Source organism: Epinephelus lanceolatus, chromosome 21 (assembly GCF_041903045.1).
Source record: "Epinephelus lanceolatus isolate andai-2023 chromosome 21, ASM4190304v1, whole genome shotgun sequence".
In the NCBI taxonomy this organism is placed as follows: domain Eukaryota; kingdom Metazoa; phylum Chordata; class Actinopteri; order Perciformes; family Serranidae; genus Epinephelus; species Epinephelus lanceolatus.
In genome coordinates, this window is record NC_135754.1 from 14,406,338 (window position 1) to 14,677,703 (window position 271,366).

Genomic DNA, 271,366 nt, shown 5'->3' on the forward strand with positions numbered 1-271,366 from the left:
ACTGCAAATGAAGTATATGAGTTGAGAATAAATCAGTGTGTTTGCATATACAGGTACAGTCACTTGAGGGCTGACAATCAGACCAGCTGATTTAGAAGCTTGAGGCTTTCTGTAGTTACAGGATACTAAAAAACGTTGTTGGTGTTGGCAGTTGTCGAAGGACATGTGAGGTGAAGATAATAAAATGTTGCCTTGGAGTCATGTTGGCAGATGACCAAGCAGGCGAGCTGGTCTGGATGAAAGGAATGCCACATGAGGAGGATGGATGTTCAGGTTACAATCCTCCTGTAGGTGTAATTCCTCATGTGTCCAGCAGAAGGCGATCTCGTCACAGCCACGCTATGCAAAGATTTCAGTCCCATAAACTCCCACCTGTGTCTGCTGCTCGTCCCTCAGCCCTGAAAGAACAAAAAGGAGGCCTTATTGACACCCTGTAACATAACACACATACACACATGAGGACTCTGCTGGTCATGGATATTGTGGCGATGCAGGTGTGTATAAAGGTGGGCGGTCATCATTTCTTATTGGCTATCCTCCGCTTCCTGATGGCCAGCATGTCGTAGAAAGGATCCCTGCTGATGCTTGCTCTGTGGAAAGAGTCCTGTCCACTGTCAGCATTGTGAACAAGATGTATTTCTTATCACCGGTAAAATCTGTTGCTATATAGAGAAGCAAAACACTGTCACCCATGGTCAATTTGTGATGTTTAGAACACCCCAGGACTATTTTGGGACGAGGTCCACTAATTTCTCTGTGTACTAAAACTCAAAACACATCACATCTTTTGTCTGCACTGCATTTGTTCCTCAATCAAACCTCACTTTCTGTGCTATAAATTTCTCAACATCTCACCATTGATGCTATCCACAGAAAACACACGAACAACAAAATACACCCAGTAATGCAACAAAATGTCAGCTAGTCAATTTAAAGGTGCTGTATACAACATTCAGAGCATTAATAGAGCAGCAAACAACTCTTGCTATGTAAAGATATAGTGGAGTAACATTGGCATTGGAGTGGCATTGTTGCAGAAGCCTAATGACCATCCTCCGGTTCCCCACCAGGTAAACACTGTTAGCTCTGTCAGCACTGTTGCCGTTGTTGTTAGCTGCTAGCCACCTCCATGTTGAGAGACGTGCAGACTCTGAAACACAAATATGCTCTGAATGTGACATACAGCTCCTTTAAAGTGGTCTTGTAGGAGAAAGACATCAATCAAAATGTACACAGGAAAGTGTGACAGTATTTTTTAACCCCCCTCATGCTTGAAGAGATAAGAATAAAGACCAGTCACTGTTTTAAGTTAGGCCACATATCTTTTCTCCCCACCCCTCAGCTTCAATAAACTTTTCCCATCTATCTAAGTAACCTTGGTTATATGTAAAATATCCTTCCAAAATGAAGTGGTGTTTAAGAAAGCCTTTAAATCTGTAGATCTATATTCTACTCCAGTTTCCTAATAAATGAACCTTTCCCCTAATAATATAATCAAATTAACAGTATAGGTCTTTATTTCTGTAACATCCCCCAATGTCACGGAGAAGAGATCCAACTCCAGGTGCAGATACAATATGACAATACCAAAACAGATGGACTGTTGACTCAGATTCTGAACCACAAAACCAGCATTCATCTGATTCTCTAATACCTTATATATTTAGCATTTTTATAGTAGCCAGAAAGTTAATGTTTCTTATTGAAAATACCTTGTGAATGAGTCAAAAGTTGTTTTATATATCAAACTAAAAACCAGTTTGCATGGTATATCGCATATAAGTATCCTCCCATTTTTGATAAGTACTCTATGGGATATTTCCCAAGGACCGGTATGTTAAATAAAGATATAAAAATCTTCAAGTGCCAAGCAGAAATGAAAAATCCTGTTCAAAAAATTGCCTTCCCTTCGATCACAATATTGGAATTAAACCATATAACCTGCTGCATAATTTCATCTCTGCCTCTGGAGGATTAAACTGAAAGCATAACCAACTCCGTATGACCCCCACCTTCAAAAACACAGATGAATTTCCAAGTATCTTTTCAACCAAGCCCTTATGACAAGGCTGAATTTGCAAAAAAGGGTAAAACCTTAATTGAAACAGTGGGTGAGCACCTTCCAATAACTCCAGTCCTTATGCAAGTACATTTTTTGAACAAAGGCAGTCTTTAAAGTAAGGCATGATACTTCAAGATTTAATAGTTTTAACCCAGCTATTTCCAACACTTCTTTTAATTCTTTCCAGATTATGACTCCAGAGGAAGTGCAACAGTACTTTATATGTGTGATAGGTTACTGTCATTACAAACATGTCAGCAAACAGCTGCCTATTTACACACCCAGCAGACATGAAGCAACAGTCATGTTTCTGACCATTTTATAATTCTAAGTTCAATATTCACTCTCTTTTATCTCTGTTTTGGTCTCTGCTGACTCCTGAGGGGAATATCTGTCGTGCGTGTGTAAGCACTTGAGTGTGCCTCGTTCATGTAAGAGTGTAAGAGTGCATCATTTATCCTCATTTAGCTGTTCAATAAAACATCTTTCTCCAACATTTCCAAGAAGCAATATATGATTACTAATCATTTGAATTGTTTCTTTTTGCAAATTGAAAATGTGACCTATAAGCAGAGTTTGATTTTATGATCTATGGATACATTGCTACTTGTTTTGTTTTTTACTGTGTAAGGTGTCCTTGAGTGTCCTGAAAGGCGTCTATAAATGAAATGCATTATTATTATTACTATTATTATAAAAAGTTGAGCAGGTGTACCTAATAAAGTGGCTGGTGAGTGTCAACTATTAAAACTTGTAAAATTAAAATAATTGCTTAATTTCTTATTTTCTTTGGTATTTTCTGTTTTATACACATAGGCAATGATGATTGCTGGTCAGTGTTATCCAATGTCAAGTCTCTGATCATGTGACGAGACGATAGCGTGCACTGCCGCCCATCATAGCTACCTCATGCCACCACTGTCCAGCCAAGTCTCAGTGATCGATTTAAGACACAAGCAGATAGCAGGTGTTGGCTTATAGCTCATCTGTTTTTTGCTCTCAGGCAGGCCCCCCATCAGGGGGGGTTAAGGAGTAAACATGACCCCGGCCTAAGGTCAAGGGGGGCTCCATGAAAAGGTCTATGGTTGACACTTAAATGAAATCAAATACAATGATTTACTGAGTTAAATCCCTGACAATACAAGTAATATGTATTAACATGGTAAATAAATGTAATTTCATTATTAAAAACATTCCAATGTGCCATCTGAAGAGGCAGCAGGTATGACAGGCAGAGCTGAAGGTGAGAAGTTAGGGTCATGTTAGCGGGCTCAAATTTAAAGCTACAGTGAAGACACTGGTATCACATTAAACTTTAGGACCTAAGGCATCCATCAGTACCAACCATGATATGCTATCTTGTTGGAGAGGAGGGCAAATAACGCTTCAAAGTTATGCCAAATTTTGACAAGGGAAAAAGGTACATTGCCTTTTTTCAAAAAGGTAGCCGATAGTTAAATATTTCTGCACACTGTGGTCCCTAAACAGTCGGTTATATTTGCTAAAAATGACTCTGCCTCACTTCTGACTTTCAGCTCTGCCTGTCATACCTGCTGCTTCTCAGTCTTTATTTATTTATTTATTAATTTTTGTCCATTGTCTCTCTGCTCTATTTGTGCTCTTGCTCTCTCTGTACTCTGCCTTTTATTGTAGGAGCCCCTGATTTTTTGGTGAGGCACTTTGGTGGGTGGGAGTATCAGATGGCACAAAAAAATAACATTTATTTATCATGTAAATACATATAACTTGTGTTGTCAGTGATTTAAGTCAGTAAATTGTTGTACTTGATCTCACGCAAGGATCAACCATAGACCCTTATCGTGGGCCCCACCCTTGGCCTTAGGCTGGGGTCATGTGCACTCTTTGGCCCTGACCTGATGGCGGGCCTGAGCGTGTCTCACAGGCATGCCACCAGCAGCACAGCTGTGATTACCCCTGGGGTGAAATAAGTGTTATTATGTTGTGTTTATTATAATAATCTGAAATGCTGTTAATTTCCTTACAACTAACATCACAGGGGTGTTTGTAGGTGTCCAAACTGTGAATATCATGAACTGATGTTTAAAAAGAGGTTGTTACATTTTCATTATGACATACACTTGATCGTCTTATTAAGGGCAGCTATCTGTGTTTTATCTCATATACTGTATCATAAAGTAAACCGCTGAAACCCTTTAGCTGGATAATGGCCTCTGCTGTGTGGTGATCAGCAGGAACTGTGAAAGTAATACATTTCCATCAGCAAGCTGTTTTTAAAATGACAATTATTAAAGTTTAACACAGTTTCTGAAAACGAATGACGTGACAGAATTCCAGCCTAGTGCCTCTGGGCTGAAATTAAGTCACGTCATTTGTGTCCTCATGTGGCTTTTGAGGCACATGTGGTGGGGGTCTGTTGTCTTATCTGCTTTGTATTGCAGTCTGAGATAGTGCCAAAGTGCGTGATGAGTTTCAGTGTCTCAGAAAAACAGCACCTCAAGACTGAAATCCACTTTGTCATCACATGACACTGAAAAAAAACTTAACAACAATCAAGTGGATTCCTTTAGTCTTTAATCCTCATGTAAAATTTAATTACATGAGGTGGAGCACCAGGTGTATAGTTGCCCTTAAAAGGCAACAAAAAACAAACATTTTACTTTTTTTTTCCACTTCTCTTATCCATATATGTTGGTGTGCAGTCTGACTTCCACATAAGCAGAATAAGTTTCCTTGCCACGACCATACCAAATGAGTCGGCCTGAGTTTCATACTTGTCTGCCAAAGGTAACACATTCGTGGTACCTAAGACAGCAAGTGGTGGGTTAGGTCCTCAGTTCTTCCCAAAGGCATTAGAGTACATTCAAACACACTCTTCCAATAACTCAACAATATCCGACATGTCCAAAGAGGATGTGTTAATGTCCCGTCAACCTCTTTACACTCACTACAGAGGAGGGAAACATCTTATGCAATCTGTCTTTGGAGCAGTATAGCCGATACACTGTTTTAAAATGTATCAGGTTGTGTCTAGAGTTGATTGAACATTTATGCACACTTTCAAGGCTCTCCTCCCAAATCTCAAATCGCTCTCCGAATTCTGCTGAAGTGCATTTGTTCTGACATCAGCATGCCTTCATATAATGTGGTAAAAGTAGGAAACTGCTCCCTTACTATGAGGATTAAAGTTGTAATACTCTCAAAAGAGTCATGGGAACATATTTGCTCACAATTAGACACATTTTTCTCTGGGATATTATATGCTTTCTGCAACTGCTCAAATGACATTTCTCTGAGAGCAGGTAATGTTTTGCTTTCAGAGCAGCTGAGCAAATGCATGGAAGTGACTGTACTTATTTGATGATCTACAGACCCTTTTACCGTTAGTAAAGTATGATGTTTTTTGGTAGGCAGGGCTTAGCTGGAGGCAAAACAATACTGCAGACATTAGTTAGCGCTGGCTAGAAAGTTCTGTTACGTGTGGTGTGTTCAGAAATACTCAACGAGTGCAGGAGCACACTCTGGCACAAACTGGACCGTTTGTAAAGAGAGCTGTCAGAATGTATTGTTCGGTTATCCACAGCACCGCACTCAGAGTGGCAGAGTGCACTCTGGACACTGGCTACGGTTACATGATGGCTTCTCATTCGGAATGAAATAAATCTGAATGAAATCATTCGGACTTAAAGTTTTTCCAGGTAGTTTACATGGGAAATATTCATTCCGAATGAGGGTTTACACGGGAGATCAGTTCAATTGCCTTTATTCAGGTCTGTGCAAGGTTTGGGCCAGGGAAGGTTTCTGATTGGATAGGGGGCGGGGCGGATGTTACATGTTTACGTTTAACGGAAGAAAACACTGTAGTCCTCGCTCCGGATAACAAGATGCTTGACGACACCGTTCTTAGTGCCTTTTTCAGGCGTGTTTTGCTTATATTCTTGAAGCAGCAGTACGACAACAACCTTGTTCTGCTAATGCTTCATCTGTTGAGGAGGAGGAGAAGGGAGGTAGAAGGTCGAAGAAGGGAGATAGAAGACCGTGCTGTGGCGAATGGAAACCGGTGAGTGCAACAAGTCCGACTGCTCTATCTCAGCCCGTTGCTATGCAGCCCGTTGCTATGCGCGCTATGTACGTCATCGCGCCAGAAGGGCAAGGAAACGAGCATGCGCAGAAAGACCGGAATGAACTTAAAGAGGAATGAGTGTATACATGCACACAAAATTCTTTCATTCAGAATGACAAATGGAATAAACCACCCCCTTTAATCGGATTTAATTTTCAATCGGAATGACCGTTTACATGACCACTTTTAATCGGAATGGCCTTTCATTCCGATTAAAAGTGGAATTAAACTGTGCATGTAAACGTACTGAGTGTCTGGGGAAACACAGCAGCAGAGCGCAGAGCAGAGTGAATGTGCGATTAACTTAACTATTCGTTAATTCATATAGAAATTTATTACACAGCTCTATTAAATGCTGTATTCTGATTGGTCAGTAGCGGCATTCTGCGGTCTGATATTACTGTGTAATGACTGCTACTAGTAGCAATGGTCATTACACACAGTTGCTATGTAGCCCAGCGTTGCTAGGGATGCTGCCCTGCAACACTGCAGCTGTCAAACAACTTCCGAGGGAAAAAACAAACAGAAGTGGCTGATTTTAACGGATGCCGCTGAAGAAAAAGAATACCTACGGACTTTCTCTGCCAAAAACAAAAGAAGACGGATTTGAATACACACTCGGCAGTCATGCTTAATGACATTTTATGCGAGTTTTATGCCTCGGTTCAGTCCACTAAGCCTGGGTGAGTACAAAACTTTCACCAAAAGTTGTCGAATCTGGTCGGTTTTAATGCACTTCGCAGAGGCAGACAACATTATTTATTTAACTGATAATTAGCCGTGTAATAAGCGGGATAATGAAAATAACTCCCTTCAGGGGAATGTTCTATTCCCGTCGGGAGTTATTTTCCCAGTATTCACCGGCTCATTATACATTATCCCTTACATAACACTCCATTTCTTCCACCAACAGGGCCAACACATTCTCACTGACCTCATCACAAATCAACGTTTGATCATGGACCTTTCACATCCAGATACGACGTGCAAAGTACCCTGGGTGCATTGGCTGTTGACGTTCTGGGAGGCTGTGTCAAGTTCTGCCTTTTACATGCACTGTCTTCTTTCAAAATACACTGATATTTTCACAGGAAATTCACTGTTCAGTACAACATGAAGCAACAAAAGCACATGGTTAGGTTTAGAAAAAGTGAACAGGCTTTGGCTTTATAATCTTATAGGACAGGAACTCCACTCTCCCAGGTGAAAGTCTGTGTTTGTTGGACCCATCCACCACCACTCCCACCCACCCTCTTCAGACATTCCCTGCCCTAACTTTCACTTGTCCCACTGCGTTTCCCCTTGACGCCGTTGAGCGCCATTAAACTTTAACGGGTATGTGTTGGACCCAGATGCAGCACACAGGCCCAGAGCATTTGGTGATGACCTTTATTTATACACAGAGTAAACAACTTTAGCTGACGAAGATATTCAGGTAACAGTTTGCTCTTTGGACTCAGAGCCCACACACAGTCTCTGGGTTCAGGGGCCAGGGTACGGACCAGGCCGAACCGAGTGTGAGGAAGTAAGTCCTCAGACTGAAACAGTTCAGTCCGCTGGCAGGCAGAGGTAACAAAGAGGGGGTTACTGATGGCGTGGTCAAGAAGGCGAGGGGGCTGGAACCACAAGAGCAGTCCAGCGTAGCAGCAGAGCTGATGAGGGATGAGCAGCAGGGAAGTAGAGGCCAGGGGTCCGTTTCACAACTGTTAACCCTGAAATGAGGGAAACTCTGGGTTTTCATTTTTCAAAATGTCAAAGACTGCATCACGCTGCAAAAACCTCAAACTCGTACCAAGAACATTTATCTTTTTTCTAGTCATAATGCCTCATTTCTAGTCAAAACAAATCTCATTACTATACACTTAAAATAAGACACATCCCCTAAAAAGTAACTTGTTCTTAGACAATTTTCACTTGAAATAAGTAGAAAAATCTGTCAGTGGAGCAAGTGTTATTTCTACTTATTGCAATTGAAAAGGTGCTTGAAACAAGTGAAAATTGTCTAAGAACAAGTTACTTTTTAGGGGATGTGTATTATTTTAAGTGTAAAGAGATTTGTTTTGACTAGAAGTTAGACATTTTGACTGACATGTCATTCTCTGCACTGTCAAGATCATATGTGATGCAGCCCACATCATAACCAATGTGGAGGCCAAGTGGCCTGGGTCTGTGCATGACTCACGGATATATCGTGAGTCTAATCTGAGCAACATAATGGAACATGGTAAGCAGCCTAAAGTCTTGCACAATTAATTCACTTGTCTCCCTCCTTTAATGCACTCAAATGTATCCACTATACATTACAGGAGAGTTTGATAGCTTTCTGCTGGGTGACAGGGGTTACCCATGCTAGCCTACATTACTGACCCCTTACCCTGACCCTGAACCAGGCCCCCAACAGAACTTCAACCTGGCCCATTGCATGACGAGAGCCAGGGTGGAGATGACCATAGCCCTGCTGAAAGCCCGTTTCCAGTGCCTACGTCACCTCAGGGTAACCCCTGAAAGGGCCTGTGACATTATTGTGGCATGTGCTCTCCATAATATTGCCACAATTAGAGAGCAACACCCTGCCCTACAAATGGAAGACACTGATGACAACCCCATCCACCCTGCAGACATCCAGGATGAAGAGCAGTCAGACATATGCCAGAATCACTTCACTGTTTAATATCACAATCACCACCACCCAGAGCAGTCAAATAAAGACAATTCATTTTATTTGGTCTTCTTTATTTCCTACAAAAGCAACAGTTAGTTTTTGTTTTACATTGCTCCAATCATTAACACAATTCACGCACCTCTAACTTGTGTTTCAATATCTCAATTTCAAGATCCATTTTTGTGATCTGCCGGTCCAGGAGCACCATTTCCTTTTCAGTTTTCTGCACTGTTTTAATTAGATGCACTCTATAGATCTCCTTCAGTGGTAACTGGGAATACATAAGGATGACATTAAATCATACAGTTGCACATGAATTCCACAGAATTAACCTTTGGCATTTACTGAACATCTTACTGTGTTAATCTGTGCTATGGAGGTTAATGGCCCCTCCTCCTGCTGCCCAGCCACGCTCAATTAAAAAGGATAAGAATCTGTTAATACTTAAGTGTAAGCTAAATGTCACTCTATAATCCACACAAGAATGTTAAGAAATGTGAATGGGGAGGAAACTCAGTAAAAACATCAAGATGTTACCTCTGTAGGCCCCTCAGGCTCCCACTCTGTGGCAGCAGACAATGTGACTTCATCATCCTGTGAAGATGAGTGTTGTGTTTCAGTATACTTTAAACTACTATATGGCATAATCTATGGAGTATTGGCTACTTACAGTTGCAGTGGCATAACGATCCATAAGAGAACACCATCAGAATCTGTTGGGACAAAAAGAAAAACCCATTAAAGGGAAATTAATATTTCCATGAACTATATGGACCCAAAAGATGATATAGGCCTATTACATCTTATGAAGGCATGTGGCTCCTGGGGGGTGACTGGCTCAGAAGATGAGTTCCCTCCAGGAATTCCCTCTGCCACTGGCCTCCCAGTGTTTTGGCTCAGGGCCAGTGGTCCTCCACCCGTTTTATGGGCCTCAGCCTTCTTTCTGTTGGCTGAGTAGAAGTCAGATGTTACTTTAAATAGGCCTAACTTAACAGGATACAGGTGAGAGGACATTTGTGTGTGAAAACAGCATTATGTTGGGCATAATGCACACTGAAACAGCCACTGAATGATATTTACTGGTAAACATGATTCAAATCAGGTAACCCCATGAGACCACTATGCTGAAGTCTCACCTGTTTGAACGATGTTTTTATATTTCATTTTGAGCTGCCATGGTGAATCGTAGTATCAGGGCTCCATTGATGATGGCTTTTTAAAGTCGTGGTGCACACACTTAACTCAAAGTGAACATACTGTGTTGATTGAACTGATTGAAATCAGCCGTTCTGAAACCGGTGACCCAGAGTTTCCCATCTCAGAGTAACTCAACTCAGTTCAGGTTTAGGCTCAGAATTTGTTGAACCTCCTTTCTGAAATGGACCCCAGGTGATGGATCGAGGAGCCGACATGTAGTTGAAAGGATAATACACACACACAAGGCAGCATGTGGCATCTAACAGATCTGAGTCTGAGTCTCTGAGCTGCAGGGGGCAACTGGCAAGCAGGTGGGAACACTCACGCTGAAATGTCGTCGCAGGAAAACACCACACAGACACAGGCAGACTGGAACCAGAGACGCTGAGGCAGAACTCGTGGTCAGGGACAGAAGGCTGGTGAGTTTGGTAATGGGAGATCAGGCAGGTAAGGAGTGTCGGAAAGTCTTGCATGTGGGCGAAGAACAATTTGGCAAAGAATGTGTGTGTGTGCTGGAGAGCCTTAAATACCAGGCTGACTGGCTGATGAGCTGCAGCTGTGGAGGCAGGTGAGTGGAATGGGGCGATCAGGTGGGAGTGGCTGGCAGGTAGAGTGGAAAAACACTAGGGGAGCAGAATGCAAAAATAACAGTGACTGTCAGGATTGCGGAAGGTGGGATGGCCGGCTTTGTGGTTGATTACTATGCCAATCTTACAAAGGAGGATGACACTTAAACAGTTTCCTCCGTTTTTTTTTTTTTTTTGTTAACACAGCTAACATTGCTAAAATGTTAGCGTTAAGAAGAAATCCAATATTCCTTTTTATACCTCCCCATTTTCTGATTAGGTGGACTTGATAACCCTTGATATACATAATGTTATTCATCCCTACAACAGTAGATACTTTCCCCCTAACCTGATATGAAGTAATTTTGTTGTCACCTGTAAATATTTGATAAAATGTCAAAGTATGTCTTAATATTTACTAAAAAACAACAGAGGACCTGTAGCCTATGTGAATTGGTGTTTGAACAATACACACTCACTGGTCATGTTATTAGTTCCACCGTGCTAGTACCCCTTTGGATCACCTTTCGCCCTACGGATTCAACAAGGCACTAGAAACATTCCTCAGAGATTTTGGTCCATAACATTTCTGCAGATTTGTCAGATGCACATCTATAATGCAATTCTCTCATTCCACCACATTCCAGAGGTGCTCTATTGAGATCTGGCGACTGCTCGGGTCATTTGAGGACAGTAAACTCATCGTCATGTTCAAGAAACCAGTCTGAGATGAATTAAGCTTTGTGACATAGCGAATTAACATGCTGGCAGCAGCCATAAGAAGTTGGGTACTCAATCGGTAGGGTGCAAAGTGCGCCAAGACAATACCTCCCACACCATTAAACTACCAGCAGCAGCAGCCTGAACAAGGCAGGATGCATCCAAGCTTTCAAAGTCTGACCCTAGCCTCTACATCTGAATGTTACAGCAGAGATGAGACTCATCAGACCAGGCAACGTTTCTACAAATTTCTTTTGTTCAATTTTGGTGAGCCTGTGCCCACTGAAGCCACAGTTTCCTGTTGTTATCTGACAGGAGTGGCACCCAGTGTGGTCATCTGATCTGCTTCAAAGTTCCATGTGTGGTGCGTTCAGTGACAGCTCGGTGCACTGGCACCAGGGTCAGGGCTGTGGCAGGTGGCGGGACAGTGGCAGCTAAGCGGCAACTCATTCAGCACCGTGTGTGAATCTGCAGAGCTGAGCAACACCACAGTGCCAGCCTGTTAAGAGACGCCTCAAACGATTTACAGTCAGTTAGGGCGGGGCCAAATTTTTGCTCCGTCAGGATAGAAGTGAGTCACCATAGCTCAGCAGCCCTAAGTCTTTTTTAGATTTTTGCTGAGCCACTTCTTCCAAGGGTATTTTCTTTTTTTTTTTTTTTTTCATTTTTAAAAATGTATTTAATGACTTCCGTCAAGGAGGTCATGATTTTGTCCGTTTTGAAATAGAGAGGGACAAAATTTCACTATTACAATAACTTTTATAGTAATTTATTACAGCTACAAAAAAACAAAACAAAATAAAAAACTACATAAATTACACGTAGGCTACCTTTAAAAAAGCATAGTGACACTGACGGTTAAGTGGTGGAAATATTAAAATGTTAAATAAATAATAATTTTTAAAAAATCTGAAAATATTATGCAAAAAAAAGAAGTTGTAATAAATGATTTTTAAAAAATGACCATTTGTGTTTATTGGACTTCATGTGGCTGAATTTACAGAGCACTCAGACGGTGTTTCATGACAGTATGTTATCTATAAAGGCACGCTGCTGTTATCTCCAGCAGTGCCCCCTCCACCCTTGGCACCCATGTCCAGCTTCACATATGTTTTGATCAAAATTAAAGACTACGTGAGGGAGAGACAGACCCTCTCCTTGATATGAAATACATTTATGGCCAGACCCAAAAATGCTGAATTTAAAAAATGAATAAAAAAATGGAGAAAAAAATAATCTGTTAGGGCTACACTACACACTATACTGCTAAGGGAATTATTAATAGAGTGCACGTGGCATTATTATTATTATTATTATTATTATTATTATTATTATTATTATTATTATCATATTTTCAATTTCTGTTTTTACTTATTTATTTAGGCCTATTATTACAAATGCAGAATGTGCACGCATGCATTCATTTGATTCCTTGTAAGGATTATTCTTAAACGACCCCTAATTTTTCTTGCGTGTTAAACTGTGTGAGTTAAATGAAATGGACAAAATCAACATCAATTGTATTAAATATTTTGGAATAAATTAACCGTCACTTTCCAAATGAATTCAGTTTTCATTTTTTGCCCTAATTTTTCTCCTAATTATATCTGACCTTACTATTTATTCATTTTTAAAACTTATTTATAAATAAACACAACATTATGAATAATGTGATGATAATTTAACTCTTTATCATTAATTGTGTTGACTTTAATCTAAAACCACTCCTGCTGTGTTGTTCAGGCCTACGATTAAATAGCTAATATTTTGTTTTTATTTCACCTTTATTTATCCAGGAAGTCCCACTGAAATTGAAAATCTCTTGTAGAAGAGAGACCTGGCTGAGGTAGTAGCCAATCAGAACACATTTAAAATGCAACAAATATAACCTGTAACACAAAAATCCACAATGAAACAACAACTATTCAAACACAGTGGCCTCTTAAGGACACAAGCACATGTCTCTGTCACCACATTCTTTATGATGCCCTAATTTTAGATCTTTTTGGAGATTGTTCCATGTCCAAGGTGCACAGTAGGAAAATGCAGTTTTCCCCAGATCTGTTCAGTGGGTACATTAAAAAGCAACCACTTAAAGGAGTTGGTAACTACCAGAGCTGACACACAGCAGGCTGCAGAGGTAGGCCGGAAATTTGCCCAATATTGCTTTGTAGATGAAAATATACCAGTGCTGTTGTCTGTCAGTGACGTCCAAATCACCAAATCATAAAGAATTCAGTGATGAGTAAGGGACTTTGTATTTAAGAATGTATGGTACACTTAATGAAGGCTAGTGAAAGTGAAAATGGAGGAGGTTGCATGCATATATAAGATGTCACTGTAATCAACCACAGACAGAAAAGTGGCCTCAACAAGTTTTTCTCAGCACTGAAAGTTAAACTTGTTTCTAAAATAAAAGCCAATCTTCACTTTAAGCTTCCTAACTCGAGCAGCAATATGTACATTAAATGGAAGCTTGCCATCTTCCCACATCCCCAAGTACTTGTGTGAGGACAAGTACTTCATACATCAATTAAAATATTCACAAAAGTCTGTTCTGAATTAGTTTTTTCTCTGAAATATTCCACAGCCTCCAATGGCTGAAATGGTTCAGTGATGGGAAATGAAGTCTTTATAAAAGTGTGAGCAGTTCATTTCATGTATTTTACAGATGAGGTTGATGATTCTTCACTTCTGCGGACTCTTGTGACCTGACATGCCCTCTTTGAGTCAAGGAGGGGAACCTGAAGGGACTTAGGCACGTCATAGGCAAAATGAACATATTCTGGCAGCTGACGCCCACGATGCGACCAGCTGATACCACCTCTCGGGCTGGCACCGGGCCACCGGAGGCACTATCAGGCTTGAAGGAAGGGTCTGATAGGCGGCTTGGCATCAGCCCCCGTGGGTGTGCCCCCCGGGCCAACTGTATTTAAATAGCGGTCCAAAGAGAGAGGGTTAGCGAAACAAGCCACCATGAGTTTGAACGATAAGGACAAGGCTGCCGTCAAGGCCCTCTGGGCAAAAATTTCCAAGTCAGCTGACGTTATCGGCGCTAATGCCTTGGCCAGGTAAGTGTCTGTTTACCTTGTTACTATTGGAGATACTTTGATGACGAGCTTTTATTTCATTGGCGAAATACTGGAAGGACAAAATTTCACGCCTTGTGCAACCAAATCAGGAACGCAGCCTGTGATATTGGCTCACCTAGGCGCACTAGCATGGGGATATTGTCCGTTTTTAGTCATTTATTTAATTTTAGAACTGTAAGGTGTTACAGAGTCACTCACCAGTGACACTGAACTGAAACAGCATGCGCCAGGTTTGTTTTACGCGCAGCTCTCCGACATACCCGCCTCTAACCGCCCTCTCCACCTCCACAGGATGCTCTTGGTCTACCCGCAAACCAAGACCTACTTCACTCACTGGACAGACCATGCTCCCGGCTCTGTCCCAGTGAAGGCCCACGGAAAGAAGGTGATGAATGGCATTGGTTTGGCTGTGGCCAAAATCGACGACCTGGTTGGTGGCCTGCTGGAACTCAGCGAGCAGCACGCCTTCCAGCTGAGAGTGGATCCCTCCAACTTCAAGGTGAGACAGGGTTCATTACATCATGCATTATGAGATTACGTTCTAGTAGTTCCTTTCACGTTATACCGAAGTTAGGATGACTTGTGCGTACTTTTACGCACGATTAGAGCTTTGTTTGCGCATAAATTACGCATTCGTGCTGTGCATAAAACATCTAAATCTGATAAAAGAACGAGAATAAACATCATATGAGATGATATATGTGCTGAGGTTATGTTCTAGTAGTTCGTTTACCATTATACCGAGGTTAGGATGCCTACTTTTACGCACGGATAGAGCTTTATTTAGGTATCATTTACGCATTTATGTTGTACATATATTTACCTTACAACTGTTTTTTGTCTGACCCGCAGATCCTGTCTCACTGCATTCTCGTGGAGCTGGCCACCACCTTCCCCGGTGAATTCACCCCGGAGGCCCACGTCTCTTATGACAAATTCCTGAGCAACGTGGCCCTGGCTCTCTCTGAGAGATACCGCTAAACTGTCCGCAGTGTGGGATGCGATCTGCCACAGGAAACCATGTAACTCATGGTGCAGAATTATGAAATAAATTGCATACTTCCCAAACGTGATCTTGTGTCTTTCATGTCTCCAGGAATGTGTTTTCACTTCATACGCGCACCAGCAACAATAAAACATCTACAGGCGTTTATGTTTTATGGGCAGGGGCACGAATAAAGAAATCATATGCGTGTTTTGTTCTTTATTTCATAGTGAAAAATCCACACAGTCACACAGTTTGAAATGGAAGGAAAAAAAGTACGGCATCAAAGTCATTATGACATGAGACAGGAGTACCTACTGATATGGTGAGACAGAACAATGCTTACAGGTTTATTGTCGTGGTCATAAACACACAATAGAGGCTGTTATCATTTCATAACGACTCGTAACTTTTCGTCACCCAGAACGAGCCTGAAAAAGAAGACAGACATTGTAAACCTTACCAGCCGTGACATTTTATTTATTAATTTAATTCTTTCAATCATATTTGACTTCTCTCACCTGAGCAAAGCAGCGGCCACCAGGCCACCCCCGATGGGTCCCACCCAGTAAACCCAGTGGTAGATCCAGTAGTTGGTCATCACAGCTGGACCGAAAGCTCTGGCAGGGTTCAGACACGTTCCTGATATGTCACCCCTGCACCAAGGCAAAAAAAGTTAAATTATTACTGCAATTTTTTCCCCCAATTTATTATTTATTTTTAAAATCTACAAAATATCTGAGGTGATACAACTGTAGGAGCAAACATGATAAAGAGTTCATCATATAATTCATAATTTTGTTGGTTTGTTATACATTTTTTTTCCAAAGTGAATAAATGGTAAGGTCGGATATATTTATAAAAAAAATAAGGGCAAAAAATAATAATAACAGTAAAAACTGAATTTATTTTGTTATATGGACTTGCAAGCTATTTATTCCATAAATTAAAGTGCTGGTTAATTCATTCTGAAATAATTATTTAGATAATGAGTTTCAATTAATAATTTTAAAACAGCTTTGTTTTGAAATATTTTTTTTTTAGTTTAGGAAATTTGCATAAATTAATGCTGAATGAAGGTTATTATTTATTTGGTTTTTGGACAGTTTTAATGTCTTTTATGTTTTTGGTTGTAGTCCCCATAGGTGTAGATTTCACAAGAGGATGTGCATTTTTGGAAATGGAAATAAAAAACATTTAAATAGCAGAGGATTTCTATTCTGAAATAAAATGATGCAGAAAATGGTGCAGAAAACTTCACTACGAATGCAGGAAAATAATGTTTTTCACACTTAAAATTTCCCAGCAAAGGACCCCCAAACTCCCACCTTCATACATGTCCCCCCAAATGTTGAAACAAAACCTACACCCTTGGCTGTCCCACCAAAAACATGCAAAAAATCTCCAAATTCAGTGTTAAAGAAACTTCAAATGTTTGTCTTAGTAAATAAAAAATGGTGGTGTTTGTCATTTTTTTGTAAAAAAAACAAACAAACAAAAAAAAAACAACAAAAACAGTTCTCACTATTTAATTTTGGTAAACTTAATTTTTAAAAATTGTCACACTGTAAAGCTGGATCATTCAAGTGAAAGCAGCAACTGACAGAAGAGTGGGTGACTTTTAGACCTTATTCTGTGTAAATGTTCAACACGGTGCAGACACCATAAACTGTTAACACACATTACGGTATCAACCTTTTATCTCACCCTGCCAGGACATTGATGATGACGGTGCAGCCCACCAGGAACGGAGCCAGTGGAGTTTTCGTCTTGCCGTTGACTGCCACCAGCAGCACCACCATGGTGATCAAGCAAGTCATAGCCACCTCCCCAAAGACAGCTCCAGTCAGCTGGCTCTCTGACTTGAGTATATCAAAGGCTGCCCCTGTGGCGTTGTAGTATCGGTCTGCAGGGGTCATAATCTATAAAATGTGTTAGTAAAGATTTAATTTATTAGATTACATGTTTAAGAGGTACAGAAAGAGCTGGAACATGCATCCTTTTATAATATTGTACTCTTTCAACTGACCTTGGCCATCCCAGCTCCCAGCACTCCTCCAATCAGCTGGCTGACCAGGTAGGGACCCACCATCATCAGCTCCATGCCTCCACACAGGTAGATGGCAATAGTGAATGGAGGGTTGAAATGGGAGCCACTAAAAGAAGAGAAGCAGCAGAGAAAAGCTGAGCTCAGATGGCAAATTGTTTCTGTCTTTTTAGCCATTCCAGTTCTTTAAACCTTTACCTGATATTATCCATGACGGCCACCAGAATCGCCACAGCCAGTCCGTGCACCAGGGCCGGCTGCAGACGTCCAGCTGCAGACACGTTCTCGATGACGGACACGCAGCCGATGAAAACAAAGAACATGGTCCCCACTATCTCGGCAAGGCAGGGCTGAAACAGAGTCTCATATTTGTTTGGAGGTCTGGGCGCTGGTGGCTTCTTGGTCCCCTTCTCCATCAGAGTAGAGTCTGTGTCTTCCATGTCCATGTTCTCAACTCCCATCTCTGCTTGTTTTTATTACTGCCTGGAAGAGACTGCTGTTTCGGGACGGTTCTCACAGATACTCTGCACCTCCAGCACCTATGTGCGACCCAGCGTCCGGAGCACTGCAAGGTGCTGTGGTTATTTATAAACATCTCCAGCAGCTGGCACACTGAACTGGAGTTGTGTCACAGGTCATAAAACATCAAAGGTGAAGGATATTCATCAGTACAATGCCCGCCCTAACACCTCCTCTCATGGACTCAGGTGGGGTGAGTCCAGTCTTTGAAGGAGTCCTCAGAGTGACCTTTTATAAGAGAGGTGATAACGCTCAAAACAAAACATAAGCTGTTTGAGGTTGACCTCGGTCAGTGGGATCAGATGAGTGCAAGTTATTCATCATCATCATCATCATCATTATCATTAGATGCAGGGATACACAGAATAACAGTATCAGATAATGGCTTAGTCTCTTCATGCACTCTACACTCTGTACACCTATAGAGATGAACATTAGATAATATGAGACTGAGTTACACTGGATAAGGTAGGTACATTTCAAAGCACTGTACATAAGTATCATTTTGAGATAACTGCATGTTTCCATGTGATGCTACTTACTGTACTACCATAAAGCAGAAGTGGGATTAAATCATTGTTCTGCAAGTCATAAGTAAATCAAAAGTCTTTGCACTTAAGTCCAAAGTCAATTCTCAAGGCAGGACCGACAAGTTCACGTCCTTAACTTTGAGGTCCGAGTCCTAAACAAGTCATAATGAGAGTGCATTATGACTCAAATGTAATATCAGTATCAATTGGCATTTATTTGTCAAAACAAGTTTGTTAAATGGTGCTTTCACACCTGCCCTGTTTGGTTTGATTCAATCCAAGTCAATTTTCTATTATTCCCTAAGTGTGGTTGGTTAGGGCAGGTGTGAACACGGCAATTGCACTCGGGTGCGCACCAAAAGAACCAGACCGAGACCTTCTTGAAGAGGTGATCTCGGTCCGGTTACAAATGAACTCTGTTGTGGTTTGTTTGTGGTGAGAACGTGTTCTGACCTTGATCTGAACCAACTGCAGTCACATGACACATTGTTTGGGTTAAACATGAGCATGTTACAGTCCTGGAGGATTATTAATGTGCACCTCCTCCTGTACTGCCTTAATATGCACATTCAGCACATCCAGTGCATCAAAACATTGTTTTCTAGTTGGAGCCATGCCTCGTTTTCAAACTGTATGGTTTGACTAAAATGAACAAGTAGGCCCTTCAATGGACCCGCTGCAGTTTGCCTACCAGCCTGGCATTGGGGTGGACGCCGCCGCCATCTTCCTCCTGCATAGAGCTCTTTCCCACCTGGAGAAGCCCTGAAGCTCTGTGAGAATCATGTTCTTTGACTTTTTATTTACACATACAATTTTCACTTTGCACTAAATATGTTGAAATCTTTAATCTGACTCTTTCCCCTTGACTGCTGTAACACTGGAATTTCTCAATTGTGGGATCAATAAAGGTGTATCATATCTTATCTTATCTTATCTTATCTCCAACGTTTTGTTTACTTACTGGATTTTTCTCACATGGAAATTCTGACCAATCAAGAGCAGCTTTCTCATGCAAGTCATTTTATCTGGTCCGCTTGTAAATGCTGCCGTGAGAACATGAACCAACTCGAGGCAATTATATAACTTTGAAACAAAAGTAGTCCCCGATTTAGACCAAAGCAAGCAAACTCTGGGTCTGAAAGCACCCAGAAAGTTACTTAGCTGTTAAACTAAGGTTAGCTAAGCATTAGCTCGCTAACTGTGGTAATATTAGTGTTGACTTGCTGTTCTTTGTGCAACTTCAAACGAACGAACTACATAGTTTTTGTACATGGACGTAGTTATCTTTGGTATCATTTGTAACAACTGGCACTCAGTAACATAACTTTAGCTCTTCATGATTCTCTCGTGCAACTTGACTGGATGCTGTTGGATTGGTTTGAACAAAGTGGGTCTGGAGAAATGAATGTTGACTTGCTGTGAATGAGTTATGTTAACGGTAGTTGTTTTAGGAAATTAGGGGAAATGAATTGATTCATGGCACACTTTTTTAAATAACATACATTTTATACATATTTTATTCTTTGGGTTTTGGGGGAAGATATCAAGTATTTTCAAGTAAAAGGCTCAAGCTTAAGTGAAGTGACGAGTCATTGGTGTTCAAGTCCAAGTCGAGTTGCAAGTCTTTTTTGATTTTGTCAAGTCAAGTCTAAAGTCATCAAAGTTGTGACTTGAGTCCACATCTCTGCTATTCAAAAGGTAAACTATTTACTCCACTACAACTACAAATTAAGAGTCACTTTACAGATAAAGATTGTATATTATTGTCAAAGATTAAAACAAAAGTGCAGTGCCCAGGTTGGGCTCTGTGAAATTTTTTTGTCTGCCACTGGGTGTAATCTCCTGGTAAAATGAGGGCTTGATTAAGGGCAGAAAGGAAGTGCGTCAACCGTTGCGCAACCAAAAAATGAAGAGGATAGCGCTGTTGTTTGTCCTGGCTGCGACTGGTTGCCATCTCCAGTTATCGACTGTGAAATCTGTGGTAGCTGCCAGACTCTGAGGAAAGCGGAAAGCAATTTGGCTGTCCTTGTGACAGCAGTGCCAATAATAATACCACTTGGCACACTGTTAGCGCTTCTAAAAAAGAGACACTTTCTTCTCAACTTCTGACATGGTTTTGTTTGAAGAACAGTTTAAGGCCCAAAGAGGTCATCCAAAAAAAGTCCAAAAATATACAGATTTGTGTAGCAGAACTTTGTTTTTTTTTTGTTTTTTTTATTTACTCCCATAGACCATTTATCATCTCATGACCCCACAGATTTATTACCGCAGCACTAAACCGTTTAAGTCCTGGGTCTTCGACCTCTGTATTGTCCGGGGCTGTCAGTGAGTCATCAGCTGTTCTACAATTGATTTACAATCAACCAATAGCACAGTGACACACCTCCTCCGTTAGCCTATCATCTTACTGCTTCTTGTTCCAAATATGGTTCTTTTTCTGCCTGTAGTTTTTTCATGCTGTGCGCACCCTCCACCTCCCCATCACTGCCTAGTCTTCTTGGATTCATCAGCCTCATCCGCCTTATCAGCCTTTAGCCAAAGAGTCATCAGCCGCCACCACCTCTACCAGCGTCTGGACGTAATGTGGGGATTTATCACACCGCCTCTGATGTCCCTCGGTCACAAAAAGTTTCCGTTTAGTGTCTAAGTGCCAAAGACCTCTGCTAAATCTTAATTAGCACAAATAATCTGTCAACCTGAACACCAATATTCTCTATTAAACGTCATCTTTACTTCATTCATCCATCTCTCCTGATTGGAATAATGTTACAATAAAACACTCACTGGGAGCATTTATCCTCAGAGTTAGTAATTTTACCTTTGATTAAGTACCTTTCCATTATAATACTACATTTTAAATCTAGTATTTTTACATAGCTACACACAGGCGATTACTCACATAAAGTACTTAAGTGCTCAGTAAAGCACTGAGTATTTAGTGACTGGTGACAAATGCAGATGTTTTCGTACAGGGCACGAGTCTCTACCGAATAGCTTGATGTGTATTAAAATGACGTGATCATCATCAGAGGTAGAGCGGGTCGTCCACTAATTGGAAGATCGGCAGTTCGAACCCTGGCTCCTCCAGTCCGCATATCAAAGTATCCTTGGGCAAGATACTGAACCCGAAATCACTCCTGATGGCTGTTCCATCAGTGTGAATGGTTAGTAAGGAGAAGATGGCATTGTGTATGGTAGCTTCGGCCACCAGTGTGTGACTGTGTGTGAATGGGTGAATGTGACGTGTATGACGTGTAGTGTTACAGTGCTTTGAGTGGTTGGAAGACCAGAAAAGCGCTGTACAAGTGCAGTCTATTTACCGTATGCTATGGCCTTGACAGTCACCAGATATCAGCCTAATTGTACACATATAGGACATTTGGACCAAACTGTCGCTGCCTTCATCAACACACCAAGCGGTGATGGAATTTGAAATTGGAATTACAATTCATAGGTATTTTCGACCTACTTTACTCCTTCTTATCAGGATTTTTTTGTCTTTACTTGAGTCTGTGTAGTCCTAAAAAGAAAAGAGCGAAAAAATCTGCCTGTGCAGCAAAAATATTTGTCATATTATTCACATATCTTAAGTGCTAATACCCCGAAAGAAATGCCATTATGAAATTGAAAGGTTATTAAACTGCCCAACCTATAGTCAAAATCAGCTTCACCTCAAGCAACTATTAAAGTAAAAGGCAATTTACACATAAATGCATCATTAAAAATAACCTTATACAGAGTCATATTTCTGCATGGGTACTTTTACTTCTGATCCCTGAGTACATTTTCACTGGTAACACTTAACTGAACTTTAAAAGCAGGACTAGTATTTTTTTTAATTTTTTTAGTATTTTTACATTCAGGTCAGCTTTCACTTAAATAAAGTATCTTCTTCCACCAGTGACACCACAGAGATAAGAGATTATCTTCTTCAAGACGGGTGTTCATCGCTCTGGAGGCTTGTAGTGGCCCAACACCTTATTTTATGTGGTTCTTTAATGTGTCACCCATCTGTATTTAACTGTGTGCCTTTATATTCAAATCCATGAATATCTATGTATTGCAGACCTTTGATGAGCTGAAGGTATATTGTTTGATTGCTGTTTCATCACTGTATGCATTTCATCATACCTCTTTAATAAAACAATAAAGGTTGTATGCAGTTTCCATGTGTGACTGCAAAGGATTGACAGGTTTGCAGGTTTCAGAAAGCTTTTCATTCTAATTTACTTTGTTTCAGTTGATCTAAGGTCATCTAAGGATGATTCAATCTAGCCTTATTGTAAAGTGCAGTGCCCTGTCCTTGTACCATCTTCTAAGTAATAAAGCTATCAAAGCATGGTTTCCCATTGAGGACTCTGACCCCAAACAATGAGCACAAAAAAACTGTTAATGGATAACAGAAAGTGTGATCATTCGTATGAAATCGTAGGTATGGAATTTATTATGAAATGTCTCTCAACTTTTTTCCAGCAGTAATCGAGCATGTAAGGTACAATTAAGGAGTAGCTATCAGATCCCTATCACATCATCAGACACTTTATTGAATCTTGAAATACAAACATGTCACTGAGTTGGTGCCGGGTCAATAACAGCCAGGTCAAGGACAAATACCTTTGCACACATTTTGCTGACAAATTTAAATATTACAGTCTGATTCTTGAGTAATGCATGAACAAACAAATGGAAACGCTGTCCTCGAGTCAGTCTTGAAGTCCTCTCTGTCTTCCTCTTTAATAAATTACACTTTCACTTCAACACAACACGGGTCTTCTGGTCACCGAACAGCAACCTGCAAAAGAATGATACTTCAATTATGGTCATTCACAACAGCAGGGAGTGTGACATAATATGTTAAAAATGTGGATGATTAATGGACAGGTCTATCAGGCACAGGCCCAGGGACCCAAGTGATCGGTCCTGCCCCTTGTACCCCTCCAAAAATTGTAAAATTTCACTGGAAAAAGACACTAAACAACTGCAAGATGCAAAATAACTATAAAAAGATGCAAAAAAACTATAAAGAGACACAAAATGCCACAAAACAATAACAAAAAAAGATGCAAAATGACTCAAAAGAAACTCAAAATGCCCACATACAGATGTAAGATACCTACAAACAGATGCACAAAATCTCCACAAAAAGAAGAAAAACACTTCCATATAGACACAAAACAACCGTATAGGCACACAGTGTTACAAAAAAACTACAAAAAGATGCAAAACAACTAGAAAGAGACTCAAAATGTCCACAACTGTTTAAGTCACTTTAAGTCTGGGGGTCTTTTGCATGTCAATACTCGACAGTCTCATATTCCCATTAGTGTTTAAGAAGCATATTCAATAGCTAGTAACTGCTTGACCAAACTTAAACCAAGAAGTAAGGTGGAGGTCAGACTGTAATACAGCTCATTGGGTAGAGCTACAGGAGCACACTTTCTTGGCTCTGTGTAAAGTCCGGGGGAAAAAGGAGGTGGAAGGTCACGACTGTGATAAACTTCTTACGAAGAATTATCTATTCAGCAACAGAACTGTCCAGTTTAATCCAGACTTTACTTATCATCTTTACGTCACCTACATAAGATACACTGCTGACCTTTGAGCATCATGTGTGGCGTATCATCCAATCAGCTAACTAACTTCGCCACAGTCTCTTTCAGCCACGCATGTTGCTCCTGCCAAACATTAAGTCTGTTCTCCTCTCTGCTGCTGTCAGCTGTCATTTAAAGTGGAATCGTCGCACCCTCCTCCACCCCTTTACCTCCAGTCACCTTATCCAGAGCCCAGGACAAGCTCAGCAAAAACCCACTCCTTTTCACATCCAGATCCTCAGCGCCCTCTTCATCTCATCTCATTACCATCTAAACTCCATAGCAGGGCTGCCCTAATCTGCTACATCTTTACCTTCCTCCTTAAAAATACGACGTCACAATGGGCTCTAATCGCCAAAGACTTTTCACATTTCTCATACTCGTGTGCACATGTAAATAAATGTTCTCTTCTCCCAAAACGAGCCGCCTGATTGAAATGAGGTCTGTGGTTTAACTCAACCAATTCGGTTATTTCTGCTTCTGCTGAATATATCATTTACCTTAGCTGCAATCTGACACCACCAGGTTGGGAAAGTACCACAAATTACAAAAAGTACACTGGAAATATGGTTTCATTTCAACACCATGAAGGTGCCTTGTGGAATTTTCTTCTCAGCAAAAGTGACCATGTAATATTTTTGACTACTCACTGAGGTCTAACAAACAAATTGAATGCATTTCCCTCCTCATAAAACAGTTTGCAAGACTTCTTAACTACTTGACAGCAGTCTTCATCTTCACTGCCTTTTTGGCACATTGATACATTTGCTGTAAATTACTGCCACCAACTGTCGATCAGTAGAATGGCATGAAACCACTGGAAGGATGTGAATCAAGCCATCCACAAAACAGGGACCAACTTGTGGAAAACATTGCTCCACAGTGCCTCTAGTGGTCAAACACTTAACAGGATACCTTAACGTTTCAGCAACAGTTCCCTCTATAACCAACTTGAGGTTTTATTACATAAAGAAATGAACAAACCTGTTAAATATCGACAGTGGGAAATTACCACTGTGTACTCAGCTATACATACCTGGTGAAGCTGACAGTAAGCAGCGCACCACAAATGGGTCCAACCCAGTAGATCCAGTGATGGTTCCAGTGGTTGGCGACCGCTGCAGGGCCGAAGGCTCGGGCAGGGTTCATACAGGCCCCAGACACCATCCCTCTGAAACAACAACCAGCACAAACCCACACTGTAAAACAGCAGTATGCTTTTCATTTTGGAAGCAGCTGATACCTTTTCAGCGACAGAGACACTCAAAATCCAAGTCATGCAGTAGAGATTTTTTAATGTGGTTTTAATGCACCATAAAATTTCAAATTCTGCCCACGATTTTTTTTTTCAAATGAGGAATATCAAAATCATCCCTGGACAGTAAATATATATAGATTAAACATTAAACTGAGAGTCAATCACCCCGACAAAGTTAATAACTCAAAACAATAATGAACCTTGACCTCCATATGATAACTGACAACAAACAATAATAATAATAAAAGTGTGGCGTAGGCTTGTGGCCAGGGTTGTCGCTATCACTGAGGACATTGTGCTCATGTCATCTGTATCTTGATTTCTATCTAGATAATTTTCACGCTGAGTCTGGTATATTTCAATTTGCCGACTTTTGGGCTAAGTAGAAGACATGAATGAGGTAATGGTGATGCTGTGGATGACTTATCTTCTGAGACTCTTACCCAGCTAATATGTTGGCTGTGACGGTGAGGCCGATGCAGAAACCAGCCCACGGCGAGCGGGTTTGGCTGTTGACGGCCCCCATGCACACCACCGTGGTGAGGAACAGGGTCATCGTCATCTCTGCCAGAGTGGTTTTAGCCAGATCGTTGTTGGCGAGTTCAAAGGCTCCTCCGAGGGAAGCAGCATACACAGCAGAGGGGTAGATTGCCTGAATGTAGCACAAATTGAATATATATCATCCAGTGCATGATACATTTGACTGGAGTGAATAGATATTATGTATTTTCACCCTTTATTTTTTGCCACACAAAGCATGCTAAGAAATCAAGAATAGGTGTTACTTGGATTAAAAGTTAGTGAAGATTCCAGTCATTTGTTTTTTTAGTCACAATTTCAATAAAGGTTCATAATAATGATACAAATCTAAAAATTGCTGAGTCAAAATTGTGAGAGAAGTAGTCAAAAACTGGACTGAAAAGTGAAATTTATCAACGCTCTCTTCAAAGCCAGACTCCATTGAAAAAACAGTCATTTTACCTGGCTGAAGATGGGAGCTGCTGATCAGCAACTGCCTCGATCTGTAGCTGGCTTGTGTCACTAAGCGTTTAAAACATCAAAGTCATAGACAAACTAATAAATCGAGGTAGCAATAGATTAGCAGCTCCTGTGTTCAATGAGGTAAAATGACTGTTTTTGTCAGTGGAGTCTGGCCTTGAAGAGAGCAGGGATAAATTTCACTTTTACTTCCGTTCCCCGTCAGAGAGGGCCGTCTGGAAAGAACAGAGCATACGGCTGGATAGGAGGAGGATGGAGTTGTGTGAGAATTTGTAAACGAATATTTTGAAATAATTTTGCTGTTGTAAAAATCGGCCCCTTTTACTCCAATTCATCAAAAAAAATTCTGTTTTTCAAATTTTAAGTCACAGTCACAGTAGGTGAGTAATTGATATATAAAGGATTATTTTGTCGGTGAAATGTTTCAAGTCAAAATCTTGAAATACTAAGGCAAGATTTTAAGATGTTATTATGAATTTTTCACTTAATATGCCAACATTAAGAGATAATAAGTCAACACTGCAACTCACTATTTAAAAAATATGGAATAGTAAGTCAAAATAATATGTTAACTTAGTATCTCATGATTTTTGCTTTAAAAGTCAAATAATCTTGACTGTGAACGTTAACTTTTCTACATTGTATTATTATATTTTTTCTTATCTTTTTTTAATGGGAAAGATGGATAACAACAAGTGTCATTCCCTTTTTTTTGTAAACAGAACAGGAACAATAAAAATTGTCTCTGCACTGAAAAGGAAAAAATAGCCATAAATTATGGAAGTATTATTCCAGACAAAACAGTACAATGAAGTGTGTACATAATCCGGTTGTAAGTAACCCCAAAGTAAGCTTGGTTAAAGAGAAAGCAGGAAAGGTAGATCGATAAAATAATCTTAAAAAAAAAAAGTAACTAATAAATTCAAAACAAATTAATCATTGAAATATATTTATACAAATAAATCACATTAAAAAACATTAAAATTAATAAAAAATAAAATAAGGGACAAGGACAGGATTATTGAGGGATTAAAGGAGTTTATAAAAGAATTCCATTTCTGAGGAGTTAACTAATCAGAAAAGCCTTTCACTGTTAAACGTATTTTTTCAAATTTAAGAAAGGACATAACATCCTTAAGCCACAGTGATATAGATGGTGATTTGGGAGATTGCCACAGGACTAAAATGCCACATCTCGCCAAAAGAGAAGTAAGGGCTAATACTTCTGACTGTGAGGAGTTAATTTGGAGTTGTTCAGATGATACACTAAATATAGTAATAAAAGAATCCATTGCTATCTGGACTCCTAAAACCTTTCTTAAAACCATAAAAAAAAGTCAGTCCAGAATTTATGTAGTCTGGGCAGGAAAAGAATATACGACTCTAATTACATGATGAGCCGTGGCATCTGTCACATTGGTCCACAATATTAGGATATATTTCAGATAGTCGAGATCTGCTGAAATGGACTCTGTGTAAAACCTTGAATTGTACAAGCTGCAGCCTGGCACAAGGAGTAGTTGAGCGTACATTATGGACAAGTTTGGCCCACCATAGTTTTTCTCACCTTGGTCAAACCAGCACCGACCATCCCTCCTAACATCTGAGCCATGACATAAGGCACCAGCAGGGGAAGCTCCATCCCTCCGCACAGGTAGACGCTCAGAGACACTGCAGGGTTAAAGTGCCCCCCACTGCAATAAACATAATGAACTTTAGTCCCACATGGTGTTATAAACAGATAATAATGACACCTATCCATTAGATATGAGATAAACACAACTTGCAGGTGATTCTTTGTATGTCTACTTATTTTGTTAGACTAAAAATCATAAGAAACTATTTGAAGAGTAGTATTGTCTACTTCTGTCTAAATCACAGTAAACACATTCACATTAAATTAGTCAATTTATGTTTATTCTACACATGCTGTTTGGAGGAAATGAAGACCTTCCTAATATTATAAAAACAAAAAAATATTAGCCTGCTCCAAAAACACACTATCAAGAATTCAACAGTCTTTACCTAATTTGCCCCAACACCATGATCAGCACTCCCAGAGCCAGTCCATGTGCCACAGCAGGCTGGATGACACCACTTGCATCCACATTCCCAATAACAGACGCACAGCCCACGAACACAAACAGACTCGTCCCAAACAGCTCAGCCAGGCAGGGCTGCGCATACTTCTCAAAGAAGCACCTCTTCTTGTTTGTGTCGCCTCTGACAGCTGCCAGCTCTCCCGTCTCAGTTATGGTGAACACCTCTGTCTTGGTTTCTGTCCCTGACATATTGACTTGGGAAAAATATAAACAACCTGTCTACCCTGTGCCACTTGTTCCACTGGTGGACCACAGCCCGCACTGGGTGGTCTGGTGAATGTACACTTATGTATAAGAGACCGTCTTAGGATGATCCATAAAGGACATACGCACATCCTTTTTTTCCACTCTAATGCTCCACCTTCCTGTGATTGTCTATACTCCCAAGACTGTTGGCAATCAGAAGATGCTCATAAAATTATAAACACTGTGTTGTTGAGAGATAAGGATGAGGGGTGTCAGCACAACACGTGCTTTGTTTAGTGATACCACATCTTTTAGTTCTCTATCAGGTGCATCATTTTAAACAACTGATGAAGGTGTAAACTTTAGTTTTTTGTGTTAAATCTTCAATAACTGATTTTTTGGCCACTTTGGGAGCAGCACAAACAAACAATGAACATAACACTTACATTTACTTTTAAGTTGATATGACAAACACATTAGCAGCAGAAGAAGAAGCAATCAGAGATTTTACTTAAAGGGATACTTAGATCATTTTCAACCAGCTTTGTATCATAACAATGTGGGTAGTATGTGTAAATTAATGAACTGTGGTAAACGTCCCTCTATCTAACTACTGCCTAGATCTCCCTGCTCCCCTCCAGTGTTGCCAACTCTTTTCCCATGAAAGTAGCTAGCAATAGCTTGAAAACTTACTAAAAAGTCACCAGATGGCGTCATGTGCTCATCTGCATATTAGCAATGTCATCGCACATTAGTAAAGGCATCAAAACCTCACTTAATTAGATACAATAGAAAATTCTTCAACAAAACATTTGAATGGCACGAGAGCTATGGTGGTTATGCTGTAGTACACTTTCTCAAGCTTTTAAGTCCAGAGAGCGAGAGCGCCAATGTAACCATAGAAACTCATTACAACGGCAAGCACCGCCTCCTCATCTGTTCCGTGGATGTTTTAAGAGAATTGGATGTGGCATTGAACGCGGGGCCCTGTTCATTCCTATGAAAGTTGCGCAGTGTCACATGAAGCCAAAATGGATCAACTGCAGCGTATAAAAATTACCTGGATGATACAGGGATTATTAGCATTACTTCCACTCTGCGCAGCCCATAGAGCGGGTGCACTGGAGACTTACAGTAGCCAAGTGTAGCCGAGCATCTAACGTCCGACAGTCAAACCACTAACTTGTGGTTTAGTGCTCTACTTACGTTTAAAGGGATGAAATAATTTAATCTTTGCAGGTTTTTGTGACGCTCCATAAAAGTTTATTATTTTTGTTTTGTGTTGTTTTATTTTTATTTATTTATTTTTGTGGGTAAACACTAGGGGCACCAGACAGTAGGGGATATAGGTAGCCAGGTGTTAGAGGCAGGTGATGCACCGGGAAGGGGAAATGGTTTTTTACCAGCAGGACAAAGCAGAGAGGCAGCATGGTTTTTGAACATGTTTGTTTGCTGTTGAAAGCTGAAAATAAACCTTCTGAACGGAGCTACTGGGGGGGACAAGGCACCTTGTGACAGTGTAATCATAGCATAAATTTTAATAATAATTAGAAACGAGACCCCAAGATGGCGCCTATTCATTCCAATGGAGCTGCTCGTCTGGCGCATACTCCAAAAAAGTTTTCTAGCCTCCAGGTTTACTTTTGCAGTATGTGGATCACTGAATATGCACACAGGTATTTCTTCCACTGGCTTCGCCCGCAACTTCCTGCTTTGCTCATAGACTTTACATTGGGATGACGTCACAGAGTTTAAATCGCTTTTCTCAGCTTGAGGATTTTTTACAAATATAAAACCACTATAGCTAATAGTCACAATTGACCTTGTTTGCAGTTCGAGGTGTCCTGTCAACAGTTTTACAGCTATCTTTTTTTATAATAGTGGTCTATGGAGAAAAGCTTTATGGGCTGCAGGTTTTTTTTTTTAAATTTCTGCAATACCGCGAGTGGCCACTGGGAAAAAATGGCTCCAAGGCTGAGCTGCTTTCCTGGGGGCCTGATTTACAGTGTTTGGCCACTACGAATATTAAGGCCCATTTCCACCGCAGGAACTTCGGGGTAATTTTATGGGGCTGGGGCCGTTGGTGCGTGTCTCCACCGCAGGAACCACCCCCGAAGGACAGAGTTCTGGAACTTTTACAAGGGCTAAACAAGTCCCTGCCTCGGTGTAGGTATTCAGAACGGCCCTGAGAAACTCCTGGCTGGGGCTTGGGGATTACTTGGTGCTGATTGGATATACTCAAGGCGGGATGTGATGTTTTGTAATTAATAACATGGTTATCGTAGATTAGCTGGGCTAACCGTTAGCTGTTAGCGGTGTCTGTAATAACTCAATAAACGGTCCGTGAAAAAAATATTTTTTCTAGTGGATATCTTAGTTACAACATGATTGAGCTAGCAAAGCAGATTTGTGTTGCTATGTGTGGTATTTATTCAGGTTTGGGAAATCACGATGTCTAGAAAGCATCAGCTGACAGGGACAGCTAACAGCAGCAGCAAAGCTAACATCAGGATGTCATCTGTTAAAAGCCTCCTGTTGTCGGATATGACATGAAACTACTCCAGTTAGCTCAATCATGTTGTAACTAAGACATCCGCTGGAAAAAATATTTTTTTCATGGACCGTGACCGGAGTTATTACAGACACTGCTAACGGCTAACAGCGCCCCTACGCCCCTACGTCACCCCGGTCAAAATGGTCGCGCAACGATTACGTAACATACAGAGCACGGTAACTTTACAGGAGCCTTCCTCCTACTCCGCTCTCTCAGTGGAGACACGGCGGTTGAGAGGGCCGAGCGAGAGGACGTTCCTGTAGTAGTTCCTGCCCCCCAAATAGTACCAGGAACTTCTTCAGTGGAAACGGGCCTTTAGCTTCAAAAGCCACCTCACGGGGGCCTGGTCTGCCTCACACCTACTACATGGTGCATGAGAAGAGAGGGGGAGAGACCCTGTACTGATGGCGGAAAAGCAGTTGACTGCAATCACTCTAAACAGCATGCATGAGAATAAATTACAGTATAATTCTTAATTCTCGGTGATAGCTTTGTCGCTAGTTGCCTTTTAAAAAACAATTGCTAAGAGGGCCTGAAAAGTTGCTAAATTTATCCACTTTTTTTGAAACCGCAATTTTTTAAGTCACTCAAATGCTTCAAAATTCATGTGTTGGGTATTTATTTATTGACGTATTTTATGTTGTCGAATAAAACTCTCTTAAGCTTGTGTAAACCACAGACCTTATTTCAGGACTCTAACCAAAAACCCATTCAAAAGGACTGTCACAATCTTAACAGACACATTACGTTGTGGTCACATCTAAAGTTAGCTTATAGTAGCAAAACGCTAGCTAGCTAGGTTAGCTAACATATAGCTATATAAATAGGTGTTAGCCACATCTCAGATCATCATTATCAAATATATTTCTATAAATATGAGGCCAAGGTAGCAGGAATCCACTTTCACTATAAATACAATTTCAGTATACATGAAGACATGATTAACCTTATAAATAACAAGATGTAACCCTTACCATTACCCTTTCTCTAACCGTAACCGCCTCTCTTTTAGCCTAACACTTCAGAGCTAGCTAAATGCTAACTGTATGGAGGGCGAGGCACATAACTAGTGGGCGCCCGGTTGGCTCGAGCCATGACCACAGGCACAAAGAGTGAAAGTGAATCAAGAGACAGACCCGCCCCCCTTTCTCTGTCAAACTCACACCAAACAGTTAAACTGGGCAGTGCTGATCGAATATAAACCAAGATTATGATACTGTGTTGTCTATTTCCGGCCTAAAATGTATTCAGAAACTTTTTTTAGTGCCCTTTTAGCTGTAATAGCACAATTTTGTGAACAGGAAGTGGGCGCCATACTGTTTCCTGTATGGTGAAATGGAGGCTGAAAAAACTGAGATTAAAGATAAAATTAGTTGTTGTGTTTTCAGAAACATGTTTTAGCTTACCCTTTAAGTGTAATACGAGATTGTCTGTTGCCAGCCGGCCGCCATTGTGTCAACTGGCAAGTTCGCATTTTGTCACATACCAGCTAGAGCGTTTATTGGTCCGGCCTTGTTGTGCATTCTGGTAGTTGTAGTAGTTTTTCGACCTTTTGAGCAAACCCAAACGGTACAACCATTTTCCTCTGTTTTCTGCTGTAAAGTAGCAAAAGCATTTGCATCTTTCCACTGCATAGACAACCTAGTTTATGAAAACACAATTTTTCTAGTGGGAAAATACTTCTTCAAGTAAAAGTAGTAATACTGCAGTGTAGCAATAATCTCTTACAATTAAAAGTCATGCATTTGAAGTAATTATTATGCGGGATGTCCCATTTCAGAATCATATATATTACTAAATTATAATTAGTGGTGCATTAATGTTTAAATCATTTTCAGCTGGTAAAGGTGGAGTTAATTTTAATTACTTTTTATAGCTTAACCTTTTATAATATATCAGAATTTATTGATTGATTTATATTTTGTATTAATTATCTAAATCTACAAAGTAACCAGGAACTAAAGCTGTCAAAGTACAGAAATACAGCAATGACTCGTTCAAACAGACCCAGTTTTGTTGTTTGTTAGTTTTGAACAGTAGTTTGCAGCTTGGCAGCCATCTCACCTGGTTAACACACCATCCACCATCCCCTCCACCTTCTGAATACAAATTCAGCTCATACATTACATCACTGGAATTACTTGTTCAGTGGCCTCCTTGCAAATGTTGAGTCCAACATTCACTCTGCTTTCAGGTCAGTTCGGTCTCCTCTTCTTCTGGACGGAAACATCTAACTCTTCTGCTAAATGCTCCATTATTCACCAGCTAGTCACTAACTTTTCCAGTGAGCCAGTTATTTGCGATATTAACACAAAGAAAAGCTGCTGCTGCTGCAGCTGGAACAACGCTGATGAGAGCAGTGAGAGTCAATCAAAACAATACCACCTCACGGTTTTATGCCTCCGTGAACCAGTCAAGTTGCAGTTTACATCCATGTCTGTCCAAACTAATATGTCACCATGAGAGCTGGCAGTGCTTCAAATATGGATGTTGCTGCGAAGAAGCTACATATTCTAAAACGTGGATACTAAAGACACATATCCTGAGTTGGGCAGCACAAAAGATCTACAATTACAGTTTCAAAATGGGCTCCCAAGATTAGTGTCACAAATTCAGTATGTGATCAAGTGTCACCCCTTCTGATTCTGAGTTATGATGGTGAATAATGGCCAGATGTGATTTTGCAGAACATTATGATGTCACAGAGAAGTTGACCTTTTGGATATAAAATGTCATCACTTCATCATATTGTCCTATTAGACATTTGTGTGAAATGTTGTTGTAATTAGTGTATGAATTCTTGAGGTATGGCCAAAAACATGTTTTGTAAGGTCACAGTGATCTTGACCTTCAACCCTTAACGTGTTCTTGAAATATTGCAGGCGTGGAGGCATTATAAAACTGCAGTCAGATAATTCACTGTGGGAACCCTTTCACATACAAGTAGTAATGTGATCTGTTTAGTAAGTATAAAAATATTGATTCAAGCCATTTTTAATCCTGACAGTAGCTGAATATAAATATTTCTCTGTGAATGAATGTCCCTAAAAACACAACCCAGTTTATACTGTACACACAGTCTACATAAACACACAAACATTCATGCAGTTTATATTAGTGATATCAGCTTGTCCCTCCCACTGCAGATAGCTGATAATGTGATATGAACTCCATGACAAAGTCCATAAATGAAGCGTTCACAGTCTTACACAAAGAGACTTTTTTTATTTAACAGCACTTTCACATTCTTCATCAAATATAATCTGTCACAAACTAATCTGTGTGTCCTCTTTGCTGTTTCAAACTAGACTCAAGAATAGAAAATGTTTTACAGACAAATATAAATGAATCGATGATTGTGATGTAATGCATTTCTTGCAGTTTGACACTAGTTATATCGCATGCGTTGGTGTGTGTTTTGTAAGAAAATGGGTGTGAAAGTACAACTGATTAATAAATAAAATCAAAGTGGCACATAAAAAGCAGAAAAGAACAAACATTAAAATCCAACACAGGTGAGCAGATTTTGAAATCATATTTGTGTTTAAGTGACTGTGAAGTCACAGACAAAATTTGTCTGAAAGCATCTTGATCTTTTTTTACAGTCTGTAACTCTGTGCCAGTGTAGAGACAAACCTCGTCACAATTCTCAGCCTCGCATCTTGGAGACCTGCGGGGTCACAAAGGATGCTCGTCAAATCACATTCTGCTGATGCCAGGAGTTTTTGCCCCGGAACAGCTCCCAGACGAGAGCTTGACGGAGAATACGGGGTTTCCTCTTTCCCAACTTCTCCTTTTCCCGCTCCTTCTCCTGCTGTTGATTTTGGCGTACACACATATTAAATCATGTCCAACGGCTGAGCGGTTTCACACTCAAAATGCCAACTGCGACAGACCTGAGGAAACAGAACATGACCTGTTCTTGTAAATTATTACACCAGAGGTTGAAACTGGGAGGATGGCTGGAAATATGAGCAATTTAGAACATATTAGTAACACAAAGTAAATAAACTAAAGGACAGCATGGCGCCAAAGTGGTCACAGATGACCCTGGAACTGAGTAGTCATAGTTTCATATTTCCTACTACATCTTACAAAACTGTGTGTTACCCAGGTTGAGCTTGTCCTTGGTGGCCCAGCAGATGCTGTAGTGTTGAAGAAGTTGTTGCAGCAGCTCCCTCTCATCCAGAAACTCCAGACGCTCGATTCTGCAAGACATAAAAGAAATATTTGATCATCTGTTCGGGAATGTGATCTTTCAAATAAGACTATGCACACACAGAGGGTAAATGGCTTCAAAAGCAACAAGCCCGCACACACACTTGTTTGTTGATGCACATATAACTCCATTATTCAAACATTCCGAAATCAGAGTTAAGGGGTATTTGAGCAACAACTCCCAGGAATTTTGGGGGACTAGCAAGAGACAGACTGAAACAGAATAGTCAAACTTGATGCTACAGAGGCTGAGATATTCTGACTTTTAGTTCCTATAGGTCAAGCTCTGGATACTACACTTCCCATAATGCAACTCAGCAACATCTTTGGTTGGACCCTCCGCCTGGTAGCGACTGAATAACGTCAGTATTACAGAGAACCAATTTCCGTTAAATAAATTGGTGCCAAATTTCAATATCTGAGAGCGCATTTGGGTGAAAACGCTGGGTTCAGACAGGAGGCGGGAGCGCCACAGAACGCCGCAATGTGTCAACTGTCACCTGAGCAGCAGCCTGGCTGGATCGCATTACTCTGTGATTCTGCCCCTTTGCTCTTTTCTTATCACAAGTAGAGATAATCTTTATCATGTCTGACTGTCTGTCTGCTTGTCTCTCTTGCTCTGTTTAGATACATCTTAAAAATATGTTGAGCAAGTTCGTAATAAAAAAGAACACAGTCACAAACAGAGACACTTGGCTGTTTCTAAGACATATAGTGAGGGGGTGGATTTTGAAATTTTATCATATAATTAATATCTTATAGAATATATCTTGTACATAAGTGAACGTTAACTGGCGATCTGTGGGTCACATACAGCCTAACTAATTTTGTAAATCTATCTGACATCTTGTCTGTGAAGATTCTCAGTCATCCAGGTCATGGTAATCATAGAAGTGCTATATCGTAGGCAACTGGACTTGCTTGCGTTTCTTGAAGACGTTTCACCTCTCATCCAATAAGCTTCTTCAGTTCTAACGGACTGGTGTGAGGTCACAGGCTTTAAACCCCTGTGTGGGTGTGAACCCTTACAGAGTCGTTTAGGTCACAAGTGAGTCATTGACCCACCTGGCCATCTTGTGCGTTGTTAGGGTTAGATGGATCCAGGTGAGATTGGGTGTTAAGTTGTCTGGGGAGGGATCCCAAGACTGCAATGTATGTGAGTGGTAAGTGGTGTCATAGGCCACCTCCTCTGTTTAATGATTCCAGTTTGACGTAGGTGGCCGTGGACATTGCTGTCTTTGAAAGAGAGTCCCTTCTGCTTTAGATGTAAGCGGACAGCTGAGTCTTGACCTGAGGGGCTGGCTCTCCTGTGCTGTGCCATGCACTTGTGGAGCGGTTGTTTAGTTTCACCAATGTACAAATCTGTACATTCCTGGCTGCACTGAACTGCATACACTACATTACTCTGCTTATGTCTGGGTGTTTTGTCCTTAGGGTGGACAAGTTTCTGCCTCAGTGTGTTACTGGGTTTAAAGTGCACAGGGATGTGCTGTTTGTTGAAGATCCTCCTGAGTTTCTCAGATATATCTAACACCACATCCCTCAGATGACTCACATGTGACCTCAATGACTTTGTTGGGTCCACACCCACACAGGGTTTAAAGACTGTGACTCTGCACCAGTCAGTTAGAACTGAAGAAGCCTCTTGGATGAGAGGCGAAACGTCTTCAAGAAACTCCATCAAGTCCAGTTGCCTACAACATAGCACTCATGATTATCTGTCAGCTCATTGTCAGCTTACTATCAATACACAGCTGGCGTGGAAGGTTCAGGTAAGGTTACTAGAAAATATCATGCGTTAATTATTAATAACTTACAGAAACATTACGTGCAATCGCACACGTTCTCTCCTCCTCTCTTTGTCACTCTCTCCCTCTCACTCATAACAAACACACATGCACAGCAGCAGTCAGTCCCTGTCTCTGTCCCTGAATCTTCATGCAAGAATGGGGACAAACGCCTATCTCTCTTTTACATTTTGTTCGTTCTTTAAACATGCTTCTGCCTAACACAGTGGTTCTCAAACTTGTTGTGCCCAAAATCTCAAGGCACACCTGTATTTATATCTGTGCACAACAGCTCCAACACTTGTTATCATTCTTATCGTGATAAAAGACAATAAAATTAAGAAAAACAAGACAGGTAGCTTTAGTGATACTGTCTACTGACTTTTTCTCTCTCTCTTCTTTCCATGGTAGGTCCTCTTCGCTAGTGCTTTGTTGTAATTTGCTCCGTACAATAAAGCGATCTATTGTCCCATTCACAGCTTTCTCTTTTTAACTGTTACCATCCCTCACACTGGCTGCCAATCAGGGGTTTTGGTGTGTCACTCACTGATGACTGAAGTTAAATTAAATGACATTACATTTTTTTAAGCTAGAGTTTACCTCTTTATTGGGAAATGGCTGTGCACAATATACTGATACAGTCAGTTAAAAATTCATTCATAACTTTTTGTACAGGCCCAGTTGAATATTGCAACAATAATATGTGGTTATCACAAAATCCCACAGCACCTCTGGGCTAGCATCTGACCTAACACTTTATTTTATACACTTTTAATTTATCAATAAAATGATGCTATTATATATTAAAAAAATATTAATAAACTTACTAAACAATGGTAGGCTTATAACTCCCTTATGACCCCTGCTGTATATTGTTTCTAAGAGATTATGAGTGTGTTTTCTTGCCAGTTTCACTCACAGCCGCAGAGCAAATAGACCAGATGCCAAATATAGCACTGCAGACCCAATTGATTAATATGTGGGCCACACTTCTGCCTCCTGTGTGAACCCAGTGTGACGAGAGAGAAAGTGATAGAGCGAGACTATGTCACCCTGTAGCTTGTTCAAAAACTACATTTTTGTTATAACAGAGGGAGTAAAGTACCAAAAAAAAAAGGTACGGTTTGGTACCAGAACCAAATTCCAGGCACTGGTGCTGGTATTGTTCTGAATGTGAAAGGTACCCAACCCTAAACCCTGGTTACCCTATTATCCAGATCACTGCACTCCGAGAATGCAGGGTTACTTGTGGTTCCAAAAGTAGAATAGGCACCAGAGCCTTCAGCTATCAGGCTCCTCTTCCAGTTTCTGTCTGTCCCCACATTTAAAAGTAGACTTGAAACTTTCCTCTTTAATAAAGCTCATAGTCAGGGCTGGCTCAGGCTTGTTTTGGACCAGCCCCTAGTCAGGCTGATATAGGCTTAGTTTGCTAGGGGACTCCCTATGATACACTGCATTCATTCTCTCCTCCTCCATCCTAGAAGAGGGATCCCTCCTCTGTTGCTCGTCCTGAGGTTTCTACCATTTTGGGCTTAATAAATAAAACTGAACTGAATTAAATGCTCACTTCTGTAATAATGTAAAAAAGGATTAGTAACAATGCATAAGATGAAAATGTGTGATCTGTTTATCTGACAAATACTGCAGTTTTTGTGCAACCACGTTTAATGGAGCAGTGCTAAGTTGTACTTTAGCAGATGCTGGGTGATGTTGAACCTGCATTACCTTCCCACATCCTCCTGGGGCAGCATACTGTAAACCGTCATCATGTCCAGAGCGTCAGCATGCTCCCAGCCTGTCTTAAGAAACCGTTCCTTCTGCGTACAGCACACATTAAAACACTTCACTCATCTCTGGAATAGGAGACCGTAAATCGTTCTTACATTTTGGCCACTCAACTCATAATAATCCTCTTAAAGGCTACATTGATTTTGTCTTGGTTGTGAAATGATGAGTTTGAGGAGGTTACCTGAGAGTCCAGTGACTGGCAGGCCTCCACTCCTGCCAGGGTGCACTGGCGACGCTGCAGGTTCTCGATCATCACCTGGCCAAATCGATCACTCATGTTCACCTGGACACACAGGTCATGTTGAGTGGATGAGGCCTTTACGTTTATTACATCCATTACAACTTCTGTCTCTTCAAATATCTTAACATAAACTAAAAATCTACATACTTGGCGTCACTTGGATAACAGACGCCAACAGCTGTGTTCTTCTGCTGTGCCTGAATGGAGTTATTTGCCTTATTTACCTGTTCGTAGTTGATGAACATGGCGGTGTGGAAGGTCTCTGCAGCCCAGTGAACTACATTGGAGGACTGGGAGGGCGTCATGTAGACCAGAACACACTCTGACAGGAGCAGTGTAGGTAATCTGGGAGTGAGAGCAGTAATCACAACAACATAACCACAAAGCACTCATAAAGCATGTACTTTTGCCAAGGCCAAACAAGCCTCTATATCTGTCATTTTCACTATTTTCAGCTAAGCCCAGTGGGAAATAATGAAACTGTTTATAAATCTTTTAATAAGTGGATCAGGAGAAACATCAAAGCCGCTCACTTTGCACCAAATTTCACTGAAATTTGTAACGTTTTTGAAATCTTGCCATTTAAACAAACACAACCTCCTCTTATCCTTTGTCCTATATAATGTTGAAACTGCTCACTATATAAGATCCAACATATTCATGGAGGAATTTCACTTTCTCACTCTAACCTTTGGTGTGGTTAGGCAGAACACAGACAGGTAATGACCTTCACCCTTTAAGACTTGAATTCACACATTCACACCCGGCAGCTTCCTGACAAAGGGAGCCTCACTCTTAGTCAAACTTCCCTGAATAAATAAAGGTAACAGAGTGTGAGTAACGAGCTGGGGCCATAGAAAACATCCTATCATACAAGAGAGGATGTCTGTGCCACAAAGCTACCATAAAATTGCCATGTGGCATGGTCCGCTGCTACTGATAAAATGATACTCAGCCCCACCTCCACCCAGCTCCTGAAGATCAAAGGGAGGGTTGGAAATGTTTGTAGATTTGCTCATTCACAAAGAATTCAATTTATGTCAGTTACAGTAGATTGCAATGGTGACAAGTTTCGCAATGGAACACACATCCTGTGTAAGAGGGCACACAGGTATATGTTCTTCATTTTGTATGCCAGTCTTACAGCAACACACACGTTGTACTGGTGGTGTACGGCTTCACCTTCCCATTTCCACTCAAAAATTGATGAGAGGACAACTGGAACTATGTAAAAGTTATCCTCAGATGGTCTTAAATGTATGGTGTATTGCTGGTATAAAGTGGATGAACAGATATATCCAGAATGATGGCTTCGTATCTTTTTCCTCCTTTAGATGTTAATTTTTCGATCATCTCTCTGCGGTCATTTGAATATGATCTTGTATCTCCATTTTCTCAGACAAGTATGAGGTCATGACTTGATTCTCTTTTCTGGTCATTTCTAGAACAAACCACAAGTGGTTATCTAGTGTGCCCTGACGCTGCTTTATCTTGGTCAAAAACCTGGCTTGCTGTTCTCTCACTAAAGCTTGCACTGGAGGGAGTCCTGCCTCCAACAGGCAGGTTAGGTTAGGTGAAGCAGACCTCACCCCAAGTAGGGATTTTAAGGGCACTTTTAATCAAGCCTAACACCCATAAAAAATAGCTGAAGAGAAAGCAGCCTCGAAAATTTCAAGTCCATCGAGGGTTGAGTGTTTGACACTCCAAATATACATTCTGCGTAGGGTATCCTTTCAAATCAGGCTCTAGATAGACATTACATCTGCATTACAGCCATAAAGACACACACTAGAGTGACTGCTACCTAGCGATACTTGCCACGAAAAAAAAACACAGAGATAAGCTTCAATTTTTGATTTTCTAAAGACATGCTGGGAAAATTAATGACAACTGACAGAGAGCAGTGTGATGAACATATTCCACCAAATTCAAATATCGACCTCAGGTTAGTATAAGCTTTCTTCCATATCTATGTCGCTTGCTGAGCATGACTAGTCATGAGAGTCAGTCAAGATATGGAAAACATATCTTTACATACTCTGGATTCAGCTGGAACTTCTTCAGTTTTTCATCCAAGCTAGAGATGTCTCTGAGGTCCGCTCCAATAATACAGTAACGGTCTGAGTCAAGGCTGTGGGCATCTGAGAGAACAGGACACAAACACACACTGTGAGGAAGATGGAAAACACACTAAATAAATGCACAGAGAGATTTTCTGACAAGAGTAGTATTCATATCTAAACCACGTAGATATGTCATGTAATTTTTTTTTTGTTATTACCTAGTAGTAAGGAGTCTGTTGAGTGGGTTTCGATGAGGGGTTTGGACAGAGGCGGTTTTGTCCTAGTCAAAGAAAAACACAACACACAAAAATACAAGTCATGACAAAACTGCTTGTCAACAATAAACCTAAAGCTACACAACAATCAGGCATTTTACATGCTGCACTAGCTGTTTATAGTCCTCTGCTACAAAAACTTCCACTTCGTGGAGTTTTTGTGGAGTGCGCTGATGGGCGATAAAGGCTTGGCCTAAAGACGGCCAGATGCCAAGGCACACAGCTTTTAACGACTGGTCTTTGTTGCTGCTCCATTCTGTTTTGATTTCATGCTCATACGACCTTTTTATTTTAAGATCCTGGAATCTGGAATAAATCCATTTTGAGTTCAACTTTAATCACAGTTTTGGGGATTCCACATTTCCTCTTTTTTTTGCTGCTCAAAGCCAGACAGTATTAATCTACAAAAGTACTCTCCATCAGCCTCCACAAGAATGGACATGTATGTATGCACCGCAACTGATCCTTGAATTCGTTTGTACAACAGCTGTAAATGCAGCTCTGTCTCCCTCTACAGGTCTGGACTCCACATTGCAATACCAAAGCCAGACAAGGCAAACACTTATACTGCAATTATATGTCCAACCTAAAGCTGAAATTCAAATTAGATTTTCCTCGTTAATATGCATGTTTATGCAGTAACATATTGCATAACATATAACCATCATAAACACATCCTTTGATCTGTAAGGGAAGCTTGTGGCTGATATGTTTCATGTATGAATGTTATGATAAACATAATGATAGAATGGTTGTCTTACTTGATATTGTGTATTTTCCTGGCCACAACTGTTGGAAAGTCAACTTCAAAGAACTTCCGTGGCATGAGGTTTTCATCCTATAACACACACACACACACACACACACACACACACACACACACTAAAGATCTGTGCATTGAATAATACTTTGAAGATAGTTATATGTGTTTGATGCAGTTTAGTCAAATCTGACAGGCTCAAGAGTCCTGGCAGTGAGCTACAAACCTTAAGTCTCCAAAACGTAGTGTCCAGTCCAGCGCCCAGGTTGATTACTTGACAGTCGCACTCTGTTTTTCTTATAAATGCGTCAAGGAGATGGTTAACCCCTTGAACGCGGGCATAGTAACCTGTCAAATGAGATAAGGGGACAGTAAAATAAGCTAATAAACTACACACACTTGGGCTAAAACTATCACTATCACACATGAGATCATAAATATGCAGCCTTATCTTTGTAAACATTACAACTGGGTAAGTGGGAGAATTTACTGTTAACAACTCCTCACTAACCGTAAAGTTATGTGTTAATAGCTGTTTTTATAGACAGTCATCATCACTCTATACACTGCACACATTCTTTCAGCTATACAGTACGGCATTTATGAGGCGCTTACTGCAAACTATGTTAATTTTATGTATTGTGGATCCTGTGACTTGTTGCGCTTTCAATATTATAAGTTGTACCACATGACTCCCTTTTATCAAGCTTAAGAGTTACTTTTACATACAGAAAAATGTATGTAAAAGAAGATTGTGTATCACTTACCTCTATTGATTTCAGGTGCCTTCCGCTCCCCTACAGATCTTGCGAAATACTGGATATAGGGGTCCTTCCAGTAACCTTTACTGGTAGCAAACCTAGTTCAACAATTATAAATATGATGAGGAGGTGACATATCCCAATGAGCCACAACATTAAAATCACTGACGGGTGAGGTGAGCTTGTTACAATGTAACCTTGAGTCCTGCCTTTCATGTAGATGCCAATTGACGAAGACCAAGTACGCCCCTTCATGGCAATGACACTCCCCGATGGCAGTGGCCACCCCCTGCAGTACAATGCACCATGCCACACAGCAAAAACCACTTAGTAATGGCCTAAGGATTATAACAAAGACCTCAAGGCATCAACCTGGCCTCCAAATTCCCCAGATCCCAGTCTAACCAAGCATCCATGAGACGTGCCAGCACCCCACCTCCCAACCCAAAGGACTCAAAGGATCTGTTGCCAACGTCCTGGTGCCAGAAACAACAGGACACTCCAAGAGGTCCTGTGTTCATGCCTTGACAGGTCAGAGCCAAGTCCGATTCGATCTTGCTTCACTCTGATGTACCTGGACGTTCCATGGATGCTCAATCGGATTGCAATCTGGGGAATTTGGAGGCCACATCGATGCCTTGAGTTCTTTGTCACATTCCTTTGGCCATTTCTGAGCAGTTTTTGCTGTGCGACAGGGAGCGCTGTTGCCACAGGGGGGTGCACTTGTTCTGCAACAGTGTTTGGGTGGATGGTGCATATCAAGCTGCATCCACATGAATGCCATAACCTGAGGTTTGCCAGCAGAATTTTGCATTGTAACAAGATGATCAATGTTATTCACTTCACCTGTCAGTGGTGCACAAAGAATCAAGGCTCAGCTCTACAGATCTGTGCAGTTTTCTGCTCTAGTTTTGGTTTTGCTGGTCCATACTGTATAGTCTGATCCATACATGTAAAACAAACTGCCCCATAATAAACCATGGGCAGCTGCGTGTACACTATCTGCCCACTGTTAAAATGTAGACCTCCAAGGAGAACATGTAGCTACTGACTAGAGAGGACAACTAACAAACTAGGACAATATTTTTAGGACTACATTTACAGGGATACCCATGTTGCTCTGTGTAAGATTAGTTAAGACAGACTTTATTGTCTCAAAGGAAATTTGTCTTGGATACATGCGGTACCTGCTGTTAATTAGAGCTGTCACTATCCATAATCCCTTACACTCAGCACCTGCAGTACATGTACAGACTGCCATCAGCCAACAAACTGCACGCTGCCCATTGCACAACACAACTGTTTTACTTTGTCACCATAAAACATACTTACATGCACATACATAACTACACATACACACTGTATGGGTAAGCTACAGTTAGCTTCCTATTTAAGGCTTTAATTGACAAGGGGACAAGAGAGTTGTTAAAGCTGTTAAGCTTTCACTGGGGGACTCTAAAGTGTCTGCTCGAGGGGATAATCTTCTGGGCCTGTCTGATAATGGTTTCCTTAAAGATAGACTGGAGTGTGGCATGCTGCCTGACTCCCATGATTCTCATGGTTCTCTGCATAAGCCTGGTAATCTGGGCCTTCAGTTGTACAGAGGTTACCACACCAGGCTGAGATGCCTTACTGCAGGATGCTCTCAACTATGACATGGTGGAAAAGGAGCAACACCCTCTGGATGACTCCAAAGACCCTCTGCTTGCGAAGGAAGTGTCGGACCCTAGTGAACACCTTATCTACCTGAACACTTCATGTGAGTTTATGGTCAGTGTGTATGCCCAGGTATTTATATGATTCAACCTGGGCTATGTTTGGGTCATGGATAACCACTGGTGAATGGTCTCCAATAAGTATGATAGTATACTGATGTGTTAAAGTGACTTCTAATGATCCCAAAGTGCGACACTTTTGATGGTGTTTTCAATTTCAATAGTTTATAGCTAAATATCAAAACATCAGCAATTAGATTGGAGGAAATCTGGGGATTTGATTTATTAGGCATTACACCTGAGCTGTAAAGTCAAAGTGGAAGGTTATTTGTTTAATGCAGCATGACCTTTGATATGTAAATACTCCTTCACCTACATCTCTGACTGAAGCCACATTAACATGATGTAATTAAAGCCACTGTAATGTTTAATAATTAACTTTGCTGCTGTATACCATACTGTTACCTTTTGCATGTGGTTGCATCGTCACAGGTCGCCCTCACTGCTTCATCTGCAGTATCCGAGTCTGTGAAGGGTTGCCGAGCTGCCATTAACGATCCTTTTCTTTATGTTGCCACCATTAAAGCTGTAAGCGTCGCATAACCTCGTCCACCTGCTGTACAGTGGCTAGTTACTACAAGCTAACGGACTAGCTTGACTTTGACAGGTGGGGTTATTTAACGGAACGAGGAAAATTAAGAATAATACTGAGAGCGTAGTCGGGTTGCTCGGGTACTCGTATATGTTAAACAAAATACAAGTTGTATGAAAACGTGCAGCATTTAAGCAAGAAGCATTGTTTTGCTGGCTAATAACAAGTCGCAGATATAAATATATGAACACTTCCGGTCAGAGCGGAAACACTTCCGGTTAGTATTCTTCAGATTAAAAGCATCGCTGAAAAAGTTCTCATTTTGCATACGAAAAAAACACAAACATTAGACAGTTTCAGCAAATTATAATTTATAAACCTAATTCCAGTTATGTCTGCACTACGCATCGTCTTTTGGTAGATAGAAATAGGCTATTTTAGCCTTACACTGTTTGACTGTTTACCGGAAACTGTCAAATATTGTTGTCAAACCTGCCAAAGCACAGACAGATGGTTTGTTGAGTCTGTCACTTACAAATATGTTTAAGATAATTTGGGTTCCTGCATGGATTTTACACTTAGACCATTATTTTTAAGCAATTATTTACCCCCCTGGTTGTCCCTGGTAGTCTGTAATTAAATTCAGAATTGGGAAAATGGATGTAGAGTGAGTCTGCTGAATAGTGAGAAATCAGCTAAACCACTAAAAGATGCATCTGGATAGGAAACATTAAAAAGGTGCAGAATAGTGACAGGACATCCATCAAGTCCCATGTGAACTACGGAATTCAAAGCAACCCTGCCACATTTCCTCGCAAATTGTGTGGGGAAATCCTGCCATTACAAAGCCAACCTCACTGAGGTCGCCTTGTGCCACTCAGATAATCGAGAATTCCTTTGTGGCGTCTGTGGAGTGTGTCTGAATTCCTCAGAGAACCTGATGCAGCATGTAGAGGAAAGTCACATGAAAGAGACAGACACTTGTCCTACTTGTAGAGGAAACTTCATTTAAAATCCATTTGAGGATCCACACGGGGGAGAAACTGTACAGCTGCAAGCAAAAAACCATATAAATGTTACAAAGGGCTTCAGACATCAGACACACTATGGCTGTTCACAAAATGTTTGCCTCCAAAAATATCCACATTGCAATATTTAGATTCAGGTAATTGAGAAGCTGACAACCATCTGATATACAAAAGGATCTATAGCTTCGATTTTACTGAAGCATAATGCGTTTGGCTTCTGACAGAAGTCTTTTTAATGCTGTCAGTTACTTGAGTTGCATGCCATTAAGAGAGAGTATAGCCTTATTGACTCACAGTAAAAGGGATGTGGGCTCAGACTAATACTTGTTTCTCTTAAGATGTATGTTTTCCCATTACATTGTCTTTGAAATCATCTGATTTAAAGGAAGAAACTATTAACATCATTTCCAGTATTTTGTATTGCTATATCAAGAAAGGATATCATGATTTTTGGTCTCACTGAAAACATCGCTTTTGCAAGTTTCCAAAGTGTTAAACTATTATGTAATCTACACAATATAAACACACTGGAGATGGCAAAATATCTGTTTATCTTTAGCCTGGCATACCTTATGAATGTATGTAGAAGGATTAACAAATCAAAACAGCTAAATTCTTGGAGATGATCATTGTATAGTTTGTAGCTTGCACTGGGGCCTGTTAAATATATTGTAATATTAAATATGACTTTCCTGTCTTGTGGCCCATTATTACTGTATGCATTCTTTGAATAGGCCTACATAATAGGCCTACTGCTTTTTAAAATATGAATGCATGACATATTTTTAAGCATATTCAATTTTTTTTGTAGCAATAACCGAGTGTCTACAATCACTTAATGTTATGAGCTCATATTATTTTCAATTGACTTTATTTTTGCATGTGGATCTGTGACAGCTTTTCTATATAATGCTGACTGTGACACTGCTGCATCAATCATTACAAATGTGTGAAGAAATCTAACAGAAAGATATCATTATTCATTCAAAGTTGAGGGGCTATTTTCATATTTTAAAAAAAACAAAAGGATGTTCTGATTAGAATATATAGACATACACCTGAAGCTCATAGTACTGTACAGGTTGTATTCATAGCGTGCAAGCAATCATTGCCATGATATTAAGCAGTCGTTGCCCGATATCAACAGACCGGCAGATAATTTGCGGACCTCTATACTAGATATAATTTAACGTATGCTTGCACTTTAATTTAACATTTCAGTGTAAATGTAAAATATGTGCTACTCTGCTTATTATCTGACGATGGTAGGCACAGTGGCACCCAAATGAATCTTTCATAAGTGTGGCCAGATGAGGTCACTAAAAATCTTGTCGTGGCAAACTGAAAACAAAATCTAGAGCTGATTTCCAGGAATTTGATTATGCTGAGGTACATCAGCTAGTTGAAAATTATGTAAAGGAATTGCATCAAGTTTGGGGAGACTTGTGGGTGCCCGAAGAGCCCAATTTCATTCAGATATCTTGAGGTGAGAATTCAAGGGACTTCTGTGAAAATGGCCATGCCAGCTGTTTCCTAATCAGAAGAGTTATTTAGCCACCTTCCTATATACAAGCTATACCAATATGGTTGGTACCAATGGATGACTTAGGTTGTTGGGTTCACAAGATACCACTACCTGTGCTACCCTAACCTAGCTTAACAATACACCAAACGAAATTGCTTGCAATAGTAACTTCTGGGTAGAAACCCCACTATGTAACATACAAAAAAATGAAATGGCAGTGAGCACTATACACCACTATACCTTGCTTTCAGACAGCAGTTAATAGTAGTAATGGCTTCAGTTCCCAGTCAAAGCGCTTTCTGACGTTAAGGTAAAGCAGTGCAAATATTTGAATATAGCATAAACTCAAACTGATTTTGATATTTTTAAGTGGCCAGAATACGTTTCGCTTTGGCCCCCATCCACAGCAATACATTGCTTAGCCTCCATGCCAGTAGATTTGATTTATCAAAGAAGCTATAGCAAAGCAAAACAGTGCATTAAATAAGCGTGGCAGAAATGTCTGTTAGGTTGGACCTCTGTGTTTAATTTTATGCCTTTAAACATTAACAATTATGGCTGAAAATGACAACAGAAATAAACAAGTTTGACAATTTCATCTGTCTCTGCAGTTCAAATCAAATGCCAGTTGTCTACCTAGAAGTTGTTGTAAGCACGACGTCACAATGATTCAGTCCATTGAGCACATCAAAGCCTCTTAAAGATAGTGCTCCAGGGATGATGTTTTTCTGTAGGCTGATGTGTAAGTCAGCATCACACCAGTTCCCTCGTCAAAAAGCCAATGGGACTTTTACATTGGATTTTGAATGATTGCAGAAATGCGCTCTGTGGCAAACAAACATTTATGATACTTACACATTTTGTTCAGAATGATAATCTTCACATATGAACACCACTGTCATGATTAGTGAAGCTTACAAACTACACTATGGTCACATGACCTAATGTCGCTGCCATAACAAGACTGTAAAGCCATATTTGGAGCGGCTTAGCATGATGATGTTCAGTAGTCTCATTTGGCCACTTGGTAGCAACCACCTTTTTTAAGACACATAGCAACTTCAGAGTTCACGAGTGGGATATTTACGTATGACGTATTTTATGTTGGAGAAGAAAACATGAAAGTCTCTAAAGCTTGTGTTAACTACAGACCTTATTCAGTCATCTAACTGTAAGTCACACTCATTAATAGCCACTAACTCATCACTGTATCCCGTATGCTCAGGTTGGCTGACTCTCCTTACAATTTTGTAGACGTTTTCAAGCTAAAGCTATTCTTGGCCTACTTCCAGCATACTCACATGTGTACATGAAGCAAAAAATTGAAAATGGCTATGCTCTCGGTTCACAAAACATGTTTTTATTGTCTGCACTGAGGGTATGTACAGAGTTTGGCAAGTGAGCATTTATATATGCAGCTCCTTATATGTGGAATCTTAAGCAGACGGACTTACAGTTGCACTCACTGGTTCCTCTCGGCTGTTTCAAAGCACTGTTGCAGGATTTCTGTACACAATCTTCTATATGCCAATGTTTTGATGTGTCTTAGCTGGTTTTTGTAATCATGTGTAGTTGCTGTCTTTGCATTTTTAAGGTTAATTTCTAGTATATATTAATGTACGTTTTGGCTTTTCTTTGTTGTAATCTTATTTTGTGTTTTCTATTGCTTGTTTTTGAGCTTTTCATTCTGTATTTTTGTTTTGCGTTGTCTGTCTGGAGCTTATGTTGCTGCCTGTCTTGGCCAGGACACTGTTGAAAAAGAGATTTTTAAATTTAACAGTTTTTATGGTTAAATAAAGAAATAAAATAACCATAAAACTATTAAAAAACCCACTGAATTTAAGATGAAGGAACCAGGACTGGCAAAATGCTAACTCATTTCCAGGTTGTAGAACTCTTTCTGGGTGGACTCTATTATTTTTCGCCAGAGAGCCAGGGGCCCCCATATGTATTGGGGCACCATGCCCCCCCCCCCTTGGGAGCGCCACTGGGTGGGCACTTTAAAAGTCACTCTCTAGGCATTGTGTCCTGTAAGAGTACTGCAGAAACCAAGCAAAATTATGAATGCAGGATTCCCTATTTGAATTCAGTATATTTCATTTTATTTTATTTTTTTATAATGGCGCAGGATAGTTTCCATGAGTGCAGTGCTCCATATGTTGCTCCTGTCAGTGTCCAGGGGGAGGTGGTGCTGTGTGGCAGATGCACTAACGCTACTTCCTGCTGCTCTCCCTCTCCCTCTGTGTGCTGGCAGAGGCAGAGGTGAGCCGCCACCGCCGCCGCTGCTGCTCCTCACTCGGCTCCCTGCTCCGCTCTGCTCTGCCCCGCTCTGGGAGAAAGCGGCCGACGGATTATCCAGCTCGGTAACGTTAGCTCGCCAGCTAACGGGTCAACACAGCAGCCGAGAAGAGCCATGAAAAGCCGCTGGAGCCAGTGAAAGTTAGTCACGGCTTACTTTGGGGACTTTAATGTACGGGAACATACCAAAAAGGAGGTTCGCGGATCATGCCGTCGCCCCCAACGGGAACTTTCCTCTAGAATCTCCACTTGGGGAAGGCTAGCTTAGTGGCTAGCGAGGCTACAAACTATTTTTAATTGGCTTTGGGCTCAATGGCTCCTGCTTGTTTTGCACCGTCATAGCGACAGCTTGGAAAATTAAATCGGGGAGAGGCCCTGTGAACTTCATGACAAACCAAAGCCCGGCTTTGAAGCGTAACTTCGGAAGACGAGACTGGCAAGGGACCGAAAATGAAGAAACAGTTCAATCGGATGAAACAGCTCGCCAATCAAACTGTTGGCAGGCAAGTATGGAAGTCAGCGTTGTTTACTGGCGCACACACATTTATGTTGGTCTGTTTTCACCTTAACTCCAAAGCTTGTCGATTTAATTTAACTTTTAACCCTTCCCCATGCTTCTCTTTTAACTTGCTCTTTATCAGTTATGGCACAGGAATGCTGCAAAGAGAGAAAATCACATTAACTAACACACAGATCGAATCAGCTGGCTGTGCAGACAGACAATGAGGACAGTCTTTTATGAATGAATCAGACAACCAGGCTTAAGGACATAACACTGTTAATAAAAGCTGGATGTGGGACTGCTTCCCTTGATGTGTGCAAGCGTCCACACTGCTGTCTGAACCCAACCAGATGTCCTCCCCAGAAGACTGAATCAGCCATCTACGCAGTGTGTTAGCACTGTCTGCATGGGAAATAAACACCAGGAAGGAGACCAGTGATGGTGCATTTTGCCTTAGGTCATTCACTCTCCTTAGGATGACTCACTTTCTTACATCATGAGATTTAATTCTGCTGTCAAAAGCTGTGTGAAATAGCAGAAGTGTCTGTTTTGGAAACATACTGTAAGGCGTGAGGCCAAGAATAGGCATGCACCAATATATCAACAGATAACTGTACTAGGGTTGCACAATATATGTATAGTGGAAATATATATTTTGACAGATACTGTAATATGAGTAGAAATTTTAGTGTGAGTGATAGTTTTTGCATCACATTTTTTGCGAGGGTATGTACTAAACAATGAAGTTCCCTTATATCTGGAATATGATTTGTAGGCCAGGGCTTCTCTGTAGCACCACAATGCTTTATTTATAACGGTATGTTGTGACAAACTTTGCCTTTATCAAATTACTGCAGCTCCTGCGATTTGGATATTGCCCTTTTTCCAGTTTAAATAATATTTAAATTAATTTGCGCAAGAGCCTGCAGAGGAGGGTAAGGATTTCAGACTTTTCTGTTGTATAGAGATTGAGTTTGCCATGTTAAAAATGTGCAAACATGACAGTGACACAAGCTACATTTAGGAATAAAATGCTCGCAAAAATGCTACTTTCCTAACATGTCAAATATGTTATTGGCCTTACACTGATGACGTTTTCAAAGCAGATATCAGTTGATAACAGACACCGAATTCTAATAATATATTGATGCGTCCTTAGCCAGGGGCCTGATGTTTGCTGCTCAGTCCGTCTGGTCTTACTTGCCCCCTGTCCAGCTGAATTCAGACGTCAACTCAGGGTAAAGAGATCTAGCAGAGTCAGGGCTAATACGCTAAAGCAGGGGATGAGCTGTTATATACTCTGCACTATACGGCAAGGTTCACTTTCACTCTGTACTGTTAAAGTGTCAGTAAGAGCCTCTCCATTTGTGAAACACTAGACGCTCAACTCCAATCAGACATCAAACTTAAAGCATAAAATAGATTAATGTTTGTAAGTGATGGATAAGTGTCTGTGCGTCTCCACTCCAAGCAGTCTCTTGCTCTGAACTGTGAAAGGATCAGCACTCTGAAAAAGAGTTCAAATCCGAACAGTGATAAAGCCTTCTGTAGTGTTTATGCATGTTACCTATGGAGGTGCCACTATGCTGTTGTGTTATGACCCACAATGTCCCTCTGTAACTGGATATCTAAAGTAGCGATGGCTCCAGCCCAGCCTTGTGCGAACAGGAGGGTTAGACACACCACAGGATGTTTTCATCATGAGAGGTCGGCTCTCATGATGTGTGGCATTCTGTGTGCACGTGTACTTTGTGGTTGTCAGTGTTTGTGTACGGGAGCGAACAGTGTTTGGCACCTCAGGCGTACGGTGGGTGCACCCAATACTGGATTGTACCAGATGAAGCCACTGACAGGCTGAATAAATAATGTGTCATCACATAATAGGCAGAGGCAGTGTTGCCACATAGATTATGGCTTCCACATTTCAAATAGCGTGAAATATTTCCATATTAATATAGAATTTCAGTAGTCTTTTTAGGTAAAAAGAAAGTTTTAGCTTTCTTACATTTCATATTATCCTAAAGGGAATACATGATAGGAAACAAGGTGCTGCTAGAAAAACCTTCAGGGGAAAAAAGAGGCACAATATTTGCTTTGTAGAAAAATATAGCTCTATTTATTTATTCAAACAGGATGTTTTGGCTACTCCTATCAGAGGAACGAACATTTTGAAGAACTTACATAGGGCTCTGCTGCTTTGGGGCGCAGCTGGAATACTCATAATTTCCTCGCCACAGTGTACCAGCAGTAAATTAGAACTGGAGAGCGTGTAATGCAGAAAACAGACATTTGTATGTGTGTGCATGCAGAAGTGGCTCGCTCTTTTGCATGCATATGTCGGGGTAATTTGTCCTGCACTTGTATGTATGCCCTTCTGAATGAGTGAGCATACTCTGCTTTGTCCATTAAGTTTGCGCCTGCTTGTGTATCTGCAAAAGTTTGGAGTGCAAAGGCTCCTCTCCGCTGCCCCCTGGGTTCCTGTGATTGTGCAAAGTCAGAACAGTGTGTCCAGCGAGCAGCCGCTCTGAGGAAGTCTCTCCTTCTTCTTCTACAAACAGGAAACTGCCTCCCAGAGACGTACTAGGGCTTTCTAGAGAAGAGGGAGATTGATGTGAGTCAGAGAGTGAAACTGAGGTGCAGAGGAAAACAGCTTGTGATTCATGCCAGGGAACATGGCGAGGCTTTTTTAGTCCTTTGGAAGCTTTTTCAGTTTGCTATCTTTGAACTCTCTAGTTCTATACAGTTAGTATAGGAGATAACATATGAGTGGGGTATCATGGGCTATAACTACTATCTGCATTAAGATAAACAGTCGTGCTCCACAGACCCAGAATGAGCTCAGTATTCTGCACTGTACATGTGATGTTTGAGAGTTTGCATTTTCTGTTTTGCTTGTGATAATGACACCCTTGATTGTGAGGAAAACAGACCCAGATAAGTTTTTCAGTGGCTGAGGAAGAAGTTGGATAAGCAATCATTGATGATTGGACCACATGATATGGTCCGATCAAGGAGTGTGTACAGAGGCTGCTTATAAGGGGTGGTTCAAAGGTAACGGGTACAGTTTAATAAGGAGGCCTTAAAGCTGTCATACCCAAGACATACTGTGCAAAGGTCAACCAGCAAAACACGTCTCAGATTCTTTTGGGGGGCCTGAGCTGTTTGTTGTCCATCAAGTATATTGATTATCTCAGTCTACTCAAGTGATTTTAGATAATGGCAGTTAGTACAACTCACTCTGCTGGTTGGTTGAAAACAGGGATGGGAATTATTGTCCGATCCGTTGGACTCGCCTCCAAGCCTATTGATTCCTTCCATCGATCCTGGCATGTTTTTCTGACAGTTGTGCATCTCAAAACAATGAGCTCAAGCATCACACAGCAACACTGCTGGAAACTTAAAATAGGAAGGAGTCAAGGCAGAGAGGAAGAAACTCTTCATGGCTTCATTTTACAAAGAAAGTCAGTCATTTCAAGTACGTGGAAACACCAGCAATATGCTGAAACATCTCTCTAGGCTCAACATAGGCTCAAATTCCAGGAATGCCCTGTATTTGACACTCTACACCGGAGTGCCACTGCTTCTCAACAGAGCAGCACATCCGTTACAGGAGGTAAATATCCTGTTGTAGGCGTAGTGTCCACCGAGGTGGACAAATATTCTCTCTTTTCATCTATTTTTGATGATGACAGACAGACTGTTGCTACAGCTAGTTGACCTTTTACACTATGTTCAGACTTAGAGATAATAAAACAACTTAACTGATGCCGAGAACTGGTGTAGGCCTACTTATTTCCCCACCTTGCCCTAAGTAAGGAGTTCTTGCTGACACCAGTAGAAATAATAGCATTTTTATTAAAAAAGTATTAAGGCCAAAACACACCAGCGGCGTACGACGCGCGTCAAAACAGCCGCCCCCATTATTTTCTATTTACAAACCCACACCGGCAGCGGCTTGACACGCGTCGACGTGCCGCGCCACGGCACTTTACGCTATTGTCCTATTTTTCCAGCGTCACCGCCCTTGAAAAAATGCTATTTTGGACTTCCCAGCCTAGCGGACTGGAGTGTGCAATAGAAATCCGGTGGACGCCCCGCAGCGCGATGCTTTTTGTGTGTGTTGGGGGTGGCACTTGACTCGCGTCAATGACGCTGCCGTCATATGATGCCGTCGGTGTGTTTTGGCCTTTAGGCTTATTAAAGCAATAGTTTGATATTTAACAAATATGCTGATTCAATTTTTGGTGGAGAGTTGGATAAGCAGATTGATACCACTTTCATATCAGTCAGTCAGCTATGAAGCTATACCCTACAGCTGGTTAGCGTAGCTGGTGCGTTCCATTCCACTGGGAAGTCAGATTTTCCAAGTTCCTGGTCTAATTTCAACTGAAGCAACCCCTGAAGTTGGATTTCTGTCTCTGAAAGTCGTAGGAAGCTCACCAACCCTGACCTCAAAATCCAATATGGCCGCTCTGTGTATCAAAAGTAGCGAAAGCTGTACTAATACACTTTGTATTAACACATCTGTCTCATTTGTGTCTCAATAAATCAGTGGTACACACAGTGCTGTCCAACATCTGTGTGTGGCCATGTTGCTGTGGTGTTTGTATGCCACAAAGTATAGCATAATGCGTTGTTATCAACTGGTATTGCCAACAAAATCTTAGTTTTTCCAAGTGTGATGTCATTCCCATCTCCAACCTCAGATTTCAAACGCAAACAGAATGTAGTATCAAGACTAGAAATGGGGAAAACAGCTAGCCTGGCTCTGAACAAAAGTAGCAAAAACCACCTACCACCAACCCTAAGGCGGGGTGCAGACCGACAGTAGCCGTGTGTGCAAAATATGCAGTCTGATCAGTCTTTAAGTGCCAAAAATCTGTTACTCAAACTGGACTTCCTGGATTGTTGTTCATTGTCTAACTGGTACAGCAGGCCCCCAACACTGTTATAACACAGGGCTGTTTTCAATCTGGGAAAGCTTCCTAACTAACATGCTACATTATATTTGTTTAATCTTGAATCAACCCCACAGATGACAATGATTGATTGATTATATTATGCATCACTTTGAAGTAATTAATCAGAGCAGCATGTCACAATGAGACAAACAGCTCAGAGCTTACCACCTCAGCTGACCTGATGTGTCACACACCACATTAGTGTAATTACTGCATTACTTTGGGTTTATTTGGGCTGGTAGCTTGTTTGCCACAACAGAGTAACATCAATCAATTCATCAATACAGACATGAGCTTACAACAACTTACTGAAATGAATCCCCTTTAATTACGGGTGCCCTGTTCTGTAGCTCGGTGGTAGCCGAAGTGGGGTCAAGTAACTTTTCAACTTTTACTCTTACAACAACAGTCCTCTTACTATCACAGCTTTGTGCAATCTAATGTTAACGGCATTGTAATTGGAAGTCCTTGATTCACTCGACAGGGAGGCGTGTTGAATAGAGGCTTTTCCCTCACTGTTGAATTAGCGAGGATAGGTGACTCTGGGCGTTCCCCTGCTGTTGCACAACCAGGCCATTGCCTCGAGGACAAAGAGGTGTGTCAGCTGGGATCCCTTTGTGGTACTGCTAGTGATACACAAGACCTGCAGTATGAAGCTAGACTGCTGTTTGTTAGCTGTCAGAGTCATTTTTGCTTTCATCCAAATTATAAATTGGTAAGACAGAAAATAGGGATGGTAGTCAGTTTAAAGGAAGGCTTCAACACCCAAATGACTAAGAAGAATAAGAAGATACACAAAGGCCCGAAATACACACACATGCACAAACAGGAACTATACATGCATAAATGGAGAGATGTTAGAGTGAGGGTGCTGCCCATGGACAGGTGCCTGAGCAGTTTGGGGTTCAGTGCCTTATTCAGGGATATCTCGGCAGTGCCCAGGAGGTGAACTGGTACCTCTTCGGCTACCAGTCCACGCTCCATACTTGGTCCGTACGGAGACTTGAGCCGGCGACCATCCAGTTTCCAACCCAAGTCCCCATGCACTGAGCTACAGCTGCCCCAAAGCTACTGCCATGAGGACAGTGTTGTTTTCTTGCATGCTTCCAGTGAACGAAGAATCCAAAAACACAGAAAAGTCATGGTGAATTGAAGTCATAGGGGTCCACGTTTAGCAGAAACAGAAAACTATATAATAACATCTGTTTAAAAACTCTCACACAACTTGTGCAGTTTAATCCAAGTCTCATTTATCCAACCATTTGCTCTGTGCTTGCCTTTTTTGATGGGGAACTGAACAGGAAGTAAAATTTATCGATGTCTCTGTAATTTTGCCTCACTGAAAACAGGAGCTGCTGATCTACCACTGCCTTTATCGGTAGTCAGTGTGTGTTACTGTGTAACTTTGGTGAATAAGAACTAACTCCTTAAAACACCGAAGTCAATAACACAAACTAACTAACTGAGAGAGGCAGTGGTAGAGCAGCAGCTCCCATGTTCAGCGAGATAAAATTACAGTTTTTGTCAATGGAGAATGACTCAAAGAGAGCATAGATAAAGTTTCAGCTTCCATTCACTCACCCATCAAAGTTTTTCACAACGTAAACAGAACTGGGGTGAGTAATAGATATACAAATGGTCATTTTGTGAGATGAAGAATTCCTTTAATCACGATGATAACAATAATTTCCCACAGGAAACAAATGTGTTATTGAGTAGTCTTGATTATATGAAACCAAAGAATCCTCAAGAGACAAACAGTGACAGTGTTTAGGAAACTTAACACTGGTCAAACTTTAAGGGTTTCTTTTGAATAATGTTTGAGAAATTGTCACAATACTAGAGTGAAAACATTTTGATGTAAGTTCATGGGCAACAACTTTGATTATTAATTGATCATTTGAGTCACATATTGAGCATTAATGCAAATTATTTGAGGATTCAGGCTTTTCAGATGTTTAGATATGCTGCTATTCTTAGTCTTACATGATTGTACACTAAATATCTTAAAGTTCCAGACAAAACAAGCAGTTTTATGACATCAACATTGTCCCAGGAAGAAAGTGTGTTTTCATGATACACAGGTTTAGCTTAGCCTTGATTTATCTTAACATCACAACAATACACATTGAATAAAAGTCCCATAGTTTATACTCCATGTTTTGCTCATTGTTGCCCAGGTCTAATGTTGTCGTACCAGCTCACATAATCAGCCACATTACGGAGGCTGTATGGGCTGAGTCACTCAATTATTCTCCCAGCTCCTTTCATCCAGGTCCAGTATCCATTACCTTATGCCTTAAGCTGCCAACTGTTACAGCCGTAAGAGGCAGACCCTCCCTACGCCTTAGCCCGCTGATTGTGTTGAGTGGCTGCTAACAGCCGCTCTATTGTGCTTACGGCTGCAGTATTCACTTACCCCCCTTCCACTTTAATAGTAGATCGCCATGGTTACCATTCTGATGTAGTGGCCACGGCTGTGCAGCGAGGATCTCATGTTGTTAAGAAGTCACATGCGGCGCGCAGCAACAGACTTTCTCTAAAGGCTGCTGCGTCGGTGAGGCACGATGGGGTCAGCTCTTTTTGCTCCAGGTCAGCTGATGCCGGCAAAACAATTGTTGTTTTGTTTGTTGTTGCCTGCCTATTTTTTGCCTCTGTGACACAGGGCTATCTGGGGTTGGTTCACACAAGTGTTTGCAGATGTCATGGAAACATCCTCACCAGGTTTTCTCACATTAACGTCAGTAAACAGAGCTCATTTATTTAGTCAGTATGTTTTTATATTAGTAATTTCTCAATTTCTCCAGCTCCATGTCTCTGGTGTAGTGATATTTGCTTTTATCTTGTAGTTTGTCACAATCCTCCTGGACATAAGATCTACTGTAGAAAGATTTAGGGTCTGGCTATGAGTAATGAAAATGGCCCAACTCGAGGGGCAGCACCAAGCATGCATTTGAAAATATCACTGCACTCAATTGGATAACACTATGACCAATCAGAACAATACATGGGGTGACGTATCCAGAGCTTAGCTACCAGCGGAGCTAACTGGTAGATTAGACTCTTGCCGTATCTGGTCGGCAAAACGGCAAAAACGTCCTTCTTGCAAAGGAAAGATTCGAGCACCGTCTTCTGTTCCTCGTTTAGAGAAAAAGCCAAGTCTAACTCGTTCATTGTAGCGGCCAAAGCCATTTCAAACAACTGGTGTTCATCTGTAGCCATCTTGCAGTGTTTACTGACTGATTCCGGACTTTGTCGTTGCAGCGCTGTCGTCATCTGTTTAGCTCGCCTCTGGCCTGCCTATATCAGATACACCGATGTGATTGGTGCAGCTTGGCTCCAACGGCATGGGTAATGAGCATCATTACTGATTGCCAGAGTGACTCGCTGAGCAAATTCAAATTGAGCTCTCGCGAGAACTCTGGATTCCCAGGGTAGATGATGGGTGCAACTTCTGCTAAGATAGTGGAAGTAGCTGTAGGCTAGTCAGTCCCATAGACGGTCTATGGTTAGATTTTATCAGTGACAATTCTATCAATGACAAAAGCCACTAAGAGGCTGAGTAGGCTCCCACTCCTATATCTGTCAGTTATATATGAAGCTACAGCCTGTAGCCGGTTAGCCTAGCTTAGCATAAAGACTGAAAACAGCTAGCCTGGCTCTGTACAACAATGACAAAACCCTTCTAAGGCCATGTTCAGACCCACAGTAGCCCTGTGTGGAAAAATGCAGTCTAATCAGCCTTTAAATGCAGTAAATCTGTTACTCAAACTGGACTTCCTGGATTGTTTTTTTATTGTCTAACTGGTACAGCAGGCCCCCACTAACACTGTTATAACACAAGGCTGTTTTTGGTCTGAATCCCAGCTAAAGCTCAATAATTAACATGCTTCATCTTGTTTGTTTAACTCTGATTCAGCTCAGCAGATGACAATGATTGATTGATCATATTATGCGTTCACTTTGAAGTAAGTAATCAGAGCGGCACGTCACAATGAGACAAACAGCCCAGAGCTGACCACCTGAGCTGACCAGATTGCTGAGGGAAAATCTAATATGCCACACATCACTTTAAGTTTATCTGGTTTGGTAAGGTAGTTTATTTGCCACAACATAGCAATGTCAGCTACAGGCACACTGTTCTGTGGCTTAGTGGTAGCCAAAGTGGGGTCAACAAACCGCAAATATTTGAGCAGTCACCTCCTGCACTTCAGTTGAGAGAGGTGACGGAATGTATAGAGTTGCAATATATATTTTATTTTGATGCCATATCTAACAACAGCAATCTTCTTACTAGTAGAGTGTTGTGCAGTCTAATTTAGACCTATTGTATTTGGAAGTCCTAGATTCACTCTAGTCAATAGCAACCACATAATACCAACCAAAACAAAGAGTTTTGGGAGCGGGGAGGTATTCAATCAGAATTTGCAGAAGAGAATGACAGGCCTGCCACTCAATGTCAGTGTATGATATTCCGGTCTTTCCCTGTCTGACTGCATTCTCAACCTATTTTAGATTTTGCCTGTTACACCGGCAACATACCTTGAATTATGTGACAAACCTACGTGTTTAGTCATCTGGTCTGAGAATGTGTTACTGATTTTCTGTATTTCTTTCATATCATATAAAATGAATGCATAAAGATATTTATTTTTCAGCTATTGCTGAAGTCTGCTACTAAATTTGGCATTTATTCCATTAAAAAAAATCTGATTTAATAAAACTGCAGTTATAAACTGCGTCCTTAAAGGCAGATGAGTGGAGCATTTTCTGGAAACCCCACATTTACTCACTCAACATGGAGCTAAAAATAGGACCTAATTATGTTAAATGTTTGCCAAATGTGTCAGTGTCTGTTTATGAGTCATGAGAAATCATAAATCATCTTTGAGAAGGAGCAGATGCTTACCGTTTGCTCGCTCGGGCCATGTTAAGTGGAGCAATGTACAGTCAGGTCCATAATTATTTGGACAATGATACAGTTGTCGTCATTTTGGCTCTGTACACCACCACAATGGGTTTTAAATGAAACAATGAATACCTGCTTAAAGTGCAGACTCTCAGCTTTCATTTAAGGCTTTTTTCAAAAATGTAGTATGAACCGTGTAGGAATTACAACCATTTCTTCACACAGTCCCCCAACTTTAAGGGCTCATAAGTATTTGGACAAACTAACATAATCATCAATTAAACAGTCAGTTTTAATACTTGGTTGCAAATCCTTTACAGTCAATGACTGCCTGAAGTGTTGGACCCATAGACATCATCAGATGCTGGGTTTCTTCCCTGGTGATGCTCTGCCAGTCCTTTACTGCAGCCGTCTGCACTTCCTGCTTGTGTTTTGGGTGTTTTGCCCTCAGTTTTGGCTTCAGCAAGAGAAACGCATGCTCAGTTGGATTCAGGTCAAATGATATGACTTGGCCGTTGCAGAACATTCCACTTCTTTGCCTTAAAAATGTCTTTGGTTGCTTTTGCAATATGCTTCAGGTCAATGTCCATCTGCACTGTGAAGCATCATCCAATGAGTTTTGAAGCATTTAATTGAATCTGAGCAGATAATGGTGCCCCAAACACTTCAGCTTTCATCCTGCTGCTCTTGTAAGCATGACAAGACTTCACTAGAATAAATACAGAGGGTTTATCACAAGATGCAAACCATTGGTTAGCCTTAAAAATGGAAGGCCAGATTAGAGTTTGTCAAAAACCATCTAAAAAGCCTGTACAGTTGTGGAACAGCATACTATGGACAGATAAAACAAAGATCAACTAACAGAATGATGGGAAGACAAGAGAAGGAAGAAGGGAAGGAACTGCTCATGATCCAACGCACACCACCTCATCAGTGAAGCATGGTGGAGGTACTGTTATGTCATGGCCATGTATGGCTGCCAGTGGAACTGGTTCTCTTGTATTTATTGATGATGTGACTGCTGAGAAGCGGGATGAAAGCTAAAGTGTTTGGGGCACCATTATCTGCTCAGATTCAACCAAATGCTTCAAAACTCATTGGACAATGCTCTCTAGTGCAGATGGACATTGACCTGAAGCATACTGCAAAAGCAACCAAAGACATTTTTAAGGCAAAGAAGTGGAATGTTCTGCAACGGCCAAGTCATATCATCTGACCTGAATCCAACTGAGCATGCGTTTCTCTTGCTGAAGCCAAAACTGAGGGCAAAACACCCAAAACACAAGCAGGAAGTGCAGACGGCTGCAGTAAAGGGCTGGCAGAGCATCACCAGGGAAGAAACCCAGCATCTGATGATGCCTATGTGTCCAACACTTCAGGCAGTCATTGACTGTAAAGGATTTGCAACCAAGTATTAAAACTGACTGTTTAATTGATGATTATGTTAGTTTGTCCAAATACTTATGAGCCCTTAAAGTCGGGGGACTGTGTGAAGAAATGGTTGTAATTCCTACACGGTTCATACTACATTTTTGAAAAAAGCCTTAAATGAAAGCTGAGAGTCTGCACTTTAAGCAGGTATTCATTGTTTCATTTAAAACCCATTGTGGTGGTGTACAGAGCCAAAATGATGACAACTGTATCATTGTCCAAATAATTATGGACCTGACTGTATGTTAATGTAGCAAGGCAAGGTAATAGCTAACATGCTTGGTTCAAAAGGAAACAACTAATGAGGTGAGCAGAGGTGATGAAATGATGATATCTGAGGTGTAATAGTTCCACATGTTTTATTTCCCAATCGTTCTATGACAGAGGATTAGCTAACCATTACCACTGGAAAACGCCGACTCGGGTTCAGCACCAGAAGTCATGCCCATTAAACACACAAGGTATCATGGGGGATAGGAGTAAGGTGGATAAACATACCGAATGATTAATATACACTGGCAATGTATGATCCGTAGGCATTTATTCATGACAGGATAAGTCTGCTTGACGAACACACTGGTTTTTAAGATTACACTCAATGACAGGACCACATGAAGAGCTCTGCAGTGTGTAGACAACACCAGAACATGGATTCCATATTGTGGCTTTATCATTACGCTCTGTATGTGTGTGTGTGCATTGTAATGTGTGTGTGGCTCCCATTTTTTCCCCCCTAGCTGGAAGTCTTGTCTGTAGGTTTCTGTGTGTTAAAGGTCCTCACTCACTCACTCACTCACTCACTCACCAGCTCAGCTATGGCTCTCCTCCAGAGAAAATCTTTCCGTTTATCCCCAGCCTCTAGATTATTCTGGTTTGGCACTTTATCTTTAACTCCCCCCCCCCCCATATTTGTATTTCTTTCCTTCAAACCCCCAAACTCTCATCCCCTCTCTGTTAGTCTCTCTCTGTTTCTCCCTGCTCCCTTCCTCCGTGTTGTAATTGAAGGCAGCTGTGACGAGGTTACTATAGTTCATAGAGAGCAGTTTTTGGAGGAGGGCCCAGGCTTCGTTTAGAGCTCCAGTTACCCAAAAGGCAGGCGAGCCACTGTCTACACGTCACTTCAGTTTAAAGGCTCAACTCGTACTTGGAAAAAGTTTGCACATTAGTTAGACACAACAATACCTGCACAGTCTTCATCTGCGTAACAGTTTTATAGTATTACACTAGGTGTTGTTGGCTTTTATATGCCTTTTATTTCTTTAATCATGCACTGAGTCAGATTCTAATCCATCTGCGTCGACTGGAAGGCACTTTTGGTCATCTTCTGGTGTTTTTAAATATGATACATAAGTAAACTCATTAGGGGTGCACCCATTCTTTGACTGAACATCGGTATCAGCCGGTATTTGCCTTGTTGACTGTTGTCGACCGATGTCTTTCTGTTGTTTCACATCAGTTTTGCGCAGGCTTAAAAGCAGGGTTCAATGTGTAACGCCATCCTGTCATCTTGGGGACAGTAGAATACATGTTTGGGATGGACAGAGATCTGTTGACTCAGCTTTTAGAGCCACAACAATCCATGACCTAATTGGTACAGAATCGGTATAATTAGAGTGACAGTTGGATTGGTGCGTTAACTCTCTGATGAACAGGTCGATAGAACACATTTTTGCCCTCTTACCCAGATGCATGATTGATGCAGTTGGATGTCTTTGCTTTGTACCTGCAGAAAAATAACAACACAACAGGTGTTTAAATATCTGTCTGCAGTCTAGACATTTTTTTCCCACATTACTGTCTTAAAAGTGTAAGTAAATATACCATTCAGCTTATGTCAAGTCAGTGACCCTCTTGACTGCAGTGTTGCCCCCACCTCCTTCAGTAGCCACAGTCTGTGCGAAGGTGTTGATAAGCAGTATGAGCTGAGCCCGTATTTCCCAGCCTTCTCCCTTTAAGTGAATCTAATCTGTCTGACCTCTTCAAGTCCAACTATTAGTTTACTATTAATAGGCTCAGGCAGCGGAGGGCCGTGCGGCTGCCCTGTGCACGACACCGTGAGCCTTGCTAGCTGTGGCTTAAGGAGTGTTGTTGTTGAGCAGCAGAACATGCCTTCAGTGCACTTCACAGAGCATTTGAGATGTTTATTATTGGATAAAATTAAAATCTGTCATACTTCATGACACATGTTGAGGCATTTATGCAGCTGGAGTCTGAGGAGAGACATGTTTTGCTTCCTGCCTGTTACTATAGTAACAAACTAAAGAGACCCACCCGCTTCTGAAACATTCCCACGGATGCCCGGGTCGATACCTGTCACTATTTTGGTGTTCAAGCTGAGCGTGGAAACCAGTCTTTCAGGAGCAGTGTCATGTAATATCTTCACAGTGACTGCACGGTGTGTTTAAGTACAGCTCCTTATCTACTGTGGTTGTGTGTCAGTGCTAATCTGTGCGCCCTCTGTTGTCTTTTCTCACCCACAGAGCGGAGAAAACAGAAGTCCTCAGCGATGACCTCCTACAGGTAAATCATTAATCTGACTGTGGAGCTCTGATCAGCTCGACACTGGAATGACTTCATCTGCTAGGCAGCGGCTGCAGCTTACGTGAACCAGTATTTGTCTCTCCTGAATCACATCACAAAACCTCCCATAGTATTTGCATGTCAAATCAAATAAGTGTTATTTTGCATGCCTGGGAAACAGTTTATCTCCCTTTGCCTGTCTTTATTCCAAAGAAACTGCTACACCTCTGTATTGATTTATCCTAGTATTACAATGTGACTACTGGCTGCAGAGCAAACACCAAAGCAGTGAGAACTTGCAAAAAAGATTTCTTAAACAGGGAAGAGTCTGGACCATGTGCTGACCAAGCCCCAAAGTATGCAAGCTTTCATGCCAATTAAACAGCAGCTGATACCACTTATTAGATCCTCTCTCCAGTTGAAGATTGCTAATCAGCGCTTGTGTCGCTTGGTTGAAATTGAGACCTGCGAACTCATGGGACTGCTGCAGACACATGGTTGAGAAAACATCTGTAGTAACAAGCTGCACAGAGGTCAGTGTAGCTGTGGATGTATCTATGTAGGTTACATTTGTGCAGTTCTGTGTGTGTGCGTGAAAGCCACTAGTGCAGGGATTTCCCCGGGGATAACTATCTCCAGCCGTCTGAGGCAGACAGCAGGTGGGGTCGGGACAAAATATTGGCCGCTCAGCAAAGACATTCCAGCGATGAGGATTGTCTTTGTGTTTGAATGGGAGGTGTCGTGAAAACAAACTCAGCTGGCTGCGCATTATTCCATGACAGCAGCCAAGGCCGCAATGTCTGACATGCTTTATTCTTCTCCCCGCTCTCTTTTGTAGCCGGTGCATAAACAGACAGCCAGAATGAAAGTTTAATACCTTTGTCTCTCTCAGGTGTTTTGAATATTGGCCTTATGTGGGCACAGATGTATTTAAGGGGCAGCTAGTTGGTTTCCATGTGTCTATACATTTTGTCTCATGCATCAAACTCAATGTGAAATCATTCTGTGCATAAAATTTTTTATCAGATGACAGATTAAAAAAAAAAAAAAATGCATGAAAAATAAGAACTCTGTGTGCAAAGGCCTTTCGACTCAGATCCAGTGTGAGTGGCTGTAATGCAAGAGGACAAGCGAACAGCGGTGACTAACCGCTCAGGGTGCTTTTTGCCAAAGAGAGGAAGTTCTGTTATGACTGACAGTCGACTTTCGCTGTTCCTCAAAGACACAATGGTCCTGCCTGTGTGTCTGGAAATCAGCTGCCGAGACTCTGTGTGCTCTGTTAGTCACTTCAGAGGAACACTGCTGTCTGATAAAGGAAAAGGGCGTGAGGGATGGAGAGATAGAAATCACTCGGCTGCGTAATTCCTGAGATGGCTGTGTCACTCCGCACCCTTAAAACAAAACAACCTCAGTTTATCCTCAGCAGTATATATATGTGAGAGGTTTTTTTTGACAGTACTTATTTTTTGCTCAGCCTCTCCCTTCTTCTCCCATTTCTTCTTCTACTATAATCCACAACAAAATATACCGGGTCTTACCAGGATTCTCTGCACGGGGTCCGCATGTTCTCCCCGGGTCAGCGTGGGTTTTCCCTGGGTACTCCAGCTTCCTCCCACAGTCCAAAGACATGCAGGTTAACTGGTGACTCTAAATTGGCCAGAGGCATGAATGTTAGTGTGAATGGTTGTCTGTCTCTGTGTGTTAGCTCTGCGATAGTATGGCGACCTGTCCAGGGTGTACCCCGCCTCTTGCACAACGTCAGCTAGGATAGACTCAAGCCCCCCCTGCGACCGCCAACAGGATAAGCGGTCATGGAAAATGAATGGTTGTAATAACACATATTGCGCTACTGAGACATCCTCTATCACTATAGGGTAAATTCTGTCACAGTGACAGTGCTAGTGAGCGTAAAAAAGTGACCATTGGAAGATCTGAGATTCACTTTGCCCCTTATTCGATCCCATTTACATCCCAGGTCTGTATCTGGCTTATTCTTAGCCCCTGCATCCCAAGACCTTTTTTGAATGTGGTCCTACAGGGTGCCAAAGAGCCACCCGGCATTCTCGTTCCAGCTGTCTTTTCCTCTGCATAGCGGCTCATCCATGGGGGGGTACCACAGAAATGCTCCAGAAATACCAGAGTGCATGCTTGCACACACCCTTGAAGTTGGGTGTAGCATTTTAAAAGATAGCAACCGGCTGCTATTAACACATGAATCCTAAATGTAAACAAAGATGATTTTGCCTTTTGGCAACACGTAATTCCGTCCTTAATGCGTCATGTTATGTTATTTTTGTTCATTGTAGACTTGTCAAGACATGTTAACATCCTCTCTTAGGAACCAATAACCAAACACAGGCAGTCAGACAGACACCCTCTCTGTCTGTCCTCTCCCCGTCTATCCTTCATGGGATTCCCTGCTCTATGACGCATCATGGGATTGACCAAGTGTTGACCTCATCACTTAGCAGGAGGAAAAACACACCCTGCTGCCTGCTGCGCAGACTTCTTGGCCTACGTTCTCCCACTCCTCTGCTTATTTTATTTTTTGACTTTATAGTGATGTGTGTTTCGTTACAATGAGAGGAAGAATACTCCCAGCGCCATGCAACCCAAACATTTCCAATACACCCACACAGGAACTCGGTCCCTGTTAGAGCACAGGGAGGGGAATCCCGTGTTTGTTATGCGCCAGGTACTAACTGGGCCGAGTCTAAGAAGTGTTCCCAAGCCTATAGCTTATTGTGTGTGTTTGGCAAGTTTGTATTTGACCCAGCTGTTTTGGGAATGCCGGAGGCCACCACGGGTCGGGACTGACGTAAGAGCTCGAGAACAGAGGGAGGCAGAGCAGAGAAGGGGCGGTGTACGGAGGTCGGTATCTGCTGTGGAATTCCTGAGTTCCCACTCCGTTCTGTTTTTGGAACACAATTGTCTGGTATTTGGTTGATCCTCCCTGCGCGTTTGTCTCCCTCCATTTCTGCTTATTTCGCCCTCTAGATCTCAGTGTTCCCATTTATATTTGGAACATTGTTTGTCCCAAGTCTTGAGTACATGTTTGTCCCTTCCAGGCACTTTTAGCCTCTTGCTTTCTCTCATCAGTTGTGCTTTTTATTTTCAAAAAAAAAAAAAGGACACACCTGTCCTGTTCGGAACCGATGCATGCAACCTGCTTCACTTTCTCACAAGCAGTGCCAACTTAAACCAGTTCTTTGCATCATCAGACTTTCAAGCGGACTCCCAACAGTAACTTGCAATCATCAGTTCTATTCATGGGGTGGTGACAGCCAGCCTAACGTTTACACTGACTGTCCCAGTCAGGCACCTGGCATGACAAGGACAGTGAATAGTCATCCTGCAGAGTTTCAGTTGGCCTCTGTCCTGAAGCCAAAATAGCTGCGACTCCCATCAATGACCGTATTATATCTTGTCAGGCTAAAAGCACAGAGTGGATCTGTGTCGTTAGGCTAGCAGACAGGAGAAAGCCTGTGTAATCAAAAAGGCCTTTTTAAAGCCAAAGAGCCCCCTCGCTCTCAGTCACAACCCAGTGGCTGTTGCTATAGAGACACTTCCGATGAGTCATGTGTTTCAAAGATAACATTCCAGCGTTGTTCTGCAGGGACAAGCCTTATCAATCATGCGTGAACTTTGACCCCTGACTCCTACAAGGCAGCTACTAATCAAATCTGTGCATGGAGATGGAGCTCATCAGCCATCAACACTGCAGACACACTGTTTTGATGGTTTATAGGGACACTGTGGTTGTGGTCATAAAGTCTGCTCGCCATGTGTGTGTTTTCATGTACTTACTGGAACAAACACGGCAGGATGTAGTCCAGTCCAAGTACTTAGGCTTATCAAAGTTAAGTTTGTGTACATGCAAGGGTTTACATATTGTGTTGTTGGTGTTTTCATCTTGAAAATTCCACTAATAAATAATAATAATCTGATGTCAGATGTTCATATTAAACTTGAGCAAAAACCTCAGGCTTCAGACTATTATGAATGCTCTGTTTCCAACATTGTATTCAACTTTTACAACAAGCTGACGTCAGCTTGTGATGGATTTCCTTATATGGTCAACTGGTTACATTACACTGCTACATGTAGCGACATGCTATTGCCAGGGACGTATGTAATCTTGGTTGGCGATGTTGTTAATATATCTCTGATTTCGGATCATATTTCTGCTTCACAACATGTCCAGTTGTGAAGATTTTGGTTTCAGAGCGGATTGGGCTTTTTCGGGAGGGGGCCTTAAAGGTAAATTTTGCAGGGTTTTTAGATGCTGTTTGCAAAATTGAAAGAAAACCCAACCCCAGATTCACTCTGGTTTGGTATTTTGCCTTGCTATATTCATTTTTTTGTGGTGCTGTGTCTCTTGGATGCCTGCTGCTTACGGTCTGGCCCCTGGTCGCTACCTTTTTAAAAAGTCCCGACCTCTTCTGAGTGTTCTGGGGATACACGCTTATAAACATCCCAAACACAGAAAACAAGAAGACAGTATTAAAATACAGGCAAAGGGCAGAAAAATACACCACCACATACTTGTAGTGGGTCATAATTGAGATGGATTACTTGTGTGTGAGTGTATACATTGTTTAAGGAAAATCCTGCATTGGATATCTTTAAAGAGACAGGCACTAAAATGGTGTGTCTCAGACATAGGGTGGATACAGGTGTTCCAGCACAGACAGTATGAAGAAAATAAAGTGTTTTTGTGCATTAAAGCATGTAAACATGCTCTATTAGAAACCCTAAATACAAGTATGCAGCCAAACATTAGCATAATATGTCCCCTTTATCTTATGTGAACGATTCCTGCAGTTTATACATTGTGCTGCCTCGCTCTGTGATGACATATGACATGTGTATAAAAGATATTTGCTTAAGATCTGTTGTTGTTTTGTCTCACGCACAGATTGAACGGCGCATGGAGTTGGTGCGTGTGGTGTCCCACAACACACACAAGAGGATGGTGTCATGTCTACAAGGACACATCGGTGCAGACGCAGAGAAGAGACATGTAAGACCTCTAGTTTGTTATATTAAAACATTTATCAAAGCTTAAATTTGCCTTTAAAAACAAAATAACCAGATGTATCAAGTGTTCCAGGATGAGGGAAACTTAAAACCACCTCCCACGCAATTTTGAGATGTCTTCATTCAAAGTGTCCATATTAGGCCTACAGTTTATGATTTCTCTTTTGTTTTCTCTACTCCACACCACCCAAAAAACGCACCACAGTCTGTACCACGCCTCTATACAGGAAATGGTCAGGTAAAAAACACCGATTACTTACTGTACTCCACTTCTCTGGTCCTCAGAACCACTCGCTCCATTTCCCGTTCAGACATCTGTCATCTTTACTCTCTATGCATGACACCTTTGCCTTTGGGGTTCTCTGGTTAGAAAACAGGATGTTGCACACTCATAAATGTTTGTACAGATATAAACTGTGTTACTGTAAAAACAAGCTCCGGTGCTGTCATTTGATAGATGTCTCACTTCCCTAGTTTGCATCTTAAATCCCATTTTAACGTCTGTATTTTCCTCCTTTGCTCCGAAAGCTCTCTTCCTCTTCCTGACTGTGAATTTACCGCTCAATGGAAAGTCCCTGATGAATTTTCCATTGCCTTCAACATCAAAAACTGAAGCTGCTGTATAGAATTTGGGTACTTTTTGTGCACCTGCATAGATTGAAGTCGTTTATGTCTCAGTATAAGTCTAATAATTGTCTGCATCTGTCCCTCTTCCACTCATGCACCACAGAAAAAGCTTCCTCTGACTGCACTATCCCAGGCAATGGTGGAAGGCGGAAGCCAACTGGGAGAAGAGTCCTTGATAGGGTGAGTTTGTGATTGATTGACAGGTCAGAAAACCAATTGCTCCTCCTTGGCAACTGTTGCTAATGGAGCAGTTGCACCCCCAGAGAGCGTGAAATATGAGGCCATGCATTCAGGGCAAGCAATCTGCCCTGTTTTCTGTCGACGGGACTTTCAGCAGTTCCCTTACTGGAGGTTCACATCATTTATCGTGACCGAGGGAAAGGCACAAAACAGTAGCAGACAGTTTGTAGTTGAGGATCTAGAAAGTGAATGTCTCCAAATGTGCACAGCAGCCGTGTGTCTGCCTGGAAGTTATGAGGAAGGGAAAGTCCATCAGATGGTCTGCTAGTAAATGTGATGCATTCATGTGGACATCAGCTCAGACTGTTGTTCTTTTTGTATTTCAAAGCAAAGGGGTTTAATTGCTGGAAATAGCGCGGCCCAAAACCCTGATTCATGATCGCAGATGAACTGTCACTGGGCCACTGTGCTCCAGGCGCTGAGCAGCTGGAAATGATGCCGTCACAATAACTTGGTTTTGCTTTCAGTTATTGGCTGGGAACAGAGGAAGAGCTGGAACAGACTGTCATTCTTTTGTATTGTTATATTTTGTCAGGAAGATGTAACAGCGATAGTGCTGATGTGTTAATGACAGTGGTGGAATGCAAGTACATTAAGTCAAGTACTGTACTTAAAAGAATACTAACCTCCCTAGATTACAATTTGTATGTCATTCACTCACCCCATGTTACATTGAACTCATAAAGAAAAATTTGTTTAGGCGTGTGCCTCAACAGTGAACGAAGAATCCAAAAACTGATAAAGTTCTTGGTGAATTGAAGTCATAGGGGTCCATGTTTAACAACAGTAAAACTGTATCAAAACCTCCATTTACAAACTCTCACACAACTCATGCAGTATAGTCCAAGTTTGATTTGTCCAGTCGTATGCTCAGTGCTTCCCAAACTGACAGCTTTTTCCAACAGGGAATTGAACAAAACATTAAGCTCATGTATGCTCTCTTCAGAGCCAGACTATAATGACATAACAGTAATTTTACCTTGCTGAACATGGGAACTGATGGTCTACCGCTGCCTTGATTAGTTAGTTTGTGTTATTGTGAAACTTTGGTGTTTTAAAGGGTTCGTTCAGAATCACCAATGAAGTATTCCCTTAAGTAAAATCTGAGGCACTTGTACTTTATTTTGGTATTTTCATTTTATTAACATTATATTTCTACTCCACTAGGAAATATCATACTTTTTATTCCACTTCAATCATCTGACAGCTTTAGTTACAAGTTACTTAAAGGAGCTATATGTAAGAAATCTAAAGTAAATAGTCATAAAATCCTCCTAATATGTCACAGAGACTAAGGAATAATGTTCATATAACATACTGATCTCACTGACAACAATAGTACGGCCAGAATATTCGCATTTAAAAAAAAAATTTACGGTCCGCAAATCATGTTTATGTTTTGAATTTGTGTTTTGGCCTGTTGCGCCACCCACCGCCGTCTATCAGTCACGCAGTCAGTAGAGTCTCAGCATCAGTTAGAGTTACGACTGAGCTACAGCAGCACGGCAAGCAGCATTAGCAGTGTCCCGGTACATAGCATTAGCAGCCGGCTCCTCCTCAGCTGTATCCCGGCAGCAGCATTAGCAGTGTCCCGGTACATAGCATTAGCAGCCGGCTCCTCATGAGCTGTATCCCGGCAGCAGCATTAGCAGTGTCCCGGTACATAGCATTAGCAGCCGGCTCCTCCTCAGCTGTATCCCGGCAGCAGCATTAGCAGTGTCCCGGTACATAGCATTAGCAGCCGGCTCCTCCTCAGCTGTATCCCGGCAGCAGCATTAGCAGTGTCCCGGTACATAGCATTAGCAGCCGGCTCCTCCTCAGTTGTATCCCGGCAGCAGCATTAGCAGTGTCCCGGTACGTAGCATTAGCAGCCGGCTCCTCATGAGCTGTATCCCGGCAGCAGCATTAGCAGTGTCCCGGTACATAGCATTAGCAGTCTCCTCAGCTGTATCCCGGCAGCAGCGTTAGCAGCAGAGAAGCCGGACTTGCTCGAACGGTCCTCTGGAAAACCGAAGATCAAGGACACGGCGACACAGCCCTGCCACGGCAGCCACCCGTGGGCAAACAAATCAATCTCCAGCGTGCCGCTGTCAAGCAACCTCAAATCTGTAGGGGAGGGGGGGCAGACACGATTCACGGCAGTATTTTGAATTTGAGTGCAGTAACCGTTTTGGCCACATTCTTACATACAGCACCTTTAACAAATTAAGATTTTTTGCATAAAAACATATGAAGAGCTTATAAGTTTTGTTTTGTTTTTTTATAAATGAAACCACCTAAAAGAATATATGAATACAGATGAAACAATAACTGATTAACTGATGAGTTGACAGAAAATGAATTAGCAGCTTTTGATATTTGTCACCTTTCATGTAACATTTCATGATTCCAGCTTCATAAAAGTAAGGATTTTCTGCTTTTTTCGTGTAATTTTTTAATTTATTTTTCATTTGTTTTTTATAATGTTGAAGTATTATTGGTGGGACAAAATGAGCATTCCGCTTGTGTCACTTGGGGTAATGTGACTGCCTTTCTCTGTGTTTTCAGGATTTTTTGCCAACCAAACAATCAGTTGATTGATCGAGAAAATAATTAGCAGATGAATCCATAATGAAAATAATTATTAGTTGCAGTCCTATACAAAAAAGTAATAAATGAGTTCCACCTCTATCGACTACAACAGTAAAATCCTGCTTTTACATTGAAGCCTGGGTCTTCAAAAGGGGGTCCGCGACCCCTGAGATTCCTCAGACTAACTGCGGGGGGGTGTCAAATTATTGTTTGGTAATATAATTCAAGTATTAATTTCAGGCTTTGTTTTATTTTTGTTTTAATAATTAAAATGTCTTAAAACCCCCTTTAAATTTATAGTACACACTGATGATAGGCTGTTACCCATGAATCACCATGCAATAATATGAGCTAGCTTTTTTTACTATATCACTGTGGAGCACTTATCCATAACGCTGAAGTAAACTAGTTAGCTAACATTAACTTACAATTGAAATTATTATTATTCCAAGTGTACGGACATCCTTGTAAGTGCAAACGAGACAAGACCCAGAAATGTTCAGAGAATCATGTCAAGTGCAACATAGAATGCAATATGTGATATATACAGTATATGCAGTTGGAAGTCCCTGCTCTATCTGTCTTTGACCCAAGGGTCCTTCACCTGTAATGTAATGTATGAGTAATAATCTGATTATATAATATGTGATAGTAAAACAGTCACAGGGGGCATTTTTCTGCATTTGATGCCTTTACTTTAAATACTTTAAGTACATTTTCTTGATTATAATTACGCAATTTCACTTAAGTAACGATTCTAGTTTTATTGTATGGTATTAGTACTTTTACTTAAGGATCTGAATACTTGCCCCTCACTGGTTAATGAGGCATAAATATGACTGTGTTTGATTTTAATTTTAACACTTTTAACACCCCGCTCTCTCTCTCTTTGTAATGATATGTGTGTACACAGGAAGATGATGGAAACATGCGGTGATGCAGAGAATCGTCTGGCATCGGAGTTGATGCTACATGAGCTGCAGATAGAGAAGGACGTCCTGGATCCCCTCAGTCAGCTAGCAGAGGTAAGAAACCTCACACCCTCTGGACCTCTGATCTAATCATAGTGGAATAGATTATTTATAGCATTCTTTGTATTTCTGTCATTTGGGTTTGCACTGCTCAGTCACGTGGACTCACATTGGTCTGTTGTGGTAATGTGATCTTATGAGATTGGAGAAGGAGAAGTCAAAACAGAACTGATTCCAATCCTGGCGAGATGAGCTAAACATGAGGACTTTGCACTTTGTCATTGCAGGCTTTGGTTTGCCATCTGTTTTACCACGTTTTCCAAACATGAGTAACTGTTGGCTATCAGACGTGTGTATCTCTGCATCCATTAACCCCTCATTTGGAATGGTTTCCTGTACAAAAGCACTTGCTGCAGTTGTCAGTGCTAACAAGCTGCACTGCTCTTTTGTAGGTGTCATGCTGTGATAATTTTGTGCCATTTAAATGTAAATGTCATTGTTGTCACCCACGCGACAAACTGAAATAAGAGTAAATGCCCCAAAGCTTGAATAGACCTTTAAAAACCTGCAAATAAAAAATGCTAATCAGGGGAAACATCTTAGGACAGACATCCAGGAAGAACAATCCCAACAACTGTTAGATCTTTGTCAGTCTAACTTCTCTGGCTCTTTCAACCTAATGTGTTTTGGATATAACTTTTGTAGGTGGACATTCCCAACATCCTGAAGCAGAGGAAACAGCTGGCCAAACTGGTGCTGGACTATGATTCTGCCAGAGCAAGGTTCGTCCGTCTATAACTCACTCTCTTTTATCATGTCAGATATGTTGAATTTGAGGCGATGCAGGCCATACTTCAATAAAAATGGTGCATCCCTTTGTCTTTCCAAACTCAGATGGTTGCAGGCAACCAAGTCAATAATCTCAGGAACAAACACTCAAGCACTGACGGCCAAGGCTGACCTACTAAAGGAGGAAATGGATGAGGCCATGAACAAAATGGAGCTTTGCAAGGTAACCAGCATATTTATTAATGAGTCCTGCTTCTGTTGGTTCATCACGATCACAGCAGGCCATACTGGAGGTCATTTATCGAGGTAAAGAAACTTGGATCAGGTCTTATCAGAAGTTGAATCTGGGAAAAGAATAACCATAACAACTGGACTTTCCAAGACCCTTGGGCCCTCTGACCCAGTTAACTGACGCACACAAATGACTGAAAATGCCCTGTCAGCTCAGCCTGTGTGTGTGTGTGTGTGTGTGTCTGTGTGTGTGTCTGTGTGTCTGTGTGCTTGCATCTATTGAACTGAATCACTGGTGAGTTTGAGTGTGTTGTGGCTGCGTGATGTGTCAGGTTTTCTATCCAGGAAGCGTCAAGCCTCGTGTTTCCCCTTCAAAAGTTCTCCCTCCCAGTCTCACCAGACTCCTGCCAGCAGCAGGAGGATTTATGACTCATGCAGTGCAAAGACCAACGGCTTAGCTGACCGCTGACCACTGACGTCTGTCCTTGTGCCACCTGAAATACACATTCATTTGATGGATGACACTGTGTAGTGGAGATGGAATATCTTTAAAGCAGCTACAAGGAACTTTGATTTTTGTGTTGATTTTGGCGACCCCAATGGACAAAAGCAGTATTGTTTCTATGAGCACCATGCCTTCTTGTTGAAAAGATCCTGAGTGTGCATTTTGTTTTGGAAGCGAGATAAAGAAAGATGAAGATGAAGGATTAAAATAGTCATATTAGATACCTGTCTAGGAGAAAGAGGGCTAATTCAGGAATAATTTTGAATCCTTACAAATCCTGCACTTCTGCAGATGGAGTCCTGCATGGACTCTCCATCTGCTGAATAAGTGACTGAGGTTGACTTCTGTTTTCCCCTGTGCTAGATCACTGTCCCTTTTAGCTTTTTTTCTGTTCTTCGGTCAAGTCTTTGCTCTTTCTGATTTGCTGATCTGCTGATCCTGCCCGTGTATCAGCCATAAACACAAAATACAATTAAAACATAAAATTCTGTAAAGGAAAAACTCCTCCTGCTTCATTTTAACTTGCTAATGTACTCCTTACTTTGCTTGGGAAATTCTAAGCATAGGCTCTACTGGTCTGTGTGCCGTAAATGATCTTGCGGGAAATCTGACGTGGGCACAGGCGTTAAAGTCCAGATGTAGAATATCTAGCTTCGGTACATTGACGCATTTTGTCAGGCAGGATGTAAAGTCAGGAGGAATTTGGTTTGATTGTTGAAAAATAGGTGTATCATAACAGTGAGGCCCTGTTGGGGTAACGCCAGTGGGACAATCCCTATTGCATACTTCATGTAATGCAATTGCTGAAGCAGTCCACTGTAAAATGCCTTGCGCAAAATCCCACTTTCCTTAAAGTGAATAAATTCTAGCCAGATGGCTGTAACCATGGTATTTTGGGAAAACTACACACCAACGTACCATGCTGTTGCTAGCTAGCTAACTTAATGTTAGCTCTATGCAGCTAAAGGGGTCATACACATGCCGTGTTTAACCACCTGGAAAACGTGAGGTCTGGCGCTGGGCGCTACTTCAGTGGCTTTTTTGATCAATTTTTCAAAACAACAAGTTGCGTCTTAGGTTGCTAAGCAACCTTAACAAGCAATGTATCATAGCCTTTTTTACCTGAAATCCTGAGTGCAGAGCTGATCTTTTAGGTGCTGTTTATAAGTGTGTAGGCCTATTGTCCGTGGGACAGATGTAAAGCTCTGACAGCCCTGCACTAAAATGATCTACTTTTCCATATTTACCATAGACTGATATTTACGGAAGAAGGGAAAGATATGTCGGCAGTGATTGGTTGGTCCTCGTCACTTGACATGCTGCTGCAAAGTTGCACATTGATTGATGGGTGGATGTCGTGATATTATTGGTTGAAATTGGTCGGTACTAGGTTATGTAAGCATACGTCATATTTTGTTTTACAGAAAGAAAACACAATAGGATTTTTACATAACAATATGTAGATTTTTTTTCAGCATATATTGTTAAATAGGTGCACAGTATGGCCGGGAATGTGATCTTAACGTGTTAAAATGCATGTTTAATTTCATCTAATCTTTAAGAATATTATATAGAAATAGCTAATCATCTCGCTGATTGTTTCATTTGCTTATGTCGGTCATACAGAGGCATCAATATTAAACTGAGACTGTCTCATAACCAGTTAAAAGTCCTCATGCTTTTTTAGAGTTTACATCAGCAAAGCTTCCCTCAGTCTCACAGACTATTGTTCTACTTGTAAAGCACATTGTGGAGAAAGTACAAAGATTTTGGCTTTCATCTCTCAGTGCTCCAACAGTTTGCATTCCTGTTTTTATCACCCAGGATCAACTCGCTGCAGACATGTACAGTTTCTTCTCAAAAGAAGGGGACTATGCTCGCTACTTCGTAACAGTGAGTATAGCGTTTCATCAGCAAGCCAAAAATGTGTGTTTGCATGAGTTGTTGTGGGAATGTTCACAGCTGCAGAGTAACTGGGGAACACAGACTTGGCCAGCTAGTTTATTTACTTTGCTGTCATGTCTTTTACTGCTCGTCTCATTCGACTCACCCTCATCTCTCTCTCGGTCTGTCTCTCCCTGTGTGGTTTTTTGTTCCCGTAGCTCTTAGAAGCTCAAGCTGATTACCACAGAAAGTCTCTCACTGTTCTGGAGAACGTCTTGCCAACCATCCAGGCTCAGCAAGGTATAAAACATGCAAACACGGCTTTCTGCAAATGCAGCCATTTAACACAGCGCTGTTGAAAAAATTACATACATGGAGGCTCTGTGTGCCACATAATATGAGACTGTGCGTATTTCCTGAAGAATGCACCTTTTTCCGAGGGCCTACTCCTGTTTTTCTTTGGTTCCTGTTTTGTTTGGTCCCTTTAAACAAACCTTTTCCTGTTAGGCACTGGAGGATTTTATGAAGCTTGCCCCAAAGGTGTGCTGACAAGTCGTTGCTAGGAGGAGAAACAGTTTCTTGTTCACTCTTCCAACTGGTTCGACAAATGAAACCAGCTCCTGTACCTTTCAATTACATCACTCCAGTCTGTTTTCCTACCAGAAGTTACCTCAGTTGCGTAATTATTAAAGGCTGCAACTGAGGCCCAGATATTAAAGAATAGCCCTTTGTTTTAACCTCTCAGCTCTCCAAAAATAAACTAATTTTCCATTTTACAAACATACGTCTCCTCTCAGAGCTCCTTCCTAGTTTTTTTGTCCTTTTCGCAGTCCGTGTCTTATTCAGGGAGCTTGTTTTTTTTCTGTATTAAACACATGTGGTCTCAACCAGACAAGCCTGGTCTCCCAGCATGTGGTGATGACTCACGAAATCCACACACACCCCCACCCTCTTCTCACATCACACCCACCTGGTTTTTGCAAGTTCTCCCCCCCTTTTCTCGCTCCTCTGCCTCCCCGTTCAGGAGATTATTAGCTCACACACACGTGCGCAGAAAGAGGCTTGAACAGTCACTCCCGCTGCAGAGGAGCATGTGGTTATTATTTGACGGCACCCTGTAGGGGGAGTGAGGACTGGTTAGGCCCGAGGGAGAGTTGTTGACCCAGAAATCTGCTGTCCAGACCAGCAACAGGCCTGTTCACTGAGTCCTGGGCCAGCACTGATTGTTTTTTATCACATATCAGGTTATACAATCTGCAAAGACTCCATTAAAACACTTCATTTTTGTCTCTCAGATTTGAAACAGTGTGAATTAAATTCCAGTCTTCCATTCTTCACCATTAATTACTCTCTTTGTGTTTAGACTCGTGGACGGAGAAGCCTGCGTTTGGCACAGGGCTGGATGAACACCTGAAAAGGAGCGGAAGGGAGATCGCCCTGCCATTAGAGGCCTGCGTCATGATGCTCCTAGAGACTGGCATGAAGGAAGAGGTAAGGAAGTTAACATGTGGAGAGATTAAACAGGAACAGGACAAGGAAACCTCTGGTGTTCAGGACCAGACATACCAAACTGACCTTAAAGAATTTGTGGTGACGAAGGCCGACTGTTGGATCCCCTCATGTCGCCTTTGCCTCAGCCAAAAAGTTGCACTTGAACACACCACTAACACTACAGCCACCAGTCAGTGACCGTGTACGTTCTGCACTTGTGTGAGAGGAAATAACTCCCCACACCAGCAGGCAGCGGTAGTTTGTATTTGTCATTCCAAAAGGGAAACCAGAAGAACAGGACAGGATGGATTCAAGACGCTAGTTAGCCAGTTAGCACATTAACAACGCAACCTGATGTTGAAAGAATATTACATATTTACTGTGCGTGCGTGAACAGTAACAAAAAATTATAAACCATCTCTGCTATAGAGCTCAGCGGCTAAGAGAATAATCTTACCTATTATAAGAGGTTTGTTTTGATCTCACACCCTCTTGACCATAGCTCTTTGTTTACTTTCCTCATTTCATCTCTCTTCTTGTGTGCTGAACTGAACTGCCAATCAGAGGGATTTCTTTAACTGATGGCTTCCACCGCTGATTCAACATGCTGAATTGGCTGGAAAAAGGAGAGGAAGGTCTGACTAGTGCCAATTTGGCGGGACGCACTGCAAAAACTAGTGCGACAGACGCTTGCCAACAGCCCGATGGCCGACTGTTGGCCTGGTGGGTCAGGGCCCATAGGAGTAACTCAGCTGATTTAGTGTGAATTACTCTGCATGGTCACTTGTCTTGTGGCCGTATGCAAACCTTCAATACTACTGATACCATAGTTAGTAATTGTCAGTACTTTTAAGTGCAGTATACTTAAGATTAATGTTGATTCAGATGTGAAAGGGGTTGCTCACTGTGTCAAATAGAGAAAAGAATTAGCACCCAGCTCTGCAGCACTGTGAAGCCTTTGATTCTGATTAGAGCTGAAATCATTCAGTGCCAACCATTTTCACAATTGACCAGTCATTTAAAATATTTTTTTTTTCTGGTTTTATTAGCTGGTTTTCTTATTTTTCTATGATAGTAACTTGAATATCTTTGTGTTTTGAACTATTGGTCTGACAAAACAAGACATTTAAAGACGTTAGTTTGAGCTCTGGGAATATGCCATGCCCACTTTTTACTATTTTCTGACATTTCATACACCAGAATTATCAAGGACGATAATCCTAGCTGCAGCCCAGATTTTCATGAGGCTCATTGTTTTGGTTTTAATTTTTTAACTTGAGTGCTGTCACTCTTATCAAGCCTGTTTACAGGAGCAGCAGTTGAACGCTATCAGCAAGCAAGCTCTGATAAAGCTGCTGTATATTACCAGCACCAAAATGTGATGAACAAAAGCCAAGGTTTTAGCAAACCTAAGGACATGATGTTTCTCTTTGACATTGGAGGAAACCCTGTCAACACAACAACACTTTATTAGCTGGCCACACAACAGCTGTTCGCTAACATGTTATATAGCATGACAAGCTGCGTGTCCTCATCCTCCCAGTAGCCAAAAATGAATGAATTCAGCTTTAAATATAAATGTACATGGTCAGATGTTTTGGAACTGAGGTTTAACTTCAAATGACAACCAGCGGAAATTCATGCTTTAGAGTTAAGTCTTATTTAACGCCAGGGTAATTCCCTGTAAGTACATTTTGATGACACAGATTGAGATTTTTTTTTTTTTTAACTGACTCGACTGCTTTGTTTCCCGTGTCTTAACTTGCAAGAAAAAGAAGTGCTGCTGTAGCTCATTAAAAGTCACATGGAGCTGTGGCTGCGATTAGTGGCTCTGCTGGTCATCAACATAATTGAAACCAAGCTTTGAACTGTTTGTTCACATGAACATCTCAAGACTCCAGGAGATGGGCGGATAGACAAACTGTAAACAGGGGAAACTCCTGCATATCTGCAGTGACTTCCAGAGAAAGTGTCACCTGTTCTGCAACACTGAAGATTTATGAAATGTTTGCGATGTCCCTCCGCGATACAAATTTAGAATACAATGGAATCTACTTGTCTCCTGATCATAAATCAGATTCCTTCTTGTGTGTGTGTGTGAGTGTGTGTGTGTGTGTACACGTCTGAGCAAAAACAAGCTAGAGAGAGTGCAAGTGTTAACTGTAAAGCACGTTATTTGTCGACCTATTCATTCCCTGGTGAGTCCAGTCTGTGTCATTATGGCGTGAAGACGGCCTTTGTTTATGTGTCAAAGTAAAGAGCTCGCTGTGCTGTGAGTGGTGGGTGTGTTTGTTTGCCTGCTTTAAGGTTTCATTATGTGCAGCTGGCAGGGCAAGTTTATGTAGTGGATTTATACAGAGTCGATCTGTAATTGAGTGTTAGGAGTGTGTGTGTGCCGGTTTCAGTGAAAGCATGGGGTCTTATGTGCACATTGAATGTCTGCTTGTGACTTTGTTGTTTGCTCGCGATGTGTCTGTGGTTTATTTGTTTTTATGTGTGTGTTTTTGTGTCAGGGTCTATTCAGGATCGCAGCAGGGGCGTCCAAGCTAAAGAAGTTAAAAGCAGCGCTGGACTGTTCCACTTCTCAACTGGAGGAGTTCTACTCCGACCCCCACGCTGTCGCTGGTATGTCCCAAACCAGAGTTAAAGTTCATTGTAGAATATATATTTAAATATTGAGACTTTCTGTGCACATGTGGTTTCAGGAGCACTGAAGTCCTACCTGAGGGAACTCCCTGAACCTCTAATGTCTTACCAGCTTTACGATGAATGGATCCAGGCTTCCAGGCAAGGCTCCTAACATTATCACTGGTGATACAATCTACCAGTATTGAGTGGATCTATCACTGTGCGGCTATGAGACATGTTCAGATGATTAATCTGGGACATTTATCCATCTGGAGACTGAACTAACAATGTGCTCTGTTTTCATTTTCTGTCTCTCCAGTGTGTCAGACCCAGACAAGAGGCTGCAGGCCCTCTGGGTTGTTTGTGATAAGCTACCAAAGAACAACAAAACCAACCTGAGGTTAGTTGTTTGATCCTACGCTACAAAGATTGTGACAGCAATGCTTTAAAGAGAACTTATTATGCTCATTTTAGGTTCATAATTGTATTTTGGGTTTCTACTAGAACATGTTTACATATTTTAGTGGTCAAAAAAAACACTGAATTTTCCTCATACTGTCCGTGCTGGTACACCTGCATTCCCCCTCTGAGACCCTCCATTCTAGTGCTAATCTCTTTAAACCTCCCTCCTGAAAAAGCCCAGTCTGCTCTAATTGATCAGCGTTTCCGGGTCTTCCATATCTCTGCATCTCTGCACTGTCATTACAGCCGGGAAATGACTCCAGTGGAGAATTGTGTCACTTTGTATTGTGAAAGATCACCAGTAAAAGCTTCTAAACACAGCCAGACATGTTCCAGCAGGAATATGATCCAAAATGAGGGAAGAATAAACAACATCAGTGGCCAAGCCTAACATATTTCCCTGACATTAGCATGTAGCTACATGTAGCAGTGTACTTGCAGCTGTTTAATGACTGTAATGGAGTACAGTGGCACTTTCTACCATTAAAAATCACAGCTAAGGCTTCTAAACACAACTAGACATGTTCCAGCAGGAATATGATCCAAAATGAGGGAGAAATAAACATCTGTGGCCAAGACCAACATGTTTCTCTGACATTAACATGAAGCTACATGTAGCAGGGTACTTGCAGCTGGTTAATGACTGTTACTGACAGCAGCACTTTCTACCATTACAAATGACAGCTAAAGCTTCTAAACACAACTAGACATGTTCCAGCAGGAATATGATCCAAAATCAGGGAGAAATAAACAATATCAGTGACCAAGACCAACATATATCTCTGACATTAGCATGTAGCTACATGTAGCAGTGTACTTGCAGCTGGCTAAAGACTGTAACAGACAGCAGCAGCACTTTTTTACCTTTAAAAATCACCAATAAAGCTTCTAAACCAAAAACTACACAACCAGACATGCTCCAGCAGGAATATGACCTGAATTCAGGGAGAAATTAACAACATCGCTAACCAAGATAACATGTTTCCTTGACGTTAGCATGTAGCTACATGTAGCAGTATGTAAACACTTGCAGTAGTGTGCCAGGATTTGACCACACAAAGAAGTCTGTCACGAGCTGACTTCAGCTTGTCTCATAAGTAGAAAAAACCTGTGTTACCTGTGTAACATTATATATATATGGCTAATAATAAGGGAAAGTATAATAGGGCCCCTGTAGTGTCTTCCATTGTACGTGATAATTTTTACACCTATGCTCATTAACTTGCATGTTTTCCTGCAGGTATCTGGTGAAGTTTTTAGCCAAACTGGCTCAGGACAGCGAGGTGAACAAAATGACTCCTAGCAACATCGCCATCGTCCTGGGACCCAACCTGCTGTGGGCCAAGACTGAGGGGTGAGAGGGGATTTATAATATTACTGTGTGAAACAAGGGGAGTAATCTCAGAGAGGCATGATCCTAGTCTACTGTGGTTAGAGAATAGTCTGTTATTTCAGCTCATTTAAGTGTCGCCCTCATTATGTTGGAAAGCATCTCATTTGTGCTCAACTGTACGTGTCCACCCAGGACTCTGGCTGAGATGGCTGCAGCTACCTCTGTGCACGTGGTGGCCATCGTGGAGCCCATCATCCAGCATGCTGACTGGTTCTTTCCTGAGGGTAGGTTCTGTGTTTCCTCTGCAGCAGTCATTTCAGACTTTCCTCTTTTTTTCTTTTTTGCCAATTAGGGTCTATTTTACACCAGGGATGCACACTGAGTACGATTGATATTAACTGCCTGGTGAGAAGGAAAGAGTCAGCAGTAATCAATCTCCCAAGGACCAAGATTAAAATCACTGCTGTCTGTCCTGGCTCCGACTGTGGTTTGTGCTTTGAGGTCAGCTGAAAGGCTACAATGAAAACTTAGAAAACAGATGTCATATATTCCCCTTAATTCAGCTTGAAGAAGTCGGTCAAGTATCACTGTGGAAAGCTGCCTTTCTCAAGGTATTTTCCATAAATTCAATTTGTTTGTAACCACCGTTATTGGATAAAGACTGTTACAATTATTATACTAAAGTCTGTTTGCTCTCCTGCACATTTATCTTGAGTTGAGTTGTTTTGGTCCAGATATTTTACATTGTGTTGTCATGTTAAAACAATAAAGACCTCAGTTAATTACTGGCTGTTTCTGTGGGAGTTTCTCACACAGTCTGTAGCCAATTTCAGGATGTGAGACTTGTAATTGCCCATCGGTATGAACCTAAGCATGAATGTGTCTCTTCTGTGATATATTCTTGACCTATGAAGGAGTGAATAGTGCCAGTTAAGAACAAAGCCGATTATTAGCATCTGTTAGGACTGTGACTTGACTTCCTGCCCAGTTTTCACTTTATTTTTAACTGTAACTGTCTGTCTTGTCTTCTCTGTTTCCGGCAGATGTGGAGTTCAATGTGTCGGGCATGTTTGCGATGCCTACACCTGCATCCAACCACAACAATCACCTTGATTATGACTGTAGCACCATTGAGAGGAAGAGGCCTGGCAGTATGGTGGGACCCGAGAACGACACAGCACGCAAAGACAAGTAATCAGCCTGGAGTTGATCAGTACAGTTACTTCCTGTTTCCAAGGCTCCTCTCGCCTACATTAATTACTTACTCCAAATAATTGCTTAAGAAATAATTTTGCCTTTAATCCAGTTGCTTTTTCTGATCCCTCTCTTTTGCTCCTTGTACATTTTGGGGTACATTTTATTAAAATCATTTTAATATGATGCTTAACACACTGTTGGTGATTCTGTCTGCGGGTCTAATCTGTGACTTTCTGATCAAAGCTTTGGTGTTTTTGTTTTTCCCCTTCACTGTCTCCCCGCTCTCCCTGTGTAGCACCTCTAACAAGCACTCGGACCACACCCTTCGTAGAGGCAGTAACACCTTAGGTAGAAAGCAGCACACTTCACCTGCCTTCCAGCCTCCTTTACCCCCTGTGGAGGTGCAGGCGCAAGGGCACGGGGCCGCGCAGGTCCCCCAGCCCTCAGCTGAGCCCCAGCCACAAGCTCCATCAGGGGTTTCAGGGTTTGACGCTTCCCAGCAAAGCTTGGCGCAGAGTCTGGCTGCTCTCGCAGCCGCTCAGCAGCTTCTAGCCCAGCACACAGAGGAGCTCAGGTAAGAGCTGACTCTCTGCATCTCTGCTGCTGGTGGAGAATGACACAGCATGCCAAACAGATTTGCCTTTAGACATGCAAGGTTGATGTTATGGGAATACATTAGTGCCTGCACTGTGAGGTCAGGCTGGTTGAATTATGCATGCTTCACTGGTATCTTGCAGACAGTTCTTCCACTCTTGGTCACTACGGTTCAGCTTGTTGTTTCTCTCGCAAAAACCACAAGTTTTTCTTACACCACCACCAGTTCCAGCTATGCAGACTCGTCTGAGCTGAACCCACAGGCACTGCACAACAATGGCTGCTGTCATTCTGCTCACAGTCACTCCCAGGGCCTCTCGACTTCCCATCCCTCTGCCTTCCTCCCCAAATCACTGGAATCAGCAGGAACCTCACGCTAACTGGCCCAAACTGCTTTGAAAAGCCTGGACATTGGTGCCTGTTATGCAACGACTGAAGGGTGTCTTTGATTTAGCTGGTGAAAGGACAACCTTCATATGCAGACAGATAGCACTATTCAGTTCAGCATTCTTCTGGTCCTACAGACTTGATCGTAAAGTTAGATGAGACGACCAGATTAGATTTGTGAAGTTTGTCGTTGCAGCACGTCAGTGCAGTTTATTTTAATAACACCAACCTTCAATAAAAAAAACATTTAGCGGTGATTCTGCTGTTTAAACAATACTCAGAATTTCAGAGCTTTTAAGATTTTCTTTTTTCTTTCTTCTCTAAAGCAACCCAAAGCTACGTGACTCCACACCTGCTCCGACTCCTCTGTTCCAGAGGAATGGCTCTGGAGGAGGGGGCCACACCACAGGGCAGCTGGGCACTGGGACCCCCGGGGCTGGATCCATGGGGCCCAGTCCGCATATGATGCGCAGAGGTAAGAGTCTGTATGATAAACTGGTTCAAACAGGCATATGTCTATAAAGCTACTCAGGTATCCAGGTCATAGGAAGTTAGAAGGAGCTCTATACGTCACTCAGGAGAATAACGTAGCAGCAAACTATTATTTGCTATGTAATGATATAGTGGAGTCATGGTGTCCTGAGCTGAGGATGAGGTCACGCTGCCTTTGTGTGTTGAAATCTGAGCTTCTCTGTTCTTTGTTGGGGTAGACGATCAAGTTGCACGTTCATGTTAGTACATGTGAGTCCCTGTTGGTGTATCCAACTGGCTAGCTAGTTGCCGCCGCTATGCACTATGCTCATACAGCAGATACTTCTGATAACTGCATCCCTCCCCACAGTGGCAGGACGGCATTGTCGTGGAAGCATTCAACCCACCCTTCAGTCCTCCCACTCATGTTAACACCATTCACTTCAGTCAGCACTGTTACATTGTTAGCACTGTTTGCGCTGTTAGCACCATCAGCTGCTGGATCAGCCACCTCCATGTTGAGAGCCATGCGAGGACAATCCCAGCCCAGACTCTGAATCATAGATATGCTCTGAATGGACAGTCGTGTAGACAGTCTGTTCAGGATTTCTAGGCTTTGTATGAGATTGTTGTGGCCTGTAATGCTTTTGATGCATGTTGCAATGATTTTACAAATGTTTTTGCAGCAAAAATGGCTCTGATACTGTCTTGGATTTGGAGCAGATTATTATGAGCATTTAATGTTTCCCACAGACCTAAAATCTGTTTGTTATAGTATGTGATTTGAGGAAATACTTACGATTGCAACATCTCAGAGGGGCTGTATAGGGCTCCTTTAAGGCACCTGGATATGAAGACACTTAAAACATGTTTTTCCATTTTGGGAGATCTCTCCAAATTGTTATCATTTTTATTAGAACCTAAGAATGCTAATCCATCTTTTGAGTTAATCTCGGACATTCTGCTGTAACTCAACATACACGCTGCTCTCACTCCTCAAACCTCCCCACACTCACAGCTGGTCCAGCTGCCAGACCGAGCTGCTCTGATTTTCACTTCACCATCACATACACTTGTTCCCTGTAAAACAGAATTGATTCTAAAGTGGTGTTGATCACTCACAATGCTTGGCTGTTGTAAAGCCCCAGCCTACATTTATGACCTTATGTGCTCAACAGTTTGTCCTTGTGTTGAGAATGAGATGTGATTCTTAAGTTCCTAAGTTTATTTTACAATGTATTGATTCACATTTTTGTCTTTTTAAGCTTCTAAAGAAATAGCCATTTTGGGAAATAGTCCACTATGTTGGTGAATTGTTGTTTTTATGCTCCAGTTTTTGTAGGGTATTAACAAACAAGATATAAAATGTTACTTAGTGAGCATCAGAGGTGTTGTCAGGGAGCTTGACAGGCCTTGTTTTTGGTCTTTGTGCTAAGCTAAGCTAACATACTGCTAGCTCCAGAGCATATTTACCACTCAGACTCAAGTGGGGTATAGATCTTCTTATCTAACTCTGAACAAGACATTTCCCAAAATGTTATTCTTTTCCACCTGTAATTACAAGATTCACCATTGAATTTCAGGTACCAAGAAGCAGGCTCCTGCCCCTCCCAAACCGACGAACCCTCCACCCAGCCAGCCCTGTAATTCAATGAACCATGCCTCCTCCTCAGGCTCATCCCAGTCCCTCAGCCCCACTCCCAGACCCCTGTCCAGCCACTCGCCCACCTCGCCCACCTCTCCCGTCTCCCAGCCATGTGCCACACCCCGACGCCACTCCAGCAACCAGCCCCCAATCCAAGCGCCCAGCCATCCGCCTCCGGAGCCTCCGTCACAGGCCAGCCCTCCAACGCAGCCCGCGTCACTCGGCCAGCACAGTGGGGAACAGCAGAGCATGGACGGTTCACCTCCAGGCACCCCGACCCCTCCAGACACCCCCCCACCTTCCAATACCACCCAGGATGTAGCTCCTCCGTCCCCGTCTCCCTACCAGTCGGGCTCCCTTCCCCGGCCGCGACCCGTCCCCAAACCCCGGAACAGACCCAGCGTCCCACCACCGCCCCAGCCCACCACACTGGCCAGTGACACCAACGGGATCTGTGCCGCTGCGTACAAGATGATGGGTGAGTGCTGCCTCTCATGTAGTTACTACATCTAAACTTAACCATTTATTCCCTACTGAATACTAATGTGCTCCCTGTCTAATAGCACTGTGATACCTCCACAGGTTAAAGAGGCACTTGTGAGAGGTTTGTTGTTAATTGACCTTTTCACCGGCAGCACCTGCACTTTTTGTTTGCCTCTAGACATCATATCCACCACCACAGTCATTTTGCTCTGCCTGCTGCCTCTGTTAGATATCATGTACTTAGCCCTGATGCACGACTGTCACACTGTGTACCTCATTGCTGGATGGCTGTTTAGTGAGGGACCCATTTTTTATGTATAATGCTACTTAAGATCTACATATTGGACAAAGGGTGAGGGTACAAACCCACAGGAGGGGTTTGTTCTTGTTTAAAGTCGGCCCGACACTATACTAAGACATTCGACTCAAGTTTCCATTCACTCTTTTTAAACATATATCTCCATATGAATACAGAATCCGTAGGCAACAGAAAGGATTTTGGGATCAGAAGTGTTTTGGTTTCAGGTTGTAGTCCAAGTGGTATTGACCAATCATGTTTGAGCAGGCTTTGGTTGCATACAGGTTGACAGTTTGGAGAGCAAAAGAGGCCAAACACATTGGTCGAAATGTAATCTCGGAACCTTTTTTAGAAAGTTATTGGCATTTATATTACTCTAAACAATGATTGGCGCATGTAGGAGGAAGTCTTGGCTCTGATATCCTTCATCCGTTTGGGTGTAGCCAGGAGATATCCAGATGAAGGATATCTGGAGACACCCTGAAATATTGGCCGTTGCCTCCAGAGGCTAGAATGTCATCAGATAGATAGCTGATGGGTTTCAAGATTGAGTTTCCATCGAAATGTAATGCACATTTGCCAAATTTCCAGAAAACCATTACCGTTATGTAGATATTCAGAGTTGGCTGCATCAAGATAAACAGTTGGTGGCGCTAATTCTCCAGACTCATCCCTTTAAACCACTGTAGAAGAAGAGGGCACAATGAGACGATGTAAATGTCTTTGACATTCAAGCCACATCCTTTGCTTACGTCATCATTTATTTGCTGCTTTCATTGCCCTTTGTCACATTTGGATTTATTGATAAACCAACTTCTCCACCTCAGCCAAGACAAAACTGTTCTTGCGACGTTTCCACTTTTCAAATTTTTGGTATTTTAAGTGTAACTTGAATTTGGGCATAAAATAAGCCAAATCCTGATACTGGTGAGTTCTTACTGCCTCCACTGAGTTTATACTTTCAACAGTCTTCTTACACAGAACCAATAAACACTGAGACATCGATTAACGTTTGAATGTCCAATGAAGACGTCCCATTATTGTTAAAAAATAGTTCCAAAATGGGGATCACTGATGTCTGATCTGGGATGTTACCTTGACGACTTACTGAGCATCCCTAGCAACGTCGAAGGATGATGCTAACATGAATGAGCCTCTTTGGCTATTCTTCCAAAGTTTATCAACACAGTGTGAATTCAGCAACTTAATACATAATAAAACTGAAAATGATGAGTCTAGAAATAGAGGACATAAGTCACAAACCCCGCTTTTTTGGGTGTAAGTCCTGTGCTTGACCAAGTCATCCAATACGACTTCCTCCCCATGTGAACTTGGTGCTCTTTATGCTATGTCACCTGACTTTCTGGCACGAATCCCTGAAGGCTACATCTTCCATGTGCAATCAAAGACAGTTTAGATAAAGACTTTCCTCTTATGTACACCATAGCCAGGAATACAATGTAGATACCTAGATGGCATAAACACGTTCTTATATTTAAAAACTGGGTGTCGAGTTTGTAAGAGAGGGTCAGACGGGGCCATAACTTGACGTGGAATCAACGTCACCATCTGGCTGTCTGTCTCATAACCACATTGCAAGTTTTGGCATCCAACTGGAACCATTTTTGACTAGGGACACAACGTCACAGTCAGATCACACCTTGCTGGGACAGCTTTGTAAAAATGCCAGAGATTAGCATCTCGATTGAACTATAATAAAATGCAGCCATATGCAATGTGACACGTCCTCCATCAGGGCTGTTATTTATCATGAGTCACCCATCTTCATTCACAGTCACTGAAGTGTGATATCAGTGACGCTGTAGGGGTTTGAAACTGAGGCCACGTACAGGTTTTATATGCAGAACTGAGTTTACAAAGTGTGGTCACTTTCAAACCTTGAGCTTTTTTTGTAAATGTGAAGTTTTAATTGTCATTGTAAATATTGTGACGAGTCTGAGTTTGAAATCCAGTGTTCATGTTTGAAGCATGTGTAACTCTGACATGCATGTTCTCCTGTTGACTTGCTGAAGACGATGTCTGTATGAAGAAAGTACACTCAGCTTGTGTCTAACATTTAAAGTTTTAGCTCTTTTGTCAGACAGTGTGTTGACATATAAACTGGGGGGTTTCCAGCACCATCTTCTCCACAGCTGATGAATTCAAAACCAGTTACTTCCAATTACACCACTCTTCCACATTTTCCATCCACTCCTCACTGCCTGTTGCACGGCTGCTCACAGTCTCCATCCAAACACCGCCACCTGCTGTTCAAACACTGACCCTGCTGTTTTCACTGCTGAGCCCCTGCTGCCATTTAAGCTATGGAAAATATTACACAGCTGCACTGGATGGCATAATTGCGACAGCTTTAAATGTTTTCATACTCCAGGATGGAGCTGCACATGTTTGTGATTATGTGTTGGTATAATGTCAGCTTAAACAGGGTATTTATCTTGCTTATGTTTGTGTAGTATTCTGTGTGAACGGCATGACAAACACGTTAACCGTTACTTACCAACACTAATGGTATCTTAAATTATATTTTCTAGTTGATCTTATCATATATTTTTTAGTCTTGAATACACACTTATAATAGTTGTTGTTTGTTTTTTCCTCATCTTCTGTGTTGCTGTTTAGACCCGGCGATGTCTTTCAAAGGGCTGAGTCGAGCGTTCGTCCCTGAGCTCGCTGTAGACCAGCAGCCAGCGGCAGCCTCCTCCTCTTCCTCCTGCCTGCCTCTCAAAGACTGTGACCTGGACACTGAGAGCACTGTCCTATAAGGAGGAGACGATGACATGCTCTGGGTCCAGTAACCCCCAAACGCACCTCCTCCTCATCATACACACACCTCATGTAGTCTGCTCGTGTTTCGTCACCAGCCCATAACTGCTGCCCTTCTCTGCCGCCATGTTTCCTCACCCCAGTCTGTATGAAGGACTTTAATGTGATAGAATGCACATTCTGGCAGCCATGATAGAGGTCCACAGCTCTGGGTGAACAATGGTAGTTGATTGTGTTGACGCTTTGACCACAAAATGATTGTATATAAATTACTTGTCCCGTGTTACATTGAATACATGAAGAAAACTCTTTTTCTTGCATGCCTCCATGGTGAATGAAGAATCAAAAAACAGGGAAGATTCTTCATGAGTCTGTATTTAAACAGCAAAACTATATCAAAACATCCGTTTCCAAACTCTCACACAACTCCTGCAGTCTCATTTATCCAGTCGTATGCTCAGTACTTCCTAAACATGTGCATTTTCCCTAATCATTACTATTTAAAACACTGATGCATAATGCATGCACAGGTAGTGCACCCTGCCAAGTGTGTGTTTGAACCCTGCTCAATGCAATGTATGAGCAGAGTTCAAACAAACATCTTGTTGAGGCGTTCTACTCATATGCATAAGTGTAGTGAAGAAAGATACAGCGAAAATGCTTATGTTTAAGTACTGAGCATACAACTGAACACGAGATGTGAATTATACTGCACGAGTTGTGCGAGTTCGCGAATAGATGTACCTACTCCCTTTTATTTCAATTCATCAAGAATTTTTTTTCTGCGTTTGGATTCTTCATTTACCGGAGGCATGCAAAAAAAAGTACAAATTTCTTGTGTGTATTTGAACACAATAAATGCTCACTTTGTGGGTAAAGCAGTCCTTTAACTAGTATTTGTAGCATATTAATATCACTTACTCAACTTAGTTGGATTCCAAAAGTCAAAAATCCAGACTTATTTCAGGTTATCTACATATTACATATGTTGTTTAAATTGTAATATGTCACAGGTAGAGCTGAAAGTCAATTCATAGATACAGCTTTGATAACCAACTTTGTTTTTCTCAAATGCCTTTATGGTGAACGAAGAATCCAAAAAAAGTGAAAACTCTTGCTGAATTAAAGTCATAGGGGTCCATGTTTAATAACAGCAAAATTATATTTAAACTGGCAACCCTTCTCTTGGGGAACTGAAACGTATCCATGCTCTCTTCAAAGCCAGACTCTATTTACAAAAACAGTCATTTTACCTTGCTGAACACTGGAGCTACTGATCTACCACTGCCTTGATCGATAGTTTGTTATTGTGTGACTTTGGTGAGTTTGAATTAACACTTTAAAACATCAAAGTCACACAATAACACAAACAAACTACCAGAGGGTTAAACGTGGACCCCTAGAATTCAGTTCTTCAAGGATTTTTTCACTTTTTGGATTCTTCGTTCACCGGACGCATACAAGTAAAACAAGTTTTCATCATAGATTCAGCATAACATGGGATGAGTAATTATATAGAAATGATCATTTGAGGGTGAAGTTTAAGCTTAAATAAAAAAAACCCATGCTTGAATATGTAAACTTGGGGTTTTGGAAATAGTTTTTTACTATTTCTGTATATTTTATAGACCAAAATTGAGAAAATAACTACTAGATTAACCGTTCTTTGCAGCCCTAGTCAAAGGCCAAATCACCTCATTTGACCACCTTGTCCTTCGCTTACACCACCACAGTCGTCTTCAGGTATCTCTCAGCTGTCAAAGCTGTTTCCAGCTATTGTTTACTCAGAGCATCCTCGCCGTCGACCTCGATGATGGTGTCAGATGTGGCCATGAGGACACTTGTGACAAAAGCCGCTACACTGCAAAACACCCACACCACCGCTTCCTTTACACTGTGCTCCCTACAGATGAAGCTCCAGACAATCAAACAGCAGAGGACCGCTGATTCACCAGTAACGCCGTCAGACCACTGTGTCATCGATGAGCAATATAAAGCATGGGTACTGACCGGGGGGAATGCCAAAATATGAACTGACGTGACTTGTTTGGAATTTGGTGTGGGGTTCTGTTTTTTTTTTTTTTTGTTTGTTTTTTTTTAAGTAGGAAAATGGCCTTAGAACAAGAAATTAAAAAAGAGGTATTTCTACAGCCCAGGGAGAGGGGGAAGGTCAGCAGGTGAAGTAGAAACCAAAACTGTTGAAGTGTAGCTGGTGACTGCAGGTTTCCAGTCGTCTCAAACACTTGATTTTTGTATGGAAACCCCATCCCTTGTTTTTTTCTCCCTCTTCCTCACTCCTGTATTTATTTACCAATTTAAAAACACACATTCCCTGTGGCTTGACGTAATTAATGCAGTCTTTAAATGTAAATCATGCCTTATGGGTTCCTCCCAGAACCACCGTGTTAATAGCATTATATATTTACTGTATGGAGGATATACTCGGCTCCTAGTACTACAGTATTTTCCAAGAAGCTGTCTTGGCAACAAGTTTGTTTCAGGGACGTAAGGAAGGTGATTCTAAACCCTCTGCAATAGAAGTCTTGTATGGTTCTGTATTGTTCCACAAAAAAGTTGTGTATTTAAATGGTTGATGTCTTTGGGTTTTATGAGCAGAAGTAGCAGGGCTAACCGCCCGCCCAGCCTGGACACAGTCAGTATTTTTTGCCTTTCTGTTGTTTTTTTTCTCATCGATCTTCTCCGGTGTTTTCCGGGGGGGCATTAAACGCAACAGGCTGTGAGTGAATGTAGTGAAAGGACAGTTTTTTGCCAGCCTGAACAGAAAGATGCATAAACAGCTGATGTTGCACTTGAGCGCAGGCCAATGAGTGGTTTCCTAGTGGACTGGTTTAGAGGATTTTTTTTTCCAGTCTTTCCCACTGAGCTGAGAGCACGCAGCGCTGTGAAACCTCAGTAGTGATGTGGTGTTAGATTTTGCCAGGTCAAAAGATTAAAAAAATGCTTTGTTGTATTTTTCTTGTAGCTTGTTTTTGGCCTCAGACGTAAAGCAGAGTGGTTCCCAGAGAACTGACCCAATATGGTACCAATGGAGAAAGTCTCGGATGCTACAGTTGCCCTGAGAACCAGTTTTCAGAGACAATTGCGCATTATAATCCCCTCCTTTCTCTTTCTCTGCTCCTGTGCCTCGCTGCCTTACCCCTGTGCATCAAGAGAGCTCGCTGTCGAGGCTCTGCAAGACGAACAAACGCCATTAAACTAGAGATGATAATGCTGCATTTTTAAGCTCCATAGTTTTGTATGTATGCCGTCTGGTGAGCTTAAATATGGACATGTAATATGAATGCTTGGTTATACCCCCCTTTCCAAAGAAAATAAAGTATATGAAGAAACTATTTAAATCATGGTTTATATTTTTTGTGTACAAACAACTTTCAAGCATGATGTTTTCACAGATCGAAAAACAATCTGAAACAATCTGAAAACATATAAAACGATTGGAGGCAACCAATACATAAATAAATAAACCTAACTAGACCGACAGAGCTGTATTTATTTCAAACCTAAATATCCAGGGAGGGGAAATGCTACCAGCTGCACATCTTAATACATTAACTGCACCAACATGCAATTGATTTGGACAAGAAACACTGTCACCACACCAGTAGCAGCTAGGGTTGCATTTTTACGAGATCACAGTCACCTCGTAAGCCTGACTAAAGCTGCGCATAAAGAATAAATAATTCTGACGACACTGTGTAATACGAAAATAAACCAGGACTGGGAGGAGACACGAGCACACGATACAAAATGAAACTGATGAGCAGTGCATAGCAAAAAACTGTAAAATTTACAATCTCAACAATAGTTCATCGACATAAATACAACACAGCTACAGATACACTGTACTGTAAATGAGTCATGAGATCACCATGACAACCAGAAAAGCAGGAAATGACCATTTACAGTTGGATCTTTTTTTTTTTCCCCCCACGTGCGTTTGACGTTCATTCATTCATACAGCAGCCACCCACGTGTTTGAGCCGGGCTGTGTTCACAACACTCGAGAGATGCTTGACAAAGTGCAGAACTATTAAGCAGTCCTCTCTGCCAGGAGCACATGGCTCAGCCTTTTCACATTAAAGCTGCCTTTCATCTTTCTGTACCGACAGAAACAAGACAGTCCGCCCACACGTTGTAGGAAACAGATGATTGTTTTTTGAGCCAGATTTCAGCATGTGCTGATGTAGTCAGTGTTGCCTCGCTGCGAAAGGTGTTCTGAGTGATGTTTTGCAAATAGATCTGTCTTAGTGAATGAATTTGGAGACCTCACAGGCAGCTTGCTTATGCAACCTGTTGCTCAGACTGATTGGACAGATTTCAGTGGCTGTTAAAGATCAGGGCTGAGTCCAGTTGGGATGTGAAGACTGGATAGTCGATGACCTCATGTCTTAGCCACTCAAGCGATGATGTAATGTCGTCATCCTTGATTACATGTGTAGAGGGAGCTGAAGCTTAAATTAACCACAAACACCCACTGGTTTACTAACAGGAAGGTGGCTAATGGGATTTTTTTGCGGACGTGCCTAAAAGCAACAGATTATGCTGAAATTATGGAAGCCTAGTAAGGTCATGATGATTTCAATTTCCTGAGCAGGTTTATAGAGAAATTGTGAAATTAAACCACTACTGAATACATAATGTTGAATTTAAATACCATAGAATTTTAAATTATTGAAACATTGCCATTTATTTGAATTTATCCATTTTTCAATTTCCAAAAAGTTGCGGGGGCTTGAAGCTGCTTATTTATCTTTTATTTCTTGGATAAAATGACAGGTGTGCTTGATTCTATTAAGGATTGTTTGCTTATGTTTTTTTTTTTTGTTTTTTTTTTAATCTTGAATTTTGGTATCAGAATTTAAGTTTCACTCTAATACAGGTGACTTTTTTTAATTTGCTTTAATCTTGAGATCTGAAAATAACTAGCTTAAATTCAAATACAGTTTTGAACAATGAAACCATTTAAAGGAGCTATATGTAAGAAATCTAATCAAATAGTCATAAAATCCTCCTAATATGTCACAGAGACTAAGGAATAATGTTCATATAACATACTGATCTCACCGACAACAATAGTACAACCAGAATATTCGCATTTAAATTTTTTTTTTTTGCAGTCTGCAAATCATGTTTATGTTTTGAATTTGTGTTTTGGCCTGTTGCGCCACCCACTGCCGTCTACCAGTCACACAGTCAGTAGAGTCTCAGCATCAGTTACAGTTACGACTGAGCTACAATGGCTGACAGTGCGACTAAACCCAAACGACCTCGTTATGATTCCCAAAAACGCCAAGACAAAACTCAAGGCAAAGCGAGGGTCTGTACAGGAGATGCTTTTGAATGCTGGAGACGATTAAAAGCGGAGAAGAATTTGAAATCGGATGTCGAAGTGGCTACTCTTCTCCTCGACAAGTAAGCTTTAGCCAAAGTTGGCTAACTAGCATCATAGCTAGACGGGGATGGACATTTCAAATACTTTCAACTGTTATTCATTTGTTCATCTTGCAACTGCAAATTTTGTAAACGGGAATTCACAAATCATTTAAATTCTGACAGCAAAATTTCAATGCTATAACTTTAATTTTGATTTGAATATTAAGAATTCAGTAGTGGATAAAATTCACAAAAAGTATTCCAATGATTCAAAAAATTATAATCTTCATGGCATTGCTTTGCTTCCATTCTGTTGAACTTCCTGTTTTATCTATAAAAATGTTGGCCATATCCAGTCAGTCACAACAGTGAATGACTTTAGCTCCCTGTGGCCTTAAGGAGAGTAAGACTATCTTTAAATTTGATCATAATTCCCATAATCCATGCCCTTTTAATTCACAGTAGGTGAGATGACATCTGTACGTGTAGACCAGCAGTGTGGACACATGATGTTGAAAAGAAACTCTTACATTTACTAGTTGTAAATCAAATCCTGCTGTATGGGAGGCAGTGAACACACCGCTGTATGAACTATCTGATCTGATCCTGGCTCTGTACACGCTAACTAAACTACACTTGATTCTAGTTAACTGTTGTCAGTCTACATCTGTGCTTAATCTTTACAAGTTTCAAATATGATCTGATAGAAAATATAAACTTTATATAGTCATGTATTAAACATAGCAAGTAATCTGTAAATCTCCAGACCGGTGATTTCCATTAGTTACATCTCATTTTAATGCAGCATCAAGATGCACTGGAGCAATGGGACAGTTTCTCTGATGTATCTTTCACTGTGTCTACTGTGTGACGCGTGTTAAAAAGAGATGTAACTAATGTAAAGACTGGTTTGAGTCGTCAGTGTGCGGCGAGTTCCTGTTGACCTGTGGACACCTGAATGATCCTGCTCTACCCAGCACCTGGAGTAACAGTAACGTAGCACACGGGGCACTCATTAGCTGTTGTCCTTATTGACACATAGATAGTGTGTTTCCATTCTGCTTGCTATAGATGACGTGGTCTCTGTTCCCGTTGGTTTGAGTGTCTCTGTGTGTGATCTTGGCACTTTGGTTGTGGAGAGCAGAGTGAAAACGGAGCCGGCCGGCCTGTCGGTTTGGCCCGACATCCGCCCGCATTTCTTGCTCCTACCAGGCCAGAGGGGAAGACAGTCTGGGGCTTCTGGGGTTTTCTGGAGACTGAGTCTCGCTGAGAGCTCTCTGCAAGACAAAACCCATAATCTCATGTGATTTATACTTATTTTACCATATTATTTCCAGATTTGGAGCACATTTGCTTATTCCACAGACAGCAGCACTTTGCAGCTTTATCACTCCATAGCTGCAGGCTGCTGTCAGTCTGTGTGCCAGCGCCAGCTGAATACCTAATTGTTCAGGAGGTTTAAATCTGTCAAACACCTGCTGCTTATAACAAAAGTCACAAGTCAAATATATCTTAGCTGCATGTATAGACACAGCTGAAGACAACTGTGCAATATTAGCTCACCTCAAACTTGCACATGAACTCTGCAAAGATGCCGAAGAAGGACTCCGTGCTGGTGGACTTGCTGTCCTCTCCGAAGAAGGAGGCCACCTTGGCGAACTCCTCCATTGCTCGCGTCTGCAGGGACTCCAGAGACTGGATCGCAGGATGGCTGTTCTCCAAAAAGCTCTGTGGGTGCAAAAGGTGACACGTTAATAAGGCACACTGCCAACTTTTACTTATCAAAGTCAGTTTACTTGTCATGAGGAGTTTTATACAGCTTTATCAAGTCTGAGAAAAGAGGGGCAAGGAAACGAGCATGCGCAGACAGACCAGAATGAACTTAAAAAGGAATGAGCATTTACATGCGCACAAAATTCTTTCATTCGGAATGACAAACGGAATAAACCACCCCCTTTAATCAGATTTAACTTTCAATCGGAATGACTGTTTTTCAAACGGAATAACTGTTTACATGACCACTTTTAATCAGAATGGCCTTTCATTCCGAATTAAAGTGGAATTAAATTAAATTAATTAATTAATTTTTTCCATTTACAATTTAGCCAATAAATATAACGGTATCAACAAATATCTTCAAAATTTTCACTGACAAAATTAACACTGGATATAACATGTTAATTAGTGAGCTTTAACTCTTTGAAATCTGAAATGTCCCAAAAAAATCAGTAAAAATAAAAAAACAAAAACAAGAAAATTAGCAAAAAAAAAAAATAGAAAAAGATAAAACAAGAAAATAAATCTAAGAACAAACAAACAAACAAACAACAAACAATGCCCTGGAAATGAAGCTTAGAAATTACAATAACTATGTAAAATAATTTTAAATATATAATAATCATGATTATAAATATAGTTTTCCCCTAGCTTTTTTAAAATAATTTTCTAAGTCTATTAATTTATTGCAATGTGTGTAACATTTTTACTAAGTTGCTCATTGCCCATTTTCCCCATGACTTTAAAAGAAACTGCACCAATCTGCTCAGGGTTCAAAGGTTTTAATACTTGTGAAAGGCGTCTGAAGGCAGCACAAGAAAAGTGATGTTGCTCCAGATTTCAAAGGGTCAGAGGTGCTGCTAGGCAGATTTTCTACAGTGCCAACAGAACCAGACTGTTTCTCCTGTTTTTCCCCGTATTTATGCTAAGCTAAGCTAACTGGCTGTTGGCTCCAATTTCGTATTTACATTACAGACACGACAGTGGTATCGTTCCTCTCATCGAACTCTATGCCAAAAAGTAAATAACTGTATTTCCCAAAATGGAAAATATTCCGTTAGTGAGACAAAATGCAGGCAGTCTGCAGCTTCCATAAAAAGTGTTTGTGGTGTTTGATGTGTGATGCGTATATATATTTAAAGCTGTTAGCGTACGCTCATGACGGAGGCAAAGTGGTCCTCAGAGGTGGGCGGGATCTTCAGACAGGCCTTCCTGATGTCCAGAATGGTGTTATGAAGGTCAGTCAGCTCAGCTGTGATGGCCCTCTGGTTCACTGAACAAGTCACATGGAAATATATTGTGATGAGTCACTTAAACAGAAGCAATGAGATCTAATGATTGTAAAACAGCAGCAAGGAAATGTGCAAATCAGACATTTAACTAACAGGTTATTAAACATTTACAGTCACTGGAACAAACAGCATAAATCAACATTCAATTAGATGCTTTGAGTAAAGTCTGCGTGCCCTGCAGGGACGCCCAGCGCACTGAGTGCTTATAGAAATTAGCACTTCACAGGATGGAACGACTACACTCTGCTGCTAAATGATTCTCAGGAAGGAAAAGTAGAATTACAGAGCCGCGCTGCTGTAACATCATCGTACCCTTGGCTGCCAGAGGCACTGTTGTAAGGTCTCTGGAAAAGTTGAGCAGCTCGGGGAAGTGTTGGCACAGAGACTTGGCCAGAATGTGGAGGAAGGTGGATTTCCCGTCCACTGTTTTGGTTGTGCTTAGCTGTGAAACAGAAAGGAAAATATGAATGAATGAAAACCAAAGTCAAGATGAATATAACCTGGTTGAAGAGCAGGTGTTATTGGCGTACCTCAGTTAGGAAGTTGATCTTAAAACTGGTTGTCCTGCGGCTCTTGGGCTGGCCGTTGTTCAGGTAATTCCCCATTGCGAGTACAAACTGTGGCCAAAAAGCAATAATTAACCACTGTTGATATAAAAATTGATTGCTTCATGTTTTGTTTACCCACAGAGGATGTTTACCTCCAGGATCTTGGCCAGCTTCTTGCTGCTCTTCAGCTCCACCGAAGCCTTGTAGATGTAATCGTAAGCAACCTTCATTTCCTCCGTCCTCTCCTGCAGGGTCGTCTTGAAGTGGAGGCTCCTCAGACGGGTCTTATACTCAGGCACCATCAGCATCTGAGACACACAAAACACTCATTCATTCAGGTTGTTCCATTTTGCTTTTAAACACTTTGGTTACAGTGGAGTTTTTCGTTTGAGTACCTGGAAAATGAACTGGTCGGGCTCGCTCAGTTTGGCCGGGTCCTGCTCGAACTGCTCGTACTGTTTGACCTCCTCGTCGTCCGGCGCGTAGAGCAGCAGCTGCTTGATGTGAGCCGGCTCCAGCCTGTCGGTGGTCATGTTCATCAGGACCTGGCGCAGCTCGGTGGTGGAGAGCTTCAGATGGGCGATGAGGATGGCTGCAGAGAGGAGGAGGTGGAGGAGGAGGAAGAGTAGCGGGGGAAGATGTGGAGGATTTACGTGTTGTTTTTTCACATTACAAAGACAATCGCTGTGTCCCTGTGACAATGTGTAATTTTCCACTGTGTATTATTCATATTTTATACTGTGTTTATCTGCTGACAGGCTGATTATGAAATAAAATCCCAGGATAAACCCTGTAATTAACAACAGTAAATACAAAAATATATACTGTGATATGGGCGCTATGATAGCTGAACAAATCCTTCTTATACAGGAAAACAAACCCATCATCCACAGTGTAATTTAATATAGGCTGCATCATATAGCAGGGTCACATCTCATATTCTTGAATAGACTTTGCAAACAATGTTTTTTTTTGGCAAAATAATAATTTTCACATTTTATTTCACTTTCTATGAAGCTTTTTTGTGATATACAGTTTATTTAGGTGTCTACAGGCATCAGACAGTTACATTTAATGCTTTTTAAGACCCTTTCAAAACACCTTTTAACCTAATTCAGGACAGATTTTTACACAAATTATGTGTTACTTATTTAAGCATTGCAGCATTGCAGGTAAGTAGTTTATATGTGGTGTTGTGTTATGTAGGAATATGGTTATTGAGTGAGTTAAGTTGATCTACATTTTGCCAGCAGGTAAGTGCAAGTATGATACAATGATAATTTTGTTAATAATAACATTTGTAACATCAGAAATGTGGACTTTTAAATAAAAAAGCTTCACTCATTTTCATAACATAATTAAAAGATGTATAAATCAAATTAGATAAAATGCTTGTAGCAGTAAAGACTTCACAAATTCAAATTTAACACTATTTAAGGCCTTATTGTTGTTACATTGAATTGAAGACATTGTAAGGCTATTTAAGGACCTGCAGACACCCTGTTATTACACACAATCAAGATACTTACACAAATAAATAAATCTTAAAATTATGATATACCACTTTTGAACAACTCACACTGTGAACATCAGAAACCTAAATAAATAATAGAAAATTAGTGAGAAGAATTAGTGCTGCAGTATTCTACTTATGCTTTGGCTTCGAACTGTAAACTTCTTTACACAAAATGTTTCTTAGTCAGAGCATTCTGTACATTTACCACAATTTTGTTTTTAATTTTTCAACATTTCTACATTATAAGGACAGTAAGCAAATACAAATTTGCCTAATTTAAAATATTGTGCACGGTACATAAAATAATTTTGAAAGATGTGTGTCATTGGCTAAATAAGCATTTAGCAATTTTAATTGCAGCAGTTTATAATAGAATGGGCTCTCATATAATGCTATAAATTAGTTTTCATGGAAACAAAGTCTGCAGTTTTACTTCCTCAAATATTATACAAGCAATGTAGCAGAGATGATGGTTTCACTTCCCATTACTGTTGATGTATTACTCACTTTCATATTTTAACATTATGTTCCTATTTTATTTCTGTTAATTCTATGTATAAGGCATTTATATTAGCCTCCCTCCCGGGCCCTGTTCTTATCTGCTGCGAGGGTCCTAAGGACAGAGGGATGTCGTATGCTGTTAAGCCCTGTGAGGCAAATTGTGATTTGTGATATTGGGCTTCATAAATAAAATTGATTGACTGATTGATTGATGTGTCTTAACTAATTCAGGCTAACGTGTTGTAATCAGGCTAAAAATAATCCTGTTAATTCTCATCCAGCTAATTTGGTCCCTAGTGGATTCATTTGTTAATCCTGGATGAACTTATCTTAAAAAAACAGTGCCTTTACTTTGAAATAAAGACAAAATAAGTAGAGTTGAAATCATGATTAGTATTTATGAATGGTTAAGTGCTTTTCATGTGATTCAGTTACATGGGGCAAGTGTTTTAGGAACCCTCCCAGCATGCACTGGGGCAATAGATTCGGCATAACAACCTGTGTCATTTTCTGTGTTCCTGCCTTGTTACCGGTGTGACTTTGTTCTACACTGTGCTCCACAATGTTTCCACACTTTCCTAACTGGTAAACAGTTAGATATCACCAGTGAATGTGGTCAGACTATGAGTGATGTGATCAGTTCCATGCATGTAGCATGAAGCCTGGTAGAACTTTTTAATGAGACATGAAGCAAATGATGAAGAATACAGTAATTCTTAACTATAAAGTGGAACCTGTCATTTCTCTTGCTTTTGGATCACCAAGTAAAGACACAGTTTCATGACAACATGAGTGTTTATTCTCTTATACAGAAGAAGAAGGTGAGGATGACAGCAGTCAACAGGGGCAACAGGGAATCACTGTTCTCCATTTGGACTTGAAGGCAGCACAAGAGACATTTTACAGTAGAACAAGAAACTGATACAGCAGGTCAACCAGTATCACAAAAAGCACAGGATTACTGACAGTTAGCTGGACCACAATCCTGAACTCCACTTAAGGAGTGTTGATATAATTATGATTTTAGATATGAACATGCAGGTTATTGAGAGATAACCATTATGATCTGTTTTTGAAATAATCACAATTATGTTTTATAATAAAGAGTTACACTCAGACATGGTCAGATGAAATATGCAGCAATATAATAAACAATATATAACAAAATACAGTTTGAGATACTGTGAGCAAAATGACATGAACGCATCCACTGGAAAGATTCAGATTGTTAAAAGACCAATAAAAACAGAGAGCACGGCATTTAAAATGGGAATTTATGTACTAAAAGTTATAAAATAATTCACTGCAGAACTATAAATAGTTTGTGCAATTACAGCTGACTTTTATAAGGTTTTCGGTTTATTAGTTTAGTATTTACTATGAGTTTTATTACAGTTTTACTTTCATCGCAGACCTCTGACTAGCCTCTTGCACCTCCACCAATCACACACCAACATCCCTCCTCGTCTGACCACATTCATATTGAACCAGTAATGAAAGTGTGGAAACATTGTGCAGCACAGTGTAGAACAAATCAACACCAGGAACAATGAAGGAACATAAAATTACACTTATGAATTTATTGCCCCAGTGCATGCTGGGAGGGTTCTCAACACCTACCTCATGCAACTGCAATCACATGATCATCATATTAACACTCATCACAGTTTCAATGCTCTACTTGTTTCACATTTATTTCAAAATAAGAGCCTTTATTTAAGATAACTTCATCCAGGGTTAAAAACGAATCCTCAAACTGAGCTCAAAGGACCAAGTTCGCTGAACAAGATTATTTGAGCCTGATAACAGCATGTTAGCCTGAATTAGTTAAGACACATTCGAAGAACAGGGCGTCTGGTGTCTGAAAATACTGCATTAAAAAAAAGTCAAGATAGCAAAATAACAACATCACAGAGCATCAAATCATAAGTTCAAACCTGCAGTCAAAGATAATATAATTAGCAAAAACATTTGTTTGTTTAAGTACGGAAGCCCTGAGAGGCAAGTGAGTAAGTTTCTCACTTGCCTCTCAGGGCTTCCGTACATGCGTCATTTACATCACATCCTCCATATTCATCCACATCACACCTACTGCAATATGTTTCCTGTACAGACACCTCGAACGCAAACGCTCTGTGTGACAAATCCACCGTCATGACTGCAACGTGACGTCATCACACAACATGAATTGGAAATTGCATAGTGTTTGTAAATTTCTCAAACTGACAAAACACTTTCACTGAGTAAGACGGGCTAGAGTTGTTGTTGGACGGGCTTCAGTCTCTCCTGACATGCTGCACTACACTCTGCTGTCCTTTTTTATTGAGACTGAGAGAACTGCGAGCAGACCTGACACTGAGTTCAGGGATCTGTGTAATGAGACCCTCCTCAAGCACAGCAAGTGAATGCTTTTGAACTCGTGATCACTGGTTTTAAAAGATATTTGGCAGAAGTGCATCAAGTCAATGGAGGAAAAACTGTATTAGTGTTTCTTATTGGAAGGTAACATTTTAGTGTGAGTCAGTTTGGCTGTTCAAAGCAATGATAGAACTGTAATATGTGTTACTTTGTCTCACAGACTCGAGCCTCGACCTTTTGGGTGTTACTGTGGTACTCACAGGCGTTGTAGGCTTTCTTATGAGACAGAATCTCCACCACGTCTTTCTTTTTAAAGTTCTCTGGCATGAAGGCCGGCTCTGGAGGAGAGACTGGTAATATTAACAACAGTGTAAGGATGTGTTCTCCAGGCACCGGGGAGTAAACACACGCACACACACACACACACACACACACACACACACAAAGAGACACACACACAAAGAGACACACACACACACACACACACAGCGGCTACATGTGGCAGGTTGATGGGTTAATAGCACAGCTCTGCCATTTGAGTCACCAGAGGCCAAAACGTCTGGGAGATGCACAATAAAGAAAAGCAAGGTGTGTTTCTTCGGGCAGAGCTGTGTTATTACAGAGCTCAGCTGAGACAGGAGAGGAGTGGGGGAGGTTATGGTGCCTTATGGAGAATGGATATGATGCACACACAAATGGAGCAGCTCCAAAACAGGTTATGGAGAACATCACGACTGTGAAGGTACAAAAAACAGGAGATGTCAACAGATAAACAAACCACTTTAAGCATGATGTAAATGAAGATATGACGATGCAGTGTGATGAAGGCTCATCACATGCACGCAGCTACTCACTGGATCTGCGCTGAGTCCCGAAGTGCAGATCAAGGTCCAAGTACTTCACCATGTCAGTGAGCTTGTCATACTCCGAGTCCTCTCCGAGCTAAACATAGACAAGGACACACTCTGAAGTCTCTGAAGACACAGTCGAGGCTTTGTAAGCGACAAGAGGCTGATGAATAATTCTTTTTATATACACAGATTTTTATAAATGTCTGATAGAGTCGTACAGTGAAACCAAGACATTTTGGTAGATAGAAGCAGATATGGTCATTTTTTCTAACCATTAAAATCAATACTTTAAGCTGAAGTGATTTTTTTATACAATTTTTACTTTGTTAAATTATTTTTAAACTATACTGATACAGCTGGAAACTGACACAAAACTGTAAAATTGTGAAAATGATTATATAGGTTACTGACACTAAAAAAACAAACGGGTTTGGCTTCAGTGCTGCCATGAGTCATCAGAGACCCAACAGACTAGATGAGTAGGTCTTTCCAAATATGGGAGAAAATGGTGGAGGAGTGAGAAAATTCACAGCCAAGGTGGGAAGTTTCACAAGTGATGTTATTGTTTACTGTATTTACTGCATGTAAGATACTTTTCAGACATTTAAGAAAAAAAACTCCTGTGTGCGGAGTTTGCATGTTCTCCCCGTGTCAGCATGGGTACTCCAGCTTCCTCCCACAGTCCAGAGACATGCAGGTTAATTGGTAACTCTAAATTGTCCGTAGGTGTGAATGTGAGTGTGAATGGTTGTCTGTCTCTATGTGTCAGCCCTGTGATAGTCTGGCAACCTGTCCAGGGTGTACCCCACCTCTCGCCCAATGTCAGCTGGGATAGGCTCCACGGCCCCCAACAGGGAAAGTGGTTGTGGAAAATGATTGAACTTCATATCAGACTGATGGGATGGACTTACCTGACCCCATATGGTTCCCTCAGAGTTCTCCACCTGCTCCCAGCGCAGCCTCTTCACACTCATGTGGTTGGTGTCCGAGGCGTGTTGGCCCGACTTGGGCAGTGGAGGCGGTTCGCAGGGTGGGGGCAGGGGTGGAGGCGGGGGCGGCGGCGCCTTCGAGATCAAAAACATTTTTTTTTTTAAATTTAATTTCCAGCTTATTGGCAGAAATGGTGCATAATATTCATAACTATGTTTTCTTTAGTTTACAATCGCCTACTGAAATTAAGAATTGTTTTTTTGTTACCTTAGAACTCTTCCACAGAGTCCACCATGTTGTTTCTACAGTAGCTCTGAACGGACAAACTAAACACTGGTTCTAGATAGGGCCATTCATTTTTTCGAGTCGGCCACTGTAGTTCTCTTGGACGCTGAGCACACAGGAGAAGATGGAGTTCTGCAACCTCACCACTAGATGCCACTAAATCCTACACACTAAACTTTCAAGCTTGCATCAGCGCCCCTTTCTCATTGGACAAAAAAAACCCCACGACCAATCTGGCTTTTGTATCTAATGGTGAAAGGTTACAATCGGCATTCACTCCCTAGTCAAATGACTCTGCTGATCGGCTTCAGCTTCGATTGGCAGTGATGAAAATACGACACCAGGTAGATGGGTTAATTTAGGCCCCTTTTGCGGCGTGATGCAATGACAGGTCGCCATAAAATACCATCCGTCTCCATCATAGCAGCACTCAAACGTTCTTAAAGATTAGTTGAAGAGACTGAAAAAGTAACAGATAAACAAAAGAAGTAACCACTGTCACATTTTCACCGAGCTCCATGCTACTTTCTACTCTTTACTAACCTGTTTTCTGGCACATCTGTGATGCCCAGTGTGACACACCAGAAAAAAAAGAAAGAAAGAAAGGCATACTTGGTTCTGGTTTACTGGCAGTAGGAAAGAAGTCTATCACCTATTTCTAGTAGTTTTCATTTTAAAAAAACTGCATTACCATGCTAATCTTGGTGGAACAGGGGTACAAGAGAGTTTGGAGCATTTTGTTTCAGCGGTTTTGAATCAACTCCCCACTATGCACCAAACACAGCTGGGGGTGCAGTGTTTCATTAATGGTTTATACACTCTTCATTAGCTGCAGTAACAAAATGTATGTTCTGCTACTGGTGTTTAAACAGATGCTGAAGTTTGCCTGACATTTGTCTTCTTTCTCTCTCTCGAAAAAAAAATTATTATGTTCTCCTGAGACGTGTGACAGAAGCAGAGAGCGCGTGAACTGTCAGAAGATGCAGTTTGGTTTTTGTTCTGTCAGTCTCAAGGTTTTTCCATTTGCATGCACATATTGTGAAATGCCAAATATAGCACAGAAAGTAATGCTTGATTTTTTTCTGCGACATTTCTGTTGCTTGGTGCTCACTGCTTGAATCTGTGATTTCTCTGTTCTGGTTGAAAACAAGGTTCGGAGCATGCATCATGTTTAAAGACGACTGAACGAGCAGATGTTACCTGTTGTTGTGACTGTTGCTCCTGCTGTGGGGTTTCGTAGGTTTTGGTGTGACTGGGGAGGGTGGAGTGAGAAGCTGGAGGTTTTGCGATCATTGAGGAGCCCGCGGGGCCTTGGTTCTGACCCTGGGACGGGCTGTGATCCTGGAGGGATGGCGGCAGCGGGCCCTGGTAGCTGTGCTGATGGTGGAGCTGGTGGTGCCGCTGGAGGACGAGCTGGCTAGGTCTCAGCGGTTGAGGAGAGGGCTGAGGGGACGGCTGGATCATGGGCTGGAGGATAGGCTGGGGCTGGCTGAGCTGCCGGGGGAGGTAGCAGGGGCGGGACGGCTGGGAGGAGCGAAGGGTGCTGGAACCCAGGGTGGTGTGGCCGTGCGAGAGGCGGCCGGTGGTGGTGGTGGACTGGAAGCGCTGGTGAGTTTTCTCTGCTTCCTCCCTGGTGGGGAGCACTTTGTGTAGAGGGGAGCGGCTGGACAGGAGGGTCCTCGGAGGGGGCGGAGGTGGAGGGATGATGGGGTGGTGCGGCTGGAAGGGCATCCGGCTGCGGGGGATGTGCTCGGGGGAGAAGCGGACTGGCGGCAGGGGGTCAGTGAATTGAACGGGGGGCGGTATCAGAGACTGGAAAGGTGGGGGAGGCGGAGGGCTCTGGGTTGGAGGTGGCGGGATGGGATCAGATCCTGAGGAGTAGGTGGGAGTGGAGGCCTCGTCGCTGCTACTGTGGTCCTCGCTGCTGCCGCTGCTGAGCTGTCGAGGCATGAATCCCACGTCCTGGTCCTCCTGGAAACTCATCTGGAGGGAGGAGAGGTGTGCCATCAGACCTGATAATCAAAACTTTCACCTCCACGTACTCTAACGCAGATATAAATCTAAAATAAACGCACTGTGGCTCTTTTTATTTTACATTATTGTTTATAAATCTGTATCTGCAATCTTTCATTTTTACTCATGGGACAGAAAAGCTAAAAAATAAGAAAATAACCTAATTAAAAAAAACACATGCACTTACATATTATCAATACTCTAACCCATCTACACTGAAGAAAATTAAAATGCAACACTTTGGTTTTTGCTCCCATTTTCACAGATACAAGTTAAAGCGTTAAGACTTAATGCACACATTTATTAGACATTTATTAGGATTTCACATGACTCAGTATCTGGTGTGACACAGTTTGGCTCATGCAGTGTGACACATCTCCTTCACACAGAGCTGATCAGGTTGTTAATTGTTGGCGCACTCCTCTTTAATAACTGTGTGAAGTTGCTGGATATTGGCAGGAGCTGGAACACGCTGTCGTACACGCCAATCAAGAGCATCCCAAACATGTGATGTCTCAGGATCTTGTCGTCTTGACGAGACGACCTTGATCTTCTCAGGACCTTGATCGTATCTCTGTGCATTCAAACTGGCTTCAATAAATCACCTGCGTTCATTGTCTGTAGCTTACACCAGCCCGTGCCATAACCCCACTGCCACCATGGGCCACTCTATTCACAATATTGGCATTAGCAAATGGATCGCCCACACGACGCCATACACGCTGTCTGCCATCTGCCTCGTACAGCATCAAATGGGATTCATGTGAAAAGAACAGTTCTCCGAAGTGCCACACGCCATCGAAGGTGAGCCCACTCAAGTCTGGTACAACTGCTGTCAGGTTAAGACCCTGGTGAGGATGATGAGCATGCAGATAAGTTCCTTGAGATGGTTTCTGATGGGTGGTGCAGAAATTCTTTGGTCATGCAAACCATTTGTTGCATCAGCTGTCCGGGTGGCTGGTGTCAGACGATCTTGCACGAGAATTGGCCCGAGAATGCGGCTATGTGCGGTCTGCTGTTGTTAGGAAGGTTGGATGTACTGCCAAATTTACAGAGACGTCATTAGAGACAGCTTATGGTCGTGAAATGAACATTCAGTTCACTGGCAACAGCTCTGGTGGACATTCCTGCAGTCAACATGCGAATGGTACGCTCCCTCATGTGACATCTCTGGCATCGTGTTGTGTCATAAAACTGCACATTTTAGAGTGACCTTTTACTGCAACCAGCCCGAGGCACACCTGTGTACTAACCAGGCTGCTTAATCAGCATCTCGATAGGTCACACCTGTCAGGTGGATGGATTATCTTTGAAGCAAATCTGCACCAAAATTTGAGGGAAAAGTCTTAAATCTTTAACTTAAACCTGTGAAAAATGGGAGCAAAAACAAAGGTGTTGTGTATTTATGGAGCACAATAATTATAATAATTTGAATTTATCATAAAAAATACTTCAAACAACAATAAAAAACAGTTTTAAAATATGTACAACCCAGATAATTATGCAGATTATGCCACTCTCCCCATTTCTGACAGCAAACACAAAACCACCCTGACAAAGATGCAACACGGCTGTAATTAAAAATTTGTGTGACGATTTAACGTCAGCCAGCACCATATTATTTTAACCTTAGATTTCCCGTCAGAAATAGGCAGATAAAATTAGACTCTACAGTATAACTGAGTATCATGTTTACTTACAGGCACCCCTCTTCTTCTGAAACCATGACAACCACCTTGATATATCTGTTCATGTGACACAAGTGTTCATTGTAGCGTACATTAGAGCTGCTCTAATGTAAACATGCAACACTACAACGCTATCACATCAGGCAAATGTGAATTTGCTTATTGTGTGATAATAAGCAAAATGCACAACAGTGAGATTGTCTGTAAATGATGCTATGTGTCATATTCTAACATGAGACATAAATAGAGTTACCATGAACAAACAAGATCATTACAGTATCTGCTTGTTTCTACAGATGTAAGAGCTGCGTAACGTCAACAGCTGCATAAAATAAATTCACTGTTATGTTACATTATGTGGAAGGTTATCCATAGAGGATTAATGTAACAACTAATTTCATGATACACAATAAAAGTACACGACTTTTCCAAAATTTTCAAGGATTTTATCAATTCCACGACATTTCCAGGCCTGGAAAATGACACTGTGCAATTGCATTACTTTTCCTGTTTACTATGACCATGGGAACCCTGTATTACTGGTCTGAGATGGAGCCTGTTGATAATTTTTTTAGCCTAATAATACCATAGAGTGTATAAAACAATTGGTTTGTGGAGAACTGTCTTGAGGCTGTCAACTTGTGTTTTTTTTTGGAGCCAGAAGTGACAATATTTGGACGAGAGGGTGGATCTGATGGGTACATATTGTCAATATGCTTTGCTCTGCCTCTATAATGATTGACAGATCGCCTTGGTAGCGACTTGTCAATCACAAGGTTGCCACGCTCTTGAGCATACCCTCTTTTATCGTCTATTTCACTTCAAATGGGACCATAATTTACGAAATGAACATCATGCTGTATTAATAAAGACTTGAAACTAGAGAGTGACAACATAAACTCATTAGGAAAATGTTTGCTAAGATAATAAATCAAGTGAGAAGTTGGGCCAATTTCTCATAGACTTATAAACAATTGGACTTTTGTTTGCAACCAGTGGAGTCGCCCCCTAGTGACCATTATGCAGGTTTCCTGAGGCTACGTCCACTTCTTTTATACAGTCTATGGATTATACTAAGGCAGCAAAACTAATTTAAATGGACTTATTTGTATTAAAAATGGCAGATGTAGCAACTTGGTGTCTAAAATAGGAATAATAATTAGTGTCCACATTATTTGCAAGGCATAATAAAAATGCCTACATTAAAAAGAAAACTTGCTTAAAAGCAACTTGAAAAGATGAAGAGTGATCTATATGTGTGCATTATTACAGCTGACAGGTCGTCCTCACCTCCTCATAGTCGTTCTCCCCAGGTACAAAGTCATCCACCAGAGTCACTCGGTGGCCCAGCTGTTCGCTCAGAGCGTCCAGGAACTTGTCCGTGTCCCGGCTGCGAGGCGGGCGGGAGAATGTGAACAGCTTCTTGCGGCGGGTCAGCGTGGTGGGGCCGCCATCCGAGTGCTGTGGGGAGGCTGGGGGGCTTTCCAGGCTGACGTAGGGGTTGGAGTCCACGCTGCTCTGGTGGTGGATCTCGTACACGGGAGTGGGGAGAGGCTCCTTCCAGGACAGGGACAGGCCAGATTTACGGTTACCTGTGACGTGGGAAAGCAAATGTTTGCCATCAGTGCTGTTGTGGGACATTTAATGCTCACACTGCAGATGTTTCCACCAGGGAAATCTTAATATTATTTGCTACTTATCCCTCAAGAAATTAAGTGTGACATTCTTGCCCATGTTGTCGCCTTGGGGATCCTTCTTTCTGAGAGGTTACCATGGCAACAAAACGATAAACTGCAGCCTCATATGCACATGTAGAATGTATAATTATAATGAGTTCTAACTTAAACACATTCAGTGGTTCTCGTGCCATGTTCACATCAGAGTGGTAAAAAAAACAACTCATTTAAATGATTGTATTAATGTTAAATTCACCATAACTACAGAGCTGCATGAGAGGATACTCCTTTAAATAGCGTGGATGTGATATAAGTGAAATTTTCAGGAGCAGCAGCTTGTATTTACTGCAAATCTAACGTGACTTGAACATGGCAACAGTCATGTGCCACTGAGGCTCAAAGTTATACAGTTTTATTACCTGCCAAACTCTGCATCTGAATTCAATAACTCATTCTGCAAATACGTCAAACCTCAGTGGCACATGGTTGCAAACCATTGATGAAAGCATGTATCTGAAAGCATGAGCGCATTGTGTATGTGTGTGTGCATGTAATTGAGTGTTTGGGGCGTGTGTGTCAGCCCCAGAGTACCTGTGAGAGGGGGGAGTGTGAGGGGGGAGAGAGAGCGCCCGTAGGCCTCAGTCTGTCCCGTCCCCTCTGGCTCGGCTGAGGAGCCGCCCTGCAGCGGCGACACACTCTTCCCTGGGTACACACTCTCCAGCTCCGTGTACACCCCTGTCATCTACGGGTGGAGGCATGATCAGCTGGTTAGCACACAATCGCTGCGACACATTCGCTTTGAAGGTCTGCTGTTTTTAAAGTGTTTAAGAGGACAATTTGCACCGCGCAGGTTTACTCACGAATCTAATATCACTTGTTCCATTGAGGTAATTACAGGCAGACCTTCAAATGATGTGAGGCCACAGAGCACAGTAACATAACTAGCATCCATTATGCCAGGTGCTGAGCAGCTAGGCGCTGAAAAGCTGCGGTTATACCTACATGATTGAGGTCAGGGGACTCGGGGAAGGAAGTTCCATCTCCTGACTGCCTCTCCTCTGGGCTCCCAGATTCATCCACATGAATTCCTAAAGCACAATAAGGCATGAACAGTGACACATGGACCTGAGCCTCCTCCTTCCATCCACCCCCCAGCCAAGAGGGAGAGAGGATGAAGCAGAGAGGAACAGCGCGGAGGAGACAAAAGACAGAAAGCTTGGCTTGTTAGCGATAGCGATGGGAAACCATGAATGAAATCTGCTGGAAATAAACACTGTGTGTGCTTCCAACCTGACAGCTTGGGGACACTTTCAAAAGCACAGCTGAGATATGGAGGTAATGTATGAATGTGTGATGGCCATTTTTGTCTTACGTAACCTTCAAGTATCTGCAGCAACAGTCTGACAATTATACACATTTCCACCTGGGAGCTGACCAGTGCAAACACAGCGTTATTACAGAGCTCTGAGCACTTCACGTGCAGCGAGTGGGGGGTAGATGCTTTGCCAGAGGGAATATTTATGGTACAGTAACTGCGGAAGGAAACTCATTTAGCGTCTTTACTCACATTTTCCTTGTATGTCCAGGGATTCACCCCAGAAAGATGCATCAATACTGAATACTGAATTAATAATGACGAGATTTCATAACAAGCAAAATAACACACTCACTTTACAGTCGTTACTGAACCTGTATAACTGATTTTTTTGGCTGCTTGGGGGCAGTGTAAACAAGTTGTGAACACAACACAGACATCATCACTTTTTAAGTTGCTATGTTGAATCTTTGAAGCTCAACAGCTTATCAGTGAAGAGAAACAGGTAGGTAAAATGTCTCTGTTCAGCTGAGTGTCTAAAATTCCCATCTGGGTTAAAAGTTTTTGGTTCAGAATGAGGCTGGAAAGCTTCTGAAAACTTGGTATAAGCCCAGCCAACCCTGTGGAGATTACACTGATTTTTTGTGACAAGTTGGCAAATCCTTTTTCTTTTTGTTGTCATGTGCAGCGTACCCATTCCCAGGTGAGTCCCGATGATGCAGTCGTCAGAGCTCCTCTCTCGGAGGCTGCTGCGATACGACGTCCCTGTCACACGCATCGAGCTGCTCCGCCGGTGGTGCTCCGCGCCGACGTCAGGCTCCAACACCGCTGCAGAATGCACACATACACACATATTCAGCATCGTGTTTTTGTTATTTACAAGCTAATTATAAACAGCTGCTCCTTTGTATGGAAACCCATGTCTGCCACTATAAAAAAAAAAAAAAAAAAAAAAAAGATCCTGTAGGTCGTTATAATGAGAAACTTTCTCAAAGTAATGACTAATTATCTCAAATAATGATTTATTATCTCAAAATAATGACTTAGTATCTCAAAATATCAACTAACTATCTCAAAATAATGCTTCAGTATCTTAAAATAACAACTTCCTATCTCAAAATAGTTGCTTAATATCTCAAGATAATGACTTATCTCAAAATAATGACTTAGTACGTCAAATAATAACTTACTATCTCAAAATAGTCCCTTAATATCTCAAGATAATGACTTAGTATCTCAAAATAATGACTTACTATGTCAAATAACAACTTACTATCTCAAAATAACAACTTACTATTTCAAAACAGTCACTTAATATCTCAAGATAATGACTTAGTATCTCTAAATAATGACTTAGTATCTCAAATAACAACTTACAATAATGACTTAGTATCTCAAATAACAACTTCCTATCTCAAAATAGTCGCTTAATATGTCAAGATAATATCTTAATATTTCAAAATAATGACATAGTATCTTAAATAACTTACTATTTCATAATAACTACTATCTCAAAATGACTTTGTATGTCAAAACAACGTACTATCTCAAAAATAATGACTTAGTATCTCAAATAACTTACTATTTCAAAATAACTACTAACTATCTCAAAATAATGACTTAGTATGTCAAAACAACGTACTATCTCAAAATAATGACTTAGTATCTCAAAATAACAATGCACTATCTCAAAATAATGACTTAGTATGTCAAAACAACATACTATCTCAAAAATAATGACTTAGTATCTCAAATAACTTACTATTTCAAAATAACTACTATCTCAAAATAATGACTTAGTATCTCAAAATAACAATGCACTATCTCAAAATAATGACTTAGTATCTCAAAACAACAACTTATTATCACAGAATAATGACGTAGTATCTGAAAATAATGACTCATTTTGAGATACTACGTCATTATTTCGAGGAAGTTTCTCATTGAAATGATTTACAGACACGTTTTTGTTTTTCATCACATTGGTGTAAATGGGCTTTCATACTTTTGTGTCTGTGTTAATTACAAAGAAACAACCTCACAGTACATCTAGCACCAGGTGGTTAATTATAAAAGCTTGATTTTTAATTTCATCAGCCATGTCTTTTTCCTTTTTTATTGATTGTCTGCTGTTACTGTACATGTCTAATTTCCACGTTGTGATTCTGACTCACCGCTGCTCTTGAAACCCAGGAAGCGAGACAGCTTGCCCTGGCAGCGCTCCTGCTCGTCGTACGTCAGTAGCTGGTAGATGAATTGCCAGATCAGCTGTTTGGCCGGAGTGTCCAACACCGGAAACACGTCCACTATCAGAGTGTCCACATTCCTGCAAACACACACACACACTCCATCCTTACACATCTTTACATAATCAGCCCCCTGTTTCCTGCTGTGTAATTGATTGCCATATGAAGTGAGGATTTCGCTTAGATTTATATTCTTTGCATCTGTAATGACACGTATAGCTGAGACTGAGATGCAGGATTAAAACACATTTTTATGAAGTGGTGGGAGGATAACAGGGATGTCAGTTATAATAGGAGTTACGCCTTCGGGTGTTTATGCTGTATGCACATACTGTGGAATTCAATTGTTTGTTTTTTTTGCTTTTAATCCTGCAGCATCACATGTTTGCATCATCTGCTCCATCCATCTCCTCCTGCTTAGCTATGTGCATTTGTGTCTTAGCTGCTTTTCTTTCCACTGTCCTATCACCATCGTTTTCTCTATCTCTCTCTTTCGCATGCATTAACAGCATCCTCAGCAGCCTGATATATTGAGTGCGGTAAAAAAACACAGTTTCCCCGGCAACGGGTACATTTCTGTCAATGTAAACTAGCCTGTTAACAAAGTCTAGCCACCAAGGTAGTTTGACAAATGCTGAACTTTTAGGTACATTATTTTCTGCTGTCTCTTGCTGCCATCCTAATATACTGATTCCCTAGTGAAGCTGTGGGTATTTTAAAGAATTATTATACTTTGGGCTGCTCCATTAGAATGTCTAACTTTCCAAAAGTCTCTGTAAAAACTCCACCAGCTGCTTCTCTCTTCACTTCATCCCTCAGCTCTCTTCCATCTGTTTAATATTGCGTTATTGCAGACTGCAGACCTACGTGTTCCTCACCGCTCATACATCCCCCCATTTGTTCTGTGCTAATGTTTATACACCCTTTCTCTTCCTCCGTCCCACTGACCTGTGCTGGAAGAAGGTCTCCAGGGCCTTGCAGACTGTGTACCTCTCCTGGATGGTCAGCAGGTGCTCCAGCTGCTGGCTGAAGGTCCGCCCGTGGACTTTGATGCTGGGTGGAAGAATCTCTGCCACCCACTGCAGAGAGCTGAGGGCTGGAGACCTGTGAGAGATTATCATTATTTTACATTCGTATATTCAAACACACAATCAGTATTCTTTCTCCTTTGTTCTGTATTTTAATTGGGGAAAAAAACGACTTGACGGAGGGGTTTGATGTTTGTTTGTTTGTTTGTCCCAACAGACCGTGAGCTGCTGGAAATGTCAAATCACAATGTCGGTATTGTTGGTATTGCATATTGACCTGGAGCGCGGTAACGTGGTGGTGGCCATGCTTGGAGATTCTTCTGGGTCGGTATGGTCTGAGGAGTACTCAGAAGGACCCTCCTCCACCACCAGAGTGGGCATCGCCCCACTGCCCTGCAGCATGGACACCACCTTCTCATGGGAACAGTTTCTACAAAGAGAACAACAGAGCGAATGTGAGCGGGAAAAGTGTAAATGATGAAAAGTTCTAACAAACCAAAATCACGCAACGTTGATGTCAGACAGTGGTTCTTATCATTTTTTGCCCTGTGAAAACAAAGATGTATCTCTAATCTCAAAGTTCTACCAGTTGTAACCAGTAAATCCAGAGTGTTTTCTTTCCGTTAACAATATCAGAATACTAGCCAGTTAGGTTTGACGGAAGTAAAATTATTCAGTCACTTCAAAAAAATGCAAATATTAAAGTAAACCTTTAAACTTTGTGTAGCAGAAATAGGGTTCTCCTGCTTGCTGTCCTATCTTCCTATCTTTCTACCTCTTGAGCAAAAGCAAATGTCACTGCCTATTTCCTCTGTTTTCTTTGACATGTGGCACCAATTTTAAAGTATTCTTATCTTTCTATTAGGAGTTTAACAAAACATGTATTTGTTTTGATTCATTCGGTACAAGGGTTTTGATTCAATATGCATTACAAACGGAATGATTCAACTATCTTATGGCATTCCGAAAATAAAATGTTGAGCTTAAATTGTGTTAAACCTACTGTTCTCAGTGCCACTGTGCTCGACAAGGCAGCCCAAACCAAAGCATTCTGCCCCAGTGAGACACACTGGGAGGCATGCTATGCTAAGCTAGCTCGTTGCAACAGAAATAAAAGGTCCTCCTGCTTTGAATTGTGAGGGTGATGGCGAGAAAGTGGTGGATTAAAAAAACAGTAGGATACAAGAGTGGGATTTCTTCAAACATGTCAACTCATTTATGCCGTCATCGCCCCAGCGTCTCAATCAGTAAAACTAGCCGGAAACAAGGAGCAATGCAAACGCTACAAGCTAATGTTATCCCTACATCATTTAGGCTGCCGTTCTTGACTGATTGAGACAGGGAAATGGAAATCACACCACCACTTGTTACATTTATAGCCGCAGATATGAGACCCAACTCTGTGGTGGAAAACACAGGCTTTATGAACATGCTTTATGTATTCAACCCCCTTCATGAGCCCATTTCAGCCAGACTGTAATTCCTACTTTGTACAAGTTTTATGTAAAGACCATCTCTCTAGCAGTGAAATACTTTTAAAAGATACATAATTCCTTGTCATCACCAATCCCTAAGAGACTAAATTAACATCTAAATTTTCCAAAGAAATTCATATCAAGCCACTAACAAAAAAAACTTAATATATAGATACACTGTGAAATGCATTGTTCATTGCGTTCTTGGCACTAAATCTACCCACCAACACTGTGACTCCTCTACGACTCCTCTCACACTTACTGTTTAACACAGTCTGGCACAAAAAGTGAGAACATCCTGTTTGTTACATGAGATACTGTACTGACAAGGTGTTCATAATTCACCTCAGTTGTAACGTAAAGATAAAATGATGGAGCTGAGATAGAGAATAAACCTGAGATGCACTAATCCAGGCACTAAAATATCTAATTTTCCGTGTTTTCATAGATACACCTTATGCTCACTTTGTAAACACGACACTGAACGCTCCAACATATCTTGTACTTTATTTTCTTTCTCTCTCTGGAGAACAACTCCCACTGTTTTGCTGATCACCTCCTACTGCAGCAGCAGCAGCAGTGTGTTATCAGGCAGAGCAGCAAAATTATACAGCGCCAATCAAATCAGTACATCAGGCAGCCATGGGAACGGCTCCGCAATTCTCCTCTCACATGGCTATCAGGGTGGCAGAATGAGTAATAACTGTTTCTTCACGCAGCGCCGGGTACATTGGCTTATACTGTATCACCTGATATACTTTATTTACTGAGCTCGTATAGCTGCGGTTCAATTTTCATCCACGCTGGATTTTTTACTGTATCTGCACTCCCACACTCACTCTCTGAAAATCAAGAGGCAGAAGGTCAAGAAGTTGTAAAGTCCACACAAGAACGACGACTACTCCCACTGAGTAAGTTTACATAAAGGCTGCGTTCACGTGCAGCGGCGCCATACATGCATACTGTACCTCCACAGGCACACATGCCAAGGTTAAAGGAGAATATTCATTCAGGGTTAAAAGCATAGTCTGACATTTTGGAGAAATACATTTATTCATTTTCTTGCCAAGACTTAGATGAGAAGATCAATACCATGCTCATATCTATATTTCATAGACAGTATTAAAGAAGTGGATCTAGCCACCTGGACATCACCCAGTGGTTTGTGGACTTCATTCTGAAGCCTCACGTTTGGCATTTTGGCCATCGCTGTCTTAGCTTTTTGGAGCCAGAAGTGACCATATGTGGATAAGAGGATGGAGCTTTGGAGGGGTGAGGGGTGAATCTGGCCAAAAACCAGAGGACAATGCCGTGGTAGTGACTTGTCAATCACAAGGTAGCTACGCCCTAGAACTTTATCGTCCACATAGTTTAACATTTCGCGTCTTACTTGCATTTGACCATCTCGTCAAGCTAGTTTGCTGTCTGTGTCAAGTAGCTGTCCATTAGTCACTCACTCTACATCAGGAAGCAGAACTTCAAAATAAAAGTTCTGTGCTGAAAATTTATTGTACGTCAAAATGAAGTGTTTTTTTTCAAACTTGAACTTGTTTGCAAGTCAGGTGAGGTCCATTCAGAGTGGACCTGTGACCCATTTTTGGACCACAACCCACCAGTTGGGAACCACTGATGTAGAATATATACTGTATGTAATGCTCTACCTCTGTTATATCCAAGCAGCAGCCTCCAGAGCTGAAAACTGAAGCCAGCTCTAAAGTCCCAAAAATTGCAGTTCCTCGAATGGCCACTAGAGGCTGGCTCCAGAAGTGAGCCAATCCCCATGGACCCCCAAGTTAAAATGCCCGACTTTACAGCAGTAATAAACATGTTTACAGCCTGGTATAAAAAAGGTTTTGGTCTCTCACGCTAATTTCAACATTAATGACAACTGTAAAGGTTGTACATTTTTATATAACTCACACATTTACATATTGTTAAAGATTAAATTTAACGTAAAACTTAGATTAAATGCCCAGTCCCTTTTACTAGACCGGTGTGGCTACACATTTTGACAAATAAAGGCCTGTCTCAAATAGAGGCCTGGTCTGGTTGCCAAGCAGTTAATTTCTTTAATAGAAGTTCTTTGGATGTACAAAACCGAGTTGTTAGCTACCTCAAATTATGTGTCCATTCTTCAATTACCCGACAAGTTATTCATATTCCTTTAGTCCATAAGGGTCCTCAGATCAAAAGAAAGAATCAAAAGGGTTTTTCATAAAAATTATATATATCAGTATTGTTTTAACAGGATAAAGTGGTGTTGTGTCGGTATGCTGGGTGCTGTAATCCTTGAGTGCTGTAATTCACTCTCTCTGATGCACTGTCTGTCGGAGCTAGATCAAATGAATGATTCATAATTGATATATTATCTGAAGCCTTATTTTTAATCAAGTAATATTCATACTGGTTTAAATAAACAATTTGATTGTATTACCCAATCTTTGCTGAGCAACAGTTTTGTGTGAAAGGAATTAAAGGCCTGTCCCATGTAGAAGCCCGTCCCAAATATAGGCCCGTTGATATCAGTGATTTAAGCAAATAATAGCCCAGGCTATTAATTGAAATTTTAGGGTATACATAACTAGGGGGGTGGCCACTTTGAGTGACAGGTTGTCAGTCAGATCCACCCTCTTGTCCAAAACTGGTCACTTGTGGCTTAAAAAAAACAACATGATTACAGCTGAAATGCCAAACTTGACAATTCAAAACGGAAGTCCACAAACCACTAAGTGACATCACGGTTGCTACATTCATCATTTTATACAGCCTATGGTTATTTGTCCTTGTTTGGTGTGTGATGCATTTTACAGGGAATGTTTGCATGTATGTTTTTCCTTTGGAAAACTAATGAAAAAAAGGGGGTTTGGGGGTGAAGGGAAAAAATCTGGCTCTTTCCTCTGGATCACAAATACTTCCAGCATCAGAGGAGTTTGATACATTTAGTAAAGCTGCACAGTTTTGAGGGTTTATTTCATAGCTGAGACTTTCATTTTCTCCTGAGGATGACTGACAGGAGGCGGACGCAACAAACTTCAGCTCCAAAAACAGTGAAATGATTGAAGGGAGACTATAACCGAACCCAAATAAAAGTACTCATGTGCTCTGTGATGGACTGTCTGGCACAGTGAAAGATGGTTTTCACATGAGCAGCAGATGGTTTCTCCTGGAGAAAAACAAGCCATCTCTAAATATACCGCCTTAGTTCAAGAACTTGGAGAGAAGGCAAAGACAAAATACTACTACTACAACTACTGCTGCTGCTGCTACAAATAATTATAATAATTTTAAATCCATCAAAGACAAACCTCATGTCCAGTCCATTGAGGAAGAGGATACGATCACCTGTTTTCAGTCCACACTCCTCAGCAGGACTATCTGAGAGGGAGACAAAGATGGCAGATAATCAGAGACTAAAAAAGGGATCCTGGCACAACCTCACCAGCTAACAAGGTGCACTGAACAGACGGGCAGAGCCGGGGAAGATGGTGACTAATGTGAAGCTGTCAATCTGACGTCCAACAAAGCCCATCAACAAACTGATGATCTCCATGCTAAATTGTTATTACGTAAGGAAACAGTGCTGTCAAAACAATCCCCGGTGGAGTCTGTCCCGACTGCACTGTACCCATCCACCATCGCCTCCTCATCTGTCAAATCACAGCTGAATTCTCCTTTCATCGAATGTCATGCTATTGTTCTTTCTTAACCCAGAGTTTGGATGTGACAAACTCCTCATGTGAGAAAGTAGCGTGCGCACATTCACGGGCCACGAGACAGACTCGAAATCAAAGTTGTCCTGGTTCATCGGTGAAGGATCTGCGTGCAGATCACGACGAGAGACATGCTACCACCCCCACTATCTTCATATCAACCTCCATAAGGCCCACTGAGTCAGTCCGCGCTGGCCCGCTACAGCACATGATGGTGGGAGATGATGGTGGGCGGGAACAGTGCAGTCATCATCATCACACACACACACACACACACACACACCTCCCTCATCACCGTGGAACCTGGCAAATTCCCTCAACAGTATCTTCGCAGCCTCTCTTGTCTCCTGCTTTTATTTGGTGGAGCAGTAACAGTTAATTAAACAACATTTTACTGCTGGAAAACATGGAAGTAATTAACATGCTTTTACCAAAAGCTCTTAGCAGCAATTAACCCCACAAATATTTAACAGTGAGTTTCATTTTTGAGCCAATATCCTTGCTGGTAAAAAGCAGACATTGTTTTATCCAAACACTTATTCAGCAGTGGAGAGTGCTGGTGCAGCGACACTATTGATTAAAAATAGACAATAAAAAAATCTGCATAGGAAACCAATACATAGGGCTTTGTAGTTATTTTTATGTTATGTTGTAAATCGACACCAGATGCTAGAAACATTCTGTAGTAAGACTGGACGATACAAACAATTCAATAACTTTAAGGGTATAGTTTGACAGTTTGGGACATACACGCATTTGCTTTCGTGATTAAAGTTAGATTAAAAAAAAAAACTGATAACACTCTCTCAAATCTATGTGGGAAATAGCTCACTTGGCTTTGTCCAAAGGTAACAAAATAAAACCACAAATGGTCGTTCTTACACTTAAAAATGTAAAAATATGGCTTACAGAGATATAACATGATAGTTTCTGAGTTTTGGGGGTGTTTTGGTGGAGGTGGCTTTGGATTTATATTCACCGCACAGCTACCAGTGTAGTGTCATTCTTCTCATCTAACTCTCCTCAACAAAGCAAATAAGTGGGATCCCAAAATGTCTATTTTTTTTAAAAGGTATACTTTGCAGGACTTTCCTAAAAAAACAAACAAAAAAAAAACAAGTAATCCCTCTCAATCATCACTTATGACCTTAAGTGCTATATCGTAGGCAAATGGACTTGCTTGAGTCTCTTGAAGACGTTTCACCGCTCATCCAAGAGGCTTCTTAACCAAAGAAGATATAGCACTTATGATTACCATGACCTGGATGACTGAGAATCTTCACTAAAACCATCATTTAAGACCCACTAGAAGTGTGCAGTGGTGTATTTTTTCTGCAGTGACTCTGCCCTCTGTCTGTATATTCTTCTTTTCTTCTTCTTTTCTGTGTTCAGGTCGTTTATGGGTGTGTACCCACACAGCGGTTAGGTGAAGTCTGGGCTTTATCAAAAGACAGCAACCGGGTGCCAAACTGTGAGCAGCAGATCCAAGAGATACAGCGCCAAAAGCCAATCTGGGGTTCGCTTTTACTTTCACCTACACTGGCAAGCTTTTGCAAACAGTAACCGACAATCCTGCAGAGTATACCTTTAAGGAAATGATTTTGATGTCACTATATAATGGTATACATACATACAATGGTAAACAAAGGCACTATCCTCTTTCTGTTTTGGTTGCGCGGTGGCTGATGCACTTCCTTTGTGCCTCAAACTGAACCGTCATTTTCCCAGGAGATCGTACCCAGTGGCAGACAGAATAAAGCCTTCGCACAGTACACAATCTGACATGTAAGAGCACGAAAACACAGGTCTATTTATTTACATTAATGATAGCTGCATTCCACTAATAGGAGGCCTTGATACTGTGCATGCTGGCTCACTGACATAGCTTACTGGCACACTAATTGGAAGTAAGCCAGTCTTAATGTTTGTGACAAATCAGAATGTCTGCTGTGAAAAAGGTCTATTGCATAGTGACAACGAAGCTCATAGGGAGCCAATTTAAACCCTGATGGTGTCATTATTCTATTGCCATTACATTATGTAATCAATATTCATTTTATAATGATAAGTTAAAGCAAAAAAGGTGCCTATTTCCACTTTAGGGTTGTAAAATTAATCCATTAGATAGTCTAATGTCTTAATTAGATAAGCTCAAGACATAAAAGGTAGTCAGTCTGAAAACAAGGGAGCTTTTATCAGAATTTAAATCTGAGTTTGAATTTGTACTTGCCTTTCTTCATCTTTTTTACGAAGCCATAATGCATCCTGACAGTTTGTGTGATTTGTACTGATTATAAGAATGAACATGAATGTAACAGCGCAGCATTGACTGACTGCTTTAAGTGTCTGTTACTGCACAGAACAGCCTGTTCTAAGTGTTTTCCTCTTAACATTTCATTGGGTGACTCATACTAATCCACTTCCTGGTACACTCATAGTCACACACCTCCTGATCACCTTCAACCCCCCAGCGGCTGGCACCACAACAGACTCACCCACATAAAACGCATCCGCCCCCCCCACCCCCCCTCGCCAGCCAACACAGAACAACGTTTGGGTCAAACCACCACACACACACACAGCGAGTAGGCATCTATCAGGACTGTACTGTACGGGTTTTTATATAGAAGCAGTACCTGGGATAACGGAGTCGATGCAGACGGGGGCGTGACCTCGCAGCGTGAAGCCGAAGTTCTTCTTCCCCCGGTATACACGAACGATCCTGACGAAAGGCAGGAAGTGAGATGAGCAAATACATAACGGGTTTACAGACAGCAGCGTCATGAAAATACGTATTGAGTGATTACATCATGACATAGTACATTTGAGATCAAAAGTTCATATGAAAAACTGTTTTCATACAACTTTAGCTAAGACGCAATATCATAAATAGAGCTGAAACTTACACATATTTTCATTGTTTCCTTGGTTAATCGATTAGTTGTTTGGTCTATAAAATGTCAGAAAATGGTAAAAAAGCCCAAGATGAAGTCCTTGAATGTCTTGTTTTGTTCACAGCCCATTAATATTCAGTTTACAGTCATAGAGGAGTCAAGAGACCAGAAAATATTCACATTTAAAAGGTGGAATCAGAGAACTTTGAACTTTTTTTGTCTTAAAAGATCATGCAAATTCGATTTATTGATCATCAGATTAGTTGGCAATTAATGTAATAGTTGACAACCAATTGATGAATCGATTAATCATTGCAGTTTTAATCATAAAGTTAGTTTTTTGCGTCATTAATGTCAAACGCTTTGCAGATTTCTTTTGTTTTTGTATGTTACAATCATATTACCTTATTGCAGGGGAACTGTTTTGGTCATTTGGTCGATAAAATGTCAACAAATGGTGAAAAAATCTCCAAAAAACTTCTCCAAATCGCTTTCTTTGTCCAACCAACAGACCGCAACTGAAAGATATTCAGTTTACAGTCATAGAGGAGTAAAAAAAAAAAAAAAAAAGAAAAAAAAGAAAAGAAATAAATTCACATTTATGAGGTGGAATTTTTTTTACTTAAAAAAATCTTCAAACCAATTAATCAATTATCATATTAGTTGTTGATTAACGTAACAGTTGACAAATAACTGATTAATTGATTAACCACTGCAGCTCTAATCATAAATTTTGTTTTTTTCGTCATTAATGCCAAAAGCTTTGCAGACTTCTTTTGTTTTCGTATGTTAAAATCATAGTACTTTTTTGCGGGGCAACCATTTTAATCATTAAGTTTATTAAATGCCAACAAATAGCAATTAAAATCTCCCAGAAACATGTCCAAATTCCTTAATTTGTCAAAACAATAGTCCTAAACCCAATGATGTTCAGTTTACAGTCTTAGAGGAGTAAAAAAACAACAAAAAAAAAAACCAGAAAATATTCACATTTATAAGATGGAATCAGAGAATTTGGACTTTTTTCCTTAAAAAATTTCTCAAATTGATTCATCGATTATCAAATTAGCTGACGATTAATGTAAAGCAGCTGACAACTAATTGGTTAATCATTGCAGCTCTAATCATAAAGTTTGTTTTTCATCATTAATGCCAAAAGCTTTGCAGATTTCTTTTGTTTTTTGTGTTAATATCTTATTAATATTTAATGGGTGAATCTGTTTGAATCATTTGGTTGATAAAATGTCAACAAATAACGATCACAATGTCCTAGAGACATCTCCAAATTGCTTTATTTGTCCAAAACCCTAGTCCTGAACCCAAAGATATAGAATTACAGAAGACAAAGAAAGGCGTCACATTTGAAAAGCGGGATTCAGAGACTATTCAGCATTTGACTGATTAAATGATTATTCATTAATTACAATGGCTTTCAGCATCGATTCTGACATCATTCGACAATGCTGATGCTAAACAGTCTTTCTGTGAATGGACGAGGAGCCCAGCTGTCTCTAGATGATGGAGCCTTCACTCACTGCTGTCAACAAGGCTGTTTGTACATCGCCTTTGTTTTGATTTGTCACTTCCTGCAGGTGGGAGTCAGAACAAGTGTGGCCATGACGCTCGACTTTACTGCGATCCAACACTGTGACTTACGCTGATAAAATGGCTTTTTTTTTTTTTTTTTTACATAACAATCCCAACTAGAGCAGCTTCAACTCCAAATCACTCCACATGTCTCTCTGTGTGTTTTATTCTCCAGCTTCCGGCCCAAACAAAAATAATTCAGGTCAAACTCAACATAGGAAAAAAGCTTTGACATTTTGCTGATGGTGGTGTTTTTCTCTGATTCACCCCAGTGGAGGAGTGCACAGTGGAACCTCACGTTAAATCAAAGATGAGACACTTCTGGTGTCTATCCACCAGTGCGTTGCCATAGAAACGACTGAAGGCAACACTGCTTCGATATGTAAACAGGGAAAGACAAAAAAAAAGAAAAAAAAAAGAAAAGAAGGACGAGGAGGGGGGGAGAGAGAGAAAACATAAAGATCTGGTGTTTGATCGCTGTGGTTACTGGCTGTTATGTAAGCCGAGCTAAATGCAGATGGGCACATTGGGTGCCGAGTGTGTCCATGTGTGTGCGCTGGGGGTGTTGGGCTGTGCAGCCACAATAAGAGGCGCAGCATCAGCCTTGAGCACACTTGGCAAACTGAGAGGCTATCAGGCCGCTAAAGGCCTCGACTCCTGATTCCCATCAGTCGGCACTACTTTACACTTTTACATGGTTTTACATGAAGTGATCTAGCCCAAAAAATATTACATAACAACCCAAATGAGTCAGTCTGTCACTACTTAATGGAACCACCGAATCATCAACCACTGGCTCATTGTGTAGCAGCTCCAATATTGGCCTAAAATGACTAAATTGCCAATCTACAGTGATTGATTTTGAGTATCTGAACCAATGAGCCCTCCTGTAGTCACACCATCACCAACTAAAACACCACTTTAAACACATCTGGGGGCGGATGCATTAAAAAAAATCTCACTGTTTTTGAAAATGAGTTGTGAAGCATGTTTCACCCATCCATCCGTCTATCTAGTTTGTTAGTGTGGAAAGACAATAGTGTTACACAACACTCTCGAGAGGTATTATTCAGTTCAGTTCGGGGAAGGCACAAGCACGCAGCACAACTACTTATTGTGACTGTGCCACTTACACCACATGACGTAATCTCTCCCATTATAACACTCACAGCTTGCCTCCTATTGTCGCGTGACCTGCCAATATGATTACACTTAGACATATTCGGCCGTGTTTTTTCGCTCCCATGTGGCTGGAGACAGATCTTGGGGGATTGGTCAGTTAGTTTGTGTGGGAGTGTGGGAGCGCACTGCCTGCCACCCCTATAATCCTGCACTAAAGTCCACTGTGGCGTTATTAATTGGACAGTGGTGTAATCAGCGTGTTAGTGGGTGGAGGAAGAGCGGTACAGGTTGAATGGTCAGGGGCTCTACAATGGTGCGGTGGCATTGTCGAAAACATTGATTTATCAGTGCAGACTCTGAATATTTTGAATGCTTTCAGTGCTAATTTTTCACAGTATAACTACACCTTGTTCTCTGCTACTAACCAAGGAAAGGAAAGTCATTGTCATGATATAACCTTGTTAAATTTAACTTTCAATAAAGATTTTGAATTGATTGAAATATTGATATTTTTCAAGGCATTGTATCAAAGTTAAAAAATCGAGTATTGTGACACCTCTACAGTGCAGAATTAACTTGTCCAACAGATGAGGAAAAACAAACAAGCAGATGGTAGTTTCAGGTTCAAGGAGCTGGAGACGAAGTGAAAACTGTGCCTGAGCACTTTCTAACTCATACTGTAGGGTGTGAAAACATGTTATTGACACGATTTGAGGTTTTTTAAGTTCAGCTTTGTGACAAGACTCAGAGGAAAAGTGAGCTTGAGAACGGAAGAAAACAGAAAGGATGGAAAAAGAGACACATTTTCCTCTGTTTCGTAAACATTTTCAAAACATTGTGCTTGTTAAATGTCTGAAAAGCAAAGTAAATTGTTTGCTGCTGTATTATGTGTTGAGATGAATGTGTCAGTGGCCAGGTTTCCAACAGCAAACAACTCTTAAGAGCCACTCAGTTATCATCATATTACATGTGTACTCACCTCTGATTGGGTCCAATCGGGGGATGTGCAGGCATCCCAGAGACGGACTTCCTCAAGCCCCTGTCTCTTTCCCCCTCACCCCTCCCTCCGGGTTCTCCATCTCTGGGCACTGAGCTGGCCCGTTTGGACCCATGGTGGCGGTCTGAATGATCCTCGCTCCGACTGCGCCGGATCCTGCCCTGCGGCTCGCTGATGCTCTTGCTGCGGCAGAGCCGGTTGATCACGTTCTGGTTCACGGACTCGTCGAAGCGCTGTCGGTGCTTCTTGGGAATGAAGATTCTGGCAAACATGGTGGCATGTGAAGGGAGGAAATAAAAAGGGGGTGATGTTAGTTTGTTGTCCGCAAGAGTTGCCTCAGAAAATAAAGGAGTAGGAAAGAGGAAGGATCTATATCACAGATCCACCTCGATCCATTGTGAGTCCAGAACCGATAATCTTTGATTTCCAGTGAAACAAGGACAGCAAGTCAAACATCCAGCATGAGCAGAGATTAAAAAGTGATGATCAGCTCGATCGTTGCTGAAAAAATCTTCAGAATCCCAAGTCCACACTAAATCAAATCAACAGGCTTCCTCCTTCAAGACTCAAAGAAAAAGCCTTCTGACAGACAGGTAAGAGGTTGTTTCCCTCAGGACGTGACTGCTGTCCCCAAACACAAGACGAGATAAGTTGAAAAGGACGCCAGAGAGAAAAGATCTTTCTCTGAGGAGAGAGACAGTGAGGAAATCTTAGCGTCACTCGCTGCTTGCTGGAGTCTCACTGCAGCAGCGTGAGGTACCAGAGCCAGAATACAGCAAGAGAAAAAAGGTGTGGGAGTGAGTGAGCATGGGATTTCTCCTCTGCTATCTCTCTCTCTCTCTCTCCATCTACAGCATCGCACTCTCTCGCTCTCCTACACTTCCGTCCATGCTTCACCTCTGTGTCACTCTGTCATAATGAGCACACAGCAGGAAGCTGTCATCATCTGACTGACCTCAGACCTTACCACTCTGATAGATACTTGTTTTTTTTAGCTATGTGAGGTAAGAGACAGGCATAATTAACCTAATCAAAGGCAGCACCCAGAAGGAGGAAAAGGTTTTTACTAAATTAATCATTCTCGTTTAAATTTGGAGTCCACTAATTTTCCAACAGCTTCATCTCATTATAAAAAGGTTAGATGAGGACATTCTCACTTTCAACTACTGTACAAGGGGAACAAAGGCCACACTAGAAGCTCCATTGTCTGTTATGTTCTTAAAGGGGTAGTCCAGAGATTAACTACTGCCCTTTAAACTAGTGTTACCACCTCGTGGTTGTATGCCTCCACAAACAATCACAGCTACGTACCCAAAAACAAGGATTCTTCTCACACATCCTCAACCAGGCAGCACAGAAGATCTATACAATCAACACAGTTTCAACATCAGTGTCACCAATTCAGTATCCGACCAAATGTCTTCCCTTCTGTTCCTGAGATATGACTAGGGATGCACTGATCCAAAATCTGGAACGAATATCGGCCCCGATATCATCAAAATAGATGGATCGGGTATCGGAAAATGCAACCGATACCTGAGGCAATCCTTTCCCTTTAAATCTATTGCGACGCGAGCTACGTCATTATTTTTGTTAGAGTTTATTTTTGTTAAAAATAAATAGTTCATCACAAATTTGTAATGTGAGGTCACAACCTTTGACCACTAAATTCTAATCACTTCATCATTGAATCCAAGTGGACATTTGTGCCAAAAAATAATGAAATTCCATTAAGGCAGTCCTGAGATATCGTGCTCATGAGAATGGGACAGACATCACGAAAACATAATGCCTCCGACCATGGCTTTGCTGTCAAGAAGACATAAAAATGAAGGGTCCAAATTGGTACAGCAGGAACTGAGACATGCTTACTTTTAGTCCATGGTATGTGTCAAGCTCTAACGATGCTGGATCCTGCAATTCCCATGATGCAACTTAATCAAAATTTTCATGGCACGCTCCTTGCCTTTCTCTTCAAGACTTAGATAAGAAGATTGACACCACCTCCATGTCTAGACGGTAAAAATGGAGCTACAGTAAGAAGACAGTTAGCTTAGCTTAGCATAAAGACTGGAAACACAGGGAAGCAGCTAGCCTGGCTCTGTCTAATTGTAACAATTCAAGCTAGCAACACCTCTAAAGCTCACTGATTATCATGTTATATCTTGTTTTAAAACACTTTTAATCTTTTATGTTATCAGATTACTTTCTAATATCCATCAACATTTTACACTTAACACTGGTACTGGCATTTTCTGAAATTTTTAAATACCCATGCAGATGACGTTTTGGTACCAAGACCAGAATCACCTTACTTTGTGGGAAGGCAAACTTTTAAACTGTTGTGTTGAAACACAAGCAAACTTATAGGGATTTAATTCAAATTAAATTGTCAAAAATCATCAAAATTGTAATTTTTTAAACAGTTAACATCTGAATACATATTAAGTAGGGCTGCACGATATGGAGAAAATCAAATATCACAACATTTTTGACCAAACGCCTTGATATCAGAATTGCAGAGTGACTATTGGTGCTTTCACAAAATATTTACACAATGAGATTTTTGATAAATAGTTGTCAGTAATGTGGATAAAATGACTAAGTGGGTAAAGGCAAACAATAAACAGCTAGAACAGCCTGATCATTTCACAAAATTACATCATTTTACTGTAATGCCGCCTTTAAAAGCAGGAAAAGACAACACTTACTATATTGCGATATCCAACATCTAAGACGATATCTAGCCTAAAATCAGGATGTTGATGTCATATTGATGTATTGCCCAGCCCCAACATTAAGTAAACAACACTACTGATACTACACAGTACTACGGAGTTTCCATACCAAGCCCTACTTAACAGACTGAAAGCATGTTGTGGCACAATCAACAAGCAAAATGTCAAAGAGGGGGATGAGTGTGTGGACTGTACGAGCTGTTTCATATTGAGCGCTGGCTGTTTACCAAACAACAGTGCCGACTATGAGAACAAAACAAAATGAGTCGTCCCCCACACACAAGGACTCGGCTGACAACAGAAAACATTTCATTCAAGCGATCAGAACTGCTGCGAAGAGACAAGGCAGCCACCCACACATGCATACACAAACAGTCTTTATAACTATACCTGTGAGGATATCCACACTCTACTCCTCTGACAGTGCTCTTAATTTGTTCTCAGGCATGTCTGTCCTTAAAGGAAAGTTCACCAGCTTTTATGCTGGGCACAGACAGTGAGTTGACTGCATTACTTGGTCCTTTATGTTGTAGTCTGAAGCCTTAATGAGCAATGTTGCAAAGTAGACACAAGATATGTGATTTTTGAGAAAAGGGTTCCAGTTATTTTGGGAAATTCACTCACACAGACTGATGATAGACAGTATATGGGCAGATCAGCTATTCTGCTTTAACCTGAACATAAACTTCTCCTTTATATTCACTGCAATATCATAGTTTCACATTTTGGCAAACAGACTAGTCTACTGTATACAGTAAATATGCAGCTATCACTGGCAGCTGCTTAGCTTACGTAGCTTTGCATAAAGACTGGAAACAGGTGCAAACTGCTAGCTTGGCATTGTCCAGAGTTTCAGAATTGCTGGTAGGTGGATTTTGATAGCTTCAGACAGAGCCAGACAAGTTTCAGAATGTTAATATGCTATGCTAAGCTAACTTCTGGCTGTAGCTTCATATTGGTATCAACAATGTTGGGGAGTAGTGAACTACAAGTACTTAAACTAGTAGTTTAACTACATTTTTGCCATTTTTTTTTGTCGCTAACAACGAACAATTTCAGGCCATAAAAGGAAAGGAATTATTTTTCATTTTAATTTTACCATTGCTTCTCTACTGCAATTGAACCCCTTTTAACCAAAATTAGTCATAAGTCATTCTCATCCAACTACACTGGCTCCCTGTTCAGTACCAGACTGATTACAAAAACCTTCTGCTCACCTTCAAAGCCCTCCTCAACCTCACTGCTCTGCCCCCAGGCTCTGGAACTCCCTACCCCCACACATACGACAGTCTGACAGCATAACATCCGCCAAATCCCATCTCAAATCCCACCTGCAGACCTGACAAACCCCAATATGCTAACTGGAGGTTTTCTGTGCTCATGTAAACACCATATCCCGAATATACTCAAAACTGGGATAAGCCTCATATACAGGTTTAGTGTGTCAATGGAATTGCAGGGAGTGTCTACAAAAATAAAGGCGTTCTTTATATTTTCCATGAATAGTGGGGCATTTTATTGTTTTTGGTTTATGTATGATCCGTGAACAAAGGGCCACTTTATTGCATAAAGTCAATTAAATGGCATTTCTTTTTGCTGTAATGAGACTTTTTTGTACAATATTTTTGTATAATTTCGTATCACATGTACATGGTCAGTTGGATCGTTTTTTACAAAGCAGTCAAAACAACTGTGTCCTCATAAAAGCGGACACGTACAGTAACCTACAAAAAATAAACACAAAGAATTTCCAATATATAAACACTATAGCCATCACTTATTAATCTAATGTTCAAATAAGTGCAGACACAAGCAAAGAAATCATCTAATGATGGGGTTCGCTCTTTTCTCGCCAATCACAGCGTAGGAATGATCAAGGGTTGATATCCTGCACCAATATATTCGCGGTTTCGAGGTCTGGTCCCTAGAGTTCACAACATTGAGAAATGGTAACACTGACATCCCAGGTCCAATTCACCCAACTGGTTCTATCTGGCAGCCCAAAAAGTGGCATCAAAGGAAGTTAGAAAAACAAAGTATGAAAAGAAAAACTCTACTGAGGACAACTGAACTCCAGCTGAGGTTGGAATATTGACTTTATACATCCATGATATGTACCAAACTATAGCCTACACTTAAATAATGTTAGCCAATATATTATATAATACTGATACTGTTATAATATTCACATACAAGCTAATAACTGACCCAGAGGGTCATGTGTACCTTTTCTGCTTCCATTTTGTGCATAACAGGTGGTGGAGGAGATACGGACGAGCTGAACAATGGTAAAATTTAATTGCCTTGGCTACTATTATTTGAATATTTACACTGTTGCAGGGTTTATTTATTTCTTTTTAATAATGATTCAATTATAAATCCATCCATATGGCGGCTTTACATTTTTAGTGAATATTGTGTGGCTGCAAATACTTACATGTCAGTCCGAATGCCGTCTAACAACAGTTTTCCAACTCAGCCAAATTTACGACGCTGCACTGCAAGTCCACGCTGACTCAAACTTGCGTACACGAGCTGAGACCTGATGTGAGATTTAATTGTAGCCTCTGCTGATGTCCACACTGAGTTCACAGTTTCATTTACAAGCTGATGTGCAGTGGAAGCCAGTGAATTTGTGAGAAGATGATAACAAGGACAAGGATGAGGAGAAAGAGAGCCACATCTTTTATAATGGCTTTTAGTGGAGCAGTGGCTGCTACTCCTGTACGGAGGTGTGTGTGGATGTGGAGGCAGAGCCAGAGCCAGGAGTGGTGGGAATGAGATGTGAATGGGTTCACTGTAACAGATTTCATCCAAATTTTCAGGATGTAATAATGATGGTAATGTGTTTGTATTCATGGAGTGACTCCCGTCAGCGCGGAGTCGTGACGATGTTGATGTAGAGTGGTGTAAATGTCGCATGATTTCTGATTTGTTCAGACTGAGGTCACATTGCAAAGAATCGGACCTGTATCTGATGTAGGGCCACATATTAAAGTGGCCCAAATCAGAATTGAAAAGATCAGGTTCCATGTGACTTGTTATGTTCACACTATGTGAAAAACAAATAGATCCAGTTTTGCCTGCAGTCTGAACGACGCCTCTGATTCGATGTTTGTTAATTCTTAGTAACACTGAGATCCAACTGAGAGCGCAGCCCGAACACAGCTTTGCACAAACAACTGTTTTGATTCCCACCTACACCAGTCTGTTGTGTTCTGATGAGCCCATTCGCTGCTGATCTGCTGATCAGATGAATCAGCCATAAGCAGACCGGGTGTGGAGCAGTCTGTGAAAAAAAACCCCAGCCCCAGTGGAGTAATTAGCAACAAACACGCTGATGGAGAAAACAGAGAGACACCAGCTACCACTGCCCGTGTCCTCCAGAAGCTAATTAAGCTGCATAAAAACAACATTAACAGCTAAATAAAGCAAATAGGACACACTTATAGCACAGAGAAAAGGAGAAAGAGAAAAACTTCACAGCCACTGCTCATTTCATTTTCTAGAGTTTTAATATTCAGGTAAATACAGAGCACCTCCAGCCCTGCGCCGCCCCTGCCGCACACTGAATAATGAAGTCTTACTTACATGTGGAACCTAAAGGTCAAAGCTTCAGTTAACAACACTAGTCGCCTGTATGAGGAGCTGATTTATGAAAAAACTGCTCACCAGCTCTTCACTCTTTAGCAGTTGTACAGATAGGTCTATAGAGATATAGAGGATGTAATTAGAGGCTGAACTATTCTGTCTTTTTAACACTGATACTGACATTCACACCACTATGTTTTGACTGATAGTTTCCTTTTTATCACACCTGTCAGGATTTAATCTCTTGATGAGATGTGTATAAAAACTGCCAAAAAGTCGCTAGTATTATGTGTTAAAGGTAAATCAGACACAGGTGATACAGGGCCTTGCAAAATGCCACGTTACAGATCTAATCTGTTAACAAAAGTCTAATATTCCATGTATTAAAAGCATAAAGGATACAGACAGTATTCAGACATTTCTGACTCTGGGCCCCCCGGTGGTGGAATCACCAACATACACTCATTACAATGCATGCTGCTCTGTACAGGAGCTCTCCATTCAGCACCACGACAGCACAGGACAAAAGACCAGCGATGCAGCAGCCTATTATTCTGGACAAATTTGCCTAATCTGCTGCTTTAATTTTGTATTTTTCCCTGACTTTTCATGGCTCACAGCTCATCCAGTGGAGTGTAATATGATTAAAGAAGCCAATTAAATATCAGAAGGGAACTTTCACAATTTCACACTTTCAGATCAGTTCAGTTGTCATGAGGAGTACCACTCTTCATTAGGTAACTTTTTTATGTTTTCACAATAACAATCTAGTCAAATGACTTTAAGTGTTTTAGGAAATATAAAAAAGCACCCACTAATTTAGAATTAATGATAATAATACTCATATTGGGCCTCAAAATCATTATCTGTTTTAGTGTACGTTATATTTTATGCTAACGCTTCACCTTGCCATCACACAGCCTTTTCCGACGGGGAATTAAAGCGGTTATCTCAAAGCCACCAGACTCCAGTTATTACTCCAGAACACTATAGTTGCTGGTCTACCAGTGCCTCGATTGGTGTGTAAGGTAAAGCGGAGAAACTATTCAAATATAGCGAACACTACCACTGACACTGATTTTTTTAGGTGCAGAGTTCCCACATATTTTTACCAATGAATTTTCAAACCTTTTCCATAATACTTTATACCATTTATATGACTTTAAGTAGTTTAAAAAAGCCTGCCTGGACACCTCTCTGACATTAGGCGATTTTAAGTGCGCATTCCCAAATGTGGAGAGGTACTCACACTTTGTTCCCCTACAATTTAATTTGGATCCTATTCTGCTCTGCACCAAAACATCAAAACTTTTTGTGCAGAGCCTCCATCCAATGTGGTGAGGGTCTGCCTGCCATGTAATACATAAACACATAAACACAAACATGCACTTCCCAGGCTTTTGTGTATAAGCAAACTGATAGCGTTTGCTAGCTTTCATTGCACATTAGATATACATTTGCCACCACCTAGCTTCTGATTAGAGTTGTACCGATACCAGTACCAGTATCAGAAATGCCTCCGATACTGCCTATGCGGTATCGGGTATCGGTGAGCACAGCCAATGACCAATCACGTCATAACGCATATGCACGCTACAGGCAAATGAAACAGAAACGAGTTTAAAAAGCGTTCTACTGTAGCCTTTAAAATGTCTTTTTTAACAAATTGTGTGGCTGCACTTTAACCTGTGTCTTAATCTGTGTCATGATACTAATAAAAAAAAGTTTTATGGCATTCATTCTACTATTATGTATTTGTTTCTTAATATTTTACATAGAGTTTTAGGAGTTGAGACATACAACAATTCATATCCCATCCATTTTTATTTTACGCGCTGGTATCGGATCGGTACTCGGTATCGGCAGATACCTAAAGTTCAGGGATTGGAATCAGTATCGGTGCATCTCTACTTCTTATGACAATTAGTAGCATGTGATACTAGTGATATTTCAACATTCACGCAGTGCAGCACTAGATTTTAAATTAGCAATACTAGGAACTTGTTTTGCGTAACGTTAGTCATGTAATTTTTATGAACATATTTTAAAGAACAGCCAAAACAGCTAATATTCAGAACTTTTCCAAAACATTCAGTTAATTCCAAACCATTTCCAGGCCTGGAAAACAGCTTTTCTAATGTCATAACTTTTCCAGGGACTTCATGACTGTGGGAACCCTGTAGGTGGCTAACATATGTTTTGCCGTGGCTCTGTCCACAGCAGTACATTGTGTAGTGTCTGTGCCAATAGATCTGGTTCATCAAAGAAGACGGAAAAGCAACACAGTACATAACATTAGCACAGAGGAAACGTCAGACAGGTTGGGCCACTGTGTTAAACCATATATCATTAAACGTTACAGTTACGGCTGAAAATGACAGCAGAATTCAACAAATTTGCTGCTTTCATACTCCTCCGCAACTGAAAACCGATTGCCAGTTGTCTACCTAGAAGTGACTGTTGTTGTTAGCATGATATCACTGTGATTCAGTCTAAAAAGTGTCTTCTCTTCAACTAATATTCCATCAGAATAGTTTGAGAGATGCTAAAATTAAACCAATCTAAAAACACTGCACATATAGTGGCTTCTGTTTTTGTTTGTTTGTGTGTTGTCTGTGTGACGCTGGTGTTAGGGTTAGCCTGGATTCACCAAAGTCACATGATAACACAAACAAAGTAACCAGCTGAGGCAGCAGTACACCAGCACAGATCACAGCTTCCGCCATCTGCAATCTACAGTACCAGGGTTCCTACATATTTGGAATTTCAAAATTCTATACTTGGTGGCAATCTTTGTCAATCGTTCTCCGTCTATAATTTTGCGCCCTACTTGAGCCATGCCCACCTCTATTTATTTTTCACCCCTCTCTCCAGTTCTGCTGTATTAACACCGGGTTTAATATATTTTGCTTCCATCTCTCTGCCCTGCTCTACTCTACTTCAACGCTACTTAGCTCTCTCTCTACTCTACCAGTAGACTACCACATCCACCTGTTGCACAAAACGCACACAGCAGTGTTTCCCCTAGGATGGAGTTGTAGCAGTGGAGGTGAAGCACACGCATGAAAAATAATTTTCACATGTGAACTTTTTTGTATGCTTGCAAAGCACAGCCTGCTGGGATCTTTCTGTGTATCTACTGGCACCAGAAGGGCTCTTTAGGACTAAGTACATACAGTACATGTGTGCACAGTAATGAGCAGGTGAAATGTCTGTCTAGCTTACATATGAGGTGTCTCAAGATTTAGGAAAATAAAACTGTATTGAATATAATAAAAGTAAAAAGTCACTTGACATGCTGCTGTTTTGTGCTATGACCTATTTAAGTGTTAGAAGTTGTTATTTACGCGACAACGCCTGAACGCAACACAAGCTCAGCACCAAGAGTGCCATGCTGTGCTGCTGTGCAAGCAGTGTGTTTGTCTGTGCGTAACAGCAGTCTGTTGATGGTTACTTACACACTGTCCATTTCAATAACTTCGTCAGCTGACAAACTGCACCGGGCTCGGGGTCAGGTTTGGTCAGGAAAATGCGGCCCGAGCCGCTCTAGCGTGCTCACCTGTGTGCGTGGCGGAACTGATACAGAGAGCAGAGGAGAATTGTTAACGCGTGACCATGCAGAGACAGAAATGACACGATGACATAACACCATAAATAGTATATTGTTACGTTATTATATGGAGCGTCGGTCACGCAAAATAATATGACTTCAGTTTATAAAGAGGTAAGACAGAGCTCTCTCCTCACCTCTACATAGTGCAGCATGTAGCGGACTGGACATACCACTTGTCAATCAGGTAAAAGGGGTGGTATGTTTTCTGAGACATTTGCTCTCACACAAACTGTGCCTGGCCCGGCATAAAACACGATCCGGATTGATTAAATTATTTTTGGACATACCTAATTTTCTATTTTAGAAAACAGTATTTTACAACAGTGGTAATAGTCTGGAAACATAAATATTTTTCCATACTTTATTTTTCATTTTCCATACTTTTTAATACCTGGAAAGTGATCAAATTTATTTCCATACTTTTCCATACTTTCCATACTTGCGTAGGAACCCTGCAGTATGTAATACACTGCATGTCCTCATACAACCCCACTTCAGAAAATCCGAAAGAACCCTTTAACTCACCTATCCCTTTAAAAATATGCACCATTATTTCCAACTTAAAGCTAACAGTTGTTTTAGAGTAGCTGCCACTTTAAGGAAATGGTGGGCATCTCATTTTTGGAACAAATCTGTTGAGTTAAAGATATAGGCCACATATTCTTAGCCTGCTGTCACTGTCTCTGCAGATTCTGATCAGGTTTCAGGCGTTCATATCGCTGACTGCAGCCTGAGACAGTGTTGCCTGAGCGCAGACTACTGGCTACACCAAGCAGACTCCTGAGATATAAATAAATGTTCTGTAGTGATGTAGGAGTAGCAACCCACACAGCCCCTCTGTGTTTGCTATCCTCGCTTCCCTGCTATTTGTCATCTATTCATATCACAGTACTAATATGTCTCTGTCTCTCACACAGAGACAGTACATGTGTGTGTGAAAGTGTGTGTGTGTGCTGCTATCAGTATTGTGCTCTTTACAAATGCAGATATTCACACCTCAGAGTGCACAACCATCTGTTGAAACAGCCACCTCATCACAAAAAAAAGTTCTCCGCGTCAACTCTTGGAAACTAAATGAGAGTTCTGATTTGACCTCATTTATAAAGAACAGAGATCTATAATTATCTGAAGGAGGGTTGTGGAGGAGGAAGCAAGCAGGGAGGATGGGACGAATTTCTCAAAAGGGAAGAATGACAAGCAAAAAGCTACAAAGGAGGAGACCTCATTTCATTGCAGGTGTCCAAATGCGGCTTAGGGAGGCTAAAGAATGAGACTGATGTCATGTCTAAACACACATAGAGAGATGTAACAGTGTGTGTGCTCAAAAATAATACGCTGCAAAGATTCTAGAAAAATCTATTTGTCCTTCTCTTGATCACTGCCAAATAAGGCGCAGTGGTGGGTCACACATTTAAGGATAAAGCCAGTGGAATTAAAAGATAATTATATGATTACCGATGTGCATCGCTGGGTGTCTGGTCTGTGTCCAGGAGCAAAAGTAGATGATTAAAAATTGTGCTGGTTAAAAGGTCAGTCATATTTTATCCACTGAACAAACATGAACACACCAGATTAAAGAGGTTTAAGACCCCCTCCGGTGAAAATCAAGTTTTAACCTTGCTAACATGTCCATATGGTGTTTTTAAATGCTACAAGACATATAATGAGTGAAATAAGCTGTCAACACAATGACTGATTATCTCTGCCTTGGAGCTACAGTGCACCAATGACAGTTTCAAAAACACGGATTCACACAGCCAAGGTTTGTTACATCACAAACCTAAGGAACCAATCACATCAACTTGCAGGGCGGTGCTTTCCGTATCACTGATATGATGCCACGACGAAACAAGGGTTATCAGTTGCTACATATCGGTATTTTGCAAGATAAGTTTCACTTCCACTTCACCCTGTCAGAGCCGGCCATCGAGAGCAAGGTTTATCTAATATTAGCATACATTAGCGTTATTATTATTATTAGCGCTTTGATAACGTAGTAATGCTGACGGCTCATGTTACCTATTACTGTTTACATGTAAAGTTTGTGTTTAATGAGCAGAGTTAAAGGTATGAACAGTATGAACAGGTAGACTCAAGCTCCAGGCCTGCACCTGAGGGAGGCTAATTTGCAAATTCATATTCATAGATCCGTGCATACTAAATGAGGTAAAAGTGTGGACTTACGTCTAAGCCATTTTAAGGCATGAATGGATTTCTGAAAAAGGAAAAACACTTCTAACTATGTAATTCTGAGGAAAAGAGAGTTTTTAGGGGTGTAATCATTATCAGTGCCAGGAGAGGAACTTTAACAATACATGTGATCAAAGTATGAACTCCATCTGAAATTTAAGTATAGCTTAGGGGGATGAGAACAGGTATTTGGCCAAAAACTAAAGTACTGGACAAAATGAGACTTTGATGTGATGCTGGCGCTGGATGAAAAGTCAGACAATCATTAAAAGTTATTATAATTAATCCTGAAGGGGGAACGAAACTGTAAACTAAATTTTGTGGTAATCCATCTGATAGCTGTGGAGGTATTATACGAAAAATGAAATATGTCAACCTCATGGTGGCACAAGGATTCATCCTCTGGGACCATGAATATCTGCACAAAATGTAACAGCACTCTATCAAGCGGTAGTCAAGTTAAATCAGTCTTTCCTAGAGCTGCTACCATGGCTAAAAAGCAAACCATCATGGACAGCCCATTGTGCTTTTTGTTCTTCCTTCAGCCTGAACAAGCTACACCTATTTCTACCAACACAACTTGCTCCATACCAACTTATAAATGTACTGCCTTTGGTACCGCCCACGCTCATCAGCCACTTTAATAAAAAGCAGTTTGCGAGGCACTTGTGAGCCACTAATGCTTCTCATCTTGTGCAGTGCAGCAGCACAGCGGTAGCTGCAAACAAGCTCCGCTGACTCCTCCAGTTAAGATTAAACACCATCATTATCAGCACTACTGGAAAAGAAAGCTGTGTGCACAGCACGCACTGCGGGGTAAAGAGGAAACTGATAAATACGGATAGAATGTGGATATTTACACCCACCATGAACATCCTCTAATTAGTCTTATTCCCTCATAGGGCATCACTGCAGTAATAGAGATGTGAGTTGATTACTACACAGCTAAAAAGCCACACTTGCTTTGAAACAAATCTCCATGACCATATTGTCACCCATGCAGGCGTCACGTGGTGCATAAAAGCCAAATGTGCCTGCTTTATGCCAAGAAGACACACTCAGTATAATACAGGCTGATATAGTTTAAAAGGAATATTTATATAATCAGTACAACCAGCATGTACAAACACACACACTCTCAAACACGTGGCGAGAGATTACATCCTAAAAGCAGAGCATCACTCAACCTAATGACTTCACTCACTGAAGAGAAAGGCACAATGACATGCCTGTGTGTTCCAACTAACTGTGTCCATCATAGTGTGGTCACATCACATCAAAGTACGTGAACACACTGCTGACGGCTTGAGTTAATAAATTATAGATGTGAAGCTCCAAATTGCCTTGAAGAAAGGTTAGAAGATGACAAGGGAATAGAGGAGTTCGGAGCTGGAAACATCAGATATTAAAAATCAACAGCAGCCACCGTCTTGTTCTGTATACCATTTAATATTCACTCGCTTCCCACTTCACATACATAATTACACTGATGGCAAAACACTGCAGGTGGCAGGCGCAAAAAAGCTAATAAAATGCACAAGTTCGCTCAACAACAAGCCACAAAACAATTTCAGAAAACCTTCACAAATTCAACCTGAAAAGAATGGAAAGGTATACTCACCCCAGACAATTCATCGTTTAGTTGTCACCCATAGCTCAAAGAAATAAAAAAACTAATCACTAAGTTGCACCTTCTAATACTGAGCAGAACGGCAGACACACCTATGCTTTACTGCTGCCTCTCTGAGGGAGATAAAAGATATGGTGGGACCTTGGTGCGTGCGGGAGGCTGTCTTTACCAAGTGTCAGGGGAAAACGGTCACCACGGCAGAGAGAGAGCAGGGAACAGCCCGAGCTCTGAGCGGAATAATGAGAAGAAAATCCATCAGAGAAAACACACACAAAAAAAAAACCCTCGTAGAGAGGGAGAGAGAGGGAGGTAAGAGAGTTGTGAGATGGGTGGGGGATGGAGAAAACCACAAAGAGATGGCATTAATATGATTATTGGTACCCGTGCAAATAGGAGTGTCCTTCGTTAAACAAATACCAATGAGGAGTTCTCAGTGTTTGAATTATTCATGGCCAATTTAAGGCAGAAAAATCCTGTTGCCTGACGTCATCATTTCGAGTCGCAAAACTACCCTCACACTGCTGGAAACCCTTCTGACAGGATATTAATACCACTAAAAAGAGCTCAAAGTGGTGTAGTAGTGCAGGGAGCCATTGTAGTAAGAGAGGAAAAGGTTCGATTGGCTCCACTTGTGGACGGAGCGCAATCTGTGGACAAACTGTCTGGGGATTTAGAGGAAAGGCAGGAGCGCTGGTCATTCTGGCACAGAGACAACCTCATAACTCTGGCTGGCTACCTGAGTGGTTTTTCACGTTTAGTTATCTGGCGTCATTCCACTTCACGGAAACACACAGTTAAAAAAAGAATTTAAAAAATACCTGTTGGGTGTAGCTCCAAGTTTTTTTCCCCCTTTTTTGCGGTATGGCCACCCGTATTAAATTGTTTCCACGAAGCGAGCACTCAACTAAATCTGTCCGTGGCTCATCATCACACACACCTCCATGCTGTGAATACCATTGATGTTGCCAATCCTCATTTAAAAACTCTTAGCTCGGGGCCCCCTCCGCGTCGGTTTAGTCTCTCACTCATGACACTGTAAGCGACTCAGAGGGGTCACTGTGGATTTACCCCGGGTGGCAGATGGGGCCCACCTAAACCTAAAGCGTAGCTCTGAAATGGCTGGCAGCGGTCGAGACCCCCCCTCTCTAATCCATCCTGCAGAATGAGCAACAGGAAAAGCCTGTTTATGTGCTCGTTATTACTTAAATCCCTGCAGATTATCAAACTTTCCGCTGGGACTTGAAAATGACAAGAGGGGGTGTGTGTGGGACACAATACCAAGAGTGGGTGTAATAATTGAACATCACTGGGAGCTTTGCAGAAGCACAAACTGTCCTTGGCTTTAATGGACAGTTTGGCAGCATAGAATGACAGGAAACATGGGGAGAATGTAGACAACAGAGGGGGATAATGAAGAAGAAGAGTCCTCCAGCAATATTCAAACAAGGGATGTCTTGGTTACATTATATGTGTCTCAGGATGCTGCTTTGTATGGACGGTGGTTGGCCACTCTGCTAAATTTACACATGGTTTCAAAGAGTGGATTAGACAGAAGAATGCAGCCATCTTTCAAATCTTTCCTCTACTTTCTATAAGCATTGGAGTCTATACTAGATCCATGATAGGACCCATAAAAATCAGACCTGACCCTACATGAGTCTGCACATTTTTATCCAAGCTCGACCTAAGCCCGATTCACTGCAGCAGTTCTGAGCCCGAGCCTGATTGATAACTTTAAGTTAACATTACAACATTTATTACGAGCTAAAATCAACTGAAGTCTTCTCAATGTGGTAATAGACATTTATGAGCTCCAACATGCACTGCCTCTACAGAATGTCAGGTACAGCCCAGAAACTCAGTCAGAGGTGGGAGGTTGGAGTCCGGATGGGTTGATAGCAACACAGCCCATACATTATTCATGTATAAGGTCTATATTTGAAAAAAAAAAACACCAGGAAATTGGAGCAAACTTGACCCGATTTAAGCCTCAGGAAACTTCAGCCAGCCCAATTGAGTTCAAGCAGAAAATCAAAGCTCTATTCTACACGATGTCTGGCAATCGATTGTAACATGAGCTGAAGTGCTTTGCCCTTACCTGATGCTGGAGATGAGTTGCCGGTGCTCATCTGTGGTGAGTATCTCAGGCAGCACCGCGGCCAACCACTCGACTCTCTTCTCGGCCGCGTACTGCTTCAGCACGGCAAAGAGTTTCTCTTTTACTTCAGGCTCGTCACCTAATATCTGGTCGACCTGACGGTGAAAGCATGATGACGTCAGAGGCTGAGAGGGGTTTGAGGACAAGTAGGTGAAATGAAAAACAGGGTCAATGCTGTCGCCGTGCCAGATTGTTACCATAACGACACTTCTTCTGCAGTTCAAATAAAGAAAATGGGCTTACTGAGGGCTATTGAGTTTGGTCTCAAGCTTGGGTCAAATCTCATTTTTCCAGTCTAGTATTTTTTCCTATCCCTCCAAAAGTGTTTCAGCTTTGTGGGCTTCTGTTTTTCTCCTTTCATCATAAACTATTTAAGGCTTACACCTGTGCAATGCTTGAAACTTCACACATATATTTGCTGAATGTTTAAGGATTTAACAAAGCAACTATGTGCCCTGTTAGAAGGAAACTCTTTAAGTATTGCTATAACATTTGCAAAGACATGGCTGTAGCATGTCCATTACAACAGAAGGGTCCCAATCCCACAGCTCTAAGCAGATTCAAATACAATTTTAGCTAATTCTGATTGAAACCATGAAGAAAACGACATTAAAAACCTTGTAAAATAAGCAAACTTCTCTAAGTGTCCTTAAACTGCCCTATAGAAATTAACCTACATCCAGATGCGTATTTCAGCGTACCTTTCTGTTGAACTCCAGAGCTTTATGCTTCCGGTCCAGTCTTGCCCCCTCTCCTCCCATCTGACTGTCCTCTATGCTGATGCTACGTTTCTGCCTCGGGCCGAGACACAGCACCCCCAGACGGAGCGTTCTTCCCTGGGACGCTTTGATCAGCGCTGCGGCCGTCTCATGCTGCCTAACGGGGATGCCGTTGACCTCCATGACGTAATCCCCGGCCCTCAGACCTGCACGGCCGGCTGGGGAGCATGGCGAGCAGTCCTCCACCAGCAGGGGGCAGTCTCCTACGATGGTGAATCCGAAACGACCGTCTGGACCTGGTATGATGTCCATCTGTAATAAATATGATTTTGTTTTTTAATTTAAGAACTTTAAAAAATCTCCAGATCAGTGAGTCTGGACTACGATGTGTAACTTGAGTAATACCTGCTGTATGCGGGACACCACTCCGATACTGGGAGGGATGTTTTTCTGAGTCTGGGCGATGGCGATGACAGCTTGGGGACCCAGCGTTGACACATTGTGGCCCTCGATCTCCAGGACTTGGTCCCCAGCTTGCAACCCCGCCAGGTGTGCGCTGCTGCCCTCCTCCACAGATAGGATGTAGCTGGGTCCAATGCCACCAAGTTGGAAGCCGAACTCCTCAGGCCAGCCCTGATTGGACGACGGCATGCTGAGGACTTAAGGGATGAGAGGGTGGGTTAAAAAAGGACGCTGATATTTGAGGATGGAAGTTAGCGCTTGTAATCCAAGGACTTCACAGAGTGAGGTCCTGCACTTTGGAGCATCACTGCAGACAGAAATCTACGAGGTTGTGACACAGCCTGCTAAAAATGAAGAGAGATACACACTCACCCACTGTGGCCAATATGTTCAAGTCTATCGACATTGCAAGAACACCTCTGGATCAAACACTCCTTTGCATATCTTAAAAGAGCTCTACTTCTATGCATTCGTGCCCGGTCTCTTCTCCCTGCTGCTGTCTCCCGTGTCTCAACTTGTACTATCGAGTGCGGCTCTGTAACCCTCTACCCTGAACCATGACACACTCAGCGCTCCCTGACCTGGTTCACAAGCTTCAAAGCAGCCAATCAAATTAAGGCATCGCAGAGATTGTGACCTTAATTAGCTTGAGAGACAAAAGTTCCCCCAGCAATTTTCTTTTTTTTACTCCGTGCACATGCAAGACTATCCTGTTGAATGGTAATTATGTGATGGAGCACACCCCTGGCTGGACCTATAACTTCTAACCAGGTAAGAGATACAAGGTGGCATCACATAACAACCAAATAAACTGGCATATAAAGAGGCACTTGTAGGCCAAACTTTGGAGTGAAATATTAAAATGATAATGAATTAATCCGCATGTGACAGTTTTCAAAAACAACTCTAATACGACAAATACAGAATTACAAATATGGACATGTTGGCTTTTGCTACAGTATAAGCCCTCTAGCTCAGCTGGAAGCTAATGATGTGCTCCACATCGTCCAAAGCCACAGCGCAGCAGGATCCACACAGTGGACGCAGCTGATAAAAGACTTACAGAAATCTTTGGATGGATACCGAGAGCCCCGCCGGAAAGAGTATCTGCCTTTTTTGTTTTGCAAAAACTTCTTCATCTTGAATGTCAAATAGCAGGCGGCCTGCTGGCAGCCTGATATCCAATCTGTCTTCTTAAGTGTAATGTTTAAAAAAAAAACAAAAAAAAAACAAGGACCGACCCAAAGTCAAACAGAGAGGGTGACAAACTCAGAACACTGCCCCATTCTTCCACCCTGAAACCTCAGCAGTGTCCTCATGAGCAAACGGTGAGTGCGCATGAGAAGCCAGTGTGGTCTCTCTGTGAGTGTGTCAAGGAGTTAGTCCTGCGTCTCATCCCTGATTCATCCTCAGGCCAGCCTGCTACCACAGTGTTAATCAGAAAACTGGGACGCATGCACCCGCGCACCTCGGTTCCTTAATAATTCTCTCTCCAAAAAGGGTATTGTGAGGCCTCATTTTTCTATAAATACACCAATGTGTCTTTTTCCTCCTCCTCCTCTCTTGGCTAGGTGGCTCTCCGAGGGACCGCTGCTGCCCCAGAATCACTCTGCGTCGATGCAAGAAAGCCTGATGAGTACTAATTGGAGCGTCTGCATGCCTGGAATTCTGTGTGTCCATTTGTGTGTGAGCACACTGAGATGTTCAGTCCATTGAGAAGGAGTGGGGGCAATTTAAGACTTTAGCCTGTAGGATTAGTAGGATTATGAGCTGAATCTTCTGCACTCCTCCACCCCCCCTGTCATTAATACTGAAGGAGCACATGCTCCCCTCCCTTAATGAATACAGACAGCGACAGCACTGGAACCACACAGGACCTGTGCATACCAAATGACAACACTGCAGTGTCACAATACCATCTGCATCAGAGGCTGAGTTTAGGTCAACGCTGGAATGAAAGCATTCACAATTTAGGCTTAAAGGGATAGTGCAGATTTTTTTTAAGTGGGGTTATATGAGGTACTCATCCATAGTCAGTGTATTACTTACAGTAGATAGTGGTCGGCACACCCACAGTTTGAAGTAGCAGGCAGGAGTACAGCCACATAAGCTAAGCAATGTACTGCTGTGGATGGAGGCAGCAGCAAAACGTATTTTAGCTATCTAAAGAAAGGCAATCAATCAATCTGGAGGCGTTATATCGCTCTCTTCACAGCCAGACTCCGTTGAGAATAACAGTAATTTAACATCGCTGAACACAAGAGCTGATCAGTTTTGTGCAGTAACAGTATCATGGGGTTAAAGCCATGATGCGTATACATTTTAGATGATAAATCATCTTCCAAATTGGTTTGATGAAATTTGCTTTATTGAAAAATGAGAACATTCTGGTGACAATTGGTGTGGTCTATTCATTGATTTAAGCCTGTTCTTTCTGTATCCTGAATCAGATTTGTGAGCTAATCGCAGTGAGCACTGCTGCCTGCCTTTCTAACCTAAACCTTTTAAACATTTTCAAAACCGTGTATCGCCAATGCTGCAAATGACCATAATATTATACAAAACCAAAAATAAGAAGTAGAAGCGTTAAAGCTTTAGAGTCCTGACAATATCCTTGTGGCTGTCAGATCATCTTGTATTAGAAAAACAAATGATATGTGTGTTTCCTTTGGGGTGGCGCTGAAACAATGTCATAATGTCCTACTAAAAGTGCACCAATCAATATTGTAATCCATAATAGCACTAAAATGAATAACTATGAGTAATGTGGAAGCAGTGACTCATAGTTAGGTTGTCAGAAGAATCAATATTTAAATATGTTTTCGAACCAAGTGTTTAAAATGATACAATCTCCTTTAATTATGTGTTTGATATTATCAAAGTGCCAAAGCTATTAAAATACAGTTCTGCAATTAGATTTTCAACCCCAGGCTGCACAGATGAAATAACAGGGAAGAAAATTAAATGGTCCTCAACCTGTGGTTATTACTGCATTCTCTCTAGCAACAAACCCACCATGTGACTGGGGGTGTGTGTTCAGTGACTTTCTCTGTATCAGCACTGTGTGCAGATTAACTCATAATGATGAACCGACAGAGATCTGCACCTGTTAGCTTCAGCTTTACAGAGAATTTAGCACCTTTCATTTGAGCATCGTTATCTCATTTGTTTTCTTTTACACATAACTGTTTTATGAGAAACCCACAGTGCTCTACCTGCCCAGCAACAAACGGCAAAGCTAACAACTAGCTGGTGAGCATGCTGGAGAATTTAGCAGTTACAAGCTGGTGGCAGAGCCAGGAGAGTGAATATTGGACATACATTTTTGAGGTCACTAAAACGCAAAGGTAATTTTCATCCTTGAACGTGAGATTTTATTTTATTTTCTATCTATTTATTTATTTTTGGTGCACCTCAGATTTTGTTATATGGTGTTAAGCCAGAAGGAGGTTTGTACACAGCAGTTAGAAAGCTGCGGACAGCAATTAATTCAAATGAGAATTCATTAAAGCTGCAGAGAAAGTACTGAGGAAGCCTGCCGGTTATTGGACTGCAAACTGTTATTGGTGGCAATGCACAGGCAGTCCAGTACCAACTGAATAATTAAACACAAATGGTTGGTTCTCCAAATAGACACTGCTCACTCCAATTGAACTCTCCTCTTACACTACAGCCGAGACAGCTACTCATGTGTAACAGACAGAAAATTGACATTTCACAGGCAATCGAGTGTGATAAAAGTGGCTCAGCCTTTTCACTCAGCTAGTCGTACATAATTCTTCCTCAGAGAAATTATTCATACATTTCAGCATGTCTACATTATGCTTCAGATTATGCTTTTATATTAAATAAAAAGGGACCTGCAAACAAGCAAAACTGGCACTTTATCAGTCATAAATGGGATGAAAAGCATTTAGGAACACTTCTCAACCTCAAACTGTAACTGCAGATACACTCAAATGATTGTCACCCACCACATATCTAACACAAGTCACAACTAAAATGATCAACAGCATATCAAAACATCCCGTACCTTTTGAAACAGCATCCAGAGATGTGCATGCAGAGCTCCTGAGTAAGAGTACCGCTCCCCTCTCCTGCACTGCCCGCTGTAATATGAGTATTGGGCCATGTCAGCAACCAGATCCAACAGGTGTCTTGTGATGCCTTGTTGCATTGTGTGGAGCACTGGATGGCAGTAACAGAAGAGAAAGCAAGACTAAGTAAGTGGAGCCAAAATGCTGAAAACAGCCCACTCCTCTTCAGGGGTCTGATTTTGTGTCTGACTTTTTGGGTGGTGCTGTGATCCTTGCAGTTAATAAAGTGAATCCAAGTGAAAGCTAAGAGTGTATCACATTGCTTAAATTACAGCTAAAAAGACAAACTTCTGATAAACACATGGGGGACTGGACAGTTTTGGTAGTTGAGAGAAAGGCATTCAAGACACTCTAAAATGGGTGAAAACTTATTTGTAAACGCTAAAAAATGATGCAGGATAATGTAAATTTAGGTCTTTCTAGCATTATGCATCAGTACAACTATTAATATGTGGACAAACTTCACATTTATAGCCATATGCAGCTACATACAAACAGATGCTCTCACCCACCCTCCTTCAGCAGTGTCAGCCTCCACACTAGCACAACCCTTTTAGCGGCTAGCTTGGAAGATGCTAAGGAAGTAGCATTGTTTACACAGCACCACCAAAACTGATGCTGGTAGCCATAGCGCTAACAATACCAGCTATGTTGACGTGAGATAAAACACTACAAGGTAGCTATGTGTGACCTCGACTAGAAGGTAAGGCTTAAATAATAATTAAATAGCTCTAGGGAGTAAAGGAATGAGTAATAGGTGTACATGTTCGCTAACGTTGGGCACTGACGTAGGTTAGCATGCTAACGCCAAGTTGCTCATACGAGTCGTTTTATGCGACACAGCCGATTTTATATCGTTTAAAAGTCTTCGCTAAGTTTAAGCAAGCATACAAATGTTATAGTAATATAAGTGTAGCTTCTGAGTGAGTTTGCTACCTGTTCGTGGTGAGTTTGTGCCACAAACACCTGTTGTTTTGTCTCTTTGAAGCCGCCAGGTGAGACATGGATTTCCTCACCCTGTTCGCTATCTACGTAGTAGTGGTGCTGACATGTATCGTGTTAGTTTGCAAATACTCAGGCCAGCAGCAAACCCCTTTTACTATCCTCTTCAACTATGTGGGAAAGGTAAGGAAAGAAGCATTATAAGTGCACTTTAACAAAGCGACACTGTGTGGTGCTATTGGAGCAATTTATCACAATACAAATACACACTGCAAGTAAAGCTGCTAGATTTATTTTCACAGGTAGTTGCACCATTGACGCCAAAATGGCTCCAAACGTTTTCACAGTGGACCATGCACAGACTGTTTCATCAAAGGTTTGTAGTTAAAGTGTCCCCCAAAAATAAATACATTGTCATAAGCCTGTATCTGGTCTTCTGTTGTACTTTTTTCCCCAATCTCTACCAGTATCATCCTGTATATTTGCTTGTAATTGCAGGAACAACATGTTCATCTATCTGCACATCCTGCTGGAGGCTGCTGTGTATGCAGAGTTCACCTATGAGGTGTTCGGCTTCTGCAGGGAGATGGACACCACTCTGACCAGCCTGTCTGTGCCTTACGTCCTGCTGGCTATCAAGACCTTCTTCTTCTACCTCTGCATCAGGAGAGATCCAGGTTAATATTACATTAGCTGAAATATATTCAAACACATTTGCTTTTGGTTGCAGGGGAGGTGAACTTTGGCTTGATCAGGTGGTATTCCTTGTCAGCGTGCTGCCATATTTTGAGTCTTATGAGAAAGGATGTTGGTAATTACATATCAGCCATCAGCCATGCAAATCAGTAATTTAATTTTGTCACCCGGAGGGTGAAACTATTTTCTACGGGGGCCCGACAGTCAAGGGACAAGCTACACAGCATCACTTGTGATACAGTAAAACATTTAATCCTCATGTGAGTCCATGCCTTGGGATTGCCAGATTCTGCTTTCTATGACTGTTTCGTTCTTGAAACCAAACTCAACTTAAATCATCTGTCTTTTCATATTAATGTTAAGTTTATATTTGGTTTGTGTGCTTGATTTTTTCTGTTGTTTACACATTAACATTTGCTATTAATTTCCACACAAGGATCATTGAATTTAATCTTAAAGAGTGATGATAGTCTTACCTTACAGGTGATTATAAGGCCGTGCAAGAAAGCTTTTGCATTAAGTATCAGTTCTTACAGACTTTAAATGACTCAAGTTAATTCAACGTATGAAAGATAATTTCAGCTTGTGATTTGCAAGAATGAGCAGAGAAAACCACTCACAAGTTAGCTCTGGTCAGGAGAAAGGTCATGTGGGCCTGAGGTATAAATAAACTACAAATCACCAGACATCTCCTTGTCATATTAAAGGGATAGTGCTCCCAAAAATGAAAATTCACCCATTATCTACTCACCCATATGCTGAAGGAGGCTCAGGTAAAGGTTTTAGAGTCCTCACAACTCTTGGAGAGATCCAAGGGGGGAGAGGATAGCAACACAACTCCACCTAATGGAGGCTTACGGTGACCCACATTCAAACATCCAAAAACACATCATTGAAACCACAAAATATCTCCATGCTGCTCATCCATAGTGATCCAAGTGTCCTGAAGCCCCGACATTAAAGTTGTTTGGAAAAACGTCATCTGAACTCTGTTTTTAGCCTCATTGTAGTCTGTAGCTCTAACATTCTCTAACATTTTTGCACTATCCCTATAAGGTCTGAAATACTAATATGTGTTTTGTGTGAATACACTTTAGTATTTTTTTTACTCAACTCTCTCCTCTCGACTCTGGCAGGCACAGTGACGAAGAAGAAAATTGCTGGCCAGCTGCACATCTATCCATATGACAGGAGGCTGTTTCACCCGGGAGTCTCCTGTGAAACCTGCCAGCTTGTCAAACCGGCTCGCTCCAAACACTGCAGTGAGTAGATAAATAATAAATAGTGATACATTTGTACCATAGTAAATATTGAATGTATTATTTCAGCGAAACATAGAATTACACTCAATGCTCACTGTTTTGTCTCAGGGGTCTGCAACAGGTGTGTCCAACGTTTCGACCACCACTGTGTCTGGGTGAACAACTGCATCGGTGCTCAGAACACAGGTTACTTCTTGCTGTACCTCTTCAGCGTGTGCGCCATGGCGGGTGACATTGCCATGCTAACAGGAGACATGCTGTTTCATGCCGTACTGCGGTCAGGGCTTCTGAGGGCCAGTTATATAGATGAGTTTGGCCAACAGCAGGCAGCAGGGCCTCTGTTTGTTGTACAGGTGAGACTCAGTACTGCTGACACACTGTGTATCATATACATATGTTGCAGCCATGTTTACTCTGAATCTGTCATGTTGAATTTAAAATAATTCTTATTTCTCTTTCCCTCCAGCATCTGTTCCTGACTTTCCCCCGAATTGTCTTCATGCTTGGATTTCTGGTCTTCGTCTTCTTCCTCCTGGCAGGTTACGCCCTTTTCCATTCCTACCTGGCTCTCGTCAACCAGACCTCCAATGAGTGGTACAAAAGTCGAGGTTATGTCTGTCAGCACTGCCATCCAACTACAACAGCGGACAATCTCTGTGGCTCAGCACCAGACCACTCAAAAAGATATTACTACAGCAGAGGGCTACTTCGAAACCTGGGAGAGATTTTCTTTCCTCTGCAACCTGTTCAGAAGAAAGACAACTAAAGAAAAAATACAGCCGTCTGTGTTGTTATGCTGCTTTTACTGTACATCCCCTGGGAGCTACTTCTGACTGAAGAAATAAAGCTTAGAGATTTCTTTATGGGCTCCGGTGTCTATCCCCCACAAGGTGCTGCATCTTATTGGAAAGCTCTGGCAACACTGGCAGTATACACAAAGGTAATCCTTGCTGGATCAAATCATTTTCTGTTAATTAAATGTCATAACTGCAAGCTTAGGACAAGTTTTTTGCCTGCCATCAACTAAGGCATGAAAGCTTCTAAAGCTGGAACATACCTCCTCCTTATTGTATATTTTTTTTTTCAATACATGATAAAGGCATTATGAATCAGCTTTTGAATATGTTGCACTGTATGTATTTTTATCAGGTGTGGGTATATTTTGGGGGTAGGCTGGGATTTGAGATGAATCATTTCTAATGTTAAAATCTGCCAGGGGGTCGATGAAGCCAGCAGGGGGAGCTGTACACTGACGTTCATGACAGTTCAATGGTGTTAACTACTTAATTTGTGCCTGTTTGACAGCACAGATGCAAAAATGGAAGTTGCATTCACATGCTATGGGATAGGTACGGTTGCCCTGAGATGCAAAAATCAACACTGAACAAAACACTAATAAAATAAAATGATATTTTGCAAAAAAAAAAAAAAAAAGCAACATTACAGAAAACAAATCGACATGTTGAACGTTTGCCTACTTTTTTAATGTGTTTTCTATTTTTGTGTCTTTGGATTTGTCATACGTACTTCTGCTGTTTCTTTAGCATCAAATCACACATAGTTCCCACTAGGTTTTGAACATTTGCCCTGAAGATTCATGGGAACTGTAGTTTGATCAGGTGCAGAGCCAGACTTTGTAAACATTTGTGGCTAAGCCCAAAGCCAGAGGGGAGTTTTTTTTTTTCTTCCCATTTATGGCAGCTATTTGTGCTATTTTTTTAACCATTTAAGATAATAGAATACCTTGAAATCTGCACATCATTTGGGAAAAACAGTATATGCCAAGTAAAGAAACTTCCTGTAGAGTGGACAATGTATTTTGTATTTTATTGTTCTCCAACTGTCTTCATCATTCTGAAACCATTACACATTAAATGTTGAGGATGAATAATTTTCACTCCCTTCAAAAGTGGCAAAACTTGTCTGATGGTACTGTTTTTTTAACTTACATAACATTATGCACATGTAGGGTAGGAATTTGGAACAGCATTACTGATCATGACTGATCTATTTTTGTGATACTATGCTGGAGAAGAATTCACAGAAGAAATGTTTATCTGACAAATCTGCGATTTTTGAATCCATGCCTAATAATATGGGCTGTTAATTGCAAATCAGTGATTTCCAGCAATGCCAAGTCAATGTGGTCTTCAGTATTGTGAATTGAGTATTTGGCAAATAGAAGAATACTTACACAGGTATATCAGATTTGTTAAGGAAGTAGCATAGGAGGATTACGGAAGTGTATTGCTGCCACACCAGAAAAAAAATAACGGATCAGTATAACGTTATAACGTGAAAAGTTTATTGTTCTAACAAGAAGTTTTTCACATTATAACAATTTATTTTCATGTTATAACATGATAATTTATATTGTAAGAACGTGAAAAGTTTCACATTAAAATGTGATAATTTATATTGTTAGGACATTAAAAGTTCCACATTATAATGCAGTATTTAGTCTCGGGAGGAGGTGCACCCATATACTCCGGTTGTGATTTGACACTTGGCTATTTGCAATAATTTATCAAGTTATAACATGAAACTTTTCACGTTCTTACGATACAAATGATAACGTTATAACATGAAACTTTTAACGTTCTTACGATATAAATGATCACGTTATAACATGAAACTTTTCACATTTTTACAATACAAATGATGACGTTATAACATGAAACTTTTCACATTCTTACGATATAAATTATCACATTATAACATGAAACTTTTCACGTTCTTATAATATAAATTATCACGTTATAACATGAAACTTTTCACGTTCTTACAATATAAATGATCACGTTATAACATGAAACTTTTCATGTTCTTACGATATACATTTTCACATTATAACATGAAACTTTTCACGTTTTTATGATATAAATGATCACTTTATAACATGAAACTTTTCATGTTCTTACGATATAAATGATCACGTTATAACATGAAACTTTTCACGTTCTTACGATATAAATTATCACGTTATAACATGAAACTTCACATTTTTACAATATAAATGATAACGTTATAACGTGAAACTTTTCACATTCTTACGATATAAATTATCACATTATAACATGAAACTTTTCACGTTCTTATGATATAAATTATCACGTTATAACATGAAACTTCACGTTCTTACGATATAAATTATCACGTTATAACATGAAACTTTTCAGGTTCTTACAATATAAATGATCACGTTATAACATGAAACTTTTCATGTTCTTACGATATACATTATCACGTTAGAACATGAAACTTTTCACGTTTTTACGATATAAATTATCACATTATAACATGAAACTTTTCATGTTCTTACGATATAAATTACCACATTATAACATGAAACTTTTCATGTTCTTACGATATAAATGATCACGTTATAACATGAAACTTTTCACGTTCTTACGATATAAATTATCACGTTATAACATGAAACTTTTCACATTTTTACAGTACAAATCATCATGTTATAACATGAAACTTTTCACATTTTTATAAAATAAATTATCACATTATAACATGAAACTTTTCATATTTTTACAATATAAGTTATCCCATTTTAACATGAAACTATATTGTTATAACGTGAAAAACTTTTTGTTAGAACAATAAACTTTTCACATTATAACGTAATACTGATCCATTATTTTTTTCCTGATGCAGCAGCAGTACCCTTCCGTAGAGGATAAACAACATGGGTATTTATTTATTTATTATTTTGCACAATAAATACATACCTTGAAAAGTATTGTATTTTATGTCTCCATCTGCTGGTGGGCCATCATACTAAGAGTATGCATGCATAATATGATGTTAATTCCACCACAGAGGAGACTTGATGTTCACTAAAAGTACGTAGGGAAAAAAGTGGATTAATCAGTATTGGTATTGGTTATCAGTCATATGAGTTAATAAATATTGGCATATCAGATATCGGCAAAAAAATCCAATATCGTGCATCTCAAGGCAATTGAATCGAACGCAGCTGGACTTGGTTTTGTCTTAGAAGACGTTTCACCTCTTATCCAAGAGGCTTCATCAGTTCATGCTGAAGCATGAAGTTCATGCTGAAGCATGAACATTCATTGTTGCCTTGAGATAACTATGACCTGGATGAATGAGAATATCCACAGGCATGAATATCGTGCATCCCTAGTATTTAAAAAAATAACAGATTAAGGGTTTTGAGGAAACATTAGGAGCCTCAGAGGACACCCCCTGCTCTGCCTTTGAGTGTGATGCTAAGAATATAAGTTAAAATAACAGGGTGTTTGGCTCTGGCTGTGTAGCTTAGACTACCCCAGTATTATGTTTGGAAAGACAATTACAGGTTGTGGGCAGTGGTTAGTGACAGAAGCCTGACCGGAAGTGGGACTGTACTTGTTCGTGTTTGGTTCCTGTCCCTTTAAGCCGGTGCGGAAGTACGCGCAGAATTGATGTAACACGCAGTGGAAGGTCAGGTTTTCTCTCGGAGAATTTCAACACTACATTCATTAAAGCAAACAATTGCCGCTAACGCAACGCGTTTCTACCCACAGCAGTGCTTAACTTAATGCCAGCTGTAACGTTCGTGACTTTGCTTGGTAACGGAAACACCGTGTAGTAACGGGACATACCGTCCGGACAGTTAATTCATCTCTGAATCTGACTCGTCCCTGATGTCTGGGTCAAAATGTACGCGGCTGAGCGGCGCGCTGGTGAAACAGGTGCTGGACTCGGTGGACAGCGTCCTGTTTGACTGCGACGGGGTCATCTGGCGGGGGGACCAGGCCATCCCCGGCGCCTCTCAAGTCGTGAACCTGCTCAAGGAAAAGGGGAAGAAGGTCTTCTTCGTCACCAACAACAGTACCAAGACGAGGAAGATGTACGCCGACAAAATGGCCATGTTGGGGTTCAACGCGAACGAGGAGGAGGTGTTCGGGACGGCGTACTGCTCCGCCGCGTACCTGAAGACTGTCTGCGGGCTGGAGGGCAAAGTGTACCTGATAGGGAGCAATGCCATGAGAGAAGAGCTGGAGGCGGTGGGGATCCAGCAGACCGGGGTGGGACCTGACCACATCACCGGGAAGCAGCACGACTGGGCCACCGTGCCTCTGGATCCCGAGGTGAAGGCGGTGGTGGTCGGCTTTGATGAACACTTCAGTTACATGAAGTTGAACAGAGCCCTGCAGTACCTGACCCAGCCGGACTGTCTGTTTGTGGGAACCAACGGGGACACCAGGCTGCCTCTGGAGGGGGGCAAGGCCGTCCCAGGTAGGGTTACACACTTGATAGACACATTATATTACCTTTAAAGCAGATTACATACTGCAGCACCTGCTAACCGGAATTACTGGTGTTTCTACGCACTTCAAGGTCTCACACTCAACCTATCTGTTAGTTTAAGAGTAATCCAGTTGTATCAGAACAAGTATGCAAAGGTTTTTGCCAAGTTGTAGTTAGGCTAAGATAAATGCAGGGCCAGAGAGCTGAGGCTGATAACTAAGAAAACCATACACTCACACCTGCATACTTTCAAGAAAATCATGCTGATACTGAATACTTAGAATACTACTGTCGGATGCAGGAAGGAACTGTTTTTATTAAGCCTACTTCCTGGAAAAGCCTTTTTTTTAGGACACAAAGGCATATCTTTTCCAGGTAGAAGCTTCGACACCCACGTGTCTGAACCTTCAGGCTCCACCCATTCAAAATGCTCTCAAAGTTGACACTCCATTATAACTTTAACTGTAAGCCAAAAACTTACCTAAAAACATCTTTCAAAGCCTATGGGAGATTTTATTTTACACTGTCATATTTGAGGTGAATGGAACAAATAATGTCAAAGCTTGAATCAGAAAGTCGAACTTGATGCACCTTGCTCAGTGAAGACAAAGTAGGCATTAGATCACTTAGCCTAATAAGTTGTATGACATGTCAAGCTCCACAAGAAGTCAGATTTTTATTGAAGTGGATTACTTTACAGAGGTAAATGAAACTGTCAATTACAGGGACAGAGCCAGACATTGTAAACATTTGAGGCCCTGCCCAAACCTAGGCAGGTCGGGGGGCATGGGGATTTTTTTTTCTTATCTACAGCAGCTATTTGCACTATTTTTCAAGCTATGAGATGATAAAATGCCTGAAAATCTGGACATTATTTGGGCAAACCATTACAACTATCAAACATGTTGTTGCCAAGGGAAAAAAGTCATCCAGAGTTTGTATCTACCCAGGTAGCCATCGGAATCGGCCCAATTGCGGCCGAGTGTCAGCCGACTTGCTCCTCTGTGCTTAATGTGAGCCAGCTTTGGCCTATTTAAATTTGCCATATCTTGCCCAGATTTAGCTACTACAGACACGGGCCTATTCTGGCTGAGACTCAGCTGCCAAAAGAACTGGTGGCCAAAATGGGTTCTGGTCCGTTAATGGCTATTCCATGCCTATTAGGCATGGAAGACACAGGCCTATTCCAGTTGAGACAGGGCAGCCGAATGAAACGGTGGCCAGCACCAAACGGGTTCTGTTTTGTTAATGGTTGCCAAATCTAATTGTCCTCCAACTATTTTTATCATTTTGATCCATAACACCAGTTCCGCCCTGGTCAATTGGTAACACAGGAAATAAAACAGATGGGATATTTAGGGGAAATGAATGAAAGGTCTCTTCACCTTCTGCCTTTCTTTCCTTACCCCAGGTACAGGCTGCCTGCTGAAGGCTGTGGAGACAGCAGCTCAGCGCCAGGCCCAGACAGTAGGCAAACCCAACCACTTCATGTTCGACTGCGTGGCCTCCAAATACGGCGTGGACCCCGACCGCTGCCTGATGGTTGGCGACCGCCTGGACACCGACATCCTGCTGGGCTCCAACTGCGGCCTGAAGACCCTCCTCACCCTCACGGGGGTCAGCACGTTGGCAGACGCTGAGGCCCATCAGAAGAGCGGCTGCGCGGAGAGGCAGGGGATGGTGCCGGATTATTACGTGGAGAGCATCGCAGACCTCCTTCCAGCTCTGCAGGGATGAAACTCAAGTCTTTCAGGACTTAAATGTAGCTTTGTGATAGCCTAGCAGCTATAAGCTTGAGGAGTTAGGCTAGCCTGTCACATGCCAGATGACACTGTCTTCTAAAAGGGAATATTTTTTCTTAAAATTTATATGATTATATGCATCTCTGTATCAAAGTCACACCCAAGCAGCTAGCTGCTGCGTGACAGGAGACAAAGACTCCTTTATTTAACTAAACCATTATTAAAACCTGCTTATTTAACATATTAATGATTGATTTATTATAAAGAACAGCAGAACAATGACTTACAGTATTGTTTCAGTGTGTGTATGTTCACTTTTGGGGGGGAAAGGAGAGTGTACTTTAAAGACTGCCTGTGATGCAATCACCCCTTAAGCAACTCCAAGTCAACTCAAGGAGGGAAATGAGCACACAGTGTGTCAAAGTTTGGCAATATATGTGTGTTCAGGTTTACAGCTGTTTTAAAGTCTATAAATAACGGGCAAAGAGTGGGACTAAAAGGCACTGAACTTGTCTGGCTTCTGTTTTTATGTATTTTCACACCTCAGCTGAAAATGCAAACGTGCAGTTACATTCATGGGACGGTGCAATCATACTAAGTCGTGTCGTGTCATGTCAGTTCAGTAGTGAAACCGTGATTAGCATACATGTTTTTAAAGGTCTTCCTTGTGCATTCTTTGTTCTCCGATTTGTCCTTAACTCCCCGAATCGCTGAAAGCAACGCTCAAATTTGTAATAAAATTCACACTATCTTTACTAAATCAACGTCTGCTCTTTGTGACTTTAAGTTCAAAGTGAACACATCAAACTTTCCTCCAGGTCCTGTGCTTAAAAGTCACCTTGGGCTGTCATCGGCTGGATGCTGCAACAGTCAGAACCGTGTATCTCCACTCACCTGACGAGAGAGGCTTTCCAAGCTGCACCTGCCTCACCCCTTTGTCCATTGTCTGGACCGCGGAGGGCAGCCAGTTCCTCTCGTGTAAGTGTGTGTTCGAGTGGGGGGGGGGGGCAGAGGAAAGATGGATAATGTTAGAGAGGCATATTAAGTCATATTAGACATAAAAAAAAGAAGGAAATTGCAGGAAGACAAGACTCGAAAATTGGGTTTGGCAAGATTTGGAGTTTTGTGTGAAGTGGGTGACTGTTTTGGGAGGGAGACAGTGAGACTAATGGGAGGAGAAGGAGGAAGAGAGGGGGAGGTCTGCAGGGACAAAGAGAAGCTGGAAGGTGTATTGAGTCTCAGTCATGACCACAGCTCCATGCCGGTAGCTAAGAGAAGGGAGCAGATCGAGTGAGGAGCCGTCAAGGGACACAGGATGGTGAGGTGTTGGAAACATTCAGAAAACAGTTTGGAGGAAGCTCAGTGCACGGTAAGCAGGTGGCTTTTAATTTGTAGAGCAACTTGTGACTGAAGGAAGTATATCAGCTAGGAAAGGGGTCAAGGCAGGACACTGTTTGTTTTTGCGTATTCATATCCAGCCACTTTTACTACATTACAAGCCAGCAACAGTTGCATAATAAGATGAGTCTTTCAGATATTCCTCTGAAGGCACATATCATCCCAAAACATTTTCTTGTTCTTTTACCTGTTGTGCTGTTTAGCGATTTTGATTGTTTCTGTGTGAGTTGCCGAGTGTCTGCCTTCTCTCCAATATAACTGGACTAGATGGCACTCAGCTTGTAGTGCCAAAAGTACCAAAAAACTCAACAGCAATGTCTCCTTCCAGAAATCATGACCCAGTTACTCAAGATAACCCACAGTCCTTGTTGAGAGCAGTTTAATGTAGAAACTATTATCTGTCTACCAAACTACACCCGCCAACTGTATCACCGCACACCCATACATCAACTGTTAGCATATAGCACTTAATGTGCGGATGCAAGTCACAAATTCGATGACTTTAGAAAAAAAAGACTTGCAACTCAACTTAGAATTTAACACCAATGACTTTTGACTTCACTTGGACTTCAGCCTTTTGAGTTGAAAATACTTAATGTGTTCCCTAAAGCCCAAAGATTCAAAAGTAAACATTTAAAAATTGTGCCACAAGTCAATCCATTTCCAGAATCAACTAAATTTAACACTTTTCATTCCTAGCAAGTCGTCACCCCAGATCAGCTTTGTTTGAACTAATCCAACAGCATCCAGTCAAGTTGCAGGAGAGAACCATGAAGAACGGACATGACCTTACTGAGTGCTAATTTTAAAAAATTGATACCAAAGGTAAATTTGTTCATGTACAATAACTGTGGTGGTTAACGAAAACGAATTGCTGTTGTATAGGTTGAAAATTACAGACGAAGACACAACGACTTCAAAGTTAGATATTTGATATTGCATAAAGAATGGCAAGCTGGGCTAATATTAACATAGTGAGCTAATGCTTAGCTTTAACAGCTAAGTGTAGTCGAACTTTAACAATAAAAATAACAAAGAAAGTCAAATTTTAGAAATTATTCAAGATATTTGTAAATGTATTTCTGGCATTACTTTTACTGAAGAGCCCATTATGACTTGTTTAGGACTTGAAACTCAAAGTTTAGGACTTGGGACTTGTCAGTCTTGACTTGGCACTTACCTTGAGACTTGCGAGCAAAGACTGAAGTCTTACTTTTGACTTACAAAACAATGACTTGGTCCCATCTCACCTAGCACCACTAAGCTAGCTAACGTTACAGCTCAGCCAAGGAGGACGGCATTAATGTTTACATCTTGCACTGTCATGAACCTCTCGTCTATGAGTAGCTGCACGCTTCCTTTTGTGCGCTCTTGATAACGGTTGGCAGGTTTTGTTCGGTAGAAAAAAAATAGTTCCTACATGAAACTGTTCACAACAAGGTCTGCCGATTATCTTGAGTAATCAGGTCATGATTTCTGGAAAGAGACATTGCTGTTGAGTTCTTCAAATGCACTTTTTAGTGTTTAGAGCACCACAAGCTGAGTGCCATCTAATCCATTATATTCAGAGAAGCCAGCCATCTCTACAGTCAATATCTCCCAACATTCTGCAGCTAACTAAGCTAAGGGAGAATGTGTATTTTTATTTTTGGTTGAAGTTCCCCTTTAAGTACAAATCTCAGCAGCAGTGTTGGTTTCCCACCCTGCCACATTTGATGCTTGCGTCAAGTACTGTTTAAATAGCTTGTCACTGTTTCTGCTGCACAGGATGGGGGCTCTGCTGCATCCTCCAAGTCCCACTTCCCACACAAGGCATTCTGGGTCAGCCTCTCAGCCTCTCTGCTCCTGGTCGTCATCGCCCTCGGTGTGATTGGGCATCTGCGACTGTCGCAGCCTCACTCTGAGGTACGTGACTGTCACCACACACCCACCAGGACCACATGTTGTTGTGTATTCGTCATTGTTGATATTAACCGGGAGTCTGCTTCTGTAGTCTTTGCAGCTTGTCCGAATCACAGTTCCAGATCAGACCGGAGTTCTGATCAACCAGTCAGCTATTGTGGACCAGAAAAATGACTTGGTGACTTTTTCTGTGACCTCACCCACAAATCAGACGTCCACTGTGATGTTTGATATCAAACATGTACGTTCAGGTGACATGCACAAGATTTAAGGTGTTTTGTTGGTAATGATACAGTAGAAAAGGTCTGATGATGAGAGAGATGTGTGATGATGAGAAAGATGTGTAATTCTCTGCTGTTGTGTTGCAGGGTTTGATATGTTACAAACCTGTCAACCAGGAGAGCTGCTTCCTGCGAAAGATGGAGAAGTCTGACTATGACAACGTGCACTCCCTCCTCAACGACTCCGCACACAAGGTAGTGACATTTCAACACGTGAGAACTGAACGATCAGGTTATGTAATAGGGTCTCCCTCGTTGCGTTCAGGATACGTGAGACTACAAAGCTCAACGTGAAAACGCACCTGGGCAAATCTAAAAGCACGTTTGCCCTTCTAGTTCTGCCAAGTGTTTGTAAAGTCACCGCCACGCTAATGTGTGAACTGGCCTTTCTGACCGTGACTCATAGCTTTATCCCTGAAAGCACCACTGAGCCAAGACCTGCTGGGTTTCATAGGTTTTGCACGACTTCCTCGCCGCTCTGTACAAAGAGAGGGGTGAAGCGTACAGGGCCATATAGTCTTCCATTCTCGCCCTCCACGGCTGAATTCCTCAGCACATCTGATCCCTCCAGGCTCCCTCAGCGTGCCCAGGATCTTCTTACAGGAGGCTACGGCAGCGAGCCTGAGCCATGGAGTGGGCACAATGGCCACTCTGTGTGAGGGCTTTTTAGCTTTTAAGACTCCTCTGTTGGATTAAAATACAGGCTGGTGAAGTGGCAGAGAGCGAAGGGCCTGTGTGTATCTGCTTTGAGGCAAATTCCTGGATCTCTGATGTTGATTCAGTTTTGAGTTAAGCTCCTTAGATATGATTTATGTGGGACAAAATGAGCAGGTGAAAGGCCACGATGTGGGAGTTTGCAAGTAAACTGAGATGAGACTTCTGTTTCTCCGCCTTATCTTTCGACACAATAGCGCCGTTTCCACCTGGAGTCGAGTCTCTCAGTGTTTTTTGTGATCCCGTCTCGTGGTGTCACATATCTCATGCAGCTCCTCGGTGTAGTCATTTAATCTATGATAGGAGGAATAGGCCCCTTATGGATGGGGAGAAAATGTGTTCTATCCCTCTATGCTGCAGCACAATGGTCTACTTGGCCTTTTCAGTGGAGGAAAAACTGGTTGTTACGTGACCCACTCAAGCATAACAGCACGTTAAGTGGTTCACTATCGGAGCCAATCACAGGTGTAAGTGGTGCAATTACACACAGCCTTTGTGACGAGTAGGAGCGCAAATGTGCGGCTGTGTTGACCTCATCAGCGACGATATCGGGCTAATGGCTGCTTGAGTTTCAATCTTGGTTGTATTCTTCATATCTCCCTGGCTTTGACTCCAATTTATTCATTTTACTTTGTCACTGTGAGTCGAATATGATTTCTCACACTTATTATGTGACACTTCAGCTTAGAAGTCGCCATTCAGTCCCATAGAGGACAAAACTCTTTCATCTATTGTGGATTCTCTGTGAAGATGTTGTGATGCTGTCGTCAGCAGAGTCAGTTCCAGCTGTCCGGGAATGAGACCCAGAGGCAGACGGAGTTCCTGGGGGTGATGGCAGCCAGTCAGGTGGATGTGTCCACACTGGAGGAGCCCCTCCAGGCTCTGTGTCAGGACAGCTCCGTCCACTGGACCAGGAGGGTCGAGGGTGAGAACCTGTACTTTAGACATGTAATTGAATATAATACTCATGACTATGTTTTCTTTAGTGTATAATCACCTGAAACTAAGTATTGTTTTGTTTTGTCATTACTTTAGAATGAGCTGTTTACATCTACTTCCAGAGAAGGTCTGTGATATTGTTTCTACAGTAGCCCAGAACAGACAAACCAAACTTTGTCCCTAGATAGGCCCATTTGCATCAGCCACCACACCACTGGAGATGTTTCAGTTGGTTGCAATCTGCAACCTTACCACTTGATGCCACTAAATCCTACATGCCAGACCTTCTATAAAGGTTAGGACAATGTTCAGGGAAAAATAATCTAACTTTGATCACCACCCTGGTTGGAAAGTATCTCAGTGCTTAAACCTCCATGCCATTGCACTGGGTGACATGTTCCTTCAGTACCATGACGATGGACACTGTAGATTATTTTTAACTCAATCCTAAATACACCATCTGGCTGTTGCACTGTAAATACACACAAGCAAACCACATGAGTATTAATCCGCCATTAAAAATAGTCCCCAACAAATGCCCTATTAACTCCTGTTTAACCAATGTTTGCTAAAGGTTACACTGCCCAGTTGTGTCATTAGCTTTATGGCTTTACATACCGGGGCTTTTTTTTTTTTTTTTTTTTTTTTTTAAATCTAAATAATTCATTATTTTCATGCCAGTGTAATTTTTCAGACTGTTGATTTCATCATGCACACTTGCATACAGATTGCAAATATTGTGCTGCAAAAAATCCACATAATTTTTCCCAGAACGTCGATTTTTCGCACAACATTCGCACCATGGTTAAAGGCATCAAACAATAATGTTGAGCTTGTACTTACAAGGATTATAAGCTACAACACAGACGGCACACTTTAATCCTCCTTTGAACCTTAAAAATGGCGGTGCATACCAGATCCACTCCTTGTGTTCTTACTTTTTACATTAAGAACAAACATTAAGAACAGAATAAACGGCTTACCAGAAGGAACTCAAATTCACTCAGGGCATTACGCTAAAAGGAAACTCAATAAAATAGCTTACAGTAGCATAGGCTAATCAACAACTTACCTCACACAGGCTGTCAGACACTTCTCTTGGTCAATAGGATCCAGTTAGATAATGCAAATTCGAAAACCCTCGAATTTGCGAAAGCCTTTAATGAAGAAGTGTTGCAACTGTCGCAAATTCGCATCGCTGCAGATACAAAAAGTACTGATGTGAAACATTCGTAGGTGAGATTTTCGTAACGTTTATTCGTCACACCCCGGTCTGTAAAGGTCTTTAGCTTTAAAATATGTTTCTTCAGTTTAAACATGTGGCCTTCAGGATACAGACAGGATAAAACAGACTAAATATTTAGACATGTTAGTTTTGGTCTTTTCGTGGGATTTTTTGACAATAAAAAATACAGACTGATGCCAGCCATATCTGTTAAATCCTGGTCAAACAGGTGTGAAGTCATTATGCACACCTTGGAAAAACATTTCAAAGGTAAAATGATGGTACAGGCGTTATGGTGATATAATGTGTGTTTTCATTTTTTGTAGTGTTCTGACATTTTGGAGTGTCAGATGACATTTATTTTAAATACTATTACAGCATGCATGGCCATATTACACACTGGGAGAGTTCATGAATGAATGCCGTTTTTAAAGAGCCAGCTGGCAACTTCATGAAGCATCAACGTGTCAGGATGAAACCTAAGACTAATCTATGATGTCCAATGACCTTTCTGCTGTTGCAGTAGATGACAGACTGAAGAAAACATACTTGTACTCAGCAGTCTACATGTAACTGTGAAAAATACAGATCTGTGTTTCTTTCCCAAAGCCCAAGATGACGTCCTCAAATGTTTTTTTTTGTCCACACCTCAAAGATATTAGGTTTACTGTCATGGAGAAGTAAATATACCAGAAAATATTCAGATTTAAGAAGCTGGGATCAGATAATTGTAACTTTTTTTTCTTAAAAAATTATCAAAACCAACTGTTTATCAAATTAGTTGGTGGTTAATTTGTAGTTGATGGCTAATCGATCAATCGTTTCAGCTCCGGATCATATTCTGAATTTAGAAAAGCAGGTTATTTCATCTTTTATAGTTTCTGGCCTGTTTCCACAGCGAGGTTGTATTTACTAAATCTGTATTGTATCAAGGAGTCACCTCTGGTGTCTGTCTTGTTTACAGGCCCGGGGAAACAGAGGCTGGTCTACTTCTGCATCGACATCTGCTTTCCCAGCAACATCTGCGTGTCCGTGTGCTTCTACTACCTGCCCGAGTGACTGTGCGTTCTCTTCCTCTGCTCCCAGCGAGAGATCAGGGAAACAAAGTTGTCTTTTTAGCTCCCTCTACAAGAAAAAAAAAATACACAGAACAAAAGCCAGCTTTGACTGTTTCCTTTGTGCCATACAGCCGCCAGTAAACCAATGAAGCAGCCAACCCTCCCAGTCCATTTATTCCCATCCTTCCGAGAGAGAAGAGATGGAGACAGGCTGTCATGGTTATCGCCAAAGCCCCATCGTCACTCTCTTCATGTGTAATACCCTCTCTGGTGGCACACTTCAGAGATTACAGAAGAAAGATCCCCTGTTTTTGTATTTCCTGTAACCCACTGCTACAGTATAACTACGTGTAATCATTCCTGTTGCGATGAGAGTGTTTTGATCTGTCCAATAAAAGACTGTTGTGTATTTGTGGCCAATTTTTCTGAGAGAGGAAGAAACTCAAAGACTGTGAGGAGTTTTCTGAACAATGTCTTTACTGCGGAATCATTTTCTGTACATCATTTTCTCTCCACACTCCCTAATCCACATTTGATGTTTAAGAATAGTACTTCACTTTGTAAGTTGAGTATCAAATGAATTACACATACACAGGAGAGATATCAATTCTGCAGCACATCCAGGTCGACAAGACATGTGGTCCTTTCAATACAATAAATATGGTGCACTATAAAAACAAAGAGTTGTAAAGAATCTCCTGTTGTGCACAGAGTGATGGCGTTAAAAACATAAAGGGTCATTGATGGACACTGACATATGCTGTAATCAAACTTGTGCCAATTTGCTTATATGCGGTGTACTTGGCCCTTTAAGCTGGATTTATGAGTTCACATTTTGGCCTTGCTGCTCAGCTGAATACTTACGGGTACCACACACAGCTGAGATTCATCGTTGTGTTCAAACATGCGCCTCCACCTTCTCAAGATGATCATTTCTGGGGAAATAATAATCAATTCCCAATTGAGGCACATTTCCCAAAGTGTCCATTTCTTTTCTGTCCTTGTCCCACCTCTGCACAGACCATCTGCCACCTCCTGTCTCTTCATTTCTTTCCTCCTCCTCCTCTTCTTCTTCCTCAGCCCAGCACACTGTCATTGAAGGCCAGACACACCACGGCTTTCTGGTGGCCGCTGTATTCCCTCTTGATCTCCCCGGTCTCCACGCACCACAGCCGGGCCAGGTTGTCTGAGGAGGCTACAGATGGAAACACGAGTCAGAGCCAGGAATTTACCTCAAGGTGTTTTTACACTGAAGTGATCAAACCTTTACCTGCTTCTCTCTAAAAGGCTCTGAAAGTCACTATATACATCTTTATTCAGATGTGCATCAATACAGAATTAGCTTCATACTCTCATAGACTATTCCAAGTCCAGCTTTATCAAATGCATATGGCCGGAGATTTACTTGCTTTTTAACCATGTGTTTGAACAGAAAGCCGGCTGCATCGAGAACGAAATTACTCACATTACTTGCCTATCAACTATGTGTGTTGCTGTAGGATTCCACTAGAGGGCAAACCTGAGAAGCAGAGCATATCTTGACAATGGTAAGTTTCTTTCTCTCGCTCTGCCAACACTGCCCTGACCGTTCACGTGTGTATCACATCTTGCGGCCACGTTGCGTTAATTTCTGAGGACATGCACAACCAATGCTCCAAATGGATGCAGGTGACACAAGGCAGCCATCATGTGCATGCAAACGCGCAGTTAAAAAGAAGGTGTATGTCCAATCTTTAACTCCAAATCTAAATTTGCATTACTGCAGTGTATGGTCTTTTAATATGGGAAGTGACTGACTTGCCAAATAATTAATTTTCAATAATTGGCGAGCTAACACATCAACCAGTGACGAGGGAGATGTGATACTGTTTCCATAGTTACCACACATAGAGCGCCTGGTGTTTACTCCCGGAGCACCTGTGTGAGGAGCGCATCTAGACCCCAGGGGTCCAAGTGGGTGTGCAGGGGGAGTGTCGCTTAATGCAGCTTGTTGTTGACTCAAGATTACACATAAACTACAACATACATTTTTCTCACTGTTTTAGTTTAAAAAAAAAATCTTAAATCATCATAAATCTGAAACAGCAAGGTTTTTATAAGTGTGGAATCCTTGTGTTTATGTCTGACCGTGAGTAACATTACTCTGATTAACTCGTTATAGAATGGTTTTGATACAAGCACACTGACATTACAAAGTAGTGCTAACTTGCCACAGCGCATGTACTGACCAGTCACAATATACTGGGAGTCTCCAGAGAAAGCACAGTCCCACATCCAGCCTCTGGACGTCTCTCCGGGATTGTTGCTCTTAATGCTCAGCTCTGTCATCAGGGAGAAGTTGGACGTCCTCCAGATCTTACAGGTCTGGTCTGCTGAGCAGGTGGCCAACAGACTGGAGGTGACGACAAACACAGAAACTCATCGTCAGCAACTGCGTCAAAGAAAGATTTATAGAGTGCAGAGAGGAGGAGGAGGGCACTCACGTGGAATCGGGGCTGAACTTGCAGCGGAGAGAGTAGCGTTTGTGTGCAGGGATCTTAGTCTTGGGGATGAGCTGAGTCACCTCATCACCAATGCCTCCAGCGAGGTTCCACACATAACAGTTCCCCTGTTAAGGAGATCCAAGAGGATGAATATGACTTAACACGCCAAAGTATTAATATACAACACCCTTCTCTGCTGGGGTACTGACCGAGCTGTTGACCGCTGCCATGTAACTGGCATCTGGGTCAATGTGAACGGAGTTGACTGAGACTTCTGGCTCAGGAATCAGCTGCTCATTGTGGTCCGTCTTCAGATCCCAGATGTGAATCACTCCACTCTGGTCTCCAACAATCAGCTCTGCCTGAAAAACACACAACACAGACTGTTTACTGACACACACTGTAACTGACTTACATTAAAAACACACACATATACACTAAACTACTAAAATAACAAACAATAGTATAAGTGCAAATTTATGAACATTGAACGTCTCACCTGGTTGGGATGCAGGCAGACACAGTTGATAGGAGCATTAACCTGGAATATCCTCTGGCACTGCAGGTTTCTGGACCTGAGAGGAGCAGTGGGGATCAAAGATAGGTTGCTCAACACAACGTAATCAATGTGTTTTTAGCACAGTGAGGTTCCTTTGCAGTACCTCAGGTCCCATATGCGAGCCATGCAGTCCTCTCCTCCTGTGTACATCCAGCGCCCGTCTTCATGGAAGCCCACGGATGTGATGTTCTTGCTGACACCGTCGTAGTTGATCACCGGGTTGGGGTTGTTGGAGTTCAGATCGTACATGCGGATGTGCTGATAACCTAAAAGGCAGAGTGGACATCAATGTGAGACATGGTTGTTATGAATGGTATCATGCAATCCAGGATAAGGAGAAGGTTTAAGATTTAAAAAATTCTTAACCAACCTGCAGCTGCGATCATACTCCTGTCAGGTGTGACCTCAAGTGAATTTACTTGCTGGGAGCAAATGTTAAGGAAGGAATCGGTCTACATGAACAAGTCTCAGTCCCGACACTGGAGTGATGATGTCATCCACTGACAAATCCTGGAGCTGCTTCAAAGACGGTAAACAACAGCTCCTTTGACAGCATGTTGATTTTATAAGACACAAGGGGATTTTCTGATTCAGAGTGCACTATTTTAAAGCTAACTTGTTTTCAAACAGTATGTTAAACTCTTAGGTGTAAAGTCCTAATGTCACTTTTTCTGCTGTCAATTGACCAGTGGTGTAATGAAACAAAGTAATAATACATCTTTATAGTGCTTAAGTATTTTTTAAGGATCTGAACACTACTTTTCGGTCAACTTTCACCTTTACTCCATGACATTTCCTAAATAAAATGTAAACTTTTGCTGTAATACATTTCTCCTCAGCATCTTAGTCAATTACTAAATAATGAGGAAGGAAGAAGGGAGGAAGGAAAGAGGAAGAGACAGATGAATGAAGGAATAGGAGGAAAGGTAAAACTGGATTTTGTTCTTTAAATCCTTTAAATTGTGAAAAAGTTTTTTTTTGGAGTGTAATGTACACTTCATTTTTAAGGAGGTGTACATGTGAGAAAGAAATAAACATAATTCTCAAAATTCTGTCTGCTTGCTTTTTTGTTAACATTTACTTGCACTTTTATTTTCGATACTTAAGTCTCATTAAATGACTTTTGACGTTTAAATGCAGTAAATATCAAGTACTTTACTCAAGTCATATTCTAATAAGTGACTTTAACTTCTACCACAATCATTTTCTGGTAAGTTATCTGTACTTTTACTCAAGTATGGCTCTCGGGTACTTCATCCACCACCAGCTCCAGTCATCTGAAACTCAAATCCTTGTTTCCAAGAAGACAAAACATGTCTCTGTTTGTATCACAGTGTAAACTCTGTTCCAGATTTCATTTACCAGAGCACACTATCAGTCAGAGTAAGGATACAGAGTCCTGGTGCTGGACAGTCCTGGTGCAGATCCCGCTGTGAGCCTGCCAGAAGCGGACAGTGTGGTCGTATCCAGCCGTGGCCAGAATGACCGGGTCGCTGCCCACCGTCCCCTGGTTCACATTCATGCTTGACTGCTGGCTGTCACTGCTCAGAGTGACCGAGGCAGGTATGACACTGCGTAGGAATATCAGACACAGTCAGTGAATGCAGTTTTCAGGCCGTCACATGTCCATTATTAACAGGAAAGTGATTTAATTACTGTCATACTGTGAAAATAAAAAATTTGGCTTATAACGTGCAGGCTAATGCTAGCATAGTAGCATACCGTCGCTATGTTAACGGGCCCTGCGATTTATGCAGTTAGCAAACGTTCCTACTTCACTGCTAATGCAATGTGTCTCTAATGATATTTCACTGTGAGATATTATTTATTACTACTTAGACAACTTAAAAGAACAAATAAATCTCACAAGTTTACTGTACCTTCAGTTGTTGGTGTTGTCGAAAAAACAGTACGTCCCTGTAATGTGTCCGTTAGCAACATACGACGACGTTTCAAAAGTTCCGCTTTGATAACCAACGCTTTGCCGCCACCTACTGACTAATTTTGTTATAGCAGGACAAACACACCACAGACATGTAATGACTACATGGTTTAAAAAGACCAAGTGTTAATTCAACTCATAAACTCATTTAACTATATAGAATATTTTGTAGTTTGTTGTGATGACCTCACAGCAAGAGGGTTCCTGGTTTGAGTTTGCATGTTCTCCCCATGTCAGCGTAGGTTTTCTCTGGGTACTGCGGCTTCCTCCCACAGTCCAAAGACATGCAGGTTAATTGGTGACTCTAAATTGCCCGTAGGTGTGAATGTGAGTGTGAATGGTTGTCTGTCTCTATGTGTCAGCCCTGTGATAGCTTGGTGACCTGTCCAGGGTGTACCCCAGCTCTCACCCATTGTCAGCTGGGATAGGCTCCAGTCCCTCTGTAACCTTATAGGGTAAGTAGTTATGAAAGATGAATTAATAATTAGAAAATTGTCTTATTGTCCTATTATTTGTAACTGTCTGCTCATCAAATATCCTTTCCTGATTGATACATTTGACACCTAACTTACTGACATAAGCTATAACTGTTTTTAAACTTTTATTTAACAGTTTTATAAAGCAGTCAAGCCAATAGTACATTCTTCATATTATATATATTTAAATAAATAAATAATTAACTTATATAAATAAAGCAGAGAATGTATCAATTCTCAAACCATAAATCCCACATGTATGAATAACTCTTGCCCTTTTGTCAACATCTCAGTCCGAACAGTACCACACAGCAGGTAAAGCAGCCAACTGCAACATATGTGCTCTCCTGCTCAGTCAGTGTGTGTGTTGTGATCACAGGCGCTGCAGCAAGGCAGACATGTGCTGTTTCACCTCTCCTGGGTCAGCCACCGAGCAGGCCAGGACCATCCCCCTGACCCCAGACTTCATTCTAGAAGACGGCAGTATCTACAACATATTGTAAGAATTTTTTTTAACTTGTGACTTGCTTTTAGAGCTAACACACAAACAGCATAAAATCAAAAGCTACAATACCTTCACATATATTTTGCATCTCTCCAAGAGAAATTTCCACTTCAGTGCAGTCCGTTCGTCATCGGTCAGACTGGTGAACTCGTCCGTCTGCGACAGGTGAAATGAAAATGCTGTTTATCGCACCTGACGCACACATGCTACACCTTTAATTGATTCTTCTCTTATGTTCTTTAATCCCTGCACACAGGGGATACTACATGACATCCTCCTGTGTAATGATACTCACCATACAGCCAAGTGTCTTTTCTGCCACGGGGCTTCTAAGGGTGCAGGCGTGCAGGGTGCCGGTGTGGTCTGTGAAGTCCACCAGCAGGTCAAAGCCTGTGGAGGCTGAAAGGGCCTGATCCCTCCCTGGACACAACTCATTGGTGCAGCTCTGCATGTCATCAGTCACCTGAAACTTACACCTGGAGCTGAGACAGGAGGGAAAACAGTCTCATCAGGGAGTTTATTGGCTAAAGCTCATCTCGAGTGGCAGAGAAACTAATTTATATCACTGAGCATGTTCAAATAATTGGAGTGGAACATCAGAGCTGTGAGGGGAAATAAAAAATAGTGCAGTAACTATTTAATAATACATGCACTGTGAGAACTTACCACCGTGTCCTGATGACTTTTGAAACAGAGGAGTCGAGGTCGAGCCTGGAGATGAAGCTGTATGTGATGCCAAAGAAAGCCTCAGGGTCCTCCCGGGCCTTCTGCTTCAGCTGGCTCACTGTGTACACGTCAGTGATGGACTCCACTGCAGAAACAAAAGCAGCACCACATATAGTCTGCAGTCTTTTCCTTTGGGAAAACAGGCACTGACACAGGCTGCACTTGTCACATTGTCATCTGATAATGGGGGTGTTACATCAGGAAAAAATATAGTGGCAGTTTGTTTTTTTATTGTCAGCAAATTCAATAGAAAGACCAAAGTGAACAGTGCATCTGTCGACAAGTTAGCTCCACAAGTCAAATGGCTCTCAGAACTAACAAAGAACAACTAGCTATCAGCCCCAAACCTTATTTGGTCCACCTGAAGATGTAAATCTTAAAAAATGACTCACAAATATGCAGTTTTTTAGGCACTAGCTTTTAAGAAATGCTACTTAAGTCTTGCTTTCACAATGCAAGTCTGTCTACCACTGGGTATGATCTCCCAGGAAAATTAAGATTTGATTGACAGCACAAAGGAAGTGCGTCAACCACTGAATTAGACAAAAATAGGAGAAATTTAAGCTGAGGACTAAGATCTGGGTTCCTACAGATTAAGACAAGTTAGATTCAAGATTTCAAAAATTTTTAATGCCACTGAGGGTAAAATTTAAGACCAATGTCACAATAACCAAAATTGAAGGGAAAAAACATGTACTGACATCGATTACTTAGGGAAAGGGACAATGTTGCCCAAATGTTTATTATAAATAAAACCAGACTTTTTGGTCAAGTTAAAAAGTTGGATGATCCACTTCAAATGCTGATTTTTTATTTAATTTTGCAATACATTGTCAGAAAAAAGATTAATAAAATCCTACTTCCCACATCTTAGCATTTTTAAGACAGCTGAAAGAGTGATTTTTTTTATTTTTTTTTATTTAATCTTTATTTAATCAGGCAGTCTCATTGAGATCAAGATCTCTTTTTCAAGAGAGACCTGAGAACAAAGAAACATCCATAACAACAAAAACACACAGACACCAGCAGGAACAACACAACAAGGAATTAATAAAAACAATTACATGAATCATGAAAAACATCGGATAGAGAAGCTTTAAAAACTCCAAGAGGAACAAGAGATTCAAGTTTGAGGTTCGATTGTAACTCATTCCATTTAAAAGGGGCATAGTACCTGAAACCAGATCTACCAACATTTGTGCGCATGCAGGGGATATCTAAGGTTAGGTAGTTACTGGATCGTGTACTGTAGTTACTGGATTTGAAAGAGAGAAGAGATGTGAGGTAGTTTGGTAGGTTTAACAGTAGGGCTTTAAAAATAAATAACATGAGATGGATATTTCTTCTTGTCTGTAAGGAAGTCCATCCAACTGTTTGATACAGAGAACAATGATGAGTATGAAATGCGTCATTTGTGATAAACCGTAATGCACTGTGATACACAGGGTTTAACTGCTGAAGTGTTGATGGAGCAGCATGACAATATAGAATGTCACCATAGTCCAGAACAGACATGAAGGTTGACTGCACAATAGTTTTACGGCTGGAAGAAGACAGACAGCCTTTAATTCTATATAGGAAGCCTAGATTGATTTAACACATTTTAATACCAATTAAGGCCTTATTTTTAGATAAATTCATTGTCTTCTAAGACTTTTTAAGGGTCTGCAGGAGCCCTGAAGAAACAAAGAACATTTTATATCAAAACACAGCCAGACATCCCCTCATTGTAATAATAACAGTATCAGACTGAGGGGAATTCTTTATTATAACCTACCAGGGATGTCTTCTGGCTTCTCATCTTGATCCAGAACACCAGACTCAGATGCCTCTTTAGCGTAGCTGTAGAGCAGACTGGCCTCTCTGGTGTCTGAGAGCACATTATGATTGACTTAGACAGCAACAAACTAACAATATTCTACTTGCACTGTAAACCATGGCTGCTTGGTTTCAACCATGTTTTGACTTACTGCACAATACATAGTTATTTTTGTGAATGTTGTTGTGACATCTTACCGGGATTGACAGTGATAATGGTTTTCGAGTTAACGGTTGCTGTCATGCCGTTGCGAAAGCTGTCAAAGCTAATCTTTGCGTCAGCTATGAAGAGCACTTTGAATGAAGAGTAAGAGTTAAAACAACAGTAAGTTATCTTAAACATAAACACGCAGTCACATCTCAGATATCCACTTGCATGTTTCTCTTCAGTACAGTACGTTAATGGGACACGACAGGCAGGAATAACAGTTAAATAAAGATTCTTTTTGTGGCTGAGAATGAGCAGCAGTTGTTAACCTACCCGTCTCCTTGGGTATCAAAGTTTGCACGAGCTGAATGGCTTCTCTGTCCCAGCTGTGAGTGAAACAGAGGTCAGGGAGAAAATCAAACACACATGGAGTTCAGCAGGTTAATCTAAAGCTTCATGTCACCAAAGTAAATTTGTGGTAACCTAAAGATACGTAACAGAGATCCGAGGGGCCTATAAGATGGAATATGGCACAAAAGTAATTCATCTTTATTCATTTTCCAAATCAATAAAGGAGCATGACGCACCAGACAAGAGGGAAGGAAGAGACAGAGTCATCAAAGAGCTTCACTTCCAGCCTTTGCCCTTTGCGTCTGTCTGAAGTGGTGAACTGCTTCAGCTCTCCAATCTGTTAATGTAAACAGAATCATCTGAAGTTCCTATCACAATATCTTCCCTTCCTGTATAAAAAATGCAGTGACATTAAGTGAAGGGTCTGGCCTCTGTCTGAACTCTGAGGCATGTCTTTAGGGCCATTATGGTAAGTTGGTCTGTTCAAGGCAAACAATGAGCATACCACCATGTAACCACACAGAAAAAGCAGGCACAATGTAGTCTATTAGGCAATTTATAAGATATGAAGTCAGTAAATTTAGAAAAGCAAAGAATTATTTGCTCGCACTCATTGTCCAAAACGTCCCACTTCATGCTTATCAGGCTTCCCACCCCGACCTCAGTGACAGGTTCCATGACTTTTCCATGACTGGGACTTTCATAATGTTACTTTTTAATGACCCTTCCCTTCTTGTTAATGTTGTTTTTAAGCTCAGGAAACTTTAACAGCCCATTTTCCACCATAGTTAAACTTACAGTGGAGCAAAAGTCAGCTGAATAACCACCATCTAATGCAAGCAGTGTGTGAAAAAGTTGGAAAAAACATTTTGGTTTGTCTGTGAGCTTCGAAATTTTCTTCTCATTCGATGTTTGAAAAACACCTCTTGAAAATTGGTGGTATCCAAAACGTTTTATGACCAGTATGAACCATGATCGAGTCAATAAGCAATTCTTATTTGACTGCAAATGATAACTGTTAGAGCGCATTCATGTGGTGTCAGAATAATGTGAAGACTGAGTTTGTGACCGAGAAAATTCAGACCGTCCACTCAAGTTGGAACAATTCGAAAAGTTGGCTAAGATTTTGGTACACGACCTCTCGAATTTGATGTCAAATATGCAGAAACGTGGCAAATGAAAGTATTTGTTTGGTTGATGGTAAGAAACTTTTTAATAATTCACATATTTTTTATCAATTTTGTGCTCACATAAAATTTGTAATATGATTTTAGGTTGTAACTGTTGCTTCCTGTCCATCTAGAGTGACCTAGATTACATAGAAAAGTTATAAACAGTAAAAAAAAAAATAAATAAATAAATTAAAAAAAAAAGGTTATTCAATAGCATTAACTCTGACAACAAGTCAGGTAAAGCAACACTTATATACTGGAAACAGCTATCAATGTGTTGTTTAAAACAATAAAACACATCATCTTTGTAGCATCTATGGTGGTTCCACATTATAACTTGGTAGCTCATGAACAGAGGGACTTCCCAACTCAGAAAATGGGACCATCATTGGAGCATGTGAAAGCAGCATTAGCTCACTGAGAAAAACATTTTGGGAAATGTAGGAACTAATGTAAGTAAAAGTAGATGTGGCAGGTTGACAAAAATGTCGGCACACTAAAAGAGTTGATTAAAAAAATTGTAAAAAATAAAATAAAAATGGGTGAATATATTCAAAGGTGTACTTCTCCTTTTATACTATTTAATACTGACAGACTATGACTTCAGTGTGCCCTACCGATTTCACTGCAGCCAGTATATTTATCACTGTGCCGTCCAGCTTCTGCCCGTTGGCCACAATGTCTCCCAGAGAGTAGAAATCTCTGGAGTCCTTCACTGGCAGGTGGATCAGTGGCAGCATCCTGTCGATAGTATCCATATCAGCACACAGAGACACCTGGGAATGAGTCTCCGTCACCAGCAGCCTATAGAGGCTGAGACAGCAAATACAGGCCTTTGAACCTTCAAGTCCCTCTGAAACCATCATCAGACATTACACGCTGTTACATCATATTTTACACGGCATTACACTGTGTTAACCTCGCTACCCTTCAGTTAAAAGCACCACAAGGTGACGGTGACTAATTCTTCTACAACATCTTTATTTAAGTATTAATTACCTTGGTGTTGTGGGACAGAATTTGTCCCCTTTCTCTGGGTCTTTGCTGGTGACTAAAGGATTGTCAATGATGACTGGAAAATAATGAGAAACAAATTTGTGCAAATTGTTGATCACATTTAAGCACTGGCAGGTTTTGAAGCAAGCAAGACACTGGACACAACCAAACTATTTTGATAAACCTGGAAATGACTGCATGTATTGACTAGAAACGTAAGAATTTCTGTTGCATTTCATCCAGAAAAAATACACATATTTGACAATGAGAGTGATTTCCTCACTACAGTCTCCAGTGCTGAAGCTGTTGGAGAGCCCGATGATGTACCCATCGTTTCCCCAGGCTGTCACATTGATGAAGAAGTCAGGTGAGTCCTTAATGGTGAAGCTGAAAGTGTATCTGTCCACACCTATATCTGAAATTCAGATGTATAGATTTTTTTAGTGTTGCAGTAAAGAAGAAGAGTGGAGAATGGCTATTTGTGTATCTATTCTCCAGAAGAGGGGGCCAGTGCACAACACACTGAGGTGCAGTGCTGCTAGAAGAATGAAAGCAACAGCTTAGGTGCACTACTCTAAAGAGATACTAACTTTTTCTGTCAGGAAAGCTTCTGACATCAGATTTCCCAATGACGATGCCTGCCACTTTCTGAAAAACATTACACATGTAATTACAGGCGTGCAGCCATTTGAACATATTTTCATAATTCAACACAATTATGAAACTAACTCAGAAAAGCAGGCCTGAATTACACCCTGTTCCATAATTGAAGACAATTATTCCTGTCTATGTGAGGGCTACTCTAAGTTAGGCACAAAACATTAAATTGCTGTAGGATAAGTACTGAAGAATGAACTCACCGGATGAAAGAAGTTGGGATGCAGCTCAGAGATGGCGATGTAGGTCTGAGCAGCCATTTTGTTTATTCATAACTTAATACAGTCCAGTCAGTGTTAATACATTTACTCTGAAAATGGGCAAGACAAATAAAGCTAACCTTGACAGTTGTTTTTTTTGGCTAACTCCACCTGGATAAAAGGTATGTAAGCATTTGCTTTTTCTAACATAACCTAATACTTGAGAGCTTAGCTTAAAACTAACGTTACTGTACCTGAGTTAAATTATTAGGTCAGTTGTAACAGTTAGCTAACTCTGCTAGCTACATAGTAAAACAAGGCTAATGTTAAGCTAGCTGAGTCGTTCACTGCTATCACCTCTAAATGACGACATGAGTATTTAGAGGGCTCCTATTTTTTCTTAATTACTTACTGATTTAAATAGCCTAATTTCAGCTTCACCCAAGGCGTTTCCAGTTTATTAAGTTATATTTTTACCTGCGTCAGTTTTCCTCACAGTTTACCGCGGCACAGCTGTTGCACGCGACACAACCTGCGGAGCTCAGATGCTGCATTCAAACACAATCGGAAATATCACAATTTCAAATTGTGATAATCAGATAAGAAAAAAAAATCAGTGTGAGGTAAAAATGTCTAACAGTGTAGAGGCTTTGTCACATACTGATATTTTAGCAATATTTCCTATAATATGCTGTATGTTATTTTATGTTATGTCCTAATTGTCAAGACAGATTAAATAAAATTCTTACAAATAAATAAGGATAAAGGGGTACATTCAAAAGCCTTATTCAGCCATTAGCTATAACATACAGCTACTTGATTTTTAAAATGAAACCAGCCAGCCCATTTTCATTCCAAGCTCGTCAAATGATGCTGCTTTGTTGGTGATCTGGGCATTCCGTCATACAAAGGCACCTTTCCCAGCGTTATGATATCGACTGACCAGTGGCCGTTTGTAACGCCACCGGTAAGGTAATATAAGGAGCTGGAATGTCCCTATAGGGTGAGTGGGAGGGTCCAACAAACCCTGGACTTTCACCTGGGAGCCCACTGTTAGCTTCCTGTGTGAAAATTGAGCAAAACCATGATTATTTTTTTTTTTAAACCTAATCTTGTGCTTTTGTTGCCTAAACCTAACCAAGTGCTTTTAAGGAAATAAATGTAAATACAAGGTGTTTTACTGATGTTGTAAGACTATGTATGTATTGAGCAGGAACTGTACATTTCCCGTGAAAACCGAAGTATATTTTGAAAAGACACAATGCATGTAACAAGCATAAATTGGCATGAAATCCTGGAACCTCCATAGCAGCCGCAAGAGGTTGCCTAGCTTGTCATATGTAGACCTGAAAGTCCACAAAGTGATGATATTTGACAAGATGGGATGAGAACACGTTGATAAACACATAGAGTGCTCGTTTTGGTCTTGGGAGCTAGTAATTGTTGCTGATTTCCTACAGGCAGAAATGAAAACTCCATAACATAAGATGAACATCATGTGCAATTCATTCTTCAATATCACGTTCACTTGTCAAAGTAGTGCAATATCATTTTCTCAGTCAAGTGCAATACTACCTCTTATTGTTATATTCAACATAACATTGATTATCAGGAACAGTCCTTTTTTTCCCCCACCAATTTAGTTAATTTTAGTAACTCTTGTATGTATCATACTCCTATTGCTACTCTATTAGGCACTGGTTTTTGCTTCTGCTCCTTGAAAACACTTCTTATCTTGCATATTTATATATTTTGCCAGATATTTAATACTCTATTGTTCTAAAACTGGGCCCAGTGAGTGACCCTGACCCGGGGAACACAGGTTGACTGGTTGTGAATTGTTAAAATTGTGGTTACTGTTCTTATCGTCACTGTAATTTAAAGCATTCTCTGGCACAAGAATTTCCTCCAGGATAAATAAAGTTCTATTGAATTCAGTTGAATTGAATTAAGTATTTTGCATCTCAGCTTTCTTTGTACAGTGAAATAAAACAACATCCACCAACTACATTTATTTACTTACTAAACTACTACTTTGTCTTATTATTTTGCAGAACAAACTCTGTGCCGGTGTTCAGTCATGGAGCAAGTCATTTTTGAGAAGCACACAAAGGTGAGTATGCTTGCATCCACCCATTTTTTTATCTATCTGAAAATCTTTATAAATGTAGTTTTATATGGTTACATTTCTGTCAGATGTATGATGTATGAAAAGTCTACTATTTTACTATATTTTCTTTCCTCCATAAAAATTTCCAAAACTATTTCACATACTCTAATATCCTGTGTAAATGTATAATTTGCTTAGACGTTAGAATGTGACTCAGCTGTAATTAAACATCCACTGATTCACTGATTCCTAATTTGCACAGAATATTTAGATGAGTCACCACCTACAACTGTGATTAGTTAAAATCTCTTGAAGTGAAAAGAGTCCTGCAATCATCCAGTGTTTTGGTAGACTTTATGTGATGTTGCCTAGGATGAAATCTACAATTTCAACACGCATTCAGTACAGTAAACATCTGTACAGCTGTGCAAACATGCATGAAATGGAACTGAACAGTACGACTGCTATCACTGATGGACCCATTGACTGGAAACTGTCAATTACACACACTTATACACACATTCACCTCACACACACACTATATTTGTGCACTATGGGAGTCATTTTCTTAAAAGCCTCTACTGTGAAAGATATCCCTGCACCCAGACTTTGATATCACCTTGATAATCCATCCCAGTCATCATCCACAGCACGGGATTTGTTCTCAGACGGCAGTGCTGAGATGAATTTGACAGTTTCCTGGTTTGCTTTGATAGCACAAAGCTGTATTTGACGTGTGATACTGTCTCATACACCTAAGCTGGAATGAAAAGGTGTAACAGTAAACCCTCATTCAGCTTCACACCGCCTTGTTCCACTTCCACGGTGACTAATCCTCGCGGTCGGGCGTTTGGATCGGATATCTCATCCCTGTGACTAATGTAGATTTTCAGGCAGTCATATGTCTGTTGATGTGATTCTATGGTCAATGTGTTCCTAATCGCTGAGAGAAAACAGTGCAGCAGCAGCAGCAGCAGCAGTAGCAGCAACGGCAGCCATTAAGCCATTCTCAACACAATAAAACAACATGGGGAGATTATTTCTCAGCAGACAGTCTGGTGTGTAATGTTCCATCAATGTATTGATGGATTTTGTATAATGTTGTATAATGTGAACTGATTAAACACACTGCACGTGTAGCCACGCAGAGGAATCGATTGGTTATTTGCACCAGTGGTTATTCAAATGACACCAAATTTCAAATTCTAATTTCATTAGGTTTTTTTCTGACTACAGTTTGTGAGTCCATTAATCACAGGCTGCACTGTAAAGCATCATCAGATAAATCAAGTGAACCTTGCTTTTGCTTCAATGATTTAACCATAATGAATTCATGGCCTCAGTTAATCTGCCATTAATCATACTTTGGTCCGATATTCAGCTGCTTCTTTTTGAAATAATCTGAATAAACTATTTGAATTTCTTTACGATGAGCAGTCGCATAAGGTCCTGCTTGTCCCTTCTGATAGCATGACTTTATTCAGAGGTGAGCAGGAAATACCTGCAGGGCTACAAACACAGTCACTGCAGGAATGTGCTGTGATTGGGTGGCCTCAGGTCGGCTCCCTGGAGGGCCTGCAGCCGTCTGACCGCTCCTCGGCTATTAATCCATCATCTCGCTGTGTGTGTATGAGTGTGTGTGTCTGTGTGCCTATGTGTGTGTTTTCTGTTCCGTATGCATGTCAGTGAATACAGTAGGGTTATGTGTTGTGTGTAGAGCTGCCATGTTCATTCTCACACAGGCATGATAAACACAAGGCTGTCCTTAGTCTCCATAGAAAGTATAACAACTTACAGGTAGCCACACTGAGGCTCCTCACGCACTTGATTAAGCTGATTGTCTTAAGGAATATGCAACATGTCCATCACAACTGAACCAAGCAGATTTTTGTGATGTCTCTGCTGCAGTGGGAATTCATTACTGTGCCACTCGTACATCAATCAGCACATTGTTGTGGACACATTTGCTGCTACTTAAGAAAACTGCATTTCTGCACTAAATACTTGGAATAGTAGGAGAAACTTTGTCTGGAAAGGTAGACATCTTACCAGAAATTCAAATACCACATTCGAAACATTCTTCATGAGGAATGTGACAGTTTTATTCCCCTGTGTCATTTGCTATTTATGTGAAATGTTTTTTGAAATTACTGGTCTCACTGATCTACAAATCTCTGACTCTTGGAAATGAGAAAATGTATCTCAAGGTAGATAAAGGCTAAATATTAGTTTAGAATAAACAGTGGCACATATGATTTACTCTTTTAAAGTAGGCGGACTGGCTAGTCAGCAAGAACAACACACACAAAAAAATAATGCTATGATTGAGGGTATGATATGCAGGATTGTCAGTCAGTGCAGAAATAAAAGTACATAAGCGATATGTCTCTTGGATGCTGCTGCTTACAGTCTGGCATCTGGTCTCTACCTTTTTATAAAGCCTCATCTTCACCTGAGTGCTCTGGGGTACACGCACATAAACATCCTGAACACAGAGAATAGAAGAAATGAAGGCAGAGTGCAGAGTCTCTGCAGAAAAATACACCATCACACACTAAGATTGAGTCATAAGTGATGATTGAGAGGGATTACTGGTCCTGCATAGTATATCAGGGTTGACTGTTTGAAAACCTTTAGCTCATAGTGTTGTGGGATTCAGACCAAAGGCACTATGGCATATAGTGTCTTTGGTCAAACAAAGTTTCAAGACCTGGTTTTTGGACAATCAGACGTGAACATTTCTAATCAACACAGTGCATTACCCACCGAAACACTGGTTCACATGCTGCTAAACTGCTTTACGTCCTTGCCCGTTGCGAGCCAGTCAACTCTGCATGGGTATGTAGGCTATGCAACATCTATTTTATTAACAGCATAGCTAACTTTCTGTCGCATGGCTTGTGTGTTAGTGCATATAACCATACATAATGACTATTGTATTTAATTTATGTTTACTTTCTATCGCTGCTCTGCATGTCTGAATGTAATGCTAGTCTGTGTGTTGGTGTTTGATGTTGCTTGCATGTTTGTTTGTGCTAACATACTGTAGTTAATGCTGTATTTATGTCTTTATGCTGTCTTTGTCCTGTGAATTTGATCCTTTTATTTGTTTCAAAACATCTTGCTGAAGGACTGCAGTTGAAAATTAGAAAGTGTTTCTCTTATTCTTGCCTGGTTATTGAATCATAGTGGTGGACAGTAACAAAGTAAATTCACATAAGTGGGCCACTGTATTTAAATACAATTCTGGGGCAAATTTTATACTTAATACTACATATACACACACTTTTTTTTATTGACATAGTAACTTTGCAGAACATGAGCATATGATACACTGATATGCAGTAGATTGAACAATCCAGTAGTATGAAAACCAGCTACAACATTAAAATGCTGCTTGCATATTAATACACCAGTAGAGCAGAACTAATTAGAAATGAATAGAATAGAATAGTGTAGAATAGAATAGAATACAATAGAATACAATAGAATACAATACAATACAATATATCTTTATTGTCCACCAAGGGTGGAAATTTGTCTTCAGCTCACCAAACAAAACACTTAAACACATTAGATCAGCTCATTGTCTGTCTGTGGGTTAAAACTCATCAGTCCCTTTTCTGAGTTAAGAATACTGATGGCACTTGGGATGACGGACTTCTTAAATACATTTTTGGTCACAAGAGGGACTTTATAGCACCTCCTGGAGCTCAAACTAGCTACAGAGAGGGTGGGAGCTATCTTCCAAGATACGCCTCGCTTTTTTTCTCGACCTTTCTGTAAAGAGTTGGGTCAAGGGCTTTTGTGGCTTGCCAACTATTTTACTTGCCATTGTCACAACCCTACAGAGTTTACTCTTGGATGTACAGGTGAGATGAGCATACTAGACAAGAATGTGAAACGTTAAAACACTCTCAACCATATGTACACTAATTCTAAAATCTGCTGACTGACACCAAGGCCACCGAGGTTCCTAAGAAGATAAAGTCGCTGTGAACGTTTCTTTAAATAAACTCAGTATTTCCAGAGAAGCTCACATGGGAATCCAGAACCGTACCAAGATATTTAAAAAATTTCCATAGTTTCAACATGTTGGCTATTGAGTGTTTCCTGCAAATAATCATCAACATGGTGGCACACCATCTTTGGTCTTGGCCACATTGATTTCTAACTTGCTCATGTGACACCAATTGGCAACTGTTTTAAAAATTGAATAATTGTTTTAGTAAAAAAACTGATTAATTAATAATGAAAATAATCATTAGTTGCAGTCCTAATCAGTAGTAAACACACCACCATATGATATTGAATTATATACTAGTGACAGGACCCAGTGTGTATCGGCCACCAGTGCTTTAATTTTTTTGCTCATCATTCTTCTACTCCTGTACTTTTAAACGCACAAACTTTACTTGTAATGGAGTATTTTTACATTGCGGTATCCCTAGTAAAAGACCTAAATACTTCCTTCCACTGCTGTCATATTTAGCGACTGTCTTCTGGACCTCCACGATGGCACCAGACAGGAGATTTGTGGTTCAGCTGCACACCCTGTGTAAAACATGAGAAGACAGACGGAAGCAAAGACAGTGGCGACTGCTCAGAGGCATGGCAACACAAAGACAAACACAAAGCCAAGCCCAAGTCATCTTAGAGACGGAGGGATTGAAAGGACAGCTACATATTCCTTCTTTAGTCGTCTGTGTGCTTGTTCTTTGTCCAACAACCGACTTTTGGTTTGATCTAAATGAACATTTGTAATCAGGAAGTCTTAGAATTGGTGTTTACACTATATCCACATGTGATGTACCAAAAAACCCTGCACAGGAATACAGGAAGTGGTTAGACAAGTTGTAGTATTTAGGTTGGTGAACCAAAGGGTTTTAGCTCACATGCAAGCATGCACACACACATAGACAATAGAGCTATTGTTTTTCAGCGCAGAGATATTCTGTGAGGATCTAATGGAACCAATCATCATTATTTTATTGAATCCAATCATTAAAACATATTGTTCGGAATGGTGAGCAATATTTTGGCACGACCCATACGTCTACATCCAAGTATAGCTTTCGCAGTCGTTGGCAGCAGTCTTTATTGGCTTCCAGAAGTGGAAGACGTCCAAACTACAAGTATGTGTACACTGTAATTTCGCTGCCACCTGTGTGACTAACTACACTGTAGCCGCTGCACCGCTGGGTCTGCTCACAGCCATTGAATCCAGCTGGGCTCTGCTAGAACAATGCGCTCTGTCTCCTCATCCCCGTGTCTAGCGAAGGGAGGGTGCACGACTGCGGAGGAAACCTTAAATGATGTTAATAACGTGCTGTTGAAAAGCAGCACAGAGACAGAAATCAGTGGCATGCATGATGTCAGCTCCCATTATTGCTGTGTGCCACCATGTTGAGGTAATGGGAGCAACACTGTGGCGCTGGTCATGTTTTTGCTATGAATCCTGACCGAGACTGAAGTGAGACAGGAAACGTTACATTACATGACATTTAAATGAAATGAGGGGGAAAGTGACATTTATGCTGCGAAAACATGACTGAACAACAACTCTTTTCAGTCGTGGTGTGTTTTCAGGGAACATTCCCACGCTGATACTGAATGAAATGCATGTTGTTTTGATGCTGCTTGTGGTTTGGGCGCTTTTACGTCACTGTCTACAAAAAACAGGTAACAGCACCTACACGCCCAACTGAGGCATGTCTTTTATCCCTCTGTTGTCTGGTTTGGACAGTTATGGCCTTAATCCAAACTTGTGGTGTCCTCATATGCAAGTTAAAATGACTGTGGGGGATGGTGGAGATATTCAGTTTGTGGCCTTGCCTCACAAACCTCTCTGCAACCTCGGCCAGTGCCATGACAGAGGTGGAGTCAGTAATTAGCTGTGCATAGATAAAGGCAAAAAAGGTGCCAGCTAGGTGACATTTGCTTGTTAGCATGAAACAAAAAATATAGCTGAGGCAGGTTGGGTGTGAGTTACTGCCCCATGCAAAGGAGTTCCAGTATCATGGGGTCTTGTTCACAAGTGAGGGTAGAATGGAGTGTGAGAAGGATTGGTGGTTTGGCGCGGCATCTGCAGTGATGCTGGCGCTGTCTGGAAGGCAAAGCTTTCGACTTACTGGTCCATCTACATCCCAACCCTCAGCTACAGTCATGAGCTCTGGGTAGTGACCGAAAGAATGAGATCGTGGATACAAGCGGCCGAAATGAGTTTCTTTCGTGGGGTGGCTGGGCTCAGTCTTAGAGATAAGGTAAGGACCTTGGACATCTAGAGGGATGTAGAGGGAGCAGAGCCACTGCTCCTTCAAATTGAAAGGGGTCAGTTGAGGTGCTTCGGGCATTTGATCAGGATGCCTCCTGGGCACCTCCCGTTGGAGGTGTTATGGGTACGTCCCACTGGTAGGAGGCCCCGGGGCAGACCCAGAACCAACTGGAGGGATTACATATCTTGTCTGGCCTGGGAGCAACTTGGGGTCCCCCAGGAGGAGCTGGAAAGTGTTGCTGGAGAGAGGAACGTCTGTGGTGCTGTGCTCGGCCTGCTGCCCCTGCGACCTGGCTTTGGATAAGCAGATGAAAATGGATGGATGGATGGATGGATGGATGGATATAGCTGAGGCTGATGAGGCTGTCATTAGTTTTGCAGCTATTTGGCCATAAAACAAAGTATTGGACACATTTAAATTTTGATCTTATGGTGCAAAAGAAGAAGTTAAAGTCCCGGTAAAGTAAAATCAGAGATTTCTTTCTAGACACATTATACATGTAAATACACAGAAAATACCAATATGAAAAGACTGGGTACCTTGTAGTAGAATATTGTGTCCGTTACCCCAAAAAAATCATTGTGCACTGCAGCCTTGCACACCGAGTCCAGTGTGTTTTATTGTTTCATTCGTAGTGAAAATTTGTAATACGCAATAAAATGTAAAGACACTTTTGCTCCCTTGCTTCTCTCCACTGGAGTTACCTCCCTGTCTGACCTGGGGCTGAACCGTCACATTCTCCCTGTCTGTGCCATCATCATCCACCTTAATATTATTATCTTACCTGTTGAAACTGATCTGAGTTATGAAATTATATTGTGTGACTCATTCCTCTGTCCTGTTGCCACATTTTCTTCACTGCATCTTGGTCTAACAACTCTCTAAAGGCTTTGCTGGCTGTGAAAAACACAAAAAATCTAACCTGTTCTGAAAGCTATAACGATGGATAAAGGTTTCAGAGTCAGTGTGCGAACTCCACTGACACAAGAGGAGATTGTATTTATTTCTAGATGTGCGATAATTCAGGATGAAATCAACTGACTCAGTGAGGAAAGGTCTTAAGACCATTTTTCAGAGTTTTTGTGTCCAGGATTTTTAGGGTGGATCTGAAAACAAGGCTTAATGCCTCACTGGAGCAATGCTTTCCATAGCCCCTCCCCTACTATATAAAACCTACTATATGTCACTGCTAACATTAGAATGCATAGCATTAGCGTAATTTCGTTCACTCCCTGTGCATGAGTGGCAAGTTTGCTACGTTTGTCAAGCTCTCTTAGCTCTTTAATTACATGAATAAATAACTTAAATACCAAAATCATATACACAAGCAAAACAGTTGTCACGACGTACCTTTCAGTCTTTCCGTCCAGTGCTTTGTGCTAACGTTAGCTGCTGTTAGCTGCTAAATCAGAGTCTGTCTCTGCGCAGTGGCTCACTCGTCCTTTGGCCCGGGAGGCCTGTATGGTACTGTGCAACTGGGTTAAGCCTAGTTCACATTACATGATTTTCACCCGGATTTTGTGTTACGGAGAGTAATCTTTTGAGTGTTCATACCTGGCGACGTGTGTTTCTGTCATCGGGAGTCTCGCCAACTGTGTTACGACCTGTGTGCACACCACAAGATTTCTCCACGGAGCCCTCGCCGACAGAGCCCCAGATAACGCGGTGACATCACCAAACGTTTTTTAACTTAGAGACAACACATCGTAAAGGCATGGATATTCTTCCCAGTGTGGAATCAGATCTGCCTCCAGGGCCTGGGTCCAAACACAACGCGCTCCCCGTGATCCTGTGGACGCCACCATTGTTGTTGTTGCTTGCTCTCCTCACATTTCTTCCATCCTCCTGCGTGCTGGCGTGGGACGTATCCCGCCTCTCATTGGCTGATGCTCTTTGTCAGTTGTGTCACACTTCTCCAGTTTTCTAGAACGCCAGATATCCAGTCCCAATCGCAGACGAGGGGGCAACTTGCTCATAGGCTTGTTCACACATGAGGACTCTTCGTGGCAGACTATCTGCCGACTCACCTCCGACCCAAGGTGGCTCTCAAGATCCTCTGCGACGTCAAAATCGCGGTGATAATCGTGTAATGTGAACTAGGCTTTCGCTGCTAACATGAGTCTGTCACTTTGCAGCAGCTTGTTCTTTGGCTCGGGGGTGTGTGTGCTTTGTGCTACTGGGTAAACTGCTGACGTGATGAGTCTGTTGGTCACAGCAGATTGTTCCTTGGCTCAGCTCCTTCCAGGGATACGTCCACAGCATTTCAGAACAGAGATTATTGGCTATTTTTCCACGATTTTGAAACCAAAACATTGAGGAAGTGGAATTCTGCTTTTATTTTCACTTTATCTGGACTTCCTTCCCACAGTTCTTGAGACATTTCACTCTGAACTACAAATCTCAACCTCATGGTGGTGTTAAAGCAAACTATGATCACTAAAGTCATTAGGATTCATCATCTGGAGACCATGAACGTCAATCCATCTAATAGCTGTAGAGATATTTCAGTCTTGACCGATGTGGTGGACTGACCTACCAATGAACCAGCGTTGCGATCCTTAGAGCCATAATGTTAGCGTGGCTAAAACTGTGGATCTTGAAGAAAAGATTTTTTTTTCAATTTAAAGTCATATGTTTTATTTCACATAGGCTAATACTTTCTACACACACACACACACACACACACACACACACACACACACACACACTCGTCTTCAGCTCCCAGTACAGTATATCATTACTTTCTGATCTGCATTTGGAACACATGAGATGTTTCGTATGAGATATTTCATGGGAAACAGAGGGGTATTATTTTATTCATCCTAAATCAGATTTTCAGTGTGTAGGTGAGTGTGTGCATCTTGTCACGCATGTCATGTGTTTAAATGTGCGTATGCGCATGTGTGCACACATAGTTTTCAGTATCGAGTCGAGCATCGCTCAATTTAAACTTTTTATCCACTCAGACAAAAATCCCTCCTGATATACTGCCTCTGTCAATTTAATGTTACCCAGAGAAGTTTTCACCCATTCATCATTTTAACTGTGGAAGGGTCCAGAGCTGTATTTCAGCTACATCAAAGCCCGCCCTGCTGTCCCAGTCTATCACAAACGTCTTCACAACATCCACTGTTTAGGTAGTTCCCCTCTGACAAGCCCTGACAGAAATATCTTGCTCCACATTTGACCCCTACCAGTCTTTTTTTTTTCAATATAAAGAAAAAAATCTTTGAAGTGTTTTTCCTTCCACAAATGAGGGGAGAAACACATTTCTTCAATTATTACAGAGTGATATATGAAACAGAAGCTTTCATTTCTTTGCCGCATGTGTTCCACTGAACAATGAAATCATTATATTCTGGAGCATCGCTCCTAAAAGTTGGTACAAAGCAGGACACAGTTTCACGCTATAATGGCATTTATGAGCTGATTGTTAAATGATTTCAGCGTTGCTTTGTTTAGGTGCTGATTTTCTGGTATGCAGGACTGACGGTCTGTGCAAAGCATCATCTGTATGGCCTCAACATATGCAGACAAGCGTCTTTTCTGTTATTTATAATGGAATACTGTCTTTGGAGAGTTTCATTAGAGAGTGAAATATGCAATGTTTGAATAACAGTGACATCAAGTCTAGTAAAGTGCTTACTGTTTGGAATATAAAACTCATTATGGTGTATTACTGGACTTATTGTAAAACTTTGACTTTCCAAAGAGTACCAGATTTGGGCATGAATCATTTGTATGTTGTTGTTTTTTTCCCAAATGTGGAATGAACACACTGGCATTTTTGTCCTCTAATTTACTGGTGCCATGGTTAGACGTGCTCGAAGAGAAGTTCAGGAATCTCATTGTAACATTATAAAACAAAATATGATTTATCAGATCTGCATTTTTGTGCTTATTCATTGTTTATGTTCATTGTGTGGTTAAAAGTTTTTCTCTTCCTCTGTCTTTCTCGTTTACTTATCGTAGTTACGATCTGTTTACTGAAGAATTGAATATGCAGTACAGCAGAGACAACCAGATCATCTGATACTGTGGTATCTCCAGATCTCAAGGATGTTCTGCCCACTGACGACAGATCTCTGCTGTCTATGCTGTACACCATGTCCTGCAATCAATACTCCTCTCATGTCTGTCCATTAAATATGAAGCCAGCCAGCAGATAGTTAGCAGTTAGCACATGACCCCTGCGGAAACCCCAACATGTTGTTCTTACACTTCTCTTTGTAGAAACTAGATTTAAGGGACTGTTCTTTATTTGTCAAAGGATGGAGGTGGTTAGATTTGGTAATGTTTCCTGATGAAAGCATTTGTTGCACATTATGTTTTCAAGGACTGTCAGAAATTCAGTTTTTGTCAAAGTCAAACTAATGAGATATATTTTGGGAGCTTTAGAGGCACTGGTAGGTAGAGTTTTTACCTTTAGACAAAGCCACGCTATATTTTCTCCCTGCTTCTAATCTTCATGCTAAGCTAGCCTAGGGTGATTATATTTTCAAATCCCCAAACGACCCTTAAGTGAACCACACGCTCATGCACTCGCATATATAAGCTTACGCATGCACCATAGGAACTGTCATCAGGATGGGGGACAATTATTTCAGTGCTTAGCACACCTACTCAGCGTACCTTGCAACACCATGGATACCATCAACAAAGCATTTTCATCATGCACAGAAACACAGAGAAAATGTTCGCTTTAAAAAAAGAGTATGATATGTTGTATCTATGGATGCTATTGAACAAAGGATGTTCAGAAAACTGACAGCAGTTTTGCGTGTGTTGTTCTTGTGTGGATCATACCGGGCACTTTATGAAGAAAGGAGTAGAAGAGACCGACATTATCTTAACCATTAGCATACTGACAGGTTCTGTCAGAAAGAGCCGCAAACATCATAGCAACAGCCGTGATACCACACATTGATTAAATAGCACACATACAGACAGATCAGTGTTGAATTCAGATGCATGGTGCAGTAAAGTTTTTGGACGTTTTATTGTTTTCCAGATGTTAGCTGGGGCTGGGGGACACCCAGCTTGAAACTGGGAAAAACCAAGCAGCTGAAAAATGAAGCCAATGTGAAAGTGCCAAAAAAATTGCATTTCATCAAATGACCACTTGGGCCTGGCTCCAAAACAGAGTCAGTCCCCATAGATACCCATGTTTAAATGCCCAAATTTTCAGCATCAATTAACAATGTTTACAGCCTGATATAAAACCAATTTTAGTCTCTATAGCTATTTTCAACATTCTTGACAACTGCACATGAGTTTTTTTTTAGTTTTTTTTTAGAACTCACCTGTTAACATTCATGAATAAAGTTACTTAAGCAATATCACACGAGAGGGAGTGATGTTGTACTGTGATATTGTCACGGCTGTGATTCGGTCGTAGATTGCCGACGACAATCACAGCCGTGACGATATCACAGTACAACATCACGAGCTTGAGTGTGATATTGCTTTTATACAACAGTTCAACAGTTAAATAAGCAAGGCTGATTAAGAAATGTTGAAAAATGAGGACAAAATAGATAATTTAAGCATTTTATTTGTCTTCCGCCAACAAAAATAGTTCCCTCAGGACTCCACTGTCACCATTGCTATGTAACGCAGACGTGGTGCGCCAGGCACTTACTCTTTATACACATTTATCTGCACGTTTCCATTAATTGTGCAGCCGGTGAAATAAGTTTCTGGTGACTGCATGGTGGACTGTCGCTTCACACAGCCGACTCTGCCTTCTGATCTGACAGTATGTTGCTTTTCTCCAAGTCACTGAGCTCCGCTGATGAAACACTGACAAACCTGGATGTGTGCTCAGATGGATTCAGCTTCTCCTCTCCCTCATCTTCCTCTGATGACCATTCATAGTTCAATTCAAAACTTATTTTAGGAAATAAATCCATATTTTTGGCTGTTTGACAGTGGAAGTAGCCTACAATGCAACTGCTGAACTAACTGACACTAACCATCAGTTTTGACTTGATTGTTGATTGCAATCAGCTGTGAGGTGGAGTGATACATACACAGTGAAATAACCGTGATGTTGTACTCCAATATCATCACGGTTTTACTGTCTCTCGACCAATCAGATTGCAGGGCCGGAACTAACTGTTGTATAAAAATATTTGAATATCTAAGGGCAGGGCTGTTTGACTGACAGGCTGTCTGCGGGGCGTCGCTACAGTCCTTGACTCAGATCCACCCCTCGCTCCTCCACAGCTCCAACCTCTCGTCCAAATACAGTCACTTCTGGCTGCAAAAAAAAAACAAGATGGCGACGGCCAAAACACTGAACTCAAAGATTTAAAACAGGGGTCCACAAACCAATGGGTAACGTCACTGTAGCTACGTCCATTATATCTACAGTCTATGAGAAAAAAAACAAACAGCCAACCTGGATGGTGCTGCTACTGCTAAGTAGCTGTAGCAACATATATTAAACCCCTCTTTAAACACACATTCATAAGCAGTATTCCTGAAGCAGAAAAGACATAAGAGTAATAGCAAAAAAACCTTTTTAAGAGACTGGTTGTAAAAATAAAAAAACTGTGGAACCAAATTATCTAAAAGACACTGCAGCTCTCTGTCACCTTTCCTGATACAGAAGGACAATAAGTATTTAGGAGAAATGCATTAAAAGCAGACTTCTACATCGCCACTGCAGAAATGTTCACAATGAGCCTTGCATTGCAGTGATGCATTAGACGCCTATGAGAGCGAGCCACGCTGCTCTGCACCCATACCGAGGCCTTCTTCAGACCAAACTCTACCATTAGAGAGAAAAGGCTCCGTCTCATCTGCCTCTCCCAGTCCTCTCTCCTTGGGATGGTACTAACATCACATATGGAAGACATCATGCTGTTTCAGAGCAGCTCTCCTCACCGAGCACTAATAACAGTGTGGCTATGGGTTTAATAAAAAGGAATGGAACGAATTATGGCCCCATCCCAGCCAGGGCCATCATGTACTGCAGCGCATTAGCGTGGACTCAGCAGCCAGTCCAGACCAGCAGAGACTGGGAGGGATGACGGCGAGAGAGAGAGAAAGAGTGGGGGAGAATGTGACTGGGAAGAGTCAGGGTTCCCAGCAATTAACCAGTCAGGCTCTTAGGGTTCGATGCTGTGGTGAGAGGGGGAACACACAGAGAGATATATAGAGGGAGTAAGCCTGTGGGCAGCACTGAGACAGGCTCTGCCAGGAGTAATGGGACGTCAAAACCAGTTTTACAAAAGATGTTAAGCTGAGACTTGATTAAAATGGAAGTCAGAGTATGTCATGCTCAGCTAAATAAGTGCATAAATGGGAACGCAGGGAGTCTCTGGGGACTGAGCAGTAAAGAACCCACTGAGAACGAGAGGAAGATGTGGAGCTGCAGGAATGTAAAATTGGAGACAAGAAAAATTAAATTGGAAGCTGGCTGATTTGCTGAATGAGTGATTGATCAAGTTAGTGACTTATAATAACAGTCAAAACTAAGAAAAGTGGGCTGTACTTGTTTTTATTTTAAATCTCTTGAAGTCCTTTAGGGCAGTGGCTCCCAATTTGGGGGCTGGGACTTCAGTTCCCCTTCTATGACATTTTCAGTGCCACCAGACTCCATTGAGAAAAACAGTAATTTAAGCTCACCCAACACAGGAGCTGCTGGTCTACAGCTGCCTCCAACAGTGTGACTTTGGTGAAGCCAAACTAACCAGTAGACCAGCAGCTACTGTGTTTAGCAATGTTAAATTATTGGCTTGAGTCTGGCTTTGAAGGGTGCGATATAATGGCTTTAGTTCCCATCAGAAATCACTGGTAAAGCAGTGAAAATCTAGCATCTACTTAAACTAGTATTGACTGTTTTACGTGGGACTTCAGTTAGGTGGCTAAAATGTTTTGCTGCTGACCCCTCCACAACATACAGTGCTTAGCGTCCATTTCAGTACTCCTGTCTCCAAACTGGAGCGTGTGCTGACTGACATCTACTGTGACTGTGGATACAACCCCACTTCAAAAAATCCAAACTCTCTCTTTAACCTTCTGAAAATTGTTAAAAGTGCCCTGGAGTTTTTTTTTGTTTTTTTTTAAAAATAAACACACAAAAGTTTTTTTGTACATTCAGTTTTACCATAATGCATTGTGTGTGTTTACTTTCTTTACAAAAAACAAACATTTGCAAACACAATTTTTAAATGTCTTAAATCCTGCTCTGTTTATGTCGGGCCTTTCCCAAGACATCCCCTACATGCAACAGCGATTCAGCATCAATGCCATCTTACTGACCATGTTTTTAATGCTGTATTGTGTTCAACATGGAAGACGCTCTGTACAAATAAGTTCCACGTTTACCCTTACAAACGTAAACTAAGATAAACATTTGTCATACAGATGTTAACATCTTAAAGGTAACATTGTATAATAGATAAAATATATCCTTTTCTAGTCTCTAGAAAATAGTTGTGTTAATTTGAATGTAGTGCTGTATATTTACAAGAACTGTTACAAAAACCAAGCAGCTTATAAACATCAGAGTGGAAAGCCAAAAGATGTTTACAAAAAAGAAAAGAAAAGAAAAGAAAAGAAAAGAAAAAATGCTACCAAAGAAGCTTACGAGTAACTTTTATTTCTAGTTATTTATTGATTATTATATATATCAATTTATCAATTAATTTAATTTGTTTAAGTTATTTATTTCTTTTAATGATAAAAACATAATGTACAAAAATTAAGGTAACCAACTGTTGATCAGTGGAACAACGGGAATCCATTGTCAGGATGTAGGCTAAATCATGCTGGCTGCATGCTCATGTGTGTGCATGTGCTCCTCTTTTACATGCATGATTCAAACAAAATGGATGCCCATTCCTAAAGACTATTTGTTCCATTTCTCTACTAGTGGTGAAAAATTCCACAGGGTACCTTTAATATATACCATGCTTAACATGTAGATATTGCATTGTTTTAAGGGGACACAACCTTGAAAGGTTGAGAACCACTGCTATAGGATACCATGAGTCAAGGGCTGAGATCAGATATAAGTGTGGCTGAGTACTTGCAAAATTCTTCTTGCAATTTTTTTTTTTTTTGACGAAATCAAACACAACAGAGCAGTGACACAGAAATGGGACAGGGACACACATATTTGCATGTTTTAAATTGTTATTTTAAGTAATAAGTAACTACAACAAGCACTCACACAATGCACAAATGTTCCTCTGGAGATGTTCTGTTTTCATTATTAAATCACTGGCAACAGTTCACTTACACACACACACACACACACACACACACACACACACACACACACACACAGATGCTTCACGCTCTGTCTTTCTCAGTGTGTGTTCCTCTCTCATCTTTGTGTGAGTCAACTGCTGCTTTTTTAATAAAAAAAAAAGTTGCATGACGAAAATTTGGGAGTGCTCGCCCTTCCTTTTTAGTTAATCAAAGTCAAATGCAGTGACATGTTAATATAAATTCTTTATATGCCAGTTTGGCAGCTTCAACACAAACACCTTGAAATATGTCATGGCCAGTTAAGTAAATCTAGTTTGTGGTGTAAAAAAAATCCTGTTATTTGTATTAAATTTAGTTTAGGAAAAATCATTATTTTACTCTACTTGACATGGTTGTCTTTGCCACATACAGGGAGCCTCACCCTGACATTTCACCTCTCATGGGGGTCTGGACCCCACCACTGAGACCACCTTGGAGTGTCACCCCTGTGATCACCACCTTAACGACCATATTGCCTCTTGTCTATTTATGTGAATCTAAAAAGTCAATCAAGCTTGATTAAGAGAATGACAGAGTGGATGAAGACACGAGCAGAGCAGTTGGCAGTTGGTAGTGAAAGTAGGTGCCTTCGCTTCCTGGGTGGGCAGACCTGGCCGTAACCTTCGCCTCAGTATGCAGTGACATGTCTGTCCTTAGATCAGCTGCCAGCACAGGAGATGACATGTTAGTTCAGACCTACAGCAGTGCAGGGAATCCTAATGGCTCCATCAGGACAAGTGCACCGTCTGTTATGTTTTATTTCCTCTGCTTCTGACCTGCGTGTCACTGTTTCAGCCTCTGCCTGAGATTAAGTCTGTTCAGGCAGCAGGCTTATAATTGGTCGGTGGCTGTCTGGGCTATTTTGAAGCTTAGATTCAACAACTTTGCTACTGTCTGCTTCACCCTTTTACTGTGTTTGGTCATTTGATACAGACCTCCATGCCAGCTCACCGTCTCTGTCTGTCTGTAAAACGGGTCTGTTTCATTGAACCTACACAGACGTCTGTTATATTTGGATTAGAAGACACCAGCTCGCCTGATTTGCTCTCCCACTCTCTTTTTGGGACATTTATTTTGACCTCTAAGTCGTTTTCCCCTTCACTGTCTGTCAGTGACGTTATACTCCAGACCACCAGAGTTGGACTTCTGCTATTTCACTCTGGCATTGGGATTACATACCTACAGTATATGTAGGAATAATTACATCTAGAAGGTTTTTCACTGAAAGCACTCATTGCCGCTCAGTCCTGCTACTCCACACTGTCGCAATGATTAAATAACACAGAAAATTTACTAGAACAGTCGAAGATTATTGTATAAAACTGAATGTCAGTGATTTGTAAGGTAATCCATCTTTAAAAGATCATTTGGAAGATTTTCCCTGCTTGTTTATTTTTCAATAACAGCTAATGTATGTGTAAATGGGGACTCTATCATGAGTAAGTGCCAATACAGTCCTGATATTAACAGCCTAGCCGCGGTGTAATTGATTTCCTTTTGGCCTCATGACTACTCCAGTGTGTCAGAGTGATCAGGTCCAGCGAGCTGCAGCCTGGTGAGCAGCTCTTACGAATGCATTGGCATGTCAAGTTGGCCAAAGATACATTTGTGTTGTAAAAAGATATATTAACTCAGACACACATGCACGCACAGACGCCACATACGCACAGGCATAAAATCGCATACATCTGCTCACCATCCTTGTAATTGTGGGTCCATCAATATCATATTACCTGTTCCTTTAGTTGCCTATTGATCACGCCTGCAGCGGCTGTTCGTGTGCTGGTTACGATGTGCTCTATTACCTGTGTGTAAGTGTCAGCCTCTCAGATCGGGGGGTGTTAGGACTGACCGTGCATCATGGGAGGGTTGGGAGTGGAGGGGGATTATGGTTTGTCCAGGCTACACATTCATCTCTGGGAATGTGAAGTGTCTTTGGTTCAGCTGGACACTTTATGGCATGAGAAGCATGTTACGGTGGCCTGCGTAGGATGTATGGATTAGGTTCTGACCGGTATGGATTTTCAAAGGCTCATTTTAAATGTGATGGTTTTGTACTGAAGGTTGCATTCAATTATCATATTTTAAATTGACCATTACAATACAAATATATGATCTGAAATAACTGCCTCGTTCACTGATCCCCCATTCAAACCATAATAAACTCTCAATACAATTTACTGAGCAGTAAAACCGGTTTTAGACACATATTCAATACTGTTAGCATCTGGTGCAGTGTTGCAAGACATTAAATAAATTCATATGAAAAAAAGAAAGAATTACATTATGGGGCTTGTAGTAAATCAAGATAAGTCTACAGACATGCTACTAACTGTAATGTTTTACTTAGGCATACTTATATTCTCACAATGCCAAATTACAGTTCACCATCATATGCTGTATCTTAAATCAGATACTTCTGTACTCATGCTTGATATTTAGAGCGCGTAAGTGCATTTAGACTGAGAAGTATGGCAAAATTTGGTGAGCTACGAGTACCCAGATGGTGCACTCATAATGGTCTGTTGGACACTTCTCACCCTCAAAATGCTCTAGGGAGGATATTTTTCTGTAGACTGATGCAGAAGTTAGCACCACATTGGTTCATTGCAGAAAATAAGCTCTGTGACAAACAAGCATTTACTTATACTTACACATTTTGCACACCACTTTTATGGTTTTTTATGCCTAAACGCAATCGCCAGAAGTAAACAGCTAACATTAGGCTATGAGCAAACTACACTACGGGTACATGACCTAACGTCACCACCATAACAAGACTGTAAAGCTGTGTTTGCGCGGCTCGGCATGATGTCGTTCTATAGTCCAATTTAGCCACATGTTAGCAACCACCTTTATAAAGACACAGAATTTTTAAAGTTCACGAGAAGGGTATTTGCTTCATATTTTATGTCATAGAACAAAGCGTGAAAGTCTCTTAAGCTTTCGTCAACCACAAACTCTTTTTCAGGCATCTCACCAAAAACCTATTAGAAAAACCCATTGACTTTGAGACAAGAGAACTTTGAGTGCTAAAATGCTAACTCATTTCCGGGTTTCAGGATTCATTCCTGCCGCACTCTATGGTCGCCATGTTGCCTACGTAGCAGAAGGGGGCGGGACCACAGACACATTTCAAACATGTGAAATGACAGCCAACTACCACAATAAACACCAAAGCAATTCTGTAACATATTGGTAGGCAACTGCAAATGATTCATTTGCTAGCTAGCGAAAAGCAGGACATTTTATCAGCAAGCACTGATGAACGCTAGCCCGTCAAAATCTGCACATTACACGAGTAAGTACATAGTTTATGCAGTGTAGCCAACTATAGGTTTGTGTACTAACAGAAGTGTCTGATTTGAGACACGACAAGTTTCGTTTGTTAGCATGCTTGCATTTGCAAATTTGCACTAAACACAAAGCACAGCTGAGGCTGATGAGAATGTCCTGATTTAGCAATACCTTGACCCGACTGTTGCACTACAGGAAAAGTTAACGGATAACCAAAATTCAGCAGGAGGCATACCTTAATGTCTGGACAAAATGCTTTTGAGACATTACACTAAACCCCACAAATGTTAACTGTATGGTGGCGCTAGAAGAAAAGTCAGAGAATCACTGAAGTCATTCGGATTCATCCTCTCAGGGTCATGACTCTCTGTACAAGCTTTTAAAGCAATCCAGATAATAGGAGATGAGATATTTATTAACTAACTGACATTGCCATTTCTAGGGCCATGCTGCTACCATGGCTAAAAAACGTGTACATGCTATTGACACAACATTTTTTATGGCTTCAATGCACCATTTGATACTTAGTTCTAGCACCCTTGAAAAATGGTAGAGAGTAGTACACTAGATAGCGCGGAGGGAGTGATTGTCACAGTCTGGAACAACCTGTGAATGTAATTGCAGATGAAACTGTTAAATCCTTTATTTTAGATAACTCTGTCACATCCCGACAAAGAGTGAAGACTTAATGACTTCTTCCAAGAATCATATCAGCGAGGAATCACAATGTCTTGCCAGTTATCAGATTTTTTTATTAAACGCTCCAATATGTCTAGTATTTCAGTCTGCCCTTGCATAGCCTATTTGAGTCTGTTTCCCAGAAGTGAATATTCACCCTGACAAGATCAGACTTCAAGATCTACATCATGTCTCTTAGTATAAAAGTTAACCTTCATTGTGGAACATGTGCAGCTGTATCGCTGCTTAGTGTTGTGGGCCTTCTGATAAATTAGACGCCTGAGTTTACATCAGTCCATCAGTAACATCAGAGCAGTCAGTCCATATGATAAAAAACATAATGATATCTGTAGTGATGTTTGTCTTTCCAACATATTCCCATCTGCTGAGTACTATTTAAAGTCATTGGGATTAATGGCAGAAATAATAGATATGTAATTTTTGTCTTTGTTAATTTCTGGTTTGTCTTATCCCTCAAACCAAAGGATGTCAGTCTGATGTGTGAGCATCTGCCTCAGAGTGACAGAAATGACAAAACTGCAGTTTACAGCCATTGTGGCCAGAAAACAATGTGATATTTTGGAGCAGATGATGAACAGTTATGACTATATTGTCAGTGCATTCATATTATTTTTTGTTGATTTGAATTGTGAATGATAACCACATCTGTTTGTAGTTACAGCCGCTGATCTTCTATCTCAGTCTGTGTGCTTCTTATTGTAAAGGGAAGGGAAAAGAAAGATGGAAAGTGTGTGTGTGTGTGTGTGTGTGTGTGTGTGTGTGGCCAATGATTTCTATTTTTCTTGGGACCTCTCGTCTCATTTCTCTCCCTGGTGTTGAAGGCCTGACCTGGACACTGGACTCATTCCTCTTTCTCCATCCTTGTCTAATCGACCTCATCCCGTCTTTTTGCTCTCCCTCTTTTTCTCAGTTGCCCTTTAGCCGTCTGTACGCAGTAAGTAAAACAAGCACTGTTTGAAACTGTAACAAAGTGCCTCACATTTGAATATTTATACCAAACCACAAGCAACGCTGTTGAAGAATGAGAACAAAGTAGGGCAAGTAATCATAATGCAGCTGAGAATCAGGCCATTACTTAGTTCACAGTACTTATAGAACAATAAAAACCAGAAGAGAGTATACTACCAAGTGTACATAGTGGAAGACCACATACAATTTTAAATAAAAACTACATTTAAGATAATAAATGGCAACCATTTCATATCAAAACAGCATATCTCATGTTTTGTGCTGTATGAGCCTCAAAGATAACATTAGCCAAGTACATTCAATGACATGAAAAGTTTTCATGATCCTTTTAGGAAATTTGGTATCATTGGTATATTCTAAACTCTACTGAATGAGTCACTGTCATGTTAAGTCAGTACTGTAGATATTTGTAGCAGAGGAGCTACTTGTTTGGAATGTCTGATGAATTTATACAGTATTTTATACCTTGTAATCTGTTAAAGACATCAGAGAAACTCTTTCATGTTCGGCTGGATGGATAATTCTTTGGCCCTGATGAGACAGAACATGTTTTAGCAGCCTGGAGCAGCTTTTTGTAATTGTGCTCAATGAGAGTGAAGCATTTTTCTTGCTGCTTTTGTGTTGCTGAACGCCTCACTTTTTGTTTTAATGCAGACCAGAAAAGTGGTCAACATCATTGGCGTTCTTTTCCGATCGTCCAGTCAGATAAATTGAAAGGTGGTCCTTCTGTGGCATTTAGTTAGTGGAAGTTAGTGGAGCAGGGACATGGTTTGTATTAAGCTAGTTCACTTTAAACATTGTCCAAGGCAAGCTGCAAGGCATATCTGAGCAAATTGTAGTCTTAACCACTGTCTAACGTTCTACCAAATGTAAACAGGACAGACAATTGACAGCAGATTGTCAAACTATCCCCAACTAATCCTAAAATAAGCCTTGAACCGACCATTAGGCCTATCCTAATGAAGCTCCTGGATCAGCTGCCCTGTGATTTCTCATCTTTCAGAGGGTCTTATATGTGCATACAGATCTCCTTTCCCTGTGTCCGATGTACTATCGGAACTGGAAGAGCAGGACATTTTGATTCACCAGATGGAGCAGGAGATCCAAACCCTGAAGAAAAACGCTTCCGAAAAGGAGTTGTTTTTCAAAGGGTTGGAGGACCTCAAAGGAAAACAGGCCTTCACCAACACTAAGCTCCAGACTGAGATGGAAGTCAGCTATGGCCTCCGTATTAAACTTACCCAGCTCAAAGAAGAGCACCAGGACAAGACCAGGGAGCAGGAGAAGGACTCCCTCCAGGATTCACAGAGGGTGGAGGTGCTGGAGGGGATAAAAGACTCAGAGAAACAGCATGAGAGGAAAAAAAGGAACCTTCAATCTGGAAAAAATTCAGACACCGCATTGGTTTGAGGAAGAGAAAGAAGAAGGAGGAGAAGCTGGAGGAGGAGTCATAATCCACCTGAGCCTTCTCAAGACATACTTGCATTCATTTTGCATAAAAATTCAATAAAACATTTATAAAATATTTTACATTTGTATTATTATATTGTTATATATATAATTTATGATTTATATGATATTTTATTATTTTGATGTATATAATATTGGGTATATATATATATATATTTAATGTTATGATAATATAATTATTAGTTAGCTCAGTTTATTATATATACATATAATATGTTCATTATATATTATTATATTTTTTGTATTTCTTATATCTATACAATAAAAAAAAATAAAATACAAAATAAGAAAAAAGATCGGCCTATTTTCTTGTATTTTTCTTGTAAAATTAAATTGTAAAAAATGTAAAAGCACCTACATTACATTTGTGTTATATATATTTCTACATAATTCATTTCGAATAAAGTAAACAAATAAATACAGTATTTTATTTAATTTTTTAAAAAATATTTCTTCCCATTAAAATTGTTACATTTCAAAACACAGCACAAAATATTGGCTATCATTTACAAGTTCTTCAACTTTTAAACAACTAAAGATTAAAGGGTGACAAAAGGCTGTTTTGTCAGTGGCTACAAAAATAACCAGAATAGCCCTCATATAATCTGCCAGTTTACTGGTGAAGTTTCGGCAACTAAAACTGCCGAGGTAGGATTTGCAAAAGAAGTTGGTTGTGGGTAAAGAATAAAGACAGGATCAATCACAGCTGTGCACCATGTATGAAACCAGCATACAGTTAGCTTAGCTTAGCATACAGAGCAGAAACAGGGGGCAACAGTCTAAGCTTTGCTTTCTCCAAACTTCAAAAATATGTCTGCCAGCACCTCCAAAGCAACAGCAATGCTGCTGTGTTGTCTGAATCTGCAGCAGTCTTTCTCTGGGGATCTCTTGGTCATCTCTGCAGCAAAACTAGTGTCTGTAAACCGTAGGCTGGTGTGTGTCTGGTTTTCTAGTGTGTGTGTGTGTGTGTGTGTGTGTGTGTGTGACATGATTCTTACTGAACACTGACTATAAATCTCTGACCTCCATGCAGCCTCTGAGTAAAGCGCTCTGATATTAAATAATGAGACCAGGGGACGTGATCTGGTCCCCTGTCAGGCCCCCCGAGGGATGAGATGTGATATTGCTCCCATCTCTGGCTCCAAAGTGGGAATTAACTGTAGCCTGGCTCCCAGCAGTACACAGGAAGAGGACACTGTTTCCAATGTGCTCGGGTAATCACTGGAGATAATAAAGCTTGATAATCTTTCCTCATACCAACAGATAATATTTGCTCAGACTCAGCTACTGACATTCAGTGAGTACACAGTGAGTCAGCACAAGTACACTTTGACCAGGGTGGGTTTTTAAAAGAAAAATGATACTAATGTGTGTTATAAAATTTCCACTGTGGTCTCGAAAAGAAGTGACATGCACTTGAAAATATAGAGGTTATGAAAATTAAAGCAAGGTGCTGGTGAACATCCAAGTTGTGTTAGTTAGCTGAAGTAAACTTTGTGAGTTAGCATACTGGCAAAAATATTTTAACTACTGTTACAAGCATAGTCTGTTTAAGAAGAATAAAAAGACACAGTAGCCAACGTCACGTCACCCACTGGTTTGTGGACTACTGTTTTGAAGCCTCATTTTGGCTGTTGACAGATGATCATCTATCATCAATTTTACTCTAAATGGGGCCATATTGTACAAATCATCATGCTGTATTGAGGAGGGCTTGAAACTGGCGATTGAGACCATAAACTCATCGGGAAAATTAGAAAACTAAGGTCATAAATCAAGCGAGAAGTTGGGTCATTTTCTCATAGACATCTATAGTGTGTGCCAGGGATAATGTTTTTCTGTAGGCAAGGTAGCGTCACGCTGGTTCCCTCATCCAAAAACCTGTGGAATTTTTCCATTGGATTTTGGATTATTGCTGAAAATAAACATTTATGATACTTAAGGGGCCACACACATGCTGCATTTTTTGCGCCCTCAAATTCATTGTTTTGAATGTAGCCGTGCGGCAGACCTGCTCAATCGCCAGAGCGACGCTGTTGTGGTGTACATGTGTTCCCCAGCACCTATTATCAGGATGCGACGATTGCACCCTGAGTTAAACTGAGTTCTACTTTTGGAACGCAACAGCCCACACCGCATGTCATGTGATGAGAACCGACCAATCGCAGCCAGCAGATATCTTTCCCTGAAGTTGATCATTTTGGTGCAGGGCTGTCAGAGCTTTACATCTGTCCCACGGAAAACAGGCCCCCACACAAACAGCACCTGGAAGAAGATCAGCTCTGCAATCAGTATATCAGGTAAACCGGACATGATACGGTGCTTGTTAAGGTTACTTAGCGACCTCAGACACAACATGGCGCTGTGCTCTTGAAAGCTGGCACAGAAAAGGCACAAAAGTTGCATCCAGTGCCTGACCTCGCCTTTTCCAGGTGGTAAAAGACACAGCATGTGCACGGCCCCTTACACAATTTGTTCAGGAAGATGATCATCACAAATGAACACCATTTTAATTATTTTTTTAAGTCTAAATACAATCGCCAGACGTAACAAGCAAATTTTTGGCTGTGGAAAGTCCATGAACAAACAGAGCTGATTTCAGGAATCTAACCAAAAATGCATTTAAAAAACACCCATTGACTTCAAGACAAGGGAACTGGAAACGCAAAAATGTTAACTCATTTCCGGGTTTTAGGTCACACTCCTGAGGCACTCTGTACAAGCAATCAGTGGAGTCGCCCCCTGCTGGCCATTAGGAAAAAAAGCAGGTTTAAGGCACCTTTGCTTCACTTGGCTGCGCTTTTCAGAAACGAAGGCTATGTCTACTTCATTTTTTTACAGTCTATGGTTACAAGAGCCATGATACTGCAGCAGTGTGTACTGTAGAACAAAAGGCCTTTTTATAACTAATAAAAGAAGTATGGAGCCTTATTTCTTTACACTGTAATTTAATAATTCAGCAAACAATATCATTTATTAATCTATTCAATTAGCCAACATTTTTGACTTGTCTGATGACCTTTTACTGCATTTTGTTAGCTTCGGGGCTCTATAATTAGAGCCTAAAACAGCAGTTAAACCATCATGGGGCACTAAATAAATAACAAAAAAAAAACTTAAGACAGATTAAATTAAACAATAAATCCATAAATAAATTAAAAGATGAAAGTAAAATGAAAACAAAAGTATCTACTGTTTCACAGTTTCACTATTGTCAAATGTGACGTTGGTTATACTATATATAATATAGGTTATAAAGGTTATAACTTAACCTTTAATATATTTCTCTATTTTCTAAATGACCAGTATCAGCAGCAGACTTAGGACATACATGTTGGTTGTATTGCATCACACTCTGTCTCATAACATGCAGAAAACTATCATGAATTGGTTTTATAACAGCAACAGCACATTTTCCATATGAGCAGGAGTTTTTGCTTTTTCCTCTCTGCAGCGTCCCCCGAGCTGCTGAAAGACGATCGGGTCCTTGAGGACATGCTCCTTCTCCTCAGCGGGAGCGAGAGGAAACTCCATCTGACCTGAGAGAGCCTTCAGAGAGAGGCTCCAGCGTACGAGGGGAGACCTGACTCCCCAGACATCTGTTAGGTGGAATGGCATCTAATTTACCTTTTGGTGCAGAGGGAAAAACAAAGGACAGGAGGGGAGGGGAGGGAGGGCTGTAGGAGGGAAGTAGAGGGGTTGGGAATGGGAAATAGAGGTCTGTATGTGTGTGTATGTGTGTGTGTTTATCTTTGCTACTGCCTGTCACATCTGCCTGTGGCATTTCCCATGTACATTTTGCCCCATGAATACTGATTCGACCTACACAGGAAGTGATGGATTTTATATGGAATTAGAAATAATATCACGGCTGTGCATAGAAAGAACACATTACACACTTTCAATTACAGTCCAGAAGCACTTGGCACCAAGGCTGAGCATCTCACAGTGTGTGTGCTGACTAAAACAAAGTCTCCCATGTTGTCTGTGAAGTGAACTCGAGTGAGCAGCAGCCTGTTGTCAGAGAGCAGGCTTCAGAAACAGCTGTGTAATGGCAGGTCTCTCACACTGAGGAAACTATAGGGAAGCAGAAAAGTGAGCAGGTGAGGTTTGGGGTCATTCCAGGTCCTCAGGTTAACTGCAAGTCTCACTTTGCAAAAGCTCTTTTGTTAAGAAATTGTAAAAGCATATTTAAAACGTAAATTAAACAAAATAAACAAATATAACCAGTGTTCCTCAATAAATTATATCAATTGAATTAATTAATTGTCATTTATTTATCTAATAAACCCTTTATCAAAGTTTTAGTATATCAAATATATCTTTAGCTTTTACTGTTTTGATTCAGGATTTTAGTTTCTTTCTCTGGACTGCCTGTATCAAGTTGAACATGTAAAATATAACATTTTCCATACATGTTAGGAGTAGTGTTGGGCAATTACTAGTTACATATAAATAAATTACAAAATAAATTTAACTGTTATCAGCCACAATTAGTGAGAAAAGTATGTAATTAAATTACAGTTACTCATCAAAACGTTGGCGATTACAAAGTGATGAAATCTGAATTTAAATGATTGTTTTTTTAATTGACAACAAATATAAATCCATATAAATAAATAACATATGCACAGCTTCTTCAGGGGGCATCACATCTTTATACAATGATTTTAAAAGGAAAAAAAAATACAATAAAGTCCAAGCCCTTACTTCAATTCATGTAAATATATTCTTTTCAGTGACAGGTTTAAATGTTGAATTTAATATGAGCTCTATTTCTGGACATTTTTCTGCTTTATTGCCCAGTGTAAAACATTTGTTAAAAAAAAAAAACTAAAAGTAACTAAAAGTAATAAGTTTCCTTACTCTGATGAAGTAATTAGAATGATTACATCACTTATTTTATTTTAACAGGGTTACAGATAATCTGTAACCTATTCAATTTCAAAAGTAACCTTCCCAACACTGGTTAGAAGCACATATAAAAATGTACATTTGAAATCTGGCTTTGGTCAAAGGGTGACCACTGAGAATATTTTTAATTGTTCACCTTTGTATTCAAAATAGAATAAGAAATAGCCTGTTTCAGGAGTTTGACATACTCTTTAAATCAGAAAAGAATCAGAAATACTTGATTGATCCCAGAGGGGACATTGTGATTTGTTAGTTGTTCCAATTAATGTAAAGAATTCAGAATTATAAGAATAAGAGTATGAAATAGAAGTATGAAAATAAAAAGTAATAAAATACAATAAAATAGAAATAAAAATGTGCAATATGCTACAAAGTTAACACTGGCACTTAAGATGTTAAGAATGAAATATATTTCCTCACTGTGCTGAGTCTGTAAGTGTGTAAAAAGGTCAAAGGTCATCCATAGATACCCACTGTGGGGTCAGCTTCATTAGGTGTTAATGACCCTCCCTGAGGGCAAGTTGTCATCTGCACTTTTAAACCTTTTGTCTTATTAATCACCTTCTTTATTCATGATAAAAAAAACAACCTGTTCTCTGCGATCTCTTCATCTGGCTGTTTCTGCACTTTCCCCGTCTCCTTCCTTTCCCCGAAACGCTAACTGACTGAACCACCAAACATCTTGGATCTGAAACAACACGAAACCTCACTGAACTGGCTCTGCCGAACATATGGTGGAATCAATGAGAGGGCCCATTCATTAAGCAAACTGTCATCAGGAGGCCGCTCAAATGGAAAATAGCGTATACGAGCATGTAACACAGGAACTTGGATTTATTCCCAGTGATTTGTAATTAATGTATGGTACACGTCTCTGGTCCTCCCTTGATCTGCTAATTAGAGAGGAAACACGGGTGCAAATCCTCTCCGCTTCGTTGGAGGAATGTGGCTCTTGCAGCCAGAACCAAGTGTTTGCTCCTAATTTGAAGCTTGCTTGTCAAAGTATTGAAGGCCTCACATTAAACTAATCACAGGCTGTATGATTTGGCGTCCATTCAGGGATTTTATGATAAACAGACAACACCAGGACTGAGAGTTTGAAGGACACCTTTTTGATGTTCAAGGCTTTGATTCCAGTTCCCTCTGGAGTTGACCAAGTTCTTGTTAGCAGGATATGGGTGAAATACAACAGTCCTCTTTTACAGAGAGCTGGCCTCTAGTTCAATCACTTTACTGCCAGTGCAGTCCCTCTAGGGGCTTCTGAATGTGGGGGTCTACAAGGAACTGTTTAAAGAAGGGGGGCACATTTTCAAGAAGTGTGATACTCAAATTGAAACCCCTGGTTCTTGACTACAAAGACTGTGCTTATTAATGGTTACAAACAACTGCATTTGTAGTTGCTTTGTGTATTTTCACATCTTCATGGCCATTTTGCATCTCCTTGTGGCAATTCTGTGCCTCTTTGTGGTCATTTTGTGTCTCTACATAGTAATTTTATGTCTCTGTAGTTGATTCACATCTCTTTGTGGCTGTTTTATGACTCTCTGTAGACTTTAATTTGTGGTCATTTGTGCCTCTTCTTGGTCATTTTGCATTTTTTTTTTTAGTCATTTTTGTCTCATAGTGGTTGTTCCGCACCTCTTTATAGTTGCATCAGGGGTCATTTTGCCAACTCCTTTTCTATAGTAATATTTATCGTAAGCAGCACAACAAAAATGATTAACATTTTACTCAGACTTCATGTGGGCTATCTGACAAATTAAACGTAATAAAGACATTAACGTTAGTTCAATAGGCCCATGAACATCATTGATGGGCACTGGCTAAATGTGTGGCTAAGTAACTGTATGAGAGCTAACATTAGTGATGGTGGATTGATTAGCACTCACAAATTGGCCCATTTTCATCAACAATGCTTCTTTTTAACCACCCTGAAGTCGTCGAATACCAGCGCTTGGTCAGTGACTTCCAGTGTTAGACACCAACAAAAAAAAAGCCATCCTGTCACATCGGCATGATACGCAGCCAGTCGCTGTTGTTGTTTAATGGCACCTGGCCGCATCAGGAGGAAATGTGGTGGGACAGCAATAAATGTTAAGGCGGTGCAAGTCTGAGTAGGGTAGGTGAGAGGTGTGATGGGTGGGGCCAGCATCCAATGACCTTCACCCAGGTGGCCGGTGTTCACTTCCCGTAAGATTGTAAAGCCAAACCCTGTTCTTATTTCCTAAACCCAACTGTGTGTGTGTTGGCAAAATGCCGTTGCTGAAGGATAAAAATGTCAATTCGTGGTGCTGTACTGACGAAGTGAGTTTATTTTGAAAGACACTGTATGCAAACAGTACATTTCCTGTGAACATGGAAGTGCATTTTGAAAACAGACGATGCATGTAACAGGCAGAAGTTAACACGGCATCCTAGACCGTCGACAACCAACACACCCAGGGTACCTGGCACATCATATGTCGACGTGGAAAGTCCATGACCAAATGTCGATATGTGACGAGGTGGGAGTGAGAATGTGTTGTTCTTTTTACTCTACGCAATTACACTTCTAAGTGAAATATTATTTATTTCCACAATTACAGTTCCAGTGGAAAATGACATATTGATGTTGATCAAAGGCTTCTGCTGGGGTACGGAAACACCACTTGGACAAACTACATGCAGAACCGCAGTAGCCGTAATACTAGAATTGGTAGTAATAATAATGGCAGTTTGTTAAGTGTATTTATGATTATAATTACATTTACTAATGATTATTTCAGAAAGAAGTGTCTGTTTGTGTCAAATTTTAATTTAATTGTATTTCTTTCAATCAATAGATAAGGGTAGACATTTTGAGCATATCTGAAAACTGGAGGGGAAACGTCCTCCTCAATATTGTTATTACTGCCTTGCTTCATAGTGATTTTGTATCTCTCTGCAGTCCTTTGTGGTCATTTTATGGCTCTCTCTAGGCTTTTTGTTTCAATTTGTAGTTGTTTTGCATCTGTTTTTAGGCATTTTATGTCCCTTTTTAGTCATTTTCTGACTCTTTGTAGTCTCTTGTAAACATTTTGCATCTCGTTATGGTCATTTTTCATCTGTTTATAGTGATTGTGTGTCTCTTTTTAGTCATTTTCCGACTCTTTGCAGTCTCTTGTAAACATTTTGCATCTCTTCAGGTTCATTTTGCATCTGTTTATAGTTATTTTGTTTGTCTTTGTTGTCATTTTCCCGCTTTTCATAGTCTCTTTGGAAAAAATTTGCATCTTTGTGGTAATTTTGCATTTTTTTTGTGGTTATTTTGTGTCTCTTTGTAGTCGTTTTCCGACTCTTTGCAGTCTCTTTGTATGCAAGTTGCATCTCATCATGGTCATTTTGCATCTGTTCTTCCCTTTTTAGTCATTTTCTGACTCTTTTTAGTCCTCTGTAAACATTTTTGCATCTCTTCAGGGTCATTTTGCATCTGTTTATTCTCATTTTGTGTCTTTTTGTTGTTGTTTTCTGATGCCTTGTGGTGTCTTTGTGGTCATTTTGTGTTTCTTTTTTGGTTGTTTGATTGACTTTCAACTGGAAATGTTCTTCACTCAGAGGTTCTGGTCCAGGCCCATTTCAGTAATCCATCCATAATATTAACAAGCCAGCTGTCCATCACCTCCTCACTCTGGTAGGTGGGGTACGGCGTGGTTTCTACAACAGAGTTGTATGTTTTGATATTAGCACGTTAGCCAAGAGTCGGTCAACTTGAGACAGAGACGTAATAATTATCTGAGAATTGTTTCAGCCTGTGGCCAGTCCTGGACATTCAGTGTCCGGTGGTATATCCTGAGAAAGATCCTTTGGTTTCTGGCAGAAACACTAAATAGAGGAACTGGATATTTAGCGCTTAGAACTGAAGATTTGGGCCAAATTCAGAAAAGTGTCGGAGAAAATGTGGTACGTATTAATAAAGGATCTTTGTGTTGAGAGTGATAGAGTTAAAGTGTCAGACTCAGGTATGTCTGGCTGACAGCAGACTCTTCCTTTTCCACACACTTCCATACTTTGAGGTCAAAGGGCAACAGATGACTCCTCTATTAAATGACCACCAGGACACACCCCACCCACAAAGAAATCAGTCTGCTTGGCAGTTGTTTCATTAAATCTATGCTTCTGCTCAGATTATGTTACACTGAGTGATCTACATTTCAGATTAATATATTATTCTGTAGCTGATTGAAATCCCACCACAGTCACACTCAGCCGCAATCTGGCAAAACATAAGGGATCATACATAATAATGTCAATGAAAGGGTTTCTCCACGAGTAATTTCCTCAATAATGACCAATTTAGCTCTATCATTCACAGTAAATGAGTCCATTACATGGAGACGGCAGCAGATCGCAATCACTTTCCCCTCATCAGTCTGAGAATACCTCTCAGCATATGAGGGTCAAATGACCATAAATGACCCTGGTAGTGGAATGCACTTTGAACTCTGACCTCTGGGCAGGCCAGAGGGCTGATCCTGACCTCCACAGAGAGGAGCAAGTCGGGGAGCGGGGCAGTGACCACTGACCAGTTGCTTAAGTCACTTCAGGAGTGAGAGGAGATGTTGTTTGGGGTCATTAAAGGGGAATGTGGGCAGGCTGTGTGTGGACACTGTGGGAACAGAATAGGCTTGTTTTCAGTAACCAAACTGAAAACCAACCTGTTTTAGTGCTTATTCAGCAGGTTTTTAGAGTACAATGATGGCACGGGTTGGTCAACATATTGGGCCAATTCACATCCAATTAAAAAAATACATCTATTTCCTCTTACCTGCTATTTTGTGTAGGTGTGAGTTGCTGAGTGTTGGTGATATTGGCTGTAGAGATGTCTGCCTTCTCTCTAATATAATGGAACTAGATGGCACTCAGCTTGTGGTGCTCAAGTGCCCGAAAATAAAATAAAGTAAAATAAAATAAAATAAAATAAAATAAAATAAAACATTTATGAACAAATTAAACCCCCCCAAAATAACATTTGAAAACTCAACAGCAATGTCTCTTTCCAGAATTGATGACCTGGCTACTCAAAATAATCCACAGGACAGGAATGTTTGGTATTTCAGAGCAGAGAGTGAAATTTCACCAAATGAACCAAGGAATCATTGGCATCAGGTCAGACGTGCAGCAGGCACTGTGGTAAGATGCATAACTGCCGAACAAGTGTTGTGGTTTATAAAAACTTCCCCCTGTCCTCCAGCTGTTGGATGCCTGATTGAACCCAGTGCAACGCCCTGAAAACAGGCTGGCAGGCAGCGCTCAAGCAGCCACTCCCCTCCCACCCGAGTGAGGACACTTGACCTCCTCAACAAGGGTCACCAGTCACTTTCATTCAGGGTGTAAGGATCTGAAGGGGTGACATTCGTCCATCCATCCCAATATCCGGGTTTGGGCTAATCCATGCTTGTTTGGATCCTATGCACCCTCAGTGGAGCCAGACGCTCACATGGACCATTGACAGGCAGGTCATTGTGTGTGTGACAGAGAAATGTATCAGGAATGGAGCCAGGGCCTTTTTGGATAAAGGCCTGTTCTGCAGACCTGCAGCTGAACCAACCTGTTTGCATATCAATACCTTCAGACCTGAATAACTTCAGTCAGCTGATGAATGAGAGATTTGCTGCTATCTCAGGTCTCAGGGATCTCTGGTGCAGAGAGGCATAAAGGAAACTTTTCACCAGCTGGGAACTCGGCGATATAGCTGGCTGGTTCCCTTTACGCGCTCCTCATCAATGAATGGTTGGGGTTGTGTGACTTGAAGAGTTTCTATAACTGGAAAACATGCAGGTTGAAATAAACACCACCCACTTGTCAAATGCTACCAAGTTTTTGTAAGAATGGTTGGTGATCATCACGTCTGCCCTGAAAATGTAGTTTTTTAAAAAAAAAAAAGACTTTTCCTGCTGTAAAGTTATGTTGTAGATTTTCTAATCCTGTTTTTGCTTTTTAAATCTGCAGTAACTGATTTATTGGTCATTTGGCATCAGCATTCATTTAGAGCCATGTCTCTGGATACCTGGCAAATGTAAATCAATTATTCCCCCTCCATTAATCTCTAATTTTGGTCTCCACCAGAATAAATATCTGGAAGTATCTGTCTCTTTAGTTGCTAAATGTCCAGGATGTTCACCAGCTGACATTAGTTGCTAACTTTAACCTTGTTCCCACAAAGCAGTCCAGTTCAGTGCAGTTCCTTACATATTAGAATGGTTATTTTTGCGTACTTTTGTACGGTACCAATATAACCGTGCAATACCATCCTATTTTTTCGTCACCCCTCTGTTGAGGCACCTAGCACACTTATCCACTTGCTCGACAACGACTCAATACACAAACCCTCTATTTCTGAATATCCCATTGATTGCGACAGTGACTGTAAACACTCCAGCCTGTTTTTTTTTTCTTCTGAAATGTTGGCGTGCAACCCCGTTCCCTGGACAATCGGTGAGGTGCAAATGTTCCTTTGCATCGCCCAGGAAAAGGAAATACAGCAAGAGCTGGATGGAGAGGTGACATGGCTATTACTATCCGGTGACACAGGCATGGTTTAGGTCCATGCCTGTGTGGGTTATATATATGGTACTAAGGGTACCAGAGATGGGGACTCGAGTCATTGTGACTTGGACTCGAGTCGACTCGAGTCGCTGTTTTGATGACTTGTGACTTGACTTGACAAAAAAAAAAAGACTTGAGACTTGACTTGGACTTGGAAGTTAAAGACTCAGGACTTGACTTGACTTGAGACACGATGACTTGGATGACTTGAGTGTTCAAGTCACATCATGTTTTCAGTTAGAATATAAAATTAATAAATTAATTTAAAAAATAATGTTGATTACCCGGTAGGAGTGCAGGCTGAGAATGGCGTTGTCATGATTGGATCACTACCCTGTCAATCAGTCATGCCCTCTCTACGTACCTTACGTGTTTATTGGAGAAACAGGCCCTCTTATATCAGATAGGCATCAACATGTCAGCGGGAGGGGTACCGAGAGTCATCGTCTTTGGCTTTCAGAATTACCATTATTATGGCAAAAGACGAACAGCACAGTGCAAGACATGCGGCATAAACATCTCGGACAGCCAGGCGACAACTTCAAACTTTGTTCGTCATTTGAAGAGCCATTCTGCCCAGTAAGTGCTTGTCAATTAGCTAATATTATCTGGTTAGTCGGTAGTTAGCTAACGTTAGCTTGATACGATACGGGGTGGGGTGGGGTGGTCGGTTTGGTGGAACTTGTTTTTTAATTTATTTGCTAACATTAACCCCAGAAAACGTGAGCGAACATTCCGACCGGTTCATCACAAGAACGGCTGTACATTTTATGAACGAGCAACACAGGGTTAAATGAGCTAAATGGGTGATTTTGGCCGCTGCCTTGGTTAGTGTGTGTGTGTGTGTGTGTGTGTGTGTGTGCGCGCGCACGCATGGGGGTCATCCCTGCAAAGTAAACATCGCAGCGATGAAGTCACCGTTTACTGGCAGTTACTTATATCTTGTCTTTTCACTTTATCAAGATCAGATTCTGCAGGTAAAATTACAAAAATAAGGTGACTTGACTTGGACTTGACTTGACCTATTGCAGGACTTGACATGACTTGACTTGACCAAGAAAAAATGACTTGGGACTTACTTGAGACTTGAAGACTAAGACTTGAGACTTACTTGAGACTTGCACATGTGTGACTTGGTCCCATCTCTGAAGGGTACTATGACGAAAGTGTTTGGTGGAAACGCGGCTTTTGTCTGTCTGCAGGGGTTCATCAGGGGGTTCTATGTATTTTTGAAAAAAAAAAACAAAAAAAAAAAACAACAACCAAAAACAACTGCCTGCTTCCACCAAAAACAGTAAGATTGACAAATCAGTAGACAACAGTAAAGTTGTAGGCTGGAAAACCATACAATGAGCTGAAAGTTGCTTTTAAGGTCCGCAGTATTGAGGATAACTGCAGAGTTGGGTGATAATTCTGGCTCTTCAACCACTTTGACATTACTTGCATTTTTTGATTAGTGCAACTTTAACCTCTTCAGAACTCTTGTCAGTTCCAATGGACATAACTTTTACAGGATGTCTACATCTACGATCACTGTCTTCTGACTCCACCCAAATGCAAAGACTTATTTGAGTGGAGCCAATCACACTGTTCTACAATATCCGAAGTGGTCTGCAGTAGAACCATGCGCCCTTTTTCAACAAGCATGGCTGACTGTGAGGCTCGGAGGAAGCACAAGGCATTTTAATCTATAAATCATATTGTTGAAGGACATAATTTGTGTTTAAACAGCTTTTAAAGTAAACATAAGATGCTAATTATAAATGTCAAAACATGGTATGAAAGATTTATAGCTTTTACTCAAGATTCCTTAAAAAAAAAAAAAAATCCGTCCATTGGAATGATCCAGAGATCTAAATGTCACTGGAAAATGGATAGGGGAAATACAGTTTAAATGGGGAAATAGGCCTACTGTTCTAGATTTCATTTTCTAATGATACAATCAGCTTAGTATGCATATACACAGGATGCAAATATGCTGCTGCTTATGTACACAGAATATCCATCTCAGGAATTTTTGAACATACTGTTTTGATATTTTGAGTCGTGATGATAAATACAGTATAGAAAATATATATATGTATATGAAATTGATGAGGTAACCAGTCATGAATAATAAATAAACTCTTGCTTTTTGTTGAAAAAAGGTGTATTAAGATTATTTATTGCCATTTTTACTATTACCTGGTTACATGCATTCAGATACTCTGTCTATTGGGATGGAGAGAGAAAATTATTCTTTGCTGATGATTAATGAGTGCATGAAGAGTAGAAATTCACTTTAACAATATTTTTGTGTTTGGAACATAATTTGGCTCTAAACAGGTTAAGTTCATCTGCTATGTTACCTTAACAGAAAAAACTATACATTTATAAACATAAATATAAATGTCATACACGTGCATTTAACAACCACGTAAATGAGAAACTAGATGGATGGACCAGGAATCGGGGAAAGATTAAAGCCATACTCTGGTCCAGCGTCCTTGCGTGCTCCCCTGTGTATGTGTGTTTAGGTCCTGCATCGATTACAGATGTATGGAAGATATATCAGGTGTTAAATAATATTTTACAAATGTATGATAGCGACCCGTGCTCGACCCCTGAGTTAAATCACAGTGACAGTGGGACATGGTACGTATAAGCACATATCCCCACCGCCTATAAACTAAACAGGCAGTTATTGATCCGTACCATCTCCCCTCAGTGGAGGTCCCAGAGGTTGAGAATGCAATATTAATGGATCAGGGGGGAGTTGTTGTATGCATGTGTGTGTGTGTGTGTGTGTGTGTGTGTTTATTTGTGTGTGAGAGCGTGCATCCACACTCATAGCTCATGCAGGGTGACTCCATTAACCAGCTTGGCAGACTGGCGGTAGTGGTCAGCAGTTTATGGCGGCCAGGCTCACAGGTCAAGGGGGAGTGAAGAGGTCAAAGATTGTCCATTCCCAAAAGGTCTCCAATCACAGCAGTGAATTGATTGCTTACACATCAGAAAAGCCACTGTCCGTGAGTTAACTTCACATTTAGCCCCTGCAGCCATATGACCCCACCTTTACCACCCCAATCAGTCGTCCACTCCAACCACCAACCTCCTGCAACTGGGAAGTGCTTGCCAAAGACTGACTAACTGCTCACTTGTGCTTAAAGATAGATTGATAGAAGGAAAAGAAGATTGAAACCACTCTCATATCTGTGTGTCCAATAAAGCCATAGCCAGGCATAAGAGGTGCCATACCATTGTTCTGATGGCTCGTTATTCAGAAATCCCAATATCCCTCAAATTTTCCCATTGGACCTAAAGCCCATTGTCCAACAGTACCCGCGAGAACAAATAGCCATTGCTCCTGAAGCCTGTCTCTTTAAAAATGCACACTGAAGTTAGAAAGATTCACGGCCTGCAATCAGTCGGCCCTGCTTCCACTAATGTTTCACACCATCTTTCCCCCAGTTGATTTGGAGCATCTGTGTATATATGTTGAATATACATGGCTGTCGAACCTGATGGTAAAGCACCAATTACACAACTCGGCTGCTCCAAACATTGGACCTCCAATCTGCAAACCTATCATCCCTGTGAGTCTGTGAAGAAACGTGAGTAGTTCATTCTTCTTTGAGAATTAAGTCTTTGTTACCCTCATAATATTACTGCTGCATGGAACAGTATAATGCGGGAACCAGGGAAGAAAGATTGTTAGACTAAAGCACCCAGTGTATTTAGGTATTGTTATGATATTTCATATTTTCCTGAGTGAATGTCCTGACATTGTTGTTTAGCCACACTGTTTGTCATATATTTTGTCCTCCAAGCTTGTGCAGGTGCACTGTTATAAACATCAAACACTTAGCCAGTCATTCTATCTTGTGTTTTACCATAATTGTAGCACGATAGCCTTCATTATCCCTCTCTGTGGAGTTGCCCTCCACCTAAGTTTATTGTGTTGTTTATTTCCATATTGGCATTTACAGCCTCTGTGTGTTGAACGGCTGCATTAAATGAAGTGAATTACATAAAATCCCACCAACAAAAATAGCACAGCACACCTCTCTCATTTGCTCTAGTCTCTCGGTGCACCAAGGTCCACTGTCTGAAATGCAGTTTCAGGACATGTTCAGAGTTTGCAGCATCCACCAGCAGCTGCGGCTCCCAACAATTGCTGGGAAGTGCACAACTTTCAGTTAAAAATTTGAGAAGTCCCATTAGAATAACCAAAAGACATAAAAAGAATTAGTCAGTGATTTGTGCTAATTGTTACCTCATTAGTGCTCTGATAAACAGTACATTATTTGAATTGTGCCATATTGCTGTTTTCCAATACTGTAGCTGCTATCTCATTGCTATAGAAATGGATTAACACTATGTGTGACTATTAACCGCACCCAAATTCTCTGGTTAAGAAAGAACGTTAACCGTTAAACAGGAAGTAAAGCTGGTAGGACATGAGATCCGACAGCCTACTGTAACTTCAGCAATATTATTTTTCCTACCATGCCTCTAGCCACTTTTACACTGCCAGATTTTCCGCAAATGTTGGGCTGTTTTGCTGGCAAGCTGAGAGCACTTAAACACACTTGATCCGAGGTGCCCAATTTTCCACCTTGTAGGGTAGTCATATTGGTGGAACCCTTTTAGTTTAAACAGACCGAGGCGGCCTTCCGCAACGGGAGGGGCTGTTGAAGACTTGTGGGAGGAGCTGTTGATGACGCCGCACGTGCGAGCCACCTGCAGTGGATAAACAGGAAACAGCTGATAGCAGGAATTAGCGAGCAGCTAGTAGCAAGAGGGAAATGCAAAACTGACAGACACTGTAAAGATGAGCAACTGGGGAGACAAGGAATTGCGCGCCCTTCTTGCCCTCGCAAACAAAGAGACCATTTACTGTCAGATGACGGGGACAGTGAAGAACGGGCCGACTTACAAGAAAATCGCCGAAGGACTGACCAACCGCGGCTTCCCTCCCACGTCACTGTTTACGTCACATGCTGAGCTACACGTTTTACTTGCTCACGCCCCCCCATTGCCCCGAAAAAGGTGCATTCTGTATAAACAAAAGTAGGTAGGCGGCATTTTGTTTTTATACTGCCAATGCTGAAAGAAGACTGATTGGGCCCTAACCCCCCTAACCCTAACCCCCAACCCCCAACCCTAACCCTAACCCTAATTCCCATCTAAAAAGGGCTTCTGACTGACTCACTGTGATTTCTTACCCTAACCAATCTTATTCCTCATGGCTTAACCCAACTAACCAAACAAACCAAGAAGGAAAGAAGTACTAGCCAGTAGAGGCATAGTAAGAAGGTCCAATGACATCATTTTGCGTGATAACTTGTCATGTAGTTCTGTTTCGGAGAATGTGTAGCCCTTGTATTCGGAGCAAAGGGCCTTTGGAGCAATTGCAAAAGCATTTGTGTTCAGGATACCAGCTGTTGAACCAATTGGTTTTCAGTCAGATGTGACATTTTTTGGACTACTGGGGTTTCAAAATTAGGAGCCGTCCTAACAATGGACAGCCCCCAGTGGGAACGAGTTACGTTATTTTGGCTCTGTTTGAAGGTAACAACATCTGAATCAAACAAACATGTTAATTTTTGAGTTTAAGAGGTGCTGGTAGGCTGATTTTGTTACGTTTGGATAAAGCTAAGCTCGCTGGCTCATCATGTTTTTAGCCTGAGCCAAGCTAACCAGCCGCTGCCTGTAGCTTTATATATATAGTCAAGAGACAAGAGAGTGGTATTGACACTCTTACCTAGCTCTCAGCAACAAAGTCAATAAGCGTATTTCCCAAAATGTCAATCACTTTGACGATGATGGCAAGTTTTGCTGTTAAGTTTCCAACATGGCTCCCTTTAAAGGATTTAAAACAGCTTTTCAAACTGTGGCAGGCCTTATTGTTGTTTTAATTGTGTTGTACTGATATAATGTTACTGATTTATTTAGCAGATTTTAACTCAGTGGAACGACTGAGTTAATGTCAGAAACAGCGAGAAATGTTTTAAAAGTTGCAATCACCCTGACATTTAGCTGCAGGTTGGTGGATTCTGTTACATTCAGTCAGAGCAAGGCAACATGTTTCCCTGTTTCCAGTGCTAAGCTAACTGGCTGCTGACCCTAGCTGCAACTGTTGTTGTGAATAATATTCCTCATTCATTTAAGTCCCAGATTATAAAAGATATTTTTTGCCGTTTGTGAGTTTAACACTTGGTTTAATAAATAAGCAAAGCTTCAGTATTAAACTAACAGTCCACAAGATTTCCATACCCTGTAAATAAATGTCAGCTTTCCTACTAAATCATCCCTTAAAATCACACAACAGTGATTAATTGCATTTTCTTTTCTAATCATCCAGTGTCTGCTTGGTCTCTTCCAGGAAAACAATCATCTGCTAAACAGATGTATTTTAGATTCCCGGCAGCCGCAACATGGGTTTGTTTGGAATAAATACAAAGAGGATGAACTGAGTGCTTCTCAGAAATGCGGTGCAAAAATCAGCCCCAAACACATGTTTGAGAATAAAAGTTTTAGTCAGAAGTTCCAGCAGAATTTCATATACAAAAAAGGTCTCAGAGAAAACATCTCAACAATAGTTTGTCATCTTATAAATTAAGCTTTTAGAAATATACAGTTGCATGTAAGTACCGTTTGTGGAGGTGAATGTTGATTAAATGAAGTAGAGAACATTCACAGATACAGGTGTTGTTTGCAGAGAACATTTTATACAAGCATTGTATTGACGACATAAATAACAGCAAATTTACAGCACATGGTGGACTGTTTAATATTTATGGTATCTTTTTGCACCAGTACCAGGTATCCTCCTGCGTTTGCTACATCTAATTTTTATTAAAGACAGTCCAGAAATGGAGATTGCATCGAAAGAACTGAAGAAAAAAAGAACTGCATACACTGTATAAACGGATTTAAATGAGTCTGAATGATTACTTTATATCTCAATAACCCACATTTACATTTATTTTGATTGTGCCATTGTGCATAACTCAAAACCCCTTTGCTTCTTTTCTCTGAGTGTTTTCTTTTTTCAAGCAGAGCTGGTTTATCGTAGCTTTGCCAGGCTGTCAAGGCTTGTTACTCTTTTGCCATTTGGTTTAACTTTAGGCACATCTCTTTGCAGTGTTAGCGTCTTTGTGGAGCTATTTTCAATATAGAGGCTGTGCTTTTAAGTGTTCTGGACAGCAATAAGAGCTCAGTGTACCTCTGGCACTCGGGGTGCCAAGTGCTCGTCACTCGTCACACTGCAGCAGCAGCAACCAGCACTTCTCACAAGCTTTTCCTCAGCACTGCTTGCTAAAGTGGCTCAGGGGATCGAAGCTCTCACAAACTTTGCTAGCATGGCTGTAAATCTGGAGGAAGGCGGGAGTTTTCATAGCTTAAGAAATGAAGGAAAGGCATATTTTGCACAGTAAAAGCTTTGGTAACACACAACGTCTTCAAGATATCCCTGTCTGGTTCTGGTAGTTGGCTTAACAAGAATGCTACTAACAGTTTTTAAGAGCTTTGGCGAGTAGCCGTTCAGTCCCAGCCAAAATTGTGGCCAGTCATTTGGTAAAACTTGAGATTGAAGGGTCTGTAGAAGTCTCTGAGCCGATGCAGGACCTCAGAGGGGATCTGGGGATGGGGCCTGCCCTTCGACTTCCCCAGGCAGCGCGGCCTGCTGCTCCCCTCAGGCTTCTTTAGGCAGGGGAAACCTTTGGTCTGGTTGAAGTAGAAGTGCTTGTCTGTCACCACGCGTTTGAGCCCCAGAAAGTCCTGGACTCGGCCCATCTCGCCCGCCGGGTCCGTCACAAGGCGTTCCCCGCTGACGAAGAGGAGGCGCGAGAGTGGGAAGAAGCGCAGCCAGTTCTCTAGGTGCTTGGCGTAGATGCCGATGCGCACGGCACTCCACGATGTGTCGATGAGGCCTGTGGTGGCGTTGCGGAAAGCCAGGTTCTTGAAGGACGGGAGCCCGGGAGATTTGGTAAGAGTCTGAGTGTAATCAGAAACAGCCCGGGTCACCGGGTCACGCACCACCACGATGAGCTTGGTGTGGCGGCTCATGGAGAAGACGCGACGAGGGGCTTCTTTGGTGATAAAGTAACTGGGCGTCTTCTCCATGGTGATCTGACCCTCCATAGTACGAGGCATCAGGTTCCTGCATGACAGAGGAAAAAAAAGACTGCCATTAATAAAACTGTAATCTAAATATATAAGAGTATACCTCCAACATACTGTATGTTCAAAAATAACATCTTCATATTAGAAGAAATGAACACACTCCCATGACTTTCTCATAATTCTCATAGCATTCCTGTGATGATGCCTCACTTGCCTTGAAGCCTTTTTGATTTTGCTTTGTAATTAGTGGGCTAAATCTGCGATTAGAGGGAGATAAACATGACATTAGCTGCTGGCATTGATGGAGTGACCATGTCAGCGCAGACTGGGAGGGAGTCTGTGAGCGGCTACTGTAGGAAAACCGCAAGGCTATATTAACCTCAGGAAAGTAATTTCCTCTCATCCGCTGCCTCCTCCTAAACAGCCTGGACTCTCCCTCTGCGCTTGGTCCTTGAAGCTGGGAGACCGTCCCGCAGGACCGAAATAATAGCCACATTACTGTCATACCACTGGTATTTGTAGCCTTACAGCAGGGTTGGAAAAGTTACTATACAGTTTCATTTTAATTGCTTGTTTTTCCTTTTTGTGTGTACTACGAGGTAATCTGTATCACATGACAGTGTAAAAGCAACAAACAAAAAGAAAAAAAAAAAGAATTTGGTTTAACAAGCTGCCAGCCTTGTTTGGATATATTAACTGAACATCACCAGCTAGCTTAACATTAGCTCCACATGACTGCACACAACTGCTTTACAATCCTCACAGTGATGCTGTGGGCTTCACACACCCTCCAACTCTGACCGAAAACAGTTGATTCTTAAATGCAGGCTAAACAGCAGCTAATGTTAGCAACCCACACTACATGAAAACTTAAAAAAAAACGTTGTAACTGGGAGGCAATAGATGCTAACTGCATCTTCAACCCCTGCATCAAGCTAACGGGGTCTGCGAACTGAATTTCCTAGTATACGAAGGCATGGCCCGCCATTTGATTGGTTTACCCTGACATTCTTACCCTAACCCTAACCAGCCCCACTCCTCCTGCCTAAACCCAACCCCTGCAAACAATTGAGGCAACAAGTACTAGCCAAACAGAGGGAGAGTAGGGTAGGTCATGCCTTTGCTATCCTAGGAAATGTAAATTCACATTACAGTAATGCAGCGGTGTCCAAATTGTTTTGAATGGGGGCCAGATTCAATAATGTGAAAATACCTACATCACATGGGTTATTTCAAAAATCACATACAAATAAGACAGTTGCAACTGTTTCATTTTTCACTGACTAAATAGTCAACCTTCCACCAATCTTGAAAGCAGCTGTCAACTTTTTTGCTGTGGCCTCTCTGCTGCACAGCAGGAAATGTCTGCTGCTAGGTAACTGTTTGCTTGTTTACCTTCTGCTTAACAAAACACATTAGTTCTGCCTGTGTAAAAATGCAAATATAGTATGTCACATATAGTATATTTTGAAAGACAAGCTGCGGGCTGTTTAAAATCAGTCTGCGTGCCAGGCTTTGGACATGCCTGCAAAATTGGATGACTTTTGTCAGTAATTAGTAGTGTAAGGGATTGCAACTGGTAATTCTGTAACCACACTACAGTCACTTATCCTAGTGAGCCTTGGCTCTTGAACTGGGGGTCTGAGACCACTGAGGGGTCCTCTGATTTACTGCAGGGGAGCTGCAGAATTATTGTTCAATAATTTTTTTTTCTTTTCAAAAATTAAAATATGTCTGTTTTTGCCTGCTGCAACAAGTTATCCTTGTTGGAAGTTTAATCCCTAACCTACATGAAAAAGCAAATACAGGTCAAAACTGCAGACTGAGGCTGATATGGCCCTCTGCCTGACAACTGGCACCTGCCTGTGCATGTAGTATAGGGGTCCCTGCTGTCTTTCTTTCAGCTAAAAGGTCCTTAGCCTGAAAAAATGTTGAAGACCCCAGCAGTAGAAGAATTGCAAACCCTTACACTAATTACTGACAAAAGTTCTCACATTACACATTTCTAAATACCACATTACTGCCTGACACCAGACATTAAATACATCTTTCTTGCCCTTATGTCTCATTTAAAAACAGCAGTTTGTAGCAGTTAGCGTAGTAGTAACATTGTACTTCCAAAGCTGACAGGCCTTTTTCATCGACATTTGACTTGCCATAGGAAAAAGCACACGTTACTAACAACAGCGAGGATGGCTCTGTCCTCAAGTGTCCCAGTAAGCCATGACAGTGTGACAGTGCGCCAGCATGAATAACCGAAGCAGAAAAATGAAATTCAGCCATCATTGATTTTTTATTACTAACACCTGTGCTTCTCTGTAACATGTCAAAATATCCTCAGTGAAAAGGGTCTATTGCTGACATCTGGGTACTCAGGAAGATTGCTAAAAAGAGATCTGGAAGGGCAAGCAACATAAGAAGTGAGACAATCACACAGTTTTAATAAATGCCCGGGTTAGCCAAACTTTGGAAGAAAAAACAATTTTATCTCTGAATAAAGTAGTTTAGCTAATTAGGCGAAACTGGTCTGATAATCTGACCACTCGTTTCTTGCCCCGTTGTTTTATATCACCATAATCCTGATTCTTACGAATTATTTTGGTGAGTACAATGTTATCATTACTGATAGAAATGAGGACCAAGTATGAAAATAAGACTCAGTTTGTAATATACTGGAATTAACCTTTAATTTATTGAATATTTTGGCTGCGGTAGTCGAAAAAAAAAAAAGAGTCCAAGTTCAGTATCCTGTAACAAACAGTTAGCGGAGTTTTGTCTTATGGTAGCCATGTGTTTGCATTCAGTCCTGGATGTTGCCTTTGGCCCTGTGATTGTTATTATCATCAGTGGTAGAGGTATTCTAGGCACACTTTGGCCCTCACAGGACTGGGCTGCCCTCTTCCTCTTGATCTTTACCCCTACTTAGATGACTCAGAGGCTGAGGAGACGAGGTAGTACCTAAAAAAGATCAACAAACCCTGACCAGAGTCTGACTGAGAGTCCTCATAGCATGCCAGTGCACATTGTATATAAAACGAGGGAAATGGGAGGGAAAGGAAAACCTATTTGTCTTGTGTCCTTTATTAAATTCAAATGCTACTGTAACGCTAAAATGGAATTTAATAACCTCCGCTGTAAAAAGAAATGCCCTGCCAATTTTTTTTTGTTGAGTTTAAAGAGGAGATTCAAAGCTCGGGCTTAGTTTGTGTTATAGAAATCTAAGCGATGAGGAATGCCAGTGGTGCAACTGTGAAAGATCCCCCAGCTAATTTCCATGCTTCTCCCTCCCTCCTCCCTCCTCAGCAGGCATGTGGTGACGGTTGGGTCGGAGTCTTCGTGGTTGGTCTGTAAGTGAAGGGCTTATAGGGCTCTGAGCTCTGGTGTGTGGTGATGGAGCCGACTCCATTCCTCTCTCTCTCTCTGATCCAACACACACAGTTAGCTCCAAGTCCGACATGTCCCCTGGCATGAATCTACAAGGGTAACACCAAATACATAACTTATGGTATTCATAAGGAGCCTCTGAGATGTGTTACAGGGCTAAACAAAAAATCAGGAGTAATACAGCAAATACCAAAGGGAGAAATGTTTGGAAAAACAATGCTGTTTCTATGGCTAGTCTCAACATCGGGGTGTATTACAATGAGCATTTCGGGCCAAAGCGTGAGCTGCAACCTATCGCTCCGAAGCCAAGTTTCTGTGAGGCTGTGGGTCACGGGCTTATTTCTGGTCACCACATGACGTGAGTGGCAATATAGTTTTTATGGATCTAAAGCTAAATTTCTCATTTGGATCCAAGGACAAGTTTAACAGCTCTGGCTTTGACAGGAAATTCCACACTTGGATACTTTTACTCTCATGTGCCATCAATCTGTCAGGTTATTTTGTCGTAATTACTGCTCGTTTGGTTCATCTATCTACCTCCTCTCTCATTTACCTGTGTTTGCAACGTTTCACAAACTGATTCCCGACAACAACAGAAAGAACATTCCTGAGAAATTAAGTGTTTCCAGTACAGAAAAAAAGGGCAAAGTTGCATCCTTTAATCAACATTTTTTTGGCTGCAATACACTCAAGTCCCTCAATATTACTTGTCAGTGGAGTCTTCCAGTATGACTGGTGAGCATTACTTTGCATTCATGTGGTGTTGGAATAATCGGAAAAATGAGTTCCCGGCTGGGAAAATTCACGTGATGGTCGAAACTCAGAAAGCAAAAACTTTGGTACTGTGATGCCGAATTTACCTCATATATGCAGACACAAGGCGGACGAAAGTAAATGTTTGGTCGATTGTAAAAAACTTTTTATTATTGCATGTCATTTTTTGCTTTTGTATTATAGTATTAGGTTGTAACTGTTAATAGCTGTCCACCCAAGTTTTAGGCCAGATATCTTCATATGGTTTGCGTGATATTCTACGAATTTGCATCCCAAGAATGACATTTTGTACTTAATTACAGAGGTTAGATTTAGGCAAGTAAAGTTAATGTGGTTAGGTTTAGGAGAAGAACCATGGTTGGGTGTCTTTAGCTTTAGAAAATAAAGGTACACAGGTTCGATTTTGGAAAAGACACATGGTGATGCCGTACCTAAAAATGACTCAAAGTTAACATGCTTCCTAACACCAGTCTCTTGAGGAAAGTCCAAAGCTTTGTGACTCATCCACCATTACAACCTGCCACTTTGTGGGACTGCTTCTTTCTTTACACACATCAGGGCATTAGTCATTTTGCTGCAGTCTTCCTAAATTTGTAGGTTACACACAAATTACTGGCTCACACTTATGTGGGATATATACAAATTTTGGTGCATTACTTTTTGTAGGAAGAATGCAAGAGCCACATACACATACAGTCCGATTTGATTGCAGGTGGAACAGACCAGTCAAACCATTGCATAATATCCTATAAATGACAAACACCTCTAAATATTTTCCTTTTTTTGTTAAAGAAGTACATTTAAAAAACACCAATCCATTTAGAAAACAGCCAGTGATGTCTCCAGAAGAATAAATGCAATTTTAATAATGTAAATTTTTTACTCAGTCAGTCAGTCTGCTGCTCACATGTGCATTTTTCTACACATTTCCACTCCTGTGTAGTAATCCTGACAACACCACACCAAACTAAAGTGAAAGAGAAGCAATGCAAAAGCCTCTGAAGCTGTATTTTACAAGAGGAAAGCTACTCAGTGTTTAACTTGCTCCTGAACCCTGGAACATTTTAGCCTTCACAAGTGCATCACTATTACAGTAGGTGTGCAAGGTCATCCAGTGGGCTGGATTGGAGTCTTTGGCGGGCCGGTTCTGGCCCCCGGGCTGTATGTTTGAAACCCCTGGTCTACAGGGATGTACTGGTGCAGCAAGTTTAGGTACAAAAAATCCCTTTGAAATATAAAGTTTTAAACTGTTATCAATGTGTTGATTAAATGCTCTGCGCAATTACAACACACATTTTATTTCAGGGTCAGTGTTGTTTCCACATAATGACTTCAAGCTCATAAACACTTGAAAGTTGGAGGAACCACGTCCCAACTCGGGAAATGCGATCATCTGAGGAGCACATGAATGCAGCATTAGTTCATAACAGAGGCTGCACAAATAAAAATCTCTGCTCTACAGGGACTGTCACTAAAACTTAACTGTGTTTCACATTGTGGAACAGTTGTTTCTTATCAAACAAAGTTGTTGTGCCTCCGAAAAACCTCGACTGGCATCTTCTTTTTTTTTTCTATCCAAAGGAATGCAAAGAAAAACACACTACAGAACAACACTATGGGCCCAGATATGCAAGATGCAAGATATTCTCAGTATTTGTGTTTCTCCCTGTAGCTGCAGGCGGTGCCATCCAAAGCCCGCAACCAGATCTGAGAGCTGAAAACAACCGAGGTGCCGGTGTGTTTGCACTGTTTGGTGTTTTGCGAGTGTGTCTATGGCACTAAATGGATGTTTGATTTCATCCAATCAGTCTAATGGAAGCCATGGTGTTCCATTCGGGGCTGAGTGGGGCTCCCATTGACATCATGTTTACATTTTGAACCACTAGCCTGTAATCACAGAACAGCGCGGCTACAACAGAAAGCCCAGGAGGAGGCCACACTGGTGGAGTACAGGGAGGAGGGTAAGGGGGGATAAAACAGAGGGATAGAAGAAGAAGAGAAAGAGAGTGGGCAAGAGTAAAAGGAAAAAGGGAACGTGAGGAACGAGCACAGATGAAGAGAAAAACAGCAGCAGCGTAATCCTCTCATTAACCTGCTCAAAAGCATCTAATCTTTTCTTCTCTCATGAAGATAGTGTTTGTTCTTTTATATCTGATACCAGCCTCTGTACGGCTTCCAAACCGTGTTTAGGGAAACCTAGCGACCTCATGTTTGTTTTCATCACACCTTTACCGTTAGCATCTGGAGCAGGAATGCACTCAGCTTTGAAAGTGCGCAGATGTGCGTTTATCTGTGCATGCAAATGTGTCCAGACGCTCTCACTCCATATCTAGCTGCGCTCTGTGTGGGTGGGCTGAGCTTTATTAGGGCCTGTTTGAAGCACTGCAAGCTAATAGGCTACTGTTTATGACTAGAATATGAGGGCACATGGGTGAGCCGTGTATACCGACCTGCGTCAGGCTCTCAACAAAAGCAACAGGAGACGAGCGGGGGCTGCTTCATGTGAAGACAGATCGGATGAATAGCATTTTCCATTTCTGCCTGACAGGCCGAGTTCAGATAACAACATATTCGGTAAGAAGTGAGTTAACACCAGAATCTTTGGACATTTGTACTACAATAAAATGATTGTGCCAAAGAAATGTAAAATTTCCATGAAAACACTATGCAGGATTTGCAGTAAGTGCAAATACAAGCCAAACCGCACTCTGCACCCTGGCTTGCTAAACTGCACTCTCTGCCACAGACAGACAGTTATGTCAAGTTAAAGCTAGTGGGTGGTGAGATAGCCACAGCTAGCCTTAGCTAAAGGTATATTTAGTTTCAATGCCTAGTAATAGCTGTTCTCTGTAATTGAAAAATATCAGCTTTGATGAACTGCCATCTTGGTACATGTAAATGATGCAGTTGCTAAATCCAATCCACTTACGTTTATCTAGTGCTGCTAAAGGGTAATTAGCCTAGCTTAGCACAGAAGAAGTAACTGCTTATGTCACACTATGTGATCTGGTTAAAGGGGCATTCATTCAATTTTACATATAAAGTTGAGTTTAGTAGTCATGTGTGGCACTACGCTGGCTCTGGAGGACAAAAATAACCCTGGTGATGTCATCAGGGTTATCTCGGCTTTAACCTAGAGACTACACATTTTTAACAGTAGGATTAATAGGTGACTCCATTATGTTTTGTTCTGTCTTTTTTTGAGGTTTTTATATCATTCTGTAGCTTTCCTGTATTGTTCCTGATGTATTCAAATCCCAAAATTCAAATTTAGGTCTCAGTATGTATGTATTAGCCTCCAAATGCTATTTTTCCAAGCGCTTTTAAAAACATTTTCCAACATGACCTGATGTAGGTTTCTGCATGCTGTCTTGGTTGCATGTTGTAAAGCCCTCACTCATCACTGTATGCTTTGTTCCAGGGCTGATCGGCAGTACTTGAATTTTTGTAGGCTCAGTCGTTGGTATTTGTTCATTTATAAAGCCGTACTGGGTAAACTCCCCTCATACATTTGTACTTTGATTGAACAGTAATTTGACTGCAGCTACAGTCTGAGATCTCAAGATTTTGTCTGATCCTAGTGTGTAGACTGAGCTGGGAAAAAAAGCTTTTATCTGCTCTGCTCCTCTCATTTGGAATAACCTTCAAAAAGAGCTAAAACTATGAGAATTGGTCTCCCTGCCTGATCTTAAAGCTCTTATAAGTACAAGGATGAATAAATCAGTTGGCTTTTGTCATGGTGTGTAGGTGTTCTAACATTTCTACACGTCACTGTAAATCTTTTTTATTGTGGTTGTTGCTTGGCTGTAACTTTTCTTTTGCTGCTGTATTGGCCAGGTCTCCATTTAAAAACGAGATCGCTCATCTCAACAGGACTTCCTGGTTAAAAATTGTAAATAATAAATAAATAAATAAACAAATTCATGTACAGCTATGGACACCACATTTGTGCGGTTCCAAAAATCATACAGTAACGAACTAACTAAACAATCGAGCTGGCAGGAGACCAACAACTCCCATGTGCTGTGAGGTAAAATTACTGTTTCTGTCAAAGGAGTCTTGTGGCTTAGAATAAAGATCGATAACTTCAGTTCCTTGTCGGAAAGGGCTGTCTGACAGTAAAGCGATAAAAAAAAATCTTAATATAGTGAACACTTCACATCTTGATTTTTTTTAGGTGCTCTATTTTTCAGGAGGCTAAAATACATTTTGCTGTTGCTCCCGTTCACAGCCACCAGACTCCTAATGGCTGTGGTCAATGCAGTAACCTACTTCACCGCTTTTTGATAACGACTGAGTGAGAGTTTCCATTCGATACACATGGAAAAGAATGCAGATGGACCCAGCCTTTAAGTGTGTTGGCGTTTGACACACTTGGGAATAAAATTTAAATATTATTTCAACTTCGCGTTTTCAAGTCTTTCTCTTGCAAGTCTCCAAACTATGTGAAGGTGCAACACTTAGTCACTGAAGTATCCCCTTTAAATAAATAACATTACATCACAACAAAGTGTTTAATGAAATTGTTTTGTATTAGATTGTTCATTAAAAAGAAAATACTTTTTTTTTTTTTTTAACAAATGGTAGACTGGCACATGGGCAGGTAGAAAACAGAAATACTGTATATTTTACTGAACTTCTAGGTCTGAAGGATAAAAAATAGGCCAACTTACTGTTCAAAGAACAAAAAGCTGAAAGAATTTAGGTTTGTAGACAAGCACGGATTAAGAAAGCAGAGGCCCCTGAGCAGAAAAATCTTTTCCCTGATGATCTGAGTGAGTTGCAAATTTTTCGAAAGTCTCTCTTTGGAAATAAAATCACCAAATCTTGCGAGAAAGTCGCCAAGTTGGCAACGCTGATTCCCGGAAACCTATCGTAATATATTCCTGATGTGCAAATAAGGTAACTCTGCATTGGTTCATATTTCGGCACACGCCATTATTTGATTTGATTTTTAACAAAGCAAAGACATGATACGTTTGTGTTTGGTGGCCCCTAGAGATCTCCAAGCACTGGCCCAATTGGCCTGGTGGATTATTCTAACTATGCATTCCCTAAAGACTGTTAAAGGAGCGCAATATTTGTATTTTTTGGGTGTTATGTTTAGTCCAAACAAAATATTTGGGAGGTAAAAATATCTCAAAGGGCCTTAAACAAAGGCATTACATCCCATCTATCTGTTTGCAGCCAGAAAACCCATTCTTTCCTATCAAATTCACTGTTTCTGTTGTTCTGTGACTTTGTAGGGCACGAAAGAGTTCACACTGCTTCTCAAATATGTGTGTGTGTGTGTGTGTGTGTGTTTAATTCTAAGGAGAAAAAAAAAGGCACCTGCAGGTACTGTAAACACAGCGGTTATTATCGCTTTTCTAGTTGGAAGCAAACACTCCATCCAATCTGTTTGTACACCACCCATCTCTCCCTTTTCTGTGCTTTCTAGTATGACATACACAACACAGACACGTACACACACACATCAACCATCTGAACATGCCTTCCACAGGATGGATCCACATCTGGGAGCAATGAAGCCCTCAGTATGTGTGTGTGTGTGTGTGTATGGCGGAGATGAGGGAAGTGTTTCTGGGTTAGGAAGTTTCCCTCTGGTACCGGGGTTCAGAGCTCCCAAAGCTGTGATCCATACCGGCTCTGCTAGGCCCGGAGCCAGACCCCCAGACCCTCTTAATCCCAACCAGCCTGCACTGCACGGAAATGTACTCTTCCACCCCGAAGGTCAGCAGCAGATGTTTGTGATTCAGAGGGCGAGACCACCTGGGATCACGGGGGATCATGTAATGCAACATGTCATCGTGCAGAGTTCTCTCTTGTACATGCAACGTTTCCCCCTCTTGTCCTCCCTCTATCCCTCCATTCCTCCTTCACTCACCTCTACTTTTTCCACTTTCCCCTTTCACAACTTCAAAGCCTCCACTTGGCCTCTGCTGTATCCTTCGCAGCGAGATTGTTATGAGTACATTTGACACGTATGACAGGATTTTAAAACACATTGACATCCTCAACCACTACAGAGGGACACATGAAGACAGATACAGGCTGCCTGCGTGTGTTCAAAGCTCTGTAAAAGCTGCTGCGTGGAGGGAGAGGTTTGTCATTACTGACGGCAAATACAGGGCTGAGGAGCTTCTGTGGGCTGATTAGAAGTCAGCGGGGACTGTAAGCAGCTCAATAAAAGGGGAGGTAAAGTAGTACTTCTCTTTGTGTCTGTTGGAGTCGGGCCATTACATTCGTTGGACGATGTTTCTGGCCAAAATTTAGCTCTTTGTTAAATGTATCAAAAAACATATTTCTTGGACATTTTCTTATTTTTTCAGGTATTCTGGTCGTCGGGCTGCCAAAAGGAGATTTTAAGTCTAAAGTAATTAATGATAAGCAGTTGCATCTGGTTTTCATTGTGGAGTTTTTGTGTCTTAATGCAAAAGAATTCAAAAGGAAATGGTCTATATTTTTAAGTTTAACATTTACGGGGTTTCTGAAGTGTTCACCAAATTAGATTTAAGACTTCTTAAAGAGTTTTTAATACCACATAGTATGTGATTTAATACCTTTTCCACAGTCAAAGAATAATATTAATACCAGTGGGGACAATAGGGCCTATATTAATTTATTAAGCATATGAATTTACTGACTTACATGTCACATTTTTGTTAGCACTTCCCAGTTAAACATAACAATAATTCCTAATAATATAATGAATCCATTCATGTGACCTGGACCAGAATAAACAGTAGAAATTTGTGGATTATCATAAATATAAAGCAGTATGTCTGTAGCGGGAACTTAATTCAGTGCTTTTAATGTCTTTTCTGATCTACTCTGAATATTGGCACATGATCCACCCCTTACGCAATATTTGCATTACATAAATTGCCCTCAGCTTTACTGTATCATGCTTCAGCGTGTGTGTGGCAGACTATTACACACTCCGAAGGTTACCGTCTGGCTGACGCACCAGGGTGGCGGGGAGTATTTTTACCGAGGAGGTTTGCATCACTGGGGTAGGTCGGTAGGAAAGAGATGAAGAATGTGTCTAGCTGAGGGGAAAAATAGAGGCGTAACAGTTAATAGAGACATCACAGGGCAATGAGAGCGGTGAGTGAGAAGTGGTCAGTCAGAGTTTCCTCTGAGGAACCAGGGCAGCCCTAATGACAGAGGAAGATCTATATGTGTGTGTATGCTTTTGTGAGCGAAGCCGCCAACTCTACATAGTTTGATCTTTACCATTAGCTTGCAACTGTTTGACTTAAGTCTGTCTCTTAATTGCTGACTGATGTACCACAGTAATGATTCATCTTAAAGGAACAGTTTGACATTTTGGGAAATACGCCATACGCTTTCTTGGTGAGAAGTAAATGAGAAGATTGATACCACTCTCATGCTTGGATATATAAAAAGAACTGGATACAGTGTTAGAGGCACGGCCCCATTCATTCCTATGAAAGCTGCTCACTGGTGCATGAAGTGGCTAACATCTGCCATCTGAACAGTACACTTCTCGTTTCGCCCTCTGCTACCTTGAATGGGAATAAAATGATTTAATCATGCAGCTCTTTTAGAATCTCAAAATGTTATTGGACTGAATGGATCAAATTCTGATCACAATGATAAATCAGTCCCACCAGGATCTCGCAGCAAAAAAACCTTGAATTTGTGGCCAATTTTGTCAAAAAATGCGATGAAAATTGTAGCATTTTTATGTTTTTTTTGAGGGAAATTGCAGCGCTAATGACAAAAGGAGAGGACTACTTCCAAAAAAATATGTCATGTAATCACTTGCTATAAATAATATTGCGGACTTTTGTTGAATTTGCCTTAATTATTGCGATTGCAAGATCGCGATTTTCTGGAGGGACTGATAAATGAATCATTGTGTGGAGGTTGTGATGCTAAAAAAATGTATCCACTGATTTAAAGACTTCTCTTTTACAATGTAAGTCTATGGGAAAACGTTTGTTTGGGCCCAGTGGCATCACGTGACAGGCCCAGAAGAAGTAATACCACTAGGAAAATTGGCTTCAAAGCCTAGCACACTTCCTGGAGGCCTGCGCTCATGTATATACGCAAAATATATAGCTTGAGCCAGCAGCTGGTTAGCTTAGCTTAGCCTTAGCATACAGACTGGAAACAACTACCCTGGTTCTGTCCAAAGGTGACACATTACGTCTCATTAGTTTAATTTGTCTGCTGTTTTATGGGAATTTTTGTCTGGCACATAACCACCATTAAACAATGTAAAACAAGATATAAAGTGTTACTGTAATTAGTAAGCCTTAGAGGAGCTGGCAGGTGGGTTTTGTTACCTTGGAACAGAGCCATGCTGATTGTTTCCCTCTGTTTCCAGTCTTTATGCTAAGCTAAGCTAATTTGCTATATAATATTTACTGTACAGTCAGGACAGGGTCAATCCCGTTTTCTAGCTCATGGCAAGAATGTGAACAGGCTTATACCCCAGCTAAATATAAATTATGATAAAGTAACAAAGTGAAAATATTTTACAGTATATTAGTGAGAACCATATTATCACCTAAGTACTTAATACCTTAAAGAATGACCACAGTAAGAAAATAAAGAACAGGAAGAAAGGATGCAGTGATTTTATCTCTCTGATAGCGTAACAACCTGTAATGGCTGAACATGGAAATAAGCCTGTTATGTGTTCAAATGTTTATGTATGAGTTTACTGTATGTGTCCGCATGAGCCAGTTTAAGTGTGTGTATGTGTGTGTGCACTGATTGCTCCCACCCCTCCTGACTTATCAAATGGGAAAATCTGCAGTCGTGTTCCTGCCGGGCCCACAGTGGCCTACTTGTGTGGCTTTATCTCCCAGCTGCCGGGGGCCCCGGGGGCCCCACCCTGCCTTCATCCGATCCCCTGAACACAGGATGGAGGGGAGGGACGGACAGATAGATCGGGTAGATCCTGACCCCAGTGATGTCATGATGTCCTTGCCACAGTTACATAATTGGACTGTTCGTGAGATGAACGCATGTCAGTTCAGTTTAGGTTACTGGTCATTTAAATTTAAATTTATAATGAAATCAGCACATTAAAGTTAAAGCAATTAGCCAGTTACTTGACTAGGTAAATGACAGAAAATTGAGTGGAAATTATTTTGATAATCACCTTATTTTTAAAATGATTTTAAGCAAAAAATCAGCATATCAACTGATGAACTGATGCTCACTTAATTTTTTTATGACACTAGACTCACATGTCAATGTGGGCTCTGGGAATGTCTGACGGACATATTTTTTTTGCTATAAACCAAACAATAAATGAAATATTTGAGAAAATACCACATAAATTAGCTGCAGCATTAGTGCACATATTCATATTAACATGTATTTAAAGTATTTAAAAATATCAAGTAATGAGAATCTTACTTAATCATTAATATCAGATATTATACTGATTGTACATCACCCTTTTTTCTTAAACTTTGGCACATAAATTGGGAAAAATAAATGACATCATATCCGAAATGTGGGAATATTCTGAAATATATTGCAAGGACGTTATTCCATGTTGTCCAAAAATATATTACATATATTAAAATATTTTATTATGGATAAATGGATGGATGGATGGATGGATGGATGGGTGGATGGACAGACAGACAGATTGACAGATACAGATAGATAGCTAGATAGCTAGATAGCTAGATAGATAGATAGATAGATAGATGTGGCCTTCAGTTCAGTTCAGTTAAAGATTAAACCTGAGTCAACAAGTACATACTTTAATGTTTACCCTCCTCTCTGAGTCTGCACAGGCGATAGAGAAAACAACCATGTTTTCACTAATTAAACAGCTCCTCTAAATGAATACACACACACACACACACACACACACACACCTCAGAAACACTGTAATCGACTCAATATGGACTTTTGCTCGTCTGGCAACTCCCCAGGTCCTGACCAATAAGAACACTCGATACTGTCCGATCCTGAAAACCCACTTCTGAGCAGTTTCAGCCTGCCACTCCTTGTGGTTTCTCAGCTCATTGTTAGCAGCATCTTAAGCTGAAAAAACGGAAATCACTGCTGGCAGAGGCACAGCTATTACAACTGGAAACAGTCCATTCAGCGCTCTGCTATTAGTGCCATCTATCAGGCTCGTCAGGGTGGACTCAGCACGCCTTGGCTACGTTTATACACATCAAACACGCAGGACACAGTGGAGTTTGGATGCACATGAAGCGGGAGCTGGTGTCCGTTTCCAGATTTCCTCCCATCACAGCGTCTTGTTTGATGTTTTGCTTGTCCTCAAATTCAGCTCCAGCTCTGTGTGCCAGAGTTTCAGGCATAATTAATCTCATTTCCTCTCAAAGCTGGCGCAGACATCACCAACAATTAACCAGTTCAAGTTGGTTAAGTCAAACCGATGGGAGTTTTCTAGGAAAGGTTATATAGCAGACAAAGAAAGGTGTGTTTCTCTGTGGGATCCTCAGGGTGGCTGTGGGTTCTCACGACCCCCCACCCACCCAGGCAGTCAGACATTAAACAGAGATAGACACCAGTGAGAGGTCCACTGCAACACACACACACACACACACAGTCAATAATTACCTGCCTCTACAGACAGAGCAGTGATGGCTAACTGGGTGTGGGTTTGAGAAACTGTTCTGTCCATAAAAACCAAACAGCAGAAACTATGAATGAGCGTAACCATGTCAGTATGTATCTCTTTTCCTGACAAAATAAGTGATCTAATGGAGAGTGTGAGTTCATATTGAATGTCTTTCTTCAGTGTGTATTTGTGAGATAAAGAAAGCCAGAAGAAAGCAGAATTAAAAGGTGACTCAAATCCATGATCCATGAAATGACTCGCTGTCTTAACTCGCATCATATTAGGTAACTACTACTCGGACAGGGCAATATGGAGGAAATCATATCTCAATATTTTTTATTCAATGCCTTGATACTGATATTGCTACGATATTGTTGGATTGACTCTTGGTGCTTTTACAAAATATTGACACAATGAGATTTTTGATAAATAATCACCAGCAATGTAGATGTAATGACTAAGCAGATAAAGACAAACAACAGAACAGCTACAACAGTTTGCTGTGTTCAGAAAATTACATCATTTTACTGTAATGCAGCCTTTAAAACTAGGAAAAGACAAGACTTATGATACCACGATATCCAAAATCTAACATGATATCTAGTCTCGTATCACAATATTGATATAATATTGATTTAGCGCTCTACACTAACTACTATCTTCTCTGTTGGTCGAACAAAACAAGTGAGCAAAGACCTCATTTCAGGCTTAAGAAAATTGTAACAGACATTTTCCACTATTTGATAGGCCAAACAACAGATGTATTAATTGTAATATTAATCTGCAGATTCATTAATAATGAAAATAATGGTTAGTTTTACCATTCATATTTTGAGCAACAATGTCGTCATCAAAATCACAGTAATGATGTGTGTTGATGTTGAAAGTAGGGATGATGAAACAGTTACTGCTTTCACGATAAACTGCTGTAAAATTCTGGATGATTATGGCTAGGATCATTATTACAACTATTATTACTACAATTTATTTTGTACGTATTTATTTATTTCTCAAGTTTTTTTTGTTTTTTTTTTTGGCTTTTATTAGACAGGACAGTCCAAGCGCAGGGGATAGAGTGAGGGGATGACATGCAATGAAGGACCGCAGGCTAGAACTGATATTGCCCTGTATATGGGATGCCTGCTCTGCCCACTAAGCCACCATGAGCCCCCTGTTTATTTTTTAAAAGTGTTTTTTGTTTTGTTTTTTATTTTTGGGGCGCATTTGCCTTTAGTGATAGCATAGCTGAAGATATACAGGAGAGGTGGGTAAGAGATGGGGGGATAACATGCAGCAAAGGGCCTAGGATCAGAATTGAATCTGGGCTGCTGCAAAGAACTATGACCTATGTGGGCACCTACTCTACCAGGTGAGCTACCCAGTTCAAAATATGAATTGTGTTTGAGTACTGTGCTTTGAATGTGGAGGCTCATACACGCCTTCAAAAACATGTAGACAGGTGCATAGGGAAGAAATTGTCCATGTGTGAAGAAAAGAGAAATCCCACACACTGTCCTATCGCTTGCAATAAACTTTATCAAGCAAACAATATTTGCATATCGCGCTTTGAAAAACTCAAGCATCAACCAAAGTTAGCAGCATTGTCCTAGAAACAGGCGCAGCATGCAATGTGGGTTTGTTTTGCTATTCCCTTGTTGACAGAGTGGGCGTGCAGCAGGAAAACCCAGTGATGCTACTGGTCTTGTTTCCATAGTGACACAGACACTCGAGCAATCATTTCAAAGACAGGCTGTCTTTAACATGAATTCACATTTGATACTGTTTTCATATGTTTACATTAGGTATTGGCTGTTATTATTTTAATGTTACCGGTATGCTGCTAATTTTATTTGTGGATTTTAATATAAATCTTGGTGATATTTATTTAGTGTGTTTGTGTCAGTACTTTTTTGACATTTTCAGCACTTTTTACCAGTACCGTGAAAACTATCACTATAAATGTCATAAAAAATTGCCACGCTGTTTCATCTCCAGTTGAAAACAAATTTTTTTACTGCATTTTTGAATCATAAATTGAGATCCCAACAACAGATTTTCTTAGAATTCTGATACAATTTCAGTGTAATTAAACGATTTTGGACAAAAACCCACAGTCCTCGCTCTGCACATGTTTAGTGGAGACTAACATGAAGCTTCAGCAGTCAGACAAATCGAGTTAGACAAATCAAGTCAGTATCTTTCAAAGTTAAAAAATTCCTTCTTTGTGTTATGATCCCTCTACTCAGCTAGGAATCCCTGTTCAAACACAAAGAGGTCATTCTCACATCGAGTGAACTACATTAAGAAGGGATGACTTAATGGCCAGTATGAACAGGAGGAATACTTACAGTGACCAAAAACTCTTTCAGTGTACATATGAGCATGTGTTACTCTTCTGCTGTTTAATAGGAACATCATGTTTTATTATCTAATCATCAGTAGTGCAAGTATTAATTTAATTTTTAATTTAATTTAAAAAGTGACTGGTAACTATGGAATATGAGTCAAATGAAGTCAAAAGTGACATAATTTGGCACTAGAACCTCAAAACTGTGCAGCACTTCAGTAAATATATTTGTCACTTTCCACCACCGCACGTACCTTACACAGTCACAATTTTTTTCCATTCTTTATTCCTCTTTCAGTTCCTGTTTTCCTGGAAATACTTATGTCAAATTTCTTTGTCATCTTTACTCATCTCTAGTATGCACGCAAACTAAAAACACAAAGTTGGTGACACAAAGCAAAGACATGAAAAAAAAGAGGTTGAGAGGAAGTAAAAGCATGACATAGAAAAGGACAGGGGAAGTAAAAAGATGATTAATTTGTTGTGGTCCATCAAACATGGCGGCTAAATGGTCATCCTGATCTCCATCTGTTTAACAAGGAAAGGCAGACTTTGACGAGTTTGTGGCTAAAGTAAAAGGGTCGAGTCTTTTGCTGTAAATGCACCTTCTCAGTCTGATCGTCAACCCAGACGATTGAAATTAAAAATCACTCTCAGATTTTGATGAACAACACAAACCGCCTCTTTCTGCGCGCCCTAACTGTGATTGAAATGTGGTGAGGTCCATAGTTTCCCCGCTGATCCTCTCATCGTGCATCTGATTCCATTATTTCTGATTGGATGAGACACGGCATGCTGGGAGTCGAAAGGTCGACCAATGACAAGCTGTCAAAATATTGATGACTGAGTTGGATCAGACCCTTTTTTTTTTTTCACCAAGTAAAAATCCATACCTGTCCCGCACCAATTTATCAAGTCATGTTTGATTATATACATATACTTTTTACAGCTTGATTTACACATTAATTCTGACAAAAATCCCTTTACATGTAAATAGCAGCACATGTCATGTCATGTTTATTAGCTCTGACAGACTTGCCGGATAGGGTTGCTCGTGTTCATGCATCTAACCGACTAGTTTTTCCTTCCTACGCTGATGCGGCTCGAAATACTCGCAAAGCATTCAAGCCTGTCTTCTGCACAAAGCCTCCTTTCTTCCAGCGAGATCTATACATTTTCTATTTTCCAAATTCTTCCCTGAAAGCCTCTCTTTCCCCCCAAAACCCCATTGTCAGTCTGAGAAACACTCCCTACAACATGCGGCTTCCAAGAATGCGAGCGGAGAGGAATTCAACCAGAGAATCCCCTGTGATTGGTAGAAAAGTCTGACAGGAAATAAAACCTGGACATTCCTGTCTAGGTAGCTGAATTATACAACATGCTTCCTGAGAGAGCGAGGAGACTATGAGACAAAGAAATGAGTCGATAAGGAGAGAGATTTAGAGACAGAGAGAGAAAAACATCGACTCTGAGGACAGCTACTCTAACAGGAGCAGTGGCTTTACATTACACAGTTTGAGTGACCTGAACAAGCCAATAAATCTGCCCTGACAACACTCCGACTGTGTGGTATAAATGTCAGCAGACGAAGGGAGTAACAGCTCCTTGTCAACAAGATTGAATATTCAGAAGTTAATTCATTTCTGCTGCAACAGCGTGATAAAGGCAGAGAGAGACAGATCAATAGAAAGAACCTATTTTAGGCAATCGATATCGGGAAATGACATTTATATCTGCTGGATATTTATAGTGTCAAGAGCAGCCTGAGAGGCGCTGAGACGAATGGGGGGAGTGGATGGACTTTCAGGTAGAGCTGAAGCAGTGTGAATGAATCTCACACACATGCTCACACTCACTCACTTTGCACATCATGGCTGTCTAAACCCTCATTCCCCACCACGAAACCACAGAATCGTTTCCAGTAGATGGCAAAGCCAAGGCTTTTCCACATATAAGCATTTTTTTCTAAAACAATTTGCCAAATGCTTCCTTTAAGGATGTCCATGTGTTTTACTTGGTTACCAGCTGAAGACAGAGGCCAAGGCTCTCTCTCAGAGCTCAAAGACGCAGACAGCGCTTTGAAATGAAGAGCTCTGTCAGAGAATAAATGTTTAAGTGATACTTTCCAGCCGGTTTCAGATGATATTGTTGGCCTCACATTCAACGGTTCTGTTTCAAATTGATATATGTGAAACACAGGGTACTTAACATGTAATTACACTAAATGAATAATATTTTTATAACTATATATGATATCTGGCAGTATGGAATAGGCTGGAGGGCAGAAAGAGAGGTAGAAAAGGACAGGAGCAAGGCACAAGGAAGTCCGATGTGTCTACTGATTATCATTAGCTACAACATATGCAGACATGCAATAACTAACACAGTATTACACTGAATTAATAACATTTTCAGCACTATGGTGATGTGTGTGACAAAAGAAACGCAGCGCCCTGCTACTGTTCTGACGATTATAATACCAAAGCTCCAATAGTCCGAAAAATGTTCCATTGGACCGAAAGCCCATTTTTCTAACAGCCCGGTATCCCGAAAACAAACGCCAATTGCTCTGTGGGCCATTTCTCCAAAAATTGGCTACACCCTCTCATATAGAAATACATGGCTAATTATTTTGTAGAATGACATCATCTGACCTTCTGTTCCTACCATGGTCAAGGCATGACCCGCCCTGCTCTGATTGTGACTGGGTTACCCTGATATTCTTAATTTAGGCCAATCTCCAATCCAGGTCATGCCTTGCTATATTGGGAAGGTCTGATTCTGCATAATAATTAGCCATGTGCTCTGGAGAAATGGCCCTTTAGAGCAATGGCATTTCTTTTTGGGATACCGGGCTGTTGGACAAATGGACTTCTCAGCAGAGGGTACATTTTTCAGACTAACAGGGCTTTGGGATTTCTCTGGAAAAGCAAGGACCCTTTATCCATTACTTCTAGCTAACCATTTCAACCATTTATCCATGACTTCTATCTAACCATTTCAGCCGTTTATCCATGACTTCTATCTAACCATTTCAACCACTTATCCATGACTTCTATCTAACCATTTCAGCCGTTTATCAATGACTTCTATCTAACCATTTCAACCGTTTATTAATGACTTATATCTAACCATTTCAGCCGTTTATCAATGACTTCTATCTATCTAACCATTTCAACCATTTATTAATGACTTCTATCTAACCATTTCAACCACTTATCCGTGACTTCTAGCTAACCATTTCAACCGTTTATTAATGACTTCTATCTAACCATTTCAACCATTAATCTGTGACTTCTAGCTAACCATTTCAACCACTTATCCATGACTTCTGTCAAACCATTTCAACCATTAATCTGTGATGTCTAGCTAACCATTTCAACCATTTATCCATGACTTCTGTCAAACCATTTCAACCATTAATCTGTGACTTCTAGCTAACCATTTCAACCACTTATCCATGACTTCTATCAAACCATTTCAACCATTAATCTGTGATGTCTAGCTAACCATTTCAACCATTTATCCATGACTTCTATCTAACCATTTCAACCATTAATCTGTGACGTCTAGCTAACCATTTCAACCACTTATCCGTGACTTTTAGCTAACCATTTCAACCATTTATCCATGACTTCTTAATCTGTGAAACATTTCTTGCCATATCAATAACAATGACCTGATCTCTGTATCTGTGTGTGCGTGTGTGTGTGAGTGTGTGTGAGGGTGTGGGTGTGAGTGTGATATCATGCCTTTATGCACATGACAATGTCTAATTTAATGTTTATTTAGGGAAGTCCTCTTGTCAAGCCCCTTGAGGGTTTTTTGGACCTCCTTGCATGTTCCCCATTGTTCTTTTTTTTTTTTCTTTTTTTCTTTCAACCATTTATCCATGGCTTTTAGCCAACAATTTCAACTATATGGCTAACAAATTTAACCATTTATCCATTACTTGTAGTTAACTATTTAATTTATTCATTGCTTTTAGCCAGCTGCTGAGACCTACCTGCTTGCTCAACCTGGTCTCATTACAAAGTCATGCACTTAGGCAGCGACTTCTGTGTCAGACACCAACGAAAAAAGCTGCCCTTTCATGTCAGAATGAGACGTGGCAGGGCACTGTCAGTGTCTAATGGCATCTGACGACGTCAGGGGGAAACATGCCCAGACAACATCGTAAGTTAAGGGGCAAAAAGTCTGAGTAGGATGGGTAGGAGGTAGGGGTGGTGGATGGTTCCAAGAATCACTGACTTTCACCCCAGAGGTCAGTGTTTATTTCCTGTATTAATGTAAAGCCAAACCCGGTTGTTGTTTTTTTCATAATCCTAACCACATGTATGTGTTGGCTAAACGTAACCACGTGTTTGTTGTTGAAGGAAAAAAAGTAAAATTGTGGTGTACATTTATTTTGAAAGAGACTACATGCAAACTGTGCATTTCCTGTGAATATATAAGTGTATTTTGAAAAGACACAATGTATGTAACAGGCTGCAGTTGACACGGTGTTCCAGAACGTTTACAGCAGACACATCCAGGCTACTTTGCACATCATATGTTGACTTAGAAAGTCCACAACCAAGTGGCGATATGTGACAAGGTCGGAGTGAGAATGTGTTGGCTTGCTTGCTAACTACTTTTTGTGCACTCCAAAAACTATGTTGTATGTAACAGCCCTGTAGAATGATATATTCAGTGGAAGCTGTTCTGACCTGACGCCATCATTCGTCTGTGCCTTTCAAAACACTTACTGTTGGGAAAGAATGACTACTTCGTTAAGGTCATTGGACTTTCATCATCATGGTCACAGTAATAACCACATAGTTAGGGTTAGGGAACGGTCCCGGTCATGATTAAAAGCAACCAGAGTTGACCGTCAGCAGGAAACAGAAATGAACAGAGGTCTCCCATGGTGACGTCCGACATTTTGTGGAGCCATCCATCCAACCTGACTGCATCCCTCTGCGGACTTCATCCTGTCAGACTCAGACTGGGGTCGTATTACCCACCTCTGCTAAAAAGCTTTATCACTTGAATGTAATGTTGTTTTCAGGCACTTGTTGAATTGCACTTTCTTAGGAGGGCATTTTCTGTGTTACAGAGTCAAGACGTGGATATATTTCCTAAAATCACATTTCTGTTTTTTTAAATAAGTTGAGATACTCGACAATCTTTCAACAGACCACCTGACAACTGCAGAAGTACAAGCTTCAGACATTTACATCTGTCTCATATAAATGTAAAAAAGGTGAAGTGACTGTTACTGCTTGTCTGAAAGCCAGTGAACTACACAGCCCCTGGGTCCAATAAGCTTCACCTATAGCTCTAAAGGTTGAGGCGCAGGAATACTGAAGCGCTCATCATGGACCAGTGCTGCGAGACGAGGGGGTGGCTGGGTGGTGGTGTTGACTAATGCTTCATAAGGCCTTGTTTAACTGTGACTGGGGGCCTAATCCTTCTCAGCCACTCTGCATGTCCCTGAGCTGTCCACGTTAATGCCTGACTTGTCATTACACCGGTCCAATTCACAAAGTGTTGACACGAGCTGTCGGCGGATTAGGACGGAACGAAAACACACGTTTCATTATGCCTTCAAAAGACAAAAGGAGAGGAAGAGAAAAAAGAGAGGTGGATACGTCATGTCTGTGTTGAGAAACTACAAGGTAAGGTCAGTTTCCCCACAACAGAAAGCAGTAAAATGAAACGCGTAAAGGTCGCTCATCTTCTCACCTTTAACCCTTTCTAGTGCTGCTTTGCCACCTTTCAGGTAGCTACAGATCCTACAGAGTGTTGCTTCAGATGAAAATGCATGTTATCATACACTTATGAGATCAAATTTAAAAAATGAAAAGCTATTTTTTTTTAATCACCAAAGATGAGTTGCAGCTGGTCTCTAATCAAAAACAAAGATAGGCCATTTTTTCCGATGGAGAGAATTTCAACTTAACTCAACTTTGACCCACGCTGACCTCAACAAAACACATTAAATGAGATTTACTGAAGAGAGGACAGTGAAAGACTTTGAGCATCTCTAAATTCAGAGTTCTTTAGATCTACTGTGTGATCATATCAGGACTTGATTAAAAAATCTGAAGCCTGGTGGAAAATATTAGAGAGGACAGAGATAATGGTTAAAAAAAGAATTTTGTGATTATTTAATAGTCCAGTGAAGTCCATAGTATCCTAAAGTTGCTGCTTTGTAGGGTTATTTCCTGCTGATTATTTCAGGAGAGACATGACTGCACAAGACAACACATTTGTAGTCTCATCGAGCCCTTATATTCCCCTTAAATATCCCCTTACATCTGCTAAGCTTAAGACAGTAATGATAAAAAAAAACATAAAACACAGTTGTAAAGAAAAAAGAGTGAGACTTCTCCTTCTAGCACTTTTTTATAACTCCCAAAAATGTTGAAAATTTGAATTGTTGCGCATTTTTTTATACACATTTCCCTAAATTCCAACTAGTTAGAGCTGAAACAATTAGTCAATTAACTGATTATCTGATCCGCAGAAGATTAATCTGCAACTATTTTGATAATAGACTCTTAAATATGAGGATTTGTTGCTTTTTTGGTTTTATATGACAGTAAACTGAGTGTATTTGGATTTTAGATTGATGATCAGATAAGACAAGGAATCTGAAAAAGTCATCTTGGACTCTGGGAAAAAATAATGTGCATTTTTCACTGTTTTCTGACAATTTACACACAAAAATATTAATCGAGAAGGTAATCAGCAGATTAAATGTTAATTAATAACTGTTGGTTAAAAAATAATTGCTGGTTTCAGCCCTATCCCCTATCATTAACAGAGTGGGAAGACGTTACGTACAGAATGTACAACCACTAAGCTTCTTGTTCATACTGTATTTTTGCATCTAGGCGAAGTGATTGCAAACAGCTGTTTTACAGATGTTACAACTACTTGAATAAAAGTTACATGTCTGTGTTGAAACCGTTCCAGAGGATTCAGTTTTAGTAATTCCTAAACTCAAAGTTAAACTGCCTCGACACAGTGCTGCCCACATCACTCATATCTGTCTCATCACACATGCATCGGACATTTTTCATGCAGCAGGAAAACCCCAGCCTCCTCATGTTCCTGAAAACTGTACAGAGTAATAAGAACCACACTTGGTGCACACACACACACACTTTGATCTCTGATGTCACTGAGTGCTGTTCCACCTGAGCCTCGCAGTGAACCGATCATTACCCGGCCGTATTGATCTCTCCCTGTGTCTCTCTGTCTTCTTCTCCCACCACACATTTTTCTGCCACACCTCGACGTTCTCCTCTCTGCTCTACTCGCCTCTTTATCAAACCGTCATTTACTCCCCAGATCTTTTTTCCTCATTCTTCCTCTGTAATGGCTTTCCCCTGTCCCTCCCTCTCTCTTTTTCTCCCATCTCTGTGCAATCACATATCAGGCATGTCCACCCCAAATAAAGAGCTTCCTCCTCTTCATTCTTTAAATTGCAAAAATATATTTTTCACCCATTTTATTTTTCAATTTCTACATGCAAACTAAGATAACTGTGTCTCTCTGTATGCTGCTATGCTGAAAAAAAAAATCATACGTGTCTGGTTTTCATTGGAAAAATTAAAATAGAGGCGATGTGTGACAAGAAAAATATCACCGTCAGCCTTCAGAAACCCATTTTGGCTGATCCTCAAGCAAACACCTGACTGAGGGGTCATCCACACTACCACCATCCACAACAACCCATCCTCCCTCTGTGATCAGGCCGGTGGCGAGGCCCTCAGGGGACCAACATCGGACACTTAGGGAAGCAGCGTGTCAGCTCAATAAACAGCAATTTATTGGCAGGGGACTGAATACGCTGCCATCCTTGGAAGGTATCAGCACAGGCTCTTATTGGTGCTGAGGGATATTAATGAAGACAGAGGAGGAGACGGATGGATCACACCATGCATCAGATGATGTGTTTGCCTGCACGGAAATATGCTTTAAGTGGAATAAAAAATGAATTTAAAATACCTGTGTTTTTGTTACATGCTCACTAATGTCTCTTGTCATTTATTGTAAAAGGAAACTATAAAATACATGACAACTGTCTGATGACAGCACATGAACACACCTTTTTTTCCACTGTGGTCCCAGTGTGGTCAAATAAAAATCAGAAGAAGAATCCCTGATACACATAAAGCAATAAACAGTGTTTAAAACTCACTTCTCGATTTGAAATCCTCATCATTTACTTACTTATATTTCTAAAGACACTTTTCAGTTTGAAGACCAGACAGATTCCACAAACACAAAATGAGATTTAACTTTTACGTCTGCCTAATCAGACATCACCCACACCATCAGACTGGTCAGACAAGATCTGTTAATACACTTCATGTGAAACGATTGAAGATAAAAGAGGTACCATGCATATTTTGCATTGCAGAGTGAATTGTTAGTTAATCTAGAGCAATCTAGAGAAGAACAGGGGACTTTTTTGGCCACTTGTAGTTGGGGCCTCAGTCTACTTGCCCTGCGTGACCTGATTTTATTACAGCACGTTAACACTGCTAAGCCTAATGCAATACATAACCCATCACAGGAATATTCAGTCAATTTCTAAATGAATTTATATCATATATTTTATTGTTGTTGCCTTCAATGAACCAGCTTAATGTAGGAAATGTTCCTGTAGCTTTCATATGTGGTGTATGCAGATCCTGAAGACAAAAAGAAAGTCTCTATCTTTACTTTATTATACATATATTAAAATTTTCTATTAGAAGATGAAAGCAAACAGCTACAACTTCTCAGACGTCTGTGACTCCTGCCCTGAACTTTGACCCCTACAGTTCATTGCTATTCCGGTCAATTTCCAGTTTGAGCACAGCAGCATATTTATCCTGCTTTTAGATAAATATTTAATGACTTGTATCATCAACTCAGAAGACAAAATAAAAGAAAGCAAACAGAAAAAACACTGCCTACCTGTACCAGTCCAGTCCCTTGTCATAGAAGCGGTCAAAGAAGTGCGGCTCAGAGCCGACTGCTCTCACGTCCGGATGGATGCGCAGAAACTCTAGCAGAGCCCGCGTGCCACCTTTCTTCACCCCGATGATGATGGCCTGAGGAAACTTTTTGCTACCGAAAGTGTTGGCTATAGAGATATTATGAGACGGAGCATCGCTGTTCGATAAGTCCGACAGCTGATCCCGGACAACCTGAGACGCGTTATACGCGCCGAGCTGCTGCTCCTGCTGCAGGGACGCGTCGTGTCCATCATTTAAAATGAGTTTGTTTTGAAAATTACTCTGTTGGTCATAGACTGGCCTGGGCAAGGAGTCACAGTATCCGTTGAGGCAGTAGAAGAGGTACATGAAGAGGATGATCATGGTAAAGAAGACGGACAGCTTGGACTGCACCCTCAGGTGTCCAAAGTTGAACGCAGCTCTCCATTTACTACATCCCATGAGTCGCAACCCTGAGCGTGAAGACACAACGGAGGAAACATGCCACATCAAAGGACTTCATGCTTTAAAAGTTGCTCAAACTGAGAACGCTTTGGGAAGAATCACCGCGCTCCTGCCACAGCAGCAAGTGGCGTAAAACTTGCCCCCCGCGCGTCAAACAGCTCCCCATGTTCCTCAGCTGATCTGACTCTCCCTCTTCCGTCAAAGCATCAAAACAACTTGTAGATTTGTTCAAAAAAAAAAAAAAAAAAACTTGAGCGAAGTCCCAGTAAGGCTCAGCGGAGAGGTGGCTGCGAATTAACGTCCGCAGCGCTCCGTGCCTTCTGTGCGCTCCCGTGGCTCCTTGGCAGCGGCTCTGTAGGAAACCCTCAACACCCCCTTTCCCGTCTCACTGCCAAATCCACGCCCTGTTTATCAAACGCACACCCCTTCCATCCTCTGCCCGCGCGACACTAAAATAACACCGAGAAATAATTAATCTCTCCAGGTTGTCAGACGGGGAGAAACTCTCAAATCAAATTATTATTATTATAGAGAAATATAGTCATTAGTGTAATTGTATCTAATGTATTGGAAGAGGAGGGAAATATCTGGGACATGATGAAGAGGGGATATTAGTTTCTGATTGCGGACTGAGGGTGCAATTTCCCCTCATTTCCCCTTTAAATCACCACATCCACCGTGAGACGTCTTGCATTACTGGTCTGTCTCTTGCCCAGTCTGTCCTCTGTGGATGGGGCTAGTGGCCACCTGCTGTCTGCTGGCCCTCCTGACCACACACCCCCATGGAGCCAGCTATGACACACACATTTAACCTTTACACTCCTGCCCAATAGGGACAGACAGGTGTCAACAGCTTTCTCTAATTCTGTGTGTGTGTGTGTGTGTGTGTGTGTGTGTGTGTGTGTGTGAGACCATAGTTAGATCCCCCGTTTCTCCTTTATTTTTTGCTGCTGTTAAATCATGGAGACCAAAACATTCAAACACTTTAAGTAAAACAAATCTAAATTTAGCCGTCACATGAGATATTTGCTGATATAAAGGATTTTGGAACCAAATCTTTAGTATGTCCTTGAAATCTACCCATGTGTTCCTGAATCTTGCCAAGAAAGCCTAAGGACACAGATTATATTTTCAGCAATGACGCAGACAGATAAAATGTCTGGATCTCTTCCTCTTTGTGATATTGTAGCCTATGTTACTGGAAGTGTACAGCTCCACTAAAAAACCTATAGCCCGGTTTCATTTCTGCAATCTGAAGATGCACATTGATGACTCTCACAGTTTTGAGCTGGTTCTTCCCTTCGATATATATGTCTGTTCCTTTTTTTTTAATTTTATTTTTGAACCATATATGATCCAAATATTTAGCTTAAAATCCCCCTCAAGTGGCTTCAAAGCTGTAGTAGCATTACATATAGCATAATGAAATTTAAAGATGTCATGTTGCATGTCTGCACTGTTACATCAATTTAAAAATGTAATGTCTTTGCCATTGTTCTGGACACGTTACGCTTGCCTAGTGCCAAATCTGGCACTAGACAGCTAAAATTACACAGCTATATTGAGCGTTAGCAAGCTGGTGAGATATCCATGGTCGGCCTCAGCTAAAGCTAAAACGTAACATTTTTTGTTTTTCCTATTGTTATTTGGTTCCAAAAATATTCATTGTGATGACATTATATTTTGGTAATTCGATTAGTTAGATGACAGTCGTGGAACCCATTGGCTATCATCTGACAACGAAATAGTCTCAGGGGGGCAATGGCCAATATTTCAAGAGATCCAGTTTAGCCAGACTTAATCTTCCATGTGTTGGTCATTGATTACAGTTTGATTCAAGGGTGTAGGTTTGTTTCAACAATGGGGTGGACACATATGAACAAGGGATTTAGAAGGTATATCGACAGAAAATCTTGAGCGTCAAACACTTGATTTTTCTGCACCAATTTGTGCTTTTTCTGCATCAATTAACAGCGTAAATGTCTTTAAATTTGTCAAACGTATATGTTCTTAAAAGTGAGGGGGATGCGCCCCCTACGTTCCCCCTGAAATCTACACCTATGGTTCGATTAGCAACTTGAGACAGGTCCAGACAATATTTTGGCTAACAAATAAGTATCTGCATATGCAGTCAGCTAAACTATAAAAAAGCTTAAAAAAAAAACTAAACCATTGTCAAACAATAGCCAATGGGTTTCAAGGTTGTACTTTGTCTGATGCATTAGATCTCTTGCTGCAGACAGACAACCAAACCCTGCTCAAGTGTGACTGGTCGTCGATACTACTTTGTCTATAAACAAAAACAAGAATGCGTCCAATACCAAAATGTTGTAACATTACCTACAGGGTCTGCATACAGATATCAGTTTATTAAGATTAGTAAGGCTATCCCACATATGTAAATGAAGTAGTAGCTCAATCCAATCGTGATATAACAGCTGATGTAAAACTTTGGCTAAAGCTAACTAGCTTAGCAAAGAACTATAACTGCAGTCTCAGCTTTTGATTCAAATGGAATTTATGGAATGTGGTGTAAGCTACCTTAAGTCACATATTTAACTGTATTGAAAAGAAAATAATTTTATTATAGTGAATACAATATGGGCAGACTAGCAAGCAAAACAGAGATATATAATCCCTGAAACAAACGTGTCCAACTGGAGATAAAGAAGAGGAAAACTGTTTCTGAAAAAACATCAGTCAAACTGTATAACAATCATAAAGGGAAAGATGCATCACAGAAGATACAGAGAGACAGACTGACAGTTCCAAAACCCAGAGAAACATTAACAGACTGCAGCACAGAGCAGCTTGAATCTTTACAGGTGTGTTGCTGGTAGAGTGCTAACCTCTGTTTTGACATTACCAGATTTTTAGTTTTGTACTCTCTACTGCTCTTTTAACCACACATACAGAACCACACTTGGTTCCTTGTACTCTAAGGGTTGAGGATATGACATTATGCCAGATGTACTGCAGAGTTTCAGATTCATTGTGTCATAGTGAGAGATCTTGGGCTGATCAAACCCATGAAGAGCCTTCAGTGTCAGACCATTCTGAAATGGATGCTTCTGGATACTAAACCCATTTTCCCAAAATAGTTTTTGACAATATATGTGTTACAGTATAAATCACATTTTATTGGCACTTTCACCCCATATGTTGAAATATAAGTGAGGTGCTACATGGCAGCACATCCATATGGATGATAAATCTGAAGGGGATGACAATATCTATCGACCCAGGCCTCCTCCAACCTGGCAGTATGTCAATTTCCCCAAGTCTCTAAACAGAGAAGGCATCATTTACCCTTCTGTACTCCGCAAGCACTCCTCCATATTGATCTGCTGTGATGTTGAAAAACAATCGGAGACGTGCCACTCTGTAGTCAAAGTGATCAATAATGTGGGCTTGCTTTGTTTTGTTTAATGTATGCCATACAGAGCAGTGCTCTCTTTACTTTAAGTGCAAGGGTCAAAAGATTTAGGTTTGTGAACGCAGTTTTACATCTCCGCTCATATTTGATTGTCTGCAAGTTTATTTTTTAAGGGCACTCTGCTTTTGGACCGAGATACTCTGTCTGCTTTTCACAGAAATTATATGTTCAGTGTTGTGATATCATAAATCAGATGTTGAAAAATCATAGCCTGTTCAGGTCATAACTCAATTTTGGCCAAATATAGTCATTATATTTTGCTTTTGTGAGAAAAATGTAGCAACATTTTGTTTCAGTAATGCTCATATTTAAAATCGACCATTTCCATCCTGATAATTGAATACATTTATGTTTATATGTTTGTTTTCCGTTTGTGTACATAACTGCAAGACACAAAAATGAAATAATGCAATGTATTCTCATACAGTGGTGTGTATGATAAGTAATGAGTTAGTGTCTTACGAATGGCATCGTCACAATACGTAAAGTACCCAATGTAAAGTTACATACTTAACATAAAGTTCTGAAGGTAAGGTTTGGGAAAGTACAGTTAGCAGTTAAGGTCTGGGAAAGTAAAGTTAGCTTCTCAACGTAAAGTTATGTAGGTTAGGACTAGGAAAGTTAAGTTATGTAGGCAAGTTTAGGAAAGAAAAGATATAAATTAGGATTAGGAAAAGAAACACAATTGGGTATCTTCACATCATGCACCTAACATAAAGTTATGTACTTCACATAAATTTATGTAGGTTAGGTTTAGGCAAGTAAAGTAAAGTTCCGTTCTTAATGTAATATTCCGTTGGTTAGGTTTACGAAAGTGAAGTTACATAGGGTAGGACACTGACGGGAAAGTTATGTAGGCAAGGTTTAGTAAAGAAAAGTTTTAGGTTTGGATTAGGAGAAAAAAAACATGATTGGGCATTGCCACATCCTGCACCTGATGAAAAGTTACGTACTTCACATAAGTTACGTAGGTTAGGTTTAGACAAGTAAAGTTACGTAAGTTATGATTAGAGAAGTAAAGTTACGTGGGTTAGGACACGGACAGGAAAGTTACGTAGGCAAGGTTTAGGAAAGAAAAGTTCTAGGTTAGGATTAGGAAAAGAAGGTTATGTAGATTAGGTTTAGTAAAGTAAAGTTACATAGGTTAGGACTAGGAAAGGAAAGTTTTAGGATTAGGAAAAGAAACCTGATTGGGTGCCATCGCATCATGCACCTGACTTAAAGATAGGAACATTGCATAAAGTTACGTAGGTTAGGTTTAGGAAATGAAACATGCTGATGACACACCTTAATATAACTTCAAGTTCACTTGGTTTTACAGGGGACATGATTACCGGTCTCCTTGGCAAATGTCCTGTGTTTGTTTGACCCTTACACCACCCCAACCTCCCTCACAAACTTTTGCTCTTTCTACTACTTGCATCTTTACTCCCATCAGTGCATTGGTCACATGATCACGGCCTAACCCGATTACCTGGGACATATACAAATTCTGGTGCATTGCTTTTCTTAGGTATACCTACGAACAGTGTATGAGAACAGTCTGGTTCATGCTATCATGACCAACTTAAACATGAGTTAGGTCATAACATAAAATGTAAAACTGATTTAAGTTATTTTTATACTATTTTCTAGCAACGAATAAAAGAAGCCATGATGTCTGCAATGTGTGTTATGTTCAGGCCGATATCAGCCATCACGTACAGTATGTGTCTAATCCTGAATGACAGTGTAATGTATGGGAACTTCACTCCCTTTGACAGTTTACAGGGAACACCTGAACTCAGGCATTCCCACACACACCTGTGTCTGTGAGTGACATCCTCTGTGTTGAATTCCTATCCACCTGTGTAAGGCCTGTGGCTGTGGGAAGGCAGACAGCTGTACAAAGCTCAGCGGTGACTGTTGTGCTCTGTAATCCTCGGTAAAGTCCCTGTGACGAGCGGCGGCGGCTGCTTCAAAGACAGGAGGCAGAGTACTCCAAGTTCCGACTCACGCACTTGGGAGTTCGATCTTGGCAAGTTTAACTTGGTAGTCCTAACAACTGTACCTTACTGTAGTGTGACGAAATAATCTCAGCTCATAGGAGACTAAGTAACTTTTCTGAAAACAAACAAACTCTATTTGACTTGAGATGGTTCTACCTGAGATAACAAAGGATGTTGACTGGTCCTAACATTTCTGAAAACATCAGAAACATTTCCAAATAGGCATTATTTAGATAAAATGACCTCATATTCCCGCCCAGACAACATGCAAGATGTCAAGGAGTGAGGGAAAAAAAAGTAAAAGAAAACAGTGTAGTGCAATTAACTGCAACAACTATCAGTGGACAACACACCTGGCCTTCCACCTTAGGATCCCGACAGGTAAGAACTCCTGAGGTGTAAGTTTTAAAGTGTTTTAATATCAATTTAATATACATACATATATATATATATAAATATATGGCCTCTTGGACCATTTATATCAGAACTGATTACTGCTTTAGCAATAAAATATATCATATTAAAATAGCCTATATATTATTATTTTTACTGTCCCCTTACTGTACAAACTGTAGGCTAAATAAAACTTTATTCCTGACTATGTGACGTCGCCATTAATGTGTTTCTAGTTAAAATATTGATTTTTTTAATTTTATTTTTGGTAGATTGGCTTATGGGGTGATTTTGAAGGAGTAATTAAGTTAATCTTCTCATAAGTGGATGTAATATGTAAAGATGCCATCTCGGCCGTTTTTCTTCGTTTTTTTTTTTTTTTTAAGTCTATATTTTGCTTTACAAAAACGTGAAAAAGCAGCTGTGACCAAGCTATCAAGAGGTGAGTAGCACTGTAAGCATAATTAATAGCGATATACTTCGGTTTGTCTATGTGTGTTTTGGTATGCAAGCGGGTCTGCTGCGGTCTGCTGACAGTCCAATATGGCGGCAGTAGGATGAAACCATGGGCGAGTCTGTTGCTATGGGGCGTTCTATTGAGCTTCGCCTCTTGGTATCCATGCTCTTTGGCGGCACTTTGCTATACTCCACACTTCTGCAGCTTCGCAACAACCACATTTCCTGGTTCCACTTCCTTGTTATGGGTCACATGTCTCTTAAGTAACCAATGAGAAGCTAGAAGGACTTAGACTGAGGTAAATGTGTGTGAGAATTACTGAGGTGGATCCAGCAAATTATTTAACTGTTTTTTACAATGCTGCTGCGATTATTTAAACATGTAAATGTGTAAATACTAAGTAAGTTAACTGTACAAACACTGTTAATGTATTTTTAGCAAATTACTAAAACACATGAATTAACTAAACTTATAAACCTTACAGTTCTATGGATACCCATGAGTCTGCCCTGAACTCAAGTAGGCTTGTTCCCAGTAAATGTTTTGTTCCTTTCAATCAATGTACGCCTTCAAATTAAAGCTGTGTATTTGTGTTTTCAAGGAAAATGACAACCAGCCAATATGAAGAACAATGAATTGCAAAACATGTACCAATACTCACACATAAGACATTAAAACAGGATTGTGGTGGAACTCAAAATGTTACCTGTACTGGTATTACCCTATGCACATCGGATAATTTCATGTAATTTAATTTAATTTAATTTGATTTTTATTTGTTCCACTCATGCCTATAAAGCAAGCAAAGCAATCAAAATCACAATCAAAAAAATTCTAATACACAATAAACACAAATAATCATGAGAAATAGATTGTCTGTCAGTTACAGTTAATAACCAATATCTACAGAAACATAAATAAATAAATAAACAGAAGAATTGGAAGCCATACATAATGTCCCCTTTGACAAGGGAACAACTTCTACATGACAACTCCAATTTTAATATTAATATTAAGTGTAAAATATGAAACCAAAGTATATCGGTATGGAATTCCTTAACTCTCCAAATAATTTGTCATTAACCTATATATTTCAATAGCATAATAGAGTTCCTGAAATTCAGTTATGGCTTTTGCTTTTAGTGTGCCACCCCAAGATTTTCAGCAACCCCAACTCTGGCCACACCTATGAAAAATTTCTCACTGTTAAAAAATATCAGAGTTCGACATTATAGCAGTCCTACGTCAAAAAGATGTGGCCTTTGTTTTAAAGTTACAGTCTCATTTTAAATTTTTGTCTTGTATCAGTTCACAGTGGGATAACAGATATTTCCCTCAGAGGTTAACAAATTCAATGCATTTAAAACCAATGCATGTATTTCCACTGACTTTCTGCTTTGTGTCTCTTTTAAAAGGCCTCCTGTTTTTGTGTTCCTCACAATACCTAATCCCCTCACTGTTTCAGGTCAAAGTGAATACACCAGACTTCTCAAGTTGTCCGGGAGGGCGTTGCAGTCATTGTCCCGCAGGAGAATACATAGCATTGTCCCAGTATTGTACTGGATCACAGAGGATACAATACATGCGACCAGCTACTGAAGAGCTGCTCTTCAAATGGCCTGTTAACTCACCTGGATGGAATGCTTCTCACACACACACACATACACGTACACACAGAAACTTGTCACCAGACTCCGCCAGACATCACCGTCATTAAAGGCCAGCATGGATTAAAGGATAAGTTACACGCAGGTTTTCTTTAAGTCAGTCCAAATGATTCAATCCAAAGTTCAGGGAGAGTTGTTTCACTTTCCAGGCTGTATCTGTGTGTGCAGATGGGGACAGCATTTAAACTTGTTTAATTTGCCAAACTGATTGCATTAATCTTAATTTTGGACTTCATTTAGATGCAGCTGCTAGCAGTGATTTGCAACCATTTTACCACCAGTTTCTTGACACTAATATACTTCTTTTTTACCAAATGGTAAAATTCTTGATATCTCTAACTAGGAATTAAAGTAGCGGGCTGACCTGAATGATTTTTTTCTTCCAGCTGCTTGTAATTATGGTTGTGAACGTGGCATAACCCACAAAAGTATTATTAGAACAAGAAATCGAACTAAAAGATGGCAGCCATTCATTTCAATGAGAGTTATTTCACTTCCTGATTTGTGTCTGTGCTGTGTGGTCCATCTAACATACTGTACATATTACTGTCTCTCTCTCTGGCCTTGTCTGCCCATCCCATAGACTTCACATAGAGATTATGTCACATACAGGAAGTTCTGCAGATTTTAAATCTTTATGATTTAACAAGATTATATATTTAAAGACATTTTAGTGGCTCTGTGAGGCTACTTATTTACATGCTAACATCAGCATGCTCACAGTGATAAATGATATATGTTCATTGTGTAATTCAGATAATAATACATCTCCATGTGTGCTACTCCCTAAATAAATCTAATATAATTGAGTAAATGTTCTTCTTTTGGCCTACTACTTAATTCCACATTTACTTGACATTGTTGAGGATCCTTGATTTGCAATTAGAGCAGCACAGATTATTATGGGATGGATTCATATGTAGCAGGTTTAACATTCATTATTTGAACTCTACTCTACTCTATGGTATACTAAAAATCAGGTTCAAAGATAAGTAATGCTGTTAATGCCAAATTCCTTCCCTACCTATGTTATGTAACTTAGAAGTAGTAACATCAAGGGCTGCCCCCGACCAAGAATTTTCCTAGTCGTCCAGTAGTCGTCATTTAGGGCCATTAGTTGACTAGTCGCCTGCATGTTAATTTAATTATTAGATTATATATTTTGGACGGGGCAACACAAAAACCGTACTAATGACCCTTCATTAATATAGGCCTATATTTTATCTACAAGTGCATGTCACACACTGAGCGAGCCGCCTGTTAATGATGCTGTCGGCAAAGCAGTAATGATTGTGCTAAGTGGCTAATGGGCATGTAACTACTTCCATGTTTCAGATCATACGTCATGTTTGTAGTCGACCAATGAAGGAAGATGAGTTTACATATCACCTTGGGTTCGTCCTTCACCTTCTCAAAATGATCCCACACTTTGGATTTCCTGCCCGACATGTTATTAACTAGCTTGTGTAATAACCACATGTACCAGGCCTGGAAATTAAGGGCTGTACACATGCTGTGTTTTTAACTGCCTGGAAACGCGAGGTCAGGCGCTGGCTGCCACTCCTGTGCTTTTATTGTGCCAGATTTCAAAAGCAGGTTGCGTCTGAGGTTGCTAAGCAACCTTAACAAGCATCATATTATAGCTTATTTACCTGAAACCTTGAGTGCAGAACTGATCTTCTTCCAGTACTGTTTTAAAGTGTGTAGGCCTATCGTCTGTGACACAGATATGAAGCTCTAGGTAGCACTTTGTTTTTTTCTGCAACTAAATGACCAATGAATAATGACCTAATGACCTTTCTGGTCGACTAACGTTTGGTCGACTATTAGGGGGCAGCCCTACAATTTTTGCCTCGTTTTAGGTGGTAGGAGTGAAAATTATTCATCCTTAACTATCATGTTTTTCCCAAATGATGTGCATATTTTAGGCATTATATTATCTCAGATGGCTTGAAAAATAGTGCATATAGCTGCCCTAAATAAATAAAAAAAATCGAAAAGAAAAAGCATGACCCTGCACCCCCTTTATGTTTAGGCTGAGCCTTGTATGTTTACAACATCTGGCTCCGCCCCTGCTCAGCACAGAAAACAGGAATTTGCACTCAGCACCAAAGATGCCACCAAGAAAACAAACCCTTGCAGATGGCCATTTAAAAGCTTTACACACAAACAAAGCCCAGACACCAACCAATGAGAGAGTCCATACAGTCCGAGCATCTGTGTGCACTGCCTGTGTGTTGTGTGAAAGCCAGTAGCAGGGCCATATTCTCAGCCTTAACTGCAGGGCAGAGCTCTGCGGCGAGCTGGGTAAGTATAGGGCACAGCAGCACTGTACATTATCACATGGGTGTGGCCAAGAGCTCGCTGCTCAAAAAATGTTTTCAATTGAGGAGTAAAGAAGGCACGTAAAGTGCCAGGCATGCCTGCACAGGATCATCGCCTCACTGTGTCACATGGGGAAATTTCAGGGTAATAACAAAAGCTGTTTACCAGTTTAAAGCAGAGTCGTTACAGATGGAAAAGGTGAGTGTACCTGCTTTATGAAACCCAGCCTGAAACCTCTTATCATATTTCAACATTTACTGCAGGTCATTGTGGTTAAACAGTGGCCATTGTCTCAAATAAAACCTCACAGTTTTTCTGCATCGACCATTTACAGGGAGCAATAGCAGCTTTTTCCTTGTGTTTATTTCTCGGCTGATTTTTTTACTTGATTTCCTTTGATAGCATAAACTGTGAAGGAAAAAAGCGTCTTGGTTGAGAGCAAAACTAGAGGGGAACAAATCAACTTCAGATGATTCCTGCTAAGCGGAAACATTCTGGTTTAGCCCTAAAACAAATATTTGGACTCTCATTGAGTCATTATAAATGCACTCTCTGTGTAATAGGATTGGGGGAAATCCACAATGACCTGTTGATTTGTGTTGACAGCACGCTGACCAATCACATGCCCCAAGCTTTCTGGGCCCATTCACAGCGTTGAGGAGTAGCAATGCAGGAAGAGATAAGGCCTCAGGTGTGTCATGCAGCATTGCGCTCCAGACAAAACAAAATGGCGAGAAATCAGCTTATCTCTTGACATCTGACATGTCTCTTGCTACAGAATCGGGAGAAGAAAGTGGCTGAGATGAAATGTTACATTCAGTGGGACGAGGAATGTGTTTCTCCTGCAATTTAAAACCTTACTGTATACAAGTATTTCGTGATGAAAGATTTAAGACACTTCATTTTACAAGTCAAGTGGTCAAACACTTTCAAAATGTCTACTACAGGAACAGGAAGGAAAACAGCTGTCTGCAGCCGTGTGCATTTTTGAGGCTGTTGGGTTTTGAAAAGGTTTGAACCCAAAGCTTTTAGAATTTCCTGTCTCTATAGAAAGCACAGAGTCCTTCAAATTAAAAAAAAAAAAAAAAAAAAAAACCCCACAAAAATCACCAAAGTGAGAGTTGCGAGGTCTGTATCTGGCTGCATTAACAGGAACTGATTCCTATCTGCAGGAGCAGGTGTCACATTTTTCAAGTAGTTCAGTGTTTCAAAGCTCATGCCCTCAATTTGCTGCCTCATTTTTCTTACTAAGAGTTAGATGAGAAGAATGGCAACAGGGGCAGAAGCTCCTGTATACACATCTACGGATATTTTTGAAAATATCCTTCATTTAAAAAAAGCATTCTGTCCACATGAGACTCAAAACACTCAAGGGGCCAGTAGGTGGCGATAAAGGCGACATCAATGATGCGTCAAAAACCAGGGAGGAAGACTCTGAGCACACGTAGTGAGTACTGATATATATCTAATTTGTATTTTATCTTTATTCTATAAGTATTCTATTGCCATTCAACTTGCTTTTCTATCTGTGCTATTTGAGCTGCTGTAACGTGAATTTCCCCGGTGTGGGATCAGTAAAGTTTTATCTTGTCTTATCGTACAACAATTCACCAAAATAACAAAGCGGACATACTTTACTGCGTGATTCAAATCTTTGTTGAAACTTGCCAATTAGCTCGGAGGTTGTTGTTGTTTCCTGTACTGTTACTGCTTCCTTGAAGACAGTAACATGCAGACAGTGAAGGCAGGGGCGGGATGCCGGCCTAAATGTCAGGCTTAATGTCACGGTCTGCATCTGGTGAGTCAAACTAAGCGTCACCCTACAATGCTGGTAGTCTGCCATTGTTGCTGTTATTTCCAAATGCTTAGTTTTGCATGTTGACACAATACGTTTCAATCTTCAGTCTAACGTTGCATCCACTCTAACTGATTTTCCCTGACCAATTACCATATACCAACATATCTGCCTGAATCTAGTGTCATTATAATTCCTCACTGATACACAGGACTGCAAACAGACTTGTTATACGGGGGTTTTGAGTGGCACACTGCTTGACAACAGCTTGACAATGGCATTAATCCTGACTGGTTGATCATACATCTCTCCGATGGCGTTCATTCATTGGTTGTTTTTTTTATGTTAAGCAAGAAACTGCTGTTTCATGTTACAATGCCAGACCAGAATCAGTCAACCGGAACTCAGTGGAATGGGCGAATTCAAAGGCTTGGATCAAGGAAACCATAGGCCCTGATGTTCAGGCAGAGGGTACTTGCTCTAGCGCTGGTTGAGGGTAGGAGGCTGTCAGCAAATAGTTTGTCGGGCACAGGGAAACGGAGATCTGTGTGGGTACATGAGACCCTAAAAAAGAGGGTGGATCACGGGGAGTACCACCAGTTGGTCCAGGAGCTTCCCTTTGCTGGTGACCGTTTACAGGCATATTTTAGGGTGACTCAGAGGCAGTTTGACAACCTGTTTTCTATCGTCGGGCTTTATAGCTCTAGGTATCCAGCAATCGCTACCACCAGTTTGTTTTCCATTATTTTCCAACTGTAAACTTGTTGTCATGACCACCACAGAGGGATTGCTTCTCAAATCATCCGAATAGACAGCGGGAAAAAAGCAGAGTTGACATGGGTTGAAGTTTTTTCAACTCGAGGAGTTCCCTCCAGTAAAAATGCCAGCACCTTGAGTGCGGAAATGGCAGGCATGTAGCAATAGAAAAACAGCAAGCAAATATTAATTCTCACTAAAAACAAAAGCTGCCTCCAGCTCCTATAATGCTTTCTGTGTGATTAGGGCCTTAGAAGAAAATCTTCATTTCAATGACCTAAACCTCAGTGTACCTGTAGACAGGGCCTTAGAGCTTTTTGCCTCAGGACAGAGCCAGTTCCCTTGTTCCAGTCTTTGTGCTAAGCTAAACATATCAGCTACTGGCTGCAGCTGCGTCTTTACCACACAGACTTGAACGTGGTGTCAATATTTTCATTGAACATTTGACAGAAAAGTGTAACAGCCAGACTGGTGTCGATCTTCTCAACTAACTCTCAGCAGGAAAGCTAATAAATATATTTCATAAACTGTTCCTGTAACTGAAAACATTCACTTGAAGTTGGACAAAAACAAGTTAGGTCACTAAACAGCCTGGATCCAAACACAGGAATGGAGTAACAGCACAGGTGACGTCAGGCTCTTTTAATGACAGCGGAACTATCAGCTGATCTGTGGTACGCTAAACAGCAGTAAGCAATCAGCTCCTTTGATAGGTTATCAGACGGCCAGGTGTAACTGGGGGTAATAAGGCCACCCTGTAAAATGTGCTGATTAGCACTCCACTCTACACACAGGTTATGTGAGAGCAGTAAACATGTGTGTGTGTGTGTGTGTGTGTGTGTGTGTGAGTTCTCGCGTGCAGGCATCCCCTCGTTGACCTTCCATTTTCCTCTGCATCAAATTCAAACATTTAGCCAAGAATCTTGGACTGCACGCTACAGCTACTGTGCGACTTACTGCGCCGCATACTGAGGATTTGCAAAACCGTACAATTCCATGATCTACAGTCATGATGTCATTCATGCAACAAAAATTGGCCTATAATCATTCTGGTCACTTCTTCTCTCTGCTATGAAATTCCACAGAGGAGGATGATATATCAGAAGCTGGACGCGGCTGTAAATATAGACACACACCGCGCTGGTAGACCATCTGATAGGTACTTGCAGAACCCAAGGACAAAATAAAAATGACTAATGCCAGCATGGGCCTCTGACATGGTGTTTGTGTGGATGCCTGGCTTTATCTTCATCAACATGCCATACAATCCTCTGTTTGATTATTTGACAATTTAAGCTGCGGAAATCAATGGCCTGTGGAGCACGAGGGGCCTCAGGAAAAGTTTGAAAACTAGTAAGATCTTCAGCAGCCTCACCACAGAATTATACCTCTATGAGCCCGTGCCTGACCCACTGAAAGAGACAGGCAGCCTAAACAAACATGACCCCCTTAACCACAACCACCACACACACACAAACAACACACACACACACACACTACCGTCTGCTTTCACAGAGAGTATCACAGTTCCAGGTCTGCAGCAGAAGCCAAGAGAAAAGCTCCTGATTAAATAGTTTTGGAGCGTGCGCCGCTCCGGCTCAGGGAGCTCAGCAGCTTTGAAGCCAGTCCCTGTGTTCGGCTGTTATCTGCTCTCGGGACTGAAGATAACGCAGTTAGACAGCGCTCACAGACGATGTTTACTAACAGTCAGCGGTGCTGTCAGGAGGAATCCATGCTGATGCAGAAATGTGGCTCAGCAGAAGCAGACGGCGATGATTGGGCAGATGTAGCTTGAAACCTGGATGTACTTCTACCTGCTGCTGCCAGACACGCCATAAATCACTTTGTGTAAACTTTGAAATAGCTCATAGCTGGTCCTGCTTTTCATTTGGTGTTTGTTAAAGGGTCACTTCATCCAAATTATGTAGAAACATATTTTGTTTCACTATAGCTGCGCAAACACTAACCTGACGCACCAGCTGGTTTGTTACACAGAACAAACTGAGAAGCTGTCAATGGAAACTGTTTGGAAAAGGGCAGGCACTTTCAAAAAATACTTGGCAGGTGATTGGATCTGTATATCATGGGCCAGTCGGAAGAGGAGCAAATATATCTCTCTCGTCAAGAAAAGCCTTCATATTGTTCTTTGCTGTTTTTTGATGAAGCAATACTCTCCAGTATAACTCATGCTATTTCAACAGCTACACTAACTTTCTTAAGAGCTGCCATTTTTGTTTTGGACAAACAGTTGCCTCTCGGTGTCGTCACACACCTAAACAACACTGTAGCTGCCAGCAGCTCCTCACACAACGCTGTTTGGTCCAAACTACTGGTGGCATGTACACAAATGCAATACTTGAAGCAGAGATGGATTAGAAATGAGATGGGACTCTCTAAAACAATGGTGTTTTGCCTAAATTGACGCGGTTTAGCAGAAGGTAGCAGTGTACTCTTCAGCGAGCTTGATGACTGACTCAGCCCTGCTCAGCCAGTGCTCTGAGTTCACGTCAGGCACCCAGGAAGGGCATCGGGCTGTGAAGCCAATTTTCATAGTGGTCAAACAGTGGTAGTGCAATTTCCAGGGTCTGTCACTTGATGCCACTGGGCCCAAAAGGACTTTTTCCCATAGACTTACACTGGGAAAGAGACGAATATAAATCAGTGGATAATTTATTTTAAACATCACAACCCCCATCAAATGACTCATTTCACTATCAAGATTTAATCCATTCAGTCTGATAATATTTGGAAAGTCTAAAAGAGCCACAACATTACATTATTTTAACCCCATTCAAGCTAGCGGAGCACTAAACCAGAAGTCTCCAGTGCACCTGCTCTATGGGCCCAATGATGTGGAAGCAGCGCTAACCATCCGCGTTATTTCATACCGCAGAAATAGAGCAATTTGGACTTCATGCTCCACTGAGCAACTCCCATAGGAATCAGCAGTCAGGTACAAGTTGTCTGAAAACCCGAGGGAAGTGTAATGTTAGCCACGGTTGCAGCCATGTCAGCAGCACAAGGAGTAAAAATCTTTCTTTGTAAATCAATGATCAGAAAAAACTAAAAAACCATCTGTGTTTCAAATTACAGTGAGGTGCGAGGTCTGCTGTAGGCTTAATCTTGGGATTAAGGCAAAGATTAGGTCAATAAAAAACTTAGGTTTAGGTTATGGTTTTGCTAGCTCATCCAAAAAGTGACGAGGTGACCCAACAAGAACGCACATCAGGCACACAACACTCTGTGTGACGCTGGACATAAGGCCTCTCCCTTTAACACCATCCATCTGCACACATTGCCCACACCACAGCCTGACACAGACCTGGTTAAAAATCTGCAACATATCCCTTTAATTTGTGGTGCTTAAAGCATCAGAAAATGACATTTAAAACCTCAAACAGCGGGGGCACCCTGGTGGTCTCGGGTTTAAGGTGTCAGTCATGAACTGCAACGCCTCAGTTTGTGTCTGGTCAGGAAACTTTGCCATTCAAGACGAAATGTCGAAACGTCTTCAAGAAACGCAAGCAAGTCCAGTTGCATACGATATAGCACTTACGATTACCATGACCTGGATGACTGAGAATCTTCACCGACAAGTTCTCGCCCATAAGTGCCCACCTTTGAGAACGGCCATTAAAAACAGGTTAGACATAGATGGGATGACACTTCGGACGAACTAGTTTGCATCAAGCATACCTATCCTTAGGCTTTGTTGCCCTCAGTTTTAGTTTTCTGGACTGAGTAACCCTTTTACAAAAATAAATTTGGTGTACCAACTCCTCTCTAACAGCAATACTGTGAAATAGTGTTGTAGCAAAATAGTATTACACATATACAGACACATATTTAACACACAGACACTTAACAGAATCAGAGCCATTGTGAGACATTTAGAAAGAAAGGCAATAAGTCAGTAAAGTCCCTTGTTGCTCTCTAACTCAAATCCCATCTGAAGCTGAAAGGTGTCGATACCTCGCTGTCTGTGCCGCCTGTCCACTGACTTATTGAGCAGCAGCTCAATGCTCTGGACCTCAGAGTATGATGCATGGCGATCCGTGCATGGGGTCCGCAGGGACCTGAGAGAGGCCGGTGCCGACACTGGGGACACGCAGCAGGCTCGGTGAGCTGGGCGCTGCAGTCAGCAGGCACCACATGTCAGGACATCAAGATGGATGGTGGAGATTTGCTCTTTGTCTAGGGGATGGAGCATAATTTAGCCCAGATGCCGAGTGACTCTTGTCCCATTGATGGACTGGTTAGCTGCCTGCGGGAGGATGGTGGTTGCAGCCAGTTTATGATTAAACTTCTGGCCACACAGTCTTCACACATCAGAAGAGGATGACTAAATGCTTTAGAGAACAGCTGGTGGTGAGCGATTTTGCAAGTAAGGGCTATTTTTCCATCTTTAGTATTTTTGCCTTGTGTGTCAGGGAGATGTAACAGGGATTGGAGAGATTTTTAAACTGTCAGTAACATCATCAGTCTAGGTGTCAGGATCCAAATTTCACACAAACCTCCACAGATTTTACACATAGATCAGTTTGTGCGTCATTTAAAATATGACTCAGTTGAAAACAGTTGTAAAACAGTTATATAATGTCATTTATGAGCTGACTTTGTCACTGGGAGGTGGAAGGGATGGTGGATGGTGTGACAACTAGGTGAGACGCCTGCCAGGACCACTGTTCAAGACCAACAAACAACAAACCCAAAACGGATTTCTAGCCACCAAACATGGGTGATTAGCAAGGGGATAGTGCCATGAAAACGCTGATCGCTGACATTGCTGCTCTTCCAGCAGTGATTGTGCCCCCAAAACCAGATATTTTAAGCCAAAACATGATCTTTTCCTAACTATGACCAAGTGGTTTCTGTGCTCAAACCTAACCACAGGTTAACCACAGCTTTGCTGAACCAAGCGAACATTAAGTTTCAACTTATCCACTGGATAATAATGTACAAATGTAACATATCCGTTGGGTTGCATTTTTTAAATGGACTCACAGTTAGAACTCTTCTACGACCTGGATCGGCCTTAAATCTCTTAAAAAATCAGCAACTGCATTTGTAAATATATGGTTCTTTGATAAATAGTTGAAGGTACAAGCATGTGCACATAACAAAATTGAGGGAGAAGTTAACTATGACTACAAAGGTGCATCTTGGCAAAATCCATCCAATCATTGAGCTTCAAAATGGTGTCACATGTGCCACTAACAGCAGTTTGTTGATAAAACTGGTTTCAAAAAGTAGTTTAAATTAGATCACTTTTACTGTTTTTTATAATTAATTCTCCTAACTTTATAGAAGTGCAATCAGCAGTGTAGTGGTAGTTGGTAGACCCCAATGACAGAACAGGCGGAGGATGATGGCTGACTTTAGGGGAGCCTCACGACGAGGGGAAAGGCAAATGAAGGCTGCAGCAGAATTGGGCCCCCATTCATCTTGGACTCCATGCCACTGGATCCTGACCCATATCTGTCAAGGACCATGTGGTGGCTGTCTGTGTGCCAGTCTCCCCACGTTAAACAAAGTCACGCACAGACGTCCTCCATAAAGAATAACCTAAAAGAATTCCACACCACCTCGAGCAACTGGAAGCACATTGCACTTGATAGGCACTCCTGGAAGACATAGATATAAGAGGGTGCTGCATGTCACGATATAGGTAAAGGACAACACTGCAAGGAGAGAGAGAGAAACAGTCTCAGTCACCACCAACCACCACCACATTCCCCTGCTCACACTGCACCAAAGTATATGGATCAAGGATCGGCCATTACAGCCATTTGAAGACCCACAAGTTGACAACCCATCATGGAGGACAGTCATACTCGCCTCGAGTGACTGCCGATGATGATGATGAGTGGTAGCTGAGGAGGTAGGTGTACCACTAGGTAGATGGGTAGGTTACCAAGGAGGAAGTGAACATACTCTTTAAATGTACATACTGAAAGGTGGGTATATTGTAAACCCCCAAATACTCTAACCCTAACCCTGCAAACACCCTGCACTACACTACTGAGTGCAATACTTTATAGGTAGAACAACCCCCTCAAGCCATGTACAGTAGCTTGATGCCCATTTTAAAGTAAAGACTGCTAAACAAATGAACAAACAAATAAAAGAAACAGCTCTGCATGAATGCTACCATACTTTGCACTTGCAACCATCAAGTTTCATCATTTTTCACCAATGTTTAACAACCATACGCACTAAATTCATCAAACTGTAAGAGGTACGTGGCTGACATCATAAACACACCCTGCTGTTAAAACTTTGCTGCCTGCCAACAGCAGTTAAGCAGAATATAATTGCTTTTGTGCAAAATTACATCACATGCCTTTGCGTGAAAGCAAGTCGAGGCCTGAGGAATGAAGGGAATAACAGGTTGAGACATAATGTGCCAAAAATGTCAAGTACAACATATTTCTGATATCTACCGGCATGAGACTGTCTTCCTGTAAGTATGACATCCAAAGGCATTTTAACAGTTGGTGAGGGAGTGGTGGCCATTTTACAGTAACACTTCCCTTTCAGTGAGGTTTAATTGAGCCAGATTTTGTATCTGAAAAAGGAGATTAGGCAGTCTTCCTGTAAGACGGGATACCACCAATATGCCCTGATGCTGGTGTGGTAAAGCCTTCGCTGCCCCTATGAGTAAAGGGCGCTTACATGAATGTTTAATGGTTAATTATAACTTTATCTAGATCTAGAGAATAGTGCTTCACTGTCCCATAACAAAACCACCGTCCGTGCTTGTGTGTGTTAAAGTGTTTGTGTGTGTTTTGGCCCGGCAGGCTGCTCTAATATGCCCTAATAACCATGATGTCATCCACCTGTTTTTTGGCTCTGGGGCGTCGATGACTGATGGGACAATCTTAAATAATCATCTTATCTGATCTGGAGAGCTCATGAACTGAAACCCGAAGAAATTACAAACCATAAACGTGAAAAGTCGTCTATTCAGAAATACCCTGAGGGTTTATCTACTTTGGGGAAAAAGGTACAACAGAGGTTTTTCCACACAGTTCCTCTAGAATAATGTTTATCAAGTCTGAATAAGTGTTTGTTTTGTAGGCCAAAGCATTTACTTTCATAGAATACACTAATTTGGTTTCAGTTACCCTTTCAATCATTTTGTGGCAGGGGATTTCTTCCTGGGCTCTTCACATTTAATGGAGGATTCATCTGTACAGCCCCTGAAAGGAAAGGCGGGGATCCTTGAATGCAACAGTGCAATGAAAATGACCTTTAAGAAGATGCAGCTGTCCTCTGAATACCCTTTCCTTTTACAACATTGTGTATGTAGCACTTTTGTGCTAACGCAAACATTCCCCCCCTCTGAATCAAACATTAACTCCGTGTTCAAAATGTCTCAGGGCAGCCAGGTTAATGCAGTGCCCGTGTAACCCAACAGCGTACTGTCTGCTCTCTTAGGAGATTCACCATTAACCTCGAGCTCACTGGTACACAAAAAAGGTGCCTTGAATTCACACTGCATTGAGAAAGGACTTCTCTTTGTTCACCAATGGAAAACACAATGTGAAACCCAAAATGCTGCATGGGTCTGAAGATGAGTCATGCAGTGGGTAATGTCAGTGATGAGAAGATAATTTATTGCTGATGTATTTGTCTCGTAGTTGAGTGCAAAATGCCCGGAGGAAGCATTTTATGAAACACATCTCTGTTCAAACCAGTTTTTGTGGTCCAGACACATGCCACTTTGTTTTTGCCGAGACATTCCTTTGAGTCCTGGTTTCCTGGGAAATAGAACTGTAAAACACTGATGGGAAGGTTACTATCATCCACCTACGTAACCCTGGGAGGAAAAACATTTAAGCGCTGTCTCTCATGGTGTATTTTCTTTTCCCCAAGGATGACATTATGTCATTAAAAATGTAGTCAGGTGTCAAGTCAGGCAAAGAGAAGAATCACAGAAAGAAAAATAATAGTAAACCACCTGAAGGAAGGTTCAGTCTCTGAAACCACAGTAGTTCTTAAGCATTATAAATCACAAACTGAAGTAGATAAACTGACACATTTAGAAAAATAAAAGTACAGCAACCAGTTGTGGTGTGAAAGCATCAACTTCATTATAGCACAGAGTTGAGAGGGGAGACGAGAAACTGGTGACAAAAACAAAAAACAAGAGAACAGGAACACGCACAAAAATGCTAACAACTAATGCGCAAGTTGCTAGCTAGCTTACAGCTATTGTCTGTAGCCTACAATCAATATATTGTCTGTCTGAGACAAATACACACTTTCCAGTGTTTGAATTTGTGTAAATAAGGCAAGGTGAAATGGACTTTGCTTTATGTTTGTACCATAGAAATAGAAAGGATAGAAAGGACATTATTCAAATTAACATAGCAGGAGAGTCGTTTTTATGCAACCTGATCTCACAGAAATACGTGAAATGACCACGACCTCTTAACACCGCATTCCGTGGTGGCAGCACGAATGGGTTGAAATTACGTGCTGCCACCACGAAAACAATGCCAATGTAAAGTCAATTAGGATCCTCTCCCGTGGTGGACACACGGATTCCCTGATTCAATCACGGTACGTCAACCTCGTTTTCCTCAATGATATCTTTAACATTCCTGTATACAAACAAAAACGCGGAAGTGTTCCTGATATTAAAACGGCAAATACATTCCCCTGTTATAATTTCCCACCAATAATAATAATAATGATAATAACGTGATAGTTCGGCTGTTCTAGATATTTGTTATAGCCTATTCAAATATTCAATCACAAAAACGCCGTTTCTAGAGAACTTGCTAAAATATCTGAAATGAACCATCATGCCTACTTTTTCTTAACATATTTCATCTAGGTGCAGTGTCATTACTAGTTCAGCTTTACTAGACATTTGATATACTCAGTAGATGTATCTTTTTACGACCCTGTTTACAACAAGCTGCAAAAAAACCTACCGTCCCAAAAACGCCGTTTTTAGAGTACTATCTAAAATAACTACGATTAGCCAATATCCTTGCTTTTTTTCTTAACATAGTTCATCTAGGTGCAGTGTAATAACTACTTCGGCTTTACTAGATATTAGATTTATTCAGTAGATCTAGCTTTTTACAACCCTATTTTACATGCCGCAAACGAACCTACTGTACCAAAAAGTAGTGTAGTGTATTAGCTAAAATATCGAAAATTAGCGGACATCTTTACCTTTTCTTACCATAGTTCATCTAGGTGCAGTGTAATAACTAGTTCGGCTTTACTTGATATTAGATATATTCAGTAGATATATCTTTTTACAACCCTATTTAGAGCCC

The 271,366-nt window shown here is 41.0% G+C and overlaps 13 protein-coding genes and 1 long non-coding RNA gene across 28 annotated transcripts; 5 read left to right on the forward strand and 9 right to left on the reverse strand.

Annotated features, from left to right (window-relative positions):
• Window positions 1-7,590: 7,590 nt before the first annotated feature.
• Window positions 7,591-11,088, reverse strand: LOC117247691 (uncharacterized). Of its 3 annotated transcripts, XM_033612304.2 has the most exons (7): window positions 10,349-11,088; window positions 9,627-9,776; window positions 9,497-9,539; window positions 9,364-9,420; window positions 9,184-9,238; window positions 8,966-9,097; window positions 7,591-7,876 (listed from the first exon to the last, which is right to left on the reverse strand). In XM_033612304.2, exons 1-7 carry the CDS (start codon window positions 10,494-10,496, stop codon window positions 7,871-7,873), a joined length of 591 nt encoding a protein of 196 aa, XP_033468195.1. In that variant the 5' UTR covers window positions 10,497-11,088; the 3' UTR covers window positions 7,591-7,870. The 3 variants fall into 3 exon arrangements, with proteins under 3 accessions (XP_033468195.1, XP_078019336.1, XP_033468193.1); XM_078163210.1 differs by lacking the exon at window positions 9,627-9,776; XM_033612302.2 differs by lacking the exons at window positions 8,966-9,097; window positions 9,184-9,238.
• A 3,133-nt stretch (window positions 11,089-14,221) lies between these two features.
• On the forward strand, window positions 14,222-15,474 carry hbae5 (hemoglobin, alpha embryonic 5). The gene is made up of 3 exons (XM_033612316.2): window positions 14,222-14,380; window positions 14,693-14,900; window positions 15,254-15,474. The coding sequence occupies exons 1-3, from the start codon at window positions 14,286-14,288 to the stop codon at window positions 15,380-15,382; spliced, it is 432 nt and encodes a 143-aa protein (XP_033468207.1). The 5' UTR covers window positions 14,222-14,285; the 3' UTR covers window positions 15,383-15,474.
• A 116-nt stretch (window positions 15,475-15,590) lies between these two features.
• On the reverse strand, window positions 15,591-17,973 carry LOC117247697 (aquaporin-8-like). The gene is made up of 5 exons (XM_033612315.2): window positions 17,632-17,973; window positions 17,416-17,542; window positions 17,094-17,308; window positions 15,908-16,042; window positions 15,591-15,817 (listed from the first exon to the last, which is right to left on the reverse strand). Exons 1-5 carry the CDS (start codon window positions 17,892-17,894, stop codon window positions 15,775-15,777), a joined length of 783 nt encoding a protein of 260 aa, XP_033468206.2. The 5' UTR covers window positions 17,895-17,973; the 3' UTR covers window positions 15,591-15,774.
• Window positions 17,974-22,903: 4,930 nt separating this feature from the next.
• LOC117247395 (aquaporin-8-like) lies at window positions 22,904-28,788 on the reverse strand. The gene is made up of 5 exons (XM_033611936.2): window positions 28,356-28,788; window positions 27,898-28,024; window positions 25,775-25,983; window positions 25,110-25,244; window positions 22,904-23,274 (listed from the first exon to the last, which is right to left on the reverse strand). The coding sequence occupies exons 1-5, from the start codon at window positions 28,619-28,621 to the stop codon at window positions 23,232-23,234; spliced, it is 780 nt and encodes a 259-aa protein (XP_033467827.1). The 5' UTR covers window positions 28,622-28,788; the 3' UTR covers window positions 22,904-23,231.
• A 5,592-nt stretch (window positions 28,789-34,380) lies between these two features.
• lcmt1 (leucine carboxyl methyltransferase 1) lies at window positions 34,381-45,631 on the reverse strand. The gene is made up of 11 exons (XM_033610601.2): window positions 45,246-45,631; window positions 43,072-43,163; window positions 42,531-42,652; window positions 42,306-42,382; window positions 41,488-41,549; window positions 41,245-41,347; window positions 39,431-39,551; window positions 39,147-39,248; window positions 38,903-38,994; window positions 35,283-35,380; window positions 34,381-35,068 (listed from the first exon to the last, which is right to left on the reverse strand). Exons 1-11 carry the CDS (start codon window positions 45,329-45,331, stop codon window positions 35,046-35,048), a joined length of 978 nt encoding a protein of 325 aa, XP_033466492.1. The 5' UTR covers window positions 45,332-45,631; the 3' UTR covers window positions 34,381-35,045.
• A 4,455-nt stretch (window positions 45,632-50,086) lies between these two features.
• arhgap17a (Rho GTPase activating protein 17a) lies at window positions 50,087-94,536 on the forward strand. Of its 5 annotated transcripts, XM_033611019.2 has the most exons (22): window positions 50,087-50,726; window positions 64,507-64,546; window positions 69,465-69,569; window positions 69,792-69,824; window positions 70,317-70,393; window positions 73,938-74,049; window positions 74,701-74,777; window positions 74,890-75,007; window positions 77,345-77,413; window positions 77,623-77,704; window positions 78,768-78,895; window positions 81,409-81,520; window positions 81,601-81,682; window positions 81,843-81,923; window positions 83,226-83,339; window positions 83,511-83,602; window positions 84,362-84,509; window positions 84,811-85,089; window positions 85,823-85,971; window positions 87,551-88,090; window positions 88,195-88,216; window positions 91,034-91,171. In XM_033611019.2, exons 1-21 carry the CDS (start codon window positions 50,674-50,676, stop codon window positions 88,197-88,199), a joined length of 2,496 nt encoding a protein of 831 aa, XP_033466910.1. In that variant the 5' UTR covers window positions 50,087-50,673; the 3' UTR covers window positions 88,200-88,216; window positions 91,034-91,171. The 5 variants fall into 5 exon arrangements, with proteins under 5 accessions (XP_033466910.1, XP_033466907.1, XP_078019601.1 ...); XM_033611015.2 differs by lacking the exon at window positions 88,195-88,216 and having other exon boundaries at window positions 50,137-50,726; window positions 91,034-94,536; XM_033611016.2 differs by lacking the exons at window positions 69,792-69,824; window positions 88,195-88,216 and having other exon boundaries at window positions 50,092-50,726; window positions 91,034-94,536.
• LOC144459385 (uncharacterized) lies at window positions 52,913-64,021 on the reverse strand. Its single transcript, XR_013488356.1, has 3 exons — window positions 63,848-64,021; window positions 63,708-63,749; window positions 52,913-53,315 (listed from the first exon to the last, which is right to left on the reverse strand). It is a non-coding gene; the product is annotated as an uncharacterized LOC144459385 (long non-coding RNA).
• Window positions 94,530-150,633, reverse strand: grid2ipb (glutamate receptor, ionotropic, delta 2 (Grid2) interacting protein, b). Of its 6 annotated transcripts, XM_078163472.1 has the most exons (26): window positions 150,514-150,633; window positions 149,514-149,668; window positions 145,424-145,677; window positions 145,001-145,330; window positions 144,240-144,394; window positions 128,362-128,640; window positions 124,416-124,501; window positions 121,375-121,444; window positions 116,872-117,024; window positions 116,515-116,670; window positions 115,495-115,646; window positions 114,014-114,148; window positions 113,008-113,093; window positions 112,597-112,747; window positions 111,620-111,921; window positions 107,829-108,611; window positions 106,325-106,477; window positions 105,417-105,504; window positions 104,823-104,912; window positions 100,583-100,779; window positions 100,340-100,495; window positions 100,170-100,256; window positions 99,952-100,081; window positions 99,502-99,620; window positions 98,135-98,299; window positions 94,530-97,848 (listed from the first exon to the last, which is right to left on the reverse strand). In XM_078163472.1, exons 3-26 carry the CDS (start codon window positions 145,667-145,669, stop codon window positions 97,777-97,779), a joined length of 4,341 nt encoding a protein of 1,446 aa, XP_078019598.1. In that variant the 5' UTR covers window positions 145,670-145,677; window positions 149,514-149,668; window positions 150,514-150,633; the 3' UTR covers window positions 94,530-97,776. The 6 variants fall into 6 exon arrangements, with proteins under 6 accessions (XP_078019598.1, XP_078019597.1, XP_078019596.1 ...); XM_078163471.1 differs by lacking the exons at window positions 149,514-149,668; window positions 150,514-150,633 and adding an exon at window positions 145,853-145,975 and having other exon boundaries at window positions 104,823-104,900; XM_078163470.1 differs by lacking the exons at window positions 149,514-149,668; window positions 150,514-150,633 and adding an exon at window positions 145,853-145,974.
• Window positions 150,566-153,911, forward strand: zdhhc4 (zDHHC palmitoyltransferase 4). Its single transcript, XM_033610638.2, has 6 exons — window positions 150,566-150,702; window positions 150,822-150,895; window positions 151,018-151,196; window positions 152,352-152,477; window positions 152,586-152,830; window positions 152,944-153,911. Exons 1-6 carry the CDS (start codon window positions 150,580-150,582, stop codon window positions 153,241-153,243), a joined length of 1,047 nt encoding a protein of 348 aa, XP_033466529.1. The 5' UTR covers window positions 150,566-150,579; the 3' UTR covers window positions 153,244-153,911.
• A 2,983-nt stretch (window positions 153,912-156,894) lies between these two features.
• pgp (phosphoglycolate phosphatase) lies at window positions 156,895-160,250 on the forward strand. Its single transcript, XM_033611209.2, has 2 exons — window positions 156,895-157,736; window positions 159,160-160,250. Exons 1-2 carry the CDS (start codon window positions 157,142-157,144, stop codon window positions 159,483-159,485), a joined length of 921 nt encoding a protein of 306 aa, XP_033467100.1. The 5' UTR covers window positions 156,895-157,141; the 3' UTR covers window positions 159,486-160,250.
• A 93-nt stretch (window positions 160,251-160,343) lies between these two features.
• On the forward strand, window positions 160,344-167,416 carry bricd5 (BRICHOS domain containing 5). 4 transcript variants are annotated; one of them, XM_078163161.1, is made up of 7 exons: window positions 160,344-160,468; window positions 162,656-162,793; window positions 162,882-163,031; window positions 163,159-163,266; window positions 164,557-164,710; window positions 164,821-164,851; window positions 166,914-167,416. In XM_078163161.1, exons 1-6 carry the CDS (start codon window positions 160,349-160,351, stop codon window positions 164,823-164,825), a joined length of 675 nt encoding a protein of 224 aa, XP_078019287.1. In that variant the 5' UTR covers window positions 160,344-160,348; the 3' UTR covers window positions 164,826-164,851; window positions 166,914-167,416. The 4 variants fall into 4 exon arrangements, with proteins under 4 accessions (XP_078019287.1, XP_033467097.1, XP_078019286.1 ...); XM_033611206.2 differs by lacking the exon at window positions 164,821-164,851; XM_078163160.1 differs by lacking the exon at window positions 164,821-164,851 and having other exon boundaries at window positions 164,560-164,710.
• Window positions 167,417-167,466: 50 nt separating this feature from the next.
• On the reverse strand, window positions 167,467-172,053 carry mlst8 (MTOR associated protein, LST8 homolog (S. cerevisiae)). The gene is made up of 9 exons (XM_033611202.2): window positions 171,930-172,053; window positions 171,443-171,620; window positions 170,420-170,471; window positions 170,153-170,315; window positions 169,990-170,065; window positions 169,700-169,852; window positions 169,491-169,615; window positions 169,236-169,399; window positions 167,467-168,202 (listed from the first exon to the last, which is right to left on the reverse strand). Exons 2-9 carry the CDS (start codon window positions 171,569-171,571, stop codon window positions 168,084-168,086), a joined length of 981 nt encoding a protein of 326 aa, XP_033467093.1. The 5' UTR covers window positions 171,572-171,620; window positions 171,930-172,053; the 3' UTR covers window positions 167,467-168,083.
• A 109-nt stretch (window positions 172,054-172,162) lies between these two features.
• Window positions 172,163-179,585, reverse strand: meiob (meiosis specific with OB-fold). Its single transcript, XM_078163159.1, has 14 exons — window positions 179,518-179,585; window positions 179,044-179,150; window positions 178,774-178,831; window positions 178,467-178,598; window positions 178,187-178,259; window positions 177,805-178,000; window positions 176,252-176,352; window positions 175,998-176,050; window positions 175,715-175,810; window positions 175,476-175,568; window positions 173,639-173,783; window positions 173,268-173,454; window positions 173,042-173,128; window positions 172,163-172,954 (listed from the first exon to the last, which is right to left on the reverse strand). The coding sequence occupies exons 2-14, from the start codon at window positions 179,098-179,100 to the stop codon at window positions 172,841-172,843; spliced, it is 1,392 nt and encodes a 463-aa protein (XP_078019285.1). The 5' UTR covers window positions 179,101-179,150; window positions 179,518-179,585; the 3' UTR covers window positions 172,163-172,840.
• Window positions 179,586-221,100: 41,515 nt separating this feature from the next.
• On the reverse strand, window positions 221,101-249,588 carry LOC117246656 (heparan sulfate glucosamine 3-O-sulfotransferase 6). The gene is made up of 2 exons (XM_033610542.2): window positions 248,766-249,588; window positions 221,101-222,748 (listed from the first exon to the last, which is right to left on the reverse strand). Exons 1-2 carry the CDS (start codon window positions 249,293-249,295, stop codon window positions 222,130-222,132), a joined length of 1,149 nt encoding a protein of 382 aa, XP_033466433.1. The 5' UTR covers window positions 249,296-249,588; the 3' UTR covers window positions 221,101-222,129.
• Between the last annotated feature and the right edge of the window lie 21,778 nt (window positions 249,589-271,366).

Coding starts and splice junctions, on each gene's coding strand:
- LOC117247691 (XM_033612302.2), bottom strand. CDS start 10,496: ATGCAAGACTTTCCGACACTCCTTACCTGCCTGATCTCCCATTACCAA. Junction 9,777..10,348: donor TCCTGCGACGACATTTCAGC/GTGAGTGTTCCC, acceptor ACTTCTACTCAG/CCAACAGAAAGAAGGCTGAG. Junction 7,877..9,363: donor AGCCTGAGGGGCCTACAGAG/GTAACATCTTGA, acceptor CCCTCATTTCAG/GGTTAACAGTTGTGAAACGG.
- hbae5 (XM_033612316.2), top strand. CDS start 14,286: ATGAGTTTGAACGATAAGGACAAGGCTGCCGTCAAGGCCCTCTGGGCA. Junction 14,381..14,692: donor GGCGCTAATGCCTTGGCCAG/GTAAGTGTCTGT, acceptor CCACCTCCACAG/GATGCTCTTGGTCTACCCGC. Junction 14,901..15,253: donor TGGATCCCTCCAACTTCAAG/GTGAGACAGGGT, acceptor TCTGACCCGCAG/ATCCTGTCTCACTGCATTCT.
- LOC117247697 (XM_033612315.2), bottom strand. CDS start 17,894: ATGGGAGTTGAGAACATGGACATGGAAGACACAGACTCTACTCTGATG. Junction 16,043..17,093: donor ATCATCAATGTCCTGGCAGG/GTGAGATAAAAG, acceptor GCCTTGGTGCAG/GGGTGACATATCAGGAACGT. Junction 15,818..15,907: donor GTGGCCGCTGCTTTGCTCAG/GTGAGAGAAGTC, acceptor CTTCTTTTTCAG/GCTCGTTCTGGGTGACGAAA.
- LOC117247395 (XM_033611936.2), bottom strand. CDS start 28,621: ATGTCAGGGACAGAAACCAAGACAGAGGTGTTCACCATAACTGAGACG. Junction 28,025..28,355: donor ATGGTGTTGGGGCAAATTAG/GTAAAGACTGTT, acceptor TGTTTATTGCAG/TGGGGGGCACTTTAACCCTG. Junction 23,275..25,109: donor CTTACTGTCAGCTTCACCAG/GTATGTATAGCT, acceptor ATTCTTTTGCAG/GTTGCTGTTCGGTGACCAGA.
- lcmt1 (XM_033610601.2), bottom strand. CDS start 45,331: ATGGCAGCTCGGCAACCCTTCACAGACTCGGATACTGCAGATGAAGCA. Junction 43,164..45,245: donor GATGCAACCACATGCAAAAG/GTAACAGTATGG, acceptor TTGTTGAACTAG/GTTTGCTACCAGTAAAGGTT. Junction 41,348..41,487: donor AACAGACTCCTTACTACTAG/GTAATAACAAAA, acceptor CTGTTCTCTCAG/ATGCCCACAGCCTTGACTCA.
- arhgap17a (XM_033611015.2), top strand. CDS start 50,674: ATGAAGAAACAGTTCAATCGGATGAAACAGCTCGCCAATCAAACTGTT. Junction 50,727..64,506: donor GCCAATCAAACTGTTGGCAG/GCAAGTATGGAA, acceptor TCTCACCCACAG/AGCGGAGAAAACAGAAGTCC. Junction 81,521..81,600: donor CGACCCCCACGCTGTCGCTG/GTATGTCCCAAA, acceptor ATGTGGTTTCAG/GAGCACTGAAGTCCTACCTG.
- grid2ipb (XM_078163470.1), bottom strand. CDS start 145,886: ATGTCGATAGACTTGAACATATTGGCCACAGTGG. Junction 124,502..128,361: donor CCGATTGGACCCAATCAGAG/GTGAGTACACAT, acceptor GCCTTTCGTCAG/GATCGTTCGTGTATACCGGG. Junction 106,478..107,828: donor AGCAACAGTCACAACAACAG/GTAACATCTGCT, acceptor TTGATCTCGAAG/GCGCCGCCGCCCCCGCCTCC.
- zdhhc4 (XM_033610638.2), top strand. CDS start 150,580: ATGGATTTCCTCACCCTGTTCGCTATCTACGTAGTAGTGGTGCTGACA. Junction 150,703..150,821: donor TCTTCAACTATGTGGGAAAG/GTAAGGAAAGAA, acceptor TTATTTTCACAG/GTAGTTGCACCATTGACGCC. Junction 151,197..152,351: donor CTGCATCAGGAGAGATCCAG/GTTAATATTACA, acceptor CGACTCTGGCAG/GCACAGTGACGAAGAAGAAA.
- pgp (XM_033611209.2), top strand. CDS start 157,142: ATGTCTGGGTCAAAATGTACGCGGCTGAGCGGCGCGCTGGTGAAACAG. Junction 157,737..159,159: donor GGGGGGCAAGGCCGTCCCAG/GTAGGGTTACAC, acceptor TCCTTACCCCAG/GTACAGGCTGCCTGCTGAAG.
- bricd5 (XM_033611206.2), top strand. CDS start 160,349: ATGCTGCAACAGTCAGAACCGTGTATCTCCACTCACCTGACGAGAGAG. Junction 160,469..162,655: donor GGGCAGCCAGTTCCTCTCGT/GTAAGTGTGTGT, acceptor TCTGCTGCACAG/GATGGGGGCTCTGCTGCATC. Junction 162,794..162,881: donor TGTCGCAGCCTCACTCTGAG/GTACGTGACTGT, acceptor CTGCTTCTGTAG/TCTTTGCAGCTTGTCCGAAT.
- mlst8 (XM_033611202.2), bottom strand. CDS start 171,571: ATGAATGTGAACCAGGGGACGGTGGGCAGCGACCCGGTCATTCTGGCC. Junction 170,472..171,442: donor CTGTCCAGCACCAGGACTCT/GTATCCTTACTC, acceptor ATTTGCTCCCAG/CAAGTAAATTCACTTGAGGT. Junction 169,853..169,989: donor TCTGCCTGCATCCCAACCAG/GTGAGACGTTCA, acceptor TGTGTTTTTCAG/GCAGAGCTGATTGTTGGAGA.
- meiob (XM_078163159.1), bottom strand. CDS start 179,100: ATGGCTGCTCAGACCTACATCGCCATCTCTGAGCTGCATCCCAACTTC. Junction 175,811..175,997: donor TTTGATACCCAAGGAGACGG/GTAGGTTAACAA, acceptor CTTCATTCAAAG/TGCTCTTCATAGCTGACGCA. Junction 175,569..175,714: donor CATTATCACTGTCAATCCCG/GTAAGATGTCAC, acceptor ATGTGCTCTCAG/ACACCAGAGAGGCCAGTCTG.
- LOC117246656 (XM_033610542.2), bottom strand. CDS start 249,295: ATGTGGCATGTTTCCTCCGTTGTGTCTTCACGCTCAGGGTTGCGACTC. Junction 222,749..248,765: donor AAGGGACTGGACTGGTACAG/GTAGGCAGTGTT, acceptor TCTGTCATGCAG/GAACCTGATGCCTCGTACTA.